This window comes from Cornus florida, unplaced genomic scaffold, assembly GCF_030987335.1.
Source record: "Cornus florida cultivar Cherokee Brave unplaced genomic scaffold, ASM3098733v1 CherokeeBrave_3.0.0_Hap2_Chr11, whole genome shotgun sequence".
Classification (NCBI taxonomy): Eukaryota; Viridiplantae; Streptophyta; class Magnoliopsida; order Cornales; family Cornaceae; genus Cornus; species Cornus florida.
In genome coordinates this window covers 95,526,149-95,814,506 of record NW_026775581.1, presented here as the reverse complement: position 1 = coordinate 95,814,506, position 288,358 = coordinate 95,526,149, and the positions used below count along the sequence as shown (strand labels likewise).

General features: G+C 35.2%; 24 protein-coding genes, 1 long non-coding RNA gene and 2 pseudogenes across 32 annotated transcripts; 16 read left to right on the top strand and 11 right to left on the bottom strand.

The window, feature by feature from the left end:
- The first annotated feature begins 434 nt into the window (after window positions 1-434).
- Window positions 435-2,470, top strand: LOC132285109 (uncharacterized). Its single transcript, XR_009472433.1, has 3 exons — window positions 435-1,149; window positions 1,251-1,310; window positions 1,654-2,470. It is a non-coding gene; the product is annotated as an uncharacterized LOC132285109 (long non-coding RNA).
- A 455-nt stretch (window positions 2,471-2,925) lies between these two features.
- Window positions 2,926-4,697, bottom strand: LOC132286445 (putative UPF0481 protein At3g02645). Its single transcript, XM_059788781.1, has one exon. The coding sequence runs from the start codon at window positions 4,665-4,667 to the stop codon at window positions 3,009-3,011; it is 1,659 nt and encodes a 552-aa protein (XP_059644764.1). The 5' UTR covers window positions 4,668-4,697; the 3' UTR covers window positions 2,926-3,008.
- A 14,919-nt stretch (window positions 4,698-19,616) lies between these two features.
- Window positions 19,617-21,407, bottom strand: LOC132285831 (putative UPF0481 protein At3g02645). The gene has a single exon (XM_059788059.1). It carries the CDS (start codon window positions 21,345-21,347, stop codon window positions 19,716-19,718), a length of 1,632 nt encoding a protein of 543 aa, XP_059644042.1. The 5' UTR covers window positions 21,348-21,407; the 3' UTR covers window positions 19,617-19,715.
- A 5,592-nt stretch (window positions 21,408-26,999) lies between these two features.
- Window positions 27,000-48,499, bottom strand: LOC132281599 (putative UPF0481 protein At3g02645; annotated as a pseudogene).
- A 10,475-nt stretch (window positions 48,500-58,974) lies between these two features.
- On the bottom strand, window positions 58,975-60,630 carry LOC132281598 (putative UPF0481 protein At3g02645). The gene has a single exon (XM_059783293.1). The coding sequence runs from the start codon at window positions 60,628-60,630 to the stop codon at window positions 58,975-58,977; it is 1,656 nt and encodes a 551-aa protein (XP_059639276.1).
- A 14,286-nt stretch (window positions 60,631-74,916) lies between these two features.
- Window positions 74,917-76,630, bottom strand: LOC132281597 (uncharacterized). Its single transcript, XM_059783292.1, has 3 exons — window positions 76,159-76,630; window positions 75,431-75,805; window positions 74,917-75,305 (listed from the first exon to the last, which is right to left on the bottom strand). Exons 1-3 carry the CDS (start codon window positions 76,628-76,630, stop codon window positions 74,917-74,919), a joined length of 1,236 nt encoding a protein of 411 aa, XP_059639275.1.
- An 11,285-nt stretch (window positions 76,631-87,915) lies between these two features.
- Window positions 87,916-99,310, bottom strand: LOC132284141 (pentatricopeptide repeat-containing protein At1g80550, mitochondrial-like). Of its 5 annotated transcripts, none has more exons than XM_059786213.1 (4): window positions 97,208-99,310; window positions 96,957-97,035; window positions 88,406-88,677; window positions 87,916-88,274 (listed from the first exon to the last, which is right to left on the bottom strand). In XM_059786213.1, the coding sequence occupies exon 1, from the start codon at window positions 99,139-99,141 to the stop codon at window positions 97,693-97,695; it is 1,449 nt and encodes a 482-aa protein (XP_059642196.1). In that variant the 5' UTR covers window positions 99,142-99,310; the 3' UTR covers window positions 87,916-88,274; window positions 88,406-88,677; window positions 96,957-97,035; window positions 97,208-97,692. The 5 variants fall into 5 exon arrangements, with proteins under 5 accessions (XP_059642196.1, XP_059642198.1, XP_059642195.1 ...); XM_059786215.1 differs by having other exon boundaries at window positions 87,916-88,677; window positions 97,208-97,329; window positions 97,430-99,310; XM_059786212.1 differs by having other exon boundaries at window positions 87,916-88,677.
- A 1,458-nt stretch (window positions 99,311-100,768) lies between these two features.
- LOC132286224 (3-isopropylmalate dehydrogenase 2, chloroplastic-like) lies at window positions 100,769-110,321 on the top strand. Its single transcript, XM_059788497.1, has 11 exons — window positions 100,769-101,108; window positions 101,458-101,587; window positions 101,709-101,820; window positions 103,025-103,100; window positions 103,231-103,319; window positions 104,040-104,126; window positions 106,408-106,524; window positions 106,636-106,743; window positions 106,889-106,942; window positions 107,054-107,206; window positions 109,902-110,321. Exons 1-11 carry the CDS (start codon window positions 100,892-100,894, stop codon window positions 109,974-109,976), a joined length of 1,218 nt encoding a protein of 405 aa, XP_059644480.1. The 5' UTR covers window positions 100,769-100,891; the 3' UTR covers window positions 109,977-110,321.
- A 3,845-nt stretch (window positions 110,322-114,166) lies between these two features.
- Window positions 114,167-122,820, top strand: LOC132286223 (BRAP2 RING ZnF UBP domain-containing protein 2). 2 transcript variants are annotated; one of them, XM_059788495.1, is made up of 12 exons: window positions 114,168-114,476; window positions 116,246-116,361; window positions 116,457-116,565; window positions 116,681-116,795; window positions 117,640-117,737; window positions 120,219-120,325; window positions 120,458-120,710; window positions 120,840-120,893; window positions 121,124-121,273; window positions 121,456-121,520; window positions 122,086-122,140; window positions 122,258-122,820. In XM_059788495.1, the coding sequence occupies exons 1-12, from the start codon at window positions 114,246-114,248 to the stop codon at window positions 122,414-122,416; spliced, it is 1,512 nt and encodes a 503-aa protein (XP_059644478.1). In that variant the 5' UTR covers window positions 114,168-114,245; the 3' UTR covers window positions 122,417-122,820. The 2 variants fall into 2 exon arrangements, with proteins under 2 accessions (XP_059644479.1, XP_059644478.1); XM_059788496.1 differs by lacking the exons at window positions 122,086-122,140; window positions 122,258-122,820 and having other exon boundaries at window positions 114,167-114,476; window positions 121,425-121,521.
- A 4,830-nt stretch (window positions 122,821-127,650) lies between these two features.
- LOC132283042 (flotillin-like protein 3) lies at window positions 127,651-132,469 on the top strand. Of its 3 annotated transcripts, XM_059784920.1 has the most exons (5): window positions 127,651-128,410; window positions 128,473-128,505; window positions 129,301-130,188; window positions 131,303-131,698; window positions 131,842-132,469. In XM_059784920.1, the coding sequence occupies exons 3-5, from the start codon at window positions 129,649-129,651 to the stop codon at window positions 132,355-132,357; spliced, it is 1,452 nt and encodes a 483-aa protein (XP_059640903.1). In that variant the 5' UTR covers window positions 127,651-128,410; window positions 128,473-128,505; window positions 129,301-129,648; the 3' UTR covers window positions 132,358-132,469. The 3 variants fall into 3 exon arrangements, with proteins under 3 accessions (XP_059640903.1, XP_059640904.1, XP_059640901.1); XM_059784921.1 differs by lacking the exon at window positions 128,473-128,505 and having other exon boundaries at window positions 127,651-128,442; XM_059784918.1 differs by lacking the exons at window positions 127,651-128,410; window positions 128,473-128,505 and having other exon boundaries at window positions 128,969-129,505; window positions 129,596-130,188.
- A 10,175-nt stretch (window positions 132,470-142,644) lies between these two features.
- Window positions 142,645-143,148, bottom strand: LOC132281596 (uncharacterized). Its single transcript, XM_059783290.1, has one exon. It carries the CDS (start codon window positions 143,146-143,148, stop codon window positions 142,645-142,647), a length of 504 nt encoding a protein of 167 aa, XP_059639273.1.
- A 5,289-nt stretch (window positions 143,149-148,437) lies between these two features.
- On the top strand, window positions 148,438-150,647 carry LOC132283043 (flotillin-like protein 3). Its single transcript, XM_059784922.1, has 3 exons — window positions 148,438-149,258; window positions 149,514-149,909; window positions 150,007-150,647. The coding sequence occupies exons 1-3, from the start codon at window positions 148,722-148,724 to the stop codon at window positions 150,547-150,549; spliced, it is 1,476 nt and encodes a 491-aa protein (XP_059640905.1). The 5' UTR covers window positions 148,438-148,721; the 3' UTR covers window positions 150,550-150,647.
- A 7,899-nt stretch (window positions 150,648-158,546) lies between these two features.
- Window positions 158,547-162,383, top strand: LOC132284252 (flotillin-like protein 3). The gene is made up of 4 exons (XM_059786340.1): window positions 158,547-159,083; window positions 161,353-161,748; window positions 161,868-161,993; window positions 162,027-162,383. Exons 1-4 carry the CDS (start codon window positions 158,547-158,549, stop codon window positions 162,381-162,383), a joined length of 1,416 nt encoding a protein of 471 aa, XP_059642323.1.
- Window positions 162,384-164,227: 1,844 nt separating this feature from the next.
- On the top strand, window positions 164,228-168,693 carry LOC132281595 (flotillin-like protein 2). Its single transcript, XM_059783289.1, has 2 exons — window positions 164,228-164,798; window positions 168,547-168,693. Exons 1-2 carry the CDS (start codon window positions 164,247-164,249, stop codon window positions 168,691-168,693), a joined length of 699 nt encoding a protein of 232 aa, XP_059639272.1. The 5' UTR covers window positions 164,228-164,246.
- An 820-nt stretch (window positions 168,694-169,513) lies between these two features.
- Window positions 169,514-169,972, bottom strand: LOC132281593 (uncharacterized mitochondrial protein AtMg00810-like). The gene has a single exon (XM_059783288.1). It carries the CDS (start codon window positions 169,970-169,972, stop codon window positions 169,514-169,516), a length of 459 nt encoding a protein of 152 aa, XP_059639271.1.
- A 10,966-nt stretch (window positions 169,973-180,938) lies between these two features.
- On the top strand, window positions 180,939-182,371 carry LOC132281592 (flotillin-like protein 4). Its single transcript, XM_059783287.1, has 2 exons — window positions 180,939-181,039; window positions 181,885-182,371. The coding sequence occupies exons 1-2, from the start codon at window positions 180,939-180,941 to the stop codon at window positions 182,369-182,371; spliced, it is 588 nt and encodes a 195-aa protein (XP_059639270.1).
- A 4,294-nt stretch (window positions 182,372-186,665) lies between these two features.
- Window positions 186,666-188,792, top strand: LOC132281591 (flotillin-like protein 3; annotated as a pseudogene).
- An 8,841-nt stretch (window positions 188,793-197,633) lies between these two features.
- On the top strand, window positions 197,634-201,511 carry LOC132285007 (flotillin-like protein 3). Its single transcript, XM_059787165.1, has 4 exons — window positions 197,634-198,170; window positions 200,362-200,757; window positions 200,869-200,994; window positions 201,028-201,511. The coding sequence occupies exons 1-4, from the start codon at window positions 197,634-197,636 to the stop codon at window positions 201,382-201,384; spliced, it is 1,416 nt and encodes a 471-aa protein (XP_059643148.1). The 3' UTR covers window positions 201,385-201,511.
- Window positions 201,512-203,302: 1,791 nt separating this feature from the next.
- On the top strand, window positions 203,303-204,323 carry LOC132281590 (flotillin-like protein 3). Its single transcript, XM_059783286.1, has 3 exons — window positions 203,303-203,547; window positions 203,598-203,841; window positions 204,315-204,323. Exons 1-3 carry the CDS (start codon window positions 203,303-203,305, stop codon window positions 204,321-204,323), a joined length of 498 nt encoding a protein of 165 aa, XP_059639269.1.
- Window positions 204,324-206,375: 2,052 nt separating this feature from the next.
- Window positions 206,376-212,244, top strand: LOC132282659 (acetylornithine aminotransferase, mitochondrial-like). The gene is made up of 3 exons (XM_059784397.1): window positions 206,376-207,160; window positions 207,529-207,963; window positions 211,488-212,244. The coding sequence occupies exons 1-3, from the start codon at window positions 206,744-206,746 to the stop codon at window positions 212,025-212,027; spliced, it is 1,392 nt and encodes a 463-aa protein (XP_059640380.1). The 5' UTR covers window positions 206,376-206,743; the 3' UTR covers window positions 212,028-212,244.
- A 4,961-nt stretch (window positions 212,245-217,205) lies between these two features.
- LOC132281589 (ethylene-responsive transcription factor ERF084-like) lies at window positions 217,206-218,168 on the top strand. The gene has a single exon (XM_059783285.1). The coding sequence runs from the start codon at window positions 217,206-217,208 to the stop codon at window positions 218,166-218,168; it is 963 nt and encodes a 320-aa protein (XP_059639268.1).
- A 5,419-nt stretch (window positions 218,169-223,587) lies between these two features.
- LOC132282345 (uncharacterized) lies at window positions 223,588-233,065 on the bottom strand. Its single transcript, XM_059783994.1, has 5 exons — window positions 232,495-233,065; window positions 228,686-228,736; window positions 227,150-227,212; window positions 226,990-227,058; window positions 223,588-224,290 (listed from the first exon to the last, which is right to left on the bottom strand). Exons 1-5 carry the CDS (start codon window positions 232,855-232,857, stop codon window positions 223,991-223,993), a joined length of 846 nt encoding a protein of 281 aa, XP_059639977.1. The 5' UTR covers window positions 232,858-233,065; the 3' UTR covers window positions 223,588-223,990.
- Window positions 233,066-242,587: 9,522 nt separating this feature from the next.
- LOC132281588 (superoxide dismutase [Cu-Zn], chloroplastic-like) lies at window positions 242,588-242,863 on the top strand. Its single transcript, XM_059783284.1, has one exon. It carries the CDS (start codon window positions 242,588-242,590, stop codon window positions 242,861-242,863), a length of 276 nt encoding a protein of 91 aa, XP_059639267.1.
- A 1,069-nt stretch (window positions 242,864-243,932) lies between these two features.
- LOC132280877 (uncharacterized) lies at window positions 243,933-254,177 on the top strand. Its single transcript, XM_059782635.1, has 5 exons — window positions 243,933-245,022; window positions 246,482-246,564; window positions 247,539-247,650; window positions 253,002-253,054; window positions 253,724-254,177. Exons 1-5 carry the CDS (start codon window positions 244,044-244,046, stop codon window positions 253,865-253,867), a joined length of 1,371 nt encoding a protein of 456 aa, XP_059638618.1. The 5' UTR covers window positions 243,933-244,043; the 3' UTR covers window positions 253,868-254,177.
- Window positions 254,178-254,324: 147 nt separating this feature from the next.
- Window positions 254,325-255,904, bottom strand: LOC132281587 (leucine-rich repeat extensin-like protein 3). The gene has a single exon (XM_059783283.1). It carries the CDS (start codon window positions 255,902-255,904, stop codon window positions 254,363-254,365), a length of 1,542 nt encoding a protein of 513 aa, XP_059639266.1. The 3' UTR covers window positions 254,325-254,362.
- Window positions 255,905-271,795: 15,891 nt separating this feature from the next.
- LOC132281585 (probable inactive poly [ADP-ribose] polymerase SRO5) lies at window positions 271,796-273,893 on the top strand. Its single transcript, XM_059783280.1, has 5 exons — window positions 271,796-271,977; window positions 272,078-272,328; window positions 272,427-272,518; window positions 272,905-273,096; window positions 273,843-273,893. The coding sequence occupies exons 1-5, from the start codon at window positions 271,796-271,798 to the stop codon at window positions 273,891-273,893; spliced, it is 768 nt and encodes a 255-aa protein (XP_059639263.1).
- A 6,850-nt stretch (window positions 273,894-280,743) lies between these two features.
- Window positions 280,744-281,598, bottom strand: LOC132281584 (uncharacterized). The gene is made up of 2 exons (XM_059783279.1): window positions 281,286-281,598; window positions 280,744-281,126 (listed from the first exon to the last, which is right to left on the bottom strand). Exons 1-2 carry the CDS (start codon window positions 281,596-281,598, stop codon window positions 280,744-280,746), a joined length of 696 nt encoding a protein of 231 aa, XP_059639262.1.
- Between the last annotated feature and the right edge of the window lie 6,760 nt (window positions 281,599-288,358).

The window sequence follows — 288,358 nt, the reverse complement described above, 5'->3', positions numbered from 1 at the left end:
GTAATTTATAAAAGATAATATTGTAATTTAAAATTTTTATAATTTAAGATAATATTTAATTTAAAATTTTTATAATATCTCACTTTCACAGTAGAAGTGGAATGATAGAGAACAATACAAGAATCATCATTGGCTACAATTCAAATGTCTAAGGTTCATATTATATACATGTATAATTCAAATGTCTGTTATCATTTTACAGATTTGATCTGAGCATCTTTACCCTACAATTTTTCCTATTTTCAACAATATTAACAAATTTTGAAAATTGAGTAATAACCTTAGATTATCTTCTACTGAATAAAAAAAAAATTATTTTTTCCTTCTTATTTTCTTTTCACACATCTTCTTTCTCTTCTACTGAAAGCATCAATCAGTCTAACATTTATTGTTATCACCTCAACTTAGATTCAAATTACACATGAATAGACTCTTTAACATTTATTATTATCACCTCAACTTAGATTCAAATTACACATGAATAGACTCTTTAACATTTATTATTATCACCTCAACTTAGATTTGTCCTGTGTACTAAATGATAATATTTTTTTTTGCCTTTTTAGCTTAAAGTCACTTCCCCAAAAAATAAAAACGAAGAAGAAGAAGAAGAAGCAGGAGAAGAAGAAGAAGAAGATTAAAATAATAAATATTGAATGGTCCCAAATCTAAAATCTCAAAAGAGATGAGTATAATTTAACTTTTTTTTTTTTGTTTTTTTGGGGTGCACATCCATGTTGGTTGAAAGTTGTTTGTATTTTATGCCCATGATTTTTTAAAATTATTGAGTGGCTACCCCTACAATTTTAAAAATACCTCAAGATATAATTATGTCCGCACGGATATTTTGACTAATCACGTCACATCACGATCTGTAGACTCAAGTCACTCAACTCTCAACCCATCGTCTCTGGCCTCTCCCTCCGGCGATCCCCATGTCCATCGTCTCTCTCTCTCTCTCTCTCTCTCTCTCTCTCTCTCACACACACACACTTGTCAAGAAATAAGAACCCTAATTTTCAGAGCTGTCCTCATGTTTGCCAGACTCTCAACTCTGATCATTGTTAGGTATTTACTGTTCTTGTCTAGTTGGCTTCAATACCAGTTTCATCCCTCACTCGCCCTCCCAAGAAGGACCTCATCTACGTTGTAAGTTTGTAGTCTTTCTCTCTATACAGTATACACACCCAAACATAAAACATATTTGAGCTAATAATTTTGGGGTTTTTTTGTTTTTGTTTTTATAACAGGTATTTAATCCTTTATTTATGATGATTTCCAAAGAATCCCGCAAATCTTGTCCTCAATCTGTAAGTTCCAAATACATTGCTATAAGAAGTAATCAAATTGTCTAATATATGTGTATGATTCAAATATATATATATATATATATATATATATATATATATATATATATATATTCTATTAGTGGGTTGTCCTGCTGTATTAATTTCTCTTCCATGTTCTGTTTGAGAGAAAAAATAATAATTGAGAAAAAAAAAATGTTTTGGGTATTCATTATTTTCTGTGTTTGTATTCGTTCTTTGTTTGCTCTTGTTGAGAGTATCTGCAAAGAGATAAATTAATATTTTTCTCAATTTTATATTTTAACTGGATTTGAACATGAGAAGATAGATTGTCTTCTTTCAACAGAGTCATGCTTTCTCTGGTGGTGGTGGCTGAGACAATATGAGACTTTATATGCTTTATTCAGGTTGTCACGGAAGCGAAGAAACTATGAATGCATAGTTCATTTTGGTTCTGTTAAAAAGGTGTATTCAATATTTATGTGTAGGAGATGAATTGTTAATGTAGTCAATGAAATTATCAATGAATGTTAAAGTTATTGAGGTACTTTGAAAATTTTATCTTCTTGTTTAAGGCCACTCCCCCAACATTATTTTCTGACTCCGTCACTGGCCATGCATTATTCACCCCACAGTGGTCACAAGGGGGAGCTCAAAACCATGTTAGACCAAGGAATTACATAGGGAGGAGGAGGGAAGAGAAACAGAGAAGTGTGAGTAGTAGGGGGAAAAAAAAAAAAAATTTAACCCAGATGGGGAAGCAACCCATATTACAGAGTCTGAAATAGAATTCAAGGGAAGTGGAAGGCTGAGTAAGCATGGTTGTGAAGTCACTGAGAGAGGCGTATCTCTGGATATGAGAGTGTACTTGAGGAGATCATATGTCAATTTTGATTGATAAAGGCCCTGAGGGAAGCCAGTTATCAAACCAGAAAGATGTATTTGAGCCATTGCCAACCACAGATTTGGTGAGAGGAAACCTCTGAATTGAAGCAATTTCAATAACATTTATTAGGTATGCTCAAATCTCAAGACTTTTCTCTTCTTTAATGAGAAAGTTGCATCGAATATTTGTGAATATAAGATTATGCATAGTTAAACCAAAGTTAAATCGTATCATGAAGCCTTCTCATTAGATGCTCCACACACACCGATATATATATATGCAGTTAATTTCATTTGCTTTCTTTTTCTTCTTTTTTAAACGGATGTTTTGTATAATCTCTTATTGAGGACTTAATAAAGCATCCTTACTTTGATGTAAAACGGTATAACTGCTCTAAATAAACGAATTTATTCTTGCTGTTCTACCTATTTATACATATATCAAATCTTCCTTTATTCCTTCTTTGGTTTAATTGCCACATCTATTTATATAAAAGTCTACGGTAATAATTAAAGAAATCCATAATATGCTAATCACTTACCAAATTCCCTGACAAGCAGATGCAAAATCTTTATTTAAAATTAAGAAAAAATCTCAATAAATCGTAATTTAAGGAAAGAATATTCCAAAGAATACTGAACGTGGTATCATGACAAGCGTTAAGAAACAACTTATTTAATACAATCACAACATCATTACAATCTAATCTTTAGTGAGAAGATAACTATCACAACAAAATTAAGCAAGTATGTCTTATGAACACTGGAAATCAGGAACACCAACTCTCATGATAGAGATGTACAAACCACACAGAATCACGAAATGGTATTGACATGGAATATTCTGGCACATCCATACACAGAGCAAAACGCTTGTAAGGACATCATCAACAAGAGCAAAATAGCAGCCAGCAGTGTGAGAAATTGCCATGACCCAAACACATAAAGCTTCATGAATTTCCCAACTCTAACCTTCCACCTACCATTGTAATACTTGTTGACATCTTCAATCACTTTATCTAAAAAGGGCACTTTGGTCAACCTAACAGACTTGCTCATCCCATTCCACAGCTTGGCCACTTCTTCATCACTCTTCAAATTCAAAATAATCTCTCTTTCTCTAAGGAGCTTTGCATCCTCTTCATTATCAATAATCCCAATCATTAATTCCGTGTAACGAGTGAAAACCAATGGCCCCGATGCATTACAAACTTCATATGCTACTAAATTTCTAAAGATTGCCTCCGTATTCCCGTCTAAACTAATTGTAGGAAGGTATAATGTAACGTTTTTAACATCGAAACTAATGGTTGAGATGCTACCCTTAGTGGGTAAGAAATGAACACCGGCTTTGGAGAGCTCGGTGATTGAAGGGATTGTGATTTCCTCGACTAGTGGAGGTTTGTCAAAGTTAGTATTCGAATTTAAAGTACTCCCATTTTCAGATTTCCCTTCTTTATCTCGGGAGGAGAACATATATTCAATGGGTTGTTTCAACACACTAAATAGTGGAAGGTTAGAGATCATTGTCCAAGGCAATTTTAGTATCACTTTGACAGGCTTTGAGAATATTACCCTCTTGAGAAGACGCGCTGGGCCTTTGTTTAATTTTGACAGGACCTTCCAGATCTCTTCAAGGAATTGTTTAACGTAACTTGATTTCCCAAATGAATTTTCTTCTCCTTTCTTGGCATCTTGTTCATCCTGAACTTCAGTTGTTTCGCATGAATGAAAATCTTCCAATTTGGGCACTATCACTTGGTACAAGAAGTCTAGCAAGTGAGTGAGCTCAGAGAGTTGAACATTTGGTAATTCTTCCATCATCTTGAAGGGAGAAATCTCCTTGCACAATCCTATTAGCATGGAATGTAACATATCATCCGATAACTGTAACGATGAAAATTGGAATTCTAGCACCTTTCTTAGTAAGAAGAGTGGAATTTGATTCTCAAGCATTACCATGTCACGAAGAATGTCATTATGGGCCAAATGGGACATCCTGGATGAAACTCTTGTTAGAGTCTTACCTTCTTTGAGAGCATAGATTTGAAGGAACTCAAGCATGAAGGATGCATCTACTGCCATCATCCAAGCCAAGGTTTCGCCGTTGAAATCTAGGTACTTGTGGTACGAAGCTCGAATCCTCAGCTCCAGCTCTATCAAAGAGCTGACAAGATGTTGGAACTTGAGGCTCTGGAGCTGTTTCTGCATTCTTTTTGCGGCAGCAAGCTTATATCTCTCCATCTCATAGAGCTCGGGACGCCAATAATGGTACGGCCCTAGTGCAACTTGTTGTGGAATATATGAATCCGGATCACTAGCCATTAGGGTTTTGGGCACGTTGAAGATGCTGACGGGGATTTCAGCTTCCTCTTCAAGCTCTTCCTCTAGGCTTCGACGCATTTGAATGACCCATTGATGCTCATCAAAGTTTGAGCTCGAGTTTGAGGTCATGGTGGGTTGAAGGGAAGACATGTCACTTGTTCTAGGAAAAGTTTGTTTTGGGTAATGTTTTTTGGTTTAATTGAATGGAGAGCAAGTTCAGAGAATGAGGCTTTATATGGGTTTTAAATTTCACAACATGGAATGGATTTTAATTGGAGTGTCACAAGAGAAATGCTATTCTCATTGTCAATGGAGTCTCCCACGGTACCACCTACTTGCTAAAAAAAACAAAAATAGGGATTCCCCACCCAGCTCAGGCCCATATATTTTTCTAATAACACGTGGTATGCATGGCCCGTCCAAATTTTAAACACGATGATTGTGCTAATTGCTTGGAAATTATTTTCATCAAAACTAGTCAAAAGCAAAAAGAAACAGTACCAAAAGTACATTGAAGTTCCAAATACATCCAAGAAATAATGAACCTGTGATATGTATACATGGCTGGGACCCTAGTACGGTTTTTTATATTGTTCCTTTTGCATATTTTTTTTACGGATTCTTATCTAGTCTTTCATGTCAATGCGACTGCATCACAATTTAACTCTCTAAAAACATTATTGGGATTCTCTGCTGAGAGAAAAAAATAAAAAAATAAATAAAAATAAAAATTTACAGTTTAATTTTTATTCCCAATCTTAAAAGATTACTTTTTAGAATTTATCTATTGAGGACTGTGGCAATATCTGTAACTCGATCATCGTTCTATAATTCAGTCGTTAACATGCTTGTTTAAGAAATGATATCACATAAAATGTGTGATGTCCTTCTATGAGGAACTGAATCTTCAGTGATTTCACAAAAAATAAAAATAATAATAATAATAATAAATAAATAAATAAATAAAATAAAAATAAATAATTATTATTAACAAGAAAAATTAGAGTACAGTGACTTAATTTTAATGAAGCAGAAGTGCACTGTCAAACGCGGACGCCACTTGAACAGGGGAACAAAACCTAATTACTCTTTACAACTCGAGAAATTAGGGTTTAAAATTACAGTCCGATTGTGCCTTTAACGATTGACGAAATTTTAATCGTGATGATCACTGTGTGAGGTGAAAATGCAAGTTAATGGCAACTTGACACATCAACGGGGCAATTAAAAGCCGATTCAGTTGAGTGAAACCCTAGTTGCACGTTCAATATATAGCTCAACAACGCACCACAGAAAACTCATCGCCATGATCGACATGGTATTGGTGTCGAAATCAAAGTGAAGAAGATATGACCTTCAAACCCACAAATGAAACAATGCATTTTCAAAGTCAAAGGACTTGCATCCTGCAAATGAGGCAACAATATAATACGGTATTGTGCTTTTGCAGTAAAAAGAGCAACAATACAATTGGTTGTTTCTTTAAATTCCATGAAATTGACCATTTTCCATGACTGCAAACATAGCCACAAGTGTTTAACTGACTATCATCAACGCTTCGCCTGCTAAGTCATTGTAGCCAACAATATTAACTTGAACCTTTGCTTGATTAAAGATACCACAATCAAATGGTTCCTTTGACACCTCAAAATTCAATGACTTCTTCGTTAACTAATATGAAAAACAAACTCACAGTAAACATGATATCCGATCTTCCTTTTTTTTGGGGGGGGACAAAATTGACAATGGCATCGTAGCTGAGTTTCTTCACCTCAGGCAAGCTCTGCTGCTCCATCTCTCTTGTGCCCAAATCCACCAATCCATCCAACTTCAATGAGTATAAACCTATTTCCAGCTACATCACCCTTTACAAGCGGATTACAAATCTTAGCCAACAAGTTAAAGCCCATTCTCCCCCTCGTCATTGACCCAGCTCAATCTGGTTTCATCAGTGGTAGAAGAATTGATGACAATTTCTTTCTTTCTCAGGCACTCAAGTTCACCTAGATGTGCCTCTTGCGAAATTAAACAAAAAAACACAAGAAATAGATCAATCACACACACAACAAGAACACACACAGATTTTACTTGGTTCACCCAAAATTCAGGGTTACATCCAATGGTTGAAACAGCTGCAGATACAAAGAGTTTAGAATGAATAAATACCCTCGCACTAGGGCAATATAATAAGTGCGGAAATAACCAAAATACCCTCCAAATAAGTTGGGTCTTGTTGTACAGTATGTATCAAACTCCACACTACCCATCAATCTCCCACTTGGAGACTGATAAACATCAAACTATCAACTCCCACATGCCTTCATACATAGCAAAACACCATAGCAACTCACTCCTTTGTCCTCAAGCTTGAACACCAACTGAAGCTAAACAAAGCTTCAGTTTCTCAATTAAAACTGCCTTGGTTAACATATCTGCTGGATTTTTACTCCCATGGATCTTCTCAAGTACGTGATAAAACTTTATCTTCTAAGTGTAAGCGTATGAAATGGTACCTCAAATGTATATGCTTTGTTCTGGAATGGAATGCCAGATTTTTAGTAAGATGAATAGCACTCTGACTATCACTGTACAAAATACTATTCTCTTGCTTCTTACCCAATTCTTCGAAAAAACCCTACAACCAAATCATCTCCTTGCTAGCTTCTGTAATTGCAACATATTCAGCTTCTGTAGTCGATAGAGCCACAATCTTCTGCAATTGAGAGACCCAACTCACTGTTGTACCACCCAAAGTATACATACACCCTGTAGTACTCTTCCTATTATCCATATCACCAGCCAAGTCTAAATCAACATAACCATGCAATGCAACCCTTTTCCCAGTAAAACATAGTGATGTTTCTGTGGTACTCTTCAAGTATCTAAAGATCTATTTTATGGCCTGCCAATGATGCTTGCCTAGATTACTCATGTACTTGCTCACAACTCCCACTGCATATGCTATGTCTGGTCTGGTACAAACCATGGCATACATTATGCTACCAATAGCTGAGGCATATGGAACTCTTTCCATGTATGCTCGTTTATTCTCTGTCTTGGGCGACTGTTCCTTAGTTAGTCCGAAGTGACTAGCTAATGGGGTGTTCACTGGTTTTGCATCTTGCATGCTAAATCTGCTGAGAACTATTTTAACATACTCTGTTTGTGACAGCTTCAAAGTAACACCCACTCTGTCTCTGCAAATCCTCATGCCAAGTATCTGTTTTGCTTTACCCAAATCTGTCATCGCAAAATGCATAGACAATTGTTTATTCAGATTTTTAATTTCCTCGAGACTTGACCCAACAATCAACATATCATCAACATACAATAGTAAGATAATGTAACTATTGTCAAATCTCTTAACATAACAACAATGATCTGCATAGCATCTCGTGAAACCATTACTGCACATGAATCCATCAAACTTCTTGTACCACTGTTTGGGGGCCTACTTCAAACTATATAAGCTCTTTTTCTGGTACTGTGTGATACCCCCTAATTTTGGAACACGGATTGATCAAGTCCGCGCACAAAATCAAGGGATATCAAAACAATTTAAGTATTTAACAAGCACAGAATACAAAGATGAATAATAAAGAATAAATAAACCGCTGAAGAAAACTAATAAATAAATATTACTTAATGATTCTCCAACAATTACAATTCGGAAATCCCATAACTCAAGGATCCCTTAAAACATTATCCAATAATCCAATACTATTTAAAAGTACACAAGATGAATAGACGAATGACAGTCTCCCAGCTGCGGATCCTCAACCTCGAGACTGGAACCTCTAATAACCTGAAAAATAAATCGTGGGTTAAACCCTACGAGCAAGTTCACTCTACCAGGCCTCTGAAAACCAATAAGCAGATCATCTCTGATCAAAACCAAACCTAATAAAGTTTTAACTTTAATAAAGCACGATATACATGTCTATATATAATTATATATACTATACTAATCACATCCATTAATAGGTTTATTAAATTTCCATACCTATTAAATAATTATTAAAATAATATTCATACCTAGACCAATCTACCATTTCATTTTATAAAAACTCCTTTGACCTTAATCCCATCCTAGTCAGTTGTTTAATCATTTAAACAACAAATTATAATAAAAGAAATACTCTATTTAATCCCAACCCGATAATGATTTTAATTGTTTAAATCACATATCCAAAATCCAAGTTTTGACAAATCATCCACGTCTTCCCCAATATTATTTTATTAATGTAAAATAATACACTAACCAGTAAGTACTAAACTATTCTCATTTAAGAATATCTAACCCTAATCCAATCCATACATACAACAACCATAGATGATATTTTAATCATCTAACACATAACAACGTAATTATGCTTTGGCAAATCAACCATGCCATTGTAAATATTTTTATTTATATATTGGCAATTCAACCATGCCTCCATAAGTATATTTATTTATACATTGGCAATTTAACCATGCCTCCGTGTATGTATATTTATACATTGGCAATTCAACCATGCCTCCACAGGTATATTTATTCATACATTTAATTAGCAATTCATCCATGCTTTCCATATATGTATTCTATTCATACAAATATTTAGGTAATATATTTAATCATTTGACAATTCATCCATGCCCACACTTTAACCATGAATTAACTTTAAAATTAACAATACGCTAAATCATACATAGCCATCACATGCATATTATACGCATATCATTAATTTAACAACCAGCCTATTAAGATATGCCAAATAAGAATGATAATATTAATCATCTTAAATGATTTATATATATATATATACCTACACATATGTTATTTAATGTATATATGTGTTTAACACCTTCTTTAATAATCCTTGATTATTTAAAATCAATATACATACATACATATATATATATATATATATATATATATATATATTCATCCTTCCATATATATATATATATATTCATCCTTCCATATATATATATATATATACACTTCCTTCCATAACAAATTATTAATTTATTATATTTACACAAATTAGTGCAACTAAATATGTCAGAAATAGTTTCCTTTAAATACTCCATATTGGTTTAAATAGTTTTCCGACACTTTCTCACTAAAACATAAATATCTCCTAGTAGGATGGGAATCTGATAATGAATTTGGTATCATTGGAAAGAAGACGAAAAATCCTTGAATTTGAGCTCAAGAATGACCCAATTTCGATTTAAAATGACTAAGTTATGACCGTTTTAATTTCTAGTGTCGAATTAGGCCAACATAGTTTCCCACGCGCGCCCACGTGCTTACTATGCACTTGCACGCGCTGGATTCAAGCCTCCTTGTGTGCTGGTATTGGCTAAGCTCTTTCAGCTACCGTGAGCTCACCACACTGAATCCATCACTTCCTTTATGCCGCATCCAATGGTCATAAATGAGTGCGCAAATGAACACGCTCACACTAGATTATTTTCTATTAACTATAATAGATCTAAGGTCCAGATCAGCGAGTGCACCATCTTCTCATGGTCTGCAATACACCAAATAATCCCATAGTTGACCAGACCACTTCTATGGTCCAGATACACATGCGCACCAAAGTTTTATGCGCCGCGATGCACCATATCAATTCACATAAGTTTAATTAATCAAATGGCCCTAATTGGCGTATACACCCTATTATCCTACACCGCGCCGCACTGGATCAATTCTTTATTGTGCCGCCGCTCCACATGCGCCAGTTACCTAGTATATATATATATATATATATATATATATCCTAACAAATAATAGGAAAATAAATCCTAATAAATTCCTAAAAATATCAGAAAAATTCCAGAAAATTACAGAACAATTCTAGAAAATAAAGAAACCATAATTAACTCTCTTGGGTCACAAATCCACCTATAGATTGATTTTAAAATATACATAACACCTATATATATCAATTAAAATCCAATAATCTAAAAATCAAATATAATAGTTTATACTTTTTAATTATTCCGATCTAACCATAATTTTTAAACAAATAAATTTAATTAAAGCCTTGATACTCAAGGTGAAATCCTTATGAGTTCTAAGAGGAAAGTTAGAGAAAACTCGCCTGAAGGTTTCGAAACGAAACCGACGCTTTAAGCTTTAATTATCTCTTCCAATTCCGACGTCCTCCTTTTCAGATCCGACCTCCTCCTTGTCAGCCCTTCTTCTTCCTCTCTCTCTGTCTGTTTTATTTTTCTAACGTGTAAAACCTTTAACCCTAAAGCCTTATGTGTATTTTTATACACCTTAAATTCCAAATCCTATTCCAACTAGTATTATGAATTAAAATAATAATCTTTAAATAATTTACATCTATAAACATATATATATATAAATATATATTCCTTCCATAATTAACTCATTAGTTAATTAAATCATATATACTTATAAATACCAATAAATATATATCTATATATATATCTTTCCATAACAATTATTAATTAATTATATTTATATATAATTATATATATATATATATATATATATATAATTGATACAAAAGTGATCATTTAAATAATTAAATAACCACGGACCTTCATTAATTAACCCAATAAGGTTTCATACAAGCCCAAGACCACATCTTTTGGTCCAACTTTCCTTAAGCCCAATTCAATTAATTTAAATAAATAAGATAATTAATTAAATACAGAAATTAAAATAACTAATTACATGAAGCACATAAACAAACAAGAATTTACAACTAAGTCATATAATACCAATAAAATCAACACACCAATAATTCAATCAATAATCAACCACACAAACAATCAATCATCATACATAATTACGAAATATAACTTAATTAAAATAAGATAATTAATCTAGCACTCAATAAAATAAAATAAATCATTGAAAAATAAAATAAAATAATTAATCCTAATTAATAAATCTTTTAAAATTATCGGGGTATTACATACTGTGAATCCCTATGGTTGTCTCATATAGATATCTTCCTCCAATTCACCATGAAGAAAGGCAGTCTTCACATCTAACTACTCTAAATGCAAATTTTCTGCAACCTCAATTCCAAGCACCAATCTGATTGTAGTCAACTGCACAACAGGGGAGAAAATCTCAGTATAGTCAACACCATGCTTTTGCTGAAATCCCTTCACAACCAATCTGGCTTTGTAACGCTTGTTGCCATCATGATCTTCCTTGATTCTGTAAACCCACTTGTTATGTAAAGCCTTCTTTCCCTTTGGTAGTTCAGTTAGCTCCCATGTTTGATTTTACATAAGTGAGTCCATCTCATCCTGCATAACTGACTCCCACTTAGTTGAATCACCAACCTGCACTGCTTCATCATAACTCTCTGGTTCATCACCATCAGACAACAACAAATAGTGTAAAGAAGGCAAGAAACGCTGCATAGGTTTGGAGACTCTGGAGGATCGTGTCAATGCAGTAATATGTGTGCCTTATTCCCCCGTGGAACTATATTTTTTGGGTTGTTCTGAACTCTCCCCTGCACATCTTCCTCGGAGATTTCCTCCAACTCAACAAACTCATCATTTTTAGCCTGAGCACCTGCATTAGTAGAATCTGATGCTAACATATCCTCATACATTACTTTCTCATTGAACACGACATCCCTGCTTCTAATTATCTTCTGGTTTTGATCATCCCAAAACCAATAACCAAACTCATCAGTGCCATACCCAATAAAAGTACATTTTTTTGACTTTGGATCAAGCTTGCTTCTAGCATCAGAACTTATATGTACATAAGAAACAAAGCCAAACACTTTCAGATGTGAAAGATTTACCTCTTTTTTGCTCCAAGTCTCTTCTGGTAAGCCTCTATCCCAAGGAACAGAAGGTCCCCGATTGATCAAGTATGCTGCAGTGTTAACTGCATCAGCCCAAAACATCTTAGGCAATCCAACATGTATTCTCATACTCCGAGCACACTCATTCAAGGTTTTGTTCATGCATTCTGCAACCCCATTCTGTTGTGGGGTTTTAGGAACAGTCTTCTCTATTATGATCCCATTAACAACGCAGAACTCTTTGAAGTCTCTGTCTTCATACTCACCACCATTATCAGACCTCAAACACTTCACCTTCAAGCCTGTCTTATTCTCCACCATGGCCTTCTACTTCTTGAAAGTATCATATACTTCAGATTTATTTTTAAAAAAATAAATCCATACCTTTCTCATAGAATCATCTATAAATGTAATATAATATAATGAGCCACCAAGAGATGAAATTGGAGAAGGCCCCCACACGTCTGTATGAACCAACTCTAATTTCTTTGTCTTAGGTGTCCTACCAACCTTTGAAAAACTGACCCTCTTCTGTTTCCCGAAGATATAGTCCGTACACAAACCAACTTCAATTGATTTAATACCCGACAATTTTCCTTTCGACAGAAGTACCTTCATCCCTTTCTCACTTATATGACCTAGTCTACAATGCCACAGGTTTGAATATACGCCAGCATCAGCAACAACAATGGCGTTCTTAGTGTTTGTTGTCATGTATAGAGTGCCTGTCTTGCTTCCACGAGCCACGACCAAGGATCCCTTGGTGATTTTCCACAAGCCACCCACAAAATTAATTGCGTGCCTATCGTCATCAAGTTGTCCCACAGAGATCAAATTTCTCTTCAAGCCAGGAACATGCCTCACATTTTGAATCTTTCATACAGCCCCATTAGGTTGTCTGATCCGAACATCACCTTTACCCACACTATTTAAAGGCTCATCATCAACTAGATAAACCTTTCTGAAATCACGACTAACATAGTTTTCCAAGATTTCACGATGCGAGGTAGAGTGAAAGGATGCACCTAAGTTTAGATCCCAAGACTCAACCGGACTATCTACACTTAAAATCAGAGCATCAACAATCTCTTCTCTGACGACATTTGCAGATTCCTGTTTTCCTTCGCTCTTCTTCTTTGGTGCTCGACACTCAAACCTTAAATGCCCCTTCTTTCCACAATTCCAGTAGATTCTAATTTTCGACTTGCTTTTGTTTTTGGATTTGGATTTACTATGATCCGAGTCTGATCTTTCAGAAGTTCTTCCTCTGCCCTTGGTATTGAAAATAGATCCAGATAATTCCCCTGTTTCCCTTCTGTGAATATCTTCTCTGAGGATCAAGTCCCCGAACATCATCAAACTTCAATTTCCTTTTTCCTGAAGAACTACTCACTATTGTAACAGTACCGTTCTAGCTTTCTGGTAAAGAGGATAAAAGAAGCAGTGCCTTAATCTCATCATCAAACTCAGTCTTTACAGAGCTTAACTGAGTCGTAACAATGTTAAACTCGTTCAGATGGTCAGTCACTGAAGTGCCTTCTGACATTCTTAGGTTGAATAATCGTCGTATCAAATATACTTTGTTAGACGCAGTGGGTTTCTCATACATATTTGATAGGACAGTCATCAAACCTGTTGTTGTCGTCTCCTTTGCTATGTTGAAGGCAACGTTACGTGACAGTGTCAATCGAATGACCCCTAGTGCCTACCGATCAAGAAGAGCCCAATCATCATCCTTCATCTCTTCTGGTTTCTCTCTAGAAAGAGGCTGATACAACTTCTTCTGATACAGATACTCCTCAATCTACATCTTCCAGAACCCAAAATCTGCACCATTGAACTTGTCGATCTTGATATTTCCTTCTTTTGTACCCATCGCTCCCATTCGAACCTAATGGCTCTGATACCAGTTGTTGCGAAATTAAATAGAAAAACACAAGAAATAGATCAAACACACACACAACAAGAACACACACAGATTTTACATGGTTCACCGAAAATTCAGGGTTATATCCAAGGGTTGTAGGGATTTCAAAATGATGATAAAAAACGGCTGCAGATACAGAGAGTTTAGAATGAACAAATACCCTCGTACTAGGGCAACATAACAAGTGCGGAAATAACCAAAATACCCTCTAAATAAGTTCGGTTTTGGTGTACAGTATCTATCAGACTCCACACTACCCATCAGTGCCATCAAAGTAGATCTTAGGAAAGCATTTGATTCTGTCTTATGGCCCTTCTTTTTGGACTGTCTCACATTATTGGGTTTCTCTACCCTCTTTATTAGCTGATGATTTCATCCAACCCCTAGTTTCAAGTATCACTGGAGCTGTTTTAATCCAGCTCTGTCACACCTAATATTTGCTGATGATCTTCTTATATTTTCACATGCTAACATTATTTTAGTGCAGGTTATCAAACAAGCTCTTGCTTTTTTCAGCTGGTTGTCAGGAATTTCCTATCAATCACACGATGAGTAATATTTTTTTTCTGGTGTTACCACTTCTCTAGAGGCTACCATATTGAACACTCTTGGGATTCAAAAGGGAGCTCTGCCCATTAGATACCTTGGAGTGCCTCTTATTTCAACAAGACTCAAATTATTGGACTACAAAATACTCATTGAGAAAATTACAAAAAGAATCAGCAACTGGACAAGCAGATTTCTCTCATTTACAGAAAGAGTCCAACTTATAAAGTCAGTTCTTTGCAATATGCTCATGTTCTGGGCTACCAAGCTCATCATTCCTATCAGTAGTACATTGAATGAAATCAACTACATTCTTAGAAAATTATTATGGACTAGCCAAAAACTCAAAAAAAGTGGTGCCAGAGTTACTTAGAATAATATGTGTAGGCCCATTTCAGCTGGGGATCTAGGTATTCCTCATTTACAAACCTGGAATAATGTTGCTATCATGAAACATCTCACCAAGGATAGATATGTCTAGACTTTAAAGATTCCACAACCTTGCTCTTGGACCTGGAGAAAATTTTGTAGCTTAGACCTGCCATCAAACCCTTTGTCAAAATAGAAATTGGTAATGGCCATAATACTAATTTCTGGATTGACAATCAGTGTTCTTTTGGCCCTCCATAGCATCACATTACTCCTGCACAAATTCATAACACTCATGTTGATCTCAGCACAAAGGTTTTCATTGGATCTTCATGGACACTCTCATCTGCTATCACTGCCATTATCGCACAGTTTCTTAACCTCAATGTTCTACCATTAAAGTCACTACCTTATCCCTTACCACCATACTCCCTTGGACTCATCTCTCATGCTTCACAAATGAAATTCCCAAGCATAACTTCATATTATAGGTATCGATTTTGCACAAATTACCGACCTATAATCTCAAGCCAGTAGCCCATTGGAATACTCTAAAACCATGTAGCCTTTGCTCAACAAATCCGGAAACACGTGATCATCTATTCTTTCGTTGATCGTTTATCTCACCCTTGTGGAACTTTTTACAAGCACGTTGTGCCTGCTACACTCGACTTTCATCATGGAGAGAGTTTATCACTTGGGCATGCCAAATTTGGATAGACAAAAATGATCCTAGGAACACAGTTCGTAAGCTATGTCTTACAACACTAATATACAACATTTGGTTGGAATGCCAAATTTTGTCCAATAGCAGAAGAGAACAGAGATACACAAATTCTATGTTTCCTTAAAGAATTGTAATTTATTTTTCTGCTTTGGTTAGATTATAAATTGTTTTTAGGGTTTTGTTACGAAATTGCCAAAGGGGGAGATTGTGAGATATTTTTGTAAATTGGCATATTTCGGTAACAAAACAAGTCCTAGTCGAGTTGTAATTTCAGTTACCATATCAGACTTGACATCGACTGTGGAATTCAGAGGTTGAACAGAAGAGGAAAGTACTGTTGATCATCGAAAAGGAAAGAACAATACATTAGGATATCGTTTCCCACTTAGGACACAATTACCTATATGGCATATATTCAGAATTACCAAAATACAAAAAATTCAAGTTTCAGTTGGATTCTGTTTAGTGGGAACCGATAGGAGAAATGGGATCTAGTAGCATAAGTACGTCGGAAAGGCTTCTGACCTTCTTGAACCGGTAGCAAATTTTGGGAACCGGTAGAAGAAGTCCATCTTGAACCAGTAGCAAATTTGGGAATCGGTAGCAAGAGTCCTGACAGCATTAGAACTTTCAGTTTCTTATTCTAATTGTTTCCTTTTTTATCCAACCTTCCTTCCAAATCTTATGCACGAAATTTCCTTTATTTTCAGAAGGAATAGGACTTTGCAAACATCTATATAAACCATGTCACATACATTGGTTTCTTTGGGGAAGAACGTCTTTTGTTATACATATTCATTATCATTAAAAGCTTTAGGAAGTTTTTTTCTCTCAGAAAATCAAAGTTGATTTTTCTGTAGTCTTCCTAGAACATACACATATTCACCTAGTGAGGTTAAAGTTATGGAGTTCGAATCCTGATCGTGATCATACAGTTGCATCTATAACGATCAAACGAAACAGATCTTCTTCTACATCATTCAGACGATTAAAGAACAGAAGTATACGCAATCACACTTTGGAAGGGTTGGAGCATTCGCGGAGTGCTGTCTGATCTACCTACTACTCTTCTACAAATATCAAGTGTAAGCCTGAGGTCAAGTTGTTGTTGGACGGAGAGTCGCAAAGCCAGAGGATCATCAGCAGTTGGTGTGGTGTAGAACGATAGGGTGTGAGCCAGAGTCAAAGTTCGGTATACTTTATTCCAAGCATAGTGGATTGGTTTACCTTGGACTGCACAAGTCCACGAGATTTTTCCCATAACAATTAACGTATTTTATCAACTGGGGTTTCCTCGCTAAAATCCTGGTGTCATCTCTAATTTTATACTTTGCTTTATTTTATCTGCATGTGATTAACTGTTTAATTGCTAGAATAAGTTAAGTTGATAACGACACAAATCTGTTTTCCAAAACCTAAAACTTTCCTAAATACATTCCGCTGCGTACAACTCACAAGACCTACCATCAAACCCTTTGTCAAGATAGAAATTAGTAATGGCCACATTACTAATTTCTGGATTGACAACCGGTGTTCTATTGGCCCTCTATAGCATCACATTACCCCTGCACAAATTCAGAACACTCATGTTGATCTCAGGACGAAGGTTTTCATTGGATCTTCATGGACACTCTCATCTTCTATCACTGCCATTATCCCACAGTTTCTCAACCTCAATGTTCTACCATTACCCAGACCAAACCATCATGACATGGTCAAATGGTTACCATCCCCCAACAGGACATATTCAATATCCCATACAATCACAGCCTTATACCCTACCGCCATACTCCCTCGAACTCATCTCTCATGCTTCACAAATGGAATTCCAAAGCATAACTTCATATTATGGGTATCTATTTTGCACAAATTACTAACCTACAATCTCAAGCCAGTAGCCCATTGAAATACAATACTCAACTAGTCCGGAAACACGTGATCATCTATTCTTTCATTGCTCGTTTATCTCGCCCTTGTGGAACTTTTTACAAGCACGTTGTGCCTGCTACACTAGACCTTCATCATGGAGTTCATAAGCTATGTCTTACAACACTAGTACACAACATTTGGATGGAATGCAATCGAAGATATTTCAAAGGTTCCTCACTTTCTGCCAATGTCTTACTCAATCGAATTCTCACTGTTGTTAGACAAAAGTTTTCTTGCCTCTGTCTCAAATGACTCGTGCAATACTAGACATATTACTTTCGAATGGGAGCTTCCTGGATCTTTCATTTGGCTTCCACCGATGCCACCGGATTGACAAAACTTTGGTCACCTTTGTCGATGCTCAAGCAGTGGTGGTCAACTGAGCGCACCGGAATGTGTTAGCCTTTGGCTCTGTTTTGCAATCTCAGTTGTAAGGCCTACTTGTATAGGCCTACCTTGTACAAGTTTCAACGGGCCACCTTGTATCTTTTGACCCAATATGGGTATGTACTGTTTTTCATATTTATCTTCCTTGCATCCAAAAATAGAATTTCCCCTAAATTCTTTGGCATTGTACCGACACATGAACTCCTATTGCTATATGTTACACTTTTTAGCCTTTTTATTTTTATTTTTATTTTTATTTTTGAAGCTTGGAATAATGCACGGCAATCATATTATTAGCAGCGGGTTCAGTGACTGTCACAAAAAACCGCTGCCAATATAGAAGTGTTTCGTTGTACACATGGTTGAATTAAGATCTTCTAATGGACTTTTTCCTGTCCTATATTTTATGATACCTCATCAAATGTCTTAAAATACGTTAGGTTAATTGATTAATTTTTTAGTTATTTTTCTTCACAATAACATTATTAGTTTGATGAAAAGATTAGTGGCATGGGTATCGATTGAGTATAAGAAAAAAAAAAAATGAGAAGTCCCAGTTATGACCTCCAGTCCATGAGAGTGTCTAATTAGATGTTCCATATGGGTATTACTTAGTGGCCTAGTGTTATAAGGGAATAGTTATTCCACATCGAATCCAGATGGGAGAGTAATTGAGTATAAATGGGTGAGTATGCAGCACTACCCAACAGTTTGATTTTTTAGATAGGGTAAGCGCTCACCCGTTACACCTAGTTGGTAGAGTGCCGACTCTCGAACATGCGTATTCATGTTCGAGTCCCCTCCTCCTAATATTCTAAGAAAAAAACATGTATGTTTAATTTTTCTTTTTACTGAAGTACCTTTCTAGTTTTTCTTCTCACTAAACTACTTTTCTTTCTTTTTTCAATTTTTTTTATTTTTTGGATACTTCTTGTTGGTAAGGTGGCGCAAAGTCCACCAAAACTAAATACAAAACTAAACTAACGCAAGGTTTAAATACAAAACTAAATCCCTCCCTTACACCAATTGCTTTTAGGAGAAATGGTGGAAGTTCAAAAGTGGTATCAAAGTCCTCAATGGACTGACCGCCACAAACACAATGTTTAAGTACAAAGTTGAAGTCCTCTTTAGCACCAATTGGTTTTAAGAGAAAGTAAAACTTCTAATCCTGCATAGTGAAATCTTTTGAATCTTTACCTTGAAAAGTTACAGGTATTTGATTTGGTAAATGACATCACTTGTGCAATAATTTCATATCGTTTATGTGACAACTAAATTATATCGTTGTTTCAGCAATTCATTATATAGATCCGATCTAAAATCCAAAAAATCTATTTCAATAAGACAATTCCAATATATATCACCACCACCACATATATATAGGAAAGATATGAAAAGGCAGAAAACCACTTTTATTAATTTTGAGTGAGAAGACAGAGAATGAATTCATGATAGAAAAATTAATCATGAATAACATCGGTCATGATAGAAGTACAAATTACACAAAATCACTAACTGGTTTTGACTTCAAATATGCGGGCACAAGAATAGACAGAGCAAAACGCTTGTAAGCTCATCAACAAAAGGAGAAAAATAGTGGCCAGAAATGTGAGAAACTGCCATGAGCCAAACACATAAATCTTCATGAATTTTCCGACTTTGACATTCCACCTTCCATGGTAATACTTGTTGACGTCTTCGATCACTTTATCTAAGAGTGATACTTTGGTTAACCTAATAGACTTGGTCATCCCATTCCACAGATTGGTCACCTCTTTATCACTCTTCAAATGGTTCAAAATAATCCCTTTTTCTCTGAGCAGCTTTGCATCCTCTTCATCATCAACAATCCCATTCATTAATTCAGTGTAACGAGTGAAAACCAATGGCCCCGATGCATTGCATGCTTCATATGCTACTAAGTTTCTCATGATGACCTCAGTGTTCACGTCTAAGCTGACCGGAGGGAGGTACAATGTATTTGTTCTAACATCGAAACTAATGTTTGAGATGCCACCCTCAGTGGGTAAGAAACGGACACCGGCTTTGGAGAGATTGGTGACTGAAGGGATTTCGATTTCCACAGCCATTGGAGGCTTGTCACAGTTAGTATTCGAGTTAGAAGCATTCTCATTTTGGAGACTGCCTTGTTCTATATCTTGGGAAGAGAATGACAATTCAATCTTTTGTTTCAACACTCTAAATGGTGGAAGGTTTGAGATGATACCCCAAGGCAATTTTTGTATCACTAGAAATGGTCCTTTATTAAAATTTGGAAGGACCTCCCAAATCATAACAAGGAGTTGTTTAACATAGCTTGAATTGGCAGAGGATTGTTCTTCTCCTTCCTTGACTTCATTCTGATCCTGATCAACTTGATCATATGTTACTTGGGATGATTGATCAAAATTATCTTCCCATTTGGTCACTATCCCATGGTACAAAAAGTCCAGCACGTGAGCATGCTTGGAGACTTGAAGATTTGGTAACACCTTTATCATCTTAAAGGGAGAAACCTCCTTGCACAATCCCGTTAACATGGAATGTAACATATCATCCGATAATTCCAACGATGAGAATTGGAATTCTAACATCTTCCTTAATACGAAGAGTGGAATTTGATTCTCCAACATTACCATGTCACGTAGAATGGCATTATGGCCAGACTTTCTACCTGCAATATCGACCAAATGGGAAATCCTAGAATATTCTCTTGTTAGAGTCTTACCTTGTTTGAGAGCATAGATTTGTAGGAACTCAAGCAAGAATGATGCATCAATTGCGATCATCCAGGTTAAGGTTTCACCATTGAAATCTAGGTATTTGTGATAGGAAGCTCGAATCCTCAACTCGAGCTGTGTCAACTGGTCAACTAGAGAGTGGAAGTTGATGCTATGGAGCTTTTTTTGCATTCTTTTAGCTGCAGCAAGCTTGCATCTCTCCGTCTCGTAAAGCTCGGGACGCGAATGATGGTATGGACCTAGCGCAACTTCTTGTGGAATATATGAATCTGGATCAGTAGCCATTAGGATTTTGGGCACGTTGAAGATGCTCACTGGGATTTCAGTGTCCTCTTCAAGCTCTTCATCTAGGATTCGACGGATTTGAATGACCCAACGATGTTCATCAAAGTTTGGGGTCATGGTGGGGTTGAAAAGAAGAGATGTCTTAAGGGTTGTTTTTTCAAAAACAGGTTACTTATAAGGGTGTAATAAGGTAAGATGAACTTTACTAACATGAGATGAACTTTACTATATATAGGGTGTACTAAAGAATGTGTTTCTCATGTTATGACGGCATTCGTTTACTGATATCTCACTTTCATCTGCATTCCTCAGTAGTACTTCTACGTCTCTTCCTTTTGTAGAATTTGGTGTTTTGATTTTCAAATCCAAGGAAAATAACTTTTGTTTTGTTTTAAACCTCGAAGTACTGGTGGGTACAAATGAGCTAGTTTGACCCGTATCCTTTAATTAAGACTTGATCGAGTTCCACATTGCAGAAGTCAAATGAAGAACAATGACTTTGGAGTGATGTTATGACTTTCTTTTTTAGTAAATAAATTCTTTTTTCTCCTCTTTTTAATAATTACATTCTTTTTTCTTTTCTTTTCTTTTTCCCTTTTTTCTTAAGAACAAAATTGTCCGTAATACTTCTTAATTTTATTTATGAGTTAAAGACACTAATTTCATTTCACTTTAGAAGTGAAGTGCATAGATAAAAAAGAGAGTTCAAATATGGTTATGCTTCCACAATTATTTTTTAAGCTAGGAAGCATATACTTGTCCTTAGGGATGTCTTAATTATATTGGACACACGTGGAATATGGTCTAAATCCATGTCGGACATGGTTAGGAGTGCCATTAATTTGAATATTTTAGACATTGCCTAGACAGTGAGACACGACAAAAAGACATATTCAAGGTATTTCTTGATACGACGGGAATTTTAATTCATTTTTTAAAACAATGAGATTCAATGCAATTAAAATATATTTATAGGGTAATTATAAAAAATATTATTAAATTTTAAAATAGAAAATTACTAACATCAAGTTCTAAGCTTCAAATTAGTAAAATTTCATTCATGTTTATATGGATAAAATGAGCAAAAATTATTATTCATATCTATAAAAATGTGTGTGTATATATATTTGATGTATCTCTATTGTATTCATATCTTATTTTTTCTTTTTAAATTTCATGTATTGCCGCATCCTTATTATGCTATACGTACTCAAGTTTCATGTTTATATCCGTGCTTTCCAGATTGTAAATAAGTTATGAATATACGCGATTTTTCACTTTTGGTACTTGAACCCTCCAGGGACATGGTTGTCATACCATCAAGATGTCGAGTTTATGCAAAACAAATATCTTTAAACTAAATCTTATATTTGTTAGTGTTTTTTTTTTTTTTTTGAATAATAATAATTTCGCGTCTTTTAGAATAATCCATAATCTATTATGCAATTTCTCATCTCACATACACCAACTTTCAACCTAAAAAATATGAGGCCAGAGTTTTTACCATTTGCATTGTGCATTAGGGCCTTCCCATTGGAGTTGGTCACCGCATTTGGTCACGCGACACATGCATCTTTACAAACTAATTGTTAACTGATTATGTGGACAGTCTCGTAATTTACCATCCTCTGTAAATAACAAACTTATGGTACAATAAGAGACTGCTCTTGTAATTTGCCTGCAACTCAAAAGGGTGCAATGACGGCTTGTTGGTGTTAACTGGACACTCGTTTCACTATACTTTTAAAAATAGAAAGTATAATAGACTAATAAACAAATACATATAAAAAATTTTATGAAAATAAAATTTAATAAATAATAGGCAATAAAAAACTAAAAGAAAATACACTACTAAAAATTAATAAATTTGTTATTAATCATTTATTAAAAATATATATATATATATAAAAGTTAAATCGACATTTATATAGTAGCATAGATAATTACCATTCCCTATATATGTATATCATCTACACGCATCCATAACTCTTAATTAAGACTCTTGCTTAACAGGGGACTTTTTTATATTAAATATATATTATTAATAATATTTCTTTATTAAAGAGTGGGTATATCATTATATTTAAAGAGTAGGGGAGGGTGGTTTCGTCTTTTTAATATTAAATATTTGACTTAGCCGTATAACTTGAAGAGTAGAGGGGTTGGAGTTTGGTGGGTGCTTGTGTTTGTTCTACCATTCAAAAAATAAATAAATAAATCTCCACTTTCTCTAGATGTTTAAGCGTTTTTTCACATACAACACATGCGCATCAAACTTTTGACTGTATAGCGTGTTGAACTGTCCCCTATTAACATGCATTCTTTCCATGCACACACAAGCACACACAACAGCTTCCAAGTAGCTTCTGCTTCTCCAACTTCCATTTGTGTCCTCATATTTTTCTTCCTAACTACACAATAAATAACCAATCAAGAAATGAAAAAGCCATTATTCTGTACATTATTGTTTTTTAATTTTTAAAATACTTTTATTTTAAATTAATTTAATTGTAAAGAGTATTTTATATAATGTATCACCAAATACATAATATTTTTTTTTTTTTACTAATAATAATTTTCTTACAACTTTTATTGACAAAAACATTTTTTTTATTATAACAGCAACGTAAAACGGGATTATATATTGTCTTTCTGTATGACGATCTTCCTGTCCCTAACGTGTGTTGTCAATGGGCTCTCTTGTAACCAAGTTTAGTCCTTCTTGAGATTTTAATTTTTCAAGATTATGTACTTAAAGGAACTACTATCAAAACGTACGTAATATAGTGCGTGTGAATGCGTAACGAATTTAGACTATCTCGCCCAAAAAGTCAAAGACTAACAAGTCCTGCTGTACTAGGTGGAAAAACTTTAGTCCTAGAGAGCATCTTCTACTTGACATTTTTTTTTTTTTTTTTTTTCCACATTTGAGAAGTTGAACCAACATTAAAACGCGTCAACTTTTCAAAATTTATTTTCAACTCCTATTTTTATCTGAATGTCAGTGAGAACATTATTCCACCATCCTTTAAGGATTCCTGACCTATATGGATGTACTTATATTTATGCATGTGCCTCTGAAGGTCACGGGAAGATAATAACTTACCAAATAATATATGTGTGTGCAGGATCGATAATAATGATACTAAACGATTAATAATATAAGATTAAATAACAAGATTTAAACAAGAGTTAAACAGACTTACAGAAAACTTTCTTTATTAAACTTCCAAGCTAATACAGAGAAATATTACAAAAGAGAGAAAAGGAAATTGAAAGATACATTGATGGGAAACTTTGCCCTCTATTTATACATAAAATGGACTTGAAATTATCAGTTTGAAGTCCGCATAGTGCATGGGATCGTGTGCTGAAATATTGCAGTCGGTCGGCCCACCACGAAGTTCTGTCTCCTTATCGGATAGAAAGTAGATATCTGATGAAGGAAATACTGTGGAACCAAAAACTTTTGGGAAAAGTTCTTTGGCTGCTTCTGTCGGCAGGATAAGAGGAATCTTTACTTTTTGGGTGGATTCATCTTGTCCATCAAGTGACTGGTGAGAGAGTCCCAATAGTCTACTACTGTAGGCTCATCTTCAGAAATAAGATCTTCATTGGGATCTTGTGCATAACCGGCTAGACAGGAAAACTGATTACCGTCTTGACTGGTCTGGCTAGAGATTGACACCATGGATGCATCATCTCGTACTGTAGGAGTGGAGGAATCAAAGGATTTAACAAATTTGGTCCTCATAAAATCCATGCATTTAACCATTAAATCAGCTTCGGTAATTAATGGTTGTTGTTTTCTGATCATATCTTTAACAAGTTCAAATGGGTTAAAGATTTCGGGTTCTGGAATAGTTAACTTTGGAATCTTATCCATGTATTCCAGTGTTTTCTTTCTGATCTGATGGAGGAGGGCTTGGATAGGTTCTTGAGTAATGCCTGACCACCATCGGTAATAAAAGATCCTCTAGAGGACTGGTAACTTATCAGTGGTAACCACATTGGAAATCCTATTTCCAAATCCAAGGGATTCCAAATTCAGTAAAGAACAATAGGGTGGATTTCCCTACAGGAATATTATCCTGCCCCCGTAATTGAGGATGAAATTGTTGCCATGGTAAGTATAATTGGCTGATAGATTCGGGCAACATATCCAGATCAGGGCCAAATATAGCCCACCAGGGTATAACCCAGTTGGGGAAATCAGCCTTAACTGATTGAGGGCATATCTTGAAGAACCAAGAATGCTTATGCTTCGGATTTTGATAAAAGAACGAATATGTCCAAGCTGAGATATAATCCCAATAATTATAACTGTGACCATAGGATATTTTCCTTGGCAAATTGGGATTTAATCCCCAGTCACTAGGCCGTATAAGCCTCTTAAAGATAGCTTTACTATAAGTAAGAGGACTATCTTTGGAATTCGGAAATTGCTTCGTGTGGTTGATCTCCACAGAGGAAGTTTCAGTAAGAATGGCTTCATAGATATATCTATGACGACCATCCGGTGCAGCATATTGTTGAGTTTGGAAATATCTGGATTTTACTTCCCAAGGATCTGGCATCCATTGCTCATCTTGAGAATCCAGTATCAGTACTGTTTGAATATACCTTTGATTAGGTATCCATGGAGTTTCTTGTTCAAGAACCTCTTTCATGGTTGGTTTCTATTGTTTTTGCTGGGAACTGCTGCTTCCTTTAGAAGGTGTGTTGAGCAGATCAGCAACATGTTCCAAATATGGAAATTGATCATCAGTGAGTGGTATAACCACTTTGGCCTTAGCCTTGTTTTTGCCACGAGCCTTTGGAGTATTACCCCGGCCCTGCCCATGGGGGGGCAGATTCATGAACCCTGCAAAAATTCACGAGTTAGAAAATCAGGTAAAGAATTAGAACTGCCTTTAATATATTCAATAGAAAAATCAAAAGCAGATAAATCAGCTTGCCAACCAGCAAATATCTGTTTGGACACTAAATTCTTTACATCTTTTTCCAGTACTTGTTTAGCAGCACTACAATCAATGCGTAACAAGAATTTCTGATTGATTAAATTATCTTGGAATTTATAAATGCATTTAACCAAAGAAAGAATTTCCTTTTTGATGGTTGAATAATTTAATTGTGCATTTTTCCAAGTTCCTGAAGTGAAGCGAACAAGCTCCTCTGTTCCTGTGTTTGGATTTTTCTGTTTAAGAATACCACCGTATCCAATATTGGAGGCATCTGTTTCCACAATTTTGAACCATGAAGAATTGGCTAGAGCTAAGCAAGGAATTTGTTTGGCTCTGAGTTTAATCTTCTGGACTGCCTTGGTGTGTTCCAAAGTCCATGGGGAAGGAGATTTCCTTAACCTGGTGTACAAAATTGCTGTGTCCTGTGCAAGATCTCTGTAGTGATTTCGAATATAATTCAAGCTACCCAGAAATCTTTGAAGCTGAGTTTTATCCTTAATTTCATCTGGAAATTTAGAAGCAAACTCAATACTGCGATTAATAGGTCTAATTTTCCCATCACAAATTTCATGTCCAAGAAATCTGACCTTAGTTAAAAACAGTTTTAGTTTAGGAGCAGAAACCACTAAACCACTACGGTAAATGACATCTTTGAAAATTTTCAAGTGTTTATAATGCTGATCTATGGATTTTGAAAATATGAGAATATCATCAATATAAACAATAGAAAATTCAGTAAAAGGATTAAATATGTCATTCAAAATATGTTGAAATTTTGAAGGGGCATTTTTTAATCCAAATGGCATCACTGTCCATTCATACTGTCCAAAAGGTACACAAAAAGCTGTTTTGTACCTGTCTTCTTCTGTAATCTGTACCTGGTAATATCCAGATTTAAGATCAAATTTAGAAAAGATTACAGCAGATTGTAACCTATCTAAAAGATCTTTGATGTTGGGAATTGGATACCGGATCCAACTCAAAGCAAGATTGAGTGGCCGATAATCAATAACCAATCGAGGAATTCCTCGTTCTTTTTCAGCATTTTTATTAACATAAAAAGCTCTGCAACTCCAGTGGGAGTAGCCAGTAGTGACAAGCTTCTTAGCCATTAAAGAGCTGATTTCAGTTTTACATAATTCCAAGTAGTCAGCTTTCATGTGGCTGGGACTAGCTTTAGAAGGAATCATGCGATCGGTAAATCCCTTTTCATAGGATAAAGAAACAATATGCTTCTTTCTGGCCCAAAAAGCATTAGGAATTTCACTACAGATTTCCTTTAGAAAGTTTTGTCGTAGTGACTCAATTTTCTGTTGCTCAGTGGGTTGTACCAATCTTTGATTAATTGCTAAGGAGGATACCTCCTTTTGCAAATAATTCAGTTGCTTTTCCTTAAAGATAATGTTATCTTTAAGAGCATTGATATGCTTGTTTACTGGTGGGGTCAAGAACTGGAAAGTAATTGACTGGCCATGTAAATTAGAGCATATTCCATGAGAATCAATTTTCTCAATTGGCATAATCAAAGCTAAAAAGGGGGTGCCCAAAATAACTTGTTGTGCCATATTCCTGATGAGTAAGAAAGTAGATGGTAAACAAACTCCTTCTTTACAAATGAAAACATGATTAAGTTTATACTTAATCTGCATCTTACCTCCACTTGCACTGGTAAGACCTTGAGTGGTTTTCTCAAAGTATTGAGTAGGAACCAATCCTTCCTGTATGCAGTTCATGTCTGCACCACTATCAACTAAGGCAATTGCATTAGTGATTGTGTACTCCTGATTAATTACCAAATTGATAGATATATACCATTTTTGGTAAGTAACTTGATTCAAGAGTTGGAGATAATTAGTACCTTCTGATTGAGGGACTTCATCATGGGATGATGAAGATGGAATTGCAGATTTTGCTTTTAAAAGAGTAATTTCCAAATCCATCTTAGTCTGACGAGACTTTAATTGACGAATTTCTTCTTTTAAAAGATTAATCTCCATTCTGAGATCAGGGAGATTAGTAGGACGAGAATTTTGTCCTTGGTGTTCTAATCTGCTTAGAACTTCTTTCATGCTGTAATGATTTTCTGCTCTCAGAAAATCTGGATTATCCGTATCCTCATTAGATCGTGCCAGAGCAGAACCTATTTCAAAGACTTTCATCTTGATTTGAGGATCCTGGATATAATCTATAAGATCCAATAAGGATTGTTGAGTCGAAGTCAAAACATTTAAGCTTAACCCATTCATCTCAACAATTGCCTTATAATAATCATCATGCGAGGGATTACAGGAACATCTAGGGTTTTTAATCTCTGCTTCAGAGGAAGAAGAAGACTGTAATTCCATGACAACATCCCCATAATAACTTGATGATTCTGATTCAGAAGAACTAGTATTAAGTAACAATTTACTTAATTGAAGTCTCAGTTCTTCTTCGATATGAAGACTACTGAGTTTCTCCTTAGTTCTGCACTTGTTTGCATAGTGGCCGATACGTCCACATTTGAAACATTTAGCCTCAGCTTTGGGTTTTCCTTTACCCTTTGCTTTAGGAATATATTTCCTTTTAGGCTTAGTATACTGTTTAGAATTATCCTTTTCCTTTGAATAATTCTTTCTTTTGGAATACTTCCTTTTATAAGGTTTTTCAACCTTATTTCTTTTCCTAGGTTTAGGATAAGATAAGGGAGTCTGGTAGGCAAATTGATCACAAAATTCACCTACTTCCTTTCGACCAGTTAATCTTTGTGATTTTAACTGGGATTGTAATTTCATATCATTACAGAGAGCTAGACCTTCCTGGATTACAATGTTGACTAGTCCACCATAAGTATAGTTTCTGTAAGGGATAGAGATACCATTATTCATATCTCTAAGCTTTTTCCTGATTCTTTCGGCAAAAAAGGTTGGTAAACCATCCACAAATTTTGCCTTCCAATGCTCATGATTTGCATCATTGAGTTGAAAAACCTTTGCCAAAAATACATCTTTATACCACCGAAAATGAGTTAAAGATGGACATCGTAAATTCTGTAGAAGTTCACGACTCCGCTCACTATTAGCACCTTCAGGGCCAATAAAATGTTGGATAATAGTGGTAATGAGGGTGTAAACCGCATCAGGAGCAGGTCCTGCTTGTTGAGTAGCTTCATCTTTAACAAGCTTGGTAGCAGAAAAGATTTCAGCTTTCTGAATGTCAGTGAGAACATTATCCCACCATCCTTTAAGGATTCCTGTAAAACCAGCAACGACAAACTTAGCAATGGTTGGGTCAGTATTGTTGTTGATTTTACAAACTTGGCTATACATCAACATTTGATGAATAACCTCGTAAATCTGATAATCAGATTTGCCATCTATGTTCCATTCATAAATGGTCTTGCCATGAAAAGATTTCTGTGTATGAAAATAATCTTCTTCATACAAGATATCTTGAGGTGTGAGTCTGGGATAATAATATCTACTCGGAGCAGGGGCTGTATTAGAGTGGATATTCTTATCATAGATAATTCGGTTTAACTCAGGCATCTGAGTAAAATCATTTTGGAATACCTCAATATGAGGTAACACATTCTCAGAATCAGAACCAATTTCAGATTAATCATGGGATAAAGTCTGAAGTTTGAGTCCTTGAATTTTCTGAGTAAGAAGAGTAAGAAATTCTTCATTCTTCTTAGGATGTGTCAGATTGAAGCCTTGAACTTCAATTGCAGGTTTCACCAATGCTTTGGATAAGGAAGCTTCTGGAGGAGAAGTTTTAACAGTAAGACACTTAGTATTAATTGTATTTAATACCGTGTCAATTCCCGTTTCAATTCTCCCAAGCTGGGACCCTATCGTTTGTAAGCAAACATTAGTATAATTGTTCTGCCTGTAAACATGAGAAATGTCCTTTTTAGTAGCATTACAAGATGGATCAATTATTCTGGGTTGGCTATAAGCCTTGGTTTCCACTTTAGAACCACTGTCAGGGTCAATTCTTTTCAGAATTAGATGTTCAGTGGGAGGATGGACAGAGTGAAAAACCTTATCTTCAGATGTGGTCCATGGTTTGAGAAAATCATCCAATATGTTTATATTAACAAGAGAATGATTGGTCATGTAGAACCAAGAAACAAAAGGTATAACCATTTTGCGTTCTTGTAGAAATTCATAAAATTGGGTTTTAAAAAGCTGTAATTGATTTTGGTCAAAAACTTTAAAATACCAATTTCTGAATTCTTTATATTGATCCTGTTGAAATTCAGTATTAATGGCAATTCTATCAGGGACAAAATCCATTAAAACTAATATTCATGAAGGTCATTGATGTCTGTAGGATCATCAAATTGATCCTTGACAGATTCATTTCCGATTCCCATTTCAGATGGAGTTGGGCTGAATTCAATTCCAAATTGGCGACGAGACATACCTATTGGTGCTTTCTCGTAGACTCCTCTTGGAATTTGATTCTGAGATTGTTGTATTCCTTTCAGCTTGAGTTTGGAACCAACCGCTTCAGGGAGTTCTTCCTTTCGGTAATCCGACGAGATCGAATGGCGAGAAGGAGGACAAGAAACATAATAAGGAAGATGACTTCCTTTAGATGATGTAGATCTGGATAGATCAATGGATTTTCTGAAATTCAGAAAAACATCACCATCTTGGTCCTGAATAACACAGTCTAAGCTATGATTAACAATTGGTTGTGCTGGAACGGCATTAGAAATCGTCCAGTGTTCAGGAAATGTTATCTCACTCCAAGGAATCATCCTTTTTGTGGCAACATTTGATGTGTACATGTTGGTATCCCATAACGCTGTTACTCCTTTAGAGTCTTTGCGTATGGCATTGGGACACATAGTATCAAGTACTTTGTAATGGATGCGATAAATAACACTTATCACTTCCGATCCAGGTAAGTAATCATACCCATAAGTCTGAACCCTAAGACTAACTGCCTCATGGATATTTTTATCTGTCAAAGATAAATTCAGACTAGGATAGACATTAAAATAAACCGGTCCATGACATAGACTGGTTTCCAGTGCACCCATCAAGGAAGGGTGAAATTTCAAACATCGAGCATCCCTAAGGGTTGCTTGAATACAAGCATCCATACCTAACAAGGTTAAAGGTTTAAAAGCAATTTGAATTAAACCTATATGGATGTACTTATATTTATGCATGTGCCTCTGAAGGTCACGGGAAGACAATAACTTAATTATTGTATCCTTAGTGCTTAATTGCATGGTCTGTTCCATGGTCTTGATAGTCCATAGATCAGTTAAATTAAGCATTCCGATTTTGTAAATGCTTTTTGCACTTACTGGAGGGATAGTCCATCTGTTCAATTTATTTTGAACATTGGTCCATTCCACTACTTCCGTATTTTTTACCAGTTCTGAATCCTGGTTTTCCTGTATTCCTGAAGAGGAGGAAGAAGATGGTTGTAACATGTCTGTTAATTATTGTTAATGCTTTAAGGTCTGCATAGTATAAATATTATAATATTATATAGTGAACAGTAAGTTACTATTCTGGCGTCTTTCTGCTTAAGAGAGATTCTATTACTCGTCTGTCAACGATTTACTGGAAACAATACCATGTGCAGCAATCTAATGCAAAAACGGGTTAAACATTCCAACGCGACTTTTGGACGACCCATAATTGAATCTGGGATAAACATAATTTAGACAGAATAATATTCATATTGTTCATTACATAATTACGATAATAATCATGCTACCAGAACCTAAAAATCATTAACAATAAGAAATTAAGCCATCATGGCTCTGACCAAAGTTTTAGAATTATTCATAATGTTTTTTTCTTTTCCCAGTTCTTCATTCTTGTATTTTTGTACTTATACTTAACTCCGTTTGTTTTTACTTTAAATATTTTTTCAAAAATTTTTATTTTTTTTTAGATTTTTTTTTTTTTTTTTTGATATTTGGCAAAGTTCTAGGTTGATATTGAGGGCAAGTTCATCGAGTGAGACGTATAAAATAATTTGCCGAAAATTAATGGGTATGTTATTTTTATTAAGTTTTAATTTTTTTTTTCTTCGTAAATATTTTACAACAAAAAAAATCAAAAATATATAAAAATATTTTACATCCAAATAAACGCAACCTTAACGTGACATTTTCTCCACAAAATTAACAAGTTTCACAAAAACAAATTTTGATTTCCAAAAAGGAAAGTTTTGCAACAGAACCCCAAACTATATCATCACTCAACACCTTTTGATATTTGTCGACATAGTATTATGATCTAAATTTCTCAATGAATTTTCATAATCGCTTTTCAATGTATACCTTTTAAGTGCTCCTGTACCTAGCTCGGAAAATTGAACAACTACAACATTGATTTGGTACAAATACTCAGACCCTCATAAGCCCAGTTGCCACAAACACAATAAAACACTTTACCCTCAACTCAATTACATGTATTCATTATTAATGGCAACTATTGAATCTCCTATTTGTGAATGAAAAATGCTCCCAATTTCATTGAAAACTAGGTTTTTAAATTAACCTCTCGATCTCAATACATTAGAAACACTACCATTACCAATAGCAATGGATACTCAAAAAATTTCCTACTATGTGTTACAAAATATTCTATTATAAGTCATGTCCCTAGAGCAACCACTATTAAAACGTTCATTATATATAGATTATAATACCCTTAATTTTAAAATAATAGTCTCGGTATTTATTTATTTGTTTTAATTGTATTTTTAATTATTTAATTGATTATTTGACTAATTGCTTATGAGTTTAATTAAATTAAGTGTTACTTGAGTATTTGATTATGTGTCTATGTGTTATTTGTATTTATCTATGTGATAATTGTATAATTAAATTATGTGCTTAAATAGTGTTTTGATTAATTGTAAATTAAATGTTTTCTTTTATTTTATTATTTTCTTTTATTTTTCTTTTATGGTTATGGTTAATAATAATGGGCCAACCAATTGAGTCCCATGGACTAATTGGATAGGAAGTTGGATGAGTACGGATTATTACCCATGGATAGTTGTGTATATATATATATATATATATATATATATATATATTATATACATATATAAAAGGAAAAATCATTTATTAATTATTTTTATGATAACTTGAGTAGTAATATTTAATCTGATGTATATGTTTTATATTTAAATAATAAAAATATACATAGATTTGATACATGTTATGTTTTAAGTTACTTTATAATATTATGGTAACTTAAGTATTATTGGATAATCCATTAATAAATAATGGGTAAATTATTAATTACTTTTATGCTAATTTGGGTAGTAATATTTACTCTAATGTATATGTTTCATATTTAAATAATAAAAATATACATAGATTTGATACGTGTTATGTTTCAAGTTACTTTATAATATTATGATAGCTTAAGTATTATTGTATAATCCATTAATAAATAATGGGTAATTTATCAATTACTTTTATGATAACTTGGATAGTAATATTTAATCTGATGTATATGTTTTATATTTAAATAATAAAAATATACATAGATTTAATACGTGTTATGTTTTAAGTTACTTTATAATATAATGATAACTTAAGTATTATTGGATAATGCATTAATAAATAATAAGTAATTTATTAATTACTTTTATGATAACTTGGGTAGTAATATTTAATCTGATGTATATATTTTATATTTAAATAATAAAAATATACATAGATTTGATACGTGTTATGTTTTAAGTTACTTTATAATATTTTGGTAACTTAGGTATTATTGGATAATCCATTAATAAATAATGGGATGTGTATAATTTATTTATTTAATAAAGATATACATAAATTATATACTTAACATATTTTACTTACCTTTTTAATATTTTAATATTTATATTTTTTTTAAGTTGACTTGGATTGAAAAAATGGTTAGGGTTAAAATATATAGCTATAGGTTGTAAAAATGGGTTAGAAATATTCACGTGATATATTCTAGAGAGAGAGAGTTAGAGAAGAAAGGAGGAAAAGGAAAAAATGAGGAGAAAAACCCTGTAGAGAGAAGATAAGAAATTTAACTTTCGATCCGAAAGTTTAAGACAAGTTCTTCTTCTATCTCTTTCCCTTTGATTCGTGTTTCTATACATGCCTAGGAAATTTCAGGATTTATTAAACACATAAAATTAAATAATTATGCATGTTTAATTGGATTAGAACATAGGTTTTTTTTAATTGGTTCATATCTGTTCTTGTGTTATGAATTGATAAATGCATGATTTTGATTTGATTTCTGGTGTAAATTTTTACATGTTTAAATTATGTATTTTTCATACCTGTAGGATGATGGAACGTAGAAACATGCTTAGGATTCCTGAACATTAAATAGGGACTAGTTTTGGTTTTAAATAAATTTAAATAGACTCAATCATAATGATGCTTGCTATTTGAATGTTTTAAACAAACGAATGAATTTAATCTTTTAAAATATTTTAGCAATTGAGATTAAATGTGTAGAATGAATTGGATATGGAGAATGCTTATTTGAAGGTATAATAATATATCATCATGTATAAGATTCAATTTGTGCAGGACATATGATATAGGAAGCTTAAATAAATAATAAGTCATTCTTATTTTGTGATAATTTGATATCATATTATCATAGTTATTTCTGGATTGTTTGATGTATTTCCTTAATCGTTACATCAATTGTTGGATTATATGGTTTAATGCACCGGTATGGGACGGTGGCATTTTGGGAACGGATTAACTTATCAGTTAAGTCCTACCTATTTTATATAAGGGAATGGATTAACTAAAATGTTAAGTCCTACTTATATTCAAGTCAGGTCAGCTAAACAAGTTGAATGACTTATGGAGAATTAATTTATTATATAAGGGAATGGATTAACTAAAATGTTAAGTCCTACTTATATTCAAGTCAGATCAGCTGAACAAGTTGAATGACTTATGGAGGGTTAATTTACACTGGATAGGATGGTTACTAGATTATATATATATAAGTATGGTGCCATGATATGAGCTTGAATCTCAGGATCAGTGGTTAGGGCGGGTATATCGCCAGAGATGTGTAGTTAGATATAGTGTAGTTGCGTAATCTGGTAAGTTTAGGTACTCATGCCCATTATATGCACGTTTTGCATGTTGCCTACTATTCAGGTTGAGACAACCCTATAATCTAGTAAGGTTCCTTTAGTGTGTGTGTGTGTGTGTGTGTGTGTGTGTGTGTGTGTGTGTGTGTGTGTATACGAACTACTAGTTACTATTAGATTGACTAGGATGTATACATATATCAGATCTCTGCTTGGACTGTAGTAGAGTAGAATTTGTTTGTGGGCCTGACCCACAATTATTTTTCAAGTGTTCGTTAGAAGTAGAGGTTGTTCATGCTAAACGGGGATCAGTCTACTTCATTCTTCCGATTCTATATAGGAGATTCTTTTATGCTTCGTTCTTCAGTTGTAGGCAGTTGTTGCTGTCACTTGTTCAGATTGGTTTTTAGGGGTCCACACAGTATGGATTCCGAAGTTGTATTAATGGAGGATTTATTGTATCAAAATGATTTTATTATTAATGAAAATTTATTAAAAGGTTTTATTATTGAATTTTTCTTTTAGTTTTCTTTCAGCAAATTATTTATTCCTATTTATTCTTTTGTACTATGTGTTCATTTATTGCCGATTTTGTTTTTGATATCTTCGGGTATTCGGGCGTGGGTTTGACTAACCCGCATTCTGAAATCCGGGAGTATCACAGTTGGTATCAGAGCACTCTAGGTTCAAGTGTCCTTAGGAGTGTCTTTTCGTTATGTGACTTCCGTGTTGCGTCTCTTAAAACTTAGAGCCCATATTAGGATTCGTTATACTCTATTTACGGTTTGTTATGAGGAACTGATGTCAATTATATTCTATAGTTATAGAATGGTTGGCACTAGGAAAAGGATGGATTCTGGGCGAAAGCGATAAAAACCCAAAGGAGTACGTTATCGATTTCGTTGCCAGAAGGCCGAGTGAGGGATCGATGGTTTAGGTTCGTTTGGCGTTACTTTAAAAGTATAAGCCAATGAAGGATTTAGGTGTACGTGATAGGTCACCGTATATCAAGGCCAACACGACTTCAGTTGATCTCAAAAAGAAGACAAGCGAGGAGTAGAAGCCGAAGAGGATCCTAATAGAGGAGATTTATGTGTATCCAATAGAGAGGGTACTAAATTTTAAAGATGGATGATCGCGCGAGGTGATCTGAATTACTAGTAGTATAGCGAATGTTATTAGTAGAATTGGGGTTGATCAATCTACAAATAATTAAGCTTTCTTATCGTCTCTAAAGGAGGTATATAAGAAGTATTATCCAGGAGTTTGGGGATCGGATGTGTTCTTATCAGAACGAAATACATAATTTTTAAATCACATACAAGAGGGCATTGATATAATGTTGTGACGTTTTAATTCGCTTTATAAAGCTAAGTTAGACAATTTACATTCTGCATATAAGAAGGATGAGGGTTAAGCCCTTGGTATTTGCTTAGGCAAACATTTGTGTTTTTAAGCGATATTTTAAAGAATATGTTTCGAGGTTGGATGATTATTTACGAAACTATAAAAGGAAATTTTGAAACAATCTAGTAAGGTTGATTTCAAATGAGACTTTCTTTTCTAGAAAGAACGATATCCTAAGTAGGAGTATATTTTATTTTATTGTGTTTATCATACGTGTTTTATTTTTTATTAATTACTCGGGATTTGGTATGTGGTTTAGTTGGAGACACAAGTGTGTGATCAGTCAACTATTATTTTAATAGTATGGAATAATAGCGCTATTTACGCTAGATTTGTGAGCTTACGATTGTAGGATTTGGTAGATACACATAAATCTAGCCAATCTATTGGACTTGGACATGTGTCATTATGGTGTGTTTTGGGATGGGATAATTAAACCATCACTACAAGTCAAACAATCTAGAACGATTAGTTTGATATACTTTACGTTAGGTAAGGATTCGTATCATATTACAACGCCATGATATTGGTGGTTGTTAATGTTTCGGTATGAGTGAGGTAGTGGTAAATAAAGATCACTATAACGCCATGATGATTTATCAGAGGTGCTGGATTTACTGAACAACTTCTTGAAAATTTCAGAAGTTGTTACCAAGTCGGAAGGATGATTTAGTACTGGATTTAGTACTTATTGGAATGACACCGAGTGAAAATAGGAGACTGAATAAATATTCATCGAGAAATTCTTAATCAAGATTTTATTCACGAGGGTGTGTCATTAGGAGGAATTTGCTAGTGTTGCACATGGAGGAGAAAACTAAGTCTTTTCATTTCCATAAATAATATGGAATTATTTTTTTTAGTCACAATTTGCAACAATTAGTTGTTGCTAGGAAATTGATGACTTATGTGGAGGATGGAAAGATTTCATATTATTTTGAAGTTAGACAAAGAAGTCGGATTGACACTAACTTGTCTTAAAGAAGTAGGGTGTGTCAAAAACAAGATGGTGAGACCAAACACCTATATAACGATGAGGTGCATAGTATGTATGGAAAAGTCGTAGTTTATTGACTTTTGTTGAGTTAAAATCATAGTTGATTATTGATAAATGGAATTACCGATTGACTTTCAATATCAGTAAGTTTATCACAGATCAGTGATGAATAGATTTAGTTGCATAATTCGCTTTTGAAGATGCTTGAATTTAAACAATGGGTACAGACGAAAGTTGTTGGTACCGGACTAATGGTACTTTCTGTAGACAAATTGGATGGAGAATGCAAGGACTGAGTTTCAAAACTTTTAGTTCTTTATTTATCCTAGTGGAAACATGATACTTCACGGTATGAAACAGACGTTTGGAGGACAAGCAGGAGGGGGGACATAGTGATTTTGTTTCCAGTATAATATTTATTAGATAGTCGAGATGGACCATCAGAGATCACTAGATCATTTGTAGCCATTCCCTATATTGAAGTGGAAATAAGAGAGCATTTTCCACGGATTTAGTTGAGGGATTGCTAACTTCGCACAAGGGTTATGATTCTAGATGGGATATTGGTTGACTAATAAGTTAGGTCAGTTTAGTTCTTGTCTATTTCAAACTGGTAGGACTTCAGTTCATATGAATAGAATGAATCACGAGACGGTTTAGATGAATAGAAGTGGTGATTCACACTTTATATCAAGTTTCGTCTGGTGGAAGCAATTATGGAAGTTGATGCTCTCAACAATCGATAAGATATTTAAATCTTTCAGTTAGTTGATGAGTTATCAGTTGAATTTATAGCATATGTAATAATAACACTTGTTATTACCAAGGTAATTTAGGAGGTCAATTTTGAATATTGGAATTGACCTTGGAGAATGTGTTACGTTACTTAGATGGAGTTTAAGGTACTGGAGAACGATTTAGTAGTATCTATAAATAGTGTTATGACAGTCGGGCGACTGAGATGGAAAACTTATACTTTTTCTCGGTGCACTCAGACAGTTAGAAGGTACAACATGACATCAAATGTCAATTTTGGTGAACAAGTACGAATAGAGACGTGTATATAATTAACCTAAGTGTAACACCTGTTAGAAAGGTGGAAAGTTGATCATCGGATATCATAGGAATCTTTAGCAACTTCTTATAACGAATATGGAAGTAGGAATAAACAAGAGTGGACGGTCGGTGGGAATTATCGACATTGATTTGGAATTTTAATTTTTTCATATGGAATAAGAGTGGTGGATTGAGAAAGTTCGCTTGAGGACATTAATTGGAGTGATGTTCATTTTAGAGCTTCATAGTAGTTCTATAGTACAGTGATAGTGGTGTTATAGCATGTGGATGTCCATTATAGTGGATGCAAAGTGCTATTGCGAAGGAGTTTTATAACGATTTTAGAGTAACAGTTTTACTTCATATCTATAGACAGAGGAATTAATCGAGAGATTAAATTAGACCATAAAGGATATGCTTGAGGCATATATCCTATGTTTTCATGGACAATTGGAAGCATTTACTTCGCTTTTCAGTTTTTTCTGTGGTATTGTTAACACAAGGAGGTTGGGGTGACAACGTTTGAGGTTTTGTATATTACCTCGTGCATACCTCTCATTTGTTGGTTTGGAATTGAAGCTAGGTTTGTACAATCAGACCTCGACTTCATTTAAAAATACGTCGGAGAGAAATACTTCCCTTTGTAAGGGACTGCGCACAATTTGGAGGCAGCAGTGGGATGTTATAAATAGTCAACCTCGTATACTAGATTTTTCTATCATGGAATAGTTTGCTCGTTATGTATTCCATGTAGGAAGAAAGACGATTTTTGGAGAAAGGTCAATTTTACTTATTACACTGACTTTTAGAGGATTGTGTTTCGCAATTGAGGCAGTCGCTTCTAGATTAGCATTACCAAATTATTAGCGCTGGGTGCATAGGAGTTTATGCGTATATTTTATGGCACTTGGAGAAACCCTATATACCACTTGGTATATTGGTGTTAGGTGGAGCCCTCATAGTAAGGTTATGTCTACTTGGGAATAGGAGGATATTTTTAGCTCACAATTTTCAAGCATAATGAAAGAAAGTAAGGGCCAATTCCGAGAACGAAATTCCTTTTATAAGGGGGGAAGAATGTAATACCCCTAATTTTAAAATAATAGTCTCGGTATTTATTTATTTGTTTTAATTGTATTTTTAATAATTTAATTGATTATTTGACTAATTGCTTATGGGTTTAATTGAATTAAGTGTTACTTAAGTATTTGATTATGTGTCTATGTGTTATTTGTATTTGTTTATGTGTTAATTGTTTAATTAGATTATGTACTTAAATAGTGTTTTAATTAATTGTAAATTAAATGTTTTCTTTTATTTTATTATTTTCTTTTCTTTTTCTTTTATGGTTATGGTTAGTAATAATGGGCCAACCAATTGGGTCCCATGGACTAATTGGATAGCAGATTGGATGGGTACCGAATATTACCCATGGATAGTTGTGTGTGTGTATATATATATATATATATATATATATATATAAAAGGGAAAGTAATTTATTAATTACTTTTATGATAACTTGGGTAGTAATATTTAATCTGATGTACATGTTTTATATTTAAATAATAAAAATATATATAGATTTGATATGTGTTATGTTTTAAGTTACTTTATAATATTATGGTAACTTAAGTATTATTGAATAATTCATTAATAAATAATGAGTAATTTAATAATTACTTTTATGATAACTTGGGTAGTAATATTTAATCTGATGTATATGTTTTATATTTAAATAATAAAAATATACATAGATTTGATACGTGTTATGTTTTAAGTTACTTTATAATATTATGATAGCTTAAGTATTATTGGATAATCTATTAATAAATAATGAGTAATTTATCAATTACTTTTATGGTAACTTGGATAGTTATATTTAATCTGATGTATATGTTTTATATTTAAATAATAAAAATATACATAGATTTGATACGTATTATGTTTTAGTTACTTTATAATATTATGATAACTTAAGTATTATTGGATAATGCATTAATAAATAATGGGTAATTTATTAATTACTTTTATGGTAATTTGGGTAGTAATATTTAATCTGATGTATATATATTTTATATTTAAATAATAAAAATATACATAGATTTGATACGTGTTATGTTTTAAATTACTTTATAATATTATGGTAACTTCGGTATTATTGGATAATCCATTAATAAATAATAGGATGTGTATAATTTATTTATTTAATAAAGATATATATAAATTATATACATAACATATTTTACTTATCTTTTTAATAGTTTAAATTTTCTTTTTCTTTTTCTTTTTTTTTTTTTTTTTTTTTTCAAGTTTACTTGGATTAGAAAAAAGGTTAGGGTTATTTTATTTAGCCTATAAATATATTGCTATAGGTTGTAAAAGGGAGTTAGAAATATGAATGTGATATATTCTAGAGAGAGAGAGTTAGAGAAGGAAGAAGGAAAAGAAAGGAATGAGGAGAAAACCCCTGTAAAGAGAGATCAAGAAAGAAGAAATTTAACTTTCGATCCGAAAGTTTAAGGCAAGTTCTTCTTCTATCTCTCTACCTTTGATTCGTGTTTCTGTACATGCCTAGGAAATTTCAGGTTTTATTAAACATATAAAATTAAATAATTATGCATATTTAATTAGATTAGAACATAGGTTTTATGAAATTGGTTTATAACTGTTTTTGTGTTATGAATTGATAAATGCATGATTTTGATTTGATTTCTGTTGTGAATTTTTACATGTTTAAATTATGTATTTTTCATATCTGTAGAATGATGGAACGTAGAAACATGCTTAGGATTCCTGAACATTAAATAGGAGCTAGGTTTGGGTTTAAATAAATTTAAATAGACTCAATCATAATGATGTTTGCTATTTGAATGTTTTAAACAAATGAATGAGTTTAAGCTTTTAAAATATTTTAGCAATTGAGATTAAATGTGTAGGATGAATTGAATATAGAGAATGCTTATTTGACAGTATAATAAAATATCATCATGTATAAGATTCAGTTTGTGTAGGACATATGATATAGGAAGCTTAAATAAATAATAAATCATTCCTATTTTGTGATAACTTGATACCATATTATCATAGTTATTTCTGCATTGTTTGATGTATTTCCTTAATCGTTACATCAATTGTTGAATTATGTGGTTTAATGCACCGGTATGGGACGGTGGCATTCTAGGGACAGATTAACTTTTCAGTTAAGTCCTACCTATTTTATATAAGGGAATGGATTAACTAAAATGTTAAGTCCTACTTATATTCAAGTTAGGTTAGCTGAATAAGTTGAATGACTTATGGAGAATTAATTTATTATATAAGGGAATGGATTAACTAAAATGTTAAGTCCTACTTATATTCAAGTCAGGTCAGCTGAACAAATTGAATGACTTATGGAGGGTTAATTTATACTAGATATGATGGTTACTAGATTATATATATATAAGTATGGTGTCATGATATGAGTTTGAGTCTCAGGATCAGTGGTTAGGGCGCGTATATCGCCAGGGATGTGTAGCTAGATATAGTGTAGTTGTGTAACCTGGTAGGTTTAGGTACTCATGCCCACTATATGTGCGTTTCGCATGTTGCCTACTTTTCCGGTTGAGACAACCATATATTCTAGTGAGGTTCCTTTAGTGTGTGTGTGTGTGTGTGTGTATATATATATATACGGACTACTAGTTACTATTGGGTTGACTATGATGTTTACGTGTATGGGATCTCGGCTTAAACTGTAGTAGAGTAGAACTTGTTTATGGGCCTGACCCATCATTATTTTTCAGGTATTCGTTAGGAATAGAGGTTGTTCGTGCTAAGCGGGGATCAGTCTACTTCATTCTTCCGATTCTACATAGGTGATTCTTTTATGCTTCGTTCTTCAGTTGTAGGGAGTTATTGCCGTCACTTGTTCAGATTGGTTTTTAGGGGTCCACACAGTATGGATTCCCAAGTTGTATTAATTGAGGATTTATTGTATCAAAATGATTTTATTATTAATGATAATTTATTAAGAGGTTTTATTATTGAAATTTTCTTTTAATTTTGTTTCAGCAAATTATTTATTCCTATTTATTCTTTTGTACTCTGTGTTCGTTTATTGCCGATTTTGTTTTTGATATAATCGGGTATTCGGGCGTGGGTCTGGCCAACCCGCATTCAGAAATCCGGGGGTATCACATAGATCCACTAAAAAATTTCTTGTACTTGATAAAATAATTGTTCTATCACAAGTCATCTGCATAAAGCAACTACTATCAAAACGTACACCACAGATCCTTTAAAAATTTTGTTCTACATGATAAACGATGTTCTTGTTGGGATATGTGTGCCCTAGTATATGTGACGTTTCCGATTTTCGGCATTTTTCGTTTTCTGGAAATCTTGTTGTCGCAGGGGTATTTCAGTCTTTTCACATGTTGCGTACGGGATTGTGATTGGGTCTAGTTGCATTTTTGTGCATTTAATTTTATATGATTTATGTAGCATTCATGTGGTGCATTTTTGTGTGTGGTGTAAGAATTGAAGTAAAAAAAAAAATGGAAAAGGAATTCATAGTGGAGGGGCATACCACTATCTCAAATACGTGGCTAGAGACCATTTTTGGTCTCTCACTCATTCTCTCTCCCCGCTACTTTCTCTTCCACTCTCTCAAACTTGCATTTTTTTTTTCTTTTTCAAGCAAATCTTTGAGAGTTGATTACACTCTCATTACTTAGCGGATTAAGGTACCATTTGAGGCAAAACGGAGAGCACGACGAGCTCTACGCACTCATACCAACAATTTCAGTTTTGAGCCTTCCTTTGGAGTTCGAATTTGAGGACCCATCTTTAAGGTTTTGGTGCAAACTTGAGGTAGGGACCCTTAATGCATGATGTTCTTGCTCTTTTGTGAATTTTATCTTCTTTGTGTAATAAACATGCTTAAATTGAGAATTAATTGTCTTAATGTTGTGTAAGTGATGTCTAGAGAATTTCACAATCTTGAATATGACTTGTTCTATGTGAAAAGTATGTCTAGATGATGCTTTGTTGTGTTTATTATGTTGATGACCACTCTAGAAATGTTGAACATTATATATGTTTGATTGGGTGTTGTAATTCTTTAAATGCCATAATATTGAAAGTATGGAATATATGTGCATACATGTACCATTGGGTTGCATGAAACGGGAGAAATTTGTTTCGAAATAAAATTGGGAATTTCGGGGAAGTGTTTTGGATAAAATGGTTTTATGCAAACCCGGTCGTTGCGGTGTTACCAACGAGCCAGAGGTTAATATAGCCTAGAGGGGACTAGGGAGTCACCCTAGCGTGGTTGAGCTAGCTGGGCCCCATAATGACGCCGCAGGGTTACCAAGGATCAGGGACATTAGCCAATCCTCCTCTCGTGTCACGGCGGGGTCACCAAAGGGCGGGCTGTATTAACAGTTGAAAGTGATGATTTTGAGAATGAAAATGGGGAGTGACATTGGCATGCATTCGCATTCCACGGCACTACATTCTTTGTATTCGAATTTGGTTGGAATGTTGTATTAATCCCCTATGTTGTATGCTTCCTTATCTCCCATTGGCCTATGCTTTGATTGGATTCACGGGGACACAAGACGCAAGTCTTAAGTGTCACCTACTGAGCATATAGCTCACCCTACTATAAATATTTTTTTTCAGGTCTTGGAAAAGAATCGGCGGATGCCAATCCACCTCAAAATTGAAAATTGTTAGAAGATGATTTTTGCTATTTTGTATTCGGCCATTCCATGTATAATCATAATTTTTGGAGAATGTAAATAAGTTTGCATTTACGACCATTGGATAATGTAATTAAGTTTTATTCAAACATGAGTCTTTTTTTGTGTATTTAAGAAACGTGTGGTGATTCATGTTGTTGATGGTTGTTGTAGTTTTATTTGATGTTAAAATGTAATTAACTTTTAATTACACTAAATCATCTAGTGTATTTTAGTGACGTGTGATAAATTACGTTAATAACGTGGTTGTTGTACTCGAATTTATTGTTGAAATGTATTAATTTTGCACATAAGTGTAGTGACGTGGGTGGTTCAACGACCATCAGTTGGAGTACAGGGTCACACAGGACAGTGGAAAGTAGGGGTGAAGATTTTCTAGAACCGGTCGACGTATAACCCAAACCGGTTCGACCGGTATCTTCACAGTATATGTTTGAGTTGTTGACGTCCCAAACCAGTCAACGTATGGCATCCCATATGTCGACCGGTATCTTGATCCCAAACCAGTCGACGTATGGCTCCCCATACGTTGACCGGTATCATGGCAGTGGGTTTTTCCACTGTTCATATCCCAAACCAGTCGACGTATAAGGAGTATACGTCGACCGGTTCTGCCTTTTCGTGTAATTACCAATTTAAGTTCTTAAAATTACACTTTGGCATCATTTGAAGTTGAAATTAATTATTTTATGACCCAATTAAATGCCATAATTATATTTTTGCCCCAAAAGGATTATTTTACACCGGATCTCATTTTAATTATTGTGTGATGCACGTAAATGACTATGTTGTCCTTTGGGTCTTAATTTATTGAAATATGGCAAATTACCATGTTGCCCTTTTTGGAACTCAACATTTTAATTTAACGTGAAATTACCGTTTCACCCTTGGATGTTTTTGGGTCGAGTTTGGACCCGTTTAATGATCCGGATCCATGAGGAGCTGGGTCGTTACAGAATGGTATCAAAGTAAGGCTTCGAAAACCTTTGGGACGACGGGTAGAGGCCTACATAGAGTTGCGTGGGGTGTTGTTTACATTGTTTACGTGATTCCTTGCTACGTGTTTATTTATTTGAACAAATATGTTTAATTGTTTATGTGCTTATGTGCTTAAATGTTACGTTAAAGTGTTTCTTGTATAGTTGTGCATGCTAAGTGTTGGTACGTCATCATTTTATGTTGAGTCGTCCACGGTGAACTTTAGCATCATGTTTTTGAACCATTCTCTCATTTCATAGCACGATGTCACGACGTGAAGAGTTAAGGGAAGTTGGCCCTAGGCCAACAAGGGGTGACGTTGGCGAGAGCTCTAGCTCCAATCCGGCGGAGCTAAATGATGAGGACACGTTTCTTAGGGACTTGATTCCCCCAAGAGTTGTTCCCCCGATGAGGGATAATGTTGAAGCACCCGTAGAAGTGGGTGAAGGTTCTGTGGCACTGGAGTTTAATCGTTTATTGCAAAGTGCCGTGAGGGCAACGATTGCTGCTCAGTCGCAATCGGCACCACAACCTACAGTTCAAGTTGAGGAGACGCCAGCTGTGATACCCCTAATTTTAAAAGGACAATCCAGGAATTTAAATTAATTGTTTAAATAGTATTTTAATTTAATTAATTGTTTAAATTGTGTTTTATTTGATTAATTGATTGATTGCTGTTAATTTAAATTATTTGTGTGCATTTTTATTAAATTAATTGTTTAATTGTTTATTTTGTTTGATTTATTTGACCTAATTGGATTTTGTTATTTTAGTTGATTTATTTGGTAAATTTTTTTTTTATGATATGTATTTTCTGTCTTTAATTATTTAGTTGTATTTTTATTTGGCTTTTATTTATTTAAGGAAGTTAAGTTAAAGATTTTAGTTATTAAATTAGGGTATAGTTTTAATTGTATAATGGAATTCACGTATGTAGCCGACACTGTTTTAAAACGTAGGTGTTGTTATGGGCCGACTACATTAGGGCTCTGTCTATAATTATACACGGATTAGGGTTTTAATGGTAAGCCTATAAATACTCTGTTGTGTCTTAGCCTAGGGTTTTAAAATTACCAAAAGCTCTGTCACGTCTCAAAGTTACAGAGTGAAAACAGAGAGGGATTTTGTAAGGACAGAGCATTGTAAGGTTTGTCAAGGAAAGAATAGGGAGGACCAAGGAGGTGTAGTGGTGGTGGACTACCTAGAACCAGAAGAAGGTTGGATAGAGGGTTGTGTTGCCAGAACAAGCAAGGGCTGAACAGGCAAGTTCTTCTCTTTCTCCTTCCCTTTGGCTTGTGTTCTGTGCACCTAGATATACTTTAGGGTTTTAATGGAATAATAATTGAATCAAGCATGTTTTATATGTCAAATTAACCTAATCTTTGCTGTGAATTAATTCGATGATGGGTTTCTAAAAGTTCATTACAGTACTTGTGTTATAAGCATGCGTGGTCTGTGGAACTTGTTGATTTGTAATTTGTTTGTAACTTCTGTAAACACATCTTGGGACTATACTGGACTGAGTTTTACATGTATCTTAGATGCTATGTTGATAACCTAGATGTGTTGGAAATCTGTTATTGATGGTTCGTCCATATTTGTTTTAGTTATGTTCTTAAAGCATGAGGAATCTGTATAACTTGTAGACTCTGTAGTTGTTTTTAATTTCTATAAGTACATCTTGGGGACTATACTGAACATAATTAGGACTCCTAAGAAAAGTTTAAACCCAATTAGACAGGTTGCAACTGGCCGGAGACGAGGCAGAAGGTTGCAGAAACTTCAGACGGGGGAAAAGGCTCTCACAAAGGGAGAGAGCCGGCTCCATGGAGAAGGAGCCGGCTCCCTCCTGACCTGAGGGAGGTACAATGTATTTGTTCTAACATCGAAACTAATGTTTGAGATGCCACCCTCATTGGGTAAGAAACGGACACCGGCTTTGGAGAGATTGGTGACTGAAGGGATTTCGATTTCCACAGCCATTGGAGGCTTGTCACAGTTAGTATTCGAGTTAGAAGCATTCTCATTTTGGAGACTGCCTTGTTCTATATCTTGGGAAGAGAATGACAATTCAATCTTTTGTTTCAACACTCTAAATGGTGGAAGGTTTGAGATGATACCCCAAGGCAATTTTTGTATCACTAGAAATGGTCTTTTATTAAAATTTGGAAGGACCTCCCAAATCATAATAAGGAGTTGTTTAACATAGCTTGAATTGGCAGTGGATTGTTCTTCTCCTTCCTTGACTTCATTTTGATCCTGATCAACTTGATCATATGTTACTTGGGATGATTGATCAAAATTATCTTCCCATTTCGTCACTATCACATGGTACAAAAAGTCTAGCACGTGAGCATGCTTGGAGACTTGAAGATTTGGTAACACCTTTGTCATCTTAAAGGGAGAAACCTCCTTGCACAATCCCGTTAACATGGAATGTAACATATCATCCGACAATTCCAACGATGAGAATTGGAATTCTAACATCTTCCTTAATACGAAGAGTGGAATTTGATTCTCCAACATTACCATGTCACGTAGAATGGCATTATGGCCAGACTTTTTACCTGCAATATCGACCAAATGGGAAATCCTAGAATAAACTCTTGTTAGAGTCTTACCTTGTTTGAGAGCATAGATTTGTAGGAACTCAAGTAAGAATGATGCATCAATTGCCATCATCCAAGTTAAGGTTTCACCATTGAAATCTAGGTATTTGTGTTAGGAAGCTCGAATCCTCAACTCGAGCTGTGTCAACTGGTCAACTAGAGAGTGGAAGTTGATGCTATGGAGCTTTTTCTGCATTCTTTTAGCTGCAGCAAGCTTGCATCTCTCCGTCTCGTAAAGCTCGGGACGCGAATGATGGTATGGACCTAGCGCAACTTCTTGTGGAATATATGAATCTGGATCAGTAGCCATTAGGGTTTTGGGCACGTTGAAGATGCTCATTGGGATTTCAGTGTCCTCTTCAAGCTCTTCATCTAGGATTCGACGGATTTGAATGACCCAACGATGTTCATCAAAGTTTGGGGTCATGGTGGGGTTGAAAAGAAGAGATGTCTTAGGGTTGTTTTTTCAAAAACAGGTTACTTATAAGGGTGTAATAAGATAAGATGAACTTTACTAACATGAGATGAACTTTACTATATATAGGGTGTAATAAAGAATGTGTTTCTCATGTTATGACGGCATTCGTTTACTGATATCTCACTTTCATCTGCATTACTCAGTAGTACTTCTACGTCTCTTCCTTTTGTAGAATTTGGTGTTTTGATTTTCAAATCCAAGGAAAATAACTTTTGTTTTGTTTTAAACCTCGTACAAATGAGCTAGTTTGACCCGTATCCTTTAATTAAAACTTGATTGAGTTCCAGATTGCAAAAATCAAATGAAGAACAATGACTTTGGAGTGACGTTATCACTTTCTTTTTTAGTAAATAAATTCTTTTTTCTCCTCTTTTTAACAATTACATTCTTTTTTCTTTTCTTTTCTTTTTTTTTTTTTCCTTTTTTCTTAAGAACAAAATTGTCTGTAATACTTCTTAATTTTATTTATGAGTTAAAGACACTAATTTCATTTCACTTTAAAAGTAAAGTGCATATAGGGACGGATATAGGAATTCGATCTTTTGGGGGGCACAAATTTATATAGAGGGTTTTTTTATAATTTGAGTAGGGGCAATTTCAAAATTTTATGGGTATAAATACAAAAAAGTATAAATTTAGAGGTATAAAATATAATAATAAAAAATTTCAGTGGGGACAGATGCCCCCACTGAGCCGTGCATAGATCATGTTTTTACAATTGTGTCATATATATATATATATGCACATATGTTTTAAGCTAGAAAGCATATACTTGTCTTAGGGATGTCGTAATGATATTGGACACACGTGGGATACGGTCTAAATATTCCATGTCGGACATGGTTAGGAGTGCCATTAACTTGAATATTTTAGACATAGCCGAGACACAACAAAGACATATTTAAGGCACTTTCTAGATAGGTGTTTTTTAATTCATTTTTTAAACCAATGAGATTCAATGCAGTCAAAATATATTTAACTATAGGTAATTATAAAAAATATTATTAAATTTTAGAAAAGAAAATTGACAAACATATAGTTGTAAGCTCCAAATTAGTAAAATTTCATTCAATGTTTATATGGATAAAATGAGCAAAAATTATTATTCATATTTATAAAAATGTGTGTGTGTGTGTGTATATATATATATATTTGATGCATCTCTATTGTATTCATATCTTTAAAAAAAAAAAAAAAAATTTGACTATTGTCATATCCTTATTGTGCCATACACACCCATGTTTCTTGTTTGTATTCATATTTTCTAGATTATAAATAAGTTATGAATACACTCGATTTTTCACATTTGGTACTTGAACCCTACAGGTAGATGGATGCCATACCATCCCGGTCGAGTTTATGCAAAACAAATGTCTTTAAAAAACATCTTATTTTGATTCGAGATCCCTCTATTTTTTTTTTCTTTTTTATGACAATAATAATTTCGCGACTTCTTAAAATACTCCATAATCTACTATGCAATTTCGCTATCTCACATACACCAACTTTCAAACCTCAAAAATATGAGTTGAGAATTTTTACCATTTGCATTATGCATTAGGGGCTTTTCCATTGGAGTTGGTCCCTGTATTTGGCCATGCATCTATATAAACTAATTGTTAACTGATTATGTGGACAGTATCGTAATTTACCATCCCACAGCTCCTTAATTGGAAAAGGAACTGTAAATAACAAACTTATAGTACAAGAAGACACTGCTCACAAAAGGGTGCAATGACGGCTTGTTGGTGTTTAACTGGACAGTTGGTTCATTATATTTTTAAAAATAGAAAGTATAATAGATTAATAAATAAATACAAATAAATTTTTTTATGAAAATAAAAATTAATAAATAATAGGCTATAAAAATTTAAAAGAAAATACACTACTAAAAATTAATAAACATGTTATTAACCATATATTAAAATATATATATAAGTTAAATCGACATTTATACAGTAACCTAGATAATTACCATTCTCTGTGTGGGATATGCTTTGGCATGATTGTATGTGGTCAGGACCACTGTCTGATGTATTTCTTTCTGTTTTTATAATATGTTCTATGTTTGCCAGGTCCAAAAAAAAAAAAAAAAGAAGAAAAAATCCCCATTAGTTAAGACTCTTGCTTAACGGGATCACACTGAATAATTACTTTTTATATTCAATATATATTATATTCTTTATTAAAGAGTGAGTATATCATTATCTTTAAAGAGTAGGGGAGAGGAGACCTTTTAATATTAAATATTGGGATAAGTGTAGAAAAACACACCCCTCTAGTTTTACAAAAATGCAAATTAATAACACCGGTGTTTCAATGTCACTATGTAATTTTAAAATAATGCAAATAAGGACTCTTTGTCGGGAAAGTAAAAATATCAAAATACCTTCTAATATTTTTTATTCAATAATAATAAAAAAATTGACACAAAGCGGAAATTACTTTTAAAGGACAATTCTCAAAACGCCGCGACGTTTTATGCTTGAAGCCCCCATTGGATAATTCCTAAAACGCCGACGTTTTATGCTTAAAGTTTGGCTCTTCTGCTACGCCGTAATTGGATCTGAGCACGCCGGTTGACACTAGTTTGGGCGGTGAGAATCAAAAATCTTGGCCTATGTTCGCCTCAATCGACACTATGTGGAGTGATTGATGGGTGTGGTTGCTAGAAATGTTCAACTCGTTCAATTTTCCTCTTCTTCGTGGCTTATCGCCGTCGCTGGAGTCCGATGAAGATGTCAAAGCATCAAGCATGTGTGCCTCGCGCCGAGTCTGATTCAGCGGTGACTCAGAATCGTCTTCTTAATTTCAAAGTTGTACCTAATGTTCCGGCGACGGACGCTCCGTTGCAGGTCACGCTTCTGCGTCGCAGTGACGGCGGCGCGGCGTGCAAGATCTGCCTTTGACGGCTTTCCCTTCTACCTCTTCACGATCTGACCCATCTTTTTTCTTTCCTCACTTTCTCTCTTTACACTTTCTCTCACTAAACTGTCTGTCTGTCTCTCCGGTGATGGTGTTGGATTCTTCAGCCGGTGATGGTGTTTTCCGGGCATAATTCGACACGGAGAGAGAAATTATTAAAAAATGAAAAAAAAAAATTGGAAAGTACTAAAAAATGGAAATTATTTTAGGAAGAAAAAGCGACTTTAGAGAGGAGAGAGAAAAAAATAAAAAATAAAAAATAAAAATAGAAATTACTTAGAGAGAGAAAGAGCCAAATTAAAGAGGAGAGAGAAAATATTTGTATTATATATAAAGAAATAATTAAATAAAAGTAATATATATTATATATGGAATGCTTAAAAATAATATTTTTATTATATATAAAGAAATAATTAAAAAAGAGTAATATATATTATATATAAAATGTTTAAAAACAATGAATTAATGTATTTAGTTAAAGAGTAGAGAATAAAGAAAATTAAAAATTATTTCAATATTTGTAAATAAACCCCTTTATTTTTTAAAGTGTGCAAAAAACTCTCTATGTTTTTTAATGGGTATTTTGGGTAGTGTAAAAGGGTAGTTTTGGTATTAAAGGCCAATCTTTAATCACATGCACCGCACATGCCATTTTTCTTCGTCAGAAACCCTTATTTGCACTATTTTGAAACTAATAGGGTGACATTTGAACACCAAAAATATTATTTGCATATTTTTAAAATTAAGGAGGAATTTTTTGCACTTACCCCCATTAAATATTTGACTTAACAGTACAATTTGAAGAAGATAGGAGTTCCAGTCCGGTGGGAGCTTGTGTTTGCTCCACCATTCAAAAAACTAAATAAATAAATCTCCATTTTCTCTATATGTTTATGCTTTTTTTCACATACAACAGCACATTGCTCATCAAACTTTTGACTGTATAGCGTGTTGAACTGTCCCTTATAATTGAACATTCTTCCCATGCAGAGAGAGAGAGAGACAGTAGAATGATGATGAAACCAACTGAACTTATTTGAACTTTGAAAAGTACTTCCTATTTTGGGTTGATGTTGAAACTACTCAAGTATTGGAGTTTTGGCCGGTGACATTTATATATATATATTTTTTAGTTGGTACTTATATACACTTGTTCCTTTTGAGATTTGAACCTCTGACCTCCCTTTAAGAGGTAAGAGGCGGATACCGCTAGACCATTAGCCCGTTGGTACCGGTAACACATTTAATTGCTGTAATATTTTTGTCTCTGGAGATTGTTTTTTAATTGTTTAAAAATATTTTTATTTCAAATTAATTCAATTGTAAAGAGTATTTTATATAATGTATTATCAAACACATAATATATTTTTTTCTTACAACTTTTATTGACAAAAACATTTTTTTAATTATAACAGCAACTTTATATATAGTCTTTCCCATGACGATCTTTCTATCACTAACTTGTGTGAAACCAAGTTTAGTCCTTCCAAAAATTTCAATTTTTCAAAAATTTCTTTCACATGATAAACTATGTTCTATCATTAATTATGTACTTAAGCAACTACTAACAAAACATAACGTAATCCACTTGGACCAAAGTGTCTTATAGTGCGTGTGAATGCCTAGCGAATTTAGACTCTCTTTCTTGCCCAAAGACAAATGCGTCCTGTTGTTGTACAAGGTGGAAAAACTTTAGTCCTCCAGAGCATCTTCTACTTGAATTTTTTTTTTTTTTTTTTTTTTTTTTTCACTTTTGAGAAGTTGAACCAACATTAAAACGCGTCAACTTTTCAAAATTTCTTTTCAATTCCTATTTTTATCTAATTAACCAAAGTTTTAGAATTGTTCATGATGTTATTTTCTTTTCCCAGTTTTTCATTCTCGTATTTTAGTACTTATACTTAGCAACGTTTGTTTTTATATTTAAAATAATTTTTTCAAAAATTTTTATTTTTTTTAGATTTTTTATTTTTATTTTTCGGTATTTGACAAATGTCTAGATCGAATCCATCGGATGCATTGATAGGAATGCTATTTTTGTTAAGTTTTAATTTTTTTTTTATTCGTAAATATTTTACTAAAAAAAAAAGGAAAACAAATAACATCCAAATAAACGCAACCTTATTCCTTATTAATGTGACATTTTTCTCCACAAAAACAAATTTTGATTTTCAAAAAGAAAGTTTTGCAGCAGAATCCAATCTATATCATCACTCAACACCTTTTGAGATTTGTACCCGCCGGGCCATTGCCCACTTAGTATTATGATCTAATTTTCTCATTGAATTTTCATAATTGTTTTTCAGTGTATACATTTTAAGTGCTCCTGTACCTAACACGGAATATTAAGCAACTACAACATTGATTTGGTGCAAATAATCCCCATCGACTTCTAACCTTAGACTTCGTTGTTTACAGACTAATGCATAGTTTTTCAAGTACTCAGACCCTCGTGAGCCCAGTTGCCACAAACACAATAAAACACTTCACTCTCAACTCAATCACATGTATTCATTATTAATGGCAACTATTGAACCTCCTATTTGTGAATGAAAAAAGCTCCCAATTAATTTCATTGAAAACTAGGTTTTTAAAACAACTCAATCTCAATACATTAGAAAGATTACCATTACCAATAGCAATGGATCCTCCAAAATTTTCCTTCCATGTGTTAAATAATATTCTATTATAAGTCATGTCCCTAGAGCAACTACTATCAAAACGTTTATTATAAATTTGTTAAAAATTTTCAACATCAAAACATACACCACGGATCCTTTAAAAAATTTCTTGTACATGATAAACGATGTTCTGTCATTGGTCAAATGCATAAAACAAGTATTATCAAACCGTGCATCACTAATCTCTAAAAATTTTCTTATACATGATTTTATCAAGCGTGCCTAGAGCAACAACTATCAAAACGTGTATCAATGACTTAGACTAGGTGTCCCAAGTAGTCAATTTCAATGTGAATGATTTTAGACATTTTAGACTTATTTTTTATGGTCTCTGGATTGTAACGTGCATGACTTTCCTGCTATTCTAGGGTGAAAAGCTTCAATCATAGAGGGCTTGACAATTTTTTTTTTCCCACTTTTGAGATGTCGAACCAAAATTAAAATACGCCAACTTTTCAATTTTTCTTTTCGACTCCTATTTTTATCTAATTAAGCAATGTTCTAGAATTGTCCACAATGTTACTCTCAACTCAATCACATGCATTCATTATTAATGGCAACTATTGAATCTCCTATTTGTGAATGAAAAATTATCCCAATTTCATTGAAAACTATGTTTTTAAAACCTCTCGATCTCAATACATTACAAACACTACCATTACCAATAGCAATGGATTCTCCAAAAATTTCCTTCTATGTGTTAAATAATATTCTATTATAAGTCATGTATTTAGAACAACTATTATCAAAACGTTCATTATAGATTCATTTGAAATTTTCTTGTACTTGATAAACGATAGTTTTATCATAAGTCATCTGTATAAAACAATTACTTTCAAAACGTACAGCACAGATCCTTTAAAAAAATTCTTGTACATGATAAATGATGTTCTATCATCACTCAAATACCTAAAACAATTACTGTTAAAACGTGCATCACGAATTTCTAAAAATTTTCTTATGCGTATCATCTATCGCTTATCTAGAGCAACGACTATCAAAAAGTACGTCAATGACTTAGACTAAGTGTCCCAAATACAGTGGAATGGCTTAAGAAAGACTTAGTTTTTATTATTACCCAAATGGTCTCTGGATATATTGTAACATGTGCATGACTTTCGTGCTATTCTAGGGTGAAAAGCTTCAATCCTAGAGAGCTTAGTTTGACAATTTTTTTTCCACTTTTGAGATGTTAAACCAAAATTAAAATACGCCAACTTTTCAATTTTTCTTTTCAACTCCTATATTTATCTAATTAAGCAATGCTCTAGAATTGTCCACAATGTTATTTTCTTTTCCCAGTTCTTCATTCCCTGCTCATATATTTTAATACTTATATTTAATGTGATATTTTCTCCACAAAAATGACAATTTGGAATCTATCTATAGGAGGACCAGCAACAACTGTAGATTTTAGTTTTCACGAAAACAACTTTTGATTTCCAGAAAGAAAGTTTCGCAGCAGAACCTAAATCTATATTATCACTTAACACCTTTGACACAGTGTTTCGTTAGATTTAATCAGCTCACTTTTCAAATTATATATGTAGTGTTTCATTACATCCTTTTATCATGTTCAACTATATCTTTCAAAAATTTATGTAGCGTCGTCAAGAAGGCTCTTTTTTCCGTTCTAAGGTGTTATAAAGGGAATTTAGTTACCAGAGTTTCTAATTTATAAATAGGATTAAGTGTAAAAAAAAATCCCTCTACCATCAATATAATGTAAAAAGGTTCCTGTATAGTTTAAAACCCCCTTATATCATTATGTCAGTAGAATAAATAATGTGTCACAAGCAAAAAACACCAAGTATATATGCATATAAAGTTTATAACTCCATATACGTTCTAAAAAGTCCCTAACATTCAATAGAGTAGAACCTAAATGCTGAAAAGACTAAAGTATCCCTCTACAACTGAATTAAAAAATAGGTAAAAAAAATAATTTAATTAAATGTTAAATAACTAACCTGTCCTTCTTTTTATATATATAATATAGGGTTGCGGGCAAAAAAATATCTTTATGGTATACATATAGAGTATACAACTCCCTATGCGTTTTAAATCTCCTTAACTTTCAATTTTGGTGCAAACAAGGACCTGAATGCTGAAAAGACTAAATTATCCCCTTTACAGCTAAATAAAAAATAGGTAAAAAATAATTAAATGTGATAAGTTTGTGTGTGTGTGTGTGTGTGTGTAAGAGGACATTATCGGAAGAAACAAAGGTGTTTTTAAAATTTTATATTTTAAAAATGTCATGTGCATTATTTTTAACAAAACAATGACCTCAGCCCTTCTTTGTTACATTTTTTCAAACTTAACGGACTTAATTACTCAAAATAAAGGATAGGGGTGTTAGTTGCCCAAAATGTAAACATTACGGATATTTTTCTCACTTTGCCCTAATAAGGGCATTATAGGAAAAGATAAGGGTGTTTTTAGAATTTTATATCTTAACAGTGATTTCAAGTTATTTTTTGCTTATTTTTCAAACTTAACAAACTTACATACACAATATAAGTCTTTCTTTACTCATTTTTTTTAAACTTAACAGAATTATATACTCAAAATAAACAATAGGGGTGTTATTTGCCAAAAATTAAAACATTCATGTTGTTTTTCTCACTTTGCCTATAAATTAATTAGTAGAAATACAGGTCATGTAAAATGATATTTTTAGAAGGTGGGGGAACTTTTTAAAAAAACATGGACTGAAATGCACATTTTTTTTAAATTAGGGGATTGAAGACGCTCAAGTTTGTTTTTGAAAGAAAAAAAAAAAAAAAAAAAAAAAAAAAAAAAAAGAAGAAGCGGCCGGGGGGGGGGGGGGGGGGGGGGGGGGTGTATAAAAACCTACTATAAGCTGATTTTTTGAACTTTACCCTTATAAATATATCTGTCAAGTTTTGGTTACCGGAACTTCTAATTTTCTTAACGAATTGTTTAATCATTTTTCAACTTATTGTCATCTCCTCTGTGTGGGCCTCTGTTTTGTATGGCTGCAATGTGTAGGCCTATTTGGGCATGTAGGTCTTGCCCTTTATTTGTACACCCATCTTTATTAAGCCCACTGTCACGGGCCTAGAGATTTGGCGCAGCGGCACAACCCGTGCAGCACCAAGGCGTTACTTCAGCTCGCGCAAGTGCCCTGGTCAGCCACCACGACCTGCCCTCCCAAGGATACATGCTGACTGGTTTCGGCCTGCCGTGGCCTCGTCAGGGGAACGGCTTCAGCTCCCAACCAGTTTGTGCAGGGATAGCCAACTCCCTTCTTCATAGTCAAGTCCACGACTAGCGACAAGCACCTCGAACTGAACCGAGTTGACCTGCCTGAACTCTGAAGAGGTACCATCTTGTGGTCCTGCACGCCCCTTCCCTGGAACCATTCCCAGTCATTGAATGTTCTTAGCCAACCAGCATGCGTGTCTTCTATGCTCATGGCGTCGTTAGGAATCGGATCATGACATTCTCCCCCACCTAAATCCTGCGACGCCCTCGTCGCAGTGCGGCGCTGACTCCGCTGCGTCCAACATTCCAAAGTCTCTCTCCTCCAAGTGGTATGCTCGCCTGCCCACCATCGCTTCCTTGTACAACCCTTGGCTGCACTCGCCCAATGATAGGGTTTTGGGCTAAAGGGACGCCCACTTCTTCGGAACGCAACCCCACTTTATGCCGCCTCCGCGACACCCCGAGCAAACAAGCGCCCTCCGGCTGACTTGATACCCGCCCTTCACAACGGTTTGCACGCCTCTTGAACTTGCAAGAACTTTAGTGCGCGCGGCCCTCCGGCTTCAAAGGACGCGTCTTCATGGGGAGATGGAGGCTCTCCTCCAACAACATTGATTGCCCACCGACGCTTTAGTGCACCCACTTCATTCTCAAGACCCCCGGATCGACAAGGGGGTACACCTTTGTGCTTTTCCCCAAGTCCTGCTCTGATACCATTTGTCACGGGCCTAGAGATTTGGCGCAACGGCACGGCCCGTGCGGCACCAAGGCGTTGCTTCAGCTCGCGCAAGCGCCCTGGTCAGCCACCACGACCTGCCCTCCCAAGGATATATGCTGACTGGTTTCGGCCTGCCGTGGCCTCGTCAGGGGAACGGCTCCAGCTCCCGACTAGTTTGTGCAGGGATGGCTAACTCCCTTCTTCATAGTCAAGTCCACGACTAGCGACAAGCACCTCGAACTGAACCGAGTCGACCTGCCTGAACTCTGAAGAGGTACCATCCTGTGGTCCTGCACGTCCCTTCCCTGGAACCATTCCCAGTCAATGAATGTTCTTAGCCAACCAGCATGCGTGTCTTCTATGCTCATGGCGTCGTTAGGAATCGGATCGTGACACCACGCTCTCTTTATTAAGCTCAGGAAAAAGTCCAACAGCACATTATAATAGCTTCTTTTAAAGCTTCAATTGGAAAAATGAAACTCAATTATACAGAGTCCTAGTGGTCTAGGTATTTTTGCTTAGTGAGCGAAATCTGTTCAATGAATTGAACAATGGTCTCAGCAAATCATATTTGTAAAATTCTTAGCCATGTATGATGAGTTATGAGTCAACAACAACAAAAAAGAGAGAGAGGTGATAACTCCACTTCTTTAAAAATGTTCTTCACTTCTAATTTGAAATGGCATTATTGTCATGTTACAAAATACTAGAAGAATAATTTGTCACGCAACAAAGCAATTAAATATTGTTACATTGAAAATTTAATGCACATCTAAATTTAATGAAAGAATTTCAGTAAGCAACTGTTACATTGAAAATTTTATGGAAACACTCCTATTACGAGAAAGTCTGCAATATCCCGGGACTAATCAATCAATGATGTTTGTGACATTTCGAGCACAGCTATGCACTGAGCAAAAGGCTTGTAAAGCCGTCAACAATAAGAGCAGAATAGTAGCCAGAAATGTGAGACACTGCCATGAACCAAACACATAACGTTTCATGAATTTCCCAGCTCTAACCTTCCACCTGCCATTGTAATATTTGTTGACATCTTCAATCACTTTATCAAAGGAGGGCACTTTGGTCAACCTAATAGACTTGCTCATCCCATTCCACAGGTTGGCCACCTCTCCATCACTCTTCAAATGGTTCAAAACAATCCCTCTTTCTCTAAGCAGCTTTGCATCCTCTTCATCATCAATAATCCCATTCATTAATTCAGTGTAACGAGTGAAAACCAATGGTCCCGACGCACTACATGCTTCGTATGCCACTAAGTTTCTCAAGATCACCTCCGTGTTCACGTCTAAGCTGACAGTTGGGAGGTACAATGTAACTGTTTTAGGATCGAAACTAATGGTTGAGATGCTGCCATGCGTGGGTAAGAAACGGACACCGGCTTTGGAGAGCTTGGAGACTGAAGGGATTGTGATTTCCTCAAGCAGTGGAGGTTTGTGAATGTTAGAGTTTGAGTACTTTGGAAGAGACTCATTTTGGGGTTCTTTATCTTGGGAGATGAATAAAAATTCTATGGGCTGTTTCAGCACTCGAAGTCCTGGAAGTTTAAAGATGACATTCCAAGGCAAATTTGAAATCACTTCAACAGGTTTTGAAATCAAGACACGTACCGGGCCTTCGTACAACTTTGAGAGGAGCTTCCAAATCTCGCCAAGGAATTGTTCGACATAAATTGACTTCTTCACAAGAGGTTTTTCTTCTCCTTCCTTGACTCGCATTAGTTGATCCTCAGCTTCAGTTACTTGGCGTGGTTGATCCTCCGAGTTGGGCACTATGGTGTGGTACAAAAAGTCTAGCAAGTGAGCGCGCTCGGAGACTTGAACATTTGGTAATTCTTCCATCATCTTGAAGGGGGAGAGCTCCTTGCACAATCCCATTAACATGGAATGTAAGATGCCATCCGATAATTCTAACGTCGAAAAATGGAATTCGAACATCTTTCTCAATAGGAAGAGTGGAATTTGATTCTCGAGCATCACCATATCTCGAAGAATGGCATTATGTGCCGACTTTCTCCCTGCAATGTCAAACAAATGGGACATCCTAGAACAAACTCTTGTTAGAGTCTTATGGTCTTCTTTGACAGCATAGATTTGAAATAATTGAAGTAAGAAGGAGGCATCAATTGCCATCATCCACCCTAGGGTTTCGTCATCTATATCAAGGTACATGTGGTAACAAGCTCGAATCCTCGGCTCCAACTTTGTCAATTGGTCGACAATATGTTGGAACTTGAGGCAATGTAGTTGTTTCTGGATGCTTTTTGCTGCAGCAAGCTTGTATCTCTCCATCTCATAGAGCTCGGGGCGCCAATGATGGTAAGGGCCTAATGCAACTTCTTGTGGAATATATGAATCCGGGTTACTAGCCATTAGGGTTTTGGGGACATTGAAGATGCTTACAGGGATTTCAGTATAGTCCTCTTCAAGCTCTTCATCTAGGGTTCGACGGATTTGAATGACCCATCGATGCTCATCAAAGTTCAAACTCGAACTTGAGTTCATGTTAGGTTGAAGAAAAAAAATATGTCCCTTGTTTTAGGATAAGTTTTCTGGTAAGGTGGCTGCTACCTTTTTGTTCATTGAATGATGGAGCTGAGTGTAAGGCCTTTATATAATATATAGTGTGTGAATTTAACATATACATTATACGTGTACTCTAATCTGTGTGTTATAATAAATGAGTTTCTCATGTATGATTTTTTATAACAGTTCACTTTCAAAATGGTCTCCGCAAACTCAACTCGATCTTATCTTCTATAAACTAATTACGTAACACATTGGCCGGTGCATATATATACATATATATATATATATACACACACACAAATATATATTCTGCTTATGCAGTGACAAGCCAATTGAATATATATATATATATATATGACAACATCAATTGTACGTCTTACATTTGTGATTAATTTATTTATGTAATTTTAATTGACATGGCTATTTTACATTAATAACAATGATGTAATGTGGCGTGCTTGTATTAAATTGAATTTTTACCAGGGTTAGGCCCTTTTCTATTGTTATATTTGTTTTCAGTGTTTTCCACTTCTAATTTGGATCCTTCCGACTGTTAAATGTTTCCAACGAGGTGCTTTTGCCAAGTAATATTAATTAGTTGATATATAAATATTTTAACTGTCTTACCCGCCAAAATTTGTCCATCAAAAGAAACGGCTCTAAAATACAGTGTAGAGTTCCAAACAAAACTTATTCTGCGAATGAGGTCCAAGCTAGTGTTTGACAGTGTCTCATTGTAACCTTTTTTCAGTCCCAGTGAACAAGGAGAGTAGATTATGTAGATACCACTTGAACTAAGTTTGATAATGTTTCATTATAATTATTAACTAATTATCGATAAAATCTAAACTGTTCCGAAAAAATAAAAAATAGATAAATAAATTATCAATACAATCTGCCCAAAACAATTGAAAGCACAAACACTATTTTTCTTTAATGTGTGCAAGGAAACATGTAACCCTAAAAAACAAACAAAATCATAGAGCAAGCAAAAAATAAAAATAAAAACAAAAATGGGTTGGAATTTGTCAACAGACAGATCCAAATAGCAGCTAGCAATCAGAGAAACAACCAATTGATCACATGGACACATGAAGCTTCAATGAATTTTACAACTTCAATAGCGCATGTGCCTTTCTATTGTAAATTGTACGTAGCTTAATTATTCACATTTTTAACAGAACTTACTCATTAACAATCATGCTCAGTTTAGGTGCATGCATGGAGCAGGTAAAAGCTAATAAACAATAGTTTTTATTAACACGTACGTTGATTAAACATGGAAAATCTATGAATGTTAGGAGGCTATAAGAGAAGGGTTGTCCAAGCCTCCAAAGGCAATCTTAGTACGAATGAGTTAGTCAGGTTTATTTTATATATTCAGATTATTTACTTGTCATTCTCTGTTTTGATCAACTTTAACATGTTCTCATTGTTGCATTTTTTTATTTTTTGTTTTAAGAAAGCGTGCGAGACTTGCATCTAATTTTGTATACCAGCTTTTACATCTAATCCAGCTAGCACGTCATTTGCCATGGACTTTTTATTTATTTATTTATTTATTTATTTATTGACTCATGTTTTTTAACGTTTTTTGTAACACTAATAATGTATCAACTTTAATTATTGGAAGGGTTTGTCAAACTTGGGCAAAATCGTGTCGAACAAAATGTCTACGGAAGGTTACTGGGAATTTTCGACCACTTTCCCATCATCTTGCCTCACATAATTAAATGTAAAATATTGTGGGTAAACGTATGACGTCTCATATCGCCATTTAGGAGAGGTTTAATAACATATACATGTTTGCTAAAAAATAAAAAATAAAAAATAACATATACATGTATAGATGTTGTGCAGAGCGAATAATAATATATATACGAGTAGGATGAGTTGTGACTAGGGATGGCAATTTGACCCGCTCCCGCAATTACACGCCCCTCCACACCCCGTTTTTGGCGATTTTGTGGGACCGTTTTGCTTATATGGGCAGAGATGATTTCATGTAATAAAAATCCGCGTGAGTTTGGTGCGAGGGCGGGAGAAGGTCGTCCCGCACTGCCTCGCCCCCGTTTAGATAAATAAATTATTTAAGTACCCTTATTTCAATAGTATATATATTTACCACTATACATTAAGTACCTTATATAACAATATTAAAGTAATAAATGAATTTAATTAAAAAGAAAGTTGCAATGGTGAAGAGTTAAAGATAAGGGGGAAAAAAAAAAAAAAAAAAAAAAGCAAATATATTTTAACAATAAATAAATTATGGTCTTAAACGGGACAGGGCGGGTATCTACGGGGGTAAAAATGTTAAACGGTTACGAGAATATGATAGAAAATCCTCCCGTTTTTGCGATTTTGGGCGGGAATGGAGGCGGGGTTTTTAAACGGTTGCGGGGGCAGGAGAGGGTACACCTATCCAAACTCGCTCCCGTTGCTATCCCTAGTTATGAAGGATGATATTAGAATTAATCTCCAACCAAAAATGCATCAGGTCATGTTTAATTCCAAGCCGATGCTACAAGACGTGTAAGAAAATATTTTTTTAAAAATATATATATTTTGTGAGTAAATGCAAGAATTCACTTTTCATAAGAAATAAGAGCAAATTGGGTAGATAAAATATTGTTCCAGTCTCTGAGACATATTTTGTGCCCCCATGGTTTTGACTTTTGCCCTAATATTAATAATAATGCATCAAATTTAATCTGGAAGGGTTTTTCAAACTTTTTTTTTTTTTTTTTGAAAAGTGAAGTAAATATTATAAATAGAGAAATGGATTACAAACAGGGCCAAAAAGCACAGTTAGCCCAGGCTAACTTCAAGAATAAGGCCCACAGCCCAACCCAACAATTACATTTTCCTTGCCTTCATTAAACAAAAGCACAAAATTCCCAAAATGGAAAGCAGTTCTGAAATGGCTGATGATAGCCAACAATCCGGTAATCATGGCTTTGAGCCCCAACCTCATCTCCTTGAGGTTTTCCTAGATTGATCAGGAGGCTTAGCTGGTGGACGCACACATGAAACAGGAACCTCCCATTCAATTGTTGTTCTTCTGCAATTACGAGCATCCTTGATAGAAGAAACCAAAATCTTCTCTCGAACCGATTCTAATGTGAGATGAAGGATTGAATTAGCTGAAAGAGATTTCTTTTTGAAAATTCGCCTGTTCCTCTCCATCCAAATATTGTAGACCAGTGACGCCAAACATAGCTTGGAGATTGAGTTGTTTGTGATTCCGGTTGAGCCTATCCAGTGGTGCGCAGCCCAGTGAACAAAGTTAGACCAAGAAGATGGAAGAATATGGAATCCACAACGTGCTTGAAGGAAAGTCCACAAGGGTTTGACAAAATCACATTTAAAAAATAAGTGGTTGTGGGACTCTGACTCATAGTTGCAGAGGGGGCATATTGTTGAAATACTGTGTGTTGTGCATCTTCTGTCGAGTGTGGGGAGTCTTTGTTGGATGGCTATCCAAAGGGTAAAGGCATGTTTTGGTAATGTAGGATTGGACTGTGATACCCTCGGATTTTCGAATGCGGGTTGGCTAGATTCACGCCCGAATACCCGAGGATATCAAAACAAATTGATAATAAACGAACACAGAGTACAAAAGAATAAAGAAGAATAAATAAAATGCTGATAAGAAACTAAAATGATAATCTAATAATAAACCTAAGAATATATTTCCATTAATTATTAAACTCTTCTGATACAACTGATCCTCTAAAATACAACTCGGGAATCCATACTGTGTGAACCCCTAGAAAATCCAAACTAAACAAATGACAGCAATAACTATCTAAATCAAGAAACTAAATCATAAAGGAACTCCTATGTAGCATCGGAAGAATGAAGTAAACTGATCCTCGCTCAGCACGAACAACCTCTACTCTTGACGAACACCTGAAAAATAATGGTGGGTCAGGCCCACAAACAAGTTTTACTCTACTACAGTCCAAGCAAAGATTCGATACACGTATACATCCTAGTCAATCCAACAGTAACTAGTAGTCCGTATATATATATATACACACTAAAGGAACCTCACTAGACTATAGGGTTGTCTCAACCTGAATAATAGGCAACATGCAAAACGCACATATAGTGGGCATAAGTACCTAGATCTATCAGGGTACACAACTACACTTTATCTAGCTACACATCCCTGGCGATATACGTGCCCTAACCACTGATCCTGAGACTCAAGCTCATATCATGACACCATACTTATATATATATAATCTAGTAACCATCCTATCCAGTATAAATTAATCATTCATAAGTCATTCAACTTGTTCAGCTGACCTGACTTGAATATAAGTAGGACTTAACATTTTAGTTAATCAATTCCCTTATATAATAAATTAATCCTCCATAAGTCATTCAACTTGTTCAGCTGACCTAACTTGAATATAAGTAAGATTTAACATTTTAGTTAATCCATTCCCTTATATAAAATAGGTAGGACTTAACTGATAAGTTAATCCATCCCTAGAATGCCACCGTCTCATACCGGTGCATTAAACCACACAATCCAACAATTGATGTAACAATTAAGGAAATACATCAAATAATCCAGAAATAACTATGATAATATGATATCAAGTTATCACAAAATAGGAATGACTTATTATTTATTTAAGCTTGCTATATCATATGTCCCACACAAATTGAATCTTATACATGATGATATTTTATTATACCGTCAACTAAGCATTCGTCATATCCAATTTATCCTACACATTTAATCTTAATTGTTAAAACATTTTAAAAGATTAAATCCATTCGTTTGTTTAAAACATTCAAATAGCAAGCATCATTATGATTGAGTCTATTTAAATTTATTTAAACCCAAACCTAGTTCCTATTTAATGTTCAGGAATCCTAGGCATGTTTCTACGTTCCATCATTCCACAGATATGAAAAATACATAATGTAAACATATAAAAATTCACACCGAAAATCTAATCAAAATCATGCATTTATCAATTCATAACACAAGAACAGATATGAACCAATTTCATAAACCCTATGTTCTAATCCAATTAAATATGCATAATTATTTAATTTTGTTTGTTTAATAAATCTTGGAATTTCCTAGGCATGCATAAAAATATGAATCAAAGAGAAAGAGATAGAAGAAGAACTTGCTTTAAACTTTCGGATCGAAAGTTACACTTCTTCTTCCTTAATCCTCTCTTTATATGGTTTTTCTCCTCATTCCTTCCTTAATTTTCCTCCTTCCCTCTCTAACCTCTCTCTCTCTAGAATATATCACGTGAATATTTCCAACCCCCTTTTACAACCTATAACTATATATTTATAGGCTAAATAAAATAACCCTAACCCTTTTCTAAATCCAAATCAACTTAAAAAAATATACATATATTAAAAAGGTAAGTAAAATATGTTACATATATAATTTATGTATATCTTTATTAAATAAATAAATTATACACATCCCATTATTTATTAATGAATTATCTAATAATACTTAAGTTACCATAATATTATAAATTAACTTAAAACATAACACGTATCAAATCTATGTAAATTTTTATTATTTAAATATAAAACATATACATCAAATTAAATATTACTATCCAAGTTACCATAAAATAATTAATAAATTATTTTCCCTTTTATATATATTAAAAAGGTAAGTAAAATATGTTACGTATATAATTTATGTATATGTTTATTAAATAAATAAATTATACACATTCCATTATTTATTAATGGATTATTCAATAATTTTAAGTTACCATAATATTATAAAGTAACTTAAAACATAACACATATCAAATCTATGTATTTTTTATTATTTAAATATAAAACATATACATCAGATTAAATATTATTACCCAAATTACCATAAAAGTAATTAATAAATGACTTTCCTTTTTATATATGCATATAATATATATCTATATATATACCTACACAACTACACATGGGTAATAATTCATATACATCCAACCTCCTATCCAAGTAGTCCATGGGACCCAATTGGTTGGCCCATTACTACTAACCATAAAAGAAAAATAAAATAAAATAATAAAAGAAAAAAAAAACATTTAATTTATAATTAATCAAAACACCATTTAAGCATATAATCTAATTAAATAATTAACACATAGACAAATACAAATAATACATAGACACATAATCAAATAATCAAATAATATCTAATTCAATTAAACACATAAGCAATTAGTCAAATAATCAATTAAATAATTAAAAATACAATTAAAACAAATAAATAAATACCGAGACTATCTTTTTAAAATTAGGGGTATTAAATTCTTCCCCCCTAACAAAAGGAATTCCGTCCTCGGAATTCGCCCTTACTTTCTTCCATTATGCTTGGAAACTATGAGCGAAAAATATCCTCTTATTACCAAGTAGACGCAACCTCACTATAAGGGCTCCACTTAACTCCAATATACCAAGTGGTATACAGGGTTCCTATATTTTAAGAAACACAATAATCATACGATGCGTAGGTTGTATCAACGTAATCTTCTCATGTCGACAAGGGAATGATCTACATACCTCCAAGTGCCATAGAATATACGCACAAACTCCTATACACCCAGCGCTAATAATTTGTTAACACTAATTCAGAGGTGACTGCTTCAATTGCGAAACACAATCCTCTAAAAGTCAATGTAATAAGTAAAATTGCCTTTTTCCAAAAATCACCGTTCTTCCTACATGGAAAACAGAACGAGCAAACTACTTCCTGATAGAAAAATTCTAGTATACGAGTTCAACTATTTACAACATCCCACTGTCGCCTCCCAACCGTGCGCAGTTCAATACAAAAGGAAGTATCTCTTTCCGACATATTTTTAAATGAAATCGAGGTCTGATTGTACAACCCTTACTTCCATTTTCAACCAACAAATGAGAGGTATGCATTGTGAAAGATACAAAACCTCCAAAGTTGTCACACTAACCTCCTTGTGCCAATAATATCACAGACAAAATTCCAATAAGTGAAGTAAACACTTCCAACAATCCATGAAAATCTAGGATATACGCCTCAAACATATCCTTTATGGTCTAATTTAATCTCTCAATTAATTCCTCCGTCTATAGATATGAAGTAGAGCTGCTGCTCCAAAATCTTCATAAAGTTCATTCAAAATAGCATTTTGCATCCACTAATATGGACATCCACATGCTATAACACCACTATCACTGTACTATAGAACTACTATGAAGTTCTAAAATAAGCATCACTCAAATTTATGTCCTCAAGCGATCTTTCTCAATCCACCACTTGGATTCCATATAAAAAAATTGAAATTCCAAATCAATGTCGATCCTTCCCACTGACCATCATTCTTGTTTAGTTCAACTTTCATATTTGTTATAAGAAGTGGCTAAAGATTCCTATGATATCCGATGATCAACTTTCCACCTTTGTAGCAGGTTTTACACTTAGGGCAATTATATACACGTCCCTATCCGTACCTGTTCACCAAAATTGACATTTAATGTCGTGATGTACCTTCTAACCATTTGGGTGTACCAAGAAAAATTATAAATTTTCATCTCAGTCGCCCGATCGTCATATCACTATTTACAGAAACTACTAACTCTCCTCTAGTACCTTAAACTCCTTCTCTAGGGTCAGCTCCAATATTTAAAATTGACCTCCTGAACTACCTTGATAATAACAAGTGTTATTATTACACCTGCTATACATTTAACTGATAACTCATCAACGAACCGAAAGATTTAAATATCTTATCGGTTGTTAAGAGCATCCACTTCCATAATTGCTTCTACCAAACGGAACTTGATATAAAGTGTGAATTACCACTTCTATCTATCTAAACCGTTTCGTGATCCAATCTATTCGTATAAACTAAAGTCCTACCAGTTCGAAACAGAGAAGAACTAAGCTAACTTAACTCATCAGTCAACCAATATCCCATCCAGAATCATGACCCTTGTGCGAAGTCAGCAATCCCTCAACTAAATCCGTGGAAAATGCTCTCTCATTTCCACTTCAATATAAGGAATAGTTGTAAATAATCTAGTGATCTCTAATAGTCCATCTCGACTATCTAATAAAAATTACAATGGGAGACAAAATCACTATGTCCCCCCTCCTGCTTGTCCTCCAAACGTCTGCTTCATACCCTGAAGTATCATGTTTCCACTAGGATAAATAAAGAACTAAGAGTTGTGAAACTCAATCCTTGCATCCTCCATCCAATTTTTCTGTAGAAAGTACCGTTAATCCAGTACCACCAGCTTTCGTCTGTACTCATTGTTTAAATTGGAGCATCTTCAAAAGTGAATTCTGCAACTAAATCTATCCACCACTGATCTGTGATAAACTTTCCGATATTGAAAGTCAATCGGTAACAAACCACGATATTTCCATACATACCATGACTTTAACTCAACAAAAGTCAACAAACTACGACATTTCCATACATACCATGCACCTCATCTTTATATAAGTGTTTGGTCTCATCATCTTGTCTTTGACACACCCTGTTTCTTTAAGACAAGTTAATGACAATCCGACTTTTTTGTCTAATTTCAAAAGAATATGAAATCTTTTCATCCTCTACATAAGTCATCAATTTCCTTGTAACAGCTAATTGTTGCAAATTGTGACTAAAAAAATAATTCCATATTATTTATGGAAATGAAGAGAGTTAGTTTCCTCCTCCGTGTGCAACACCGGCAAATTCCTCCAAATGACACACCCTCTTAAATAAATTCTTGATTAAGAATTTACTGATGAATATTTATTCAGTCTTCTATCCTCATTCGGTGTCATTCCAATAAGTACTTAATCCAGTACTAAATCCTCCTTCCGACTTGGTAACAACTTCTGAAATTTTCAAGAAGATGTTCAGCAAATCCAGCACCTCTGATATATCGTCATGGCATTACAATGATATTTATTTACCACTACCTCAGGCATATCGAAATATTAACAACCACCAATATCATGGCATTGTAATATGATACGAATCCATACCTAACGTAAAGTATATCAAACTAATCGTTCTAGATTGTTTGACTCGTAGTGATGGTTTAATTATCCCATCCCAAAACACACCATAATGACACATGTCTAGGTCCAATAGATTGGCTAGATTTATGTGTATTTACCAAATCGTATGACCGTATACTCACAAATCTAGCATAAATAGCGCTATTAGTCCATGTTATTAAAACAATAGTTAGCTGATCACACACTTGTGTCCCCAACTAAACCACATACTAAATTCTGAGTAATTAACAAAAAAAAATAAAACACGTATGATAAACATAATAAAACAAGATATACTCCTACTTAGGATATCGTTCTTTCTAATAAAATAAAAAAAAATAAAAATCTCCTTTGAAATCAACCTTATTAGATTTTTTTCAAAATTTCCTTTTATAGTTTCATAAATAATCATCCAATCTCGAAACATATCCTTTAAAACATAGCTTAAAAACACAAATGTTTGCCTAAGCAAATACCAAGGGCTTAACCCTCATCCTTCTTATATGCGGAATGTAAACTGTCTAACTTGGCTTTTTAAAGCGAATTAGAACGTCACAACATAATACCAATGCCCTCTTGTATGTGATTTAAAAATTATGTATTTCATTCTAATAAGAACACATCCGATCCCCAAACTCCTGAACAATACTTTTTATAAACCTCTTTTAGAGATGATAAGAAAGCTTAATTATTTGTAGATTGATCAACCCCAATTCTACTAATAACATTCGCTATACTACTAGCAATTCAGATCACCTCGCGGGATCATCCATCTTCAAGATTTAGTACCCTCTCTATTGGATGCACATAAATCTCCTCCATTAGGATTCACTTCGGCTCCTACTCCTCGCTTGTCTCTTTTTTGAGATCAACTGAAGTCGTGTTGGCCCTGATATGCGGTGACCTATCACGTACACCTAAATCCTTCCATGGCTTATACTTTTAAAGTAACGCCAAACGAACCTAAACCATCGATCCCTAACTCTGCCTTCTGGAAACGAAATCGATAACGTACTCCTTTACTCCTTTGGGTCTTTATCGCTTTCGCCTTGAGCCCATCATTTTCCTAGTGCCAACCATTCTATGACTACAGAATATAATTGACATCAGCTCCTCCTAACAAACCATAAATAGAGTACAACGAATCCTAATACGGGCTCTAAGTTTTAAGAGACGCAACGCGGAAGTCACATAACGAAAGACACTCCTAAGGACACATGAACCTGGAGTGCTCTGATACCAACTGTGATACCCCTAGATTTTCGAATGCGGGTTGGCCAGACCCACGCCCGAATACCCGAGGATATCAAAACAAATTGATAATAAACGAACACAGAGTACAAAAGAATAAAGAAAAATAAATAAAATGCTGACAAGAAACTAAAATGATAATCTAATAATAAACCTAAGAATATATTTCCATTAATTATTAAACTCTTCTGATACAACTGATCCTCTAAAATACAACTCGGGAATCCATACTGTGTGAACCCCTAGAAAATCCAAACTAAACAAATGATAGCAATAACTATCTAAATCAGGAAACTAAATCATAAAGGAACTCCTATGTAGCATCGGAAGAATGAAGTAGACTGATCCTCGCTCAGCACGAACAACCTCTACTCCTGACGAACACCTGAAAAATAATGGTGGGTCAGGCTCACAAACAAGTTCTACTCTACTACAGTCCAAGCAGAGATTCAATACACGTATACATCCTAGTCAATCCAACAGTAACTAGTAGTCCGTATATAAATATATACACACTAAAGGAACCTCACTAGACTATAGGGTTGTCTCAACCTGAATAGTAGGCAACATGCAAAACGCACATATAGTGGGCATAAGTACCTAGATCTACCAGGGTACACAACTACACTTTATCTAGCTACACATCCTTGGCGATATACGCGCCCTAACCACTAATCCTGAGACTCAAGCTCATATCATGGTACCATACTTATATATATATAATCTAATAACCATCCTATCCAGTATAAATTAATCCTTTATAAGTCATTCAACTTGTTCAGCTGACCTGACTTGAATATAAGTAGGACTTAACATTTTAGTTAATCCATTCCCTTATATAATAAATTAATCCTCCATAAGTCATTCAACTTGTTCAGCTGACCTAACTTGAATATAAGTAAGACTTAACATTTTAGTTAATCCATTCCCTTATATAAAATAGGTAGGACTTAACTGATAAGTCAATCCATCCCTAGAATGCCACCGTCCCATACCGGTGCATTAAACCACACAATCCAACAATTGATGTAACGATTAAGGAAATACATCAAACAATCCAGAAATAACTATGATAATATGATATCAAGTTATCACAAAATAGGAATGACTTATTATTTATTTAAGTTTGCTATATCATATGTCCCACAAAAATTGAATCTTATACATGATGATATTTTATTATACCGTCAAATAAGCATTCGCCATATCCAATTTATCATACACATTTAATCTTAATTGTTAAAACATTTTAAAAGATTAAATCCATTCGTTTGTTTAAAATATTCAAATAGCAAGCATCATTATAATTGAGTCTATTTAAATTTATTTAAACCCAAACCTAGTTCCTATTTAATGTTCAGAAATCCTAGGCATGTTTCTACGTTCCATCATTCTACAGATATGAAAAATACATAATGTAAGCATATAAAAATTCACACCGAATATCTAATCAAAATCATGCATTTATCAATTCATAACACAAGAACAGATATGAACCAATTTCATAAAACCTATGTTCTAATCCAATTAAACATGCATAATTATTTAATTTTGTGTGTTTAATAAATCCTGGAATTTCCTAGGCATGCATAGAAATATGAATCAAAGGGAAAGAGATAAAAAAAGAACTTGTCTTAAACTTTCGGATCGAAAGTTACACTTCTTCTTCCTTAATATTCTCTTTACATGGTTTTTTTCCTCATTCCTTCCTTAATTTTCCTCCTTCCCTCTCTAACTCTCTCTCTCTCTAAAATATATCACGTGAATATTTCTAACCCCCTTTTACAACCTATAACTATATATTTATAGGCTAAATAAAATAACCCTAACCCTTTTCTAAATCCAAGTCAACTTAAAAAAATATATATATTAAAAAGGTAAGTAAAATATGTTACGTATATAATTTATGTATATCTTTATTAAATAAATAAATTATACACATCCCATTATTTATTAATGAATTATCTAATAATACTTGAGTTACCATAATATTATAAAGTAACTTAAAACATAACACGTATCAAATCTATGTATATTTTTATTATTTAAATATAAAACATATACATCAGATTAAATATTACTACCCAAGTTACCATAAAATAAATAATAAATTATTTTTCCTTTTATATATATTAAAAAGGTAAGTAAAATATGTTACGTATATAATTTTTGTATATGTTTATTAAATAAATAAATTATACACATTCCATTATTTATTAATGGATTATCCAATAATTTTAAGTTACCATAATATTATAAAGTAACTTAAAACATAACACGTATCAAATCTATGTATTTTTTTATTATTTAAATATAAAATATATACATCAGATTAAATATTATTACCCAAGCTACCATAAAAGTAATTAATAAATGACTTTCCTTTTTATATATGCATATAATATATATCTATATATATACCTACACAACTATTCATGGGTAATAATCCATACACATCCAACCTCCTATCCAAGTAGTTCATGGGACCCAATTGGTTGGCCCATTACTACTAACCATAAAAGAAAAATAAAATAAAATAATAAAAGAAAAAAAAACATTTAATTTATAATTAATCAAAACACCATTTAAGCATATAATCTAATTAAATAATTAACACATAGACAAATACAAATAATACATAGACACATAATCAAATAATCAAATAATATCTAATTCAATTAAACACATAAGCAATTAGTCAAATAATCAATTAAATAATTAAAAATATAATTAAAACAAATGAATAAATACCGAGACTATCCTTTTAAAATTAGGGGTATTACATGGACCATACCAGGTGCGGCCAAATGAGGGATGGGATGTCTTTGTTAAGGTGCTTCATTGTGTGTGCCACTAAGAAGGAACCTGATGGAGATGGGATCCAAATGAATTTGTCTCGATTCATGGTGTTAGGTGTGGGAGGGTTTTCAGTTTGGAGAAGCTGAGGAAAGATCAAGGTGATAGAGTGAGGAAAGCACCATGTGGAGTTGATGATAAAGGTACCTAAACTGGTCTTAATTTGCAAACCAGAGAGTGTAGAGAAGGTTATGATTGCATTTTTGAGGGTTTGCAGTAAGGTTAGGTCAGCATGTGAGAATAACATAAGGTCATCTGCAAATATGAGGTGTGTCAATGAGAGTTCTTTGCATCTCCAATGGTATTTAAAAGGTTGGTCCTTGGTGAGCTTGTTAGTGATAGATGAAAAAACTTGCATAACAATGACAAATAAGAAGGGCAAGAGAAGATCCCTTTGTATTAGACCCTTAATTCCTTTGAAAACCCATGGAACTCACCATTCAAGGAGATGGTGTAGGAGGGAGTGGTGACACAAGTGTGAAGCCAATTCAAATAGGTAGTTGGAAAGCCCAACAGAGTTAAAGAGTTAAAAAGAAACTCCCAAGACACTGAATCAAAAGCCTTTTTTAGATCAATTTTCAGAGCACACCTTGGTGAGGGTGAGTGCGTATGGTAGCCATTGAGAAGCTATTGGGCAAGCAGGATGCTATCATTCATTTGCCTATCTTGGATAAATGCAGACTGAGATGGGCCAATGATGTGAGGTAAGATGGGTTTTAGCTTGTTTGCCAAGAGTTTTGAAATACATTTGTAAATTGTGGAGTAGCAGGAGATGGGTCTATAATCATTGATGGAAGTTGGGTTGGGTTTTTTTGGCACAAGGGATAGGTAAGTTGAATTCACTTCCTTAAGTAATTTTCCTGAGGTGAAGAACTCTTTGACTACCAAAGTGACATCTTTGCCAATGATAGGCCATGTTTTCTTAAAGAAGAAAGAATTATACCCATCAGGCCCAGGAGCCTTGTCAGTGTTGATGGAAAACATGCTCATTTGAATCTCCTCATCAGGGGTATAGAGCAAAGTGATTCATAAAAAGATAGTGGCACAATTGGTTGAATGAAGGGGAATAAGTGAGATATACATGGGTACGGGTGTGGGTTCATCCCAAGTGTGGATTAAAAATGAGAAACAACCTCTCTTTTAATGGCTTCTGCAGTGTCAAGGACTTCACCATTAGCTGCAGTGATGGATGAAATTTTGTTCCTATTGATTCTTGAGGATATGGAGTTAAAGAAGAAAGATGTGTTGGAGTCTCCATCCTTTAGCCATTTAATCCTTAATTTTTGACGGTAAGATTGCTCTTCATCAGATTTAAGCTTGCTGTAGGATGACAAGAGCTGTTTCTCAAGATTCCTCAATGGAATATCATGTAGAGCAGCATCAAGTTTGATTTGGCAGTATGAGAGAAGGTTTTTAGCAGCTTGAATCTCTTTCTTGATGGCGCTGAAGTTTTTAGAGAATTTCAACTTGAGAGGCTGCTTGAGGTTTTTGAGTTTGGCTACAACTGAAACATGGTGAATCCTTGAACATCAATCTTCCAGTGCTCAGTGATCAGAGGTAAGAAATCATTATTGGAGCTTCAGCAACTAAAGAACCTAAAAGGGACCTTCTTTGAAGGCCTCGGATTACCAAGCTTGATGATCATTGGTGAATGATCTAAAATTCTAGGTGGGAGGAAGACACAATGGGAGAGGGGAAATGATTGGCTCCAAGATTCATTAATGAGAACTCTGTCCAACTTCTTGGATATGTTGCAGACTCCAGGGCTTTTGTTTGACCATGAATGGAAGATTCCTGAGTAGTTCAAGTCCTCAAGATTGGAGTTGTGAAGGCAGGTCTTGAAATCAAGCATTGCTTTGGAAGTTTTTTTTGAGCCACCATGGTTTTCTGAAAGAGCTTTGATTGTATTAAAATCTCCTCCAAGGATCCATGGGAGAGATGAGAGGGTAGAAGAGTGCCTTTCAATATCTGTCCAAAGGTTGATTCTCTCAGAGGGATCATTTGCTGCATAGATGAATGAGATGTAGAAAGTTGTTCTGCAGCTCAGAATGGTTACATGACAGTGAATTACTTGCCTTAATTTCTGTAACACTTGAAGGTTGACTGAGGATGGATTCCAAAGGATCCAAATTCTACCAAGGTCAGAAAATTGGTAATTATGGGTGATGTCCCAAGAACCAGCAATGAATTTGTGAATTCTGTCAATATTGATTAAATTAACTTTGGTCTCAATGATGGAAGCAATGTCTACCCCATTTTATGAAAGAAGTTGCTTTACTTCAACCTGTTTTAAGGGACAATTGAGGCCCCTAATATTCCAAATGGCTATTGATACCATTTGATTGTGTTGAAAAAACTGCCCCTTGGGAGAAGATTTCCCTTCTGTGCTGCTGTGCATTCTCTAGAAAGCTTCCTCTTGATCTTGCTTGATTCTTTGGTTTTAGGTTTGGATAGGTCAGCAAGTAAGCTTGTTATTGAATTGGACTCAGAAAGGCTTGAAGATTCAGGTTCAGCAGCTTGGAGTGATGATGATGGTTTATGTGGTGAATTTGGTGGAAGTTCAAGTGGTTGGGTGACAATAGTGCACTGTAACTTGGAAATGGATGGTTCAGTAGGTGTTTCAGGGACCATTTGGGTGGGTTTGTAAGGGCTAAGATCAATGGTGAAGCCTTCATTGTTGTTGAAGTAATGGGTGATGATGTTCTGTCCTGAGTGAGGTGAGATTGGATTTGGTGAGGATGTGGAGGAAGAAAACTGGTGTGGAGGGGATTGGGTGCAATTGTTGAGGTTAGGTGCTTGTTTTCCAGGAAGGGACGACTTGCCATTCATGGTTGGGCTGTGGTGTCCTTTTTGGGGGTGAGGAATGATAACATGTTTTCTTGGTGTGTTCAAAAACTTTGCAATAAGAGCAAATGGCTGGACAGTTTTGGTACTCCACTAGGACATCGGCAACTTTACCATTGCTAAGATGGATCTTGAGCTACGAGGGAAAATCGAATGAAGCATTGATGTCAACACAGACTTTTGCATATCTGGTTTTTTCCATGTTTTTTGTTATAGAGTCTGCGAAAAGTGGCTATCCAAGGATGCTAGAGATGTACCTGTTGGGATTTATATGCCCTGGCATAGCAAATTCCTATCTGGATTATAGTGACATATGTTCCTGACGTTTCTGAAATATTTATACTTTATACAATTGGTGAATTCAACGTATTATGTTTCGATTCATTATAGAATTGATAGTGTCCATTTGATTACAAGAGATCTTTATTTATGTATGTGATGACGATCAATACATGAATATAAATAGTAATCATAAATTGTTCATAGTCGGTAATTATGGATAGACTCATAATTAATAAAGACTTGAACTGGATCCGCGTTAGGTTGAGATATATTGCGAGAGCCATCGTACGCAATTGCTCCCTATCACTGTCATGGCATTTGACTCTTAAGTATAAGAAAAGTATAAACTCTTTTATTAATTAATAATTTCTTTAATTTGTTCGACGGATACTTCGGGATTCTTAGACAGACACTTTGGGTAGTTATGTAATTAATAATTAGAGGGTTATATTTTCAATATTTGCATCATTGCTACTTGTATTTATTTTTGTATTGATTATGGTTGATCACAAAGTAAATTCGAAGGCCTTCGTATATTTTTAAACAAAATGATTTATTATATATTTATTTATTTAAATTATTATTTTTGTCAAACAAATGTTTTATTGTTATCGAGTCAGAAATAATCAATGATAGCAAAATAAATATATTAATTAAGTAGTCGGATTGATAGCTTTATTTATCCGATAACTAATTATGCATAGAGGGGTTAAAGTGCAATATTGACTTAGAGGTTATTTATTATTTAATTGGAGTTCAATTAATTTCTTTTAGTGGAGTATAAATTAATTTATGAATTAAATGAATTGGGTTCATGGACCGGGTCAATTATTAATTCATTGTAGCCAATAAAATAATAAGCCCAAAGGATTCTCACTCATAGCCCAACTTGATATTGGAATCCTGTTAGATTTGAGACATGTGAATTAGAGATTGAGAATGATTTATTGTTTCTTTTTCTTTATCTTTATGTTGCCTATAAATATACATGGTTTATGTATATTTTAGGTATGATTTTGATGAGAAGGAAAAAGGAATATATTTTTTCTCTCTAGAAAATTAGGGTTAATGTTCTCATCTAATGGAGGTTTCCACAAGCCTAATTTTCCAAGGTCATTCATGGAGGCTTATGAGTGATTCATAAAGGCAAAACAATTACCAAGAAGATGGAGATCAAGGAGAAGACATCTTGATTAATAATTTAAATAAATAGATAATTAGTTAATATTGCACTTTAACCCCTCAAACAATATTGATTAATTGGTATTTTTTTTTTATTATTACGTGTTTTTAAAATGGTTTGTGTGACTTATTTGGTTTAAGTTATATGGTTGTAGTTATATTTACGTTTAGGGTTTTGGTGTTAAGTATTTTGGTTGGACGACTTATACTTGGGCTGGAATTAGGATTAGGGTTTTTGCATGAGTCTATATATATAGAAAAATATTTGTCTGCAAGGGTTTTGGGAGACACCCTTTTCGCGTAATAATCTGGAGAGGTAAACAGAGGGAAACTAGAGAAGAGAGAAACAGAGAGGTTTGAGGGGAAAAACACAGAGGGACACAGAGAGAATCAATCAAGCTTTCAGCTATGGACTAAAGGTGTACCATAGAGGAAGGAAAAGGTTGATGCTGAGATAGAACTGGAGCAGTAGGAGAGTTGCCGGTAGTCTACAGTTCGTCGGAGAATTTAGCAACGGCGTTGAAAGGTTTCAAACCGAAACCTAAAGGCAAGTTTCAGAATATCTCTTTCCCCATAAACTTGTGTTCTGTGCATCTTATGTAGACTCCAGGAACTAAATTAAACTATTAAAAACGGATTTTATGCATTGCTAGATGATTTCTGAAATCTGTTCTGTGTTTTTAAAGTTTAAACCCGTTGTTGCTTAAACTATTCTGTTGTGAGTTTAATTTCTGTCGTTTGATTTACACTGGAGTATGAGAGGTTCTAGGACTATAAGAACTTAAATAGAATCCAAAGAATGCTACAAAAGTTTGGTATATGACACTGGATTTTGCCGGAAGCGAAGAAGAACTGAATTGGTTGTTTGCATAAACTATTTTTGTCTTCAAATTAGATTTTTGCCAAACTATTCTTAGGGAAATCAAAGGAGTTTCTAGGAGTATTAGGGCTTAAATTGAACTCTTAAAATCCTTAAGAAACTTAGGAAAGACAGTTGGAACTTCTGCCGGAAGCAAAGACGAAGCAGTGAAGCAGAGAGGGGCTCTCAGGGGTGAGAGCCGGCTCCTAAATGGTGGGAGCCAGCTCCCATGAAGATAGAGCCGGCTCTCCATGAGGGAGAGCCGGCTTTAGAAGTCTAGGAGCCGGCTCCCATGGGAAAAAAACCCCTACGGGTGTTTTTTGTAATTTTTTTGAAGTTCAGGGGCTTAAAGGTAATTACTGGAAAGTGATGGGGGTTTTTAAATGATTAAAATTAACTTGTTGAAGCCTTCAAATAGTTGGTTTATGCTAAGGTGTTAAACCTAAATGCATGTCATAATACATAAGCTTATAATAGGCCTACTGTCAAGGAAGAAGGAATGCTTGTTTTGCTAAGTTGTTTTGACAACTTAATTTGGACTGACATTGTAATTATTGTTAGAATTTATATCAATGATATATTTAGCATAGTTCAGTTCCAGGAATGTTGGTTATGACGTCATGTACTCGTATCTAATAAGTTGTATATTGTCGGGAGTAGTGGAAGGTTAGTTACTAGTTTCGTGTCAGCAAATTAAATGAAACTGGTATAAAATACTTTTGAAGTTTCATATGATGTACTTAAACTTTGGAGTGTCATTATATCCGACACAGAATTTATAATGGGGAATTATATAGATGCCATGAGATTTAATTATAAATTTGCATGCCGTAAAGGATATGGGAGGATTTAAATGCTAGTCATCATTTTAACATTTTAAACGAACTAGTATGGATGTGTTGTTTTGCAATTCTAGTATAATGTGCATTTTAAAATTCTGATATTCATTATATTATGTTATGAAGGATAATTGCTGAACTGTCTTAATTTCTGTTCTGTCAATTACATGGAAATGGATGGTTTAAATTGTTTATTCTTATTTTAACAATTTAAAAGGAGGTTCTATGAATATAATCATATACTGGATGCATGATAGGAGTTTATCTATATCTGATTTCTATTATGTTGGTTCTGGATATACTTGATGTTCATTTTGAGTGTGCATCATGTGTGGATCATATGCATTATATGTATCGGTATGGGACGGTGACATATCAGGGATGGATTAGATCAAAAAGCTAAGTCCTACCCCTTTCATACATACGGAATGGATTAACTAAAATAGTTAAATCCTACATGGATGCATGCCCTGTCAACTAAAACAGTTGAACGACATAAAGGATGTTTGTTTTATTTTTCTGCATTAGGAAAGAATTTATATATATATTTATGGTACCGTGATACGAGCTTGAGTCTCCTGATCACGGTTAGGGTGCGTATATTGCAAAGGTTGAGTAGCTAGATATAGCTAATGTTCCCTGGTAGGTCTAGGTACTTGGCCGCTGAAAAGCGTGTTTTATATGTCACCTTCTACCCAGGCTGAACTATGTTATAGGCTAGTGAGCATCCTATAGTGTGTATTTATATATCTATGGACTATTGTTGATATTGCCGAGCTATCTAGGATGTATCTGCGTATCGGGTTTATGTACGGATTGAAATAGGATGGAACTTGCATGTGGGCCTGACCCACCTTTATTTTTCAGGTGTTCGTGAGTACCAGGCTTAGGGTTTGATCGTGGTGATGCAGATACAGTCACTCACTCTTCCGACTACATAGGATTTTCTTTCTTATTTTGGTTTTGGATTTTAATTCTGTAAATGTTTTACCAGTTGGAATTATTAGGGGTCCACTAGATAGATTCCCGAGTTGTACGGATTGAAAAGTTTATTTATATTAAAACTTTTATTTTGGAGGTTTTACAATTAGAATTCTTTTCAGCATATCATTATTTTATTCTTAATTCAGTTTTATTCCTGCTTGTTTATATATTAATTGTCTGGTGTCCTTCGGATCTGTGCCCGGACTTGATCACCCGTGGTTCTAGAATCAAGGGGTATCACGGGTGTTGTGTACCAGTTTTTCGTAATTGACGCTCAATGGATTGAGGTGTCAAATAGGAATAACAGAATTCCGCTTAACATGGTTAGATCTATGATCAATTATGCCACATTATCTCTTTCATTTAAGAGTTTAGCGTTAATGATATCAATGCGCACTATGAACTGCATTCTATCTTAGTCTGTCTCAAGAATACTGTTGAACTGTGTTTTTGACTAAATCTTAGTCTGAATCACATGCACATATGGGGTAGTCTTGCACATGTGTGCTTGATATGGACAAGTAAGTTGGCAACAGATTATACGCATGATAGATTTGATAGCTACAATAAAGGCACTAGGATGGATTATTTTATGATCTCAATGATAAAAGTTGATTGTTTACACTCACTGTTTATCTATAGAAGAATCATATTATGAATCACATACCTAGTAGCATAATGTTAGAGAATATGGTATGAGTACCAGATGTACCACAAGTGAACACACTTATTATAGAGATTGAGAATAATATATGAATTCCCGATTGATGCATCAGCATCATCTAATACACAGAGTTTTGCATCGATACATTATTGTAGTGGAAGGATTATCATCCAATCTGACAGAATCATGTTTTTCAGTGAGACTTTTATGGACATCCCTGTTAAACATGAGTTGAACCCAGTAAGCTACACGGAAGCGTGAACCGATATGGAGACAGATCGTTTTGGTAAGTTGCTTTGAAATCAGAGTTGGAATCTATGTATTCTAATAAAATCTGGGATCTTGTAGAACTTTCTAGTAAGGTGATACCTATGGAAGGCAAGTTAATCTATAAAAGGATACCAGAAGATTTCTTAGTAATTAAATCATGAGTGTATTGGGGAATGTCATTATTTTTCTTAATTCTATATATTGATGACATCATACTCATTTATAATAACGTGTAAGTTTTGTCATCAATAAAGAGGTAGTTGTTCAATTACTTTTAAATGGAGGATCTTTAAGATATAAGTTATATTCCTAGGATCAAGCTTTTGCAAGATCAGATTAAAAAGAAAATAGGCTTATCTTAATAATCCTACATTGATAAAGTTTTGACCAAGTTTGGTAAGTAAAACTCAAAGAATGAGTTCTTACTTTATTGATATGGATTGTTCTCTCTATTAAGTAGTTTTCCAAGACTAGCAGAAAAGATTGACAAATGAGATTGGTACTATATGCTTTGGCATATGGGAGTCTCATATATGCCATGGTCTATACCAAACAGGACATCCGCTACATTGTAGGGATAGTCAGAAGATATCAGTCCAATCCTGGACTTTATAACTGGTCTGTTGTGAAAAATATCATAAAATACCTTAAGAGAACTAATGATCTCACACTCATTTATGGATGTGATGATGTGGTTCCAATTAGGTATGATAGCTCTGTTTTCCAATCAGAAGTAGATACTATGAGGTTCATGACTTAGTGTATGTTCACTAGGGGTGCACAAAAGAACCGGAACCGTGGGAACCGAAACCGTTTTTCACGGTTCTTACGGTTCTTAATTTCGGAACCGTGAGCGTACGGTTCCAGTTCCAGCCTGTGGGAACCGGTAAGAACTAGAACCGTATATATATATATATATATATATATATATATATATATATATATATATTTAAATAATTATTCTAAACTAAAGGCCTACAAACAGCCACGTGTAATCCACAAAATAAAACCTAATCCTCAATCCATCTAATCATCTAAACCAATCGCCTCCATCTGGACCATCTCTATTCTCTCGACTCTGAACTTGCCTTCTCTCTATTTTCGGTCTCAGATCTGAACTCCCCCCCCCCCCCCCTCTTTCTCTCTCTCTCTCTCTCCCACATCGGCATATCATTTTAGATTGTTCAAAAATCAAAACACATATCTTTCAGTTTCCATCGTTGCTGTTCCAGTTTGGGTTCGCAAGCTTCAGCCGCTGTCTCTCAAGCTTGCCCCTCTCTGCAACTGCTAAACTTGTCATCTCTCTCTCTCTCTACAACTGTAAACTACAAAATCTACAAGAATCAGAAGTTCAAAACCCATATATTCCTTTATTTGTTTTCCCCAAAACCTCTCAAAATTTTAACAGCAAGGTTTGTGTAGTGCCGATACAATAATAGACATACATATTTGTATAGTATTTATTAGGGTTGAGATAGCTATGAAGAGAGATAAAAGAGATGAGTTGGCGCCACCATTACCATTCCTTCCCTATGATCTGATATTCAACATACTCTCATGGTTACCCGTCAAGTCTATCTTACGATTCAAGTGTCTGCAAGTTATGGCACACTTTGTTCACTGACCCTAACATTGTGAAGAAACATCTGAGTCAATCCCAAAACCACAAACTCATTGTTTCATGTGATTTCGACACTTTTTTTTGGGTAATATTTGAGAATCATGATCCAAGACCCATTCACAATATTAATTCTGAAATCAGGGGTTTAAAATTCAACATCTTAGGTTCCTGTGATGGCTTGGTATTATTTGGAACTCGTGCTGGTGCTTCCAATAGGCTTTACTTGCTGAATCCTACAACTGAAAAATTTAATAGATTACCAGTTTTAATCCAAAGTTCAAAATCCAATATATAGATTTCAGATTGTTCAAAAAATCAAAACCCATAGTTCCCATCGTTACTGTTCCAGTTCGGGTGCAAGCTTTAGCCGCTGGTTAACGGTTCTCATGGAACCAAACCGGTTCTACGGTTCGGTTCCGGTTCGGTTCTAATTTATACAGTTCCGGTTCCGGTTCTATTTTTTAAGAACCATTGTGAACGGTTTTGGTTCCGGTTCCGACCGAAACCGTGAGAACCGGAACCGTGTGCACCCCTAATGTTCACTCAATGGAGGGAAAATCAGTTAGTAGATTGTTAAGCAGATTTCAACTGCTGACTCAAACCTGAAGGTGAAGTATATTGCAGCCTTAAAGGTGGCAAATGAAGCCTTTTGGTTTGATCTCACTGATTTAGAGGTTATGGAGCATACTACCCTACCTATTGAGCTATATTGCAACAATAGTGCAGAAGTAGTCCAAACCATTGACCCAAGGTTCCATAGAGGAACAAGATACACTGAGAGGAAGTATCATGTTCTACATGATATTGTCCGGCAAGAAAATGTACTCGTGGTTAGAACATTGCATTGGAACACAATTTTGTTGATCCATTAACAAAGGTGTCATTGATCAATAATTTTGATCGTCATTTAGATAACATTGGAGTTAGATGCAATTTGAATTGGCTATGAGGGCAAGTGGGAACTGTTGGGATTTATATGCCTTGGCATAGCAAATTCCTATCTGGATTATAGTGACATATGTTCCTGACGTTTCTGAAATTTTTATACTTTATACAATTGGTGAATTCAATGTATTATGTTTCGATTCATTATAGAATTGATAGTGTCCACTTGATTACAAGAGATATTTATTTATGTATGTGATGGCGATCAATACATGAATATAAGTAGTAATCATAAATTGTTCATAATCGGTAATTATGGATAGACTCATAATTAATTAAGACTTAAACTAGATCCGCGTTAGGTTGAGATATATTGCGAGAGCCATCGTACGCAATTGCTCCCTATCACTGTCATGGCATTTGACTCCTAAGTATGAGAAAAGTATAAACTCTTTTATTAATTAATAATTACTTTAATTTGTTCGGCAGATACTTCGGGATTCTTAGACCGACACTTTGGGTAGTTATGTAATTAATAGTTAGAGGGTTATATTTTCAATATTTGCATCATTACTACTTGTATTTATTTTTGTATTGATTATGGTTGATCACAAAGTAAATTCGAAGACCTTCGTATGTTTTTAGACAAAATGATATATTATATATTTATTTATTTAAATTATTATTTTTGTCAAACAAATGTTTTATTGTGATCGAGCCAGAAATAATCAATGGTAGCAAAATAAATATATTAATTAAGTAGTCGGATTGATGACTTTATTTATCCGATAACTAATAGCATAAAGGGGTTAAAGTGCAACATTGACTTAGAGGTTATTTATTATTTAATTAGAGTTCAATTAATTTCTTTTAGTGGAGTAGAAATTAATTTATGAATTAAATGAATTGGGTTCATGGACCGGACCAATTATTAATTCATTGTAGTCAATAAAATAATAAGCCCAAAGGATTCTCACTCATAGCTCAACTTGATATTGGAATCCTGTTAGATTTGAGACATGTGAATTAGAGATTGAGAATGATTTATTGTTTCTTTTTCTTTATCTTTATGTTGCTTATAAATATACATGGTCAATGTATATTTTAGGTGTGATTTTGATGAGAAGGAAAAAGGAATATATTTTTTCTCTCTAGAAAATTAGGTTAATGTTCTAATCTAATGGAGGCTCCCAGCAGCCTAGTTTTCCAAAGTCATTCATGGAGGCTTATGAGTGATTCCTAAAGACAAAACAATTACCAAAAAGATGGAGATTAAGGAGAATGCGTCTTGCTAAGGGATTTACAATAAGTGAAAACATTCACTTTAGAGTAAAGAATTAAAGGTTTACTCAGACCTTTGATGTAAGTATTCAATCTGTTAATTAAATGATATATCATTATTTATTTTTGCATAAAACTTGTCTCTAGGTGATGAATCAAGATCTATATACAAAAATCCCTCATAAAGTTTTTAAAACTAGCATGTTTCCCAACAGTTCCCCAGTCCACTATCAGTCCAGAAATTAAATGGTAAGCCAAAAAGCTTGATCCACATAGGAATGGTTGAGTGAAGCTTTTTCTGGAAGGTAGGTTCCCAATGGCTAAGGATTGATGGCTTATTGGCTAAGAACCAAGGTCCATCAGTAAGAACGGCATTGCATTGATCAGCTGAAGAGAAGTGGAATTCCAATAATCCTTTCTCTGAGCTAGTTACTTCTAGCAGTCCTTTATCAGCCCATAGTTCAGTAGATAAGTCTCTAACCATACCAAATGGGAGGCACTTGTGGACAAAGTAACCAAGGAGGTTTGTTTTCATAAGGAATAGACCTGCATTTTCAATTTCAGGGGGTGGACAAATGGTTTGGCTGATAGGTTCCGAGACTTGAACAGGAGGTAATGGATTCCTAGTTATGTGTGATTTGACAATAGAGGCCCAAGTTGATGTGGATCCAATCTGGTTGGGTTTTGTAACTGGGTGAGAGGATTTAGGTTTGTGAGATTCAAGTGTAGGGACAGTGGTATGAGGGGGTTGTGGTGTGGATGTGACAATTGGGGTTGTGTCAGTGGTAGGGTTGGTATTAGTGTGAGAGGTAGCTGTGGAAAAAGGGATGGTGGACATTACCTGGTGGACCAAGGGATGGTCTTGAATTCAAATTCAAACTGGGTTCAGCAGCATCCTCGAGACTGATGTGATGATTCTGGTGGCTGGTGGTGGTGGTTTGACTGAGCTTTGCTGGTGGTTGATAGTGGTCACTCCGTGGAAGCTGTGCTGGGATAACCTCTTGGTGATCAGGAGAATCAGCATCATCGCTGTCATGGTGATCAAGAGATCCTTTTTGCAGGGGCAAGGTTGAATGGTTTGAGGCGATGATTTAGTCAGAGAGTGCTATGATCTTGGCTCTCATTTTGGCTTGAGCTGCAAGGCCATCCCCAATTAGGCCACGTAACCACTCCACTTCCTCAAGGAGGTGATTGTAGATGTAGTTGCCTTTGTACTCATTCAGCTCAACCCTTAGCCTGAAAATTTCATCAATCAAGGCTTGTGTGTTCCGAGGATCAATGTCAGCCATGATGTTGTTATGGTCATCCACAAACTTGGAGGTTTGCTTGATAGATGGTTCTTTGTGGGGATGGTCAGAAAATGACACCTTTTTTGTAGCAAGAGTGGTTTTGTTGGTGGGGAGGCTGTGCTTTGTGCTTCGTTTTGCTGGCGAATCATGGTGGGAAGAGGATGGTTTGATACAAGTGGGTGGTTGATGGGCTGGATTCTTAAGAATGGAGATTGGCTTGTGGCTTATGGGTTAAGATGGGTCTTGAAATTGCAGATGGTTTGAGTGCATGATTTTGGGTCTGTGCTGATGAAAAAGGTGCAATGTAGTGAGAAGTTTGTGTAGTGAAGGGTGGTTTGAGATGGTTTGGTTGTGGGTTCTTGATGGAGGGTCTGAAGCTTTTGGGAGCTCTCATGGAGAAGGCTTCCTGAAAAACGGGTTTTTCAAACTTGGGCACAGTTGTGTCGTACAAAATGTCTATGGATGCTTATTGGGAATTTTCGTCAACTTTTCCGTCATAATTATTGCCTAACATAATTCACTTTTAAACATCACTGCATTCATTATTGTAAAATATTGTCAGGTGTGTTTTTGGAGACGGGGGATTAGAATTGTGGTAAGCTGATACCAAAATCGAAAGTCTGATTAAGTGATTTAGATATCTAGGAGGAATGAAGAAAGGAAGGAAATAATAGCATTAGTTACAAAATAAAAGGAACAAAAATTCGAGAAGATAGTGTTAACAGCTCGCTTCAATCTTTGTTTGTACTAGCTGCACTTTCTGATACTGGGGCGTTTCCTTGTAATTAAAGAATTTCTCAATAGCACTAACCCGATCAAGAAACTCTTGGGGATGAAGACGACAATGGAACTTCAGAAATCAATCTTTATGGTGTATTTCTGAATCACAAAAGATCCTCCACAATCATGGCTACTCAGAGTGGGTGAAAAGATTTCTGGCTGTACTCGTTACTAGAAGACCCACAAAGACCTACCATGATCACTATGAGCTTCTTGGCACTACATCATATGCTCAAGAGGAGCATTAGTCCTCCCATAGCTTTTTTTAATAAGGAAAAATAAACAGATTTCACAAAAAAAAATAGAAAAAATTAAGAAAACAAAATACTCCGTATGAAAGAAAAACCAATAAATGTGATTTTGTTATTAGTATTATTATTTTTTCTTTAGTAATAACATATATAGTATATGCTTACCAAAAGAAAACCGTATATACACTTCTCCAATCACAAAGAAAGGAAAATTTCAAGACGAACAACACTTGTCTAAAGCGTTGGCATACATGCATGAACTTCTCAGAAAAGAAACTCAAGATCTTCTAAATCAACAAGATGCAGAGGATGATCTCTATATCTCTCTCCAGTTAGCGCTGGTGCAAGTTTGTGCTTCTTTGCCGATCTTGATCTCTCACTTCTCTCTTCTATATCAATGAGTAGACGCTCTATCTCATCTTCTTTCCTTGCAAATTTAGCACTGTCCATACATAAACATTAGACACATTTTAATCAAAAAAAAAAATTAAAATTTAATCCAGGGGAACAACAGGTTTCACAAATTAACGAAACCTTTTCGTCCCTTCCTGTAAAATTTCCTGATCTCATTACCGTGGGGAGGTACATATATGTAGCAACAAGACCCCTCATATCAAAGGATCAAGTAATGAAGCTATTACTTCACGAAAAGTAATCTATGTATCTCTGTATTTTTGCTCAGCTCTCTTGCGAAGCTGCGTACGAACAAAATATATTTCAACACAAAGCCGTTGTTCTTCTTTCTTTCCTTAACTCTATAATCTAACCAACATATTTTTCCAACCACCATCCACCACTGACTTTCACTGTTAACCACCAGTTGAGATACCCCTCATCACAATGACCTGTACCAAACCAACCAAAATTAACACTTCAAAGCATCTGGGACTCTTCCACGGCATTCTGCCTTCTATCCAAATCATAAATTTTATTAAGAATATAAATCTTCCTTTCCCTCAACTGATTGACACTCGTTAACTCAAAAAAACCTTTTGAATAGCCAAGTTAGAAAAAATCTATAAAAAAAAATTTCTATTTAGAAATATGAAATTTAATAAATTTACACAAAGAAAAAAAATATATAAAAAAAATATAAAAAAAAATGAGGAATTCACTGGTAAAGATCCTGATATTGTTGAATCCGGAATCAGAGGGATTGGAGGGATCTGGTGCCACAACAAATATGCAAGCAACCAAACTGGTGGGCAGTGAGTGACCAAAACAAAAAACTCAAATTGGTTTTTCTCACTGATTTGAGCTTACCAAAGGCAATGGTTTCTTCTGCTAGTGAATAGGATTTTGGTGGCGGAGAAGAACTTCGACGGACATGAGAGAGAAAGCTTCCGGTAACGGAGAGCCTACTGCTCCGACCAGTCACCGGAGTCATCTACTCCAGTGAAATCCTCAGTTACTTTCCTTGATTTTTCTCTTTCCTCTCTTGTGGCTTGGGTTTTGTTATGCTTTCTTTCTTGGAGGTTGCGAGTCTTCCACGTTTGTTCCAAGGAGGCTTTGTGAGATCTGCTTCTACGTACAGAGGGGCGTCGTTTTTCTTGGACGGTGACTCAGTGGGTAAGAGAAGGGAGGATCTGAGGTCATCTTTGGTTGGGAAATTCGACAAAGAAGTGGGATATAGGGCTCAGATTGCAGATTGGGCCTCGCGTGCTTGGAATGTGTCTCCAGCGGTGGTTGTGTCACCTCTGCCGGACTCTTTGCTCCTCTTCCGTTTTCCTCTTCGGCGGAAGCAGAAAGAGTGCTCAAGGGGGGGCGTCGTGACTGGGGGAAGGCTACCCTTTCTGTGGACTCGTGGAATTTCAGAGTGGGTTGCTCCAACGTTTTGAAAGAGCAAAGGTTGAAGAAGGTGACATTGTACGGCCTCCCTTTGCACCTTTGGAGTCACGCTCTATTTGTGATGATTGGGGATTTGTGTGGAGGTTTCATCTGGGTGGATGTTGATGAGTCCCTTAATGCTGAGAAGGTTCGAATCACTGTGTCTGACGGTTGTGCTTGCCCGCCGTTCATCTTTGTTCATGACGACCGCTTTTGCTATAAGGTGGCTGTTTGGGAGGAAATGCCTCCTTAACTTGTCCCGACAACTGATAGCTTGGAGGGTGGGGATGGATACTTGCTGAAGGAGGTGGAGTGGTTGAGATGGGTTTCTATCGGTGAAAAGGGGATGGCTGAATTCCGGCATTGGAAGGAAGGAGGGATAATCTTTGGGAACGCAACAGTGTGTTTTAGACGACGCTTCACTCAGAAAAGGCGAGAAAGTTCTTCTTCGTCGGTTGGTGGTCGGTATGTTCAAAGGGGCGGCGGTTTAGGTTTTGGCCATCAGTTACAGAGATGGGATAGGAGTCTTCATAGAGGTGGCTTTCACGCGCAGCCGGAGCGTGGGTGGGGGAGAAAAGATTCCCTTACACGTGGTTGGCGCAGAAGTGTGACCCGTTCCAAGTGGGATACAGCTGGTGTCAATTCAAATTCTTTTGTAAGGCCAAGCACGGAGAAGTTGACATCATGTGTTGGTGGGCTTGCTAATGGGCCAGCGATTGGAGATTTGGATGTGCGGGCTCATGTTCCTTGTGGGCCGGTCTCTGGGCCTTTTATTAATGTTGTGCATGAACCGGTGCGTTGTGGTCTTGTTAAAGGTAAGGCGGCCCAAACTGATGTGTCTCTACCCACGAATGGTCCCTCTGTTGGGTTGGGTTGTGGCACTGTGGCTTGGCAGGGTTCTCAGCATGAATTGGTTGGGCCTGTTTGTTCTAGTCTTGAAGTGGCTAACCGCTTTAGACCACTCTCTGCATCAGTTGATGGTCCATCGGCCCAGCCGGCTGGTTCATCTCCTGTCACAGTTGATTGGCAAGCTAGGAAGCCACCGCAGGGTCACCAATTGAAGTCTAAGAAGCGGTTTCTTCTTCCTTCCTTTTGACGAAGATGGACTCGGAAGGAAAAACAGAAGTAGGTTCCTTGTGTTATTCTTGATCCGGGTAAGTCTGGCTCTAAACAAAACTTTTCTTCTATTGCTCCTTCATCCGCTCCATTTTCTCCTTCTTCGGTTATGGTGAGTAAGTCCTCAGAGAGGCTGAATTCTGTGTCCAAAAACCTTTCCTCGGCTTTTGAGGATGGGTTGGCGAATGGGTGGGGTGATTTGCTTGGGGGCTGTAAGGTTGATGGGTTTAGCCACTCTCGTTCTGTTGAGTGCAAGGGAGAGAGTGTTACTGTTTATGTGGGATGTGATGTGAAGATTGCTCTGGATAATGATACTGCTGCAATGCTTTTGAATGAATTGCGGGCTCATCTTGCTTTGAAAGGTCTTCAAAACGAGCAGAGTGGTCACTTAGCTGATGAAGTGTTTGGGACTCCGTAGTCTTGCTGTTCTCCATCCTCGTCGGCTGTTGGGATTGGGGAGGATGGGTCGTGTTCCCGCTTAAATGAGGATCTGGGTTTGGTTATGTGGAATGGATGTGAGTCTGATTTTGAGTTGCTTACCCCTTTGGCTGTTGTCAGACCGGAAGGGGACTTTGTGGATGGGAATGGCTTTGATGCAGGTGTGGCTGCCTTGGAGAATGATTGGGTAAGGGAAACGGGAGTTGAGGTGGGTTCTATTTTGGGAGTTTCTTTTGAGGGTCGGATGGAGGAGGTGACAAGTTTATTTTTTGATGTTCTCAATACTCAATTTGTTGAAAGAATGGGAAATAACGGGAGTTTCCCAGTGGGGAGGGAGGAGAGGCTCGACTTTTGTTACTTATGAAAAGAGGAGTAGGGGGTCTAGGGAGAGGGCTAGTGGAAGGAGGGGAGAGACTGTTATTTCTACTGTTTCCCTATAAAGCTACAAATTCTTTCATGGAATGTCCGGGGACTCAACGACCCAGCTAAAAGGAAAGTGGTGAAATCGGTGATTCGGAAAGGGGGTGAGCATGTTGTGTGCCTGCAAGAAACCAAAATTGCCTCGATAACGGATGGGATTGTTCAAAGCTTGTGGAGAGGGAAATTTGTGGAGTGGTTTGCTTTGGATGAGATTAGCTCTTTGGGTGGTATCCTGATTATGTGGGATAACCGGTGGGTGTCTTTGTTGGATTCTCAGGTTGGGCTTTTCTCAGCTTTTTGCGTTCTCTCTTTGGTGGATGATGGTTTTCGTTGGGTTTTTTCTGGCGTCTATGGTCCTTCAGAGGATTGTGTTTGTCATTTGCTCTGGGAGGAGTTGGGGGAGATTCGTAGGAGATGGTCGCTGCTTTGGTGTATAGGTGGGGATTTCAATGTAGTGCGCTCTCCTTTTGAGAGGTCATCAGGGGGCAGGTGGACAGCCGACATGATGTCCTTCTCAGAGTTCATTGACACTTATGGTTTGTTTGATTTGCCTTTGGTGGGTGGGCCGTACACTTGGTCCAGTGGTCGCTCTCCTCCTACTCTCTCTCAACTTGACAGATTCCTTTTGTCGAGTGATTGGGAGGAGAAGTTTTCTGATGTTGTTCAAACCACTTTAGCTCGCCCTTTGTCTGACCAAGTTCCGTTGATGTTCGATTGTGGTGGGATGCGTAGCAGAAGGTCCCCTTTCAGATTTGAGAATATGTGGCTTCGGGCTGAGGGTTTTCTGGAGCGAGTCCAATCCTGGTGGGTGGGGTATGGAGTGGTTGGTACCCCTAGTCATTCTATCATAGGCAAGTTGCGTCTTTTGAAGAATGATCTTAAAGTGTGGAACAAAGAGGTTTTCAAAAATCTGACTTGGAGAAAGAATCGGGCTTTTTAAGATTGCTGATATCGATAGGATGGAGGGTCACGGCCTTTTGCTGGTTCCCTTGAAGCTTAGGAGGGTGGAATGTCAGGCATAGTTTGCTGAGATCGCTGTCATGGAGGAGATTTCGTGGAGGCAGAAGTCTAGAGCTCTGTGGCTCAAGGAAGGGGTAATTACATTGGGAGGATTAGGGTAGATGGGGTGATTTTTTGTGAGGAGGAGGAGATTTAAAAGGGTTTTACTGATTACTTTTCGAGGTTATTCACTGAACTAGCTGGATGGCGACCTTTGCTTGTAGGGCATCACTTTGACTCTATTTCGAGTGAGGAGTGCTCTATTCTAGAAGAGCCATTTTCGGAGGAGGAAGTTTTGTTTGCTTTGAAGAGTTGTAATGGGGATAAAGCCCCAGGTCCAGATGGATTTTTTATGAGATTCCTTTTGGAGTGCTGGGAGGTGGTCCGTGAGGAGGTGATGGGCTCTTTTCACGCCTTCTATGATCAGGGTTCTTTTGAGAAGAGTTTGAATGCCACTTTTATTGCTCTTATTCCGAAGAAGGGAGGTGCGTTGGATGTTAGGGATTTTCACCCTATTAGTTTGGTGGGTTGTTTTTATAAGTTGATTGCTAAAGTCTTGGCCACTAGGTTGAGGAAGGTTATGGATGGCATCATTTCTGACTCTCAGAATGCCTTTGTGCGAGGTCGTCAGATTTTGAATTCCGTTCTTATTGCTAGTGAATGTGTGGACTCCCGTTTGAGTTGTGGGGTTCCAGGTATTTTATGCAAGCTGGATATTGAGAAGGCTTATGACCATGTGAGTTGGAGCTTCCTCCTCTACTTATTGGAGAGGATGGGGTTTGGTGGGTGTTGGAGGAGATGGATTCTTTTTTGCATTTCTAATGCTCGATTCTCTGTCCTTGTGAATGGAGCCCCGACGGGTTTTTTCTCTGTTCGAAGGGCTTGAGACAAGGTGATCCGCTTTCTCCCTTCTTGTTCCTTTTTGTGATGGAGGCTCTTAGCAGATTGTTGAAGAAGGCTGTGGAGTTGGGATTTTTGAAAGGTTTTCGGGTGGACAGGGATGTTGCTAGTCAACTGGAGATCTCCCACTTGATGTTTGCGGATGATACTTTAGTGCTTTGTGATGCAGATGCGTCCCAACTGAGATATTTGAGATGTGTCTTGATTTAGTTCCAAGTTGTCTGTGGCCTTAAGGTGTATGTTGGTAAAAGCGTTCTTGTGCCTGTTGGGGATGTTCCTGAGATTGAGATATTTGTTCAGATTCTTGGATGTAACACTGGTTCTTTTCCCATTTCTTACTTAGGGTTGCCTTTGGGAGCCCCTTCGAGATGTGTAGGAGCTGGGATCCGGTTGTGGATAGATTTGAGAGGAGGTTGGCGGGTTGGAAAAGCAGTACCTCTACTACCTCTCCAAGGGGGGTCGGGTCATTCTGATTAAGAGCACACTTTCTAGCCTCCCCTCTTTTTAGCCTCCCCACTTATTTAATCACTCTCTTTCAGATTCCTTCTTCAATAGCTGAGAGAATTAAGAGATGCAGTGCAACATTTTTTTTTTTTTTTTGGAGGGGGGAAGGGAGTTCAAGTATCATCTGGTTCGGTGGGATCATGTGTGCTGCCCGATTTGGAGTGGAGGCTTAGGGATTAGGAGGTTATTGCCTTTCAATAAGGCCCTCCTTGGTAAATGGCTTTGGAGGTTTGGGATTGAAAGGCATTGGCTTTGGAGGAGAGTTATTGCGAGCAAGTTTGGGGAGAGCAGTGGTGGGTGGTGCTCTCTTAAGGTGCGTGGTCCTAAGGGGGTGGGGGTTTGGACTTTCATTCGGAGGGGGTGGGATGCTTTCTGCAAGCAGGTTCGTTTTCGGATCAAGAATGGCAAGAGGATCAGATTTTGGGAGGATCTTTGGTGTGGGGAGACTCCCCTTGCCCTCGCTTTTCCACGGCTTTATAGGATTGCTTCTCATAGATAGGCCATGGTGGTTGACTGTTATCACCTTGAGGAAGCACTTTCAGGACTGGGAGATTAAGGAGGTTACTCATTTTTCAGAGGTTTTATATCGCCAGGTGATCACTGGTGGGGAACCAGATTGTTGGATTTGGGTTCCTAACTCTCAGGGCCGTTTCGAGGTTAGGTCCTTTTTTAGGTGCCTTTTGGTCCGCACCGGAGGCCCTTTCCCCTAAAAGCCTCTTTGGCGTTCTAAGGCCCCCCTTAAGGTAGCTTTCTTTACTTGGACTTCCGTCCTGGGTAAGATTTTAACCCAGGATAATTTGAAGAAAAGGAATCAGGTGGTGATCAATCGATGTTATATGTGCTTGTGCGATGAGGAGACAGTTGATCACCTTCTTTTGCATTACAGCAAGGCCAGAGACTATTGGGATTTGATGCTTGGATTATTTGGTGTCTTTTAGGTTATGCCTTGTTCCTCCAGAGGGTTAATTGAGGCTTGGAGAGGTGTCTCTATTGGGGCTCTCGTGCAGGATGCCTGCAGGGCTACGCCTCTTTGTATTTGGTGGTGCATTTGGCTCAAGAGAAATCGGAAATATTTTGAGGGAAAGGAGAAACCTATTTCTATGCTTAAGTTCCCTATCATTTCTACTCTTTTTTATTGGGTCTCAGGGAGAGATTATAGATCTATTTAGGAGATTATTGTTTTTTTGGCCTTTTTGAAGGTTTGAGGCGCCTTTTGGCCCTTGTGTTTCTTTGGGATCCGCTCCCTTTTTGAGTGTTTTCAATAAAATCTTACTTATCAAAAAAAAAAAAAAAAAGGATTTTGGTGGCGGAGAAGAAAGACTCTGTCTAGCAATTGTTTAACTTTGGTTCTCACACACAAATTTTAAGCTCTTTTATCTTTTGGTAAAAGAAACCAGCCTCTTTTGTCTCATATCATGTGCATTTACTATCAAAGTGGTTTTCTAGCTTACGAAAACTAGAAGCAAAAAAGAGAAGGGTGTTTTGAATAACAGCTATTGGATTTTCTATTACGACTAGAGATCAATTTGCAGCTACTGCTCCCAGCATGATAAGGAGCAGCTGAATAGTACCGTCTGAAATTCTTCTTATAGATGATGGTGCAGAAACCTCAGTCGCTGAGATGAGGGTGCAAAGGGATTAGAAGTATGACAAGATTGACACAACCTTGGTGTCCCTGTGGAGAAAGTAGGGAACCATGTATTCCATTTTTAATTCATTCTCCTCATCTAGATTAATTGTGGTATTTCTATTCCTGTAATCCACCTTATGTATTTTAAGTATTAAATTTAATTGAAGTACAAAATTTGTTTTTAAAAATAAAATAAAATAAAGCTTAAATATTAGTAAACTAATAACCAATCAAATAATTAAACAATATAAGTTAACTACTAAAACAGAAATACTAGAAAAAACTAACAATAATCATAACAACTAAACAATGAACAATTAAAAAAAGAGGACATGCTAAATTGAATTGGAACAACGATTTCTCAAAAATCAGAAAATCTCATTCTTAATTATTCTTTGATCAGACCATCAATTCAAGTTTTTATATGATATACAACACAATAAGAAGAGATTTAAACACGTGAGTCAAAAACAACGAGAACCTGAGAATAATGAGCAGAGAAGAAAGTACTTGTGAATTATGAGAAAAAAATAAACTATTTGACCCTACTTCTAGCTTTCTTGTCCAAGGATATTGTTGTAATTTACAAGTGCAAAACAATAAAAAGAGAAAATATATCAAAGAAGCATTTTGGCCATTGAATCAATGCAAAATGCCCATTAGAATTAACCAGTCAAGTGACTTTTTTTGCCAAACAGTTTTCTCATTTTCTTAAAAAAAACAATAAACATAGAGCTCAAACCATTTAAAAATTGACCTGAAACCCATCCTGAAAGCATTTCTGTTCAAGACCTACTGCCTCCTCCTTATTACTGTAAGATGTTTTCAGCAGGCAATTCTCAGCCTAATAAAATTGGAAGAATTTTTTTATTAGAAGACCAAAATTCAGTGTTTTTCTTGGACTGATTCAGCACAATGTCTAAATTGAAAAATAACGGTAGCTCACTCCCCAAAAGTTCATCTGACTAACTAAATTTCCCGGTAAAAAATGCGAGAAATTTCTTCCTTTTGTTTTAATATACTTAGTTTGTAAAAGGCTGCACCTATCAATTCTAATATGAAAGAATTTCATCGGAGGTCTAGGTGCATGTGAATTCCTTGCACACAATCTTCCCAAATTTTGCACAGTATTTCAACTTAAGCATCTGAGAGATTGACATCTCTATTTAGATACTGAACACCAAAGTTACTAAGAAAATAATTCTTTTTCTTTTTTTAAATTTAAAGAAAAAAAAAAAAAAAAAAACCATTCATTATCAGGTCATATTATCATGTAGCAACAGATCTAACCTTAGACATTCTTTGCACAGTGTAATTGCAGCTAGACTCCAACTCATGTTTTCCTGCTTGGCAGCCCAAGCTTTAACCACTGCACCAAGTGAGGGTAATTTATAAAATTTGATAATTATCGCATAAAATTAACAAATTTAACTTTCACAAGTCCAAGATTTACTTCAAAACATATCTATTCTACAAATACACGTGGATATTTCTCATAAATAAAATGAAACAACGGGTTTGGGCTTTAAGATTTTAGTTACCAGACGTGAGATTGACATTGAATATGCCAAATTAGTCAAAAGACTCGTTTTTCCCCATGCTGTTTCAATTCTTCAATGCACTTTGTCCCACATTCAGCATAAGATGGTCTGATCTGCTACCACTGAAGTTTACAGGAACCAAAATTCAGATTTCCCAAGATATGAAAATGTATTCAGCACTTCTTGCAATCATTTGAAAACAGTAAAGCACAGAGTTCATACTCCAAATGTAAAATCTGTGATTGAAGAAGGTACAGCTCATTCATGAAGAAGTTACTGGTCTGTACCCAAAAAGTGCATTCCAGCTGACATCTCTGTATCACAATTTAAAACCACTCATGTCCTTTGAGCATCATCCAGATTGATAACAATTAATTTCCATTTTTTTCTAATTAACATATGGGTGAGGTGAAAATAAACTCATGCTCTGAATCCATGAACACGGTTTTGTAACCATCCGTCCTCAAGTACACCTACAGTTCCAATCAACCTTCTTCAGATTCTCCATTCACCAGCTTTGTCCCCAACTCTGCCCTTGGCTTAGCTGAAAGCCCTTTCGCTAACATTTCTTCCTCATACTTCCGAGCCATATTTACCATACCCTTCTGCACCAAAGCATCAATGAGAGCATTGTAAGCAAATTCATCCGGACTCAGCCCATGCTCTTCCATCTTCTTCCACACAATAAAAACTGGCCGAAGAAAACCCCATCGACCAAATTTTCTCATAAGCATCACATATGTGTCCATTCTCGGACAAACACCACTTCCAATCATCCTATCAAACAGCTTCAAAATTTCTCTAGGCTTTTCAAGGTATCCAAAAAGGCAATGATATGTAATCACATTTGGAGCACAACCCTTCTTGGACATTTGATCAAGCACTTTATATGCTTCCCTCACCCTCCCATTTTCACACAAAAGCTTCACTATTGTATTATAAGTTACTACATTAGGTTCACAACCCAGTTCTATCATCTCACGAAAAAGCCAAATTGCTACGTCAACACCATCAGAAATACCAATAGCACGAATAACAATGTTATACGCCACCACATCCAATTCAATTCCCTTCTTCTTCATCTCCTTATACAATTTCACAGCCTTCCATGGCTTACCACTCTTGCATTGTATATCCATATATATCGAATACGAATGTAAATCTTTACAAACACATTTTCTATCCATTTCTTCCCAAAACTCTCTACATTTACGCCACCAACCAACTTTAAACCACCCACGAAGAATCATATTATGAATCTTCGTATTTGCACTAAAAAGCAAGTTCTTGTCATTGTTATTGTTCTTTATGCACAACTCTTCTGCTTCAAATACATGCTTGTACTCGCACAATGCATCAATAAGATTCGAAAACGACATTTGGTCCTTCAAATTAAATTCTTCCATTCTATCATATGTACTTATTGCGTCATTAACAAGGTGTGCAGATACATAGCGCTTGAACATTATACGAAATGTGGTATGATCAGGATATGCATACACGTCCTTTTTCATTCGTTCAATTAGATTCCATGCAATATCGAACTCGAAAAACTTACCCAAAATGTCAATCATTCGATTGTAGGTCTCCGTGCTGTGTTTGAACCCAGATTCAGTCTCGACCCAGTTGAAAAATTCAAAGGATCGTTTCCAATCATTGCCATAGCACGAGATTGTTTCGAGCACCGTGTTCTGGTCGAAATCGAGCGAATTGGCGGCGATTGACTGTTTGTGAATCGAATTGTTCAGAAGCATAGAATTTAACACTGATTTTGGACTGTCGTGATTAGAAGATGAACTCGGTTTAGAAGGTTTTGTAGAAAGAGATGGATCTGTTGATGGGAAAGTGTGAAACTTGAGGAGACTTTGGATGTGAGAGAGCAGAGACTGAGACCAGCGAAAGGAGTGGCATCGATACGATATTGAAGAAAGCATTCTTGATTGTTTTACTTTATGATTGTTGGACTTTTTGGCTAATAGAGAGAGTAATTTGTGGAAGCAAAGAGCTGGTTTTGTTTTTCAGTATCTTTGATGTGCTGCCAAGTGACCTCGGGGCAGTGAAGATGGAGCTAATTGCTTGGTTCCTCTCGGGGAAAGTGTGTAATTTACCCTAACTCAATTTCACCGACTTTAATATCATTACATGGATCTAAATCGAATCTATATGATGCCAGAGTAAAAGATGTTTGATAAAACAAATTAATGCGTAATTTTAAATAGATTAAGCATTTTATTTAATTAAGCGTATTTGTAATCTGAACTCAATTTAATACTTAATTCAATTAATTCTTTTTTATCCAGGAAAAAAAAAAAAGATTAATTATTTTTTATAATAAAATTTGAACATATCACTTAAAGTAAAATGATGTTTGATAAAGCAAATTAAAGGTCTTATTTGATAAAATTGAAAATTTTAAAAGTGAATTTAAGTTATAAATTTTTAAGTGGTAATTAAAAATATGTGTGTGTGTATATAGATATATATATACATATATATAGTAAATCTGATGTGCTATAATAGATTTACACAAAAAAATAATAATAAAAATAAAAATTTGAACTATTATTTTTAGCTTTAGCCATTGTTTTATACCTTTTGTGTGAAAATTGTCAATAATAACAAACATATTTCGTGCCTAAGACTTCACATCATTTTTACAAACATATTTGTATCATTTTAATGGAATGAGAAAGAAGGAGGAGAGATAAAATATGTTTATGTATTTATGTAAAAAAGTTGTGCAAAATAGACAACAATTTATACATTGATGAGATGGCGGCAATGTATTTTAATATATTGTTGGAAGATTAAAAAAAAAAAAAAATTTAACATTGTGTATATTTTACACAAATTTTCACAAAATGATCTTTTAACTCACTGCTGGAAATTCTCTTAGCATTTGGTGATAGGTGACATTCATTGCTTTATTAATTGGGAGATTCACTTAATTGGGATAAGGCTTAATCCCTTAAGAATTAAGCATGTAATTGAATTATCAAACAAACACTTTATTACTAAATGCTAAACAATGAAATATATATATAAAAAAATTATCATAAAATATTTGTTCTTTAATTACCGCATAAAATTTTTTATACCTAATTTTTCGGTTTTACCAAATTACACTAGGATGACTTGTTTGTGCTGTTTGATAAAACTGAAAATTTTAAGAACTAATGTTTCGTTTTGTTTGGATGTAAAATATGTTTTAATTTTTGGGTGTTTGATTCTTAAAAATTTAAGTAAAATATTTACGAAATAAATAATTTATTAAAATATAACAAAAATAATTTACCCGATAAATTCAACCTCACACAGAAAAGTATATATATATTATTTGAAAATAAAATATTTTATGAGGAAGATGTTTTACATAGAAACAAAGCCTTAAGTATTGATGTTTTTATCTGTTAATTAAAAATTAAATATTTTTTAAAAATATTTTTTTATTTTAAGTGATGTTTTCAATGATAGTTTATCAAACACATTGACTCGCTTTGGTCCAAATTTTTTTTTTTACACATCTTTAGTACACTCAAAATTTCGGAATTATTTATTAGTGGCTAGGCACACTGGTCGGATAGTGTTTTGATGGCAAATACCCTAATATAGCGTCATAAATCAACTTGTTCCACTGTTTCTCAAGATCGGTCACAGTTAGCAACTGCAAAAGCACCCCCAACAATGGCATCCTCTTCCAATATCGGTGTCAGACCCTTCAAACCCCAACAATTCCCCTCCAAATCTGTATCCAAACACTTCCCTAGATTGGGTTCGATCCGCTGCTCCGCCACCTCACCGTCGAAACGCTACACCATCACTCTGCTTCCCGGCGATGGCATTGGCCCCGAAGTCATCTCTGTCGCCAAGGACGTCCTCAAGCTCGCTGGTTCTCTTGACGGTACTTTAGCTCCCATATCTCAAAAACCCAATTTTTATTTTCCGTTTGGTTACTGAGAAAGCAAAGGATAAGCGAATGAAAGTTGACTGGACTATCTTATATTGTCTTCCGAGGTCATAAATGATGAAAAATATATTCAGAATTTTAATTTCCGTTTGGTTACTGAGAAAACATAGCAGAAACAGCAGAAAGTTGGGTATCTTATTTTGTTTTCGGAGGTCATAAATTATGAGAATTTTAGGATTCAAAATTTTGATTATTTTACTTATTTTGTGCTTTCTCACCAATTAAGGTTGATAATTTTGAGGGTTTAGGGTTTTAACACTAGTGCATCATTTGGTTGTTTTAGGAATTGAATTTGGTTTCAAGGAGATGCCTGTTGGAGGGTCCGCGTTAGATTTGTGTGGAGTTCCATTACCGGAGGAAACCCTTTTGGCTGCCAAGCAGTCTGATGCTGTTCTGCTTGGAGCAATTGGAGGGTGATTATTTTTAATTATTTTCCACAATATTTGTTATATATAATTAACTGATTTTTGTTTAGAATTATACTATTGAGTGTTTTATAATTTGAATATTTATTTATTTATTGGGTTGTATAAGGTATAAATGGGACAATAATGAAAAACATTTGAAGCCGGAGACTGGATTGCTTCAGCTTCGGGAGGGTCTTAAGGTCTTCGCGAATTTGAGGCCAGCTACTGTTCTGCCGCAGGTCATCATTTGTTAATAACTTTAAAAGCATTCCAATTTTGATCTTTTCTGTTATATACTGCTTCATCTAAATTTAGGGCCACTTGGCAACCATTTCTGTTTTTTGTTTTTGTTGTCAAATCAGTGAAAACAGAAACAAATGACAAAAGCATGTTTGGTAACATTTGTTACATTTTGTACAGTACCACACCTGCTTTAGAAAAAATTCCATATCTGGAAGCAAGAAAAAGATGTATTCACTTTACTTTTTCTTTTTTGCTATAGTAACAAGAATTTTTAAAAATCCATTATAATCTAAATACCATATATATATATATATATATTTTGCAATGATCAAACTTTTTTTTTCATTTTCTTTCTTTTGGAACATTGTTCAACAAATTTGTTACCCAACATGTTTCTTTTTCAGAATAAATCACACCATAGCAAAAACATCATTTCTACATTATGTGAAATTGAAAATGCAAAACAGAATCAGTTGGCCAACGGGCCCTTGGTGGTGTGTTGTAAATAGTTTGTGATTCAAACTAAGGTCATTCCATTGGTTATATTTTTCTACATTAAGCTTAGGATTAACTGGTCTTTCAGTCAAATCTATATATATATATATATATTTATTTATTTATTTATTTATTTGGGGGTTTCCGTGGACAATCACAATATAAATATATTGAAACGAGTAAAACTAATTTTTTTTCCTGCTTTTCTCAAGGATTCTTGAGTTCTTTTGTTTATTTATTTATTTATGGACATGGTAATAATCGAATCCAAATTCCATGCTTCCTATATTTATGAGTTTATTATCTGCAGTAATTGATCTATTTACCATCCTAGTTATAGATTAATGATTGATTAGCTGGATGTGGTGAGTTCATCCATCAATTTCCAAACTCACGGTATGGACCTTGCTGCTACTAATTTACATTGCATGTAACAGCACAACTTTATCATAGGAAAATTTCCCTTTATTGACTTTTAAGAAGCCCGTGCTATGAGGAATTCCTGCAATCAGTAAAAAGTTAAGCAGTTTATTTGTAGAATGATAGTCTATGATTGACCATTTAAAAAAATAGATGAAATCTTTTGTGTATATATACATATATATTATTGCACTCTTTTTCTATCCAATATTATATGTTGTGAATATACCTTGGCTGTTAGTTTTCATTTTTAGACTCTCATCCTTTGTGTCTCACCTAATTCAGTTAGTGGATGCTTCAACTTTGAAGAAAGAGATTGCTGAAGGAGTTGACCTGATGGTTGTAAGGGAACTTACAGGAGGTTAGCATGCATTAATCACAGCTGGGCTTACTTGGACTGAATCTTCTGCAGTTCTATTTTTTTTTATTTTCTTTCTTTTTATACTTATTTTTCTCGGTTTTTATGCTATAAATTTGTTTTGGTTGTATAGGTATTTATTTTGGAAAACCTAGGGGTTTTAGCACAAATGAAAATGGTGAGGAGATTGGTTTCAACACTGAGGTGTATGCGGCCTATGAGGTATTTCTTCTGCTACAACCACCATTTATTATTGAATTTTTGTTACAAATGCCAGATTTTTTAATGCTTTTGAATTGTGGAACATGATACGGGAAAACCATTTACATATATTTTCAAATTTAAATTTCCTTATACTTATCAAAAAAAATAAATAAATAAATAAAATTTCCTTATCTTCTTCTTCTTCTTTTTTCTCTCTTTCTTTCTTTTTTTCTGTTTGGCTACCCTAATTTAGTCAAGACCAATCAAAAGTGTTATTTAAGGTTTCATTCATGGCTAGTTTTTGGAAGTGTGAAACAAGATCTATGGTGTTTGCAAGTTCAAATTTCTTATTTGATATTTCAAGGACTGTTATTTTTTGCACTACATATGTTGTGTAATGGGTAATGAAGGTGAGACAAAGGGATGGTGGGAAAATTAATATCCTGGTGCAGCTGAAAAAGAACATAATATTTCTTACCAATTTTATTAATGCTTTGCACCTGGGTTTTTCTTGTTCAGATTTGGGGCATGTTTGATAACTTCTTAAAGTGGATTAGGTTGGGTCCACCTTATCTTTCAAAGAAAAATCAAGTCTGGTCATAAACGGACCCAAATTTATAGGTTCTTCCAAACAGCCCCTAGGTTTTAAGGATTCCTATTTTCCTCCTCGTTATCTATTTTATTATATACTAAATTTCTGCACAATTGTTTCTTTGACATGAAAATTTTTCTTGCCAGATTGATCGCATTGCTCGCATTGCATTTGAGACTGCTCGGAAGCGGCATGGGAAACTTTGTTCTGTTGATAAAGCAAATGTTTTAGAGGTCTGTTGAATAGTAAAGCTCTCTCTCTCTTCATTTCCTTTCTTTTCTGTTTCCACTTTTTTTTTTTTTTTTTTTTGTAACTTATGTGTTACTCAGGAAAGATTTCTATTTGGTTCTATTATAATCTATATCCTGAAAGAGACGCAAGATATTTTAATGATTTGCTGGTTTTGCACGAAAGTCATGCGGCCATAATAGTTAGACTGAAAAGTTATTCGTGTTGTCTGGCCTCCGTTTATGTGATCAATAACTTGTTTTCTTCTGTTTTATCCATTGAAAATATGGACTATGGAACTTATCAAATATATATATATATGGACTATGGAAGAGATTCTTTTGGATTTATGATATGGAAATCACTCCCCATTTATTCTTCAATTGCATGTTTTGTATTCATTTGCTAAAGTAGTGTGTCTTCTTCTGATACTGTTGTTAGAAATAAGTGGAGCAAGTGGAGCAAGAATTTTCCTTGCAAATGAGTTATGTTTTAGATTTGTTTTTTGTTTATGTCATAGAAAGTGTCTTTAATTTCCTTCTGTTTAATTGTTGTTCATTTTTATATTCTGAGATAGAATTATATCTTATGATATTGATGTTGAATAAATGTTGTCCAGAGAATGGAAGGAGAAGTTACTGTAGATAGTAGAATGGACTATTTCTTGTTTGGTTTCTCTTTGGCCTTATTCTTTAGATTATATTCCTTTTCTCTTTCTTCTTCTTCTTAAATGTCTTGTGGCTTGACTTTATTTTCTCACTATAACACTCCAATGACGGTGCTCTATCTAAACCTAGAATATAGTTGCTGGTCTGAAGAAACTGTAACCTAAGGGTATGGATAGGTCAATTATCCATTTTTCCCATCTGGTGATGTCCTCCGAGTCCCATTTATAGAATAAAAAATAAAAATGTCTGTGGAGTGTAAAGATTTAGCTCCTTTGAGACATCAGGTGGCAATCAGCTAAGCAACTCTGGTTTATCAGAATCCTCCATGTGGCAAGTTTGCAGGAGGAAATTTGACTCCACTGCATTTCATGCATGAGCCCTGATATTTGTACTTCATGGAGTTTCCCAGAGAGCAACCATCAATGTTCTTAGGATATGCCAAGCCATGAGTTGGAGCATGTGGTGCTTAGTGCTTTGTATGTGTAGCTTTCAGGGAGGGATTTCATTATCTGTGATTCATTTGTTGATTCCTCAGTAAATATGAGTCCTGGTTCTCCTGGATGCCTCTTTCCTGGATCCTGTTGTATGATGCATGTTTGAGTACCGTTTGATGCCATTGAACACTCTTGTTCATCAAGAGCATAAAAAAAATGTTATTCTTTCTATCATTAATGTTTAGCTTAATAGATTTTGGAGCTTATATTGCTAAAAGACAATGAATCATTGGCAGGGGGATGGAATGACATTATTTACAAAATACACATTGATGGCGGAAAGTTAGATGTCCTTCATGGATGTGGCACATCTATCTTGTATTCCAATACACTAACTCAGCTTAACTGGGCTTAGTAAAACAATGTTCGAGTATTTGGTCTTGGTTAGACAAATATTATTTTGCCATAGTAGTTCATTTAGGGCCATAGTTTTGTTAAATCATACACTACCATCATGTCTTTCCTTACTACCTCACTATGCTTTTGGCATTCAACTGTAGCACTGCCTTTAGTGTGAACCGTATCATTCTTCATACAAGTACAGTTACTAATTTTTGTTGCATGTGACTAAACCATCTTAACCTCTCTCGGTTTATATTCTTCAGTACAGTGTTGCATCCTAACAACTCTATGAGTGCCTTTGAATGGGTACGATGCACTGAAACTGTTCTCAAATTGATCAAATTGGACATCAACTGATCCCTGAGGTGTTTCTCTGGTCAAAAGCCACGAATTCCTGGATAGGGAGGCTTCCTTTTTTGTATTTTTTCACATCTTATGCCTTTGGAACATTTTTGTTGTATTTGTGGATGTTTTTGATGGATAGGTTCTCTAACAATCATTTGTTCTCATTTTTGTCTTTGCTCTTCTCCCCTCTCCCTCTTCTTCCTCCCCAAGTAAAAAATAAATAAACGAGGAATAGCATAAGTCAGTTCTAACAGTACTTTTATTTCATAATGCATTACCAACTTTGCAAATTGTATCATAGTGGGTGCACTGTTATCAGTTTGTCAAAGTGCTTTTGGGAAATGCTTATGTGGTGGGAACATAGATGATATACACGAAGCTAAAGTCCAAAATGTAAAAACATGCTGATGAAGTTTCATCTTCATGAGATTGGCCAGGCATCAATGCTTTGGAGGAAAAGAGTTATGGCAATAGCCTCAGAGTACCCTGATGTTGAACTCTCACACATGTATGTTGACAATGCTGCAATGCAGCTTGTTCGCAATCCAAAACAGGTTCGTCTTCATCTTCGAAACACTTGCTGCATAATTTTATCTTTTCATTCTATTTTAGGCTTATTCAGAACTTGTTGATAGAACTGAAGTGTTAGCTACAAATTATTGCAGTTTGATACGATTGTAACAAATAATATATTTGGTGATATTTTATCGGATGAGGCTTCGATGATTACTGGAAGCATAGGGATGCTTCCGTCTGCTAGTCTTGGCGAATCGGTATCGGCCGATCATTTGCTTTCATTACAAAACAATTTCATTTTCTGTTTGGAAGGAATCGTTTGTGTTTTTCGTTGTCATAGAATGGTTATTATTTACTCTCTCTTTTTCTCTCTTTTCTTTTTGTGGCATTTGTCATCTATAGGGACCTGGACTGTTTGAACCCATACATGGTTCTGCTCCTGATATTGCTGGACAGGTTGGATGCACACAGTTCTATTTTTTCTTTCATCTAAAATAAAAATCTTTCAATTTTACAAATTACTGTGGGCATTTATATATTTTTATAATATTTGGCACCAATGCGCAGGATAAAGCAAACCCTTTAGCAACAGTGCTCAGTGCTGCTATGCTTTTGAGGTATGGCCTAGGGGAAGCGGAGACAGCCCAGAGAATCGAAAATGCAGTGCTGGATACACTGAATAGAGGGTTTCGTACCGGTGACATATACTCAGCTTCACATGTACGCACATCTTTTGTGAACCTTTAACATTTGTCCAATTATTTGGTGATTGTTGCTGTTGTTAAAAAGGGGGTCATTACCCAGTGTAATCTCTTCTATTCAAGGGTGCTAGGAGTGGTACTCTGGAACACAAACCTAACCATTAACATTATTTACACAAAGTGCCTGTTCTCAGGATTTGAACCCCGGTCCTCATGCTTGACAGCTTGTGCATTTACTAGTGCACCAGATAGTGAAACCTGTTTCTCACGCTTCAGGCTTGACAGCCTGTTCATCATTCCTGCTGCTCTGGTTGGTTTTTGTGGTGCGGAAAAAGAACAAAATGAAATAAAAGGGGAGCGAAGGGCATAATTACGGACTAGATGGCACCTGATCTTATATTTTCTTTGCCTCATGCTTGTGGCCATTAATCTAGAATGTCCAGTTGTTGTGTCACTAAGGAATATATTTTAGCTGTATTGCTCTATAGTGCTATCTGGAGGAGCATCTTCTAATTAATCATAGGATGTCTGATATTGGCTGCCTTCAGAACATAAAAGAAATATAGATGATGGAGAAAGCCCACTTGGTGGGGGTTTCGCAGAAGTCCTCCTAAGAGCGTGAAGCCTGTTTTCTTTCTTTTAGGCACTGTAAACAAATAATAGATTAATATATCTATATATATATATATATATTCAATATGCTTGCAACTACCAAAAATAGTCCCAAGTTAACTGAACAGTATTCCATATCCAAACAAAAGTATTTTCTAATAAAATAGTCTTATGAACACAAGTACACATCACTGTCATCTCCATCTCTCCTAGCCTCATTCCATGGATGGGTCTGTGTGATTTGATGGCATTCTGATTTTTTTTTTTTTTAGCTAGGGTGTCCCAACCCTTTTGTCTTGACTCTTGAGACTAACATTAGGGGTATATGCAATCACTCGCAAATCATGTGCATTGTCGAAGCCTAGGAGTGTTGAACCTGAAACTTATTTCTTTATCTTATTATTTAAAGTAGGGTAAAGTGCAATAAACCCCCCTTAACTATATCCCTTCTATCAAAATACCCCCTTAGACTACTAAAGTAGCATATAACCCCCCTCAACTTACCCCTTTGGTTGCAATTTGCCCAATCCGGCGACCGGCCAGTCACGTGAAAATCCAAATTTAATTAAATGACCATATAGCCCTTATAAAAAGTAAAAGACCATAGTGCCCTTCTATTACTATTCAACCCTATACCCATCCAAACACACCCTAAGGTCTCTATTTTCATCTTCCTAAATTTGTCGCTCGAACCCAATTCTCTCTATATCTCATTCTGCCTATATATATATATATATATATAGTTCAATTTTGCGAAAGAATGTGCGCTTTGAGATACAGTGGTAGAGATCGAAGGAATCGCATACGATCGTAGAGATTAGAGGAATTACAGAGATCAGTGACGACGTGGTGGTAGTTCTTGTCCTCGTTGATTTGGAGAATGTTAGGGCTTGCACTCAGGAGCTGCAAAATCTTTGGTTCCTTTTCGAGGCAATTGCAATTGGTCTGATCACAGAGTTCGCATTTTTTGATTGATTTGCAGACGAAGTCGTCGCCGGAGACCGGAGAGAAGTAGTTGTAGACGACGCCAATACTTACATGTCCACAACAAGAATCACAGTTGAAGTGGACAATTGAAAATTGAATTATAAAATCTGAAGTTTGAGTGTTGGAAGTCTGAAACTAGGTTCATTTACCGAGGAAAAAAAAAAGTCTGAAACTGGGTTTGGAACTTTGGATGGTGATGAATTGGATTGTCAAAGTAAATAAGGAATTATGGATGCCTAAATTCTTGCATTGAAACATGCCTTTTTACTCATTCCAAAATCCTGATATAGAAGAGAAAAAAAATTTGTTCACCATGTTGAGCATCTCTCTCCTCTCCTCTCCTCTCTCCCTCCCACTGTATATACCTCTTTCTGAAAAAAAATTTCTCCAATTTTTTTTTCCTTCACGTCAAGAAATTGACGAGTGTTGTGGGAGGTGATAATTGTCCTGTGTTGTTGAATATCATTGGTTTGTTGCGATAAGGCTGTATAGATGTCAAATTTTAGTGGCTCTTCTGATTACATGGTCCAATGTTATTTAGCCAATTTTATAACAATACCTCATTATTAAAGAGCAACTTATTATGCAAAGGGTAAAAAGGTCTTTACAAATTTCGGTGATGAAAGTGTACCGGAAATACCTTCTCTGTCCTAAAACTTAACAAATCACATAGTTGGAGGGGGTTATTTGTAGTTGAGGGGGATTAGTTGCACTTAGGGCATAGTTGAGGGGGGTTTATTGCACTTTACCCTTTAAAGTATGATTTATGAAGGTATTTAAGCTTATTCACTTGACATTTCATTTTGCTCATTTTTAAATTTGTTGAGAAGTCGAGAAGTAGAGAAGTAGAAGGTACTTCACATTTTGATTGAGAACTAGCAAATAGAGGATCCTGATTGTGCACTTGCTTTCCTCAATGTCTGGTAGCCATTGAGGGATGGTTATGAACTAACTACCAAGAGAGGAGGATGAAACGTGTCTTCCTATTACTTTTCCCTTCACCTCTACTATAGTTTCGCTTTGAATACAAAAAATTCCCTCGTCAGTAACATTCTATGTTACATGTTCTATTATTTATTTGGCCGACTGTAAATGACTAACACTTGCTTGTGCAGAAATTGGTAGGATGTAAGGCGATGGGTGAAGAGGTGTTGAAGTCGGTAGATACTAAAATTCCAGCTTCCATATGAATCATGGAAGATGAACCCTAAAGAGCTCATTTTTTTGTTTCTCTATTCCTGGAGGATTTTGAGAGAGTCACATTTTTCAGTTGGAAGATTAGAAGAGTCAGATGTTTTCCAGGATTATCATTGAAGGATTCAAGTAGTGCTTCCTTTTTCTTTCTTTCTTTCTTTCTTTCTTTCTTCTTCTTCTTCTTCTTCTTATCTAAGCTATAAGTTGCATTTTGAATATTTATCTGAAACGTGTAACATGGAGTGGAAATATGATGCCATGATTACCAATATTTCTGAGAGAAATGGTGCTTTGTTTATGGATTTGTTTGAGGGAATTTAATGAACACGGTGTTCTACTAATTGGGTATTTGTACAAGGCATGTGCAGGAATTTCTGATTTGCATACCGCCTCAATTTGTTATTCTCCGGGTACTGCAAACAACTCATCTAACAGGCTATGGCTAAAAATTGTTTTGCCACACTTTGGTGCTCTGGCAAAATTGAATCACTGCAGTCGAGGCCCTAATTCCTTTTTCAGTTGGTTTCAAATTTTTAGTAGCTCAAAATGTGTGTTGCTGGTTTATACTTCCAACTTCCGAGTTAGGAAAATGATTTTAATACTGAAGAATTGTAGAGAATTCTTTGACCGAATGCGCTTTTAATAGGTCATAAATACAAAATATATGGAAGTGGGATCTTTAACTGGCAAATATTTCTGCCCGAATCTCTCTACCCTCCAAGTTATAGGCCCTTGAAATTTTGAAATCAATGCTGGGCTGGAATGTTGCTGTTAGATAGGCAACGGTCATCATCCACTCTGGCTTTAACTTATAAGCAGCCTTGGACAGTCAACACTGAGTTGAGTTGTTCTACATCAAAAATTCATAAACAATTTGACTAAAGAAGTCGGATCAAATTGCTCAAGCGACTAATCATCCAATCAAACTCCAATTTGACCGATGGAGACGTGTCAGTTAAGCTCTGTTTGGTCAGATGAAATTTAATAAATAGTGAAAAAGTGGAATCAATAAAAACGAAAATAAGGCGTTGCTTGGATTTCATTTATAAAAATAATTCTCACGAACAATTCTCAAGAATAATTTTCAGTTTTCTCAGATTTTAAACTTGTTTGGTTAAGAGAATTTACAAAACAGTTTTCGGAAAACAAAAACTCATAAAACTACTTGGTTGCATTTATTGAAAATAGTTTTCTGAACTACGAAAATAAAGAAAAATATTATTTTACCTTACTCTTTTATTTCTTTAATTTATAATATTAACTATTAATGTGTGTGTATATATATATATATATATATTTGTTTTTAAATAAGTGTTGGAGGTGAATTCATTTTAGCTAGTATTCTTAACTTAATAAAAGTTGCACAAATACAATATATCAAGTTTAATTAAAATTTGACTAAATTTAAATACAGTAAAAGGGTTACATGAATTACTTTAAGGAGTTTGTTTGCTGGCAGGAGTTTATCAATTTTATTTGGCACCTGAACTGGTTGCAACCACTGAAAATGTTGTTGAATGTTGAATTAAAATGTGTGAATCATACATGGACCAAGTGGCCAATTTACAACAGAGATATCAAATGGCTATTGCAAAAGCATCAATTCTAATATAACACATGATCCATTTGTAGTTTGGTGATGATGACAGATTAACATTTCTAACCAACAGGGAAAACCCTAACTTGATCAAGCAGGATAGGACCACAAAGCAAACCAAAGTCATCTACCCTAGTGTGATAGTATAACATGATGAATGTTAGTCTAGTCCTAGCTGAAATTGCTTTGAACTTGAAACTAGCGGTCTTGAACTTGCCGTTGCCCTTGTATTTGAAGGAACTTTTCAGGGTATCTTTGGCAGTGAATGCTTCAATCAAACAGCCAAGGAGTGGGGATATGAGATCCTTCTGTTTGGGAGGAAGAAGAACACCATTGGAAAAGTTCATCAACCTATGAGAACCTTCCTCAAAACCACCATTATTCACCAAGTTGTCTGCAAGAAATCATTAACAATTATCCGATGAGCAGATTAAAAAGGAAAACTTTTTGCTATTACAGCATGAATATGTCATTAGCTCTAGTCAAAATAATTGAAGAAATTATTACTTAAGAACAAAATTATGCAATAATAGTGCTATATTTTTAGGGTAAGGTTAATGTTGTTGATGCATTTGTACTTTCAATTGAAGTATAGGACTCAATAGTTTTTTTTTGCCGAAACAATGAGGTAATAATAGATATTGGAACCAGAATAAGTGAACGAGGATCCAGATAATTTTTTTAAGATGGGTATATGATTTTCATTAATTTTATATATCATACTAGGAAAGAAGTAAAGAAGGAAAATTTGACGAATAATAAGAGGAAGGAAGAATAAAGCTTGATTATCAAAAGGGAAAACAATTTTTTTTGTTCTCATAAAACTGTGACTCTGATAATTCAGTTTTATAAAAACTGTTTTTAAGAAACAAATCCAAGTAGGAAAAAAAAAAAAAACTGTTTTTAATTTTTTGTAACTCCCATAACAGAAAACTGTTTTGGGAGTTGCAATCCAAGCGGTCCCTAAAATTTTTAATATTTATTTGTTTAGCATTAATTTTTTTTCAAGAAAATTATGAAAAAATATCATTTAATAGTTTGAATAACATGAAACTTATTATAAAAGAAGGATTAAGTGCAAAAATAACCCCTTGTATTATAAATATAATGCAAAAAAGTCACTGGTATAAAATACCCATCTACTTGTAATTTGGTGTAAATATTTTGTCTACATAAAATGACTATAATATCCTTTTGCTAGTAAAATAAAATAATATTAAAAAAATAAAATAAGATAAAATTACCATTTTAGACCAAGACACATGTCAGTCAACCTGATTGGTTAGGTGGCCCAATAAAAAAAAAAAAAAAAAATGTGTACAAAAAAATTATATAATATTAAAAAAAAAAAAAAGGGTTACAGGTTACGAGGACGACGGTGAGGGGTTGCAGAGGAGGAGGTGACGACGGTGGAAAGGTTTAAGGGTTATGGGTGATCAGCGAATCCATTGTTCATATTTGGTTTCGTCGTCCACTGGCGGCGCAATCATCGTCGAAGACGCCGGGTTTGACCTTAAGTATCCATCGCCAGCGCGATCGGGGCACCAAGGTTGACACAATCGTCTTGCCCCTCGCATCGTCTCCATACTTCTCTACCACAACGAACCAAAACTCATCGTCGTCGACAGTCCTCGCATCTTCATTTTCTCCTCGCCCGAATCTACTCGCTTCCATTAACCTCTCGTCGCCATCCCTACAATTCCATCACGCCATCATCAGAAAATTAGATCTGATAAGTGAAATGGCTTTGTGAGATGACACACTGAGTCAACTCAACAGATCAGCGCCGAACTTTGGCTATAAAGATTTCATTGCCGGCTATGGGGTTCGGGATAATGGTTATGACGCCGCTGGTGGTTGAGGGGTGGCGATGATGGTTGCTGTTAAGAGATGGGTGTTGTCGCCACCGATGGAGGTGATGCCCGCTACCGTTGATTTTGGCGGTGGTTGTGCTGTGCCACTGGTTGTGGTGAGGGGCGTAGGAGAGACGTAAAGTCCAAAGAATAGGAAAAGAAAAGAACAAATTAAGGCTTTTAAATTTACTTTATGTCAATTTGGGCCAAAAAGGGATGAGATAGATTTATTTGCACAATTTTTAAATTTTATGAATTCAAATACATAATTAAAAAAATATATATATATTTGTGCAAAAAGAAAAGGTATTAAGGATATTATTGTGTTTTTAAAAGATTCATTTTCTTTCTTTTTCTTGTAATTTTTATCTAACTAAAGAGAGCTTTAATTGAGAGTTAAGACCCATTGGCTTGAGTTTTGTGAATAACAATTGAATCAAACTACAATATTCTTCAATTTATTAAAAAGGTAAGAAAAAAAAAAAAGAAAAAAAAGAAGGAAAGACAGAAAATATTTCTCTTTAAAAAAAATAGAAGAAAACATTTAAAATTAACTATTTTTCTTATACTTTTTTCACATTTTCTCTATTTTTCTTGAACCAAATAAAAATTAGTTTCAAGAATAATAAATTTTTTTTTAAAAAAAAAAAAAATAGAGTAATATTCTTAAAAGTGTTGAATACATCTTTTAAGAGCATTAAAATTGGGAGGACTATATAAATGAGACGTGGCAGCTACATGATTTATTTCTGCATATCGGCCGCATACAATTTCTCACTCTGTTTAAGTCCTCTCTCCCTCTCCCTCCCTCAGATATGTCGGAGGCCACTTCAACAAGTGCGAACGCATACGCCGGAGCCTTGACGGGGGACATATTCAGGCCGTCAGCCGCCATAATTCCCGATGACCTCACTGACTCCTCATCCTCCGTATCTAAGGTTACTCAGCCCTTTCCTTTCTCTTCTGGAAACCCTAGAATCGAAGAGACCAGAGGTGTCATGCATCTCTACCAGGACGATGTCGCATCATCTTCTTCAGAACTGCCTGTAAGCTTGGATTCTTCATCCTTCTTTTTAATTTGAACAATTCAATTTCGTGATGATCTATGTAGAATTGTTAATCCTCTTACAAACTTGAGAGTTACATCATCAGAGTAGTGAATTTGCTCTCTGTTTTATTGTTGTTGTGTTATTATTACCACGTGTTCAAATTTCGATTCTTTATGAAACCCGACTTTGACAAGGTATATATCGAACTATGGACTTAAAACTTTATTGGTTGCTGAGATTTGTGGGAAAAAAGTAATATTAAATACGTTGAATCCTCAATTATTGATTTATTTGGAACACAATAAATCTAGTACTTTGATAATGAGATATTAACAACATCGTTTTGTGCAATAAATTATTTGAATTTATTTTCTTCTGTTTTCTCACAAGCAAATTGAGGGTTACAGAACTTTGGATTCATATAGAAATTCAAATTTGGAAATTTGACCCGAAGGCTATATTGGGGATTATTAGGTAGCATAAACTTTGTAATGACCAACATAAACTATATTGGTGTAATTGGTTGGGTGTTTCACGGTCCGACCCAAAAGCAAGCCTAAGCTGGTAGGTGGAGATAACAGTTTACCCATTTATACTCATTTCACTTACCATCCAGATCCGATGTGGGACAGGTCTCCCCTTATAACATTCTTCCCCATCCGAACTCGCAATGCCCTCATAGCGGTTGGGCAACCATGCCTACCTAGATGGGCTCACCCACACACTTCTAGACGGGGCACTCGGCATGATACCAGATCAAGGACTGGTCTGGTTCTGATACCAACTTTAACAGGTCGGGTGCTTCGCGATCCGACCCAAAAGCTAAAGTTGTTAGGTGGAGCTAATAGCCAACCCATTTATACTCATTTCACTTCCCATCCGGATATGATATGGGACAAGACTCCCCTTGTAACTATTGGGGATTATACAATAGAAATTTGATTTTTTTATCAAGATTAAATTGTTTTTGGAAATCTAAACTATATGTTTTTAGTTTTTAATTGAGCCGAGGAAAAAAGATTAGAGAAGAAAAAAGATTTCAGAATTGTACAGTATTATCAACCTAACCTGTTGGAGTGTGCATCCACCAACTGCTACTTGAGAAACCAGCGAACAAAATTTAGTTTAGGCTTCATTGATTATGATTTCTTGGATATTTGATAATGGAATTTTGAAGACTCAAATACTTTTTTTTACATTCATATTTTCAGCAAGTAAGGAATGCTTGTTTTATTTATTTATTTGTTGATAGTTTCTGTAAATTATGAATTTCATAGAAACTTGAAACCTTTAAATTTTAGTGTAATATGACTACTATCAAGGACGGACCCAGAAAATTATGTGACAATAGTGATTTTTTTTTAGTAATTTCAGTGGTGGCAATGGTGAGATTTGATAGGTATATAATTAAAAAAGAAAAAATCACAAGGGTATAATACCAAAAAAACAAATCAGTGGGGGAAATTGCCCCCACTGAATTACATACAGGTCTATGCATAACTACTATAGGATTATTATTATTATTAAATTTTTTTTTTTTTTTTTTTGTTTACAAATTACTCTTGTCTGTTCAGGGCTTAATTGCTTTTTGATTCTGCATTGCTCCTTTAGTATATGGTTTGAGTAGAAATTCAAAAAATTCATGTGGAATATTGAAATTTTCTCTTCTTTATTTATATTTGAATTCATCTAATAACTTGGAAAATATGATCACAATTTCAAGTAACTGATTCATTGTTTATTCATGTCTTTTTAATGTTGTTTAGGTTGGTAGGAAACCCCTTGTTTGTGTGCTTGGTGTGCCGAATCACATGACATATGCAGATTTCTGTCAGTTTTGTGGATCATTTATTCAGCATATGTTGGAATTGCGAATTGTCAGGTTCTGTTTTGATATTATAATGTCTTTAATATGGGAAAGGGTGTTGGTTTTCTTGAATTTCAGTCTGATTTCTGTTGTCTTGCTTGACGGTTTAGGAATGATGGAATGGAGGATCGATATAGTATTATGATAAGATTTGACGATCAAATCTCAACAGATGCTTTTTATAAGCATTTTAATGGGAAACGTTTTTCATCTCTTGAGGTTTGCTTTGCTCTTAGTGGTCTTCTTTGTTCAACAAAATCATTACAAATTTTTATCTGAAAGCTTTTTGTAATCTTTTTTATAACATTATCATAATTTTTGTGCTTGCACACAGGTAGAAGCTTGTTGTGTGCTTTTCATGGTTGATGTACAATACACAGGTTCGATTGAACATGCACAGACTTCTCCTGCAAGCTCTACAGAGCAACCTAGTTGTCCAGTCTGTCTTGGTATGTCTTTTTTAACCCTTGAATTGGAAATAAAATTTTTTGATTGTTGTGCTGTAAAGAAAACTTTATAGTTTTAAAATATTTATAGCTTGGGAACAAAAATTGAAAGCTAATAAAGCAAAATGAACACTTTGTAAGTATCAAAAATACTTTTGATTTTAATATTTAAACTGTTACTTGTAACTTGTAAGGAATAAGTAGGAATATTCCGCAGGATCGACATCTAGTGGTTGATAATTGCAGAAAAGCACTAAAGCACAAGCAATTCGCTTGGCCCTCTCTGTTGGATTGATAAGTCAATGATGTTTCTGTTGTAAATAGCACCATCTCTTTGGACTGTTGAAAATCTGATACCAACTGTTCTAGGGCAGAAATGCTCCAATGTCACTTGATGAGAAACATAAAGGAGAGAAGAAGAAGAATTTAGGAGGAGAAAATTTGTCTACTAATGTCAATATTATTAATAAATCATCAAACATACACTTAAGAGCTGATCTATAGGCAAAATCATAGGCAAACTCTAATAGTCCTAATTACTCATTATTAAATTATTGCCAAGAATATAAAAACCAAAATATAGATAATGCTTAAACATTATAATTCCTAAAATATATAGGAAAACACTAGAATCTCATTCCTTCTCCAATCATAGATGTCATGCGCGGCTCGTGTACGGGTCATGTTTTGATCTTCATCACCTTGCCTATTTTTTTAGTTTGTCTTCCTTTATTATCCAAATGGATTAATTAATGGTTATATTTGGCCAGTTGAGATTGTGTGCTAGTGACATTATTATTATTTGTATTTGCATTTGGATTTCTCTTATTTTTTCCCCATCTTGCAGAGAAATTAGACCAAGATATGGGTGGAATTCTCACAACCATCTGCAATCATTCTTTTCATTCCTCTTGTATTTCTAAATGGACGGACTCTTCTTGTCCGGTAAGTAATTTTTATAATTGTCACTGCTTTGTTTGAATTGATCTATGATGATGGGTGGAGCTTCATTATGTACACATCAGTTCGTGGGACCTCGTGATCTCAACCACTGTAGACTCTAAAGCCATAAGGTTGGACCCAATAACAAAATTAACAGAAATTACTGGTCCTAAAGGTTGTATAAATCTAAAAATATCGAATATTTAAGTGTCATTATTTGTGAGAGTAAAAATGGATTTAAATTCAATGTGAGAGTAAAACATAGATTTAAATTCAGTCTTTTTTCTCTTCTTACTCCTCATATCATCCCTAGTGTAGGTGTGCTGCCTCAATGTGTTTCTGTGTGCTTGTGTTTGCATATCCATACACAGACATGTTTATTAAGGACACATACATTGTGTTTTTATTGGTTTTGGCTTGGAATTCGTTCCACTTATATATAAAAAATGAATTTCATACAGATCATTTAAGTCGAATCTTCTGTCCAATCTCCTCCCTTATGATTGAGAAGCCTAAGCAATTAATTCTTCCATTCCTATTTTGAATAATTGGAATTACAGGGTTAAAGCTGGTGCTAATATATCATGCAAATGTTGAATTAATTTTCATTTGTCAGTCACCTTTAGGGATTGTAAATGGTTTGATTTAAGTTGATGTTAACACAAGGCGCAGCTACTTATATGTATGAGGTTTGATGATATGAATAATAACTTCAACTATAATGTGGCCACAAGGAATAGAGGGCTCAATAGAGATTTGTGCTGTCGTAAATGGTCCATGAGGGAGGATCTAAAGAGAGAGAATGAGGGAGCTTCTTAGTAATCTCCTTTAAAACTATGGCCAATCACTCATTTGGTCTCAAAATCTCTCTCTTGGTAGTTGGTTCTTTTAATTGACCCATTTACTCATTTTATACTGTCTTGCCCTCGGTAAGGACTTTGGTGTAAAGGAATTAAACTTTTCACCACCGGTCTCCTTAAAGGAAAGATGTGACAGCAATAGGGCAAGGAAAGGGGACATGCATTTAGTGTGAGTACGACTTTGGACTAGGAAAATCAACAATAAATGCAATGACTCTTAGGGAATTTGCTTCTCTACCTTTCGTTGTAACAGGTCGAGGGATGATTGCTGTGTGTGCAACATAGTGGAGTCCCTCCACAATTCTCAGATCTTGTCACCAGGCCAATATTCCCCAGGATCCCATAGGAGCAGAACTAAGAAAGGCCTTGTCCTTTTTGCGAGAGATCACTCCATCCTTGAGGTTATCCATAGAGAGGAACTGCTCAAGGGCCTCAGTCCATCCGAGGTTTGTCCATATAGAGGAGCTCAGTCCATCCTCGAGGTTTATCCATAGAGAATCCTTTGAGGGCATTAGGACCATCCTAAATGTTTATCTGTATAGAGACCTCCCAGGACTTGAGGGTTTTCAGTCCATCCTCAAGCTTTATTCATGGATTGGTTCTCTTCGAGGACCTTCAGCCCATCCTCAAGGTTTTATCTGTTGACAAGCTCTTTGGAGCCCTTCAGTTCATCCTTGAGGTTTGGTTATACAGTATACACAGAGAGGAATTCCTCCTGGGGTCTTTGAGGCTTATCCATACAAAGAAATCCTCGTACATATGGGTTGACCTTGAGGCTTATTCCTGCAGAGAAGGTCCTTGATTTATAAGAGAAATGCCACTCTTGAGGGCTTAGGGGATCCCCATGTGTTTTGTCATAGACTCGTAGGCCTTCTTTTTGGACCTATACCTGTTTCACAAAAGAAGAGATTAGCTTCTTTACTCAAGAATGTTTATCGAGTGCAGTCCCGAAGATGTTAGGATGGTGGTGACCAATCTTGCATTGCGAGGGTGCGTACCATCATGGACTCCATCATGTCATTATTGTTAATGTCATTGATGGGTCATCAGGGTCAATGCCATGTGGCAGTGGTCACTGGTCAGACATAAAGTCGATGGACTAGGTACCTATACTATGATTATGAATAATTTGTGTCATTTAAGATTACAATTTCTTTTTTCTTGAGTTAAATTTGAATAGCTGTTTGTGAAATTATACTGTTTCAGTACTCGGTAAATACTTAAGAGTGAGCAACTTATGCAGTGCATTCATAAAAAAGAATTTAAGAAAATATATTTTTTTTGATAAGTAACTATATCTTAACCTGAACTGTACTCTGACATGACAATTTGGTTCAAAAGAAAAGGAAAATGATTTGTACCAATAAACAAGAGCATTCCAGAAAAAAAGAATTAAGAAAATATGGTATGTAACCCTTTGTATTATAAAATTGCAAACTCGTGGTTTGCAAGTTGGCCTCCTTGTCATGTACTATTGAGTTCTCTTTTTCTTTTATCTTCCAATTGTTTTTAGAGTTCCAATTGGTTGTCAATTGGTGCCATAATTAGTAAAATGTCTTCTTCTATCTGAATGTTTGCACAGAAGGTAATTGGCAGTTGACTTGAATTCTACATGTTATTACAGGTATGCCGATATTGCCAACAGCAACCTGAGAAGTCAATATGTTTTGTTTGTCAAACTTCTGAGAATCTATGGATTTGTGTTATTTGTGGCTTTGTTGGATGCGGGAGGTAATAGCTTCAATTTTCTCATCATGCCATTATACTTCTCTCTTTTTGGCAAGTGTGTGATTATACTTTCCTACACAGAACAATAAGCACTGTTGTCATCTGCAGTTCTTCATTTAAGAAATGTTGTTGTAGGTATAAAGAAGGGCATTCTATAAGACATTGGAAAGAAACACAGCACTGTTACTCCCTTGAATTGGAAACGCGTCGTGTGTGGGATTATGTTGGAGACAATTATGTTCACCGTTTGATTCAATCTAAAACTGATGGAAAGTTGGTTGAGTTGAATCACCATTGTGTGCATGCTGATGATGGTTGTGGTAGTTGTGACTGTAGTTTACTAGATCCTGGATTTACTGAGGCTCTCTTGAACAGTAAAGTTGAAGCTGTAATGTTTTCTTTTTTCACCTTCATCTTTAATTAACTCTTTCTATATAAGTTTGATTGGTTCTCTCAGTTTTCAGATTTATTCACTTCCTGTAATCTGCCCACTCATTTAAGATTCTATCATCTGCAGATTGTCAACGAGTACAATGACCTCCTTACTACGCAACTTGAGAACCAAAAAATAGTAAGTTCATTTCCTTCAATCCCATGAGCGAATGAACTGGGGCCCAATTCTATGCCTGAGCTTGACATTAAACTTAACTTAGTAGATTTAATTTTTCCTGGACATTGGATCTTCTGATATTATATTTTGCTAGTTTATTATCCTTTGTTGATAGATGCAGGTAGTGCTAAATATTTAGGATAATGACTTTCATCTGCTTATCGTATTAACAGTCTCTGATTTGATCATAGTATTTTGAGTCTTTACTACGAGAAGTTGAAGAAGAAACTGAAAGAGAAGTTTCTGAAGCTGTTGAGAAAGCTCTGAGTCAGAATCAGAAGCTACAAAAGATGCAAACTAAGCTTGGTAAATGTGTTGAAGAGAAGAAATTTCTTGATGATGTAAGTATCTATAATTGCTATCTTTGCTATTCTTTGTTAGGTTCTTGCAAATTCGATTGTTGGTAATTAGATAATTCAGAAGTAGATATTTATATTCTTTTGAGTCATTTAGTAGTACTACTACTGAGCTGCTTGTGTTTTTTAATGCTAGGGAATGTAAAATCCTTTTGTTTTACGTGTAGATAAATGATAATCTTATAAGGAACCAGAAGATTTGGGAAGCCAAGATAGGGGAAATTGAAGAAAGGTATGGCTATCTTCCTCAATTATTCATCCTTCTGATGCTTATGCAAGACTATATTTTTATCTCATTAACTAACAGCTAGATTCCCATAATGGTAGAGTAGAGAGATTCTAGAGCTTGTAGGATATGTGGTGGCCTACTTTTTGAGCCATATTGAAAGTCCTCCGTGGAGGTTTGTCCTCCTTACAATAGCATTGTGGGTCCTTGTCTTCCGTTACCACTTAAGTTGATTCTCCTGGGTTAAGTCGCATCCTTAGTCCTTTTCTGTTAAGTAATGTCTTCACATTATGATGAACAAAAGCATGATCTTAGTGGAAGAATAATTCTTCATTTAGATTACCAAATTTCATCTTTTCATTTTTGTTCTGTAAAAGAATTTAACCTCCCATTGTTTATCATTCCTCCTACTGTCTGGTGATGATAGATGGATTTTTTGAGGAGTGTCTGCAGCTTTCATTACCATAACCTGTTTTTCACTGAAAGCTGACAATGAAGATGCAGATTACCCACTAATCTCATTTGACAACTAGATGCTGATAACTTCTTTTTTGAGTTCCTTTTATTCTAGGGAGAAGGCGGCTTTGAAACCTAAGGATGACAAAATACAAGACTTGGAGGAACAGGTAAAATGCACTTGTCAAATCACATGACCTTTGGGTTTCTAAGCTTTCACCACATACAATCATGCAACTTTAAGATACTGATGAATCTTTTTTTACTACTATGTCGAGTAAATGCAGCTTAAGGATTTGATGGAGTTCATCGATGCTGGGAATAGAGTAGAACAGATGCCGGCATCAAGTGAAATCAAAGATGGCGACATTTTGCCCCTTCAAATAGAGTCCTCTTCAAGAAGTGGCACTAAAGGAACCAGAAAGAACAATAATAGGAGAAGCTGAGGATTAAATGTTGGTGCTGTGTGAAATCGATGCTGGCTGTTTATATGAGTGCTGCTTAAGCCAACTTGTGTTTATATAATAGGTTTGATTTTGTTACTGTAGTAGAGGTATAACACTTTTGTGACTTGGGAAGCTTCTATTATGTAAAGTTGAGTCTGTAAATAACCATACTAATACCCTAAGATTTGGGATATTAGACTAGTACATGTGGTGATTACCTCGGTAGGTTTTGTCATTTTTGTCTTGCTTAGATACTAGCAAGTTACTTTTTTACCTGCTTTGTTGTACATTTAATGGTCTCTATGAGAGTCAATATGGAATATGAACCATAAAATAAAATGCCTATTAAAATACATAGAACAGAGAGTCGTGGTTGTGCGCCTCCTATAAAAGAAGCTTTTTTACTGTGTCTTTTAAGTTGAGTGACTTTTTGCTCCTTTCTTTCTCATAATTACTTTTTTACCTGCTTTGTTGTGAATACATTCGAGGAACTTCACTTTGCTCGCTAACTTCCAAAAGTTTTAGAAATATTGTATTTAATGCTCATTAATCTTTATATTTTTCCTTGCAAAACTGTGTTGCAAAATTTGTAACTCAGTTAAATCAAATATTCTTCAATCACATGCGCATTGGTATGCACTATACAATCACATACAAGATAGCATAAGTCGGTCAGTCAAGAATCAACTAATGAAATTTAAAAAACATTACAGAAAATTTCACCATTTGACCCAGGGCCTTTTAACCTTATAGTACTTCCTCGCCTTTCAAAATATAAAATCCAGAGTTGAAGGTCTTGTGGAGGTAAAAATAGGTGTGTAAGTGTATTTTTTGTCAATAAAAAAAAAAATATTCATCATTTCACGATTATTAAATTTTTGTAAAAAAAAAAATAATAATAAAGAAAAAAGCTTTTTAACTTGTCTTCTAAGTTAAATAGCTTTTTGTTAAATGCCATTGTGGCCTTGTGACGTTCAATTGCTCCCTGGTGAGCATAGAATAATATATTTACTTTTAATCCTGACCTTAGAATCTAATCTTACGAAAATTAATTAATCAGTGTTTCCTTTTTATATTTAAGGCAATTGTTGTTGTTGTTTTTTTTTTTTTTTTTTTTTTAATTACCATTATATATTATTAATAGGAAATGACAAAATTAGACATGTTTTTAATAGAAACAAATTAAAACCAAATTGGTTAGGATTTTCTTCCCATTAAAGCATACCAATTAAAAATAAAAAATTTAATTATTTCCAATTCCTTCGATGATAAAGGTTAAAAGGCAATCACATCTGAAAAAGAATAAAAATAATGAAATTTTCAATACCATTAACTTTGAATTGCCACGACGCATTTCACCTCCATCACCACCACCTCTACCGCCGCCACCACCACCACCTACCCCGCCATTGTCGCCACCTCCACCACCGCTGGCCACCACCTCCACCGCTTCCACCACCTACCCCACCACTGCCGCCACCTCCACCACCGCTGGCCACCACCTACCCCACCACTGTTGCCACTTCTACCACAGCTGGCCACCACCTCCACCGCCGCCACCACCTACCCCACCGCAAGCGATGGTGGCGGCGGCGGCAATGCCAGGGTAGGTGGTAGAGGTGGTCCATTCTCTTTTTCTTTCATATTTTATATATTGGGTTACATGATTTGATGAATTTGCTTATCTTTGAATTCATTTTTATGCACACACATATAAATAAACATATTTTGAGAGTACAACATTCCTTTGTAATTGGATTATTCAGTAAGTAATTGTTTCACACACATAAATTAATTGCAAGGTTGAGAAAGGGACGATAGAATTCCCTGGTTGAACGGATGGGAACGAAGGGAATTGGAAATAATTAATTTTTTATTTTTAATTGGTATGCTTTGAGAATTCGGATGGGAAGTAATTTGTATACAAGAAAATCCTAACCAATTTGATTTTAATTTATTTCTATTAAAAACATGTCAGTTTGTCCTTTCCTATTAATAATATATAATGGTAATAAAAAAAATGCAATTTTCTTAAATATAAAAAAGAAACAATGATTAATTAATTATTGTAGGATTAGATTCTAAGGTCAGGATTAAAAGTGAGTACACTACTGCAAATTGAACGTCATTGTAGGGATAAAATTATGGATTTGGATCATCTAAGTTAAATATTTTCTAAATTATCCTAAGTTGAATTCGCTACATATTGACACATAACATTTAAAATTTATTTACTGCTGGTATTAAACCACGTCAACTAATTTAAAAAAAGTTTGAAAATTTTGAGATAAGAAAAATTTACCAAAATTTAAAAACTGCATCATTTTGAATTAAGAAAAATCCACCATCCTTTAACAATGTTTAACGTCATTATCTCTCCCTCATCTTTTCCAAAAAAAGATTCTCCCTTTCTTTCCTCTTTATTCCTATTTTAAATAAGTCGCGATGGTCTCTGTTTCTCTTTTAACCTGAACGACATTCTCCATATATAGGGCTTTTGATTGTATTTTTCTAACTCCATTAATATCCATGCTTGTATATGTATATATATTCTTTTCCAATCATTACTATTGCCGGTAAAAGTTGCATTCTTCCAATCACATTTTTGTCTATCTTAATTCCATGGCAAAGAACATTCACTTTTGGCGTGAAATATTTCCCAAATATTAGGAATAAGCAAGAGGAGAGAGAGAGATGATCTTTTTTTGGAAAAGATAAGGGAGAGAGAACAAATTTAAAGTAGGGTGAATTTTACTTATTTCAAAATGGTGCAGTTAAATTTTTCTTATCTTAAAACAGTGCAATTTTCAAACTTTCTCTAAATTAATTGTGCAGTTAATAGATTTTAAATGTCACATGTCAATTTATAACGAATTCAACTTATGACACCGGCTTATGTTAAACCACATCTCAAATTGCACCGTGAGATAAGAAAAATTTACCAAAGTTTGAAAACTGTACCATTTTGAAATAAGTAAAATTTACCCTACTTTAAAGTGAATAATACTTGCCTACTCACCGATGAGTACCGTAAGTAGGGAGTGTCTACTAACTCAATAGGTGGCATAATAAAATTATGACAAGTGTTTTAAATTTTATAAAATATAAAATATAACAAAAATAGAACCAGAACGTATTTAATTCATTTTAATCGGGTTAACCATATTTTTCTATCCATACACACACACTTGTACATATAAAAATACAAAATTGGCTTTTAAAGTAAAGAGAAATTAGGATTCAAACTTCCTAAAACAATACCTTCTAAAAACAAGATCTTCCTAAAACAATATATTATTTTTGTTCTTCGGAATCAAAAGATCAAAATTTGGGTTTCACTATAGCTATACAAATATAAATACATATATATATATATATATATAAACAAACAAAAATCATGTTATTAAAATACCCATTCATCTCTACTTCAAAAGTAATCCTCATTCTCACTACAACAATCCTAAATTAGACAGGAGAAGGGTAAGAAAAAAAAAAAAAAAATATATATATATATATATATATATATATATATATATATTATTATTTTTTAAGCACAAACCGGAAGCATTTTATGATTCGAGCAATGGTTCTTCATATCAACCACATATTTTTCACTTTGAGAAGGTAGTGAGCAAAACCAACCTCTCAAATGCTATATTTCAATTCAATTATTTTTTTATAAAGCCTAGACACATATTATGATATTTATAGGGATAGTGGTCAAGGATGTATACAGTGTACTAGAAAAAAATTGTGTTATATCATATCAGAGATAAGGTAAAAGATAATATTAATCCAATTAAAAATAGGTCAACCCAGTTCTAATTCTATTTTTGATATATTTATATTTTATAAATTTTAGGACACTTGTTATAATTTTATTGTGCCACCTACCTAGTCAGTAGAAATTGCTTACTCACCGGTGAGTAGGCAAGTATAATCCCTTTAAAGTTGTCCTCTCCCCCTTATCTTTTGCGAAAAAGATCGATCACTTTACTTTAAAGTTTTTCACGCCAAAAATGAATGTTCTTTCCCACAATTTTTGGTGCCTAGAAGCTCTGGTTTACTTTCTTTTTCTAAAATCTAAATTGCAAAATTTTTCTCTTTCTCTGAAATCTAAATTGCAAAATTCTTCTCTTTTTTTGAAATTTAATCTGCAAAATTGCTTTGGTTCACTCTTTTTCTAAAATCTAAATTGCAAAATTCCTCTTTTTAAAAAAAATTTAGGATAATTTAGAGAAAATTTAACTTAGATGATCCAAGTCCCAAAGAAAAAAACAATTTATTTGAACTCACATATATTCTATCTATAGACTTTTTAAATTTTTTATTTTATTTTTTATAACAAGAGTATTATTTATTTTAATACATATATAAAAACATAACTTTCCTTAAATCTTACCAGACATGTATTATTTTCTAATTCTATTTCTTCATACTAAAATTGAAATTAGTAGAAGAATTTTTATCAAACATTTATTATTTATAATCTATAATACATGTATTATCATTTCTATATATAATTAAAATTATTAAGTTTTAATCTATATTTATTAATCTATATTTAATTTTTGAAACACATTTCTACATATAATGTTATATTTAATTAGTAACTTATTCTAGCCTTGAAGAATTTAGAGTATAATAGAATTTATTTTAATTGGTAATTTATTTTATTATTTTGAATATTATTTAATTTATAAGGTTTTTTTTTTTAAAAGTTTTAATCTATTTCTTAATCTATATTTAATTTTTGAAACACATTTCTACATATAATGTTATATTTAATTGGTAACATAAAATTTTTCGAGTACAATATAATTTATTTTAATTGGTAACTTATTTTATTTTTAAAAAAATTGTTTATTAATATAATTATATAGCTTACACATTTTCAATTAAAGAATTATCTATTTTATTTTAATTGGTAACTTGTTTTAATTGTTTTAGCATTGGAGATTTCCGACTATAATTATAAACTTTAATTACGTATTTTATTTTAATTGTAACTTGTTTTAATTACTTATTTTATTTTAGGTAAAATACAATAACATATTTAAGTTAATGACATACATATACAATTTGCCATACTTTTGGATTGGACAATAACACCCCTGGTGAGATTTGCAAATAGAACCTTAAAACATGTAAGTAGTCTACTTTACCCTTCACTATTTTATTAATTTTAATTTGGTGACAAAATTACCCTTCACCCCCTCTCTCTCTATATAACCACCACACACCGGTTTTTGATGATTAGGCTAAAACAAGATTAGGCCAAAACAAACTTGTAACCAAACAATGAAGGAATCCAATGTTCCTTCCCTCTCATCAACCGACAACCGTCACTATCTCTCACCCCTTATTAAAATTGACCCAAATGGCGTTGCCGGGAAAAATAGATTGGATAGAGAAAGTCGCCAACAACACCGACGGGAAGCAAGAACTGACGTGCCCGGCGAGACGCGAACTGAGCTGGTGAGCACAGACTGGGCCTACTGGCGAGCAAGGATTGCACGGCGAAGTTGTGGTCGGCACCGGCTGCTGTTCAGAACAGTAGAGAAACGGCGACAACAGAACTGAAACGGCAGGAGCGTTGCAGAGGATGACTGGAGACCGGCGGGTCTGGTGATGAGAACCTTACCGACGGCGAGGATCTGGTTAGTGAGAAGACGTTTGACGACGGTACAGTGCCTGAGCTCACCGGAGAAGACGCTTGAAGGCGCGTTAGATGTACACGCAGAGATTTTAGCGGCGCGTGTGGTGAGTTTTAAGGCTGAGTTTTGCGGTGCTATGTTCGTAATCAGGAGATGGTTGATGTGTTGAAATCTGGTGGACTTCAGTGGTTGTCGCCGTTCTCTTTCCTCCAAATCAAGTTCTGTAAATTGGTCATCGCCTTCGCCTCCGGTACTGCTGTGTACGGTACTTTCACAGGACTTGTGTACTCCGGCATTGGGTAATCTCACCGAACTGGGTCTCTCTTTGCCGTTGACAGTTTGCTCCGGTCGTTCTTCACCGTCTTTACTGTGAGTGCTTCACCATTGACAAAACTTTAGGTTTGCTCCGGTCTGTTCTTCACCGTCTTCACTGTGAGTGCTTTACCATTGACAAAACTTTATATTGATGATGATGATGAGGCGGCGGCGGCATATGTAGTGGGGTGATTGGTGGTGGTGGTAGATATATGTGTGTACAGAAAGAAAGAGAGGGGTTGTCAGGGTTATACCTGTTAGGCTTGTTTGGGTTAGGGTTTGAGAAGCGAGTAATTGGGTTTCTGAGATGGGTTACCCATTTACACTGATTTGATTAAAGGGTATTAAATCAATCAAAAAGGGTTTTATTGTTTAAATTAATAATTTAATGTGTTAAAAGATAATAACGTCAATTTATTATAGTTAATGCCTTTGTCTATTTTACCGAATGTCCAAAAATATAATAATTTGTATGTAAATTATTTTACTATAGTTAGTAACTTGTTTTAGCCTTGAAAATTTTATATTGACAACTTTAATTAACTATTTTATTTTAATAACTTTTTTTTTTTAATTGTTTTAGTCTTAAATTCTATAATTGATAATTTATTTTTAATGTTGATTTAAATTTTTTGACGCGTATTAAATTTTTAATAATAGTATAAATATAGGTATAAATTTTTAGTAATGATTTGAAATTTTTTAACACCTTATTTTTAATAATAGTAATAGATTTTAGGAAATTTATTAGTACTTAGGACTTAGGAGAGATTATATATATAATTTTATTGAATTATTTAAAATCAGCGTAATTCATTTCCGACTCGAGTTGTAATTAGGTTATGGAATTTTTTTTTTGTTTAATTCATCTCTCATTAATCGACTCATCGAATTTTTTATTTTAATCTATAGTAGAATAGGATTCGGATTTGGATGGAAATCCAATCCAGAGCTTGATGTTGAAGCCTTCCTATCTCTGTGGACTCAATTTCCGATTGAAATAGGAGACTTTCTTTTATTTTTCCTATTAGAGAGTCTCTGCAGTTCGGCAAAAGATCGAAAAGGAATTGGGACTCGAATAGGAGACGGACGTTCTGTTAGAATCCTACAATTCAAGGTATACACAAACACAAACGCTTGCTTTTTATATATAGGTATAGAACTAACACAATTCTCTGTATCTGTAATTGTTATCTAACATACACAGTTTCTCTCTCTCTCTCTCTCACGCACACATACACACGGTGTCAATCAAACAAGATGGTGTACCGCGTAGCTGGTCCCTCTGAGGTGCTTGCCATCACAGGATCTTTCATCACAGATCCAGACATAGTACTTGCTAAGAAGAAGTGGATATGGCCTGGCCAAAAGTGGGTCAGAATCGACTTAACTCCGGTGAACTACACCTTCCAAGTCCAAGCCATGAGCGCCGAGAAGCTCCCCTTCATCCTCCCGGCAGTCTTCACCATCGGCCCCAAAGTGGACTGTAATGAGAGCATGTTAAAGTATGCCAAGCTCATGTCAACCCATGACAAGCGCTCCACGCATGTCACAGAGCTCGTCCAGGGTGTCATTGAGGGTGAGACTCGTGTCCTCGCCGCCTCCATGACCATGGAAGAGATCTTCCGCGGCACCAAATCATTCAAGCAAGAGGTTTTTGATAAAGTTCAGCTCGAACTCGATCAGTTTGGCCTTCGCATCTATAATGCCAATGTCAAACAACTCGTCGACGTCCCAGGCCACGAGTACTTCTCCTACCTAGGACAGAAAACCCAGATGGAGGCTGCCAATCAAGCCAAGGTCAGTGTATATATATATATATTTCAAGCAGCCTATCTCCATCTTTATTATCTTTATTTATAGCGTACACCACCTTTGTCACTTTTCTGGACAGTGCACATTCAAAACCAACAGCTTTGAAGATTATATATTGACAATAATTTAGAGGGGTTATGAAAATAATTCATATATATTGCTATTGGTAAGTAGACTTACATCTAGCAAACAAGGTGTTTGTGAGCATAATCTGTGCTGGAATAAATTGTAGTATACAAAGGGTAATATGTATAGGTTGATGTTTCATTGTAGAATGTAGTATGTATGTTTTTTAATTATTGTTAGCATACGCACTTCATGTTTTTTTTTTTTTTTTTCTTATTGTTGTTCAATGTTGTACCCTCAAATTTCCATATGCTTAAACTTAAATTAACTATGTACAAGTAAGTGTCTATGTTATTTACAAATCTGTGTTACCAATGGCCAAAATCTTGGGATCATACTCAATAATCCACCCGTTGGTATATGGTATCATGCAGTCCATGTATGCATATATATTACCTTCATATAGTATATGCAAGTAATAAGTGTGTGTATATAAATGTATCAACATGTTATACATCTCCTGCCAGCAGCCCGTATCCATCTTTATCTTAATATGTTAGTGTATAGACCAGAGTACACCATCTTTGTCACTTTTCGGGTCTGTGCAACACAAAACCACAGGAAAAACAGAGTTACAAACTTACAAGAATATATATGGACGGGTAATGAAATTAACTAATATATATACATATTATTTTAATATTGGTTCGTAGACTTACATCTAGCAAACATGGATATCAAGGTGTTTGTGACTTGTGAGCAGTCCATGAGAGTGATAAAGCCTTAGATCAACTTTTCTCCCTGTTGCCACTCCCTCCATTCTCATCAACGCAAATAAATCTACTTTACCCAAAAAAAACCTGTGCATAATGCTGCCCATTATGTTTTTCATCATTGTTTCATTGGAGTTACTATAGGTTGATGTTTCATTGCAGAATGTAGGATTTATGTTTTTTAATTGTTGTTAGCATACATTGGGTAATAATGCACATTTTGTTTCTAATATCGAATTCATTGTTGGAATTGTCTATAGATTGATGTAGAGGAGGCAAAGAAGAAGGGTGAGATTGGTGCTAAGGAACGACGAGGTCTGACAGCACAGAACGCTGCTAAGATTGACGCTGAGACGAGGATTGTATCCACACAGAGGGAAGGAGAGGGTAAGAAGGAGGAAGTCAGGGTGAGGAGTGATGTGCAGATATTTCAGAACCAAAAGGAAGCTGATGTGGCTGAGGCCAACGCCAAGTTAGCGGCGATGAAGGCAGATTGGGGTAAGAATGCACAGTTGGCAGAGGTGGAGGCAGCCAAGGCAGTGGCTTTAAGGGAGGCTGAGTTGCAGAAAGAGTTGGAGCAGAAGAATGCTTTGACTCGGACCGAGAGACTCAAGGCTGAGTTGCTGAGTAAGGCCAGTGTGGACTATGACATTCAGGTATATTATATATGCAACTCTTATCAAGTGATATATATATATATATATATATAATCCTTTCATTGTTCTTAATTTTGTGTTGCTAAATATATATATATATATATATATATATATATATATATATATGTAATATTAATATATAGGTGCAAGGGGCAAATTCAGAGTTGTACAGGAAACAGAAAGCGGCAGAAGCAGTTTTCTACGAGAAGCAGAAGCAAGCGGAGGCACAGAAAGCAAATGCAGATGCTGTCTTCTATGCAAAGCAGAAGGCTGCAGACGGTGAACTCTATGCAAAGCAGAAAGAAGCTGAAGGAATCACTGCAATAGCAAAAGCTCAAGGCGCTTACTTGAGTACCCTTCTCAAAGAACTCAATGGAAACTATGGAGCACTCAGAGATTACATCATGATCAATAGTGGTATGTTCCAAGAAATTGCCAAGATTAATGCTGAAGGCGTGCGCGGACTGCAGCCCAAGATTAGCATTTGGTCCGGGGCCAATGGTGGCGGTGAGGGCAGTAGTGGTGGCGCGATGAAGGATGTTGCTGGGGTGTACAAAATGTTGCCACCAATGTTCCAGACAGTTCATGAGCAGACCGGGATGCTACCACCAGCTTGGCTAGGCACATTGCCTGATTCCAAAAACTCCACCTCTTCTTAATTAGTAATAGCAGTCGTTTTTTTTGTTTTTGGCAATAATGTTCCGTCATGTGAGTTTTGATCTTATGAACACTATAATTCTACTTTCTTTTATAATTAGATATTGACAATAATATTTTGTGCAAAAATTTATTTGAATTATTTTCCTACTCACATGCAAATTGAGGATTACAGAAATTTGGATTCATATAGAAATTCAAATTTGTAAAATTTTCGAAGAGACTATATTGGGGATTATAAAGTAAAAAGTTGTTTACCGAATATAAAATGGATAAACAACTTGGAGGGGTGAATATGCTCAACTTAATCTTTTATTTAATTTTTGTTTAAATTAAATTTATTAAAATAAAATAAAATTAAACAACCCAAAACAAAAGTGCAAGTAATGTAAAGTAGAGAAAGTGCAAGTAATGTAAAGTTTAGTTAGAGAGACAATGGGATTATAAAAGTAAATTCAACAACCCAAAACAAAAATAAAGTGTGAGTAATATAAAGTAGTGTTTGAGAGACAATGGGATTTTTAGCCCAATACTTTTACCCTTTCAAAATGAGATCGCTTCCTCAAGTGAGATCGCTTTCTCATTTTCTTCAAATTTTTTCTTCAAATTTGATTTTAATGTAGAAAAATAAAAATACTTTTACCCTTTCAAAGTGAGATATAGAAACGTTATCCACTTATCTTCAATAATTCAGACTCCGATCTGTCACACCCCAAAACCATAGGGCGTGATAATAAGGTTAAAACAAAAAAATAATGGAACAAAAGTTTTCAACTTAAGAAAATTTTGCGCAGCGGTTACTCAAAAAAACATAGAAAATTCAATTATTATCGAAATGAAGCAAACTAAATTTTTTTAGAAACTAGACTCAGATGACAATGTGACCGAGTCACTCCCGGATGCTAGAAAAACACCAAGGAAAACAGTTTTTCGAAGGAAGAAAACTCTCACAGCTTGTATTGAATTGGAACCAAGTGCAAAACTTTGGCCTGTTTAGTCTTTTAAAGAGCCAATAAAATTTTGGGGCCTTAACCTTTAGAAACTAGACATTTGAAATAATAAAACTGGAAATTTTCATAATTTATTGATTTCGGGAAGGCCGTCAAATTCTTTCCTCAAATTCAATTTCCAAACTATGAATAGAAACCAAATAGCAGATGATATAAGATTTTTTTAAAAAAATATCCACCAATTGAAAAATTATAAAAATTTTGTGAGACTTTATACACAAAGGGGAACATATGGTAAAAATTTCATAGCGTTTGAAGCACTACAACCTCTGATTAAAATTCGTTTCCAAGAAAGTACTAGAGAAAATTTAAAACAGATTTTTTTTTTTTCTTTAAATAAAACCCTCTAACAGAAAATTCAGAGCTTACCCCCATGAACGACTTATGTAGTACATAGGCATAACAAAGATCTAAAGAGGCTAAGAATATATACATTGCATAAAGTCATCCATAGAAAGATAATTTCAGTCCAAATTTGTACACCCAAAATAAAGAGTCACAGCTCTGATGCCCAGTTACTAAGTATATATGCTACCATTAGCAGGCTATACAAAAAGCATCTAGATGCAGCACCCAGTCCTAAAGAACACATAGCAGAGAGCATGTTGCCATCTTCACTCTAGCACAGCAACCACGACCTTAAAATGGTTTCATAAGGCATCAAACATGAACAAAATAGTACTTCAGGCTAATATTTTACACAAAAACACCAAGCACAAGATGCTCCACAAAAGGATCCCATCTATGGGAACTCAAGCTCGGGTCTAACATTGCCGTCCTGAGCACCAAGACCTGAAAAATAAAAAGGGTGAGACAATGCCCAGTAGGAAAGCCTTTAACAAATGCCTCCATGAGGTTTTAGGTACATGATCTGATTTACATGAGAATTCGTTGGCCAAGTTTCTACCAAAACCAATTATAAAATGATAGAATTTGAAAAAAAAAAAACAGTAGCTAAAAGAAAATCCTAGTTCCAAAGCCATTTGAGAGTTAAAGTGAGTTAGTAAAGAGCTAGTCTTCATTTGGGCCTTTTGTCAAACAACTTTACTTCAATTAGAGTGATCCCAACTATCTCTCCCCCTTCGACTAGTAGGGATTCAACTTCGAATATCCATCTAGGGTCTACCATTTATGGTCTTTCACCAACGGGTAGCTCATACCCAATTGCTCAGTCCCAAAGTTAAGTAATAGAATAATTCAACCCAAACATTTAAGACAACTCAATTACAACATTTCAGAATCTAAGCAGAATTATTTTGGCGTAAAATTGATAATATACGTCAGTCTATCAACATGCTAAGTTCTGATTGGAAAACATTTACCCGTGTAGAGTTCTGAAATAAAATCATAAGCAATACTTGTATGTAACTGTAATATCCCCGGATTTCCGAATGCGGGTTGGCCAGGCCCACGCTCGACTATCCGAGGATATCAAAATAATTAGTAATAATCGAACACAGAATATAATTAAGATAAACATGAGTAAATAAAATTTGCTAGAAAGAACTTCAGAATAAATCTTATAAATAAGAACTAGTCTGTTACATCCAACTTCTCCAATTATAATACAACTCGGGAATCCATCTGGTGGACCCCTAATCAGAAGCCAATACTGGAAAGCGAACAACTAAAAAGAAGTCCACTGCTAAACCATGAAGAACCCCCTACATCGTCGGTAGAATGAGTAGTCGTCTCTACTCAGCACGAACAAGCTCTAAGACCTGAAACCGTCCGTTACCTGAAAAATAATAGTGGGTCAGGCCCACGAATAAGTTCTATCCTAACTACAATCCAAACAGAGACCCGATACGCAGATACATCCTAGACGTCTCAATCATATCTATATAGTCCGTAATAGATAAATATATATCCACACTACAGGACTTTCACTAACTATGCTGAGGGTCTCAACCTGAATAGAAGGTAACATGCAATACGCACCTGAGTGGGCATGACTACCTAAGCCTAACAGGGTATACCTCAACCAACATAGCTAGCTACGCATCCTACTGCATATACGCACCCTAACCGTCGACTATGAGACTCGAGCTCAAATCGCGGTACTATAATATATATATATAAATTCCCATCCAAACCAATGTAGTGCCGTTCAACTGATTCATTGCCATGACACGACATAAAATTTAGGATTTAAATGTTTTAGTTAAAACCCTATTCATAGTAACGCAGAAATATAAACAACCATCCAGTATGTCGTTCAACTGTTTTAGTTGACAGGACATGAAACCATGTGGGATTTAACTGTTTTTAGTTAATCCATTCCGTATGTATGAATGGGTAGGAATTAGCGTTGTGACCTAATCCATCCCTCCGTATGCCACCGTCCCATACCGGTGCATATATGCAAATGATCCGTTAATGATGCAACATTATAAGCAGTACATCAAATAAAGTCCACATTATCCATATAGTTGATAAACACAGAATTTAAACAAGTTATCAACTACGTATCCAGAATCCATCCATGTAATTAAACGAGACAAAGTTTACTAATTCGTCATGTTATAATCCAGCATTCATCCAGGTAATTGATAGAAAATATATTTAATTCTTCAATTAATTCCAAGCCAACATCCAATTGAAGTCCAAACTCTAATCCAAATAATTGCAGTGTAATGCTTAAAATTACCACAACTAAAGTTCCAATCTTAAATCCATGCATTGTAGAAAAATATTTAGTATTTCAACAATTAACATCCAGGATATGCATAGATCACACTTGTTAATTAAATAATCCTAGCATGCCACTAGAACAAGATTATTAAATATAAATATACTCCGTTAAATTACTGAAATTAAACTAGGCAATTAAATTCATTCCTTCCATTAACAGCCTGCACCGCTGCACTTTCCCTCTTATTGTTAAATCCAATAGTACTAAGACAATAATTTATTATGTGAGGCTCTAATATAACATGGTAATATTGTTTGGAATCCATGTTCCAACCCTTTTTAATTCCTAGACATAGTTTGCACAATTAAATCCTTCCGGTCCGTTAAGTCCTTAAACAGCCTGCGACTTACTTAAGATTTTCCTACTGTTTAAAACATTAGCATACAAACAAATTAATGCATCTTAGGGCTTTAATACTCCATGAATTAGTGTTTAAAATCATCACAGTAGCCCAGACATTGTTCAAAAACCCACAGTTGGACCAAATAAGGCGCAACTGCTTCAGTGTATGCACAAAAAGAAAGAGCTTGCTCCCAAAACAAGTGGAGCAAGCTCCACTTTGCCTAGAGCCGGCTCTCCCACAAGGGGGAGCCGGCTCTCTCCCCTTTGAGAGCCCCAGTTTGTTCCTTCGCCGTCTTCGACGATCTGCTCCATCTCTGACCCCTTTCCTACCCCTCTGTTGCTTCTTAAATCTGGTCTTAAGAGTCCTAGAAACATCTAACAACAACCCTATGCCTTGTTCACAATAGTTCAATTCAAATACAGTATTTAAAACCTTAACCGATTAAACATGCTTCCACTCCAAACTAGAAACCAGAGGTACAAGAACTAAAACAGATTACTTCCCTATATACAGACATCTGATTTAGCATATAACAAGCATGTATAAATTAACTAATGATCAATTAAAACCCTAGAGACAGTCTAAGGATGCACAGAACACAGGCAACGGGAGAGAGAAAGGAAAAAACTTGCCTTTACAGTTTTGGATTCAAAACTCTGTTGCCGTTGTTCTAAGTTTTTCCGACGATCCCATTCATTGTTAAATCTCCTATTGCTCCATCTTTCCTTCTCCTACGTCCGTCCTGTAAGCCACGGCCAAACCCTCACCAAAGTAACTCTGTTTGTTTCTCACGACCCCTCTCTGTTCCTCTCTGTTGTTCTCTCAATACTCTGAACGTAAATAAGGTCTGTGATTGCTAAAACCCTAAGGTGACATACTGCTCTATATATATATAGACTTAATTGAAACCCTATTCCCTGTAGGACTAAAAACAGAGCCCTAATGTAAATACTAGTTGGCCCATAAACAGAGCCTACGTTTAAAATCTATGTCGGCTACACTTGGGTGACGTCTAAAAACTCACTTAACTTAATTACAATAATTTAAACCCAATAATGAAATTAAATCAACCAATACCAATAATCACCAATAAATCCATTCAGTCAAATAATAATATCATTAACGCAAATAATTCAAATAATTACAAATAGGTCCAACAATTCAAATAATAAAATAAAAATCCAATTAATTTAAATAACACAATTACCAATTAAACCAAGGAAAAATAAAATAACTAACAAATCAATTTAATGTATAACCATTTAAATTCACCCAACACTTAATTTAATTCAGAAAAGCCTAACCACATAAATACCAAAAACAAATAAAATAAATAATGAAAACAATAAAAGGAATATTAAAATTCCAATTATAACCCTTTTAAAACTAGGGGTCTTACAGTAACCAAAACTCAGATCATGACCAAGCACATATATAATATCTTAGCTAAAATCAAGCATTTGACTACAAGAAAATCATGTACTTGTAACAAGAAAAACTATAATTTCATGGAACATTAAATTGGGAAACAAAACTTTAAAAAAGTAACTCCTAAGGCTGCAAGAGTTAAAAGAGAATCCCTACCCAATTGAAGGTAACAACTGGAGGTGGTGAGATTAGATGGTGTGTGGGTAAAATGCCTACATTTTCAGCCTTAATCCGAACCCTTCTTCTTCTTCTTCACTTTCTGTTCTTCTTTCTCTCTGTCAAACAACTCACAGCTGGAAGTTTTCTTTTTGGTTTGGCATGCAACAACTATGAGGGAACTAGTTACAAGTGTAGTGCTAAATAATTAAACGTGTCTCCAAGTTTTGCATATGAATGACACCTAGTTCTAGATCCCCTACATGCTGCCACATGCAAACCCACTAAACCACATTCTATTAATATCTCAATACTCCCTCATTTCCAAAAGTAATCACTCAATGGCCCTACCCATTTTATTTATTTATTTTTATTATTATTTGTTAACAACTAAATTCATCCCATGAGTAAAATAGAAAAATTAAATGAAACTCATGACTATAAATTAAATACTAGATCAAAAAAATTATATACTAGATAATTAAGGAATTATAAATTGCCATGTACAACCGATGCATTTAAATAAATTCCAAGTAATTAGGGATGCAGTAATATTGAAATGCAACACATGAAATAGGTAGAAAGAAATTTAATAAAAAATCATGTAATTCTGGTCCTAAACATAGGGAAGACTTAATTAAATTTAAGGTTGTCACATTCTCCTCCCCTTAAGGAAATTTCGTCCCCGAAATTTAAAGTTCAAACCTGAATCTTTAAAGAGATGCGGAAATCTTGTTCACATATCAGATTCTACCTCCCAGGTTGCCTCCTCTACATCATGGTGTCGCCACAAAACTTTCACCAATGAAATGGTTTTGTTGCGTAAGACCTTCTCCTTCCAATCCAATGCTTGAATGGGTTGTTCAAGGTAGGAGGTGTCCTCCTTCAAAGGCAAGTTGTGCCAATCTACGACATGGGAGGGGTCCGGGTGATACTTTCGTAGCGTAGAGACGTGAAAAACGTCGTGCACATGAGAAAACTAAAGTGGCAAAGCCAATCGGTATGCTTCTTCACCTACCCATTGAATGATCTCAAAGGGACCAATGTACCTTGGAGCCAATTTCCCTTTTTTTCCCAAATCTGAAAATCCCTTTATGTGGCGCAACTTTGAGAAAAACGTGATCTCCCATTTCAAATTCAATGGGTCTCCTTCTCCTATCAGCGTAGCTTTTCCATCGACTTTGAGCCGTGAGTAAACGATCTCTTATAAGCTTGATCTTTTCTGTGGTTTGCTGCACCAAATCTGGTCCAACCAGAACGGATTCTTCCTTCTCAGCCCAATAAATTAGTGATCGACATGGCCTTCCGTAAAGAGCCTTGTATGGAGCCATTCCAATGCTTGCTTGGTAACTATTATTGTATGAAATTTCAGCTAGAGGTAGATGATCACTCCAGCTACCTTCAAGGTCTAAGGCACACGCCCTCAACATGTCTTCTAAAATCTGGATTACTATTTCTGATTGTCGGTCCGTTTGTGGGTGAAATGTCGTGCTAAGATCCAGCTTTGTCCCCAATGCATGTTGTAGTCCCTTCCAAAATCTTGAAGTGAAATGTGGGTCTTTATTAGATACAATTAACAATGGTATGCCGTGAAGACAAACGATTTTTTGAATATAAAGCTCACTCAAGATTTCATATGAATTGGTGGCATGAACGGGAAGAAAATGAGTTGATTTTGTAAGCCTATCCACAATAACCCAAATCGAATCATAACCATTTCGTGTTCTAGGAAATTCGGCCACAAAATCCATCGTTGCAATCTCATTTCCACTTGGGAATGGGAAGGGGATGAAGTAGTCCACCTGGCCATTGGTGTTCTACTTTGACTTTTTGACAAGTGAGGCACTTGGCTACATGGTCCGCTACATCTCTCTTCATGCCCTTCCACCAAAAATGGCGGCGTAAATCTTGATACATCTTTGTGCTCCCTGGATGGATGGTGAACTTAGAGCGATGAACTTCATTCAAGACTTCTCCTTTGATTATAGCATCATTAGGCACCACAAGTCTTTCCTTGAAACGTAGACTTCTATCCGCATAAAAAGACCATTCTGGTATATCATTCCCATTAGAAATCTGCCCTCTTATATTCTCTAATTCAGTGTCACAATGTTGTGCTTCAATAACTTGTTGAAGAAGTGAGGGTCGGGCTACCATAGCGAAAGCATAAACTGCTCTGTTTCTTTCTCCCAGGTGCAGGTTGTAATCTTCAGAACTTCCCATGCTTTCCATGCCTTAATAGAACAATTGTAGCTTGTAGCTTGACGTTTATGGCTTAAAGCAACAGCTACAACATTTGCCTTTCCCGGATGATAGTGTAGTGTGAAGTCATAATCTTCCACATATTCCATCCATCTAAGTTGATGTTGATTCAGCTCCTTTTGAGTGAACAAGTACTTTAAACTTTTGTGGTCAAGTAGACTTCAAATTTTGCACCATACAAGTAACATCTCCAAATTTTAAGTGCAAAAATGATGGCTGCCAGTTCTAAGTCATGAGTTGGATAACGTGTCTCATGTGGCTTGAGTTGGCGTGAGCCATATGCTACGACCCTTCCTTGTTGCATAAGAACGCATCCAAGGCCGTTAGAGGAAGCGTCACTATAGACAACATAGTAATCTTCATTGTTTGGAATAATAAGTACAAGTGCCGACGTCAATTTTTGTTGCAAGCTCCGGAATGCAGCTTCACATTCATCGGTCCATTCAAACTTAACACCCTTCTTAATCAAACGTGTTAAAGGAGCAGTAATTCGAGAAAAATTCTCCACAAAGCGACGATAATAGACTGCCAATCCGAGAAAACTTCGTATTTCTGGGACATTCCTAGGTCTCTCCCAGTTTAGAATAGATTCCACTTTAGATGGGTCAACGGAAATACCCGCCTCTTTAGACACCATATGGCCTAAGAATTTCACCTTAGTCATCCAAAACTCACACTTCTCTCGCTTGGCATACAATTGATGCTCTCGAAGAAGTTGTAAGGTTGTCCTCAAGTGTTGCTCGTGATGCTCTCGAGTTTTCGAGTAGATGAGAATGTCATCAATGAAAACAATTATGAACTGATCAAGATATGGCTGAAAAATGCGGTTCATTAAACCCATGAACGCAGCTGAGGCGTTGGTCAACCCAAAAGGCATGACAAGAAACTCGTAGTGGCCATAACGAGTTCGAAATGCCATCTTTGGTATGTCTTCTTCCTTTACTCGTAGCTGGTGGTAACCCGATCGGAGATCAATTTTGGAGAAGAATGTTGAGCCTTCAAGCTGATCAAATAATTCATTTATTCGTGGCAAAGGGTACTTGTTCTTTACTGTGACTCAGTTGAGTTTCCGATAGTCAATGCACAAACATAAAGAGCCGTCATGTTTTTTGGCGAAGAGCCCCGGAGCACCCCATGGTGACACACTATGCCGGATAAATCCTTTGTCCAACAACTCTTGAAGTTGTTTCTTAAGTTCACATAGCTCAGTTGGTGCCACACGATAAGGAGAGGTAGAGATTGGTGCGGTGCTAGGATACAACTCAATAGAAAAATCAACTTCCCTTTTTGGGGGTAATCCTGGCAGCTCGGCTGGAAAAACATCTTCATAGTCACACACTACCAAAGTAGGGACAACGTGTGAAAAAGAACTTGGTTTCCCACATATGGAAGTAAGAAAACCCACAAAATTACAGCTTTTCCCTGTTAATATGAACAACTTGGAGGGGGAAATAGGTGAAATGTAATGCATATCTCCTTGAAAGCAAAGAACACTCCCATCATCCACTTAAAATGTCACAGTCTTGCGATAACAATCTATAATGGCTTGATGAGAAGACAACCAATCCATTCCAAGGATAATATCAAACTCCGACATGTCAAGTAAAACCAAATCAATTTCCATGGAACAACTCGCTATCGAAAGGATACAAGATTTACAAGCTTTAGTGATCATGGTAGACTCTCCCATGGGAAAAACTAAAGGAAGAGAAAAGTCTAAAGGAATAGATTCTAACCCCAATGATGCAGCAAATGATGTAGAGATAAAAGAATAAGATGATCCCGTATCAAAAAGAATGCGAGCCCATGTATGAAAAACCATAATAATACCTTCAACCACAGCATTGCTGACTTGTCCTTCAGCTTCAGTAGGCGTGATGCAAAACACACGGCCTTGAGGCCTTGGGCTCTGGTCGAACTCCTTCCTCTTGTAAGGCAGGCGAGGCTGATTTGTAGTTGCCACAGATTTAAGACTGTGTTGTCCCGAACCTTGTTGTTGCCCTTGAGACTCATGAGATTGATTAGAAGTTCGGAACTGATTTTGATCACCTCTTGAAGCTGATGTCAAGGATGGACAATTACGTTTGAAATGTCCCCACTTACCACAATGGAAGCAGTCATTAGTACCTCGGTTGTAGTTCTTTTGTGTGCCATTTCCACTTGCAATTGGTTCACTACTGCTCCTATTATTAGAAGGTCGACGATGTTGAGTTTGCTGACCCCGATACTTCGCTTGCCTCTTTTGATTTTCATTATCTTCATATTCCACCAGTAGTGCGCTATCAACAATCTTGGTATACTCCCGTAGACCCAGGGCCACTACCTTCTCTCGTATGGAACGCCTCAATCCCCTCTCAAACCTGCTAGCTTTCATCTCCTCAGTTGCTATCAAACATTATCCGAAACGGCTCAATTCTGAGAATTTGATTTCGTATTGCGAAACTGTCATATCTCGCTGGGAGAGGTTGATGAACTCTTGTAGCTTGGACTCACGAACAACCTGCCGAAAGTATTGGGCATAAAAATGCTCCTCGAAAACTTGCCATGTCATAGTTCCCACGTTGTGCCTTGCTTTAATAATGTCCCACCAATGATCAGCCTCATCAAAAAGTAGCGAAGATGCCATGCACACCTTGAATTCTTCTGGCATACCAACCGTTTCAAATAACTTCTTGACTTTTTTGATCCATCTTTCAGCATCACACACGTCATGGCTAGTGTTCCCATGAAAATTTGGAGGATCCAGCTTTCGAAACTTTGAGAGGAATTCCATCTTTCTTTTTGCAACAGTTGGCTCCCTAGGTTGTTTGGGAACTGTAATTATTTCGGTTAGCCATTCCATAACAGTTGGGAGTCCTCGGAGTGCAAGCAACACCCTGTCAAGTCCTTCTTCATTCATGAGCGAAGAGCTAGAGGGCTTAGTGACTGGCTTTGGCGTTCTTAGCTATCAAATACAACTTAAGTAACTAGTTAGTTAAACAAAATGGTGTACACATATTTATAGAACAAACATATGTGCAAGCATCAAAATATTCAATTAATCAAGTTGCAATTTCGTTTAGCAAACAAGCACATATATGGCAAAGTAAGGTTCATGTGTCATCTAACAAATTCAAATGCAATTTAATTTACATTGCACAACATGTTGTCACAAAATGTCAATTACCCCTTAGCAACTACAGCCTAAGCTCTGATACCAAAAATTGTCACACCCCAAAACCATAGGGTGTGATAATAAGGTTAAAACAAAAAAATAATGGAACAACAATTTTCAACTTAAGAAAAATTTGCGCAGCGGTTACTCAAAAAAACATAGAAAATTCAATTATTATCGAATTGAAGCAAACTAAATTTTTTTAGAAACTAGACTTAGATTACAATGTGACCGAGTCATTCCTGGATGCTAGAAAAACACCAAGGAAAACAGTTTTTGGAAGGAAGAAAACTCTCACAGCTTGTACTGAATTGGAATCAAGTGCAAAACTTTGGCCTGTTTAGTCTTTTAGAGAGCCAATAAAATTTTGGGGCCTTAACCTTTAGAAACTAGACACTTGAAATAATAAAACTGAAAATTTTCATAATTTATTGATTTCGGGAAGGCCGTCAAATTCTTTTCTCAAATTCAGTTTCCAAACTGTGACCAGAAACCAAACAGCAGATGATATAAGATTTTTTAAAAAAAATATCCACCAATTGAAAAATTATAAAAATTTTATGAGAGACTTTATACACAAAGGGGAACATATGGTAAAAATTTCACAGCGTTTGAAGCAATACAACCTTTGATTAAAATTCGTTTCCAAGAAAGTACTAGAGGAAATTTAAAACAGATTTTTTTTTTTTTCTTTAAATAAAACCCTCTAACAGAAAATTCAGAGCTTACCCCCATGAACAACTTATATAATACATAGGCATAACAAAGATCTAAAGAGGCTAAGAATATATACATTGCATAAAGTCATCCATAGAAAGATAATTCCAGTACAAATTTGTACACCTAAAATAAAGAGTCACAGCTTTGATGCCCAATCACTAAGTACATATGCTACCATTAGCGGGCTATACACAAAACATCTAGATACAGTACCCAGTCCTAAAGAACACATAGCAGAGAGCATGTTGTCATCTTCACTCTAGCACAGCAACCACGACCTTAACATGGTTTCATAAGGCATCAAACATGAACAAAATAGTACTTCAGGCTAATATTTTACACAAAAACACCAAGCACAAGATGCTCCACAAAAGGATCCCATCTATTGGAACTCAAGCTCGGGTCTAGCATTGCCGTCCTGAACACCAAGACCTGAAAAATAAAAAGGGTGAGACAATGCCCAATAGGAAAACTTTTAACAAATGCCTCCATGAGGTTTTAGGTACATGATCTGATTTACATGAGAATTTGTTGGCCAAGTTTCTACCAAGACCAATTATAAAATGATGGAATTTAAAAAAAAACAGTAGCTAAAAGAAAATCCTAGTTCCAAAGCCATTTGAGAGTTAAAATGAGTTAGTAAAGAGCTAGTCTTCATTTGGGCCTTTTGTCAAACAACTTTACTTCAATTAGAGTGATCCCAACTATCTCTCCCCCTTTGACTAGTAGGGATTCAACTCCGAATACCCATCTAGGGTCTACCGCTGCGGGTTTATGGTCTTTCACCAACGGGTAGCTCATACCCAATTGCTCACCCCTTTCGCCCGGGACATAACCCTCCTAGTCCCAAAGCTAAGTAATAGAATAATTCAACCCAAACAATTTAAGACAACTCAATTACAACATTCCATAATCTAAGCAGAATTATTTTGGCGTAAAATTGATAATATACATTAGTCTATCAACATGCTAAGTTCTGATTGGAAAACATTTACCCGTGTAGAGTTCTGAAATAAAATCATAAGCAATACTTGTATGCAACCAAAACTCCTATCATGACCAAGCATATGTACAATATCTTAGCTAAAATCAAGCATTTGACTTCAAGAAAATCATGTACTTGTAACAAGAAAAACTATAATTTCATGGAACATTAAATTGGGAAACAAAACTTTAAAAAAATAACTCTCAAGGCTGCAAGAGTTAAAGAGAATCCCTACCCAATTGAAGGTAACAACTGGAGGTGGTGAGATTAGATGGTGTGTGGGTAAAATGCCTACATTTTCAGCCTTAATCCGAACCCTTCTTCTTCTTCTTCTTCACTTTCTGTTCTTCTTTCTCTCTGTAAAACAACCCGCGGCTGAAAGTTTTCTTTTTGGTTTGGCATGCAACAACTATGAGGGAACTAATTACAAGTGTAGTGCTAAATAATTAAACGTGTGTCCAAGTTTTGCATATGAATGACACTTAGCTCTGAATCCTCTACATGATGCCACATGCAAACCCACTAAACCACATTCTATTAATATCTCAATACTCCCTCATTTCCAAAAGTAATCACTCAATGGCCCTACCCATTTTATTTATTTCTTTATTTTTATTATTATTTGTTAACAACTAAATTCATCCCATGAGTAAAATATAAAAATTAAATGAAACCTATGACTATAAATTAAATACTAGATCAAAAAAATTTTATACTAGACAATTAAGAAATTATAAATTGTCATGTACAACCGATGCATTTAAATAAATTCCAAGCAATTAGAGATGTACTAATATTGAAATGCAACACATGAAATAGGTAGAAAGAAATTTAATCAAAAATCATGTAATTCTGGTCCTAGACATAGGGAAGACTTAATTAAATTTAAGGTTGTCACACAATCTCTCAATTATAAAAAACAAAAACTCAAAAAATCTCACAAACAAACTTGGCTCTAAACAGGGACGACCCCATACCATTAAGTGAGGGGGGCAAGAATTGATATTTTTTAATAATTTCAGGAGGGACAATAGTAATATTTTAGGGGTATATAACTGAAAAGAAACAATTTAGTAAGGCATATTTGTAATATATACTTAGGTTCGTCTTGCTCTAAAAGTTGCAAAGAAAATTATATGTAAAAGCAGTAGAAAACCCTAAGTGAGAAAAACATGTTTATATAGAATTTTTTAAGACCTAATTTTTTTAACACTTAGAAAATAAGTTTAATTCATGCATAAAAGTCTCCCCAAAATCTGATAAAAAAAAAAAATAATAAATAAAAAAACCCAATTAAAATATAATTGCAATTATCATATTGGTTCAAGGGAAACACAACCGGTCCAGTTTATGTGCAACGAGTTCCATATGAGCAGACTGGGATGCTACCACCAGCTTGGCTAGGCACATTGCCTGATTCCAAAAACTCCGTCGCTTCTTAATTAGTAATTATTAATTTTTTTTTTTTGTTTTTTTTTGGTGTTCGGTCGAGTTCGATTTTGTTTTGCTTATGCTTCAATATCATGTAGGGCACATACGATGGTTTTGATCCTATGAACTCAATAATGGTTTATGAACACTATAACTCTATTTTCTTTTAATTGACATCAATGTTTTGATCCAAAATTTATTTGAATTTATTTCCCTCTTCAGGATTACAAAAATTTGGATTCCGAAGAGACTATATTTGGGAATGTACAGTAATTTTTTTTTTTTTTTTGTTGTCAAGATTAAATTGTTTTTTGAAATCTAAACTATATGGTTTTAGTTTTTAATAGAACCATGGAAAAAATATACAATTCAGAATTGATAAAGCAGTATCAACTTAAATTGGAACTAGACCGTTTTCAACCGTTCTTAAAAAGTTGGAACTGAAACCCAAATCGTTGAGAGATAAAAGCAGACTGAAAGACAGTTGGATTCAGTTCTGAACTACAATCCTTCTCTCTTTTTTCTATTTTTTTATATTATACTGTGAGAATGATCTTCACTACTACTTCAGCTCCTTTCTTCTTTCCTTCACATGTTGGTATGGGTGCTTTTAGACCCGTCAATGAGCGGATCCTGATCCAGATTCGATTCGAATCCAAATCTGATTAGTCGGATATGGATTGAACAAAAAATTTAATAATCTGATTACGATCTGAATCCGATAATCCGTTAGCTTAACAAATCGGATATGGATTATGCTGATTCGATTCGTTAATAATCCGATCCGATCCGATTAAAATTATATATAAAAATAGAGATGGCAACGGGGGCGGGTTTGGGCGGGTGTACCCTTCCTCGCCTCCGCAACTGTTTAAAAACTCTGTCCCCGTGCCCGCCCAAAACCGCAAAAACAAGAGTACTTTCCACCCCATCCCTGTAACCTTTTAACATTTTTACTTCCGCGGGTACCCCACCCCACCCTGTTTAAGACCATAATTTATTTATTGTTAAAATAGATTTGTTTTTTTTTTTTTTTTTTTTATATTGTTAAATAGGGTACTTAATATATATATTGAGAAATATATATACTAATGAAATAAGGGTATTTAAGTAATTTGCCTATCTAAATGGGGCGGGGTGACCTCCCCCTGCCCCCGCACTAAACCCACGCAGGTTTTTATTACATCAAACCATTCCCGTCTAAATAAGCTAAACTATCTCCCAAAACTGTCAAAAATGGGACGGGGCGTGGCGGGTCAAATTGCCATCTATATATATAAATAATTATAATAATTATTTATCAATAATTATATATATATATCAATAATTCTATTAAAATTGTATTAGAGGTAACCCAAAAATCCAAAAAAAAAAAAAAATCATAATGTTATATATATACAATAGTATGATATTCTTATTCACATGCTAATAAATTTATATATATTAATTATTTATCATTATATTCATTTTATTGCATAGTTATATTATATAACATTTTGTATATAAGCAATTCTCGCTTCATCTAATTTTATAAATATATATATGTTAGTAAATATGATTTTAATCCGAATTCGAATCTGATTAGATTTGAGTGCAAACTAAATAAGATATGGATCGGAATATTCAATTCGAGAACTCGTTAGTGATCCGAATTCGATAATCCGTTTACTTAACAAATCGGATATGAATTTGATCAATCCGATCCGAATCTAATCCATTGACGGGCTTCTTGTAAAAGTGAAATTTTCGGTATCCTTTATTGGTTCCATTTGGTTTTAGTGTACTTCGAATTAGAATCGAAAACTAAGTATTGAGGATGCAAGAGACAGACGCTCAATACAACCCTGCTGCCGATGATTTGCTACAACAGTAGGCACTTTCCAAAAAAATCCCACAAAGATGATGATTTCGGGCCTTCCACGTACACCGATAAAAAAAAAAATCAAGAAAAAAAGAAACAAAGCCAATCAATCACATTGGCCTTTCTGCAAACACTAAAACTGCATACAAGAATGGACTTATCCAAACACGTTTAAAACAATATTAGTCGTGATTGCTCTCCAAACACTGTACGTTTCTCCCTCTACCTCACGCACAAGAACACACAGTTTCTCTCTCTCTCTCTCCCACGCACACATACACACACAGTTTTAGTTTATCTCTCTAGATCTAGATCCACATCATGTACCGCACAGCTGCTCCGTCTGAGCTCCTTGCCATCACTGGAGCTTTCATCACAGATCCAGACATCAGGCTTGCTAAGAAGCAGTGGATATGGCCTGGCCAGAAGTGCATCAAGGTCGACCTAACTCCGGTGAACTACACGTTCGAATTGCAAGCCATGAGCGTCGAGAAGCTTCGGTTCGTCCTCCCGGCGGTCTTCACCATCGGCCCCAAAGTGGAGGATGATGAGAGCATGCTCAAGTATGCCAGGCTCATGTCACCCCATGACAAGCACTCCAACCATGTCACAGAGCTCGTCCTGGGTGTGATCGAGGGCGAGACTCGTGTCCTCGCCGCCTCCATGACCATGGAAGAGATCTTCCGCGGTTCCGAATCATTCAAGCAACAGGTTTTCGATAAAGTTCAGCCTGAACTCGAACAGTTTGGCCTTCGCATCTATAACGCCAATGTCAAACAACTTGTGGACGTCCCAGGCCAAGAGTACTTCTCCTATCTAGGCCAAAAAACCCAGATGGAGGCAGCTAATCAAGCCAAGGCCAGTATATATATATTCTGTTTTTGTTAGGGTTACTTAATTTATGTTGATGTAGTATATTGATTATTTATGTTCTTTGATTTAATTATGGTTTTATTGGAGTTTCTAAACTTATTGATGATGATCTATTACAAAATAAGATGATAATTATGTGTTTTAGTTTTATCTTTGAAGTGAATATCTAGCTTTGCATCAAACAGAACATTATGCACATTATGTTTTTAATATCAATATCATTGTTGGAATTGTCTATAGATTGATGCAGAGGAGGCGAAGAAGAAGGGTGAGATTGGTGTGAAGGAACGACTAGGGCTGACAGCACAGAATGTGGCTAAGATTGACTCTGAGACGAAGATTATATCGACCCAGAGGGAAGGAGAGGGTAAGAAGGAGGAAGTCAGGGTGAGGAGTGATGTGCAGATATTTCAGAACCAAAAGGAGGCTGATGTGGTTGAGGCCAATGCCAAGTTGGCGGCGATGAAGGCAGATTGGGGTCAGAATGCGCAGTTGGCAAAGGTGGAGGCGGACAAGGCAGTGGCTTTAAGGGAGGCTGAGTTGCAGAAAGAGTTGGAGCAGAAGAATGCTTTGACTCGGACCGAGAGACTCAAGGCTGAGTTGCTGAGTAAGGCCACTGTGGACTATGACATTCAGGTATCTTATATATGCAACCCTTATCAATATATACACACATATATATAGAGAGAGACCTTAATTTATGTGTTGCTCAATATGTAATATTAATATATAGGTGCAAGGAGCAAATTCAGAGCTGTACAAGAAACAGAAAGAGGCAGAAGCAGTTTTCTACGAGCAGCAGAAGCAAGCTGAAGCACAGAAAGCAAATGCAGATGCCATGTTCTATGCAAAGCAGAAGGCTGCAGACGGTGAACTCTATACAAAGCAGAAGGAAGCTGAAGGAATCACTGCAATAGCAAAAGGTCAAGGCGTTTACTTGAGTACCCTTCTCAAAGAACTCAACGGAAACTATGAAGCAATCAGAGATTATATGATGATCAATGCGAATATGTTCCAAGAAATTGCCAAGATTAATGCTGAAGGCGTGCGTGGACTGCAGCTCAAGATTAGCATTTGGTCCGGGGCCAATGGCAACAACGAGTTGTTCCAGACAGTTCAAGAGCAGACTGCGATTCTACCACCGGCACTGGGGATGACAACGGGGGCGGGTTTGGGCGGGTGTACCCTCCCCCGCCTCCGCAACCGTTTAAAAATCCCGCCCTCATCCCCATCCAAAACTGCAAAAAGGGGAGAATTTTCTACCCTATTTTCGTAACCGTTTAACATTTTACCCCAACGGGTACTCACCCCGCCCATTTAAGACCACAATTTATTTATTGTTGAAATAGATTTGCTCTTTTTTTTTTTTTTTTTTTTTCCTCATCTTCAATTCTTCACCACCATTGCAACTTTCCTTTTAACAAATTCATTTATTACTTTAATATTGTTATATGGGGGTAATTAATATATAGTGATAAATATATATACTAATGAAATAAGGGTATTTATATAATTTGTATATCTAAAAGGGGCGGTGCGGGGCGACCTCCCCCGCCCCCGCACTAAACCCGCGCAGATTTTTATTACATCAAACCATTCCCGCCCAAATAAGCAAAACGGTCCCTCAAAATCGTCTAAAACGAGACGGGGCAGATAACCACGAGGTGAGTCAAATTGCCATCCCTAACCAACACATTTCGTGATTCCAAAAACTCCACCTCTTCTTGATTACTAATTGTTGTCGTTGTTTTTACTTTCTTTGCCTTTTTTTTTTTAGAGCTTTAATATAATGTAGAGCACATATGAAGGTTAATTTTGATCATATGAACTCAATGATGATATATGAACACTATAATTAGACGTGATGAACAATGTTTTGTGCAAAAAATTATTTGAATTTATTTTCCTCTGTTTTCTCACAAACAAATTGAGGGTTACAGAAATTTGGATTCATATAGAAATTCAAATTTGTTAATTTTCTGAAGAGACTATATATATTGGGGATTATACAGTAAAAAAATGTTTTGTCAAGATTAATTTGTTTTTTGAAATCTAAATTAAAAGTTTATAGTTTTTAATGGAACCAGGGAAAAAAGAATTCAGAATTGGTACAGAGTATTATCGACCTAACATGTTGGGGGTATGCATCCATAAACTGCTACTTGAGAAACCAGCAAACAAAATTTAGTTTAGGCTTGAATGCTTGATTGATTATGATTTCTTGAATATTTATTTAATAATGGAATTTCTAAGAATCAAATACTTTTATCTTTTTACATTCATATTTTCAGCAAGTTTTATTTATTTTATTTATTGATGGTTTCTGTACAATTATATATTTTGGTGCAATATGATATTTTTTGTTTATGAAATTACTCGTGTCTGTTCAGGGCTCAATTGTCTTTTGGATTCTGCATTGTTCTTCTTCTTCCTCAATTATTTCTCATCCTTGATGCTTAGGCAAGTCTATATTTTATATCTTATTCAGATAAAAGTGTCTTTAGAAGCTTTTTCAAGTGTAAATATCCATGATATGTGATTATGAAAACCTTGCGAGGGTTGTTACATTCAGAGACCATAAAGAAAAAGTGTTATTTTTGAAAGTATCCATGGAGGTTATTATGATCTAAGAAGCACAGAAACTTTTACGAAGGCAACGTGTTAGACACCGACACTTCATGAACACTCTTGGACATGTGTCCGATACTTCATGACTGTGTTCATAATTTAAAAATAATTTAAATTTTTCAAACACTTTGTCAACACATCTTGAACAATTGGTCACTACATTTCAGACACTTGACCAACACGCACATCATGTTTTTTTCACTTACCCGTGATGTTACTGCGAGTTCTTTTAATTCTAAGGAGACGAAGGCTTTAAAACTGAAGGATGACAAAAATACAAGACTCGGAAGAACAGGTAAAATGGCGTGTTTGATCTTAGTTTAAAGAAGGCCTCGTCAGTGTTTGGCTTGGTTTTGATTTTGTTATTGTGGAAGTGTGAAGTATAGGTACATGTCAACACTTTTGTGACTTCGAAGTTTCTATTGTGTAATTTTATTTTATTTATTTAATAATTATTATTATTAATAATATTATTATTATTATTTATAATCAAAATGTTTGGGATTTTAACCTACTAATTCACGAAATCGTGCGAGGCAATTCATATGAATCGGATAAGATTCGAATTATATCTGCGATCGTGACCCAAATAAATTAGTCACACCTATTTTATTGTGTAGAGTTGAGTATGTAAAGAACCATACTAACAGCCTAAGATTTGGGATAGTAGACTTAACATGACCTCTCATTAACAATGAGCAACTTGCTTATACACTTGCACAGTTGCACTCTTTGGCAGTGGTATCAACGGAACAAACCTTTTGTGTATCCTTGCGATTTTGTAAGTTACAGTTTTTATGGTGTTGGCTATTATGAAAAGTAGCTGTTTAGAAATTTTTACTATGGCGGTGGTTGCTTTCTCAAGCAGTAGTAAAATGAATCAAAAATAGACAAAATGGGTAATAAGAAAGATTTGAGACTTTTGAGTGACTATATATATATATATATATATTATATTGACATAAAAGAAGTAGATGAGAGTCTCAATCCGGAATATAAACCATAAAAGAAAATGCCTATTAAAATAATCACACGTGAGAGTCGGTCAAGAATTAATCAATGAAATTTAAACAAAATTAAAATATATATATATATATATATATATATTATCATTTGGTTCTTCACATAAGGAGCTTTTTGTCACTTTCTTCCTCCTGATTACTTTTTCACTTGTCACGGTGTGACCGTGCGAATACATTTTATTTTATTTATTATTTTTTTTTTTATGGTAAAACAAATACACATATATTTTTTTTGCTTACGTCGGGACTCAAACCCCTCCCCTCTTCTTTAAAGATGGGGAGATTGACCGAAAGGCTCTTTGATACATTCAATGTTCTCTAAATTCTAGGAAGTTGTAGAAAAAATTCATTCAATGCACATTAATCTTTATATTTTTCTTTAGAAATTGTGTTGCCAAATTTGTAACTTTGGGTCTATCCAATATTCTTCAACCACATGTGTTTAAGTGGATGAAAAAAGTATTCTGTTTGGTTAATTTCACTTACATCGCTTTAAGTTTGGCCAAATATCATTTCCTTTACCTTTTTAAGGTAAATGTGCAAAATGACAATTTTATCCCTATTTTTTTAAATCTATTTTAATCTAAAATATCAAAATCCTCAAATAACCAAATTACCCTCATTTATTACTCTGTCACTCCCAAAACTTTTCATCTCATCATTTTGCTGCGAGTTTGCAGTATCTCTCAATACACACACACATATATAATATATAGATTTAGCAAACACAATAATCATCTGAAATCACGAATTTCGATTTTAGACGATGTAAGCGCCGTCATAAATCCCTTTATTTCTTCTACATATCATCTTCTCGAGAATCCCTGTATACACAAATTTTGTAATCCGCAAATAAGAAACAAAATTAGGAGTAAATAGAATATTTTATTAATTTATAAAGATGGGAGTACAATCCTCTGTAATAATATTCCAAGGAATAAAGTCCTCTGATTCGATCTCCTTTTTGTTGGTTGGATCCAAGGGCTTCACAAGTTTGATCTTGAATCACCGTGAAATTTGGATAAAGAACGGCACGATTTGATGTGTTTTTGTTGATCACCGTGGAATTTGATGAAGAATAACACAACTTGATGTGCTTGGTATTTTTCGCTTTCATTGTTGAATTTGGTGAATAACGGCACGGCTTTGGATGTGCTTGGTGTTTTTCGCCTTCAGGTTTGCCCTCTGGATTTCTAATTCTCTGGATTTGACCTTCTGAATTTCTAAGTCTCAGGATTTCTGGATTCTAAATTTGTGTCCCATCCTTCTTCCTCCAGGCCTTTATTTATAGGCTTCTTGGATCAATAGGATGATGACACGTGTCATTTCCTGATAGGGATAAAATCATAATGACACGTGTCATTTCCTGATAGGGATAAAATCATAACTGGGCCGGGCTGGGTATATTATGATAATTTTCCTTAAAAACAATTATTTCAAATATATTTTATTAGGAATAATTATTTTTTTATTTAACCATTTGGGTTGGGCTAATTAAATAATTTAAGTGAAAGTTTGAGCTAATTAAATAACTTAATTAAACATTGACCCATATTTAATGGGTCTATTTGTCAAAACCAAAGCACACAGTGTTTACAACCCCAATTGATCAAACTTGAAGCCTTATATATATATATTATAGGCTTCAAGTTTGATCAATTGGGGTTTACATATATATATATATATATATATATATATTAGGTTGTAATGAGACTTTCCGATTGGGTCTCGGTTGGATCATAACATAACTTTAGTTTTGGTTAGACTTCAATTTACCCAGCAAAGAGCTTTGGTTTTGTTTGTCTCAATGATTTGGGTGTGTTGAAGTTTACGGATTTTGGGTCTCACTGATTTGGGTCTGTTGAAGTCATCAATTTGGGAATGTTGAAATTCACTGATTTTGGGTTTGTTGAAGCTTACAGATTTTGGTTTTAACTGAGGCTCCTCTCTTGCCGACGTAATGCTCCCTTCTCGCTTTCACCACCGCCACAACAGAGGTCTCATCGACGGCGGCGACTACGTCCTCACTTTCTCCTCATTGATTTTGGTTGCTGCCGGCAGTTGCAGCTTCTTTGCTGATAGCAATGAAGAAGAAGAAAAGAAAAGAAACTAAAATAAAAAACGCAAATGAAAAAAGCTATGACCGACAGTTGCAGCTTCTTTGTCGACAGCAAAGAAGAAGAAGAAAATAAAATAAAATAAAAAGAAAAGAAAAGAAAAGAAAAAAAGAGAAAGATATATGTATGGAAATAAGGAGAAAGCTTGTTGGTGTACATGATAAGAAATATATATATATATATATATATATATATATAAGTAATTATGTACACCAACCAAATTATAATTATAAATTTATAATTACTTATATATATATATATATTTCTCATTTATACATATATATATAAAGCATAATTTTAAATTTATATAATGAAGGTAAAAGGCTATTCAAGTCATTTCAATTATTTTTTAAATCATTAGATAGTTAGAAGGGTAGCAATGTCATTTTGCATGCAAAAAAGTATCTAAAAGACTTGAAATGTAACTTTTGGGGTGTAACTGAAAAACGGATCAAGAGTTTGTAATGCGAATGATAATTATTTTTGAAAAATATTTTAATATGATATTTGGCCTAACTTAAGGGGGTGTTAGTGAAATTAACTTTATTTTATTGCTACAAGATAAGACGTCGGACCTCATAGTTTCCAACCAAAAAAAAAAAAAAAAAAAAAAAAAAAAAATCATTTGATGTATATTAATCTTTATATTATTTCTGTAAAACTATATTAGCAAATTTATAACTTTGGATCGATCAAATATTCTTAAATCATATCAACGGGATCTAAAAAGTTTTGCGATATAAAAAATAGGAGAAAGTCTGAAAAATACAATACCCCTATGGTTTTCAATTTGTGTGACACCTTTTTAATTAGATTTGTTTATATAAATCCATACTAGATATAAAAATGTGCAATTAAACACCTCCGGTGAGAATTCCAGTGAGTTGATCATGTGCATGTCACATGACCATTTTAAACCCTTTATTTCCAAAATTGCCCTTTTATATTTCTTTACTACCCCTCACCACATATATATATATATATATATATATATATATATATATATTTGTATATAGTATATATGGGTACAACACCCAATTGATGACAAGTCCTTGTGGACTTCACCATTAGAGGTGAGAACATACCATTCTTACTCGAACACAGCTGAAAACCACAATCCAATTAATATTACGAACATCATAAAGAGAAGAAGAAGTAACCATTTTTATGTTAGTTATGTAACTGGAAAGAGGTTTGGAGGAGAGAGTGGTTTACCTAAGAAGGGGTGACAGGAGGGAAAGTAAAGGCAGCCATGGAGAGAATAGAGATGGAGGCGATTGGGAAGGCTGAAATGATTTGCCCTAAAGAAAATTATATAAAAAAGATAATAAAAAATTTCACCAAATAGGATTTAGTTTGCAAAACAAGAATTATAGACCTTGATTAGTTGATTTAGAAGAAAAAAATTAAAATAAAACCCATACAAGTTAGCAGTTGCAGAGAGAGGGGGGCAAGCTTGAGAGTTGAGAGACAGGTTGACAACGGCTAAAGCTTGCGAACGGCGAACTCGAATTGGAATAGTGGGCGATGGAAACTGAAAGATACCGGTTTTGATCTTTTGAAAAATCTAAAATGATATGCCGAATGGGGGATTTTGATATAGGTAATAAGTTTTGAACTTTTGATTCTTGCAATAGATAAACTGAAATATATGGGTTTTGAACTTCTGATTCTTGTAGATTTTGTAGTTTGCAATTGCACAAAGGGCAAGTTTCAAGAACGAAAATAGAGATGGAGTATTGATAGGGTCTATTTTAGTCTTTTCCCATTTTTTTGTTATTTTATTATTATTTTTAAATCATAAATAGAGAATTATTTTAGTCTTTTTGTAGCTTCGGTACCAGTTAATAGAGGTCAACGCCCAAAAGACACTAATCAGCACCATTTTTAAAGTATAGGAAAGGTGAACAAATAATGGAAGTTTACACACACTATATCGATATTATAGGGGTGTAAAGCATACTCGCGAACCTAAAAAAATATCATACGGTTTCCAAACAAGGATCGTGAAAAAGGCAAAGGATATATATACTCATATTTAACACGCACAGACTACTTGGGAAAAAAATATAAAAAAGGTCAAAAATAAAAATAAAATCAAGTGGAAAAGGGTAATTGGTAAATACTGTATTACTGTTCTCCATAACTATACTAAATTTGAAGAATTTAAGTTAAAAAAAAAAAAGAAAAAGAAAAAAGGTACTGTAATTAGGAGATTATATTAGACCACTCAGAAGATGACAGGCATCCCCCAAAAGAAAGCCGAATAAAGCTGGTGTAGAGCTCAAATAAGAAACTTTCTTCTTTCCCTAAGGTTCCGCTGCATTCAAGATTTGCCAGCTTAGGTATACAAATAATCTCTCTCTTTCTCTCTCAAGACAAATACACAGTCTCTCTCTGTAATCTTTTCTCTCTCTATATATTTTCTCTCTCATACACATACACCAGAGTTTGTTTCTCTCTCTAGATCGGTTGTTTATACACGAGATGTACCGCACAGGTGGTCCCTCTGAGATGCTTGCCATTGCCACTGGGAAGAAGTGGATATGGCCTGCCCAAAATTCCATCAAACCCTACTTAACTCCGGTGAACTCTACGTGCCTTCCAACTGCAAGCCATGACCCTCGCGAGTGAAGGATAATCGAGAGGTATATATGCCAATATGCCAGCTCATTTCACCCCATCACTCCCAACTTTATTTATCCAATTTTTTTAATTTGGTATTATTTTTATATAATTTCAAATCATATAATTTCTCTAGTATGGAAATTTTTGTCAATCTCGCCATTTTTATGTGGTCCCCAATTATATAATAGATTAATACAACATTTAAATCAATTTTTGATTTTCCGTGTCATTTGCTCTCCAATCATAATAATTTCTAATTCGAGCTCAAAGAGGAGTCTCTTTTATTCAAAGTTTCATATTTATTTAGAGACTGAGTCAAAGTTCCATATTTCTCTAAAATGGATTGCTGAGGTGGCACATGATTTTTTACTGTTTAAAAAATTGTGGTGCCTAAAATGCCCTTCTCTAATAAAAAAGTAGTACCTTCAGTTCAAAAAAGTAGTACCTTCAGTTCAAAAAAGTAGTACCTTCGGAGAAAAAGTAGTACATTCGCGAGTGTTTAAAAAACATGGTACCTGGACGCCAAAAGGTAGTACCTTCAGTTCAAAAAAGTAGTACCTTCGCGGAAGGGTATTTTAGGCATCACAATTTCTAAACAGTAAAAAACCATGTGCCACCTCAGCAATCCATTTTAGAGAAATATAGAATTTTGACTCAGCCTCTAAGTATATATGGAACTAAGTAAATATGCAACTTTAACTCCATTTATATGTAATTTTTCCTTTATTTTTCTTATCAGGGGTTTTCATTCAAATGGGTATAAGACTGTAAACAACATTTCGTTTCTTCGATCCTCTCACGCACATCCCACGCACACATACACACACAGTTTAGTTTCTCTCTGTAGATCTTAGATCCACCAGATCAAACACCACACGATGTATCGCACAGCTGGTCCGTCGGAGCTCCTTGCCGTCACCGGATCCTTCATCACAGAACCAGACATCAGGCTTGCTAAGAAGAAATGGATATGGCCTGGCCAGAAGTGGATCAAGGTGGACCTCACTCCGGTGAACTACACGTTCGAAGTGCAGGCCATGAGCGCCGAAAAGCTTCCGTTCATCCTTCCGGCGGTCTTCACCATCGGCCCCAAAGTGGACTGTAATGAGAGCATGTTGAAGTATGCCAGGCTCATGTCACCCCATGACAAGCACTCCAACCATGTCACAGAGCTCGTTCAGGGTGTCATCGAGGGCGAGACTCGCGTCCTCGCCGCCTCCATGACCATGGAAGAGATCTTCCGCGGCACCAAATCATTCAAGCAAGAGGTTTTTGATAAAGTTCAGCTTGAACTCGATCAGTTTGGCCTTCGCATCTATAACGCCAATGTCAAACAACTCGTGGACGTCCCAGGCTACGAGTACTTCTCCTACCTAGGCCAGAAAACCCAGATGGAGGCTGCCAATCAAGCGAAGGTCAGTATATATATGTATCTATATATATATATATATATATATATATATATATTCTCTTTTGTTAGGGTTAGAGTTTCTTTATCTCTGTTGCTGTAGCATATTGTTTATTTATGTTCTTAGATTTAATTATGGTTTTAATGGAGTTGCCAGAGGTTTACTTTACAAACACTGTATTTGATTTGAAAAGAAATTGAAAATTGATTGTTATTTATTGGTCAACTATGTCTACCGTGGGAAATGTCCTTGTCACTACAGAATGTAGCTTATTATTTATTTATGTTCTTTTATTTAATTGTGGTTTTATTGGAGTTGCTATAGGTTTACTTTACAAACACTGGATAATTAATGTATTTTATTTGGAAATTGATTGATTTTAGCTGAGCAGATCAGATTATATTGTGTCTACTGTGATTCAATACCTAATTTTTAATATTTTTATTTTATTTCATTTTATTTTTGAAATCATTGCCTTTTTTTTTTTTCTTTTTTTCTTTTTTTAAACAGCCTAATTTTTTGTTTCAAAACTTGCCCTACTTGCCTGATATGATGGATATGAGTGGAAATTGAAAATTAAGATTACACGAGACGGGAATGAAAGAAGTAGAATGTATGGATATGACTAAAGTTGAAAATTAAGATGGCTATTATGTAGAAGTTTTAGATGTTACTTCAAATGTTCAGAATTTTTTTGATCCTTGTTTCAGTTGCAAGGGCTTTTAAGGGCTAGTTATTTGAGTATTCTGCTTATAAGTTGAATATCCTTCACCTAAAATTTTCTATTCTAAGTGGAACTTATTATTATATGCAAATTGTGTGTTTGTTTTTATTATTATTATTATTATTATTATTATTATTATTATTATTTTTGGTTCAGGTAAGTAATATGGAATTTCTGCCATTCAACTGATTAATCACTTATTTTTTAGAATTTAATGTCAAATTAAGTTTACCAAAAAACAACTTATCTTATAGTCTTATATTGCCACTTCTAAGTACAAAGGACAAAAAAAAAAAAAAAAAAACGGTGAAATTATTTTAGGGTGTGTTTGGTTGCATGGGATTGGAGCCTTGAAATTTGAAAAAAAAAAATATATATTTCAACTTTTTTAGTTGTTTTTCTCAAATTCCAATTCCATGCAACTAAATGCATGGTTAAAGTAAACTAAATTACAGGGACCATAGTTGATGCTCTCATGCATCAACTTTGGCTGTCATAACCCACTCTTTTGATGACAAATGGGTTCATTTTTTTTTGGCAACTCAAATGGGTTCATTTTCTTGTATCAAATGACTCTATTTCTTGCATATCCTTCTTTTTATTTCTCTCTCTCCCTTCTCCATCTTCTTTTTTGTCTTCTTTTCTCTCTTTCTTCCTTTGTATTCATTATGTGAATCAGTTGAGGTTTTGAATCTAGAAAGGTAGGTAAGCCACATAAGACAGTCAATTACAATCTTTTATCATTAATGGCTTGTGTGAAGTGATTCAACTGAAAATTATTGATGATTATCTATTATCTATTTTTCTTCTATAGTCCTAATCTTTTAGGACTATTAACATGCTCGATCAATGGAACAGAGATAGGGAGTTGGAAGGAAAAGAAAGAAAAGGGGAAGATTGACAATGTCTCTCGTGTTTGATTATTAAGAACGAAAGAAAAGGAAGAGAGATTTTTGCATCTCCTTGTTAGGATTTGGACAGAAATGATGAGGGAAGCAATGAGTACCTTTATATCCATATATTTTATATAAAGTGAATTCATATTTTCCTTATTTATATCGTAGTAATAGAATGTTTAGTTAAATTTTCTATTTCTTTCAAATATGTTTTTTCACAAGATTTATCAAGGATTATTATTATCTTTTTCTTCTTTTTAATTATCCAATCATGATGAGAAGCTAAACAATTTTATTTTCTTTCTTTTTTTGCTCCCTGGCTTATCAAACTAGTCTATAATAAGGGTGACTAGAATGTGGATAAGATAATTTCTGATAAAGGAAAGAAATCATAACTTTTAAGATGATTGTTAATTTGGAGAATTTTTTTTAGTAGAATCACCTTTGAAAGTGGTATTGTTTTTCTGCATCTTTTAGGTTATTCTAGTGCAAGAAGTCCCAAAAAGTGAGATTTAATTTCTAACCTCTTTCTTACTATTACAAAAGAAAAAGATAAAAATTTGTATTAGTTTTATCTTTTCAATGAACATCAAACAGGACATCATGCACTTTTTGTTTTTAATAATATCGATTTCATTGTTGGAATTGCCTATAGATTGATGTAGAGGAGGCGACGAAGAAGGGTGAGATTGGTGCAAAGGAACGACGAGGGCTGACAGCACAGAATGCGGCTAAGATTGACGCTGAGACAAAGATTATATCCACACAAAGGGAAGGAGAGGGTAAGAAGGAGGAAGTCAGGGTGAGGAGTGAAGTGCAGATATTTCAGAACCAAAAGGAGGCTGATGTGGCTGAGGCCAACGCCAAGTTGGCGGCATTGAAGGCAGATTGGGGTAAGAATGCGCAGTTGGCAGAGGTGGAGGCGGCGAAGGCAGTGGCTTTAAGGGAGGCTGAGCTGCAGAAAGAGTTGGAGACAAAGAATGCTTTGACTCGGACGGAGAGACTCAAGGCTGAGTTGCTGAGTAAGGCCAGTGTGGACTATGACATTCAGGTATATTATATATGCAACCCTTATCAAGTGATATATATATATATATATATATATATATAGTCCTTTCAGTGTTCTTAATTTTGTGTTGCTAAATATATATATTTAATATTAATATATAGGTGCAAGGGGCAAATTCAGAGTTGTACAAGAAACAGAAAGCGGCAGAAGCAGTTTTCTACGAGAAGCAGAAGCAAGCGGAGGCACAGAAAGCAAATGCAGATGCCGTCTTCTATGCAAAGCAGAAGGCTGCAGACGGTGAACTCTATGCAAAGCAGAAGGAAGCTAAAGGAATCACTTCAATGGCAAAAGCTCAAGGCGCTTACTTGAGTACCCTTCTCAAAGCACTCAATGGAAACTATGAAGCAGTCAGAGATTACATGATGATCAATGGTGGTATGTTCCAAGAAATTGCCAAGATTAATGCTGAAGGCGTTCGTGGATTGCAGCCCAAGATTAGCATTTGGTCTGGGGCCAATGGTGGCGGTGAGGGCAGTACTGGTGGCGCGATGAAGGATATTGCCGGGGTGTACAAAATGTTGCCACCAATGTTCCAGACAGTTCATGAGCAGACTGGGATGTTACCACCAGCTTGGCTAGGCACAATGCCTGATTCCAAAAACTCCACCTCTTCTTAATTAGTAGTTGTTTTTTCTTTTTAAATATGGTCGTCAAGTAGGGCTTTAATTTTCTTATGCTTCAATAAAATGTTGTAGATCATCACTACATTTAGACTCTGTTCAGCTCCATGAAATTGGGCCTTTTGGAATTGGAATTTGGTCTTAGGACATAAATTACTAGAGATTTGAGACTCACCCCTTTAATGTGTTTCCTTGATATATGTTTGGCACAATTAATTAATTAGCACCACTGTGAGGGTTGATGTACATACTACATGATCTCTATGGATTTCATCTAATGTCAAACTTCAGCTGTATTTGATTTAGGTATAAGATTTTGAAACTTTATATCAGGCGAAGTTATTTTTTTTTTTTTTTTTGGTAAGATTGTAATATATTGTAGTAGAGCATCATTTAGCGCTTCTCATATGATGGTTTTGACCCTACGAACTCAATAATGATATGAGATTTATTTGAAAATCTAGGTTTACATTGATGCCAAGTCTCTGAGTAATACCTGCACAGTTATAAGCATATTAGTGTAAGCACAGGTATGGCAGTACTTAGCATCCTGATCATGAACGGTTAATGCACTGGTTGTTCCATGGTAGTTTTGTCTTTCCTTTATTGTTGTTTAGCCAGGGACTGTTTTTTTTTTTTTTTTTGTATCCACCTTATCTCTCTTTCCATCTTGCTATTGAAAATTCTTTTGAGTTTATTAGAGCGTAGAACCCGAGAATGGACTAGGTTGTTTCGATTGATCAAAACCCTTATTGATAGGGATGCACATGGTTCGGTTTAGTCTGGTTTTGAACTAAATCAGAACCAAACTTAGTCCAAAGGTTTCTAAAAAATTAGAACTGGAACTGAAGTGTTAGTACTGTGAAACCGAATGGAAACATGTGCCACCACCATGACATGTGATTGCATACCTGCTCGTTTTGATAGTTTCGTTGCCTATTTTCACAGGTTGGTTTGTTTGTTTGTTTGTTTTTTTTTTTTTGCTTCCTGTAAGCATGAGATTGAAAAAGGCAGTGCGACTCTGGCTTGTGAATGGGGCCTTAATCAAGTGGTTTTTGGGACTGATGCTGAGATTGTGGTTAAGGCGTAAAAGATTTACAAGCAAGTCCAGTGGAGAATGGCTGCACTTTTCAATGCTTATGACTATCATTGTGCACAGAGAAGGTAATCAGGTGGCGCATGTGTTGGCTATGCAGGATGTATTTCTAGATGTATTGCTTCCATCTGAAACTATTAGTGTACTGTTGAATGAGCTCCAGATATGATATATTTTGCTGCTTTTATCCTTGTCCTAGACTCCTAGCTCGAATCCCTCCCCTCCTCTTTGAGGATGGGGAGGTTATACGTTGGGCTAGAGGCCCTTCGGTGCCGAAAGGGAGATAGTTTCCAAATATCCATGGAAGAAGGACCTTTTGATGCTTGCCCATATCCTTTGTGAGCCAGAGCTTGATGTTGAAGCCCTCCTTCATTAGGGAATCATCTCTATCTTGAAAGAAACTAAGGGCAACTTTATGAGCAGATTTCTCCGTACTCCAACTCAGTCACATCGGACTTATTGCAAACACTAAAATTGCATCTGAGAATGGACTCAATTTCGGATTCAAATAGGAGACTTTCCTTTCTTTTTCCTATTATTAGAGAGTTCTGCAATTGGGCAAAAGATGGAATTGGAACTCAAATAGGAGACGTGCGTCTTCTTTTTGTGTTAGAATTCTACAATTCAAGGTATACACAAACACATGCTTTTATATATAGGTATCTGTAATTGCTCTCTAACATACCCAGTTTCTCTCTCTCTTTATCACGCACACAAACACACACACTGTTTCCTCTCTCTAGATCGATCAATAATCAAACAAGATGGTGTACCGCGTAGCTGGTCCCTCTGAGGTGCTTGCCATCACAGGATCTTTCTTCACAGATCCGGACATAGTACTTGCTAAGAAGAAGTGGATATGGCCTGGCCAAAAGTGGGTCAAAGTCGACTTAACTCCGGTGAACTACACCTTCCGAGTCCAAGCCATGAGCGCCGAGAAGCTCCCCTTCATCCTCCCGGCGGTCTTCATCATCGGCCCCAAAGTGGACTGTAATGAGAGCATGATAAGGTATGCCAGATTGCCAGGCTCATGTCAACCCATGACGTACAAGCGCTCCGCCCATGTCACAGAGCTCGTCCAGGGTGTCATCGAGGGTGAGACTCGCGTCCTCGCCGCCTCCATGACCATGGAAGAGATCTTCCGCGGCACCAAATCATTCAAGCAAGAGGTTTTTGATAAAGTTCAGCTCGAACTCGATCAGTTTGGCCTTCGCATCTATAATGCCAATGTCAAACAACTCGTTGACGTCCCAGGCCACGAGTACTTCTCCTACCTAGGCCAGAAAACCCAGATGGAGGCTGCCAATCAAGCCAAGGTCAGTATATAATTATATATATATATAAATAATGGTAATAAAGATGGAGATTGGCTGCTTGAATATATATATATATATATATATATATATTCAAGCAGCCAATCTCCATCTTTATTACCATTATTTATAGCGTACACCATCTTTGTCACTTTTCTGGACTGTGCACATACAAAACTATTGAACATGTGGCTCAAATAAAATGCCAACTTAGCAAAGTATTGCATCATCTCTTACATCAGAAATCCTTGGTAGCAAGGAGCGTAATTAACAAGCTCCCTATGCGTGCACAGCAAGGTCATTTCTAAGATGGTAACGCTTCCAAAGGAAGCTTTGTATGTACTTGATGACCAAGTATTTAGGTGACCATTTTTGGCTATAAAGACCCTTTGTTCCACCTGGTTTATGCCATCCAAATCAATTTAGAGTGAGTTTGTAATATCAGTGGGAGAGTGAGAGAGTTTTGGTGTAATTGGGTTTTGGGTGTGAGTCACTTTTGTCTTATATTTCTTTATTTTTATAGTGAAATATTATACTATCTTCTCCCCGTGGACATAGGCACAATCGAACCATATAAATCCTTGTCTTGTTAGTATGTGTGCCATTTTAATTTCTTGTCATTTATTTTTCTCTTTTATTCTCAAAACTCCTATTTGATCCTTTTTTCATAACAAACTGGTATTAGAGCGTGGGTTCGTGTATATTATGTACAGATATTGTTCACACATACGGTACTATTCACATATACTATTTGGGTACTGTTCACAAATACAGTACTATTCGTCAAAAATTATTTTGGGAAGATTTTTAAGATGTCGACCAGATATAAGATTAAGAAATTTGATGGCAAGATTAACTTCAGTATTTGGCGCATTAAGATACAGGCCTTGCTGACTTAGCAAAGTCTAAAGAAGGTGTTATTCAGGAAGGACAAGTTGCCAGAAACTATGTCCAATGAAGACAATGATGAGATCGATAAAAAGGCGCGCAATGTGATTATTTTGAATCTAGCTGATAAGGTGCTGCGTGAAGTTATTGATGAAGATACGACGGCAAAGTTGTGACTGAAATTGGAGAGTTTGTATATGACAAAGTCTCTTACCAACAGACTTTACCTGAAACAGAGATTCTACACTCTTCATATGAAGGAAAATATGCCTCTTAAAGAGCATATTGATAATTTCAATTCTATTATTATGGATTTGAAAAATACTAATATTAAAATTGATAACGAGGATCAAACCCTTATTTTGTTGTGTTTTTTGACTCCTTCCTATGAGCATTTTGTTACCACATTGCTCTATGGAAAAGACACTATTAGTATGGAGGATATTAAATCCTCATTAAACTCTCAAGAGTTGAGGAAAAATGTGTCTGGGAATATTGGAGATGAACATGCCGAGGGTCTATTTATAAGAGGCAAAGGTGAGACAAAGGGTTCTGGTAGTAGGGAAAAATCTAAATCTCATAAAAATGTGAAATGTTACTACTGTCACGAGATAGGGCACATCATCAAGCACTATCCTAAACTAAAGGCAAAGAATGGGAATGGTAAAGAGAAGGTTCAAGAAGCAGCTTGTGTGGCAACTGCTACAACGAGTGATTCGGAAAGTGACGATTATGTTCTCATGACAACCTTGTATTCAGGTATATCATTTAATGACAGTTGGATTCTTGATTTTGGTTGTTCCGTTCATATGTGTCCTAGTAGGGATTCTTTCTTTTTCTATAAAGAGGTGAAATGTGGTTCGATTTTGACGGCGAAATGAAAAGCTTTCAAAATTTTAGGAATTGGAACAGTCAAGATCAAAACGCACAATGGGTTGGTGAGAACATTGTCAGATGTACGACGTGTACCAGATTTGAAGATGAATCTTATTTCAGTAGGTGTGCTGGACTCCAGAGGTTACATGGTTGTAACAGAGAGTGGAGCAATGATGGTCGTGGTGGATTCTTTTGTAGTGCTATAGGGCACCAAGGTGAAAAATTTGTATCATCTTAAAGGGAATACAGTAACAGGTGAAGCTTCTACAGGGTCTTCTACAACTAGTAGAAATCTGCGTTCGGGTCTTGACAAAAGAAGAGTTAGAAAAAGAAGTTACGATCCTAGTTCTTAAAAGGGTTGTGAAGGGACTACACAACGTGGTGGGAAAATGAAATCCGTTTTCAGTTGGCAACTGAAATTCCAGCAGTCCTTACAGGGAGGCAGACCCATAAGGACAGGTGTAATATTAACTTGCAATAATCTTGGTGGCAATGAGATAGTCCATTCGAATGCCATTAAGATGCGTTGGAGACAAGTAGTTGGTCACAACAGAGATGCGAGGAAAAGTCAGGGACGTCCTATTCTCTACAAGGGTGAGAAGATGACTTTTCATTACCAGCCGGTAGTTTGTGGGTGGTTGGAGAAGGTTGCTGAAGGAGATGTCAAACTTGAAATTTCTGAGGTTGTTTTTGGTAAGCATTTAGAGTTTGACAAAAATACTGGAGGTGTGCGTGTGGCTGCGCTAGACATGCATGGGTTGAAGAATGAGAGCCCGAGGGTTAAGTTTGAGGATGACTCAGACTTAACTAAAATTCTTAATTAATTTGTTTTGTGGAGAAGACAGGTCGTTTGGCAGAGATATAGTGGCTCATTCGGAATTTTCGCCAAGGTGGATATTTGTTGAACATGTGGCTCAAATAAAATGCCAACTCAGTAAAGTATTGTATCATCTTTTACATCAGAAATGTTTGGCAGCCAAATAGTGTAATTAACAAGCTACCTATACGTGCACAACAAGCTCATTTGTCAGATGGTAACACTTCCAAAGGAAGCTTTGTATGTACTTGATGACCAAGTATTTAAGTGACCTATTTTTGGCTATAAATAGCCTTTGCTCCAACTGGTTTATGGCATCCAAATCAATTCAGAGTGAGTTTGTAATATCAGTTGGAGAGTGAGAGAGTTTGGGTGTAATTGGATTTTGGGTGTGAGCCACTTTTGTCTTATATCTCTTTATTTCTATAGTGAAATATTATTCTGTCTTCTCCCCTTGAACGTAGGCACAGTCGAACCACGTAAATCCTTGTCTCATTAGTGTGTGTGCTATTTTAATTTCTTGTCATTTATTTTTCTCTTTTGTTCTCAAAACTCCTATTCGATCATTTTTTCATAACAAAAACCATAGTTAAAAACTTGGAGGATTATATATTGACAATAATTTAGAGGGGTTATGAAAATAATTCATACATATACATATGTGTGTGTAAATAGTCGTTTCATTTTAATATTGCTATTTGTAAGTAGATGTAATCTAGCGAACATGGTGATCAAGGTGTTTGTGAGCATCCCATGAGAGTGATAAAGCCTTAGATCAACTTTTCTCCCTCCATTTTTATCAATACGAATAAATGTATTTTACCCCCCCAAAAAAAAACATGTGTTGAAATCCATTGATGTATCATACAATGCCCATTATGTTTTTCATCATTGTTTCATTGGAGTTACTATAGGTTGATGTTTCATTGCAGAATGTAGGATTTATATTTTTTAATCGAGGATAAATTGGGTAATAATGCACTTTATTCTAGTGCAAGAGGCCCAAAAAAGTGAGATTTAATTTTTTAACCTCTTTCTTACTATTACAAAATAAAAAGATAAATGTTTGTATTAGTTTTATCTTTTCAATGAACATCTAGCTTTACATCAAACAGGACATGATGCATTTTATGTTTTTAATATCGATTTCATTGTTAGAATTGCCTATAGATTGATGTAGAGGAGGCGACGAAGAAGGGTGAGATTGGTGCAAAGGAACGACGAGGGCTGACAACACAGAACGCGGCTAAGATTGACGCTGAGATGAAGATTATATCCACACAGAGGGAAGGAGAGGGTAAGAAGGGTGAGGAGTGATGTTCAGATATTTCAGAACCAAAAGGAGGCTGATGTGGCTGAGGCCAATGCCAAGTTGGCGACGATGAAGGCTGATTGGGGTAGGAATGTGTAGTTGGCAGAGGTGGAGGTAGCCAAGGTAGTGGCTTTAAGGGAGGCTGAGTTGCAGAAAGAGTTGGAGCAGAAGAATGCATTAACTCGGATCGAGAGAATCAAGGCTGAGTTGTTGAGTAAGGCCAGTGTGGACTATGACATTATTGGCTGTAGTTTCAACCAACTAAATAATTTCTAAGTGAAGAGAGGAGAAGAATGAAGAAACAAATATTTTTCTGTATTGTATTAAATTCTTTGTTGTGTTGATATATCTTAACAACAAATCCCTTACACTATATATACTATTCTCCCATAGACCTTTGAAGTTTTCAAGACAATTCTCAACCACACACATGATACATGTACACACTTGATGCATGTACAATAACAGATACATGAATAAACCGAAAATGCACAATGAACGTGGCATTAATTTATTTTTAACACACCCCCCTTACTGCCATGTTGTGACACCCAACAATTCTCTAAAGTATTCAAACTTATTTTTTGGAAATACTTTGGTAAAAATCTCCGCAACTTGGTCTTCAATCTTATAATACTTGAGTTGAATCTCTTCATTCTACACGACTTCTCTAATGAAGTGATGCTTGATTGCAATGTGTCTTGTGCGACTATGGAAAATAAGATTCTTTGTCATAGCAATTGCGGATTTGTTGTCACATAAAATTGGAGTAGCTTCTCTTTGTTTCTCACCAACATCTTCAAAAATTCTCCTTAGCCATATTACTTATGACGCTGCCAATGATGCTGAAATATACTCAGCCTCGGCAAAAGATTGCGCCACCGTTTCTTGCTTTTTAGATGCCCATGAAAATATACCCGAACCAAGAAAAAATGCATAACCGGAAGTACTTCTCATATCATCAACACATTCGGCCCAATCATTATCACAAAAACCAAATAACTTTGCATCAAGATTTTTCTCATACAAGATGCCAAAATGAAGTGTACCTTGTATATTTCTCAACACCCTCTTTGCAGCCCCAACATGAATTTGGCTTGGATTGTGCATAAATCGAGATAATAAGCTTGTAGCATACATGATGTCGGGTCTTGAAGATGTCAAATATAATAGATTTCCAACTAAGCTTCTATAAAGAGATGCATCCGCTTCTTTACTTCCATCTTCTTTCATCAATTTTTCATTCACAACCAATGGAGTGTAAACGGATTTGTAATTCAACATTTTGAATTTTTCAATAAGAGTTTTTGCGTACTTCTTTTGACAAATAAAAACTCCTTCTTCTTTTTGATAAATTTCAATGCCCAAGAAGTAATGCAATAAACCCAAATCACTCATTTCATATTTTTTCATCATTTCTCTTTTAAAATCACCAATCATTTTTCAAAATTTCTTCTCAAAGATTGGAGTTTTACAGTTCTTACCTTCGTGCTGCCTCTATACTCCTTCTCGATGATATCCCATGCCTCCTTTGCTTTAAAAGCATTGATAATTCTGGGAAAGATTGTATCAACAACTCCTTGTTGAATCAAGCCTAAAGCTTTTGCATCTTTCTTCTTATGATCTTTTAATTGTTATCTTTAGGCATTCGTTAAAGTTGTTGTATCCTCATGTTCATCATACTCATCTTCAACATAATCCCATAAATCATATGAGAGAAAAATGGTCTTCATCTTCACATACCAAAAATCATAATTTTCCCCATCAAAAATGGGAAGTGCTGAATGATGGGCACCTTGGTTTTTGATTGCTTGTAGTCGCCATCACGATCGATCTTCTTCGGGGTTTGTTTTCCCGTCAATAAGCTTCACGCCCAATTTGCTCTTGATCGAAATCAAGCTCTGATACCACTTATGTTGGCTGTAGTTTCAACCAACTAAATAATTTCTAAGTGAAGAGAGAAAAAGAATGAAGAAACAAATATTTTTCTGTATTGTATTGAATTCTTTGTTGTGTTAATATATCTTAACAACAAATCCCTTACACTATATATACTATTCTCCTATAGACCTTTGAACTTTTCAAGACAATTCTCAACCACACACATGATACATGCACTCACTTGATACATGTACAATAACATATGCATGAATAAACCCAAAATGCATAATGAACATGTCATTAATTTATTTTTAACAGATATTCTGGTATATTATATATGCAACTCTTATCAAATGATATATATATATATATATATATATATATATATATATATATAGTAGAATAAATATATTCCTTGTCCAAAGAGAATAAATATATTCCTTGTCCAAAGAACATGAAAAATGCCGGTTACTCACAGCTAAAGCAATTCAAAGACATAGAGAACGAGGATACAATTTCATCCACATAGGACTCGTTCAAGTTGCAGTTAAACCATTTACAACCAGAGGAATAAATGCCTCTATCTTATTAGCTCTTAGAGACGCTAGGTTCATTGATTATGATTTCAGCTTCTTAGGAGTAGTCGAAACAAGTCTTTGCAATGACCCAGTTCATTTTAACTGTTATCCAAATTTTACCCTTAGTCTTAGTGACCCCCATTTACTAAAAGCTCTTACTCTCAATATTAAAACATCAGGTTATCCTATGTTTTCTGGATCTCAACCCTTATGATTGATTTACAAAATTTATTACAAAACAATAAAAACAAATCTCAATGTTAAAGCAGTTTAAAAAGACATAAAAGGTCGTTCTTTGTTAATCCAAAGTAGCACATCTAATGCCAATATCCAAATAAAGAAAACAATTGCCTGGAAAGACATTTCGTTACCCAATGAATGGATTCTTCAAAACGAGAATCACCCGGCAAAAATTGATAATGATATTAGCAATCTCGATAGAGTACAGGAATTTCTAGATGGTACAGTCAGAATAAGCTTTGATAAACAACGTTTTCTGGCTAGATCTAGACCTTCCACTTCTTTTAATAGGTCAGACGCTAGCCTATTAGGAAGAGAAACTAAAATTCCTCCTCTATATAGAAAAAATTCTAATTTGGACCATAAGTTAAAAGATATCAAACTCAAAGGTCAAAAAAACAAAAGAACAAGTAAATCATCCTTCTTATACATAAGACAATAAGGAATCAGAATCTCTGCGGTCCCCTACCCCTACAGACTTTGACGCCAAAATCAATCACATTAACCCACAGCTAAATACCATTAGTAAACCTTTCTCCTACAATCTGGCCCCCAAATTACAAAAAGAATATGATTCAAAAGAAAACAAGGAAAAAATAAAACCTTTAATAAAAATATAGTGACAAAGAAAAGGCCAAAATCCTACAAAAATAGACCAAATTCATGATAGAACACAAGCTTGAAGTTCGTTTCTTTGATTATCTTGAAAATTATCATAATAAGATTAATGTCTTAACCAAGATTAAGTGGACCAAATCTGATAAAACAATAGTCTCCTCCTCCCATCATCCCTTAGAATCGGTAATTCTTGATCATATGGGAGCCAGAGTTACTGCCTCTCCTCTAAAGGCAACCAATACAACTGACCCAGATGTTAGAAAAGTAATTGAACAAAATAATTTCACAAATCAGTACCAACACATGATTGGTACCCAGTTAGATAAACTTGAAGTTACTCTTACTCAGACGGCTACTCCTAAACCATCTCCTCCCTCAATGATAGAAAAACTATTAATCACCATGCCTATTCAAAGAAAAGGTCTTCCTTCATCTCGGTCAGACCCTTCTACAATTTCCCAAATAGAACCATTTTCAAAACCCTTGAAAAAGGAAAATCTAAAGTCAAAGATGAAAAATCAGTCACTGTAATTCATACCAATTCTGATTCTGACCAGTCCTCTTCAGAATCCAATTACGCCTTTGAAATTCAAGCCATTGAAAACGCTTTCTCCAATTTAAAACTTAATCAAATTTCTAACAAACGAGTCAATCCCACTAGCCTCACCAAAAATTAGTATCCTAGGCCAACCCCCCTAGATCTGTAATATGAGGAAAGAAATATTCAAAATCAATTTTCTGTCTCTTCTGATAAACTATATGAATGGAATATAGATGGTTTATCATAACAAGAAATCCTTAATAAGTTAAATCGCATCTCTATGGTTGCTAACAACTACATCACTACTCATGACCTTAGTCAACCAGATATTGTTGATTTGCTTACTTCTGGATTCACAGGTATGTTAAAATCTTGGTAGGAAAAACATCTCATTGAAGATTCCCGAGACAAAATCAAAAATGCTGTTCAAAAAGATAATAATGGAATTCCTATTTTTTATGAAACCATAGGACGAGGAGTACCTGATGGGGTCAACACATTAGTTTACACCATAGTTGAACATTTTATAGGAACTCCTAGTAACATTACTGCCAGAATACATAATCAACTAACTAATCTTACTTGTCCAACCATGAGTGATTTCCGATAGTACAAAGATGTATTCCTGACTCGAGTAATGCTTCGCAATGATAGTAATAAACCATTTTGGAAGTAAAAATTCATTAATAGTTTACCCAATTTATTCGCCCATAAGATTAGAGAAACCCTAGTAAAACTACAGGAGTCATCAATTATGATAACCTTACATATGGCAATATCATTAGCTTAATCCAAAAGGAAGGATTAAAAATGTGTATTGACATGAAAATTAGTAACCAGTTAAAGGATGATAGGAAGAGAGTTAAATACGAAAATGGGAACCTTCTGTGAATAATATGGTCTCCCACCCATAGCTCCCTCTCGAGAACGAGCTAAGATTCATAAGAAGCCATACAGAATTCACAAAGGTTATCGAAAAAATTACAAAAAGAGGAAAACAGTATTTCCGAAAATAGAATACTATTCCAACAAAAAATAAAAATCCAAAAGGAAATATAGTAAAAAGGATATGAATAAAAGAACCCAAAGATAAAGCAAAGTTATATGTTCTAAATGTGGAAAAGTCAGTCATTTTGCAAAAGATTGTTATGTTAAAAAGAAAATAAACCATTTACAAATTTATGAAGAAAGCAAAGAATCCCTTTACCAAATTCTACAGTTAAGAGACACTGATACTGAAAGTAACCCAGAAGCTAGTTCATCTTTCCCGTCTTTTGATGATTCTTCTGGCTCTCCGGACATTACAATAAGATGCAAGGATAGCTGTTGCAATCCTAAGTCGTTAAATGTTCTCACTAAAACTGAAGAACAAGAACATCTTCTTATTGATCTAATAAGTAAAATAGAGGACCCTGAGTTAAAATCCTTTTATCGCCAAAAACTTAAGATATTACTAGGAAACAAAGAAGCTGAAACTCCAAAAGTTACCAAACCAAATTTCAGTCTATATAAAACTCTTAAAAGATTCAATAATCAACCAAAAGAAGTCACCATTCAGGATCTTCAAGCCTAAATTAATACAATAAAAGCTGAAATTAAGAATCTTAAGTCAGAAAACCAAGTTATCCAGAGTGATCTCTCTGACCTCAAAACAAATCCTACTTTCTCCTTTAATGAGAAATATTCATCCTCCGATGAAGAAAGATCTACTCAGTCAGTCAAATCCATTCTATCTCATCACCTCCAGACCTTAAACAAAATATCATTTCAAAAATGGTATGTTAAGGTTACCCTTATCATCAACAAAGACTTCAAACTCGAAGTTATTACTTTGCTTGATACAGGTGCAGATCTTAATTATATTCAAAAAGGTCTCATACCAACCAAGTATTATGAGAAAACTTATGAACGATTAAGTTCCGCAAATGGGAATAAGATGGATATAAAATATAAACTATCCAGAGCTCATATTTGTCAAAATAATGTGTGCTTCAAGACATTGTTTATCTTAATAAAAAATATGACAGAGAAGTTAATTTTAGGAGCTCCATTTATCTACCTCCTATATCAATTCACAACAGACAATGAAGGACTAGTCACTCGCCCATTCGAACAAGAAGTCCAATTCAAGTTCTTAAGTCCCCCTTCTCGAAAAGAATTAAAATCAGTTATTGATTCTTCTATCTCCAAATCTATTTATTTACTTCATAGCAAAACTCAACAGTTACAATTTTTGAAAGAAGAAGTCAATTATAAAAGAATAGACCTACAATTGACTGATCTAGTTCTCCAACAAAAAATTCAAAATTTTAAAAAAGAAATTCAAGATAAAGTCTGTTCTAACATACCAACTGCCTTCTGGCATAGGAAAAAACATTCAGTAAAGCTACCTTATATAAAAGGCTTTAAAGATAAACACATCCCCACTAAAGCAAGACCAATTCAAATGAGTCCAGAAATTATGGAATTCTGCAAACAAGAGATTGTAGATCTTCTACATAAAAAGATTATTAGCAAAAGCAAGTCACATTAGTCATATTCAGCCTTTTATGTTCAGAAGAACTTTGAATTAGAAAGAGGGGTTCCACGACTAGTTATTAATTACAAACCTCTCAATAAGGTCTTAAAATGGATTAAGTATCCTATTCCTAACAAGAAAGACCTCATTAGTAGGTTAAGCCAAGCAGTCATCTTCTCTAAATTCGATATGTAGTCAAGATTCTGGCAGATCCATCTTGGAAAGAAAGATAGGTATAAAACTGCCTTCACCACTCTATTTGGTCATTATGAGTGGAAAGTCATGCCTTTTGGATTAAAAAATGCCCCTAGTGAATTCCAAAATATCATGAATGATATTTTCAATCCTTACAGTCATTTTTCAATTGTTCACATTGATGATGTTCTTATTTATTCCAAGTCAATCGATAAACACTGGAAACATTTGAAATCATTTCTAGCTACCATCCAGAAGAATGGTCTTGTGGTTTCTGCCTCAAAAATCAAGTCATTTCAAACCAAAGTCAGATTTCTCGGTTACCACATCCACCAAGGACAGATTTGTCCTATTGATAGGTCACTCTAATTTGCTGATAAATTCCCAGATGAAATTCTGGATAAAAATCAGTTGTAGAGATTCCTTGGATCTCTTAACTATATTTCTGATTTTTACAAAGACCTCAGAAAATAATGTAAACCTCTATTTGATCGTCTTCAGAGTAATTCTTCCCATAGACTTCTGTTCATACTAACATAGTTAAATCCATAAAATAATATGTCAAGTCTTTGCCATGTCTTGGCATTCCAACTTCCAATTCTTTTAAAATCATTGAAACTGATGCCTCAGACATTAGTTATGGTGGCATCCTCAAATAAAAAGTCAGTCCAAATGCTCCTGAACAATTAGTTCGTTTCCATTCTGGTGTATGGACTAAAGCACAAAGTAACTATAGTACTATTAAAAAAGAAATTATATCCATTGTTTTATGTATTAGTAAATTTCAAGATGATATTTTAAATCAAAAGTTTTTATCTCCAAGTCTAATATTTATTAGATAATCGTGATGGACCATCAGATATCACTGGATCCTTGCAGCTATTTCCTATACTGAAGTGGAAATGACAGAGCATTTTTCACATTTTTAGTTGAGGGATTGTTGATTTTACACAAGGGTCAGGACTCTGGTTAGGATATTGGTTGACTGATAAATTAAATCAATTCCATTTTGTCTATTTTAAACTGGTAAGATATCAGTTCATATAAATAGCACGGAGCACGAGACGGCTTAGATAAATAAAAATGGTGATTCACACTTTGCATTAAGTTCCATCTGGTGGAAGTAAATATGGAAGTGCATACTCTTAACAACTGATATGGTAATTAAACCTTTGGGTAGTTATTACGAAATCAGATGAATGTATAGCATGTGTAATAATAACACTTGCTATTATCCAGGTAATTGATGAGATCAACTTAGAATGTCGGAGTTGACCTGAAGGCGGTGTTATCTTACTCAGATCGAGTTTAAGGTATTGGAAGAGGTTTAGTAGTTTAAGGTATTGGAGGAACAGTAGCTTTGTTTCACATCTCTGGATCGGGGAATTGATTGAGAAATTTTATTTGATCATGGGGGATATGCTTGGAACATATATCCTAGGTTTTCATGGATAATTGAAGTGGTTTATTCGCTATTCAGATTTTTGTCTGTCCTATTATTGGCACAAGGAGGTTGGTATGACAACGTTTGAGGTTTTGTATAGTACATAGTGTAGACCTCTTACCTGGAAACGAGGGTTGTTCAATAAGACCTTAACTTCATTTAAGGATACATCGAAAAGATATACTCTTCTTTGTAACAGATTACGCGCGGTTTGGAGGCGGCAATAGGATATTGTAAATAGTTGAACTCGCCCACTAGAGTCTTCTATCAAGAAACGGTTGTTTGGGATGTCTTCCATATTGGAAGTAATGTGTGTTTTGGAGGAAGGTCAGTTTTTACGTATTAAATTGAATTTTTACGGATTGTGTTTATCCATTGAGGCGGTAAACTATAGATTAGCATTACTAAAATTTTAGGGTTGGATGCATAGAAGTTTTTTTTTGCAGATCTATACTCTGGACCTTGGAGGAATATGGATATACCCTGTATAAAAATTGAGTAAGGATGAGTAGTTGTTAAATACAACCTACGTGTAGGATAATTTTTGTGTTTCCTATATATATATCGGACCCATAAATTGTTTTTGAGGATTTGGAATTCAGTGGAGCCCATACACAAAGGCAGAATCCACAACGGCACGGAAATGAATGTTAACAAACATAATTCAGAGTTTCGTGAATTCCGAGGATGGAATTCCTTTTGTTAGGGAGGGAGAATGTAATACCCTTAATTTTCAAAAGGATATAAATGAAATTTAATTATTTATTTCTTGTGCATTTTAATTTTTAATTGACTATGTGGCTATGAGTTTATTTGATTAATTTTTTAATTGAAATATGCGATTTAATTGTGTTTTAATTGTTTCTTAATTGTAAATTATTTGTTTGCTTTAAATGACTAATTGTTTATTTTAATTTTAATTTAAAAAGGCGTATGGAGAGGGATAGTAGGACTGGACCAAATAACTGGGTCGCATGCACTACTTAGATAGGAGATTAGATGGGTACAGTTAATACCCGTGGAAGGTTATACATATATATATGGATATATATGTATATAAGGTTAATCTAATTAATAATTTTAGGGTTTTATGTATATATATGAAATCACGTGGTTGAGATAGCCGACTTATATATATTTATTTTATTTTATTTATTTCTTTTTCTTTTCTGGCTTCTCATGTGAATAGAATTAGGGTTTAGTGTTGCCTATTTATATGTTATTATAGGTCTGCCTAGGGTTAAGAAAAACCCTATTCAGTTTCACGAACAGGGGAGAGTTTTAAGAGAAAAACTGAGAGAAGAAGTTTAGGGTTTGGCTAGGGACAAGGGCTGAACCAAGGAAGGGTGATTGAAGCTTGCTCGTGGGTTGAACCAGGAGCAACAGAGGTTGGTGAAAGCAACTAAGGTTGCCAGAATTACTAGAGAAGACGGTTTAAGGTTTCAAAACTGAAATCAGAGGCAAGTTTTATTTCTTGCTTTTTCCTTTAACCTGTGTTCTGTGCATGCCTAGATAGGCTCCAAGAACTTAACGGACATTAAAATTGATTATGTATGCATGTAATTTAGATGTTAAATTATATTTTATGTGTTGATTAATTGAAATTTAATTGTTGATCAAAGTGTTTCGTATTCTGTTTAATTGTTGTTAATGTTGCATACTATGCTTTAAAAAGTTTCTGGGAAAGTTTTGGGACATGGACGGACCTCTGGGGACCTAAACAAAACCTTACAGAGGGTTTTAAACATTGTCGGAGATGAAGACGACGATAAAAAATAGGGACAGAGCCGGCTCCCAAGGGGTTAGAGTTGGCTCCCTAAGTATTTTTGCCCACAGCTCTCTATGAGAGAGAGAGCTGGCTCCATGGAATTAGGGAGCCAGCTCCCAAGGTTGGGGAGCCAGCTTCCTTGTGTGGGAGCTTGCTCTCTCATTTTTGAGAGCAAGCTCTCTTGCATAGTTACTTACTGGAATTTTTTTAAAGCACGGTTTTGATTTTTTTTTTTTTTTTTTTTTTTTTTTAGATTTCAGGACTGTCTTGGGTTGGTAAATGGGATTCTAAAGGTAAATGGGATTCTAAATTATTTTTCATGACATATTAGGATTTCGTGATGCATAATCTTTATCTATATGCTATTGATTTGAACAGTATGAAAGTTTAAAGAAGTTTGCATGCTGTTAGTGGACATGGATGATTAAATTGCTTATTCTTATTTTAGCGATTTAAATAACTATGACATGATTTTTAAAACCTTGATTCGATGCATAATAGGGTCGTATACTTATCAGACTTTATTTATGCCTATGTTGGATTTAATTAATGAACCATTAAATTCTGTTTTGTCAATTACATGGTTGTTATTCTGAATTTTAATTGATGAACTGTTTATTCTGTTTTATCAATTATTGAATTGTTTGTGGATTATATGCACCAGTATGAGACGGTGGCATATTAGGGATGGATTAGTTCAAAACGCCAAGTCCTACCTATTCTGAAATAAGAAATGGATTAACTATAAAAGTTAAGTCCTACTTAAATTGATGATTAACTTTATCATTTATTGCATCAATTATTTGATTTGTGAATTGTATGCACCGGTATGGGACAGTGGCATACTAGGGATTGATTAGTTTAAAATACTAAGTCCTACCTATTCTGAAATAAGAAATGGATTAACTATAAAAGTTAAGTCCTACTCATATATATGTCAGGTCAATAAACAGTTGAATGACATACCTTTGTTTTAGATGGAATTTATATATATGATTATGGTACCGTGATATGAGCTTGAGTCTTAGGATCATGGTTAGAGTGCGTAAATCGCCTAAGATAGATAACTAGACATAATTGTTGTTCCCTGGTAGGTCTAGGTATACATGCCCGCATGATGTGCGATTTGCATGTTACCTTCTATTCTGGCTAAGACAGAACTATAGGCTAGTAAGCATCCTCTAGTGTGTATTTATACATATATGGACTATTTAGTTATTGCTGAGTTATCTAGGATGTATCTGCATATCGGGTCTCTGCTTGGTCTGTAGTTAGAATAGAAATTGTTTGTGGGCCTAACCCACCATCATTTTTTCAAGTATTCGTCAGGAGTAGGGATTGTTCGTGCTGAGTAAGGATCGTCTACCTCACTCTTCCGGATTATTTTCATAGAAGTTTTCTTTATGGTTTCAGTGTTATGAAGTAGTCACTTGTTCAGTTGGGATTTTTCTAGGGGTCCACATAGTATGGATTCCCGAGTTGTATTGGTAATGGAGGATTGGATGTAGCAGAATATTTTCTTATTTATATAAATTTATTTTGAGGTTTTCATTAATGGATTATCGTTTTAGTTTTCTTTCAGCAATTTTATTTATTCATATTTATCATATTTGTATTATGTGTTTGATTATTGCCCATTTATTTTTATATCCTCGGGTATTCGGGCGTGGGCCTGGCCAACCCGCATTCTGAAATATGGGGGTATCACACATTTCCCTGGTAACCTCCATTTTTGCCCAAGTCATCCTTAGAAGACACTTGGATTCTATAAGGACATTCTCTATCATACCGAATCCATAACCATCAAGTCAATTCCAGATCGCAATGATTCAACCAAAGTCATCTATCATTCCCTATACATCTAGAGGATCATTTCTATGGAAGAATGGGGTGTTCATCCTTCTTTGCTCCAACCTTTGCTTGGTCATGAAATTCATTTTAGTTATTATGACTACATGGCAGCCGGTCATCAATATTGTTACACCAAAATGAGTCATTTACTCATTCTTGGTTTATCAATTTTGATTACAAGTTCAAAAGTCAAATCCCAACCTGGTTCCTCAAATGGTGGTCACAACATGGCGCCATTCCAGAAATCCTGCCCCTCACCCTTGCAGACCAAGTAAAGTATTTTCATACCACTTACAAAGTTAGCAAACACAATTCCCAGTTTCCAATTCTCCTCATATTCTCTTGTAAATACAAGGTCCCCTGGATATTCAAATGGCAATATGATATCCAAAACAATACAGCCATTCGACACCATTACGTCAAATGGTGGGACACTTTCAAGATTGATAGGATCATGGGTTATGTTGAAGATGAATTTCCAAAACATATGCCTAAACAGGTTACTCCAGTCACTTCAGCACAAATTCAGAAGCAAAGTAAACCGGAATAGGCCTCTTCTAAAAAAACAACCCGATCCAAAAGACCTCCTAAGTCAGAAATTGCAGAACTCAAGGAAATGGCAGCATCCATTTTAGATCGCATCCAAGACCTCTCTCAGGATGATGAAGAGGCTGATGTTGCATCCTCAGCTGCTGAATCAAGTCACCCGAGGAATTCGTATGATAATTCTTTGTTCCAAGATAGCCAGGATCCATTCGCTTAATCTAGGCTATCCAAGTCAAAAACACTATTTGCTACAGTACATGTCAAAGTTACTATTTCTATAGGAACTGTCGGTAGAGTTACTATTTCTACAGTCCCCCGACAAAACACTATTCATCTACATTGCCATCGCCGCCGACGCAAAAGGACAAAAACAGTAAGTCCACTATTCATCCACCGTCAAATTCAGTCAGCAAAGTCAGAAGCATCTTTTTAAAGCTGCAAATGCCGGAAAGATGTCTCCAACAGTTCTCCAACAGTGCAAGAATCCAGCTATAAAGAAGGATGCCAATCCATCTGATCAGCAAGCTTAGAACCAGTTCTCTTTCAGGATTCATTCAAGAATGAATACAGGCTTCTCTTGTAGTTTCCAATTGTAATATTCAGTTCTCTTTTATTTATCTTTTGTGAGTGTAATACACCAACAATATGTTGTACACCTCAGAATTCTACCAGTAATTTGTAAGTTTATTTTAAGTTAATTTCTATTTCTATTTCAGTATTGTAATTTGAATTTCAATTGTTATTTGTAATTTGAATTCAGTAATTTAATTTAAGTATTATCAGTTATTTTAAGTTAACGTGCGTTTCCCTCTTTGTAATTTGAATTCAATAATTTAATTTAAGTATTATTAGTTATTTTAAGTTAACGTGCGCTTCCCCATTTGGTATCAGAGCCATTTGTTGTTAACGTGCACTTCCCCTTTTCATTGTTCTTAATTTTGTGTTGCTAAATATATGTGTGTGTGTGTGTGTAATATTAATATATAGGTGCAAGGGGCAAATTCATACTTGTACAGGAAACAGAAAGCAGCAGAAGCAGTTTTCTACGAGAAGCAAAAGCAAGCGGAGGCACAGAAAGCAAATGCAGATGCTGTCTTCTATGCAAAGCAGAAGGCTGCAGACGGTGAACTCTATGCAAAGCAGAAAGAAGTGGAAGGAATCACTGCAATAGCAAAAGCTCAAGGCGCTTACTTGAGTACCCTTCTCAAAGAACTCAATGGAAACTATGGAACACTCAGAGATTACATGATGATCAATGGTGGTATGTTCCAAGAAATTGCCAAGATTAATGCTGAAGGCGTGCGCGGACTACAGCCCAAGATTAGCATTTGGTCCGGGGCCAATGGTGGCGGTGAGGGCAGTAGTGGTGGCGCGATGAAGGATGTTGCCGGGGTGTACAAAATGTTGCCACCAATGTTCCAGACAGTTCATGAGCAGACTAGGATGCTACCACCAGCTTGGCTAGGCACATTGCCTGATTCCAAAAACTCCATCTCTTCTTAATTAGTAATAGCAGTTGTTTTTTTCATGTGAAGTTTTGATCTTATGAACTCAATAATGATATATGAACACTATAATTCTACTTTCTTTAATAATTAGATATTAACAATAATGTTTTGTGCGAAAATTTATTTGAATTATTTTCCTACTCACATGCAAATTGAGGATTACAGAAATTTGGATTCAAATAGAAATTCAAATTTGTAGAATTTTCGAAGAGACTATATTGGGGATTATAGAGTAAAAAGTTGTTTATGTGAGTTGTGGAATATCAAATGGATAAACAACTTAGAGGGGTGAATAAGTTCAACTTGCTCTGTTCTTTGATTTTTGTTTAAATAAAATTTGCTAAAATAAAATAAAATTAAACAACCCTAAACAAAAATCAAGTGCAAGTAATGTAAAGTAGAGAAAGTGTAAGTAATGTAAAGTTTAGTTTGAGAGACAATGGGATTATAAAAGTAAATTCAACGAACCAAAACAAAAATAAAGTGTAAGAAATATAAAGTAGAGTTTGAGAGACAATGGGATTTTTAGCCCAAACGACTCCAATACTCCACGAATACTTTTACCCTTTCTAAGTGACATCACTTCCTCATTTTCTTAAATTTTTTTCTTCAGATTATTTTTCTTCAAATCTGATTTTAATATAAAAAAAAATAGAAACGTTATCAACGTATCTTCAATAATTCGGACTCTGATCTCTCAATTATAAAAAAACAAAAACTCAGAGAATCTCACAAACAAACTTGGCTCTAAACAGGGAGGACCCAGACCATTAAGTGAGGGGGGGCAAGAATGATATTTTTTAATAATTTCTGGAGGGACATTAGTAAAATTTTAGGGGCATATAACTGAAAAGGAACAATTTAGTAAGGCATATTTGTAATATATACTTAGGTTCGTCCTCATCTAAAATAAGTTTAATTCGTGAGTAAAAGTCTTCCCAAAATCTGATAATAATAAAAAATAAAAAATAAAAACCAGTTGAAATATAATTGCAATTATCATATTGGTTCAAGGGTAACACAACCGGTTCGGTTTATGCACAACGAGTTCCATATGAGCAGACTGGGATGCTACCACCAGCTTGGCTAGGCACATTGCATTATTCCAAAAACTCCATCTCTTCTTAATTAGTAATTGTTTTTTTTTTTTTTTTTTCGGTCGGTCAAGTACGATTTGTTTTGCTTATGCTTTAATATTATGTAGAGCACATACGATGGTTTTGATCCTATGAACTCAATAATAGTATATGAACACTATAACTCTACTTTCTTTTATAATTATTAGATAACATCAATGCTTTGTTCCACAATTTATTTGAATTTATTTTCCTCTTCATTATTACAAAAATTTGGATTTGGAAGAGACTATATTGGGGAATGTACAATAAAAAAAATATTTTTTTTGTCATGATTAAATTGTTTTTTAAAATCTAAACTATATGTTTTTAGTTTTTAATGGAACCATGCACTGGCGGATGTAAGGTAGGGCTGGGCTGGGCTCCAGGCCCTGGCCCCCCCCCCCCCCGCGCCCCCCAAATTTTTTTATTATTATTTATTACTATAGGTAAATTTAGCCCAACTTAAAAATAAAAAAAAAAAAAAAAAAAAAAAAAAAAAAAAAAAATTATTATTAGTAGTATTAGCCCACCTCAACAAGTCCAAGTCTAAAATATAGGCTTAATCCAAACAGGCCCAAGCCAAACAAGGCCTAATACATGAACTAGTGTTATGTTCCTAGCCCTAAGAATTGAATTCAAATATACATATAGATTATGTTATAGAAAAGAAATTTCGCTTAAGAAATTGTGTTATTAAATTTATGTTTAATTTTAACCCACTCCATTGTTAATTCTTAGATCTGCCCTTGGAACCATGGAAAAAAATATACAATTCAGAATTGGTAGAGTAGTATCAACCTAAATTGGAACTAGTTCTTAAAAAGTTGGGCAAACTACAATGACCTCCCCTGAAGTTTGGTATAATTACAAGTAAATTTGAGGTTTGTCATTTTGTTGCAAAGACCCCCCTTAGTCAGATTTTGATGTGAATTTACTTATCTACCCTCATTATTATATTGTTAAAAAAATCCTAAAATATCTAACTATGTTAAATTACATTTTTGCCCATTTTTATTTTATTTTATTTTATTTTTTTCTTTCCTCTCTTCTCTGTTCCTCCTCTCCTCCACCCTAATGCAGTAATGCCAGACCCATACCCCACCTCCTTCCCCACCATCACCGGCTACAATTCCCCATCACAGCCACATCTAAAAGCACATATATATTTATATATACATATACATGTATATAACTCAAAGCGGCAAAGGCCATGGCTGACTTCTTTTTTTCTCATCTTCTCTCCGCCAACCCACGCCATCTCCTTTCGCCACCTTCACCGGCCACCACTCCCATCACCGCCACACCGGCAACCGTCGAATAGGGTGGATAGAGAGAGAGAAGGTTAGAGGGAGAAGTAGGATTGTTGAATTTGGTGGCCGCAGGCACTGGTGATGGAGCTCACTCACCTCGCCATCGAATCTGGCAGCGATCCAACCGCCATTCAACGTGCCCTAGATCTAACAATTATTACGGTGAGTTTCATATATAGATATATATATATATGCCACAAACAATTTTCAAAGAAAAATATCTGAAAACCAATCTTCTCGTTCAGACAACCCGAATCCACCACTTCTGTCATCCCATTAGCCATCTTAGCAAACCCTGCTTCAATTCGATGTCTATCGCTTCCAAAACTGAAGCTCAAGACTGACTATATATATCACAGCAATTTATATATATATGAGTATACACTAATAACCGAAGTTCTCAGATAGGTGAGAGGAGAGAGAAAAAATGAGAGAGTGAGAGAGAGAGAGAGAAGGGCAATTTTGTACCTTACAACAAAGTTTTTTTTTTTTGTAATTTGATGACACATTAAGGATAATAGTGTCTTTTTTACTTTGTTAAAGGGCATTTTGGTCACTTCAACCAAATTTTATGACAAAAGTACCAATTTTTGTAGGTAGGGAAGGTCTTTGCAAAAGAGAATCAAATCTGAAGGGGTGTTTGCAACAAAATAGCAAACATCAGGTTTATTTGTAATTAAGCCAAACTTCAGGAGGGGTTATTATAATTTGCCCTAAAAAGTTAGAACTGGAACCGAAATCGTTCAGAGATAAAATCAAACCAAACTGCATGAATCAAACTGAATCACGTGAATTAAATCGTGAAAGACAATTGGATTCAGTTCTGAACTACAATTCTTATTTCTTTTTTCTATTTTCTATATTATACTGTGATAATGATCTTCACTACTACTTCAGCTCTTTCCTTATTTCCTTCACATGTTGGTATGGGTGTTTTTAGACTTGTCAATTGAGCGAATTCTGATCCGAATTTGATCCGAATCCAATCCGATTAGTCGAATATGGATTTTACAAAAAATCCGATAATTCGATTACGATCCGAATCTGATAATCCGTTAACTTAACAAATCGAATATGGATTATGCTGATCCGATCCGTTAATAATTCGATCCGATCCAATTAAAATTATATATATATATAATTATATATAATTATTTATCAATAATTTTACATATATATATATATATATTATTTATCATTATATTCATTTAGTTACACAGTTATATTATGTAGCATTTTGTATGTTAGCAATTTTCGCTTCATCTAACTTTACATGTTAGTAAATATGATTTTAATCCAAATTTGAATCCGATTTGATCCGAGTTCGAGCTAAAAAGAATATGGATCGGGACATTCAGTTCAAGAATTTATTAATGATCCGAATTCAATAATTCGTTTACCTAACAAATCGGATATAAATTTGATCGATCTGATTTGAATCGGATCAGTTGACAGGTGCTTTTTGGTTTTAGTGGACTTAGAATTAGAATCGAAAACTAACTATTGAGGATGCCGTTGATTTGCTACAATAGTAGGTACTTCCAAAAAATCCCACAAAGATGATGATTTCGGGCCTTCCATGTACACCCAAAAAAAAAAAAAAAAAAAAAAAAAAAAAAAAAACAGGGAAACAAAGCCAATCAATCTCATTGGCCTTTCTGCAAACACTAAAACTGCATACAAGAATGGACTTATCCAAACACGTTTTAAAAATATTAGTCGTGATTGCTCTCCAAACACTACGTTTCTCCCTCTCACCTCACGCACAAGAGCACACAGTTTCTCTCTATCCCATGCACATATACACACATACACACACAGTTTTAGTTTATTTCTCTTGATCTAGATCTAGATCCACATCATGTACCGCACAGCTGCTCCGTCTGAGCTCCTTGCCATCACTGGATCTTTCATCACAGATCCAGACATCAGGCTTGCTAAGAAGAAGTGGATATGGCCTGGTGTTACAAGTGAAACTTGTCCCACATCGGATTTGGATGGGGGTTGAAATGTGTATAAATGGGTGGGTATGCAGCACTACTCAATAGTTTAAGCTTTTGGGTAAATGGGCAAGCGCCCACCCGTTACAGTTGGTATCAGAGCCTGACCCAGTCCTTAATTCGGTGTCACACCAAGCGCCCGGCCCGGAAGGCGTCCGGGTCTGCCTCCGGGTAGGCAGGGTGGTCCGACCGCAATGAGGGCATTGCGTGGGTTCGGGTGGGGGAGAATGTTACAAGTGAAACTTGTCCCACATTGGATTTGAATGAGGGTTAAAGTGTGTATAAATGGGTGGGTATGCAGCACTACTCAATAGTTCGAACTTTTAGGTAAATGGGCAAGCGCCCACCCGTTACACCTGGCCAGAAGTGCATTAAGGTCGACCTAACTCGGGTAAACTACACGTTCGAATTGCAAGCCATGAGCGTCGAGAAGCTTCCGTTCGTCCTCCCGGCGGTCTTCACCATCGGCCCCAAAGTGGAGGATGATGAGAGCATGCTCAAGTATGCCAGGCTCATGTCACCCCATGGCAAGCACTCCAACCATGTCACAGAGCTCGTCCTGGGTGTGATTGAGGGCGAGACTCGTGTCCTCGCCGCCTCCATGACCATGGAAGAGACCTTCCGCGGCAACAAATCATTCAAGCAACAGATTTTCGATAAAGTTCAGCCTGAACTCGAACAGTTTGACCTTCGCATCTATAACGCCAATGTCAAACAACTTGTGGACGTCCCAGGCCAAGAGTACTTTTCCTACCTAGGCCAAAAAACCCAGATGGAGGCAGCCAATCAAGCCAAGGCCAGTATATATATATTCTGTTTTTGTTAGGGTTTCTTAATTTATGTTGATGTAGTATAATGATAATATATGTTCTTTGATTTAATTATGGTTTTATTGGAGTTTCTAAACTTATTGATGATTATATATTACAAAATAAGATGATAAATATGTGTTTTAGTTTTATCTTTTCAGTGAATATCTAGCTTTGCATCAAACAGGACATTATTCACATTATGTTTTTAATATCAATATCATTGTTGGAATTGTCTATAGATTGATGCAGAGGAGGCGAAGAAGAAGGGTGAGATTGGTGTGAAGGAACGACAAGGGCTGACAGCACAGAATGTGGCTAAGATTAACTCTGAGACGAAGATTATATCCACCCAGAGGGAAGGAGAGGGTAAGAAGGAGGAAGTCAGGGTGAAGAGTGATGTGCAGATATTTCGGAACCAAAAGAAGGCTGATGTGGCGGAGGCCAACGCCAAATTGGCGGCGATGAAGGCAGATTAGGGTAGGAATGCGCACTTGGCAGAGGTGGAGGAGGCCAAGGCAGTGGCTTTAAGGGAGGCTGAGTTGCAGAAAGAGTTCGAGCAGAAGAATGCATTGACTCAGACCGAGAGACTCAAGGCTGAATTGCTGAGTTAGGCCACTGTGGACTATGACATTCAGGTATATTATATATGCAACCCTTATCAATAGATACATATACATAGAGAGACCTTAATTGTTGTTAATTTTGTGTTACTCAATATAGGTGCAAGGAGCAAATTCAGAGTTGTACAAGAAACAGAAAGAGGCAGAAGCAGTTTTCTTCAAGCAGCAGAAGCAAGCTGAAGCACAGAAAGCAAATGCAGATGCCATGTTCTATGCAAAGCAGAAGGCTGCAGACGGTGAACTCTATGTAAAGCAGAAGGAAGCTGAAGGAATCACTGCAATAGCAAAAGGTCAAGGTGTTTACTTGAGTACCCTTCTCAAAGAACACAATGGAAACTACAAAGCAATCAGAGATTACATGATGATCAATGCGGGTATGTTCCAAGATATTGCCAAGATTAATGCTGAAGGCGTGCGTGGACTGCAGCTCAAGATTAACATTTGGTCCGGGGCCAATGGCAACAGCGAGTTGTTCCAGACAGTTCAAGGGCAGACTGGGATTCTACCACCAGCACATTGCCTGATTCCAAAAACTCCACCTCTTCTTGATTACTAAGTGTTGTTGTTCTTGTTTATACTTTCCTTTCTTTTTTTAGAGCTTTAACATAATGTAGTGCACATATGATGGATAATTTTGATCCTATGAACTCAATGATGATATATGAACACTATAATTAGACATGATGAACAATGTTTTGTGCAAAAAATTATTTGAATTTATTTTCCTCTGTTTTCTCACAAACAAATTGAGGATTACAGAAATTTGTATTCATATAGAAATTCAAATTTGTTAATTTTCCGAAGAGACAATATATATATTGGGGATTATACAGTAAAAAAATGTTTTGTCAAGATTAATTTGTTTTTTGAAATCTAAATTAAAAGTTTATAGTTTTTAATGGAATCAGGGAAAAAAGGAATTCAGAATTGGTACAGAGTATTGTCAACCTAACATGTTGGGGTATGCATCCATAAACTGCTACTGGAGAAACCAACAAACAAAATTTAGTTTAGGCTTGAATGCTTGATTGATTCTGATTTCTTGAATATTTATTTAATAATGGAATTTCTAAGAGTCAAATACTTTTATCTTTTTACATTCATATTTTCAGTGAATTTTATCTATTTTATTTATTGATGGTTTCTGGACAATAATAAATTTCATTGAAACTTGAAACCTTTATTAAATTTTGGTGTAATAAGATATTTTTTGTTTATGAATTACTCATGTCTGTTCAGGGCTCAATTGCCTTTTGGAATCTGCATTGTTCTCCTTCTTCCTCAATTATTTCTCATCCTTGATGCTTAGGCCATCCCCAGCGGGCTAGCTAAAGCCTGTTTCCAGCGAACCAATGCACTATTGGATCTCCAGCGGCCTAGCTAAAGCTAATGGGACCCATTAGGGATCGCGGGCCGGCTCGCGGTAATCTGCAAGTCGGCCCGCGATCACTGTAATTTTTTTTTTTTGTTTTTTCCTAATGCAACGTTTTGCATTAGGCGTGTTTTGTTTTTATGTGCAACGGTTATGCAAGGCACTGTTTGGCAGAAAGAAATTTTGAATTAAAACCTAAAAATAGGTTATTTAGAGCTGTTTTTTTTTGGAAAAAAATAAATAAATAAATAAAATTCATTAAATAAAAAATATATTGTTTAGGCATTGTTTGTCCAAAAAAAAAAAAAAATTAGGCCAAAAATAAATTTAAAAACTTTTTTTTTTGTTTTCTCCCTTAAAATTTAGTTTTTTAAAAAAAAAATTTTACTTTAAATTTTAAATGTGTATGCCAAATAGTGTATTTGGTCGTTAACGCACAGTTTGGCTAACACAAACAATACCTTAACGGCTATAATTTTAAAATTCAAATTTTTTTAACTTTATTCAAAAAAAAATAATAATAATTAAAAAATTTAAAAACTCTATAAATACCCTAACTCCTACCATCATTCATCACATCAAACACATCTCTATTATCTACCATTCAATTTATTTATTCTTCTATTTTCTCAATCTTAGCTGTTATTTTCAAAGTCATTTCGATTCCATAGATTCTCGACATCCATTTTATTACAACACCCAATTCAACTCATCAAACAATGAATTTTTGCCATTTCACGAAGACAATATCAATTTTTATGGAAAAGATTCTCAATTTCCTTCTCATCAACTATCCCAACCTTCTTATCAACCATCCCAAACTTCTCATCAATGTTGTGGTACTAGTGTTCCACAATCAAGTAACTCAAAACCCCTATCAAAACAACCGGCTATCCGACATAATAATTGGACCAAGGCTGAAGATAAGGCTTTATGTTGGGCGTGGCTATCCATTACCTCTGATGCGATTACGGGGGCAGACCAAAGTAAGAAGAAGTTATGGGAGCAAATTCTGGAACAATATAAACAACATACTAGTGTTCCAACTGAGCGAAATGATGGAGGTTTGATGAATCATTGGTCGGTGATCCAACGAAAAATCAGCAAACTTTTCAACTGCATGACTACCATAGAAATGAATCGTCCCAGCGGCTTTAACAGTGATGATATGGTGAGTTATTTATTATTTAAATACAACTCGTAAATATTTTAAATAGTCGGCTTTTAATTTTTTGTTATTTTTTTCGTATAGATGATAGCAGCTAAAGACCTGTTTCGTAGCCAAACAGGTGGGGAATTTAAGTTAGAAAGTTGCTGAGAAATCTTGAAGCATAACAATAAATGGAATTCACATTGTGCCGAACAAGTAGGAAAAGGAAAAAAGAAAAAATAGCCGAAGAAGAGGAGTGGATTTGACTTTGACATTAATGAGTCTGTTGGGCACTCATTACCATCTACTCCGTCAAGTCATGCAGCCACAACAGATGGAGCTTCAACTGAAGAATCACCACACATAGGGGAAAATGATTCACCCAGTGTGGAAGAATATCAACTACAAAGACCAGCAGGAAGAAAAACGGTGAAACAACGTCGAGCAAAAATTTATTCAGCGAATGAATTGCAAACTTCATTCGTTTCGAAATTTAATAATATCACCACCCGTTTTGAGAGTCGTCAGGAAAAAATGCAGGATGCCCAAGTGGCACGAGAGGTAAGAAAAATGGAGAAAGAGAAGACAAGGCAGCTAGAGATTATAGAGAAACAGAGACTTGAAGAGAAGGAGCTCATGTTAACAGATCCAAATTCGGCACCAACAAAAGCGGGGAAAGCTTGGATTATTGCACGACAAAATGAGATATTACCATCTTTGAATTCACGGTCCGCCCCAAAGTTCCTATAGGATTTTGTAATCCTTAGTCTATTTATTTTCTTATTCTAATTTAGGATTTTGTATTGTTTAAGTTATTTTTAATTGTTTTGTTTAATTTGTTTTTTTTAATCCATAATGGATAATGTATTGTTTCAAGTTCTAATATAAATTGTAGTTTTTTTTTAATAATTTGCAAAAATATTGTTTGATTGAAACATATTACCGTTGAGAAAATATCACCGTTGCAAATATAGCCGTTAAAAATATACCCGTTACGAATATAGCCATTTAAGAAAAGTTTAAAAATAATAATAATAATTTTTTATTATTTTTTTTTTTTAAAGCGAAAATTCAAAGAGCCTGATGGAATGCATGTTTCTGAAAAGCGAAAATTGCTGATGTGACTCTTGGAATTGCTGATGTGGCTCTTGAAAAAGCTGATCAGGCTCTCTGAATTTTTGCTCTACAAAAAAAATAATAATAATAAATTTAAATTAAATTTTTTTTTTTTTTAACTTTTCTTAAACGGCTATTTTTTTAACGGCTATATTTGTAATGGTTATATTTTTAACGGCTATATTTTCTCAACGGCAATATTTTTCAATCAAACAATATTTTTATAAATTATTAAAAAAACTACGATTGATATTAGAACTTGAAACAATACATTATCCATTATGGATTAAAAAAATAAAACAAATTAAACAAAATAAAAGAATTAAAAATAACTTAAACAATATAATATCCTAAATTGGAATAAGAAAATAAATAAACCAATGATTACAAAATCCTATGGGAACTTTAGGGCGGACCATGAATTCAAATATGCCAATATCTTATTTTGTCGTGCAATTATCCTAGTTTTCCCCTTTCTGTTGGTACCGAATTTGGATCTGTTAACATGAGCTCCTTCTCTTCAAGTCTCTGTTTCTCTTTAATCTCTAGCTGCCTTGTCTTCTATTTCTCCATTTTTCTTACATCTCGTGCCATCCTGCATTTTCTCTTGACAACTCTCTAAACCGGTAGTGATATTATTAAATTTTGAAACGAATGAAGTTTGTAATTCATTCGCTGAATTAATTTTTGCTCGACGCTGTTTCGCCGCTTTTCTTCCTGCTAGTCTTTGTAGTTGATATTCTTCCACACCGGGTGAATCATTTTCCCCAATGTGTGGTGATTCTTCAGTTGAAGCTCCATATGTCATGGCTGCATGACTTGACAGAGTAGATGGTAATGAGTGCCAAACAGACTCATTAATGTCAAAGTCAAATCCAATTCTCTTCTTCAGCTCTTTTTTCTTTTTTCCTCTTCCTAATTATTCAGCACAATGTGAATTCCATTTATTGTTATGCTTCAAGATCTCGCAGCAACTTTCTAACTTAAATTCACCACCTGTTTGGCTACGAAACACGTCTTCAGCTACTATCATCTATACGAAAAAAATAACAAAAAATTAAAAGTCGACTATTTAAAATATTTACGAGTTATATTTAAACAATAAATAACTCACCATATCATCACTGCTGAAGCCGCTGGGACGATTCATTTCTATGGTAGTCATACAGCCAGAAAATTTGCTGATTTTTTGTTAGATCACCGACTAACGATTCATTAAACCTCCATTATTTCGCTCAGTTGGAACACCAATATGTTGTTTATATTGTTCCAGAATTCGATCCCATAACTTCTTCTTACTTTGGTCTGTCCCCGTAATCGCATCAGAGGTAATGGACAACCACGCCCAACATAAAGCTTCATCTTCAGCCTTGGTCCAATTATTATGTTAGATAGCCGGTTGTTTTGACGGGGGTTTTGAGTTACTTGATTATGGAACACTAGTACCACAATATTGATGAGAAGTTTGGGATGGTTGATAAGAAGGTTAGGATGGTTGATGAGAAGGAAATTGAGAATCTCCTCCATAAAAATTGATAGTCTCTTCGGGAAATGGCAAAAACTCATCGTTTGATGGGTTGAATTGGGTGTTGTAATAAAATGGATGTCGAGGATCCGTAAAATCGAAATTACTTTGAAAATAATAGCTAAAATTGAGAAAATAGAAAAAGAAATAAGTTGAATGGTAGATAATAGAGATGTGATGAGTGACAGTAGGAGTTGGGGTATTTATAGAGATTTTTAAAATTTTAATTTTTTTTTTTTTGAATAAAGTTAAAATTTTTGAATTTTTAAACTTTTTTTTAAAATTATATCCGTTAAGGCACTGTTTGGTACTGTAGAAACAGTGCCTTAACGGCCAAATACACTATTTGGCCTATAAATTTAAAATTTAAAGCAAAAAAATTAAAACAAAAAAACCAAATTTTAAGGGAAAAAAAAAAGGTTAAATTTGAATTTTTAAAGTTATAGCCGTTAAGGCACTGTTTGGTACTGTAGAAATAGTGTCTTAACGGCCAAATACACTATTTGGCCTACACATTTAAAATTTAAAGCAAAAAAAAAATTAAAAAAACAAATTTTAAGGGAAAAAAACAAAAAAAAAAAAAAAAAAGGTTTTTTAATTTATTTTTGGCCCAAAATTTTTTTTTTTTCGACAAACAATGCCTAAACAATATATTTTTTATTTAGTGAATTTTATTTCATTTTTTTCCCAAAAAAAGAGCTCTAAATAACCTATTTTTAGGTTTTTTTAAAAAAAAAAAATTCTGCCAATTGTTTGGCTACTGTACAGAACTGTTGAAACAAAAAACAAAACTGCCTGTTGCAAAATGGCGCTGTTTTGCATTAGGAAAAAAAAAAAAAAAAAAAAAAAAAAAAAAAAAAATTCATGGATCGCGGCACCATTTTGCATTAGGAAAAAAAAAAAAAAAATTCAGCGATCGCGGGTCGGCTAGCTGAATACCGCAAGCCGGCCCGCGATCGCTAATGGGCCTTACCACTTATAACTAGCCCACTGCAGCCTCCACATTCCAGTCGCTCGCCCAAAATGGGCTTTGAAGAGCCCCGCTGCGGATGGCCTTAGGCAAGACTAATGGTAGCTAGTGAGCCTAGTGTCAGGAATTCTAGAGCTTTTAGGATATGTGATGGCCTACTTTTTGAGACATATCAATTACCTGCTCATTGTTATGATTTTACCACTTCAACACACAGAAAAACAACATTTTTGCCCCTAATTAGGGATTACTAGAAGTTCAAGTTTCAGATAAAATTGTATTTAGAAGCTGTTTCAAGTGTAATTTTTTCTTTAAAATAGGGAAATGTCCATGATATACTACTATGAAAACCTTGGGAGCTAGGTTTGTTACATTTAGAGATCATAGAGAAGAAGTGTTATATTTGAAGGTCTCCATGGTGGTTATTAACTCATTACGACCTAAGAAGCATAGACACTTTATAAATACTCCTGGACATGTGTCCAATACTTTATGACCGTGTTCATAATTTAAAAATAATTTTTATTTAGTCGGACACTTTGTCCACACATCTCAGAACATTTAGTCATTAAGAGACTTGACCAACTAGTACAACCTCTGTTTTTTTTTCTTACTTACCCGTTATGTTAGTGTGAGTTCTTTTAATTCTACTGATGAGAAGAAGGCTTTAAAACTGAAGGATGACAAAATACAAGACTCGGAAGAACAGGTAAAATGGCTGGCATGTTTGATCTTAGTTTAAAGAAGGCTTCATCAGTGTTTTGGCTTGGTTTTGGGGTGGTTTTGATTTTGTTACTGTGGAAGTGTGAAGTATAGGCATATGTCAACACTATTGTGACTTGGAAGTTTCTAGGATGTTGCAAAACGCCCCATATCAATCTGTATGATAAAAATAAATAAATAAATAAGACCAAATGATAATCGGGATGTTCCGGTTTGCCCCGACTAAAGCAAAAAAAAAAAATTTATCATTTGGTCTTCGCATTTAAAATAAGGGATGAAAAAAGAAAGCTTTTTCTTCTTCTTTTTCTTCTAAGTTAAGGAGTTTTTTTGTCACTTTCTTTCTCCTTATTAATTTTCACTTGTTATGGTGTGAATACATTCAATGTTCTCTATGAACATCAGCGTCTCCCTGCCCACCTAACTTCTAAGAAGTTGTAGAAAAAATTCATTCAATGCACATTGATCTTTATATTTTTCTTTAGAAATTGTGTTGCCAAATTTGTTACTTTGGGTCCATCCAATATTCTTCAATCACATGCGTTTGCCTGGATGAAAAAAATATATATTTTATTGGAATATAATACTTGCACGGAATACATAGACTCAAAACTCAAGTCGATAGTGATATGTCACTATACTTGTACTACATTTAGAAAAGATAAATTTTAAAGACAAAACTATTCTTACATAATCCCAATTAGTAAATCTCAATTACCAGTAATATTTCTAATCATCATCTCTATCCCATAGTTAAACCATTCTTTATTTTCTTATTTCACCCTTTTCTCCATTGCCATCATTGATTCCTGATAATAACCATGATACACAAATATAGTGCTTTATAGTACTTGGAGAGATGGTTTTCTTCCCCGTTATTTTTTGCGTCACCACCATTACCGTCGCCATCAAGTCACCATGAGAGACTACTCGTTCATTTTCCATGGTGGCAGTCTAGCTCTCTCTTTCCTCTTCAAGTTGATGAACCTGATTTTCTAGATTCGTCACTCGATCGACTAGGCCATTCAGTTGGTTGTTGGTTTCGTGTAGAAGAGTGTTGACCGTACGCAACAGCTCTACAGTGTACCCTTTTTTTTCTTATATTTTTTTGGAGTTATGATGAGAATTAAAAAAACTTGTTATTTATTTATTTTATGTGCGCTTATACATATATATATGTATATATTTATAAATGAGAGGGAGAGTGTTTTGATAAAATTTTAAAAACAAAATTATGGGAATTAAATTACATTATGCTTCCAAATATATATACATTTATTATACATCTATTTAGAGAGAGATAGTGTTATGATAAATTATATAAAAGGAATTTAAAGAATTTTAATTATAGTTGTTTTTTAAACGACGACCTCTTAAAATAATAGTAATTTTATCTTTAAAAATTCATGTTATGTTAATGGACATATTAGTGAGACTATTTGATTATCATATTAATTTCTCTTTTTATACATGCCTAGTAAATTTTGCCTAATAAATCGGTCTAATCTTTTTGCATGTGAATCACTACTCTATTTTATTTGCACAATCACAGAGCTCAAGAATCAACCAATAATTTGTTTCTCTTAATTACTATTTTAATTTTTTTTTTTCTTTTCATATTATGGTAATTTTATAATTTTGGATGGATCAAATATTCTTCAATCACATCAATGGGATCTGCGATGTAAAAAATATGGCACGGTTTTCAACAAGGATACTGTAATTAGGAATTATATTAGACCACTCAGAAGATGACAGGCATTCCCCACAAGAAAGCCGAATAAAGCTGATGCAGAGCTCAAATAGGAAACTTTCTTCTTTCCCTAGGGTTCCGCTGCATTCAAGATTTGCCAACTTAGGTATACAAATAATCTCTCTCTTTCTCTCTCAAGCACAAATGCATAGTCTCTCTCTCTATACACCGGAGTTTGTTTCTCTCTCTAGATCGGTTGTTTATACACGAGATGTACCGCACAGGTGGTCCCTCTGAGATGCTGGCCATTGCCACTGGGAAGAAGTGGATATGGCCTGCCCAAAAATATTTCATCAAACTCTACTTAACTCCGGTGAACTCTACGTGCCTTCCAACTGCAAGCCATGACCCTCGCGAGTGAAGGATAATCGAGAGGTATATATGCCAATATGCCAGCTCATTTCACCCCATCACTCCCAACTTTATTTATCCAATTTTTTTAATTTGGTATTATTTTTATATAATTTCAAATCATATAATTTCTCTAGTATGGAAATTTTTGTCAATCTCGCCATTTTTATGTGGTCCCCAATTATATAATAAATTAATATAACATTTAAATCAATTTTTGATTTTCCGTGTCATTTGCTCTCCAATCATAATAATTTCTAATTCGAGCTCAAAGAGGAGTCTCTTTTATTTTTCTTATTAGGGGTTTTCATTCAAATGGGTATAAGACTGTAAACAACATTTCGTTTCTTCGATCCTCTCACGCACATCCCACGCACACATACACACACAGTTTAGTTTCTCTCTGTAGATCTTAGATCCACCAGATCAAACACCACACGATGTATCGCACAGCTGGTCCGTCGGAGCTCCTTGCCGTCACCGGATCCTTCATCACAGAACCAGACATCAGGCTTGCTAAGAAGAAATGGATATGGCCTGGCCAGAAGTGGATCAAGGTGGACCTCACTCCGGTGAACTACACGTTCGAAGTGCAGGCCATGAGCGCCGAAAAGCTTCCGTTCATCCTTCCGGCGGTCTTCACCATCGGCCCCAAAGTGGACTGTAATGAGAGCATGTTGAAGTATGCCAGGCTCATGTCACCCCATGACAAGCACTCCAACCATGTCACAGAGCTCGTTCAGGGTGTCATCGAGGGCGAGACTCGCGTCCTCGCCGCCTCCATGACCATGGAAGAGATCTTCCGCGGCACCAAATCATTCAAGCAAGAGGTTTTTGATAAAGTTCAGCTTGAACTCGATCAGTTTGGCCTTCGCATCTATAACGCCAATGTCAAACAACTCGTGGACGTCCCAGGCCACGAGTACTTCTCCTACCTAGGCCAAAAAACGCAGATGGAGGCTGCCAATCAAGCCAAGGTCAGTATATATATATGTATATTCTCTTTTGTTAGGGTTAGGGTTTCTTAATCTCTGTTGCTGTAGCATATTGTTTATTTATGTTCTTTGATTTAATTATGGTTTTATTGGAGTTGCTAGAGCTTTACTTTACAAACACTGTATTTGATTTGAAAAGAAATTGAAAATTGATTGTTTATTTATTGGTCAACAGATTAGATTATATTATGTCTACTGTGGGAAACTACAGAATGCAGCATATTGTTTATTTATGTTCTTTTATTTAATTGTGGTTTTATTGGAGTTGCTATAGGTTTACTTTACAAGCACTGGATAATTAATGTATTTTATTTGAAAATTGATTGTTTATTGCTGAACAGATCAGATTATATTGTGTCTACTGTGGTTCAATACCTAATTTTTTAATATTTTTATTTCATTTCATTTTATTTTTGAAATCAATCCCTATATTTTTTTTTACATAGCCTAATTTTTTGTTTCAAAACTTGCCCAACTTGCCTGATGGATATGACTGGAAATTGAAAATTAAGATTACATGAGACGGAAATGAAAGATGTAGAATGTATATATAGGACTAAAGTTGAAAATTAAAATTATTAAGTAGAAGCTTTAGATGTTACTTCAAATGTTCAGAATTTTTTTTATCCTTATTTCAGTTGTAAGGGCTTTTAAGGGCTCGTTATTTGAGTATTCTTCTTACAAGATGAATCTCCTTCACCTAAAATTTTCTCTTCTCGGTGGAACTTATTATTTTGAGTGATATGCAAATTGTGTGTTTGTTTTTATTATTATTTTTTTTTTTTATTTTGTTCACGTAAGTAATATGGAATTTCTGCCATGCAACTGATTAATCACTTATTTTTTAGAATTTAATGTCAAATTAAGTTTACCAAAAAACAACTTATAAACTTATCTTATAGTCATGGTCTTATATTGCCACTTCTAAGTACACAGAAAAACAAAAAAAACAAAAAAAAAAAAACCTGGTATTTTCATATTGGTGAAATTCTTCGAGGATGTGTTCAGTTGCATGGAATTGGAGCCTTAGAATTTGGAAAAAAAAATTAGTTCAATTTTTTTAATTTTTTTCCTCAAATTCCAATTCCAAGGACTCCATGCAGCCGAACGCACTCTAGCTTAAAGTAAACCAAATTATATGGACCATCAGTTGATGCTCTCATGCATCAACTTTGGCTGTCATAACCCGCTTTTTTTTATGACAAATGGGTTCATTTTCTTGTATCAAATGACTTCATTTCTTGCTTATCTTCTTTTTATTTCTCACCCTTCTCCATCTTTTTTGTCTTCTTCTCTCTTTTTCTTTCTTTGTATTCATTATGTGGAATCAGTTGAGGTTTTGAATCAAGAAAGGTAGGTTAGCCACATAAGACAGCCAATTACAATCTGGTTTTGAATCTAGAAAGGTAGGTTAGCCACATAAGACCGTCAATTACAATCTTTTATCATCAATGGCTTGTGTAAAGTGAGTAACTGAAAATTATTGATGATATCTAATATCCATTTTTCTTCTATAGTCCTAATCTTTTGGGACTATTAACATGGTCGATCAATGGAACAGAGATAAGGTGTTGGAAGGAAAAGAAAGAAAAGGGGAAGATTGATTATGTGTTTGATTATTAAGAATGAAAGAAAAGGAAGAGAGATTTTTGCATCTCCTTGTAAGGATTTGGACAGAAATGATGAGGGATGCAATGAGTACCTTTATATCCATATATTTTATAAAAAGTGAATTCGTAGTAATCAAGGATTATTATTATCTTTTTCTTCTTTTTAATTATCCAATCATGATGAGAAGCTAAACAATTTTATTTTCTTCTTTTTAATTATCCAATCATGATGAGAAGCTAAACAATTTTATTTTCTTTCTTTTTTTGCTCCCTGGCTTATCAAATTAGTCTATTATAACGGTGACTAGAATGTGGATAAGATAATTTCTGATAAAGGAAAGAAATAATAACTTTTTTTTTTTAGTATTGTTTTCAAGGTTATTCTAGTACTGCAAGAGGCCCCAAAAAGTGAGATTTAATTTTCTAACCTCTTTCTCACTATTACAAAATAAAAAAATAAATATTTGTATTAGTTTTATCTTTTCAATGAATATCTAGCTTTACATCGGGCATCATGCACTTTATGTTTTTAATATCAATTTCATTGTTGGAATTGCCTATAGATTGATGTTGAGGAGGCGACGAAGAAGGGTGAGATTGGTGCAAAGGAACGACGAGGGCTGACAGCACAGAATGCGGCTAAGATTGACGCTGAGACAAAGATTATATCTACACAGAGGCAAGGAGAGGGTAAGAAGGAGGAAGTCAGGGTGAGGAGTGAAGTGCAGATATTTCAGAACCAAAAGGACGCTGATGTGGCTGAGGCCAACGCCAAGTTGGCGGCATTGAAGGCAGATTGGGGTAAGAACGCGCAGTTGGCAGAGGTGGAGGCGGCGAAGGCAGTGGCTTTAAGGGAGGCTGAGCTGCAGAAAGAGTTGGAGACAAAGAATGCTTTGACTCGGACGGAGAGACTCAAGGCTGAGTTGCTGAGTAAGGCCAGTGTGGACTATGACATTCAGGTATATTATATATGCAACCCTTATCAAGTGATATATATATATATATATATAGTCCTTTCAGTGTTCTTAATTTTGTGTTGCTAAATATATATATTTAATATTAATATATAGGTGCAAGGGGCAAATTCAGAGTTGTACAAGAAACAGAAAGCGGCAGAAGCAGTTTTCTATGAGAAGCAGAAGCAAGCGGAGGCACAGAAAGCAAATGCAGATGCCGTCTTCTATGCAAAGCAGAAGGCTGCAGATGGTGAACTCTATGCAAAGCAGAAGGAAGCTGAAGGAATCACTGCAATAGCAAAAGCTCAAGGCGCTTACTTGAGTACCCTTCTCAAAGAACTCAATGGAAACTATGGAGCAGTCAGAGATTACATGATGATCAATGGTGGTATGTTCCAAGAAATTGCCAAGATTAATGCTGAAGGCGTTCGTGGACTGCAGCCCAAGATTAGCATTTGGTCTGGGGCCAATGGTGGCGGTGAGGGCAGTACTGGTGGCGTGATGAAGGATATTGCCGGGGTGTACAAAATGTTGCCACCAATGTTCCAGACAGTTCATGAGCAGACTGGGATGCTACCACCAGCTTGGCTAGGCACAATGCCTGATTCCAAAAACTCCACCTCTTCTTAATTAGTTGCTTCTTAATTAGTAGTTGTTTTTTCTTTTTAAAGATGGTCAAGTAGGGCTTTAATTTTCTTATGCTTTAATATAATGTAGTAGAGCATCACTACATTTAGACTCTGTTCAGCTCCATGAAATTGTGCATTTGGTCTGATTAATAGAACATAAATTACTAGAGATTTGAGACTCACCCCTTTAATGTGTTTCCTTGATATATGTTAGGCACAATTAATTAATTAGCACCACTGTGAGGATTGATGTACATACTACATGATCTCTATGGATTTCATCTAATGTCAAACTTCAGCTGTATTTGATTTAGGTATAAGATTTTGAAACTTTATATCAAGCGAGTTATTTATTTATTTATTTATTTATTTATTTTTGGTAAGATTGTAATATATTGTAGTAGAGCATCATTTAGAGCTTCTCATATGAGGGTTTTGACCCTATGAACTCAATAATGATATGAGATTTATTTGAGAATCTAGGTTTACATTGATGCCAAGTCTGTGAGTAGTAATACCTGCACAGTTATAAGCTTGTTAGTGTAAGCACAGGTATGGCAGTACTTAGCATCCTGATGAACAGATAATGCACTTGGTTGTTCCATGGTAGTTTTGTTTTTCCTTTATTGTTCTTTAGCCAGGGACTGCTTTTTGTTAATGACATGTTTTTTTTTTGTATCCACCTTATCTCTCTTTCCATCTTGCCATTGAAAATTCTTTTGAGTTTATTAGAGCGAAGAACCCCAGAATGAAGTTGGTTGTTTCAATTGTTCAAAACCCTTATTGATAGGAATGCACATGGTTCGGATTGGTCTGGTTTTGATCTAAATCAAAACCAAACTTAGTCCAGAGGTTTCTAAAAAATTAGAACTAGAACTCCAACTGTTGGTACTGTGAAACCGAATGGAAACATGTGGCACCACCATAACATGTGATTGCATACCTGCTCGTTTTGATAGTTTCATTGCCTATTTTCACTTCTTTTTCATATTTTTTTTTTTAACCTTCCTGTAAGCCTGAGATTGAAAAAGGCAGTGTGACTCTGGCTCGTGAATGGGGTCTTAATCAAGTGGTTTTTGGGACTGATTCTCAGATTGTGGTTAGGGCGTAAAAATTTTTAAAGCAAGTCCAATGGAGAATGGCTTAGTTGTTCTGGATATTAGAAATTTAGAATGGCTGCACTTTTCAATGCTTATGACTATCATTGTGCACTGAGAAGGTAATCAGGTGGCGCATGTGTTGGGGACTCGGGGCTATGAAAGGTAGGCAGGATGTATTTCTAGATGGATTGCTTCCATCTTAAGACTATTAGTGTACTGTTGAGAGCTCCATATATGATATATTTTGCTGCTTTTATCCACGTCCGAGCTCGAATCCCTCCCCTCCTCTTTGAGGATGGGGAGGTTATACGTTGGGCTAGAGGCCTTTTGGTGCTGAAAGGGAGATAGTTTCCAAATCTCCATGGAAGAAGGAACTTTTAATGCTTGCCCATAGCCTTTGTGAGCCAGAGCTTGATGTTGAAGCCCTCCCTCATTAGGGAATCATCTCAATCTTGAAAGAAACTAAGGGCAACTTTATAAGCAGATTTCTCCGGACTACAACTCAATCACATCGGACTTATTGCAAACACTAAAATTGCATCTGAGAATGGACTCAATTTCGGATTCAAATAGGAGGCTTTCTTTTCTTTTTCATATTATTAGAGAGTTCTGCAATTGGGCAAAAGATGGAATTAGAACTCAAATAGGAGACGTACGTCTTCTTTTTCTGTTAGAATTCTACAATTCAAGGTATACACAAACACATGCTTTTATATATAGGTATCTGTAATTGCTCTCTAACATACACAGTTTCTCTCTCTTTCTCACGCATACATACACACACTGTTTCCTCTCTAGATCGATCAATAATCAAACAAGATGGTGTACCGCGTAGCTGGTCCCTCTGAGGTGCTTGCCATCACAGGATCTTTCTTCACAGATCCAGACATAGTACTTGCTAAGAAGAAGTGGATATGGCCTGGCCAAAAGTGGGTCAAAGTCGACTTAACTCCGGTGAACTACACCTTCCAAGTCCAAGCCATGAGCGCCGAGAAGCTCCCCTTCATCCTCCCGGCGGTCTTCACCATCGGCCCCAAAGTGGACTGTAATGAGAGCATGTTAAGGTATGCCAGGCTCATGTCAACCCATGACAAACGCTCCTCGCATGTCACAGAGCTCGTCCAGGTGTCATCGAGGGTGAGACTCGTGTCCTCGCCGCCTCCATGACCATGGAAGAGATCTTCCGCGGCACCAAATCATTCAAGCAAGAGGTTTTTGATAAAGTTCAGCTCGAACTCGATCAGTTTGGCCTTCGCATCTATGATGCCAATGTCAAACAACTGGTCGACGTCCCAGGCCACGAGTACTTCTCCTACCTAGGCCAGAAAACCCAGATGGAGGCTGCCAATCAAGCCAAGGTCAGTATATATATATACATATATTTATCTTTTTTCAAGCAGCCAATCTCCATCTTTATTACCATTATTTATTGCGTACACCGACTTTGTACACCATTTTTGTCACTTTTCTGGACTGTGCATACTCAAAACAAGAGCAAAAACAGAGTTAACAGCTTTGAAGATTATATATTGACAATAATTTAGAGGGGTTATGAAAATAATTCATATATATACATGTGTGTGTAAATAGTCGGTTCATTTTAATATTGCTATTTGTAAGTAGACTTTCATCTAGCGAACATGGTGATCAAGGTGTTTGTGAGCATCCCATGAGAGTGATAAAGCCTTAGATCAACTTTTGTCCCTCCATTTTTATCAATACAAATAAATGTACTTTACCAGCCAAAAAAAACCTGTGTTGAAATCCATTGATGTATCATACAATGGGAAATGCAATGCCCATTATGTTTTTCATCATTGTTTCATTGCAGTTACTATAGGTTAATGTTTCATTGCAGAATGTAGGATTTATGTTTTTTAAAATGAAGGAAAATTATTGAGAACCAAATGCTTTTATCTAAACACAATAGCAAAGTAAATAACTTTTATAAGATCTAGACTGCCCAACTCAAATGTATGTGCTTCCTCTCTTGAATCATCATTGCTCACCAATCAAAACCAACTTCGAATTACCAGAGTGAACTAAAAACTTAAGAGTGGATCCAAAAACTCATTGCTAAGAGTGGTTTTCATTGCTCACCTATCAAAACAAAAAATAAAGCTTAAAAGATTCCGAATTTAAATTATTTATAAGATTTGTGGAGGGTTACCTGTTAATGTAATAATTTTTGGTAAGTAAATCTTTTTCATATATTTTAATTTCAACTATTCATAGACCACTATTAAGCAGGGTTTTTCTTCTTCTTCTTTTTTGTGGTGGAGGGGAAGGGGGATTTTTTTCTTTTTCTTTTTGCTGGATATAATATATTAGCATCCCTATAATTGAAGTGAAAAATATCAACTCAAATGAACTCTTTTAAAAATGAAGCTTTGTTAAGAGTAAGAAAAACAATAATAACAAAGCCCATGTACATGAGGTATAGAATCAAGTATCGAGATGATAACATCACAACTTGAAGAGTCTAAGAAATCAATAGAGAAAAAACCAACCCCCTTCAGTCTGCAAGCCTCCAAAGGAAAAGTTTTCTTGCCAAAAATGTAATTTCAACTTTACAACCAGAAGAACAGAATCATTTACAAAAATAAATAAATAAATAATAATAATAATTAAGAGAAGGCCCATTGCAAACACCTGCATTCAGCTTATTACCGGCATTAAATCAGCATCCTACAAATCAAACCATGACCATAAACCAGAGGATACCACAGCTAGTGAAACCCAGAATTAAATTAAGTGAAGGCGAAACCCCAAGCTATTTGACGATAAGGAAATATGTGACCAATTAAACCTCTCAAACCCGTCCACGGCAAACCCACTCTAGGCACATTGCCTGATTCAGAAAAGTAGTAGTAGTAGTTGTTTTCTATTATTAAAGATGGTTCCGTCAAGTAGAAATTTATTTTGCTTATCCTTTAATATATTTTAGCAGAGCATCTAAATGACATTTAGAGCTTCTGGTGTGAGGGTTTTGATCCTTTGAACTCAATAATGATATAAAATTTATTTGAGAATCCAGCATTGATGTCAAGAAGTATGTAAGTATCATCTGGTTTTGATTATCTATTACTTTGTTTATGTAATACTACTTGCAAACCATACAACACCCCTGCACAGCAAATAGCATTGTACATGTATGGTTTTTGTCAATGGCAGGTATTGTGAGTGTCACGATCAACTTTTTTTTCTTGACTCATCCCTTTTAGGGTGTGGTCCTCCAGACAATAAAATAAGGATACGAGTTTCTTGACAAAAAATAATTGCAGAACATATCATCTCTAGTTATTATTATTTTCTTTTTTTTTTTTGGTTAAGCATCATCGGACCTACATCCAGTATATCCATATAATTTAATCCAATTTTTTACTCTTTTTGTCTAAGTTATTCTAATCTCTTCCTCCTACTCCTCTCATATTATCCACTCATTCAAAAAAAAAAATTAATAATATTATTATTATGAAGGAAGTAACCATATGACAATGATTTGTAATGCTTTCTTACTGTAGATTCAGTTTTAGATTTGCAATTTTTAGAAAGTTTTTAGGTTTCGTTAATATGCACTTAAATACCATTTTTTTTTTTTTTTTTTTTTTTTGTCAAATAACACTTATTTCTTTCAAAATTTGTATGAAAAATGCTTCCCCAAATTTCTGATGCAAATCATTTGTAACTTTTATTTACCTTTCACTTTAACCATATCCTTATAGAAATCAAATATATATAAAAAGACAGAAATGTAATTACAAAATCGACAAATAGAAATAAAATTTTAAGGGAGGTTAATTTAATTTATTCAAGTTTGTATTATGTATTGGATATATTTTAATTTAATTTATTCAAGTTTTTATTATGTATTCGGAGTCAATGTTAAACATAATTAGGGAGAGCGGCAGCCTTTGAAGAATTTGTGCGACGACTGTCATGCTTGAAATTTCAACGGTCACGCTTAAACCCTAGACACCAGCATATAGCTTCTCAGTTCTAAGTTCTTCAAACCCATCCAGCACTCGAGACAAAATTCAAAACCCTAAATGAGTTTTTAAGATTCTCTCTTCCAATTCCAAATCTCAGTTTAGTGGAAATTTCTTCAAAAACAGATATCATACTGGTACCAATTCTCTTTTCACTTTCCAGTTATTGCAAACTTTCCCTTTCACCCTCCTAAAAGCCCCGACTTTTCTTCCCAATTCTATCTACATAACCACCTCATACACCATCAAATATCAAACACTGCGAAGAACCATGAGCTCAATTCATCTTTTTCACAACCATTCAGTTTCGCCGTTGAGCAATCTTGGCCGTTCGACTCCGCTTGGAAATGGAAGATTTTCGATTCCTAGAGTCATTGCTTGTGTAAATGTGGACGTGCGAGCACCGGATTCGGGGAATTCAGGGAAATTAGGGTTTGGGGTTGGGAGTAAGGGGATGATGGAGGCAGAAGGGAGGGTTCTGGTGGGGACGTATGCTAGGGCTCCGATTGTGCTCTCGAGTGGAAAAGGGTGTAAGCTGTATGATCTTGATGGGCAGGAGTATTTGGACATGTCGTCCGGGATTGCTGTGAATGCACTCGGGCATGGGGATCGCGATTGGATCAGAGCTGTTACCGAGCAGGCGAATATGCTGACACATGTCAGCAATCTGTATTACTCAATTCCACAGGTGAGCGCTTTTTCAATGTATATATGTGTGCGTGTGTGTGTGTGTAATTGTTATCTGTCTATCATTGTTGAATGAATTTGTATCAGCAAGTTTGAATGAACTTTTGAATGCTTGATGAGAATTGGGCATACATGTATTGTTATTTGTGACACTAATGCAAAGGAAATTCATGCTTATGTTCTGAATTAAGCACTTGGTAGTTGGTATAGCCAGAGTGATCCTCTTTTCAATCTTGTATTTGGGTTCTGAGAATGTGTGTGATAGTTAATTTGGCACATTGACACCCACCAGTGAAGATACATGTATGGAACTGCTGCATTCTTCTTATATCTGTTTTTTTGAAAGAAGTAAATGTTTTGTTGCCGCAGGTGGAGCTTGCCGAGCGTCTCGTTGCTTGTTCTTTTGCTGATCGCATATTTTTCTCAAATTCTGGAACAGAAGCAAATGAAGCTGCTATTAAATTTGCTAGAAAATTCCAAAGAGCTTCACATCCCGATGGAAAACAGCCACCGATAGAATTTATTTCCTTTACCAATAGCTTCCATGGGAGAACAATGGGTGCTCTTGCCTTGACAAGCAAAGAGCATTACAGATCACCTTTTGAACCTGTTATGCCCGGAGTTACATTCTTAGAATACGGGAATATTCAAGCTGCAAAAGAACTGATTCAAAGCGGCAAAATTGCTGCTGTATTTGTGGAACCTATCCAGGGTGAAGGTGGCATATACAGTGCCACAAAGGAGTTCTTACAATCCTTGCGTAGTGCATGTGATGATGCAGGATCTCTGCTGGTTTTTGATGAGGTAAGTAGCTATCTTTGGAAGATAATCATTGCATCTATAACGGCTGTTGCCTGGTTCAATGGTTTAACACTTTAACATCACTGTCATTGGTGTGAGTTCGAGCCTCAGAGCAGCCACTTTGTGAAATACCAAAGATTAGGTCATCTTGAGTGCCCCCTCCCCACGACCTGTAGTGGGACCAGAACTGGATAATGTCCCTTTTAATTGTTGCATGTATATTTTGGTATGTCACCAATATCTTTTAACCACGAGACAGAAACATCGTTATGCACATAAAATGATGCAGCTAAAAAGAATTTCAAGAAGAAAAAAAAACAAACAAACAAACAAACAAACTCAAAGAAGAGATAACTACTGGAATTGGAATGATTCCAAAGCGGAACCCACTTGGGATTATGCATAGTTGAGTTTTAGACCCTGTGGGAGTCCTATTTAAGTATTTATGTATGTTTTCGGGTCATTTCATTATTCTTCTGACCAGTGCTATCTATGTTTCAATTATCTAAAGAATTGATGGTATTTTGGTAATTTTAAATTTGCTGGTCATGGACTGGAGTTCTGGTTCATGGGTCATTGTTTAATTAAAAATATGATTTGTGGTTGTTAGTAGCCTTACTTGTGGATTTCACTTGTACAAATTTCAGTTTATACTTGTGTTAAATTATTTTGAAGTCCTTATAGAACTATTTGATGCTTTCAATTGAACAGAATAGCTTTAGAAAATTTTCAGAAATCGAAGCTCTTTGTGGATTGTTTGCTACAATTCTAGTTCTAAATGTTATGTCTGTATGATTCTGGGGTGTTTCTATAGTTTCTTCTTCTTCTTTCTCAAGTTCTTTAATTTTCTTGACTTTTATGTTTTAAAACAGTCACAAATCAGATCTGTTATGATATAAAATGATACCCGTTACTTTGTAAATCTTATTCCACAAGCCCAAACCCTTTATAATGAGTGTAAAAACAGGGTAAATATTTTGAGTTATATATAGGCAAGAACAAAAAATTGTGTAGGCTCTCTTCTGAATGCTTTAAAACAGTACATGTGAATATTATAGTGACTGTTCACTTTCTCAAGATTGACTCAGTATAGTCTATACCGGAGTGTCCATCACTGTGTGCTCATTTCCTTGGTCATTCACAAGAATGGTTTGGATCTCATACAGCTCATCATCCCCTTATAAATGAGAACCGACCCTAAAAAAGTGTAGGCAGAGTTAATAAGGCATAGAGACCCTGTGCCCATGCTTTGGGATAAGTTGTCACGGATTGAACCGAGGTCATATGGATAGGGAAGTCCAAGGTGCAGTACATTTATACCCTGTTCCCTTGCATGCTAGGGTGAACAAGGATAGAGAGGCTTTTGCTGATCATGTGATGCTTATTGTACAAGGAAATATGTGAACTAGCAATAAGGTATATATACAAGGGTAGGGATCCACATATGCATTTAGAGTATTTAACGAAGGGGAATTTGTGTTTGTGCATTCAAGTAAAAGATTCCATAGCTATAGTTATTACAAACTTAAGGCAAAAAAATTTGGTCCATTTTAGGTGTAAAAGAAGATAAGCTCTAACAGCCTGACAACTGGAAGATGGCACGTTTATTTATAAGGAATTCGATGGTGGTGATGAGCCAACTTTTGTTTTTGCAAACCAGTTTCCAAAGAAGTCACCAAATAGGTATTTTGGATGTGTGAGAGGTTAAATCTTGAGGGGAAATCTGTGACAGATTTTTGGTGAAGTGACTGGGAAAATCTGCTACCAAGAGTACTAGGATTGCAGAGGAAAAGCTTAACCAATTTGATCCAGAATCACTGTTGAATATTTGCATATATTTCTCTGGGAAGCTGGATTATTCCATAATGAGAAAGATTAAAGTGCGATTTTTATGCTATTGTATAGGAGTCCAGCTTTTCTTAAGCTTATGTGATGTTCATTTGTTTCTTTCAATTTAGAGTTGTGTGTTAGCCATGTGGTAAGAACTTTTCAATGTTATAGTCTGGTACATCCATAATGGTAGAAGCTTGGGCTGCCAAGTGTCAAATGCATGTTTGAGTTTAAAGGCAGCCAATTGTGCAAATAATGCCAAAGACATTTACCCAATTCAAAACTCCCCAGTACCACATGAGGTAATGGCATTTTCATCTCACAGTTTCACAGGGGTGTAATGGATTAACTGTGAAGGCTGAGAAAGTGGTGAGGGAAGTGGAATCTCAAATCCATGTGCTTTTGTTGGAGTCATGTAGAATTCAAGGGAAGTTAGCTAATGAATGTTGTGAGGCTAGGCTAAGGAGCAAGCGCATTCATGGATAAGTTGTAAATTCATGTAGGGTTGGTGTGATTAATTGAACATAAATTTTCGTATGCATATGTTGAGGGGAATGTTTTGAGTAGGGGTGGAGAACTTGTATTCTTTCTTGCATTTTTTTTTTTTTTTTTTTTTTATTTTGTCTGAGTGGTGAATGAGACCCCTTTCTTCAGAAGCTCTAAGCTCTGATATAAATCAATTACTTATATATATATAATAATAATAATAATAATAATAATAATAAAAGGAGACCTGAATATAAAGCAACCACCTTTCCCCAATATGACCACCTTACCTTTCTTCTTCATATTAGCGTTGGAGGATGATGGTTGGTTGATTGCTACCATGGCAGGTTATGCATTCAAAGTTCTGGACCATTGAAAGGTAGAAATAAAGTTGCTTGGAGGCATTATAACAGTTATTGTAGTATCATTTAGATCCACATATCACAGATATGGGTGCAAAAACTAACCCTATTATTTCCTTCAACCTTTTTTCCCCACTCTTGATTCTTCAAATATTAGGCCTTAGTGTGTTTCTGATGTTAGCTTGTTTTGATTGTTGTATTGGTCATTGTCTTCAATCAATTTGTAAGGAAGACATGAAGAGCAATAAATGCAATGTAGAAAACAAATTACTGATCAGAAACCAAAAGAACATAGACAAGTTGGTATTCCCTTGTCAGCTTTTATTGACCTGTATGCCAGCATATGAACAGTGAATAACTAACTCAATCCTACTCTTAAAAATGATTTGTGGAATGGACCATGATAGCAAATTTTGTGAGAAATTGTAAAAGGAATATTCTGCCCACCATGTTGTCCCACTGTTTCTTGTAATTAGAATGATAGTTCAAGTACATTAAACACTACAAATAACACATCAGATCTGATGGAAATGAAGTTGCATAGTTTCTATATGAACTCAGAAGTTAGTAGCAAAGAAGTCATAATCTGGCAAAAGAAACAATCTAATATTGCCTTGAAAGAAGAGGTTGCAGAATGTAATAGATAACAGCATTAGTTTAATAGTCTAGTTGGATCAATCTTCTCATATTCATTCATTTAGCCTTCTTTCCTTTTTCTTTTTGTTGATATTGATGTGCTCCAATTCCAACCCTGTTTGTATGGGCGATGATGAGGATGATGGTGACGAAGGTGATGTGCTCTGATCATAATTCAACTAACAGGCATGTTGTATCTTTTTATGTTCCTAGGTTCAATGTGGCTTAGGCCGAACGGGTTATCTTTGGGCACATGAAGCCTATGGTGTATTCCCAGATATAATGACTCTTGCCAAGCCTCTTGCTGGAGGTCTGCCCATTGGAGCCACACTGGTGACTGAAAGAGTTGCTGCTGCCGTAAATTTTGGAGATCATGGAAGCACTTTTGCTGGTGGGCCCCTTGTCTGCAATGCAGCCTCTGCCGTTCTCGATAAAATCTCAAAGCCCAGTTTCTTGGCCAGTGTCTCCAAGAAAGGTCTGTACTTAAAGGAAATGCTAATGCAGAAGCTAGGAGGAAATTCACATGTGAAAGAAATACGAGGTCTGGGGCTTATTATCGGAATAGAGCTGGATGTATCTGCCTCGCCACTTGTGGATGCATGTCGAAATTCTGGACTTCTTATACTAACTGCAGGGAAAGGAAACGTTGTTCGGCTTGTGCCGCCATTAATCATCTCAGAGCAGGAATTGGACTCTGCAGCTGAGATCCTGCTTAAATGTTTCCCAGTACTTGATGAAGGTAACTCAAACTAGGATAAGATAAGTCAATTTAAGGGTTTGTTGTTTGGGATGTTGTAAAAGCTTCACATACATATGGGGATCTTTTGTGATTCTAATATTAAGCAATGTAGAGTGTTGTCTACTACAACTCTACAAGTTAAAAGAGTCCCTGTGTGCTCTCGGTGGAATCAACTCTTCCATTGTTTGCCTTGTTTAAGTTTCATTTAGTTTATTGAACCAACTTTTTTAACTTGCGGGACCATATTAAATAGATTACATATATAATCTTTCAGATTTAGTACGGCGTGATTTTTAATTACTACCAATTATAAGACAGAATATCTATATTATAACATGTCTTTATTATCCAGTTGGTATAGATTTACTATTATTGATAGGGTCTTGAATTTTCGGTTATAGCAAAATTTGTTTATTATCAATTAAGATTTTCAATGTTATTGCCAAAAGATACCATTTTTCTTCTCCTTTTCTTTTACTCTTTTTTTTTTTTTTTTTCTTCCTTTTAAAAATCCGGAGTTTGAAATAGAGTTGGGGCAATATTAGGTGGGCCTTTTCCCAAAATTTGAGCCCGAGGACCATAATTTTGATTAGCCTCATCCAGAGACTTGGGTTCCCCATTAAGTCCCAATGAGGCCTATGTTTCCAGATAAAAATCCTCTCCTGTGATGCAGTAAACTCAACAATGAAACATAAATTTCACTGAGTTACTTTCAATTAGTGAATGTATGCATACAAGTATACAAAGCCTTTAACATAACAACTTAAGCATAACTTATTTCAAACACGAATTATATGTGACATTTCAATTTTCTCCTATCATGTATAACATAAAACCTTTACCATAACAATTTAAACGACCTATTTCAAACACGAATTATATGTGACATTCCAATTTTCTCCTATCATGTATAACATAAAACCTTTACCATAACAATTTAAACGACCTATTTCAAACGTGATTTATATGTAATACCTCAACTTTCTCGTAACGTGTATCATGTGACTTGGATAAAAAATATATCATGAATCAAACATGATATCAAATAAACATGTTCAGAACGACATCACAATTTAAATATAAAATGTTTTAAACTCGAATTATACATGATATCTCAACTTTTCACAACTTATATCACATGTTATTTTTTGTGACTTGATAACCCAACAATTTCAGAGTGATGTGGTCGGTGAAAATAAGTAAAAAGATTTATTTTTGTAGATATCTCAAATTTATTCACATCGCAAGCTGCACCAAATGTAATATCAATAAACTTGTGTAGGGTATGTCATAAAGCTTGAAAGAGCTATGGTTTTGCTTTAGCTGAGTTAACTTTGTAATCACTACTCCCTTGGGCTTGTGCAGAGAAAGAGTGTATAGAGGAAAAAAAAAACTAGTCAGAAATTGGTCTGGTTTTGATTGATAAAATAGTAGAGTGAAAGTTGAGGTAAAGAAGAAAACAGAGTATGAGATTTCAAAAGGGGGCAGTGGTGGTCCGGTATGTATACAAGGCATCCTAATACAAAACTTTTGGTTTTCAATTTTTTACCTTTTTGAATTTTACGATTCAGTTTAATTCACCGACCGGAATCGGTAGACTGTAGTGCAACTCCGTGCAAGAGAGAGATTTTGATCCATTCACTGGATCAAAATTCTCTCCTGTGAAATATTTGTTATGTTTATTCCAATTAGTAATGTACGTTACGAAAATATTTTAATACAAAACTAAATATTATAATATTTTCATAACGTGTATCACTAACTGGAGAGCACATGACACTATTTCGTGGAGAGAATTTTAGTCCAAGTTACCTTCCAAGGCTCCAAACTCTAAAAACTAAGGGCCCGTTTGGCATGTATTTTGTTTTAAGCATTTTGTTTTTAACTAAAACAAAAATAGTGTTTTTGCTGTAAGAGTGTTTTGAAAAAAAAAAATTTTGAAATACATTTGGAAAGGATATTTTGCTGTAGAAATGTTGGAAACAGAAACATGACAGTTATGATTTTGGATTATGAATAGTTGTCAAAACAAAAAAATATATATTTTTTATATTTTATTTTTGGACCACTATTCACGAAATATTATAACACTATATAAAATAAAACAAAGGCACACCAAATATGCTTTTAATGCTAAAATTAATATTGTAATAATTAAAAAATAAAAACAGTAAAAATAAAACACATGTCAAATAGACCTAACAGTACATGTCTCTTAAGTCTAACACTGCATGCACGTGGGTGACACTAATGTAGGCCAATGAAGCACACTTCAAAGAGAGATATTTTGGTTTGACCTCTGTTCATCAGTTGTTCCTGTAAATTACCATTCTCATGAAAAGGAAACAAAGAGTAAGAAAGAATATTCAAAAGTGGACACATCAATGACTCAAAAACAGAAGATACAAAAGGTGAGGTTGCGGTTTTTGGACACTTTACATTTCCAATGAGCCATCAAACTTTGCAATTAAACAGGGACTCCCACTGACATAAACATATATATATACATATATATGTATATTCAATTAATTACTATTTACTACATAGTATCACCAAGAAGTACAAAGATGATAATAAAGATATCATGATAACATTCTTTCTTTGTCTTGTTTCTTTTCAGGATTTTCTCTTACCTCTTTCTCCATGCAATCTTTCCCAGAGCCCAATATCAATATATATGGTCCATCTCTATACATATATGTCTCTCCTTGCAACAAGAGATTAGTCTCTCAGTCCAAAGACTTGTGTGTGTAGAAACACTAAAACTCCTCGCGTGCTACATTGCTCTACACCGGGAAACACACTTTTTCTCAAACACACACCCCTTCTCTACTCTTCTTTGTCTATATATATATATATATATATACATTTATATGTTTGTGTGTGTGTGTATATATATATAAATGAGAGATGAAGGTGTGTAATTAGAATGTTATAGACCGACATTCTCTTTTGTTCCTTGCGGGATGTTGCTTTAATTGTCATATTAGAGTGGACCACTTCCACCACCACCTTCGAACTATGCCCATTAAAACAACCCCCACCACCACCACCAATTAATAATGTATTATCGTCTCCAACAAACTCAATTGGTTAAAGGGTGCAATGTGAGTCCTTGCGAGAGTTAACGGACTCAAGCGAGGATCTGTGAGAGTTGAGGGGTGCATAATGCAATAACTTGATAGTTAATAAATGTTTAGTGCACTTTTGTACAATTTCTTACATATAAGACTATATATGATCCATTTACCAACTATAATATATTTTCTATGCATTGTGAATCCCTAAAGAAACATGACCTAATTCTTTATGCCTGCCGACGGCTTAAATTTAAAATTGAAATAAATTTAGTTAATATTTTAAACTAAATTTTTTACAATTTTAGATTTAAAACACCAATTATATACAGAGAAACACAACATAAGATTAATTTTTCAATGAATTATAAAATTTTTTATGCCTGTTGACTGCCAATCTGACTAGGGACAGGTGACCCATTGAATGTGTTTTGAAAATTAATAAATTACCCTTGAGATTAATTGCACAAAACTCTCATGAGCAATAAGAAATTTACACTTTACCCCTAGAACAAGGAATTTGTGTAATTTTTTATTGTTTAGGGAAATTTTATGCAAATTAATCTGAAAGGTAAAGAAGGATATTTTAAAAGTCTCAACTTTTTTTTAATAGTAATTTGACCAAATGAGATATCTTGCAAAATTTTTGTTCTTTTAAGGTAGTTGTATGTAAAACATTTATTACAAAGGGGTGCTAGTGCAAGTTTTCTATAGTTCATTGAGATTTTATGCAATTAACCCCACACACACACACACACACACACACACACACACATATATGCATATTTTGCAGAGAAAGTAAGAGTACCACTTTGCTAGTGGTAGAATGCATCCAAAATAAATAAATAAATGGTCGTTTGCAATAAAATAGAATAAACAGGTCAATATAAATGAATCCAATAAAACTGAATACATAGCTCAATAAAAACAAGTAACCACTCAAATAAAATATTTAAGAGAAAAATAAATAAATAATATACCCTCTTATCTTTTTTTAATATTACAAGAATAAATTTATATTTTTTTTCTTTAATCAAGTACTTGCACTTTTTATCACCAACCTCAACTTCTTCTTAAGAAAATTACATGATTAGCCAATACTTGAATACGGACTTCAAAACAAAGAAAGTAACTTAATAACTTAATCACCAGAAGAACACAACCTCACAACAAATATGATTTCATAGTTGAAAATTTAAACTTATTGGATTGGATAATAACGTTGTATTCAATTATTATAGCCTGGATTTTCCTAGGAAAAGAACTTAATTAAAGCCAGAGGATAGAAACAGAAAGAAGTAAAACTGGAGAAAGAGCCAATCAGAATCAGCCACGTCAACACACAGAGCCACAGAGATCATACCCACACTGCAAGTTAACAAGACCATCAAAGGGTCCCTTTTACATCACCCCAAAAGATTTACACGGTCCAGATCAACATTGTTCAGATTTTCACCACCACCACTATTACTTGTAATTAATTAGTGGGACCAAGCAACCACATGATTGACGTGATCACAACCTTTCATGTGCCCATGCACGCCACTGATCAAACCCTAACGTCACCACATCAGAACGTCCCCGTCTTACATAGCGGTCAATAAACAGCTCCACACGGTCACTCTCATGCACCTCTGCAACACCCAAACATCACTCTCTCTCTCTCTTTCTGGTTAAAAGCAAGCCATTATCAATTTTAGGCCATCCAGCTAAGGCTAAACAGTCAAACGATCTTTTCTATTTGACGCAATCCTGACGCTTAGCTACTACAAGTCACGCAATCCAACGGCTATCAAGCTATCACATTCTCGAGATCATCCAAACCCCTTTTAAACCCCTCACTTCTTCTGTAAAGACACCCCTACCCTTCTAGAAAAAATACCCAATACGCCAATTGTATGTAAGGAGACGGGTAACTTTGTCAATTCAGATGCGTATATTCCTTACCAACATATATAAATGTGGGGGCTTTGAGGTCGCATCGAATTTGACAGGAATATCTAAATTCTCAATAAAATCTTGTTTTTTTAATAAATTAATAATTACTACTTCTTATTTAATTAAATTATATTTTATTTTGTTTTGAGGTTGTATAAAATGTGAATATGCGGGTCTATGGGTCCCCAAGAATGTCTTCGTCTTCTCCGTCTGAGTTTCAAAACACAGAGTGATCAGAATAATAACGCTTCAATGAACAACGAAACTTGTCGAAACGTTTCCTTCTTTCCTCCTAAGTCCGAAATGTTCCAACCCAGATCCGAATCACCGCTGAGTTTGTTCAATGAATTGCCTGTTTTTGGGTCTTCTTTTCTCTGTTTCTCTCCGGTCTCAGCTCCTAAACTGATCGACCCACCTAGGTTCAGACCCGTTTCAAACGACGTTTCGTTCGATTTATCAGCTTTTGAGTTTAAAGAACCCGAAACCCATCCGGTTCTTGAAGGGATCGGAGCCATTGTTGGACAACACGTCCTGTTCGGAGGCGGTGATAACAGTAAAAATGAGGCTTCTGATAAGTCGGGTTTGGTACCCGACTCCAATCGTTCCGGGTCAGAAACGTCGGAGACGGTGGTGGTGGGTGGTGTTAATGGCGGCGTTTCGGTGCAGAAGAGCTACAGAGGAGTGAGAAAGAGGCCGTGGGGGAGGTGGTCGGCGGAGATACGGGACCGTATCGGGCGGTGCCGCCACTGGCTGGGGACGTTCGACACCGCGGAGGAGGCGGCGAGAGCCTACGACGCGGCGGCGAGGCGGCTGAGGGGTTCGAAGGCTCGCACCAACTTTGACATTCCGTCGGTGGTGCCGGTGACGGTGTCGTCTCCAACAACGTCGTCCTCAGGGTCGTCTTCGTCGGAGATGGTGAATAAGAATAAGAAGAAGAAGACGGATCATCAGCATAAGGCGTCCATGGCGCATAATAGCAAGAAGTGCGCAGTGGTGACTTGTGTTGCTCATCTGTTCAGTTCTGGTGCTAGTATGAATGAAGCTAGAAGGAATGTTGGTTTGGAGGTTGTTGGTGGTGGTAATATTGGTGGTTTTAGTGAGAGAGCTAAGGAATCAATGGTGGTTGCATCAACTATATGATCTGTGTTAGTTTGTAGCTTTTTGGACTTAGTACTGCTATGTTCTTACTCATGGGCTGTGATTATATAACTATATATATATATATATATATATGTTTGTTCCATAAAGTAACATGCAAGCAGGAAAATGTTGGGTTATATTTAGATGCGTGATAGTAACAGCCCATGAGTAAGGGTTGTTGAATGATAGATCGAAAATGTAGTAGCAAGTCCTATTAACTACTCCGTAAAATATATATATAGTATCTTATGTTATCAATTTCTCTCTCTAGGGTTCATGTGCTTAATCTTCGTATACCAGTTTTTTTTTTTTTTTTTTTTTTTTTTTTTTTTTTTAATGATATATATATACACACATGACATACATGTTATAGTAGTATGTATATATATAATTATGTATATATATATATATATATATGATAGAGTACTAGTTTCTTGGCATGCATAATGTTTTACAGGATGTACTTACTGATATAACTTTTGTTGCCTCTCTTAATTTTTTGCATGCATGTTGAAAAATTATGGGTTGTTTGTATGTAAATTAATTATGAGTACGTATTTGAGGTCAGTTTACATGTATGGATTTTGGAGGCAAGCATATATCTATATAGTATAATTATCTTGGGATAAGTTTAATTATGATGGTATTGTTGAATATATGTAATTTTGTTGATTGATGCAAAATAATTTTGAGAAACTAATTAATTAGTATTCTTTCCGTCTCAAATTAACTCTGAGAAAATTGTGATTCACATTATTAACTAATCTGGGACACTTTAATCTAGGAAGGAAAGAGTAAGTACATAAATAAATAACTTACGAAAAAAAAAAAAAAAGTACATAAATAAATTAATTAATAATAAAGGGAAAAAGTAGTAAAGGTGTTTCGCAATTCATGCAAAATTGTACAAGGCTAATATAGAGCACGAGCTTTTTAGTCCCGAGCAGCACTAGTAGTTCAAAATAGATCCCATGCATGGGGCAAGTACAAAAAGCGAGGTCCAGCCCCACTGCAACTTCTACTGTGAATGAATCACTTTCATGGCTTTATTTGCAGAAGTAACCCACCCAGGAAAGGCGGGTGGGTTGAAACACTTGAAAGTTGAGAGAGCGAGTGTTTTGTGGGAGGGGATATGTGCGTTTGCACACACAGACATACTATTATGTGTGTGTACGTTTGTCGATATACATATATACAGATATATATATTGGAGTATACAAATTAAGAGACACAGAGAGAAGTACAAGTAGATACTATTTGCATCACAAACTAGTACTGGGAGACTAGTAGTACTCCACTGCAACTGACTCTAATAGTACTGCGTGATTTGTACAGTCCCCACAGTATCAATTTCGATTTTATGCGCACAGGTGTACAGTACTACTACTACTCCCTTCCTCAACAATCTCAGTCCCATGATTATTTTTCTTTTTTCTCTTTCAAAGATTCTCGACTAGTTTATACCACTTCTGTCTCAAATTAATTTTTTTATTTGTGAGTCACGTAATTTTTTAAATAGAACATCTTTTTTAGAAGAGGGAGAGTACTATTTTGTTTCAAACATTTATCCATACCACGACTGCAAGTTACGGTATGATCATTAAATTTCTAAAAAAAAAAATTTAATTTACAATAATTCATTAAAAAATATTATAATTTATTAAAATGGCTAGCTCATTGGAGAGTTTCACTGCTCTAGTGTTTGGAGAGAGGACATAAGCAATCTAATATTGTTGTACAAATTCTGCGGACTGCAAATAAGAACAAAATATGAAGTAAAAATAATATTTTATTAAATAAAAAAAATTAGAGTACAATCCTCTGTAATATTCTTTATAAAGAATAAGGTCCTCTTATTCGATCTCCTTTTTTTTGTTGGTTGGATTCAAGGACTGCACGAGCTTGATCTTGAATTACCGTGAAATTTGGATGAAGAACGGTACAATTTGATGTGCTTTTGTTGATCACTATGGAATTTGAATGAAGAACAGCACAATTTGATGTGTTTGTTGTTGATTACCGTGGAATTTGGATGAAGAATAGTACGATTTGATGTGCTTGTTACGAGGGGATTTGTTGAATTTGGTGAAGAACGGCACAACTTTGGATGTGCTTGGTGTTCTTCGCCTTCAAGTTTGCCCACTGGATTTCTGAGTCTCTGAATATTCTGGACTCTGAATTTCTGAATTTGTGTGTCTTCCTTCTTCCTACAGGCCTCTATTTATAAGTTTTTTGGATTAATAGGATGATGACACGTGCCTCTCCTGATAAGGATAAAATCATAACTGGACCGGACCGATTATATTATAATAATTATCCTTAAAAATAATTATTCTAAATATATTTTATTAGGAATAATTATCTTTCCATTTAATCATCTGGGCTGGGCTAATTAAATAATTTTAAGTGAATCAAGTTTGGGTCAATTAAATAACTTAATTAAATATTGACCCATATTTAATAAGTCAATTTGTTAAAACAAAAGTCCATTAAAAATTTAGTGTCTATGATTGTATATCTTGTAGAGTAAATTTAGGTTTAAGTATTGAGTCAGTATAATATATAGCTTAGTTATGTGACTATGTAAGAGCATCTCCAATGCTTTCTCATTTCAGCTTTCAAATTCAAAATATGAGAGTTGGGTAAAAAAAACCCTCTCCAATGGGCTTTCATTTGAGCTCTCAAATTTTGAGATTCTCAAATCTTCTCTCATATGTAGCAGCTGCCAATTTTTTTTGACAAGTCTCTCATTTGCCAATACGATGCCATTTGGAATCACAATCTGAAACTCACATCTCTCTCTTTTTGCCTCGTCTGTTGCAATATAGAGAGAGAAAAGTTCCGGGAAATCAGCCGATCTGAACTAGAGGAAGACAATCGATGATGAAAAGAGGGTTACTAATGGACCTCGATCTCCAATCCTACGTTGTCGTTCCTTCTCACGTCCTCAGTAACCCTCTTTTGCGAAGCTGGCCTGACTGGAATAGGTGCGACGGAAACTGATGGACCTCGATCTCCAATCCTACGTTGCCGTTTTTACCATATTATGTGTTTTTGGTGTGATGGGGAGATGAACAAAATAGGTGCGAATAGAAGAGTCAATGTCGGAGGTTGTGATACGAAGTTGCAAAGAGAGAGGGGTGCAAACTTGAGAGTTGAAAGACAGCGGTTGAAGCTTGCGAACGGCAAACCCGAACTGGAACAGCGGGCGATGGAAACTGAAAGATATGGGTTTTAAACTTCTGAGTCTTGTTGATTTTGTAGTTTGCAGATGCACAAAGAGAGAGAGAGAGAGGGGCGGTAATTTCAAAGTTGAGAACAAGAATAGAGATGGAGGCGATTGGGGAGGCTGAAATGATTTGCCCTAAATAAATATATATTTTTAATAATAATATAATCAAATATATATAATATCCATATATATATATATATATATGTATAAATTTTCAAAAAAGAAAAAAAAATTATATAATAATATAATCAAATATATAAATTTATACATATATATATATATATATATATATATGTTTCTTTTTTTACTAGATATTTTAGATTTTTACTTCTTTTAAATTAGGTTTAATTGTTATTTCCTTCTAATGTTTACAACTTGACTTGAAATATGTCTAAAATTAATATTACTGATGTAAATATGAATGATAGTTGAAAAAGAATAGTAATTGTATTAAAAAATGACATTTTGCATGAAATGCACTATTAAAATAAAATTATTAAAATATAATATTTTGACACTATGATATTTGTCAAAATATAAATTTAACATGCGAAAATAATTTTTATTATTAGAGATGGTCTAAGAGCCTTTTCTAAATTAGTAAGGGACTAAATGAGTGCTGCTGACTCAGCTTCAAAGACTTGCATACAAATATAGTATAGTAGGTACTTGTGGAAGTTTGAAATGACATGGAAATCTCATCATTATGTGATTATTATATTATTTATTTTTTTCAATCATTAATGAAGTACGTAATAAACACCCTATTTTTAATTGACTTTTATGAAAATCAAATGAATATGAGAGAGAGAAGAGAGATACAATTTCTGAAGACAGGGGAGCGGAATCCCAGCAAAAAGGTTTGATTGATAGAAGAACTCACAAAATGACAAATGATTAGATACATTTCATTTTTTATTATTATTATTACATTTTCACTTCTTTTTACTATAATACACCTTACTTTTTTGAACAGTAGTACATATTGAAAGTTTTTTTATTTTTAAAGAATTTAACTACTTAATTTATTCACACTCTCAGATCCAACCAAGGGCTGTTGTCTATAGAAGTTCTCAAGTAGGCAATGTGACTGAATTTTTGCCAAGGTTTTTTTTTTTTTTTTTTTTTTTTTTTTTTTTTTTAAATGTATTCACACTCATGTTAATAATATAATTTAAAATAAGGATAACTTCCATTGACAAATAATTGTATACAAAAAAGCTGTAACAAATTTTTAATTTTTTTCAACTTTGTCGGGTCTTAATTTTCCTCAACACTCTTTAAACCCTATTCTGCATTCTTTTACTTTGTGGAATAGTTTTTAAAAAATGGAAATGTTATAAATAAATGATATGTTTTGGTTGGAGGGTATGATTGAGTAGGGATGAATAAGAGGGGTATATAAGAATGTTTTCACATTTGGCTAAAGGGAAAAATTGAAAGGAAGAGGAGAGAGTTAAAAAATATATATATAACTAATAACTATTAAGTAATTTTTATTTATAACTTTTTCAAAAATTTATAATGAATATCTAATTTTTATAATTGTATATAATAAAGGTATATTAACAAAAAGAATATAAAATCTCTTTTTTTTTCTTCCAACCAAATAAGAAAAAAATATTATTATATTCATTTTTTTACTATTCATTCCAACGTATAATATCACATCCACCCCACGCTATCTTCCAAAGATAACACACACCACTGCTCCTCCTCTGAAAACTCGAACTCTATCCACTTTAGAGGAGATACAGGCACAAAGCCCTTGGCAATGTAATCACTTGTTTTATCTCCTTTTTGTTCGGACCATTTTCAAATTTCTTTGATATTGCCATCTTTGTGAATATGATTCACATAAACCCAAAGGAAAACATGGATTCATATCCATTCACTTTTCCAGTACCTATCACTATTATGCCCCCCATTTGGAGTTCCTACACATTTTCTGTAATTTGTTACTCCTTCAAGTAGCATACTTCAATATCATTTATTCATAACTCTCTCTCTCTCTCTCTCTCTCTCTCTCTCACACACACACACACGCGCACCGCCGGCTCACGATTGTTACAGCAGCAAACTCCATTGCAGTTCACAGGGACCCAAGAGAGACTCACAGGCCCACTTCTTGGTTTTGAACCGAGACGAGCCAAAACCTGTAAATTACCAAAGCGAATGCAGAGGACAGAATAAGAAAATATGTCACATTACTTGTGAAAGTAACAAAGTCTCTGATTATGTATATAAAGATTACATCTTATCTGTAAATATTTCCAGAAAGGAAATAGAAGGAATGAGGGTTGGCTTGGCCTCAAAGAATTTCGGACAAATGTAGAAATCTGCAACAACAAAAAATGTGACTCTGCACCTAAAGGGTTAGGATCTCTACACTACCCTCAGTACCTTCATGAATTAAAAAAACAACATACTTCCACTTTCAGTTTCGAAAGTGGTGAAGGTAAATTGGTCTACTAGTCTCTATTACTACAATTACAATTATATTCATCCTAAACAAAGTTAGCATTTATTGAGTATAAATTCCCTTCATCGTTTTTTTCCTCATAATCATTTCGAAAATATATCCCTCTTATTAGCTTATTCCATGTAGAACCTCAGTAGTGCTGGAATCCTCCTCGAGAGGTAGATTTAGATCAGGGAGCATAAACATGCTCTCTTTCTCCACGACCTCCTCCTGTACTACGGACAAACTCTTCGGAGGAGAAAAGGGTTCTCGTAAAGCATCAAGAGCTTTTCCTGTGACACTTGGTGGCAGGATTGAAGGAATGGAGTCACAAGATGCAACATTTTGCTGGACTTGCTGGTCAGATATTGCTCCCTCGGTTGCAACTGCACCAACTATTTTTGCTACAGGCTGTGCTGGCAAATCAAGCTGTTATAAAAGGAAAATTTTGTCAAATTCTATTGATTTATATGTAGTGCCTACCCTGTATAAGTTAGATGTAGAAGTTATAACAGTGACAAACTTAGATATGAAAAATAATACTTAACAGATAAATGCCATTTATTGTGGTGTGGCATGAGTTGCAAATGTGTCATGAAAGGAAAAGCCCAACCGTAAGCAATTCCTAGGTCCTAACCAAGCAACAAAACAGTTCTTTTTTGTACTTCCAACTGCGATGATAATGCACCCACATGAAAGCATCGATGCTAGTCGCTAGTCAAACAACAAGTATCATACAACTTAGTTTAAGTTACTTAATGTTCAGTTAATTGACTTCATCAAATTACAAGTGAACAAAACATTTTCTACCACCTATATAGAAAGGGGGTTCTTCATCGGATGTTTTTGCTGTATCAGACATGAATTAAACTCAACAGAGTTTATGCCTCTGAGTTACCTAGGAAATGTCATATTTGCGAGGCAAAGTACCCAAGTGAAATTCTCTTATGAAGGCATCATTGAACAGATTTGTACTTACAGTTGCCTAACGCCCTAGAGCACCGTTAAGACCAGCTAGGCAATTGTATTGCTCTGAAATACGAAATGTTGTAAAAAGCACCCAAACATGTGAGATAGTCGCAAGATAAGAAAATGTTAATCCTGAAGAAGAGGTGCTTCACCGCAGACAGGTGAATGTTTGCAGCAAGGTAGACAACTGGCAGATTTCATCTTATAGCATATATCAGAACGGTATCATTATGGAAGACAGACGAGTATCTTTTAAGTCCTACATATTCAAAATCAAGGATCCTAACGGGAGTAAATCTGTCTAGCACTAAACCAAAGAGCAGGTGCTTTTGTTGAGGAAGCAACTGCATTTTTACATGAAATGAACCTCTCATGATGAGCCACATCAATAAAATGCAAGTGAGCTGTTCCTTATAAAATATTACTTAATATCTTAAGCATATTTTTGACGTGGCAAAGCAAGGAACAACTCAACTATGCTATGAGGAGGTATGGTTACTTCCACACTGGATTTGAATCCCTAAACTCTCATCAAAGACAAGTTCTGCTAAGAATCTTTTCATACTCCTTGGATTAAATCTATTTTTTTGTTGGATGTCTGGTACAAATAAATACAAGATAGTACACATCGCATTATTTTGCACAAGTTTAGGCAAACAACATGGGCATAACTCATCAAACTGAGAACAGGAACGCCAGATTAAGTGCATTACATTTCAGTGCACTCAGTAGAACAAAGTTATATCGCTTTCTAATTCAACTTTTATAGCTGTTTCACTGATGCAAAAAGGTTCATTTTACTTGCTTGTGATTAAGTGATGGAAGCACTAAGGAGAAAGTAGTGTCACATGCTTAATTCTTACAAACTACCAAAACTAGAGTTACTTTTACAAATAAAATGGTAGAAAGACAAAAATATATTAATCGAGATTCTCAACTTAAAGCACTTTAATCTTTACCTTTACAATTATTCATTTTGACATTCAGCTAGACAATTCAAGTTAAATCTTAAACCTTGATTCAAAGTTAAAAGAAGTGAAATAACAAATACAGGATGCAATAAAAGCCCATCAAAAATAGTACTAAAAGCAAATAGATAAAAATAAATAAATAAAAAACAGAAAACCTGTGAAAGCACTTGTTGTACTAAGTCTTCCAAAATTTAACCCATCAGTTTCTACTTTTGAAGTGCATCACTTTGACAATTAATCAAAATTTTAATCCACATGTAAAACAACATGATGAATTGTGCTTTCCAAAGAGGACCTATTGCTCAGAACAATAGAGACAAAATAATTTGATGAAATTCTTACTAGGATTCCAATTGTGTCAAGAACTCACAAGCCATAAGCATCTCTTCAAGATATGAAGTTAGGAGATGAAAAATTATAGAATTGCTTTAACTGGTTGGCAAACAACGTTAGTGGACATTGACTGACGGCAGTTCGCCATGATTCATTCACGAAATCATTTATACTTGCATCGATTAAATGAACTAGAAGTTGTTAATCAATTGTATTAATTACTAAACCAGGTACTGATAAAGATTTAGATATAACATATAAATTATATAGAACTGCTATGCGTCCGACTGTTACAAGGTTATGAGGTGTCAGATTCAGCAATTTGCAAAAACTAATAATGGAATGAATGATATTTCTATAATATAATGGCTAAAAGTATAATTATTTTCATTTTCAGTCATTTACATCAAATAATACATCCTATTAATTGAGTTGTGTATTTGTAAGCAATAGCTTAATGAGCTTGATTGCCCTTTCAAGATCTCATGTCAATTTTTTTAAGAAAATAATATAAGAATAAACTTATACTATTCTGATATTGTATCTATTAATGTAGCAAAATAACACACAGGAAATTCTGAACTTTCGGAGTGTGAAAACTAGTTTAGGACACATGTTTGCATGTGTTTCCCTCGATCAAAAGTTCCCATTCTAGCCCATAAAGGGCATTGATATACACATAATATATATACATATACACACACAAATGCTAATATATTAGTTATTCTGATTACTGAAACAATTAAATATACATTTATGAAGATCTAAAGCCACTGAAATGGATAAAAAGAACTGTGAATCTAATAGGTCAATAAGAACAAGATAAGATGGAGAATAAATTAGGCATATTATCACCTTCAATCTCTTCAAATTTTCATTAGTGACTCTCTGTTTCTCCAAAGTGACACGCAAGGTTGCCAATTCCTGCTCGGCCAGGTAATTTAGAATTCAATATTCAGGTATTGCCAATTAGGAAAATCTGGATGACTTGGCAAAGAAGTTTAAAGAACCATACCCTCTTCAAATGCTTTCTTTCCTTTAATAGCAAGGTCTCCTCTTCTTTAAGTTCAGCCAATGTCTGCAAACAGAGGGAAAAAAAACATTAATAAGAGCGACATCCAATCAGGCAATAGCAACAATTTTTTCTATTTGCGGAAACGAGTATCTTCCCCATGGTTCGGAAATTGGGAGTACCGATACCAGTACTCTCCGATATATCGGAGTGTCCTCGTTTTCACAATGGAACCGATTGTGGCCGAACCAGCGAGTGTCCCCGATTTCACAATTGAACCGGCCAGTTCGGCCGCGGACCAGCGATTCTTTTGAAGAATAGGCTGGTTCGGCCACGACCAGTTCCACCACTGAACCGGCCAGCATTTGAAGCTGGTTTTATTTCTTAAAACAAAATGATTGCTTGCCGCTAGGTAGATTCGATCTCTGGCAAGTTTCAACAATCAAAGGACTTTAACCGTTGCTCCATATGTACGTCTGGTTATTATACTGCAACACCAATATTTAACTATTTCTAGAAAGTAGAAAATTAAACAAAAGTGTAGAGTCAAACTCAAAACCTAGCACAATTTTAAAGTCAAGGAATGCCATCCACCGGAGCACATAGTATTTCTGCTAATGTTACTCCAATATTTATGTTTATAATTTCCAAAAGAAAATAACTGTTTATTTTTTTTAATGTTATAAACTTTGGGGCCACAAATGATGCATGTTATATAATATATATGGTATGGTTAATAATTTTATTGTACTTTTAACTTGTATTATATGTATATATATAGTATTTTTTTTTAACACATGTAATATGTAGTACGAATTTTCATGTATTTCATGCTTAAATCTATTAAAGTATAATTACTAACCATTTTTAAAAATAACAATGATTTAGAATTCATGAATAGGCCACTACTTGTGTTAAATGGTCTTAAAACTATAATAAAAATTACTAAAATTCACAAAAAATAAATTCATCTATATTGAATTATATATATTTTTTTAAATGGCGTATTGACTCATTTTGGACCCTATATACAAGGTTAAAAAAAAAACCTCATAACTACAATAACTGATTCTGTATACGGGCCCCGCGTTTGCGGCCATGACCGCGACTGTGAACCATGATCTCCCCCCCAAGATTTTAGGGGATGTAATATGACAGAAAAATTTTGCTGGTCGAAAGATTGTTAGACTACAAGGTACATGCTGAAGCCACTGAGGATGATTTCACAGCTTGGAAACCACCAATGGCCATACGAAAAACACATAAGGCGGGATTAACATTTGGTGGCTCCATATAAGTATGTCACAAAACAGAATATGAAATTGATAATTCACATACAATTTTTCCTAATTTTTAATGGACTTAACAAGAAAAATATGGAAAAATGTTCCATGGAAGTCCAAAAAGGTTTACCACACCCAATAATTTGCATTGTAAAACTTGAGTTTCAATATATGGCCCCAACAAAAGTGGGATGTCGCCTACAGACAAGTATTAATACCTTCAAGGCTTCAACAAGCTTATAAAGATAAGACCAACCTTTTTCTTTCTTGACCTCTTGCTGGTGGTTGTTTCACTTGTTGCTGTAACCTGTACATAGCAATTATCAGATATCGTCAATCAATTATTGAGGTCCATGTTTCATTGAAACTTGTTACTTAGACTCAAGTATTTTACTGACTGAACACATAAAAAGCAAATAAAATTCTGTAAAGCATTTATAGTAGGCAGAATCAAGTCCATTAAATATGGTTCAACCATGAACAATGAATGAGACAATCTAAGTTGTATATTAATATTAGCTTTTTGTTGGACAATCCCCAGGCCCTAAGTACATGGTTGACAATTGAGATTAAGGTGACGTGCAGACTTTAGAATATATCCGAATAGAATAACGAGGCGGGCTTAGCTGTTCTCACTTCTAACAGGGCATTGAAATAATGGGACAAAAAAACTAACCAGCGTGCTAGCCGGGTTGATCCTCTACCTGCTCGAAGGTAAAGTTTACTGTGCATATGGATTGCTAGTTTCTATCAAGCATCAAGTACTTAGCACATCACTATGTAAACCTAATGATCTCATGAAACAGCGGACTATTAAACATGCAAAATGATGATGACCGAAGCATGATTCACATTCTCTGTCTTACAGCAATGAATTCATTAAAACGTGACTAACCAAAGAGCTGGTCCAGAGAAAGGTCAATGAAATCAGATAAATTCCCTGTTCATCTAGAATAGTTCAGAGAACTAAAAAAGGAACAATAAAACATTACATAAAGAAATCGGATAGATTCCATGTTTACCTAAATAGTTCAGAGCACTAAAAAGGCACAATAAAACACAAACACAATATTATCCAATTGATATGTGCCTCCAATTTCAATCCCCATTGCCATGCACAACGTCTAAGTGTGAATTTTATATGAAAATCGCGCGTGGTTGACACCTCACCTATTTAACTTGTAGCTCTTTGGAAAGACATTGGCACCGCTTGCACAGGTAGCTATCCATTTGCGTGTATAAATACAAGATTATGTGTGTACATGTATACACATATGTAGATAAAATCATATACGTACATCGTCATCATCATCCGTGCTTCACCCCATATGAACAGCCACATGAATTCTTGTCCATTCTTTTCTGTTTCAAGAAAATTTTCCTACTATATTAAATTTTCTAAAGTTGTGTTTAATTACTTCATTTCATGTTAGTTTTGGTCGGCCTCTTAATTTACATTCTATGTAAATTTATCTACCTTTTCTTAGTTAGCCCCTCCAAGCATGGTTTTGTCCAAGTCAACAATTTCTTCTCTTCTCTCACTATAAACAAACATTACCTGATTCAATTCCACTCTTAACCATCAGCCACCTCCATCAACCCCAATACACTAAAATTAACAACCATCGTGAGCCACTGCCACCTCCTTCTTTCCCCTCTCTTTGTTCCAACGCACAAAAATCAGCAACCTACCTTAAAAATTGGACATGTCCCACCCTTATGTTTATTGGACATGTTCTCATGCGCAATGCATGTAGATGCATTCACTGTACTTTCAAAATTACAGCAATTTACAGCATACTGGGGCATTAAAAAAATCCCATTTCAGCTATTGTCTTCTTTACTGGGACCATTACTATGTTCACATCCACATGAATACCTGGCTTTGTAGCAAATCTATTTGTAATATAATGCTTTGGATTGCTGGCCTCACTCCCTGGACTTAGTGGAGCAAATGTAAGGAAAATTTAGAGTTTACCAAGTATCTAGAAGAAAGGCTATAAATTGTAAGCATCAGAGTGAAATCCTAATTTACCCTGAATTCTACACATTGACATCCCCACCTGCTAAGACATGAAACACGTGGTCAATTCATGGATAGTCTGAATAAATTAAAACCCGATAAATTGAGCCGGATTAGATATAAAGTCAAACCCTGATCCATTTCAAGCCCGGCTAAGCTTACTAAGATAAATATAATCAGAAACTGTAGAAAATTCACTTTATCAATGACAATTGTGTTCCAATTAATTGTTAGACAGATATTAAGAATCTAAGTACTTGGTTAAAATTATCTGAATCCAACCCAGATCAAGATAGACCTAAAGAATAACCCTTTTTAAAAATTCGAATTTAGAATTACAAACCAGATCAGATAATTTGGTCCCAAATCTGAAAGGATCTTGATCTTGGATCAAACCCCACCTATTTCATTTCATGCCAACCTGTGTCTCACACTTATTTCATTTCTGTCCATGATAATGAGTCGACTTTACTATTCCACATAGTTTATTTATATTGTTATAAATGACTATAAAAAATGTTGATAATGCCCATAAAAAGGAAAAAAAAATAATAATAAAACAAAACATATTTGTATAATACGTGCAAGTAGATTCAGTGGTCAAAAGAAATTATATAGGCTTGAAATTAAACTAAGAAGAATAACATAGAGAGTATCTTCTTAACAGATAAAAGCTCCAATCACGACTTTTTTACAGAAAAACAATAAATAAATAAAAAAAGTATACATCGATCCCTGCTTTTGACTATGTCAGAGAACAAACTTGACCACCGTGCGATTTTTCAACACAAACAATGGTTGTGATCAAGCTGTACCCACAACTTATGTTAGTTTGTCATCTCTTAACAACCCACAGTTGTGTGGGTGCCTTGGGATGTTCGCATCCAATTATGGACAAATGGCATGAGATGGTGAGATATAACGACAACGAGATACATATATCAAATACGAGTAATAGGGAGTATCATACATATATAAGTGGATATATTCCGAGTCCGTATATAACATCAAACTGCGGCGAGTACACTGAATCATTCCCCTCCACACATAAAGCGCACAACCACTAACAACACTACCCATTTTGCCACCAAAACACGCCATGTTTTTATCTGCCCAGAATGCCCTTGTAATGACTCTCTGTTAAAGTGGCAAGGGATCTGACCCTGGGAGAGACAATTTCGGCAATTTGAATAAACATGACCAACTAAATACCGACTCCAACATAAGACTTTGAACACTATGCGTGTCACTCCTATTGACGAAATTACCCTTGAATTATGGGTAAGTTTTTGAGCTAACAAATGTAGAGAGAGACACGAGTTCAAATCGGAGTTTTATATGAAAATAGTCGCTCCGTACAATTTTGAAGAATTAGAGTCTGAATCAGACCTGTATAATGACTAGTTTAACCTTAAAGAGGAGGGTGATTTGGTCTTTTCTTATTTGTGGGTATGCCACGAAATCACACCCGATAATGATTTCGGCTGGTGAGCGGAAAAGTAATGAGAAAGAAAGCATGATGAGTCATTTCTTCTGACCAAATGCGTTGAAGGAAAGTCACCCATTTTCTCGTTGAAAAGAATTAAAAAGAAAATAATTAAATGATAATTGAAATGCAAAAATGTCACAATTAGACAAAAAATGAAGGCTAATTCTGTCAACAAAAACTAAAAATGGAGCGACCGACGGCTCTCCGACAGTCGGAGATGTAGCTCGATCCGATCAGTAAAATTACCATATAGTCCTCGAAATTGACGGGACTTCTTTCATTCAGCAAGGGTCAAAACTGTAACGACAAAAAACAAAATACGGTGACAGGTGTTGAAAACCAAGTTCCATCTGACTTCTCCTGGGCGTGCGAGGGGTATTTGGGTCAGAACAAAACGTCGTCGTGGAATGACACCAACTTGTACCAAACTCAACTGAATCAGCCGTCGGCGGAGTAGACGAGCTGAAGCAGACATCGCCGGCGACCGAGAAATCGACATCCAAGACCGGAAAGGTGAAGAAGAGAGAAGGCACGGGAAGCAAGAGAAACGAACCTTAGATCTCGTGGCGTCGGAGCGCTTGAGCGTCGGTTGGCTGGACTCCTCGAAGCCGTCGGCGGCGCATCCTCCGCCGCTGAGGGAGGTGGCGCCACCGCTCCAGGAGAGCGGAGTGGTGGGGCTGGCCCTGGCCGCAGTGGTTGGCTTCTTCGGGTGAATCGTGGTCCTGGAACGGCGTTGACGGACGGTCCAGTCGAGAGGCAACAGCGAAGAAGAAAAGTGTTGTTGTTGTTGTTGTTGTTGTTGTTGTTGTCCCTTGGGTGGAGGAGGAACGGTGTCGTTGAGACGGACGAGCAGGTCGACCACGATGGAGTCGTCGGCCATGGCCGCTTTCACCCAATCGTCGTCACTCGTCATCATCTATCTCCTTTTTCTCGTTGCAGTCAGCTTAGATTAGAGAGAGAAAGTAAAAGTAAAGAGGAGAGGAGAGGAGAGAGAAAGAAAAAGGAAAATCTGAATGAGAGTTAGAATTAGAAATAATGGGCTACATATACGTGTGTGGTGGAAGGGGTGGGAGTAGATGCCATTTGACAACCCTTTTTGTTGGTTGTATGTATGGAGAGAGAGAGAGAGAGAGAGAGAGATGAGTCGATCTATTTTTCTCTCTCTTTCTATATCTTTCTATCTGGGGTTTGGTGTGGGACCCACTAGTGAGCCGTGGCACTGGCCGTCTTCCTCTAGGGCTTCTTCACTCATGTTGTTCTCAATTCTGATGGCTAAACGAATGTGTAGGCCACGCGCTTTTATTGCCAGTGGATTGGATTTTAATTGAATGGATGATTTTAGTACAGTGAAAATGGGTCATGTGTGACTGTGATGTGGAGAGCGGGGCCTTGGTCTTTTTGGATCGGATTATGATGGAGCACCAAAACTCAAATCATCATTTTATCACTTATAAATGAAAATATATATATATATATATATATCACTTATAACTTACTCCATATAACATTTATAATTTGTAAAAAGAAAATCATTTATCATTTGAAATTTTTGAGACTTTCTGAATATTCGGCTCTTTATAAAATTACTCTCTGAAGCATTTCATTGTTATTGGCGAACTCCACACTCCTTACTCTGAATTTTTTGACTTTTCGAACGTCTTATTATTGCTCTATGTAAAACTACTTTCTAAAATACGTAAATAGTTAAATCCATAGATAAAACGTCACAGTGTTGAGCTTTCTGATTATTTTTTTTTCCTTCTAATGTAGTGTTTGAGGGAGATTGCAAGTCTGTGATGCGGTTGAATTTCTATGAAAATGAAAAATAATTGGCTCCAACTAATAAATGAAGGTATATTTGAGCTGTAGGGTATGGAAGTTTGGTTTCTCTCTTGAGTCGCTCGTGATTGCAATTCAGTGTGGTCCATCTTATTTATGTAAGGAGTAAAGAGTCATTTTGTGGATTGGTCATCTTAGGCCTCCTTGCCTGGTTGAGGTTTTGATTTCTGATTGTGTTTTCTGTCTCTGTTTTTTATTAGTTGTTCCATTCTTTTGTCTCGTTAAAATAAAGGCACAAGAGCACTGTTGTGGAGTACAAATAACTGTCCTTGAAAAGAAATAGTGATAAAATGGGAAAAATTTTCTTAATTTGTAACAATGAAACAATTCATATATTTTTAATAGATTCTAGTTGACTGTGTTTATTAAAGAAGTCTAATAAGAATCATTAATTTTTTTTAAAAATCAATCACGAGGAACTCTAACGTAGCTAAGAGTGTATTTATCTTTATAGTTATTAACGATAATTTTTTATTTCGGGTTAAACTTTTCGGAACAAACCTAATATGTAATGAAATAGGTTAGTCTAACGTGTGGACGTTTTCCTATGTATTCAAAAGTTCAAGTTGTTGGGTAATACTGCATATCCACACATTTATATCCAATCACTTTTCTATTTGAATAGGATGTGAGACAAATAACCCTTGTTACATTATCCCCCATCCGAACTAGCGATGTCTTCATTACGATCGGGCCACCTTGTCTATCCGGGGTGACTCGTCCGGACGCCTTTTAGGCCGAGCGCTTGGTGTGATATTAGATCAAGAATTGGGTCTGACTTTGATACTAACTATAACGGATGGGCACCTACTTATTTACTAAAAAATTCAAACTATTAAATAGTATTACATACCTATTTATTTATATCCAATCATTTTCCATCGAAATTCAACAACAAACAAATGACCTTTATTACAACTAACCATTTCACTTAACCATTTCGATTCAAATAGTATGCATCTGTTGACGAATATGAGCACTCTTTCCGAAAGAGAAGAAGGTGAGTGATTCGAGTTCTATATATGGTAAGGTGACTGTGTTTGTGTGCCGTTAACTTACCAACAATAAAATAAAATAAATAAATAAAAAATTGACTCTTAAATGATAGGAATCGAAATGGACATCTTGCATGATCCATTCCTTTATTTCCTTCATAAATTTATATCACGTGCGGCCCACTTGATTGAGCATATATGGTAGATGGTTTCTGTTATTGATTTTTGTTCAGTATAAACTTCTGTCTCGTTTTATATATATATATATATTGAATTGCCATCTTATATACAATACTTACATAGCTCATTCTCGTCAAGCAAGAGATTAATTTATGAAAATTTGTTTAGCTATATAAACATAATAATTAATTAAAAAGAAAAAAAAACTAACTAATTCTGAAAATTAATTTAGTTGTTTTTCAATTAAATTTGGCTAGATCCAGAGTTTATAAATCTTCTACTTAGAAACTATATTACTCCAAAGTCATCACACTGAGGTCTGTTTGATTAACTTGTAAATTTGAAGAGCTAAAATTTGCTGAAATTTAAAATGCTAATTATAAAATTAAAATTTTCTTATAAATACTTTTACTTATTGATAACTGATAGGCAAAGTCTCTCTTTCTTAAAATTTTATCAGACTTTTAAGTTGCACTTATTATTCTTTGAATTTGGTATTGGTATTGAATAAGCATTCAATTATGAAACTTAATAAGGTTATAAAATAATAAATGAATGCCATTAGATCCGTTAATTGGTCCACTTTTTGGTTTCAAAATAGAAAACAATCCATCGATCTTATTGATTAAGTTTATTACAGGGCAATGAATTATATATTTGACTAATAAATATGGCACACTTTAAATGAAATAACTTTTTTTCGGAATGCTAATAACACTTTTATGGAAAGGGATGGCTCAAGTTAATTATTATACAATTTATACTCTTAGTAACCGTTTTATGGAGTGTGTGAGTGATTTTAAAAAACAATTCTCATGTTTTTTAGGAAAATATATCTAAAAGTACAAATATAATTTAAAAGGGATCAACAGTTATTTTAATGGGACTGTTGTGTTGTCTATCAAAATGCATCTCAAGAGTGAAAATTTTAAATCTGTTTGGCAATGTTTTTGTTACATATTTTTTTTATTGCTGGTGGTTTTTATTGAATGTTGTAACAAATTTAATTTTATCAAATATTTTATGTTTTGGATTAAAATAGAAACACAAAACAGAAACAAAACCATTGTTAAAGAGACACTTAGCTCCTTGAGCTTCTTTCAAGAACTAAGTCTACTTTAAAACTCGCCAAATAATCCAATATTGTGAAGAACACTTCCACAAATGTCTAAAAGTGATAATACTCATCGTATAAAGTATAAAAAATAAGTTGTCTTGTGTTAGGTTGAGTTAAAAAAAAAAATTCCCTCTAAATTTTCAATCACCCAATTTCATGTGAAATTTTCACCCAAAAAAAATAAAAATATCTCATAATGGTGATAGTTTTTTCCAATTTCATTGAAAATTAATTATTGACAAGCTCAAACAAGAACATACGGAGCCCCAAATTTATATAAAACGTTTTTATTATACACATGTTAAAGTTCGATATTCACTCAAACTTGTCATATTTAATTTAAAACGAATTATAAATCATCAAGCCTTCTTCTAGTTGCTCTTTCTCACTCAAAGAATTTCGTAAAAATAGTAAAAAAATCAATAACATTGATACTTAACCTAGATCTTTCAACAACATCCCATCAAGGCGGATTTTCTAACAAGTGCAATTCATAAAAATTCTAATATATATATATATATATATATAAACAATTGTCTTCCAAGATTCGAGCTCAATGAGTTACAAACTGTCAAAAATAATAATAATAAACAAATAAAATAAAATAAAATAAAATAGGCTACCAAAAATCAAAGAGATTGAATAGAAGTTAGTAGTTATTTGAAGGGGACCATTGTCACCTGCAACCCTACCAGGCTACCAATAAAGTAACACCACTGTAACCATTATGATTGGAGCGTGTTGTGAAGACGCTAGTAAATGCGCGTGGGGTCACGACCTTTTTCTATGTTTAGTTGATACTGTGTGAATGGCGTGACTGAAACACCCCGCTCTTTACTATCTGGGCTCCCCTTCCTATTTCGTAACTTATCTTTTTGGTCTTCTGTTTGTGGCACGTGTGTTAACACACGCCCAACACGTTATAATCAAGTGCTTCGCGTACATGGTAAGATTAGACTCTTTTTCCTTTTCTTTTTTTGGAGCCCTCACAATTGTCAGAAATAACGCACATTTTATAGTACGATATAAATTTGTTAAGTGGTATCGAACAAACTGTTAGTGCTTTGACTACTGTTTAAGTAGTGTGGAATAATTTGTGTGCTATCATGTGCATGGTGTGGGTTTTCTGATAATTGGGCACTCCCTTTTGAGTACTAAACAGATCAGGCATCCTTTGATCAGGAAAATTATAGAAAATAAAGGTAACAAAAAGTCAATTGGAAGACAGAAAATTAAGGTGACTCAATTCACTAATTAATTTTTAACAAATTAAATATTTATCCAATCTTATTGGTCCATCCTCAAGACCGCCGAACTGATTTCTGATCACCGGAACAGAAATCAATATTCTTAGGTTTGGATTAGTCTTTGAGTCTTGGTTATCAAGTTTGTTTGGTCTGTAATTTTGAAAATAATTCTAAATAACTCATAAAATATAATTATAAATAACTCAAAAAAGAGATAACCATAAAAAAAAAATTATTATGTGGAAACAGATTTTTTTATAACTGAGATTTTATAAAATAATTTTCAAAAAATTAAATCAAACAAAATTTTTGTATAATTTTTTTGTTTTCAAATAATAGAAAATTATTTTCAAAATAACAAACCAAACAACTCTCTGCTTTATTTTGGCCAAATGCCTTCATGTATTCTTCTTCAATTTATACAAATCGACGAAACTTTCAAAAAGAAAAAAATCATAAGTGAATGGTTATTATTATTTTTAAATTAGAAAAACTACCCTTCCAAATATGATAGGTGTTACAAGGAGTTCTTGTTCCACATCGAATTCGAATGAAAAATTAAATAGGTATAAATGGGTGTCTATGCAGCTCTACCTAATAATTTAAGTTTTTTGACAAATGGGCAAACGCTCACCCATTACAATAGTGCTACGTTTGGTGTACATGAATGAAATGCAATGCAAGTGGGAATGGAATGATAATGGGAATGGAATGGAATAGTCATTCTCATTGTATTGTTTGGTTATAAATATGAAATGTGTAGGAATGGAATGATAAAAACCATCATAGTGTTTGGTTGGACCAATTTAAAATTTAGAATGGAATAAATTTCTAATTGAATTCTCCAAAATATCCCTCTTAGTAACAAATAAATTAAATAAAATTAACAAAATGATATTCTCTAATAATTTTTTAAAAATAAATGTTGGCAGTGGCGGTGGTGGATGGTGGAAAGCGGTAGTAGTGTAGGTGGTGGTGTTGGAAGGCGGCGGTGGTGGCAACGGTGAAAATTGGTGGTAGCAGTAGTGGTGGAAGGTGGCAGTGATGTTGGTGGAAGGTGGCAGTGATGTTAGTGGAAGGCGGTGGCAGTAATGTGGTGGTTGTGATGGAAGGAGATAGTGGTATAACTATAGCGGTAGTGGAAGGTGGTGGTGGCGGTGGTGAAAGGTGGTGGCGGAAGGTGGTGGGCGATGGTGGTGGTGGCGGTGGTGGAAGGCGGTGGTGGAAGGTGATGGTGGCGGTGGTGGAAGGTGATGGTGGCGGTGGTGGAAGGCAATGGCGGTGGTGGAAGGTGGCGGTGGAAGGTGGTGGCGGTGGCGGTGGTGGAAGATGGTGGCGGCGGTGGTGATGGAAGGTGGTAGAAGGCAATGGTGGTGGTGGAAGACGATGGTGGCGACGTTGGTGGTCGTTGAAGGCAGCGACAGTGGCGATGGTGGTGAAAGGTGGCGGTGGCGGCGGCGGTGGTAGAAGGCGGTGGTGGTGGTGTAGGGCTATGGCGTGGTGGTGGTGGTGTAGGGCTATGGCGTGGCGGTGGTGGAAGGTGGTGGCAGTGGTGAAAAGCGATGGCAGCGATGGTGGTGGAAGGTGGTGAAAGGTAATGGCAGTGGTGGTGGTGGAAGGTGGTAGTGGTAGCGGTAGCGGTGGTTGCAGCAAACGGTGGAGGTAGCGGTGGTGAAAGCAGTGGCGGTAGTGGTGGTGGAAAGTGGTGGGCGATGGTGAAAGTCGGTGGTGGTGTTGAAAGGCAGTGGTAGTGGTGGTGGTGGTGAAAGGCGAAGATGATTGTGGTGGAAAGTAATGGTGGTTTTTAGACTTGAAATATGAGGGTGTTTTGGGAAGTCGATTTTTTAAAATAAATTACTTGGGAATGGAATGACCATTCCATATGTTTAGTTGTAGAATGGATTTTTATTCATATGAATGAATTTTCATTCCAATGGAATGGTCATTCATTCATAGGAATGAATTTTCAAACTTTAAGTAGCATACCAAACAAAGGAATGGTTGGAATGAGCATTCCATTTTATTTCATTCCTGTACACCAAATGTAGCATAGGTGTAATGGGCCAGGTGCTTTACGATTTGATCGAAAGTTCAAGTTACTAGGTAATGATAACACCCAACTCATATATACTTATTCACTTCTCCATTCGGATCCGATATAAGACAAAACCCTCATATATATATATATATATATACACCCAATCACTTTCTTGAATTGGCCTGGATTCGGGCTCCCTGGTGGGTTAGCCCAAGAAGGCATTTGGCGTGACATTAAATCTTGACTCTAATACTAACTATAATGCAACCTACAAGCTTAAGCTATTAGGTGATGTACCCATATACACCCAATCATCCGATGTGAGATAAGACCTCTCTTTCTAATCTTTAATGTTCTTAGTCTACATGACTAATAAAAAAAAAGGAAGAAGTTTTCTCTCTTGGCAGAATTTAAAAATAAAAAAAAAAGTACCCATAAGAAATTCCTAAAAATATATTTATTGAGTAAATTGTTTCTTTTGAGAAGGGAGAGTTATTTATGTTGAATAAAAAAAAGTGCAAGTGTAGAAAAGAGGAGTGGTCCCTTTTATTAATTCATAAACCGTTAACAAGTTTCAATAGATTGTCATGAATAAATATCTTTTGAATTATTTTTCTACAAATTAAAACAAGAAAAAACTATAGTTTTCTTGAGCATTTAAAGACACGGGAATTATTATTCTGTTATTTAATAAGGACTGTTAAGTTATGCATGAACATATTTTATTTTTGTAAATATACAAAGAAAAGGTGTAATTGTAAATTCACATGACTTTTCCAATACAAAAAATATTTTTTAGCAAAACCGAATATATATATATATAATTAATGACAAAACACACGCTCACACTCCTACTCAAACTTTTTGTTCACACCCAAACTCCAACCGAGGCCCAGAGTGTTGTCTCCAGACTCCATCCATAACATACCACTGGGGTTAAAAATTATTTTTCTTGTTTTTCAATGACCACTTCACTTTCTTTTATATATATATATATATATATCAAGGTTTAAGTAGTAGTAACAATTATTATTATACTTCAATTTATTCCAAACAAAAATATCCTTCATTAGTATTAACAATAATATTTTAACCCTTGGATGATCTGGAATTTATTGTAGAGTCTATGCTATCAATGTCAAAATTACGATCATGGTTCGCCGTATTAGCCGATACACGATCCGTATTAATCAATTTATACTAATTTTATCTAAATTCATTACATCGTGACCGCGACTGATACTGCGAACCATGATCATGATTGTTCTCTTAACAACTCTATTATTTATGAAAAGTGATAAACATCACAAAAAATGATAAACATCACAAAATGTTTTTCATGATTTTATCACTAATGAGACGTGATATAATTACTTTTCTTTTTAGAGACCCAAGGGAGAAACTCTCATTCAAATTTTCTTTTGGGAACGAATTTATTTTTTCTTTGATAGTTTTTATATTTCTTTTTGGAAGTTGGCCACAACAACCATAGCCGCTTAGTTTTAGATTTTTACTTAAATACACTGTGTGCTGTGTTGGAATGTATTTTAAAATATATGGTTTTTTTTTAAAGGATTTTAAAATATACTTTTAATATATTTATCCCCTATTTTATAAAACAACCAACAAGTTGCCTAGCTGGTAGATGGAATAGTGAAAGATCAAGTGATATTGGTCGTTGAACATGGGAAGGTAACGGGCTTTTGGATTATTCCAACATTTACAGCACCTTTCAATTGGAGCCCTATGAATGAACTTGGGGCGAGCCCATATGAGATGTACCAGACTTGAGCAAGGCCTAAGTCAAAGAAAGTGAGAGAGAATTCCAGTGAGATGATGAGAAATCTGGTGAAACATCGATGAGGTTTTTGGCGGTGAGACTTCGTCTAAAGTTCTAACTTTTCATTCCAGATTCTGGTGACCATTTCGATGATTATAATTAAAATTCCAACCAACTTTTGGATAACAAATTGTTGAATTCTAAACATTTCACGTGGGTACATCAAATATCTATATATACTGAAATATGTATTTAAATATAATTTTTTAAATTATATTTTATTTTAGACAAATGATTGGACGGAGATGAATACAAATGTTCATAAAGGGTGTCATTTTATGGACATACAGATCATTGAATCTGGGTTGAATTTCGGAGATAGTACTGCCAAGTGATATTCCGATTGCATTTAGGAAAGGCTTTAACTATATTTAGGAAGCAATTACGCGTTTCTAAACTTTAATTTGAAATTATATTTAATTTCTTTATTAATATTTTAAAAATATTATTATTTATCACATATTTATATTTATGTGATTATCTCCTCTTGTTGGATATATATTGTAACAGTTGCAATCCGGTTCCAACATGGTGTGTGTGTATATATATATATTTTTATATTAAAGTTATATATAATTAACCATGGAGATAATCAAATGATATGTAAATAATTTGCTTTGGTCTGAAAGTATAATTCCAAAATTTAGAATTATGTTCGTATCTTTATGCATAGTTAGGGCTTAGGATTATAAATGATTACTCAAATAAATTTAAGGCACCTGTACACGAAATTAGTCAAAATTATTGAATAATTGTATGATGCATTGTAGATGATGACTAGCACTGCTCGTCTAGGGTGATATAAATTTATTTAATTTGCAATTTAATGAGTTAATTCAAAATTAAATTGTCTTCTAACATTTATTGTATATCAACATGGCATGGTGACAACTTATTTTGTAATGTGGCATTAGATGGTAGTGAGACCACGATGTCAAAGGAAAGTATTTAATTTGACGGTTTTCAATTTAACGATTAAAATACTTATAATGTTCACAAAAAAAATCCATCGCATGCCAAATATATATATATATATATATATATATTTTTTTTTTTCAAAAAACACCTATATTATTTAGTATGTACATATAAATTATTTAGTATTTAAAATTCTATAACAAATTGTACCTGATTGTCAATTTTGACTAATTTTTTTTTAATAAAAATTTCAAAATATCTTGATAATTTTGTATTTATAAATAGAAAATGTGATGAAATAGTGTATTTTTATTTGCAATTTTCAGTTTATGCCCATAATGCTTTGGTCTTAGAACTAAAAGTGGATCAGACCCGTTAAAAATGGGTATCCGGTACAATCCATCTGAATAACCCGATTCTCTATGGCGGTTCTCCCCATCATCTCTCCCACAAAACGCTGCAAGTAGCAGCTATGGCCGCTCACACCGTCCTCTCCTCCGACCCATCTCACTCTCTTCTTCAATTTCCCCTCTCAAACCCTAACCATAACAACCCACGGCTCCTCCGCTCTTCATTCCACAGCCTCTCCCTCAAACCGACCACCAAAACCCTAGCCCTTGTTGCTGGCGCTTCTGCAGCCCCTCCCGTCCTCGTCGCCCGCCGTAACGGAAACTCCAACACCGAATTTGTTATCACTCTGATCGAAGAAGATAATGGTTCGTCTTCATCTACCCTTCCCTCTACGTAATTGCTATATTTATATGTAAACAAAAGTCATGTTTTGAAAGTTGAGATGATTCAACAATTCAAACAGTTACAGGTTTGAAAGTTGAGAATTGTTCCCATGTTAACGAGATCTTTTAATTTGCTACAGATATATATATATATATATACAAACACATATATGTGTGCAATGTAAACTACCGTACAAGAAAGTGGAAAATAAAGAGAGAGGGTGGTGGGGGGTGAGAGAGATGGAGAGAGGGTGAGGAGTGGCTACGGCGCAAGGTGATGACGGAGAAATTAGGGTTTTTATTTTTATTTTTATATTTTTTTGGGTTTTATCGGTAAACCCATTTAAAACGGATCTATTATATTTTCTTTCAATATTATATACCAAAGTAGGGATGATAACTGAATGAAGTTGGGATGATTTAGCTAAACCTTACTCTGCCCCATTTGAAAATTCGTCATACTAATTCAGTTCTTACTTCGGAACGGTTTGTAATTGGTATATTATTTTCGCTCTTATTCCGACAGATAAAATACTAATTCGCGCACTATATTTAATTGCAGGGTTAGAATAGGTAAAAAAAAATTAGCCCTCATGCTATAAATAAGCTGACAATTACATTAACAAGGGTCGGGTCGAACGGATTTATTGTCCAAATTCATTTTAAATTTTTAATTTTTTTATCACTAAATCTGTCTTACGTCTCAAACTCATTTTGAATTTTGACTTATTTTATCATACTTCTTCCAAATCTATTTAGAGGCTATTACATTTACCCCATTAAGAGCGAAGTGGGCAAAAACCCTCCGGAGCTGAGAAAATTGCCATCCTAGTCCTGAGACCAACATAAAGCTAAAGTGTAATATTTTATGATTTAAAGAATGTTTGACTTTTACCAGTTGTTTGAGTAAAAAATGAGGACGGTATACGCAGCTTTTGATGCTGGCCAAGAAACAACGGGCCTGGGCTACAGGTCCCTTAGTTTGTTGTCGGCCCAATTACAATAAGCGTTTCTTCAGAATGTCCAAATGGATCGGGCTCCGATTTAGGAGTTGATGAATGGGTAAAATGGCATAACCCGAGAGTCCTCGAACCACACTTGCTTGTCAGTTGTCATGCACACCGACCGTCTACAGCCTTCAGGTGTTCAAAATTCGAGGGTTTCCACTTTCCAAAAATCTCACTCAGCTCGCCAATGGCGGCAACAGTAGCTCTTCAGCTCAGACCCAAGCACAGAACCATCGGAAACCCTAATTTCATTCACTTCTTCTCGTCTTCAACCTCAGACCCCAACGCCGAAGACCAAAACGCCACTTCTTCACCACCATCGCAGCCACAACCACAACCACAATCACAGTCACAGTCACAGTCACAGCCACAACCTTCGTTCTCTTCCTACTTCAGCGAGGTCAAATCCAGTCTCAAACAATCACCACCACAGCAAAGGCAACCTCGCAAGCCGTTCCCTCCTTCCTTCTCCACCACAAACACCACCAACGTCGCACCCCTCGAAGACATACTCAAGAACCTCGCCGAATTCCGCAGTCGCTCCGCCGTCCCACCGCCTGGCGGCCAACCATCGCCTCCGCAGTCCCAGCACGTCTCGTTCCAGGAGCTCTACAAGCGAAATGTGATATCGACAGGTGAAGGATCTAACGCCGCGGAAGCCAATAAAGACACCAAGCTGTCGTTTCAAGCAATTCGCGAGAGCATGCGGCAGATTCGATCGAACACGCCGAAGCAACAAGGCAATGGAGGTGTTAGGCTGAACGATCCAATGTCGCTTTCGAATTTTAAAGAGGTTTTGAATACAAAATCGGGTGATCCGAATGCGAACAAGTCTAAGACGGCGTTCGGAGGGAATGACCTACCGTTATCGGTGTTTGGGAGGGAAATGAATGCGAAGATGAATCTAGAGTCGGCGGTGATGAAGACGGAGTTTGTGAAGATGTATGATTATGATGAGTTGGGGAAGAAGTTGAGGATGTTGAGGCCGGCCACGAATGGGGGGAATTGGTTTTCATTTGGAGAGTTGAACCAGAGGTTAATGAAGTTGAGGGAGATTGAGGAGAAGGAAACCCAGTCAAAAATTGTCGGCGTCAATTATAGCGATTTGAGAGAGAGTCTTCAGAAGTTGAAGCTTTTGGATGAGGAGAAGATCAAGAAAGTTTCGTGTAAGTGATTCTTTTGCAAGCTGTTGATGCTATGGTGGTTATTTTACATGAAAAAAAAAAAAAAAAAAAAAAAAATTGTTTTGTTTACTTAAGTCAATAGATAGATGCAATCAGTATAGGATTGAGTTGGTTGTTGAATTATTGCAATGGTCGGTACTTCATTTTGATGGTTGATAGAAAAATATTCTTATTGTTCTGATCTTTAGAAAATTTCCAATTCAGCTTCTCAAATTGTAAAATATGGTCCAAGTGTTTGATATTGTTTCTATTCAAATTAAGTCTTTTATATATGAAATACTTCAATTCCCTTTTGAGAGGGGAAACAGTTAGGTTTGGTACAATTCTATATAATAATGGAAATGTTTTTTCCTGCTATACGTTATCTTTTTTATTTGAGTAATTGTTTTAGGGCTGAGATTTGATGCACATTTACTTTATAATTGATTTTTGTATTTTTTTTGATTTTTTATTTGTCTTCTGGATGCTAGCATTAGGCTTGCCTGTTTCACTATTATGAAAATTGTAACATTGTCTTCTTTATGCCACCAACTCTGTTAAGCTTTCTCTGTTAAGCTTTCTCTGCATATTTGCTAGTGTGGATTCTCTTGGTCACTGTCCATGTTTAAAAGCCATGGATACATTCAGTAGCACTTTTGGTGTTTTATTTTTTGGGGTTAAATTTTTGGAATGTATATATCCTGCTGTAATGTTGGTGCAAAGGTAAAAATTTAAAATCTTCCATCACTCTGCTATATCAATTCAGCAAAAAATTTCTCCAATCAATGAACTGAATGAATATATTAGATTAATCTGGTTTTCGTTTTAGTGTTGAGTTTTTGTTGGAAATCTTTTTGTGCATTCATGCAATGATCAACCTGAAAACACCCTCTTGATCTTGATAGGACAAGAAATTGGTTATTGCTCCTTTACTTTCAATCACTCGTATGCACTAAGAAAAAGTCTTATCCATTTTTTGATGGAGCTTCTATAGCAACTAGGTCTAGAGGGAAGTTATGAGTATTATTTTCGTGCATAACTTCCATACCAAGGTTAGCACGGTTAATGATATCAGCCCAAGTTTTAATTACACGGCCTTGACTATATAAATTTTTTTAGTATTATATTAATTTTTATTTTTGTACAGCTTTTAGCCACTCTTAAGTGGAATAATTTTTTTGTGTGTGCAAATTTCTTATCCTTTTTTATGAGCTTAATCAATACAGACATGGTTGATGATGTACTTGTACGTCCCAAAAGCTACTCTTTCTTTTTCCCTTGATTATGAGTCGGTAATCTTTGTTGAGAAGGTTAATCTGGTGAGTTTGCAAACTCCTATTTACCTAAAATTTGGGTCAATACTGTTTTCTACTTTTTCTTTATGCATGGACATGAGTAGTTTCTATGGCACATCCTTTTATAGAATTGATTTATACTCTATTGATCAGATTCATTATTACAGTTCAAAAACTCAATGTCTTAGGCCAGCTTACTGGACCTCCGACCTTTATGCTGTCACCTCCGAAAGAGCAAGTAGTTGAAAAGGCAAGTATTGCTTTCTTGAATATAGTGTCTTTCCTTTTCGATTGTTCTATGGAACTTCATTGGATTCATGTCAATTTCTTTTGTGGACCATGCTTCATTTTTTGCCAATAAAACCCAGTTAAGACTACCTAAACCAGTTAAAGAAGGTGAATATATTACCTTCCACTCGTAATCTAATATTTGTGGAAATCATGAGATATTATTCAAATTCCCAAACAAGTTCACTTCTATGCAGCAAGAATTTTTGAGTGCAATAATGATACCTTGAATGGGATGCTTTGATGCTTTGAAGTCATGTTTGTGATATTTGCATTTTTTTTTTCACTTATCATGTCAAATTATCATTGTTAGAATACTTATTTTGTGGTTTGATAAAGGTCAGATTTTTCCTTGGATGAACAAAAATAGAAAGGAAGGAATGGAAAATGGAACTTTGATCAACATGCATTATTTATGGCGTGTTTGGTAGATGGGAAGTGGAAGGAAAAGAATGGATAGAAATTGGGAGGGACAGACTGTTTGGTAAAATGGAAGGAGGGAAGGGAATAGAGTAGGGAGCACTTTCCGCTTGGGTTGACTAAATTTTTATGTTCAAAAGTTTACGCAAAAAAGTAGGGAATGAAGGAGCTCCCCCCCTCCTTTTACTGTTTGGTAGGATGGAAGGAGGGAAGGGAATAGAGTAGGGAGCACTTTCCCCTTGGGTTGACTAAATTTTTATGTTCAAAAGTTTACGCAAAAAAGTAGGGAATGAAGGAGCTCCCCTCCTCCTTTTTAATTTTAATTTTTATTTTTTTTTCCCAGAGCTCTTATCTTTTTCTTTGAAATTCTGCAGAGAAACACACTATAATTGGTTCATGATTATTTGTTTTTATTTTTATTTTTTTATAGGAGTTTGAAGTTAGTCGACCTTTTTAATGTTGCTGTTATAAATAGTAAGCTCATGGTGTAATAATTCTATCTTTTGTTTTATGCAGTATTTCCATCCAGATAACATGTCATCTGCAGAGAAACTGAAACTTCAGCTTAAAAAAGTCAGAGATGAATTTAAATTGTCAGAGTCGGATTGTGGATCTACTCCTGTTCAAGGTAAAGCATCCCGCAGTTGATTTCGTCATGGTTATCCATCCAGTAAAGGTTGTATGACTTATTTCTTGTTGCATAATACCTGTGCATAATCTTTTTTTTCAAGTCTCCCCTAGAACATTGTGGGACTTCTTTGCCAGTATAAAAAATAATCTATGTTTCTTTTTTCTTTAAATATGCTATTGTTACTGAAAAATTTCTTAATGTCTTTATGATTTGAAGAGAGAGCTAAAAACATGGGCAACGTTGTTTAAAAAGAGACTTATCTCTGATTACAATCGTTTCAATCTCCAAATCCAATCAACTACTATAGTATTTTTCGAAAAGGAAGGTTGTGTTTTGCTGCCAAAGAGGAAAGGGAAGGGAATTTTGGAATGGAACAACCAATTGTTGAACTTGAGATACTTGTTATAGTGAATTTCATATATTTTTCTTTTTCCTTTAGCTCTGTATTCTTTGTAGTTTTACGTGTGTGTGTGTGGAGAGAGAAGTGTTGTGTGTCTGGGAGAGTTTGAGAGAGTGTTTTAGAAAGAGGGAGAGTTTTAGATTGAGAATGAGTTTTAGATAGAGGGGGTATGTGAGAGCAAAGTAGGAGTTAGTGAGAGGGTAAAAGTGTCTTTACATTGCACTTCAAGGGCATAATTGCCATTTTAAGCCTGAATTTTGATGTCATCACACATTTGACAGTTAATGAGATTGACGACAGGGGGTGATTTTACAATCGTATTAACTATTAACTAGAGGGGTGCAATTGAGATTATCCAAATTTAAGGGGAGCACGATTTATTTTTACCTAACTAGGGGTGGAAGTAAGTGCAACATTTTCTTCAATCTAATAGAAAGGGACTTTTGGTCATAATATAAAAAAGTTATGAATTGTGAACATGTGTGGTACATGACTGTTTTCCATCCATGTCTAAGGGAAAAAAGAGGCCAGGGTATTTTGTAGGGTTTTATGAAATTATAGGTGGTTAATTACCAAATTGAGAATCCAGGCAGGTTATTTGCAAATTTGAGAAAACTAAAGGGTTTATTTATTTATTTTGCATTTTGCACCAAATTGAAATGATATTGATATATATATATATATTTTTTGACAAGTAAAATGTATTAGAAAGCGTTCAAAAGGGGAACGCGTCCCAAGCTATACACAAAAATGGAACCTATGAACTCAAAGAGCCCAAGAAGTCCACAATATCCTCAAAAGAAGAAAAATCTCTCCCCCAACCCCAACAAAAAAGGTTACAAATAATAGAAAATTTCAGCGCTCCAATAGGGGATTCCTTTCCATCAAAAGATCTACTATTCCGCTCTTTCCAAAGGCTCCACCAAATGCAAAAAGGGGTCACCCTCCAGAAATCTCTAGCTTGAGTCCCCACCCATTGGCCCCTCCAGATATCAAGCAACTCTCGAGAAGTCCGAGGCATGACCCAATAGATACCAAACAAACTAAACATAAGACTCCAACAATCATAGGCAACAGGACAATGCAGTAGAAGATAATCCACGGACTCCCCATAACACTTGTAAAGACAACACCGGTTAACAATGATATGTCTTCTCTTCCTCAAATTGTCCAAAGTCAGAATCGTACTCCAAGCTGTAGTCAACACAAAAAAGGTCACCCTAAGAGGTGCCTTAGAAAGCCACACCGTCTTCCACGGAAGGGCAAACCATGAAAACTAGAGAGGCGCACAAAGAAGGACCAGACCTGGAACGTCCCTTGTGAAGAAGGCACCCAAATCAGGGAATCCACACCAGTGCCATCCAACTCCTGTCTATACAAAAGGACTAGCAAACCAGTGACATCATCCAACTTCCAATCTTGAAAAGATCGCCGGAATCGCACATCCCAAGACAACGTCCCGCTATCAAGATGATAGCAGCCAGCAACCATAGCATGTTTGTCAATAGCAATCCTGAATAGTCTTGGGAACACAAGAGCCAAAGGCCTATCCTCACACCAGGAATCCTCCCAAAATTGGACAAATCTTCCATCTCGAGCTTTGAATCTAAAGAAAAAACGACAAGCAATGACATAACCGTTGAATCTAGTGAAAAAACGACAGGAGTGACTGGTGATCAAGGTCTCAAAGATCACATTCTAAAGAAAGCAACAGATGCAAGGGTCATGAAGTTATTGAATCTTACAAGCAATGACCTTTGCTCAAACATTTGATTAGTTAATTGTTGTGATTAATGCATAGAGTATCTTTGGGATGTCTTCTGAAGGTAACATGCTGCACAACTTCATGGATGCATGTGAAGCAGTGAAGCCATATCACATGGACTCCTGTATGTGTGTGTCAAGTGTAAGTTTGTGTCTAGGTGATAGATTTGGTACATTCAATTACATAATCGTTGTCGTAGAGAAATATTGGTTAACTAGTCTCAGAAGAAAAAATGCTTATATGATTAATGCCTTTAAGACGGAATAGACAAACACATATGTTACTGAGTTGGAAAATATGGTTGAACTAATGTAATAGATCTTTAATTTTATATGTTGAGGGTTTTACTATTAGAGTGCTTGGTTAACATCTGAATTTACATGATTGATTGGAGAGTGACATCTTGTGTGATGTCGGTTAGTATTTAAGTGCCTGTAATTGGAAGATGGTATTCAAGTGTTGGTTAGTTCTAGAACTTGGTGGTTTAAAATGTGAAAGATGGTAGTTGGAAGAAGATACTAAGGGAACGTGGTAGAAGATAATTCATATTATTGAATGGGTGGCAGAAAGGTACTTGGAGAGCCTAAAGGATGTGGTCATTATACAAAGAAACTTGATGGTAGAATGATGATGTTCAACTACTAGTGCAAAAATGCTTTCGTACACAGCTTGCTATTTGGAGCTTAGGAAGGTTTTTAAATACAATATTTTTCAGAAAGTTAAAATTGAGGCATTCAAATATCACAAGGATATACTATAGTAGGTTTTATTTAAGTTCAAAATTCAAAGATACTTTACAATGAAGACAGCATATTTGCAGGATAGCGTGTTTGTTTCCACCAAAAAGGAAAAAATGGTAAAGGAGACAGAAATGAGGAAATTGTGATAGGATAAAGTCAAGATGGGATAGTTATGAAAATTGGCAGCTTAGAGGTACTTGATGGTGGTCTTTTTTGGTTTATTTTTCACGAGGGAAGATAAAGCAGAGAAATTATTTTAAGTGTTCTGCCATTGCGGGATCATAGATCACCAATCAAAATAAAAAGGAATATTATATGAGAAAAACGAAGCCAATTTTTTGTTTTAGAAAGTTATGCTGTCAAAAACATGTACAAAATTCAGATACAGGCATATAATAACTGAACTGGAGATATCATCACACCGAGTTGCAATGCTAAGAATGACAGACAAGGGAAAAAAAAAAAATATATATATATATATATATATAGTTGATTTTATGGATAGTCTGAAAGCTGAAAGGTCTTTAGTGTTCTTGAAGTTGTATATAGGCGTGCTCCTCGTTTGAGCGCTTTTCTAATATACTTTACTTATCAAGTATATACAGACACATATATATGGGTAAGTGAAAAGCTAGAGGTGGTGGCACCTATGGATGATAGGATTTGGCAAAGTTGTTTAAGAACCTTTAGATTGCAAACTTCTATATGCTCTTGACCTAAGAAGCACGGATACGACACGACACGGACACAGCGACACGGCAAATCCAAAAAAATTAGCACACGAACACGGCGAATAGTATATATATATATATATATCAGCATTAATAATTTTTAAAAAAAAACACTGATATGTTTAGGTTGGAATATATATATATATATCACTGATATGTTAGTATATATATATATCAGCATCTTTAGGACACGGACACGGCGAATTGTGGCATCTTTAGGTTAGTATATATATATATCACCATCTTTAGGGTAGTACAAAACAAAAAATAGAACATATCAGCATTAAAAATTTAAAAAAAAAAATTAACATATCAGCATTAAAAATTTAAAAAAAAAAAAAAAATCCAGAAAAGTGTGTCCGAGCTGTGTCCGAGCCGTGTCCGAACTGTCCGAGCCGTGTCCGAGCTGTCCGAGCCGTGTCCAAGCCGTGTCCGAACCGTGTCCAAGCCGTGTCCGAAAATAAAAAAAAATAAAAAAATTCCAGACATGTTTTTTGGCGTGTCCGACACGTGTCAGGGCGTGTCCGACGCGTGTCCGTGTTCGACACGTGTCGGACACGGATTCTTCGCCCATTTTGGAGTGTCCGTGCTTCTTAGCTCTTGACTTAGAAAAGGATTATGACCTCCTTTAAAGAGTTGATAATGTTATGCCATCAGAGCAGAGGAAATATCTATTTTTTGTTTTAATTATACAAATAGTATCTGTGTTCTTTTCAGTCATCCTTTTCTTCCCCGAGGGACATTAATCTCCAGCTTACTTTTTTGTGTTTGTGTGAAGAATGGACAATTTTGTCAAACACAATGTGTGAAGTTCTGTTGTGTTTAGTATGTTTTGACAGAAATTTTAATTGACAAAATTGTAGTAAGGGTGGGAAAGAGTTAATTTGTTTAACATAATTTGGTATAACTAGGAACGAATTGAGTAGTAGTCAGTATTTGTGACCAAGTTATATTTAGAGCAACTGCTTTGATACTTTCATAGACACTGTACCCATAGAACTGAAATTGATGAAAGGGCACTTATAAAAATAAAAAATAAAAATGAAGTGAAAGAACACTTCTCTATTGTTTTGCGATCAACATTTATCAAAGTGTGAAAGGTTTTTATAGAACACTATATGCTAATCAAGCTTTGTGGTAAGGAACATCGCCATTTTATTAACATTTTCATAAAATGAGTGCTTGAAATGAAGGTTTTAAGATAGATTAGTTGCAAGAAAAGAAAGGATATAATAGAAAAGATTGCATTTTAAATAAGTGACATCAATGTGGAACAAGGTCAAAGGCACTCCAGATGGTTTATCCATGTTCATTGAAAGACCAAAGATTGCTTTGATAACCATTGGTATGATGGGATTGTGTAGATGAACCTGAAGTTGGGTTATTGCTCTCTTTAATTGATTGAGTTGAAGTCTCTTTTTATTCAAACTATTTTATTTGTTTTCAGTAGTGGTTTTTGCATTCTTCTTTCTCCTAGTTGCAATCGAAGAATCCTGGCACTTGATGTCTTTCAGTTCCATATCTATTTTTTACAACCATTCTTGCCCCAATGCTGGATGGGAGGTTGATTACCATCTAAACTTGTTAATTTTTGTTTGCAAGAAGCAATTCCAGTGGAAGACGTCCAGTAATACTTCAAATGTTTTCCGTACCATGTTTGCACGGTTTTCTGTATAAATAATTTTGATGCTTCAACTTTTGCAATTTTGCAGTGGCACAACTCACAACAAAGATCAAGCACCTGTCTTCAACTTTGCACAAAAAGGTATCTGGATTAATTATATATACTTCCCTATATCTTTTTAGGTGGTCATTAGAGTTCTTGATCAGAGTACACTCTTGTAAACTTAATATTAGATCTTTGAAATGATTAAGTAGTGATTTTTTTGGTGGACGTGTAGTTGTAAGCATATTGAATTTACTCTAAAAATTTACACGATTGACACTACTGCCCTCTCCATATATTCTTTCTTGGGTTGGGGAATATTGAGTCAAATCTAATGCCTTAAAAAGGTTCAACTTAGCTATTGCTGCATGGCATGGTGTCTGTCATTAACTTAGTATGTGAAACTAGTCATTACTAAAATGTCCCATGTTACCAATAGGCCATGGCCTAGCGGTATCATGCCCCTACTTCCCAAAAAGAGGTCAGGAGTTCGAGCCACAGTGGAGGCATGTGCGTGTGAGCACCAACTAAGAAAAAAAAAAAAAAATGTCCTATGTTTGCTAAATTGATGCTAATATTCTTTGGTGAGTTGCATTTTTGATAACCAGTGACATGATGGCAATCTTGTAAGAAAGAGTGTTGTAATCTTTAGGAAATGTCCTATTGTCCTTGGCTCTTTAGTTTTATAGATTACTACTGTATAATTTTGTTCTGCTGCAAATTTGCTAATGAGTTGCTATATTTCTAATAAATAAATAAATGCCATAGGATAAGCATTCTCGGAAGGGTCTTCAAGGCATGATTCAGAGGAGGAAGAAGTTGTTGAAGTATCTCCGTAGAACTGACTGGGATTCCTACTGCCTTATTCTCTCTAAACTTGGTCTCCGAGACAACCCAGATTACAAGAATTAAATAAGCATGTATCAATGTCTTCCTTTTTCTTAACCCCGCTCTTTTGGGCGAATGAATTTTAATCTAGGCGGATTTCTTTTTCTTTATTGTCCTCTTGTCTTCTATGTGAAACATTAGTTGTAGTTCTCTGGAGAACTTGTTTTATTGATGTCCACTCTCTAGATCATATAAAGGAGCAGCCTAGAGATCGAAGCAGTGATTGCTTGAGGAGCTGTTTATGGATTGTCCCGATGGATTTATTCACTGTTTTTGTAGTTCCATGTTAGCTCTTTGTAGTTAAACCAAGTCATTAATTCTTTGTTCAGAAACCTATCTTCATTTGAGCTGGTACTCAACTATTGTAAGGTAAACATACTCGCATGAATGAACCTATCCCAGTAAAAAGAAGTCCTGTGATTAAGACAAATCTCCCTTAAATTCTCCAAACAAATATTAATGCCCAAAACAATATCAGCCATACATAAGAAAATGGAGGTGAACACAAATGAATTATTTCTAAAATGGAGGTGAACCCACTTGTGGAGGAAGTTGAACGGGAGGAAACATCGGAAGTGGTGGTGTTTGTGGCTGCTGCAGTGGCTCATTGAAAGCATCTGGTGCTGGTGGAGCTGATGAAAATGGCAGTGGCTCTGCTGGATTCACAGGAAGATCGGGAACCACAACTGGAGGCGGCATAGAAAATCCCGGCGACTGTGGAAGTGGGAATGTTGGAATATGACCAACATCAGCATCCGGTGTTGGAGGGAGGAAAGGAAGTGGTGGTGATTGTGACTGCTGAAATGGGTCACTGAAAGCATCAGGTGTTGGAGGTGTAAAAGAAAATGGCACCGGAATATCCGGAACCACCACCGGAGGTGGAAGTGGGAATGTCGGAATCTGACCCATGTCTGAATCGGGTGCTGGTGGGGTCGACATCACAGGTGGAGTAAACGAAAGTGGCGGCTCTTCTGGTGGAGGAAATAGTGAGACAAGAGGTGTTGGAAGTGTAAATTCATCTGGTGGGGCTTCTTGTTCTGGTGGTGGAAGAGAAAAGTCTGGAGGTAGAGGGAAAGATGGTGGCGGAGAAAAAAGGGGAAGGGGAGGAGTGTCAGTGGTTGCCTGATCAGGAGGTGATAACCATGGAAATATTGGTGGTTGTATGACTTCAGGTGGTGGTGGTGAAGGAACTAGTGGTGGTGGAAATACAAATGGGAGTTCTGGTGGTGGTTGTATATCTGCCGGTGGTGGTGGTGATGGGACTAATGGTGGTGGAAATATGGGAATTTCAGGTGGAGGCGGAGAGGGAACTAATGGCGGTGGAGGGGAAGGTGGCGGCGGTGATTGAAGTAATGGCGGTGGAGCAGAAGGCGGTGGTAGTGATGGTGGTGGTGCAGAAGGCGGTGGTGGTGATTGTGGTGGTGGGGAAGGTGGTGGTGCGGAAGGCGGTGGTGACGCTGGTGGAGGTGAAGTCTCAGCTGGTGGGGGTGCTGATGTTACCGGTGGTGGTGATGGTGTAACAGGAGGAGGCGATGAAGGGGCAACTGGTGGTGGTGAAAGAGCTGCTGGTGGTGGTGACGAAGGAACAAGTGGTGGTGGTGCAAGTGGTATAAGTGGCATAACCGGTGGTGGTTGTGAAGGGACTACCGGTGGTGGTTGCACTACTATGGGTGGAGGTGAAGGGACTAGTGGAGGTAAGGGAACCGGTGGTGAAGGAGACGGCGGCAGAGGTGGATTGGGGCGAGGCGGGGAAGGGTTGGGTCTTGGGTCGAAGGGGTTGTTGGGAGAGGACCTTGTGAAGGGCCATTGGCCACAGCTTCCAAATAAGTATTGAAAGAGAGGATCACAGTTTGACGATGAGCCTCTGCCTCTGCCTCTACTTGTTCTTCTTCCACCACCACCACCACCACTTCTTCTTCTACTTCTATTGCTGCTTCTCTTGTTATCTTCTTCCTTTTGATGTTGGTGTTTGTGTTTTGAAAGAGTTCTGGCTTCTGTGAAAATTGTAGAAGTGATCAACAGTAGTGCCAACACAATGGCTATCACTATGTTTGCTTTCATCTTTCTAGCTAGCTACTTCATTGTCCACCTCACTTTTCTTGCACATGATGGTTCTCTGTACTCATTCATATAAGAACTCAAATGTCTGAGTTTGTGTGTGTATTAGGTGGAAAGTGGTGCTTAAATGCAGCCCATATTTGCAGCATTTAATACAAGTGATGGACTTGGTGCGTGCTAGCTAGCTAGCTATATGTTACGAATTTCGATATGTATGGATTTGGATGAAGAATATATATTCATACCCTTTCTTTTTCTCTCTTAAGGTAATTTTATGGTTATAACTATCAAAACCAAGGAGAGTGCATAATAGTAGAGTAAGTTTGATGCATGCAGACTAATAAGTAAATTCACATGAAACAGTTTACAGGTGTATGGGGAGAGGAAAGGGTGGATATTGAATGCATGGAAGGATAGGGCTGCTGCATGCCTAGTTTTATGTGCCATCTTTTTTTTTTTTTTTTTTTGGACAAGAACAACTCTTAAATGCTTCTTTTAATGTACTTCTCACTCCTCGTGGAACATAAATAAAAAAATAGTAAAAAAATAAAAATACATAAATTTGACTCTAATCTGATTCTAGAGTATGTGAAGTGCAAGGGATAGTCCTCGTCATTGAAAGTCAATTATAACAACTATCGGATCACAAAAACTTTTAAATAAAAAAAAATACCACAACAAAAAGGGAAATTATTTTAAGTTACAAGTGAGAATTTCTTGATCAAGTACTTTAATTGATCAAGGATAAGATGACCCCTTTGGACGGGTGTTTTGGACTCATTTTTAGAAGATAAATTAGGGGGTATTGACGAGATTTAAATAATAGTCTTTGAATAAGTCACGAACAATTCAAAAAGAGTATTGCCTTTAATGCACCTTTCGAGTGTCCAACTAGAGACCTCCTCTTTCAAAATATCTATCCCACGCCTTTATTCCACGTGACCAACCCGCGGATCAAAAAGGATAAAATGTTCATCAGTGAAATTGTACCACTATTCATTTGCTTTTCTCTAAAATGAGTTCTATACTCCTTCAAGTGGTGAACCTTTATATTGAAGTATCCAAAACGTACATGTACCAGCTGGAGTGTTGGAATGGTTTGATATTATTTTATAAAGATTAACTACTTTGAGATCCAAACTCAAAAGTCCACCCAAAAGTTATCATTTGATCAAGACATCAAGTACCCTAAACTCGACCATATAGTGACTACTATATAATATATAATGTATATATATATATATAGTAACCACAATGTTATTGATGGTGGCTCAAATAAAACAAGCCATGACCGAGAATATCAAGAGCACAACCTGTAATTGATATTCTCAGAGCACAGCCTGTCATGGATATTCTGAGTCTACCCAATAGAAATACCACTAATTAAACTTATAACCAAATACACACTAGCAAACTACAACACCACCAACACGCACTCTTTTTCTCTATGTGTGTGTGTGTGTGTGTGTGTGTCGATGCATGAGATCGATAGAAGCTAGCTACACCGGCCATGTCCTTCTTAAGCTCATGGCTTTGCACAAACAACACAAAGAACATGCTTGTCAAGATTGTTCATCCCGGCGGCCACGTGGAGCTTCATGACAGGCCTGTTCTTGCATCCGAGATCATGCTCCGGAACCCTAGATACTGCGTTGCCCACCGCCATGTCTTCCGTGACCCTTGGGCCATTGTGTCCCCGGACACCACTCTAATGCCCGGACAGAAGTTCTACGCCGTACCAATAAGCACCATTAGGAAGCTCCAGCGCCAATCCTCCAAGTATTCGCCTTCTCCGGTCCAACAATCCGGAACCAACCCATGTTCCAAAGACGAAATCATAGAAGATGATGATCATGGAACCAACTCATGCTCCAAAGATGAAACATTACAAGATCATCATGATCATGATCATGGCAGGGTTTCAGCTTGCTGGTTGTTTATGAACAGGAGCACTACTCCAAAGCTACAAAATGCTAATAATAGCCTCAAATCTTTGGAATCTAACTATTCCAAGTGAGATGGAGAAATTCAGATCGATGAGCATTATTATATATATTTATTTCTATTTTATTTTATTATTGTCATTCTCCTTTCTTAATTTCTATTGTTGAGTTATTATTATGGGGGTGTGTTTAAATTCTATGGTTCATTCTTATAATAATGTCCGTGTCTTGTTCAATTTTGCATAATTGATATTGTTTTAAATTTACAAACGTTGAGAGTCTCATCCTTTTATTTAATTCATATTTGTTGTAATTATTGTAGGCTAAATATTTAATTTATGTGTAATCCAGAAACTGTTGAGTTATAAAATCATTGTTTTGTGCGTAAAATTTTGTTGTAACTATTAATAAAATTATTAAGTTAAAAGGAGACAATCAAAACAGCTTAATATTAGATGGACGGTTCCTTTGGGACATCCGATAAATATATATATATATATATATATATATATATATATATATATATATATATATATATATATATATTAGATGGATCTCTTAATTATTTTTTATTTTTATTTATTTATTTATTTTTATAATCGTGGGTGTCGAGGCTAGCTCCTGCACATCTCGACTAATTGCACGAGTTCCTAAAGTTACCGGGTAAATCTCTAATGACCCTGCGAAGACCCGTACGGTGACCATTGGGAGCAAACCCAAGCTTGATGTCTTAATTATTTTGTTTAGTTATTAGTTATTATAAGATTTATATGCAGAGAATTAGTAGGTGAAGGGGATAACCTGTTTGAGATTATCCCGAAAAGGAATTTTTTCGGGTTTGGGTCCTCTTCGACCTCATAACAGAGTATTGGCAATACACAGATATGCTTCTGGCTTTACTGGACGAGCCCGGCTTCGTTCGTTCCAAATTTTTGAGGAAGCTATGGAAAACAAGTGTGATGGCAATGCCAATGTGAAGTTTGGTTGGTATGGTGCTTCCAAGAATGAGATTAGAAAAACAATTTCTCATGGTTTTGGTCATTGTGGGAAAGCTGAGCCTAAGAGTGAGAGCAATGAATTGTATGGCTTTGGCATTTGTCTCCAATTAACCTGAGGATTGGTCTATATGGAAAGGTAAGCAAGTATTTCGATCAAACAATTTTCTTAAATTATTTTTCATCATCAGTTCATTCATGTCATATGCAGGACATACAATTGGTCATGCACTAATTGATTAATGTCTGAGTATTATTGATTGTGTGTAATTGCTTTAAGAGTATATAATTTTTTTTGTAATTTTGTATACATATACATTTTTGGTTAATGGGCTTGTTTTACAGTGTTAAATATGCCATTGTTGATGAGGATGGTGTGAGGCATGTACTGCTTTGTCACGTTATCTTGGGGAAGTCAGAGCTTGTTCATCCGAGTTTGATTCTGGTGTTGACAATCTTTCAGCTCCTAAAATGTACGTTGTGTGGAGTGAGTACCCTCATGAATACCCATATTTTGCCAGAATATGTCATAAGTTTCGAAGGTCTTAGTTTAAAAGGCTTAGAAGGTTAGGAATTTGACATAGTTTTTCGAATTTAATAGTTTTAATGGTTTTCCATAATTATTTCAGAATAATTTGACATACTTACTCTGGTGAAATACTTACTTGTATTAGACAATGGTTGTGAAATTGGATGTATTTTGGTGGATGAATCTTAAACATGTTGGCCCAAGTCTGCACAGAATTGTAGAACTAACAATGGCAACATCTTTAAGCTAATTTAAACATGTACTAAGACATTGAAGAAATGTAATCAGTCTCTAGTGATATTTTAACTTTAGTTGTTGCTGAGTTGGGGAAAATTCAACATAGATATACTAACTGCATCTAGTTGATTATATTATTTTCTTTTTGTTGAAGGATGGTGATGATTTATATTTCTATTTTATTTCACATTTTTGTTCTTTTTATGATGTGTTTCTACAGCTGATCAGACGGAATAGGTGAAGCGGCGTTGGAGGACATTCTGCGCGCCTGTTTTTTGCATTTGGGTTAAGCTAAGGTTGAAGTTAGGGTTTAGAAGTTTTTCTTTATTGTACGGCTCAGAAGTATGGACATTTCTACGAAAGAGTCGTACCTGTGTCTGATGTGTCGGACACTTTATATAGGTGTCCATAAATAAAAATTACTTTTATTATTTCAGACACTTTACTGACACTTTCCATACTGCGTTGATACTTTTCGGATACTTGGTCAACACTTCTCAGACATTTCTAACATAAGTCTACCTACTAATTTTGAAAATAATATGAATACTATCATAACAAAATAGTGATATATATCGTATAAAAATCATTACAATAATGACATAATTTCATTTTCTAATTCATTTTATAACAACTATTAGTATAAAAATTATAAATAAATTAAAATTTTATAATACTATTACTGAATATATGTATAAAAATAAAAATTTATATTTATATGTAGCCATGTTCACGTCGTACCTGTGTCCTACTTTTTTAAAATTTTACGTGTCATATCCGTAGATAATTGTTCAGTTACAAAAGCTATGCTACTTTATAAATTTAGTTCATTTATATTGAAGTGCCGTGAGTTGTCATTTTAAACATCTCTTTATGCAGGCAGGTTAGGTTTGAAAATTTAATCAAATATCAGTACAATGCTGCTCTTTATCTACGCATTTTGAATTTATAGTTTTATGGAATATTTCATGAAATTATATCTATCTGTCCACCTAGATTAGAATTTGAGATAAATGAGTACCAAGTAGAAACATTTCACTAAGCAACTAATTCTTGAGGGGGGAAGTTTGTTAAGGCAATTATCCATGTCTATCAGCTATAGAAAAAACTTGATGTCTTCCTCGGTTTGCACTCTTGTTCAGTGCAACTTGCTTGAGTCCTGACTGCCACCCGATTTCATGTAACTTTTTAAAGTAATTAATTGAATGAACTCGTGCACTGGCTACAATATACGCCCGTATGTGTATAATATGTACGACTCGAATGAATTCAATGTACGGTGCCTTTTCCAGAAAAGAAGTGTCTCGGAGAGATTTTAATTTCTTAATCATTAGCAAGGGAAGTTTTATTTTCATAATTGCTTCGATTAACTAGCATGAGGAGATAATAAAAGCATGTATTGGATCCCTGAATTATTATTATTATTATTTTTTTGGGAAGGCAATTGTATAAAGAAATGAACATATGTACAATGGGCTTCAGCTTGGGCCGAAGAAGATTTTACAAAAACAGAACAAAACAACAGGCCCAGAACAAGAATCCAAATTGGGCCCAGGCAAACCCAGGTATAAGAAGCAACAACCCATGTAGAGGCAGCCCTTGTACGTGTAAACGGAGAGAAATAGCAGAGAGACCGTTGCACTACTTGGCGTGAGAGATATAGTCAATAAAAGTAGTATTTAGTAATAATTGTACAATATTGTGTTTCAGTACATATATATTAATTTATTTTGTAATTACATTTCTTTAGATTTCTTTTTCAATTTTAACTACTATAAATATATAATATTAATAAATTAAATTACTAAAGAAAATCTAGTTAAAAAAGGATTCAATAAAAGGACTACTATAAATATAAAATATTAAAAAATTAAACTACTGAAAAAAATCTAATTAGAAAAGGATTTAATAAAAGGAATAGTAATATTTATAAATAAACCCCATTTTATTGTATTTTTAGTCTTCCCTAAATAACAATTTTACAATAATATATTTCTTTGATCTTCGTCCTTTTGATTTTGCTTCTAGGGTTTTTAAATATATTAATTTATTTTTGAATTAGATTTCTTTAGATTTCCATTTCAATTTTAACTATTTTAAATATATTAAACTACTGAAGATAATTTAGGGTTGTTGTTGTTTTGCTTCTAGGGTTTCAAGAGAGAAAAGAATAGGTAAAAGTTAGTTCCTGATACCTTTCTAATCCATACAAAGTGTGGATTTTTAATTTTTTTCAATTCTTTTTCTCTATTATGAGAATTTTTGCAATTAATTAGCAACATGATAACAAATTAAATTTTTTTAGTAATTTAAAATTTTCTTCTAAGTTTTAATTTCTCTTATTTCTTTTCGATTCCATTTCTGGTACCTTCTATTTGTTTTGATTTTGATTTTTTTTTTTAATAATGGATTAGAAAAATGAGAACAAATTAAAAATTTTCAGTAAATTGATTATTATTATTTTTTTAATTGCTCTCATCTCTTTTAAATTTAATTTCTGTAATTAATTAGAACCTTGATAAAGTTTTGCAAGTTCAATTAAGTTTTTTCACACATGTAGAAGCTATATTATTTTTTTTTGATTATTAATTGTTTAGTTTAGTTTTTGTTGAAAAAGAAAGATTCAGTAATAATACTACCAAATATTATTAGTTGTAAGTATAATATTTGGAGGATATTTGTTGTAAATAGAATATTGGTCAATACTGTAAATTAGAAAATTATTAATTAGGCCAGCTAACTATTGTAACCAGTTTTCTGATTTTGTGCTTGTATTCTCTCCTATAAAGAGAACTCGTGTAAACTTTTGAATATTGTGAGCTAATACAGAAAAAATGTTTATTCCATATCTTTTTCCCTTTAAGATTTTTATGCTATCAGAGCCACCCTAAGAAATTCGGGAAAAAAGAAAACCCTAATTTCTTTTCTGCACAATTTCTTTGCTAATCAGCCATGTCTGACGTTTCCTCCGTGTTAACCCTGTCTGTCACAACCCAGCCAACCAATCTTGCAACCCAAGCCCCCAATATCGATTCTCACTCGGTTCAAGTCACCAATATTCGCCTTAATGGTGACAATTATTTACGGTGGTCCCAGTTCGTTCGGATGTACATCAGAGGGCGGGGAAAGATGGGTACCTGACAGGAGACAAGAAGACACCAGTATCGGAGGACCCAACGTACTTGACTTAGGATGCAGAAAATTCAATGGTGATAACTTGGCTTGTGAACTCCATGGATGAGGATATTAGTTCCAACTATATGTGCTACTCCACGGCCAAGGAGCTCCGGGACAACGTGAATCAGATGTACTCTGATTTGGGAAATCAGTCTAAGGTCTACGAATTGACTCTAAAACTTGGTGAGATTCGGCAGGGAAAAGACTCAGTCACCAAGTATTTTAATTCATTGAAGCACTTTTGGCAGGACATAGATCTGTTCAATGATTATGAATGGAAATCCACTGAAGATGCCAATCACTACAAACGGACCGTGGAAGCTCATCGCATTTACAAATTCCTTGCTGGGCTCAACGTGGAATTTGATGAAGTACGGGGATCGATCATTGACAGGACTCCACTTCCTCCAATTGGTGAGGTATTTGCTGAGGTTCGAAGAGAAGAGAGCCGCAGACATGTAATGTTGGGGAAGAAGACTACCAGCGAGCCTGTTGAGAGTTCTGCCCTTGTTGTTGTCGAGACTATTGCTAATAAAGCAGTCAATTTTCAACAAAAACCTAAAGAGAAGCCACAGGTCTGGTGCGACTTCTGTAAAAAATCGCGCCATACTCGGGAGAATTGCTGGAAAATCCACGAAAAATCAACGAATTGGAAGAGTAGCAAGCCTGGTGACGAAAATAGGCGTGCGGTTCCTATTGCCAATGAAGCCGAGACAAGTCCCTTAAGCAAGGAACAGATGGATCACCTTCTGAAGCTGTAGAAATTTAATTCCTCATATAGTATTCTTAGTGTTTCTCTTGCACAAACAGGTAGTGCACTTAATGCCCTTTCTTTTTGTTTAAATTCTGCTCCATGGATCATCGATTCTGGAGCCTCTGATTATATGACTAACCTTTCTAATCTTTTTAGCACTTACTTACCATGTTCTGGCCTTAGAAAAATTAGAATTGCAGATGGTAGTTTCTCACCTATTGTAGGAAAAGGTTTGATAAAATTATTCGAGAATATAGATCTAAAATCTATTCTCCATGTCCCTAAACTAGCTTGTAACCTTTTATCTGTGAGTAAACTAACCAAAAAATCTAATTGTTGTGTAATTTTCTATGATTCTTACTGTGAATTTAAGAGCTCGGGGAAGAAGATTGGCAATGCTAAGATAATTAATGGACTTTACTACTTTGATGGTGACTTCTCCAGTAATAAAAAGGCTCAAGGCCTTAGTAGTATTAGTTCTAACTCTATTTATAAACAAATAATGTTTTGGCATTTAAGACTAGGACATCCTAACTTTCCATATCTTAAACATTTGTTTCCTACTTTATTTAAAGGTTTGAATTGTTCATCATTCTATTGTGAAAGTTGTTGCTTATGTAAGAGTTATCATACTACTTATTTGCCAAAACCTTATACTTCTTCAAAACCATTTTACTTAATACATAGTGATATTTAGGGACCTTCAAGAGTCACTACTATCTCTAGGAAAAAATGGTTTGTTACTTTTATAGATGATCGTACCCGTTTATGTTGGGTTTATTTGATAAATGAAAAGTCTGAGGTTGAATTTTTTTTAAGAATTTTTATATAATGGTTGAAACTTAGTTTTAAGCAAAATTTAGCATTTTTCACACCGATAATGGAACCGAGGATTTTAATGAAATTTTGGGGAGTTTTTTTGAAAGAAAAGGGTATCAATCATCAGTCTACATGTGTGGATACTCCTCAACAAAACGGAATTGCTGAAAGAAAAAATAAACATTTACTTGAAGTGGCTCGTGCTATAATGTTTTCAATGAATGTTCCAAAATATCTTTGGGGGGAAGCTGTTTTAATAGCTTCGTATTTGGTTAACATAATGCCTACATGTGTTTTAAAATATAGTACGCCATTATAATGTTTAAAAAAAAAATTTCCCTTATCAAGGATATATTCGGATTTACCTCTAAAGGTTTTTGGCTGCATAACTTTTGTTCATATACCCAATAATACTCGGTCCAGACTTGATCCCTGAGCTGAAAAATGTGTTTTCATAGGGAATGCTTCTAATCAAAAGGGATATAAGTGCTATAATCCCCAAATAAGAAAATTTTATGTGAGTATGGATGTCTCTTTCTTTGAAAATAAATTATACTTTCACAAAAATTCTCTTCAGGGGGAGAATGAGGTGATGGAAGAAATTTTTTGGGATTCATCTCTTATTCCTTTACCAAAGGTGATTTTGACCACTTCACCTCATCCTACTGTTATTCTCGAAATTCAAAGTCAGGAACAATGTGATAAAACCAATGAAAACAATGAAGGAAATCCTAGTCATATAGTGCCAAACATTATTGTATCTGAAACAGGGGAAAAATCACTATAACCAAGCATAAAAGTTCCCAATACTGAGCCTCTGGTTTATACTCGGAGAAGACCTCATCAAAAGAGTCAAAGTCAGCCTATTCCTTTTGGAAATGATCAATCTCGACCTCTGAGAACTGGACCTCCAGATATCACAGGTAACTCATCTTCAGTTCCTATTGCTTCTTCTAACCAAGAACCATCAGACCTTGATATTCTTATAGCTATTAGGAAAGGTATTTGAATCAAATATCCAAATCCAAAATATCCCATTGTCAAATACCTTTCTTATGAAAAACTCTCTTATACTCATAGGGCTTGTACCTCAAAAATCTCACACTTGTTTGTCCGAGAAACATTCAGGAAGCTCTTGATGATCCGAATTGGAAGTTAGTAGTGATGGAAGAGATGAATTGTGATACCCTCGGATTTTCGAATGCGGGTTGGCCAGGCCCACGCCCGAATATCCGAGGAGATCAAAAACAAAATGGGCAATAAATGAACACAGAGTACAAAAGAATAAAGAAGAATAAATAAAATGCTGATAAGAAACTAAAATGATAATCTAATAATAAACCTCAGAATATATTTTTATTAATTAATAAACTCTTCTGATACAACTGATCCTCCAAAATACAATTCGGGAATCCATACTGTGTGGACCCATAGAAAATTCAAACTAAACAAATGACAGCAATAACTGTCTAAATCAGGAAACTGAATCATAAAGGAACTCCTATGTAGCATCAGAAGAATGAAGTAGATTGATCCCCGCTCAACACGAACAAAACCTCTACTCCTGACGAACACCTGAAAAATAATGGTGGGTCAGACCCATAAACAAGTTCTACTCTATTACAGTCCAAGCAGAGATCCGATACACGTATACATCCTAGTCAATCCAACAGTAACTAGTAGTCCGTATATATATATATATACATACTAGAGGAACCTCACTAGATTATAGGGTTGTCTCAACCTGAATAGTAGGCAACATGCAAAACACACATATAGTGGGCATGAGTTCCAAGACCTACCAGGGTATACAACTACACTATATCTAGCTACACATCCCTGGCGATATACGCGCCCTAACCACTGATTCTGAGACTCAAGCTCATATTATGGCACTATATTTATATATATAAAATCTAGTAACCATCCTATCCAGTATAAATTAATCCTCCATAAGTCATTCAACTTGTTCAGCTGACCTGACTTGAATATAAGTAAGACTTAACATTTTAGTTAATCCATTCCCTTATATAATAAATTAATCCTCCATAAGTCATTCAACTTGTTCAGCTGACCTGACTTGAATATAAGTAGGACTTAATATTTTAGTTAATCCATTCCCTTATATAAAATAGGTAGGACTTAACTGATAAGTTAATCCGTCCCTAGAATGTCACCGTCCCATACCGGTGTATTAAACCACACAATCCAACAATTGATGCAACGATTAAGGAAATACATCAAACAATCCAGAAATAACTATGATAATATGATATCAAGTTATCACAAAATAGGAATGACTTATTATTTATTTAAGCTTTCTATATCACATGTCCTATACAAACTGAATCTCATACATGATGATATTTTATTATATCGTCAAATAAGCATTCTTCATATCCAATTCATCCTACACATTTAATCTCAATTGCTAAAACATTTTAAAAGATTAAATCCATTCGTTTGTTTAAAACATTCAAATAGCAAGCATGATTATGATTGAGTCTATTTAAATTTATTTAAACCCAAACCTAGTTCCTATTTAATATTCAGGAATCCTAGGCATGTTTCTACGTTCCATCATTCAACAGATATGAAAAATACATAATTTAAACATGTAAAAATTTATACCGGAAATCAAATCAAAATCAGGAATTTATCAATTTATAACACAAGAACAGATATGAATCAAATTTATAAAACCTATATTCTAATCCAATTAAACATGCATAATTATTTAATTTTATGTGTTTAATAAATCTTGGAATTTCCTAGGCCTATATAGAAACACGAATAAAAGGGAAAGAGATAGAAGAAGAACTTGCCTTAAACTTTCGGATCGCAAGTTAAACTTTTTATTCCCTGATCTTCTCTTTACAGGGTTTTTCTCCTCTTTCCTTCATTTTCTTCCTTCCCTCTCTAGCTCTCTCTCTCTCTAGAATATATCACGTGAATATTTCTCGCTCCTTTTTACAACCTATAACTATATATTTATAAGCTAAATAAAATAACCCTAACTTTTTTCCCAATCCAAGTCAACTTAAAAAAAAAAAAAAAAAAAAAAAAATATTAAAAAGGTAAGTAAAATATGTTAAGTATATCATTTATGTATATCTTTATTAAATAAATAAATTATACACATTCCATTATTTATTAATGGATTATTCAATAATACCTAAGTTACCATAATATTATAAAGTAACTTAAAACATAACACGTATCAAATCTATGTATATTTTTATTATTTAAATATAAAACATATACATCAGATTAAATATTACTACCCAAGTTACCATAAAAGTAATTTATAAATTACCCATTATTTATTAACGGATTATCCAATAATACTAAGTTACCATAATATTATAAAGTAACGTAAAACATAACATGTATAAAATCTATGTATATTTTTATTATTTAAATATAAAACATATACATGAGATTAAATATTGCTATCCAAGTTACCATAAAAGTAATTAATAAATTACTTTCCCTTTTATATATGTATATATATATATATATATATATATATATATATATATATATATATATATATATATACAACTATCCATGGGTAATAATCCATACCCATCCAACCGTCTATCCAAGTAATCCATGGGACCCAATTGGTTGGCCCATTACTACTAACCATAACCATAAAAGAAAAATAAAATAAAAGAAAATATTTAATTTACAATTAATCAAAACATCATTTAAGCATATAATCTAATTAAATAATTAACACATAGACAAATACAAATAACACATAGACACATAATCAAATACTCAAGTAACACTTAATTCAATTAAACCCACAAGCAATGAGTCAAATAATCAATTAAATAATTAAAAATACAATTAAAATAAATAAATAAATACCGAGACTATCCTTTTAAAATTAGGGATATTACATGAATGATCTTAGAAGAAGTGGTACTTCGAAGATAGCTGATTTACCTAAAGAGAAAAGAACAGTAGGCTGTAAGTGGGTCTTTACTGTGAAATGTAAAGCTGATGGTAACATAGATAGGTATAAGGCAAGACTAGTAGCAAAAGGGTTCACCCAGACTTATGGAATTGATTATCAGGAAACTTTTGCTCCTGTAGCCAAGATAAACTCAATCAGAATCTTATTATCTTTGGTTGTGAATTTTAACTTGCCATTACACTAGTTAGATGTAAAAAATGCCTTTTAAAATAGAGATCTTAAGGAGGAGGTCTTTATGAATCTACCACATGGGTTTGAGGAAAAATTGGGACCTAATAAAGTCTGTAAACTGAAAAAATATTTATATGGTCTCAAACAGTCCCCTAAAGCTTGGTTTGAGAGATTTGGGAGAGCTGTGAAAAATTGTAGCTACTGTCAGAGCCAAGCTGACCATACCATGTTTTACAAACACAGTAGAGAAGGCAGGGTTGCAGTCTTAATTGTCTATGTGGATGATGTAGTCTTGACAGGTGATGACAATGAAGAATTGGAGAGACTGAAAAAGAGACTTGCAGCTGACTTTAAGATCAAGGATTTGGATGCATTAAAATACTTTCTTGGAATTGAGTTTGCTAAATCCAAAGAAGGTATATTTGTGAATCAATGTGAATATGTTCTTGATTTACTTAGTGAGACAGGTCTGCTAGGATGTAAACCAGCTGAGACACCCATTGAGCCCAATCTTAAACTGCAGCCTTCTAAAGATGAAGAAATTCTTAATAGAGAGCAGCATTAAAGACTTGTTGGAAGACTGATCTATTTGTCACATACACGTCCAAATATAGCTTTTGTAGTCAGTATGGTTAGCCAGTTCATGCATTCACCTAGACGAGAACATTTTGATGCAGTCTACAGAATTCTTAGATACCTAAAGGGGATCCCTGGAAGAGGTTTATTGTTAAAAAATCGTGGGCATTTGCAAGTTGAAACCTATACTGATGCGGATTAGGCTGGGAGTGTTATTGATAGATGGTTAACTTCTGCTTACTGCACCTTTGTTGGAGGTAACCTTGTCACTTAGCGGAGTAAAAAACAGAATGTGGTAGCAAGAAACAGCGCAGAGACCGAGTTTAGAACAGTTGCTCATGGAATTTGTGAGGTGTTATGGATTAAAAGACTACTAGAAGAATTAAAGGTCTCTGATCCGTTGCCTATGAAATTACAATGTGACAATAAAGCTGTTATATCGATTGCTAACAATCCAGTACTTCAGGACATAACAAAGCACGTGGAGGTAGACAAACACTTCATCAAGGAAAAACTCGAAAACAGATTAATCTGTATGCCATACATTCCTACTACCGAGCAAGTTGCAGATGTGCTTACAAAGGGACTTCCTACAAGACAGTTCGAAAGACTAATTGACAAGCTGGCTATGAATGATTTCTTCAAACCAGCTTGAGGGGGAGTCTTGAACAAGAAAGATTTGGTAGTAATACTACCAAATATTATTAGCTATAAATATAATATTTGGAGGATATTTACTGTAAATGGAATATTGGTCAATGCTATAAATTAGAAAATTATTAATTAGGTCAGCTAGCTATTATAATCAGTGTTTTGATTTTGTGTTTGTATTCTCTCCTATAAAGAGAACCTGTAAACTTGTGAATATTGTGAGCTAATATAGAAAAAAAGTTTATTTCATATTTCTTTCTCTTCCAAGTTTATAGTTTTGGATCACAATTATATTTTTACATATGATCACAACTAATTTTTTTTTTACATACAGAAGTTATATTATTTTTCTTGATTATTGTTTAGTTTACTTTTGGATCACAATTAACTTTTTATTATTTATACTTGATTATTGTTTACAAATGTTTTATTAAAAGAAATAATAAAACCGAAATTCTGATTAATTATTCATAAAAACAATTTTTTGTTATAAAAGTTAAAATTAAATTTTCAGTTTTGACATGCACGTATTTTTTACTAGTGTTTATATATACAAAGGGAGTTCGTACTCCACTATGTAATGACCAAGTACCCTCTTTGTATTTTATGTCAACTATGAAAGTTCAGTCTCGATTTTCTTTGCATTGTGATTTTTTCACTCTTTGTTTTTTAGTTTTTATAAAAAATTGAAACTCTATCTTCTTGCTATAACTTCTGGAATCAAATAGAAAAGAAATTGAGTTGCGGGCTTGCTGCTATAGAAAAAAAATAAAAAGAAGAAGAAGAAGAAGAAGTAGAAGATCCCATATTATGTGGTTGCTGTGTGTGAAGCACAAAAATGACACATGCATACGACCATATATAGATAACCAAAAAAGTACAAATCTTGTAGTAAATATTTTTAGAAGATCAAATAAAAAATTCATAAAAAGAACTGGAGAGATAGAGAGTTGAGGCGGAAGAGTTGGCACCATTGTTGATTTTTCAGTATTTCTCTTTTTGTACTGAACTTGTTGGGTATTGAATTTGGATACAATTCTACTAACCTTAACATAAAAAGAAATTATTATTAGAAAATAATTGACATTTCCAAATTATTATTATTATTTTTTATTCTTGCAACTCATTCTCTTTTATGTTTGATTACTTCTTAACATTAATATGAAGTCAAGGGTTAAAGAGAATTTTTAATTAAAAAAAGAAAAGAAAAGAAAAAACATAAAAAAACAAATCACATGGCCAGAAAAAAAACAGACCTAGAACTTTCATAGTTAATATTGAATATTAAGAGGGTAGTTTGGTAATTGTATTTACTAAAATATTGAACCAATTCCAAATCGTGTTGGGGTTCCGTTTCCTTCCTCCCAAGTAAACACCTCCAAGTAAACCCTTTTCTAATTCCTAATCAATATCTCCAAGTAAACCCTTTCCTAATCAATACCTCCCAATATATATATATAGACATACATCATTAGTCTCTCTCATTAATATTGAATCTTCTTTTTTTGGTTATTTATATATTTTTTGGGTTTATTTAGTTATTGTAAGATTTAGCTGCAGAGAATTACTAAGCTCATCAGGGTCTAAGCTAGTTTTTGTAATTCACTTGAGCTTTTGTTTCAAAATTCTGATTTTGTTAGGAATTGTGTTATTGAAAACATGAGCGACTTACTTTTTTCTCATTCAATGGGAAGCAATAACGAGTACGTGAATAGGTTTAGAGCCTTTAGCGCAATAACACATACTTCAGATGATCCAAACAAGCATTCGGGTTCCGAAGATTCGGTGTCAGTGAATCAAGAAAAGGCATCAATTCCTGATTGTGAAAGTGAGATTTCCTGCCCAAAGGGTGTGCAATCGAGTGATGGGTTGATCAAAGTAGATGAAGGGGATAGGATGTTTGAGATTATCCTGAAAAGATTTGTTTCGGGTTTGGGTCCTCTTGGACCTCATAGCAGAGTAGTGGCAATAGAGTAGTGGCAATACACAAATATGCTTGTTCTGGCTTTACCGGACAAGCCCGGCTTCGTTCGTTCCAAATTTTCGAGGAAGCTATGGAAAACAAGTGTGATGGCAATGCCAATGTGAAGGTTGCTTGGTTTGGTGCTTCTAAGGATGAGATTAGAAAGATAATTTCTCATGGTTTTGGTTATTGTGGGAAATCTGAGCCTGCTAAGAGCAATGAATTGTTTGGCTGTGGCATTTATCTCCATCCTAAGGATTTTTCTTTGAAAAGGTAAGCAAGTATTTCCAACGTTGATTAATGTCATATAGAGGACATACAATTGGCAATGCACTAATTGGTTAATGTTCGAGTATATGTGCTTGTTTTACAGTGTGAAATCTTCCACTGTTGACGAGGATGGTTTGAGGCATGTATTGCTTTGTCGCACTATCTTGGGGAAGACGGAGGTTATCCATCCGGGGTCTGAACAGTGTCATCCGAGTTCTGAAGAGTTTGATTCTGGTGTTGACAATCTTTCAGCTCCTAAAAAGTACATTGTGTGGAGTACCCACATGAATACTCATATTTTGCCAGAATATGTCGTAAGTTACAAAGCTCCTTCTTGTCTAACAAACTTAGAAGGTAAGGAATTTGACATACTTTTCCTGAGTTTAATTGTTTTAATGGTTTTCCATAATTTCAGAATAATTGAAGATGTAGTATTCATTTTTTTTCCCCAGGGTGTCCGATTGGTGCTCTATTGTATGGGCTTCAGAAGTTATTACCTCCTCATACCATGAGTTTGATCTTCAAGTATTGCAATGATCATCTAGTAAGTATCCATGACTCGCATTTGTGGCATGAGACTCTAGAATGTGAATGGATATGTTTGGTTTTCTGGAATAGAAAGGAAAAGGAATAAAATTTGTCTTCCTTGGGTTTTTCCATGAATTTTGGTTGCAGGGAAGTTGATCCCCATACTAACTATTCGTTTGGAATCATGTTTATCTTACGTACCCTTTTGCATAATATATATATATATATTTCCAGTAATCTTTCATTCAAACCAAATATATGTCCTCTTTTGTTTTTTTATCTTTCCTTTTCTTTACTTTCATTTAATTTTCACAACAGTCATAATCCTCTTATAATAACCTTTATGAAGAATTAGGTGTCTTTTAATTTTTCTAATATCCTCATCTCAATCTTGTTCTCCAGGAAAAGAAGATCTCACTGCATGAATTGGTGCAGCAAATGGTTAACTTAGCAGGAAAAAAGTTGTTGCTTGATCTCGCAAAATCATACATTGCCTGGAGAACAATTGGTATGACTTACTCCGGTGATATACATGCTTCTATTAGACAATGGTGCGTGAAATTGGATCTATGTTGCTTAATGAATCTCAAACATGTTGGCCGAAGTCTGCACAGAAATGTAGAACTAACAATGGCATCATCTTTAAGCTAATTAAACAGTGAATATGTACTAATACATTGATCAAAGAAATATTTTAATCATTCTGAACATTACCTGTACGTTTTCCTTTGCACTGAGTTGTCATTTTAAACCCCTCTTATGTAAGGGGCATGTTTCCTGACTGAGCATGCCCTTTATCTACGCATTTTGAATTTATAGTTTTATGGAATATTTCATGAAGTTATATCTAGATTTAGAATTTGAGATATTGAAGACTAGCTAGTGAGTAGTAGTAAGTAGATATAAACATTTCACTAAGAAAACGATTCTTTAGGGGGTAGATTGATAAGGCTATAAAAAAGACTTTTGTTCCACGAATGGTACCTGTAACTGATTGAGAAATAACAAAGATGGAGTATAAATCGTTCTCTCCAGCTCTAGCTTGATGTCTTCCTCGGTTTGCACTCTTGTTCTTGTTCATTGCCATCCGATTTCATGAAATGAATATAACCTTTTTCAGTAGTACATTATTAAAGTGTTGCGGTTGTAAACATTTTTTATGCTTGCAGTGAGCTTGATTTTTAATTTATTCCATGAACAAAATCTATTAAATTTTAGTTTCTTTTCAAAGACCTTTCTGTTTGATTCTTTGTTTCATCTATTATTGCTCTTCCATATCCACAAGTCATGTGCGTATTTGTCCTCCTATTGAGTGAACTATTGTGTTTGCTTTTTTGCAGAGACTTGAAGATTCAGTGAGGAAGGAGATGGAAGGGTGGTCGGTCATATGAAAGTGAACTCAGATGCTTGAACTCAGAATTTTATGTGATTTATTATAACTAATGTTAGGACTGACTAGTGTGAGAATGTGAGTCAAGTATGAGAGAACTAACTTTGTACAAAATATTTTTCCCATCCTTATCCTGCATAGTGATCAATTAATCATCTTTTTTGTGATTCTCAAACATGTTTGTCTAATATTATGCTTTCAATTCGACCTCTTAGTTTTAGTTTAATTGAATTTTCTCATGACCTATGTGCTCTATGGATGGTCCACAGTTTCCTTGATGGTCCAGATTTTCTACTATGATGGTTTGACTTGGGTTTCAATCAAATTCTTTTAAGGGTCAACCATGGACAATAATTTCTTCCTAATTACAACTTACAATTTTCATCAATGTTCAGAGGATTATATTTGAAATAAAAAATGGTGAATTAAATTTGGTACAACTTGTTATGGATTTTAACGGTGGCAATTGTTGAGGCTGAAATTCGCGCAGTCCGATACGATACCGTTTTCCTGCAAGGAAGAGAGGAGAAGATTGATGAACCTTGACAGTATCGGTGTGGTGCCTGCCAAGAGCTCTCCGACGATCAAATTAGTCACGGAGGTCTAAAAAGAAGGCAGGGATTAATAATAGTTTTTTTACCTCCTCTAGTTATAATAGGTTTATTCTTACCTGTTGAACCACGTCAGATTTCATTATCTTTGATAATGAAATCTAATCAATCTTATCGAGGATAGGGTAGGTTTATATTTTTCCCTCTCAGTTGCCCCCCATTCCCAAACTTGCAAGTCTAGCTTTGGGAATGTAATAAATTTTTTTTTTTTTTAACCCCTCCTGTGAACAGTACCCCGCGGGTACTATTCATGTGAATAGTGACTCAGGGAATTTTTTTTTTTTTTTGGCACCCGAGGGAACAATACCCTCGGGATAGTAACTCTCTCTTTTCTTTTTCTTTTTTTTTTTTTTTTTTGAAAACCCTGTGAACAGTACCCGCGGGTACTATTCATGTGAATAGTGACTCAGGGATATTTTTTTTTTTTTTTTTTTTCACCTGAGGGAACAGTACCCCACGTACAGCCTTGGCAAGAACGACGTTCCGCAGAATATATGACCCATGCTCCTTTAGGCTCTTTAAATTCCGTGGGTGGCGTAGCTACCGAGATCAATGCAGTCAATTATGTCTCTCCTAGAAGTTGGTTAGCTACCTCTCATTTTGTTTTGGGATTCTTCTTCTTCGTAGGTCATTTGTGGCACGTAGGAAGGGCTCGTGCAGCTGCGGCAGGATTTGAAAAAGGAATTGATCGCTAACTTTTTTTTTTTTGGCACCCGAGGGAATGATAAGGGAATAAATTGTATGAGTTTCACTCCTTTAATGAAGGAATTAAATTTTACAAGTTTTACTCAGCTCGTTAGGGAATTGAACTTTACGAGTTTTACTCAGCTCACCCTTTAAATAAGAGATTTTTATTGTAATGTCTGTAAATTAAAAAGAAAAAGAAAAAGAGAAAAGAAAAGAATTTTTGGTGGGTCCCACCACTAAGCCTTAAGTGGCTAGAGACCATTTTTGGTCTCTCATTCTTTCTCTCTCCCCGTATCTATCTCTCTCTTTTAATTTTCTATTTCATTTTCTTTTCTTTTTCAACCCAATCTTTGAGGCAAGATTTATTCTTCGTTACTTGGCGGATTTAGGTGCCGTTTGAGGCAAAACGAAGCTCAGGTCAAGCTCTACGCATCCATACCAGAAATTCCAGCTTTTAGCCTCTCCTTGGAGTTTGACATTTGTGACTCATTTTTAAGGGTTTTGATGCAAACTTGAGGTAGGGACACCTTAATCCACTACCTTCTTGTTCCATTGTGAGTTATAATCATTTGTTATGCCAAGCATGCTTAATTAGAAGTTAATTGTATCAATGATTATTTTAAATGTTGTTTAGAGAAATTCATGTATTTGAATGTGAGTTGTTTTATGTGTAAAGCATACTTAAATGTATTTTGATGTATCTTAATGTGTTAATAATTACTTGGGAGATGTTGAACATGTTGAATGTTTAATTTTATGGTATAGAATTTTAAATGCCATGATATTGAATGTATAGAACATAGATACATGCACATACCATTGGGTTTGCATGAAATGGGAGAAATTGTTCTTGAAATAAATATGGGGAATTTCAGGGAAGTGTTTTTGATGAAATGGTTTTCTGCGAAACCCGGTCGCTGCGGGGTTACCAACGGGCCGGAGGTTAATATAGCCTAGAGGGGACTAGGGAGTCGCCCTAGAGTGGTTGAGCTAGCTGGGCCCCATAATGACGCCGCGGGGTTACCAAGGGTCAGGGACACTAGCTAATGCTCCTCTCGTGTCGCGGCGGGGCTACCAAAGGACGGGCTGTATTAACAGTTTGGAAATGATGTTTTGGATTATGAAAATGGGGAGCGACACTAGCATGCATTGCATCTCATACCATTGCATTGGATATACTTGACATTGAATCGTTATGCTGTATTATTCCCCGACATTGTATGATCCCCATTTCCCATTGGCCCATGCTTTGTTTGGATTCACAAGGACACAAGATGTGTGTCTTAAGTGTCACCTGCTGAGCTTTATGCTCACCCTACTATTTATATTATTTTTTTCAGGTCTTGGAAGTGAACTAGTGGACGATAATCCACCTCAAGCTTGAAAATTGTTAGAAGGTTGTTTGCTATTTTGTACTTTGACCGTTCTATGTATATTCGTAGTTGTGGAAATGTAACTAAGTTAGTATTCATGGCCTTGTAACTTAAGAACGAACTTATCTTTTGTTTGATGTAAATGAAACTAGTGAAATTATGGTATATGTTTCCATGTAATTGTATCATGTAACGTTGTAAGACAGGGACTTTAAATATTAATCTTGCATTTTGGGACTGTAATTATGATAATTTAACTTAATTGGTGTGTGGATGTTCCACCATGAAAGGAACTATGTTAAGGTATAATGAACGGATGAATGGGATGCTGGATGATTTTATGTGTTTTGTTTATTGGAACAGGTTGTTGAAGGCCCATTTTTAGGGGAGGTTATGCCGAATTTTTTTTTAAATTTTGGCATCAGCTAGGGTCGTTGCATTTATTTACTATCCCTTATTGTAAGGGGATATTAATTACGGGATTCATCCAACCCGGGTACTTGTAGTACAGGATATTCATTTATTATCCCTTATATTATGGGGATATGGATTACGGGATTCATTCAGCCCGGGTCCTGATAATACAGGATAATTATCCCCTATAGTCCGGGGATATGGATGACGGGATTCATTTAGCCCTGGTCCTTGTAATACAGGACACTCATTTACTATTCCCTTATAGTACGGGGATACGGATTACGGGATTCACTCAGCCCGGGTCCTTGTAAATTGATGTAGATACATACCAATTTTGTAAATTGATGTAGATATACACGATTTTTGCGTCAACAATACCAACTTTTATCCCCCAATTTTGATAGCCGTTTTAACCCTTCGGCTTCCAAAATTTAAATTACAACCATTGTATCAAGTTGATATACACACCATAGAACCACCCACTGTCATCATTATTCCAGGTTCATAAATGGCTTAAGCTGAACACTCACTCTCTATATTTGACTTATTAGAGGCTTTCTTTTCCTCCAAAAGTTTAAAAATAGTGGGTTGATACTTCTTCAAATACCTTCCATTTATTGGTCTTTCATGCACCTCACCATCCAAATCCTTCAACCTATATGCACCTCCATGCAACACCTGATGAACTATATATGGTCCATTCCATGTAGGTGTAATACCCCTAATTTTAAAAAGGATAGTCTCGGCCTTTTTAGTATTTATTGTATTGCATTTTTATTTATTTTATTGTCTTTATCGCATTTTTTATTTATTTTATTATTTTTTATTTGTTTAAATTGGTTTATGTGCATTATTTGGTTTAATTAATTGCTTAATGGTTTATTTATCTAATCAGTCATGTTACTTAATATGTTTTTGGTAACTGTTTATATAATTTTATTTATTTATTTAATTGTTTAATCAATTTTATTTAATGGAAATTTAAATTTAAGGGAATTTAGTTTTCTGTTCTTTACGTGAATTTAGGGTTGTAATTTACATGGGTGGCCGACGTAGGTATATATCTTAGGTCGGTTTATGGGCCGAGATGGGCTCTGGCTTTAAGGTTACAAGGATTAGGGTTTAGAGTTAAGCTTATAAATATATACGTGCGGTAAGCTTAGGGTTTGGATTCATAGCAGTTAACTCGGAGGCATGAATTGAATTCTGTGAAAGACACAGAAATTGTGAGGTACAGAGGGAGAACAGAGGAAGATAAGAGGTGTCTCTGGGTTGAACCAAGTTACTGGGGAAGCAGACTTGCAGTTTAGGACACAAACATATCACCACAGAAGCTGAGAATTTAGAGTTTCAAGTCTGAAACTCAAAGGCAAGTTCTTCTCTTTCTCCTTCTCTTTGGCTCGTGTTCTGTGCACCTAGATAATCTTTAGGGTTTAATCAATCAGTAATTGGAATTTACCTGTTTAACTTATGCTATATTGATGATCTGTGGTGTTGAAAATAAATCTGTTGCAGTGCATACAAGTTTCGTTCCAGTTTTCTGTTCTGCAAGCATGTTGTTTCTATTGTAACTTTAGTCTCTGTATTTGATTGCAACTACTATAAACAATATATAGGAACAATACTGGGGTTATATAAAACTCATAGGGATGTTAGTATTCTGTTTTAAATATGTGTTGCAATTTGTTCTGTTTCAATTTGTCAAATAGTTTCAGATTTGTTCCTATCGCATGTTAGTTCGGTAGCAAAATTTAATCTCTGTGTTTGGGTCTAATGGTTGTTATCAAACCTTTGGGATGTTCTTGGGTGTTAATAAAATACTTAAGATCAGTTTAAGAAACCAAACAGAAGGGTTGCAATTGGCCGGAGTTGGAACAGAGGTCAGAACAAAGCTGAAACGGAGAAGAAGCTCACAGGGGGAGAGAGAGCCGGCTCTGGAATGCCAAGAGCCGGCTCCCACCTGTTAGAGTTGGCTCAAAGGTGTGGTAGAGCCGGCTCTATGTCACCTTGAGCCTACTCTACTTTTTTAGAGCAGGCGCGCTCTTTCTTTGTTTTGTGCGTAAAAGTGATTTTCAGTCACTGTTTGGGCATTCTGGGTTATTAATCAGTTTTAAAATTTTAATTGGGTGTTAAATAATAATTTTAACATGTAATTAAGGTCTTGAATTGCATAAATTTATCCCTTAGTTTTAAATGGAATTAACAGTACGCTATTTGACAACTTTACGTACAGTTAACGGCTGAAAGGAGATTTGTTGATTAATTTTAATCTGATGGTTTAGGGTGCTATAAAATGATTTTAAATTTATTTTAGATGCACGTTGAAGTCTTTTAAAGTAATATATTGGACTTGTGGCAGAGTGGGGGCTCTGTGCTAAAGGATACAACAAAATATAAGTATATGACTTAGTACTCTGTTACCGGATGGAGGGAACTAGATCGCTTAGTTTAATTTAGTGATTTATTGGACTATAATATTATTATAGAACTAATTTTAAATACATGATAGGATCATTGTTTTATTAAATTTGAACTATGCATGTGTTGGATGTTAATTGTTAGAAGTGTTAATTCTTCGATGCAATTACATGGATTACTACTGGGTTTTAATTGCTAGACTGTTAAGATTCCTTCTGCAATTATTTGGATGGTGGTTTTTGGTCTGTAAATTATTGAACTGTTATATATGTTGTAATTTACATGGATGTGGAGGATTGTATGTACCGATATGGGACGGTGACATACTAGGGACGGTTTAGCTCAAAATGCATAAACCTAACGTAATAGATTAATGGAATGGATTGAAAGATATCGAATCCTAATTGTGACTAAGATAGATCAGCTGTAACCAAGTTGGATGACTTCCTGGATTAACGGATGGTAGTTAAGTCATATCAACTGAATAAGTTGAGTGACTAACTAGTTGGTTTATTGTATGTCAGTTTAATAAATAGTTGAATTGCATACCCTGGATTTGGATGGACTTTATATATATGTTTATGGTACCACGAGTTGAGCTTGAGTCTCAGACTCGTTAGTTAGGGTGCGTATATGCAGTGGATGTGTAGCTGGTTATAATAGGTTGAGGTGTACCCTGTTAGGTCTAGGTACTCATGCCTACCTTTGGGTGCGTATTTGCATGTTACCTTTTATTCAGGTTGAGACTCCTATTATAGACTAGTGAATGTCCCTTAGTGTGGATATATTTATACGTATGGACTAGATAGATATTGTGAGGTGTCTACGGTGTATCTGCGTATCGGGTCACTGTATGGATTGCAGTTAGATTAGAACTTGCTCGTGGGTCTGACCCACTCCTTCATTATTTTTTTCCAGGTACAGGACGGTTCCAGCCTTAGAGCTTGATCGTGCTTGTCGAGGACAGTCACACATTCATCTGATTACGTAGGACTTCTCTCGATGTTTCTAGCATTATCCCTTTTCAGTTTTTAGTTTCAGTTGAACTTTTGGTTAGGGGTCCACCAGTGGATTCCCAAGTTGTAACCTTGAAGTTTTGGAGGATTGGAGTTTTATTTTTCAGTTATGCATGGAGGGTTTTTTAATTAAATGTTCTTTTAGTTTTAATCCATCTTTATTATTTCTTTTTGTCATCTGTGTTCGCTTTAAAATACTTTAATTGTTTGATATTCCCTCGGGTTTGGGCCTGGGCCTGATTAACCCATGTCTCGGATCCGAGGGGTATCACAGTAGGTGACCACTTGCCATAAGTTCTGTCTACTTTTCCAGGTGGGAGAATTGTTTGCTAAATCATATCACCCTCTGCAAATGACTTGAACTTCACCCTTTTGTCATAAGCCTTTATTACCTTTGTTGATTTTACATTTAACTCCATTAGCAGCACAGCATCATGGCTAAAGGTTAACCGATAAGGAGTTGTTCTTGTACTTGTTCGCTTTGAATTTCTATAAGACCACGAGGCTTCTGAAAAGGTTCCATGCCAACACCTCGGCTTGTCCTGTATCATTTTTTCAATGATTTCAATTACAACTTTATTCGAAGCCTCAGCCTGGCCATTCCTTTGAGCATAATAGGGTGTTGAAGTTACTATTTTTACTTGGATATCACAACCGAGTTGCAATACTTCTCCTGCTCGAAACACAAATCCATTATCGGCAACAATTGTTTCTGATAAACCAAATCGGTAAAAGATATGTCGCTCTAAAAACTATATAACGGTATTACTAGTTACTGATACCTATTCCTCAGCTTCTACCCTTTTGGTGAAATAATCGGTAGCTAAAATAATCCAATGATGGCCCTTTGATGAAGGAGGATTAATCTTACCGATTAAATCTATGGCCCAACCTCTGAAGGGCCATGGTTTGACTAATAATTGCATCTCTATTACTGGAATCCACTGCATTGGGCCATGCTTTTGACAATCTGTACAACCCTTTGCATAGGTCATGCAATCTTTCCTCATTCCAGGCCAATAATATCCATATCGGCGTATCAACCATTTTATTTTGATGCCGGTTTGGTGAGCTCCACATATTCCTTCGTGTACCTTTGCCATAATCTTTAAACCTTCAAACTTGCTAAAACATTGAAATAGTAGACCATCATCAGCCAATCTTCTATAAAGATCTCCATCCATAAGTACATAATCGACTGCACTTCTTTTTATTTTTTGATTGGCTTCTGGAGTTGGATGTGGTAAGAATAAGATGTAAGGAGTCCTCCAATCATCATCATCTAAATCGGCAACATCAGTAGCGAAGACCTCTTCTATAATTTTTATTTTTGAGGGATGCCGATTTTGGGAATGGAATCGGCTAGATATATATTCTAGCCGATTTTGTTTTTCTGCCTTTACATGACTGTTGCTAGAATTATCCTACCGAGACTCTTCACCAGGCTTAATTGGGAAGGTAAGCCACTCAATAATTCTTTTCTTCTTTAGTTGAACCTCATACCGAGAAGCTCTGTTTGCCAAATCGAAGAGATCTTGAAACTCGACCCCATCAAACCTCTTGTGATGTTCAATGTCTAAACAGTTTAATGCCTTGATACATTCTGGTTCTGGCAAACTTATTAGGCATTTGAGTTTAGCTTTTCTGAACCTGGCCATGAAAGTTTCAACCGATTCGCTCGGTAACTGAGATAAACGGGATATGTCTGCCAGCATAGCCTCTGTCTCTGTTCGGTAGAATTGGGTATGGAAGGCTTCCTCCATTTCATCCCAAGTCTGAATAGAGTTGGCTGGTAAGTTGCTATACCATTCAAACGCCGCCCCGGTAAGAGAACTAGAGACTAATCTCATCCTCAACCAAGGACTTAGGCCTACTTTACCACATTGTGCTATGAACCTCACAATATGTTACATCGTAGAAAAATTCTCTTCACCACTGTATATAGAAAAATCAGGATACCGATAATTTCTAGGCAACTCATGGGCATCAACATGATCAGGATAGGGCTTTCTGTATACTGGCCGAGCACGTCTGCAACCCTGTGCCACTTCGGCCTATATTAAAGCCAAAATTTGAGACCTATCGATCCCTGTATTTATTCCTGGAGGATTATTTGAGTGCCGCGGAATGAATAGATTAACCCAATTTCTTTGTGGATCGGCATTTACTTGTCTCCCGGCAGCCGTTGAAGATATCAATGGATTAGCACTACCTTGGTTTAGGTATCCTACCACTTCTTGTTGATCTCTCACTGGTGGAATCGGCTACACATGTGGATGCTGCACATTTTGATTATACTGATTATTCACTGGTGGATGATATACCGGTACAGTAGTTACTGCCGGCGGATCTGATAAGATTGGTGGATTCCTAATTGGCATGCCGAGTGTATGATTCGGCACATTGCCAATTGTAATACCAAGTCCTGTACTTGGCGGTATGATGCCTATTCGAGGCCCTTGGGATATATGTATCAATAGTGCTGTCATACGCTGGAATATGGACTCATTGATATGAGATACTTCAGCTTGATCATGCCGATTGTCTCGGCTTTGATTTGCTGATATACTGGTATGATTTGGCACATTGTCGATTGTAATACCAAGCCCTGCACTTGGCGGTATGATGCCTATTCGAGGCCCTTAGGATATATGTATCAATGGTGCTGTCATACGCTGGAATATAGACTCATTGACATGAGATGCTTCAGCGTGATCATGCCGATTTTCTCGGCTTTGATTTGCTGGTACATTTGTTTCAAGTTTCTGACTCATCTTCTCCAACTGAGCGTACATCATTTGGTTTAACTTTCCTGTCATCGATCTCATCTCATGAATTTGAGAAACCAAAAGCTGATTTGATTCTCCCATTTGAGATCTCACCTCACTGATCTGTGCTTGCTGGGCATCGAATTTTTGCATAATCGATTCCAGTACCTGACCTAAAGGAACGTCGGATGGAATAGAAAAGTCAGTATCATCGCCTACGCCGATTTGTGGATTTTTTTCGTCAGTATTATCTCTTATATTCACGCCTTTCGAACCTCTTAGCTTTGGAGGCATCTTTACTATAACTTGCTGACCTGATGGGGTCCCACCGGGCATGCCAAAAATGTTGACACAAAAATCAGCTCCTAAGATCCGATTCTAAATTGATGTAGTGTGGGCGTGCCAGAACCAATTATATGGTTCAATTGTGAATTGTCAACTTATAGTCTCTTAGGGAATGTTGACTTCAGGCGATTATAGGAGATAGAGAACAAATAAATTCCTAAATGAGTTCAATATTGCCTTAGTTAAAATGACTTTTTGTAAACAAATTATAGTAACGTAACGAGAGAATAGAAAGGGGGAGATAATGGATATAACAAGAAAAGAAAAGGAAAGAATGAGGAGAGAAAAAGAGAGAGAGAGAGATACTGAGAGATTGAGATAGAGAGATTGAGATGAAGAAGAAATAGCAAGGATGCTATTCTTAGAAAGGCTTGAAGAAGCAAACAAATAATAATAAGGATTCTGAGGGTGCTGGACCTCTTGTACAGCGTGCCTCTCTGTTTATTTATAGAATAAATGGTAAAACAAATTCCTAAATACAAGCATCCTAGTTATATTCTAATACAACCACATAATTATTCAAATTAAACTAATCCTAACTAAATACTAATTCCAAATAAAATCTAATCCTATCGATAAACCAACTAAAAATAAATTCAAACTAAACATTCTTAGATAAACACTAATTCAAAAATCAAGTAACTAAATAAATCTTATCTAACATAAAGTTCAAGAACATTCTATCCATGCAGCATCCTTACATATAGCGTTATTTTGTATGAGAACTGCCACGTCACTATTCATGTATAGCACTAATGGATTTTATTCCAACTAAAATGCTATTCCAAACCACCTTCAATCCAATCACCTTCCATGACCCATATATCTATCTCAGCCCAAACTCCTAGTACATCATCACTAACCAGACTTTATGTTCTTGACCCATATTATTATATCATTGATCATCAAGTCGAATTGAAGCCCAAACCCAATTACCAAAATGAGTGTCAACAGGTATCGAAGTCGATGGTAAGTTTGAGCTTGTGGTTGATCCTAAACATTAAAACAGAAGATTGATCTGAAGTTCATCAGAACAGAAGGTTGATCGCAATGTGCTAGCAAGATTCAATCAAAATTGATAATTACACGAGGATGGTGTGAAGACACAAGCCAAAGAGAGGACACTAATCCACAAGATGGGGTGAGTATGTTGATGGTGGATGATGGGGTTTGCTCTAAACTCAAATAAAGAGCTGAGATGTTTGTTGCTTTGATTAAAAAAAAAAACATCTGATTGATGTGGATTGAGAGTATTATTAGTGGGTTGCCATATGTGAGCAATTATGAAGAAGAGTCTTTTTATTTATTTTTTGAGGTGGACTTACGGAGGAGCACATGATGACATATTTTGAGTCAAGATGGTGATTGTTCGATTTCGTGGCTAGAATTTGATGTGTGCAGTATTCATGGACGAGTCCACGTATCATGCATGGACTAGTCCTAATTGGGAATTGATTTTCAATATTTAGCAGCTCAAATTATACCCAACAATGGATGGGAAGAAACCCTGGGTATGTAAAGGTAGTGAGGAAGCAAATGGAAGCAGGGTGGTCATAAGAAATTGAACTCAGAATTTCATGTGATCTATTTTACTATTGTCATTTTCTTTTCTTAAATTTTATTGTTGAGTTATTCTATGGTGCTTAAATTCTATGGTTCATTGTTATAATAATGTCCATGTCTTGTTCAATTTTACATAATTGATATTGTTTTAAAATTACAAATGTTGAGTCTTATCTTTTTATTAATTTCATTTATTGTAAATTCATTTTTGCTGTAATTATTGTAAGCTAAATATTCAATTTATGTGTAATCCACAAAATATTGAGTTATAAAATCATTGTACTTTTTGCATGCATATTGTTTAGAGTAAAATTTTGTTAGAATTATTAATAAAATGGGTTAATTTCACTGACACCCCTCAGGTTTGGTCAAATATCATACTGAAATAATTATCAAAAATTACTATCACCCATACTGTAAATATTTGTTCCGTTTTTCACTTACACCCCAACCGTCACATGTAGAGCTCTGACACCATGTTAATTAATTAAAATAACCTTTCTATTATACAACTTTATGCATATAACTTTTTGTATACAACATATTTATTATATAATGAATTGACTTTCACTTCATGGTCCTATTTGGTTAAAATTTGAACATCCCCCAAAAAAATATAAAAAAAGAATAACCCAACAAACGGCCTAGAATAGAAGAAGAATTACAAAAAAACTATCTATAACTATATATATATATATATATATATATATATATATATATATATATATATATATATATATATTACAAAAAAACTATATATATATATATATATATATATATATATATATATTATATTTGCTAATTTTGCTTGATTTTCTTGACACATATTTGTGTATAAATAAGGAGAGAGGTTCTAATACAACTCGGGAATCAAACTCGTGAACCCCTACTAAAAATCCAATACTGAAAAATGAACAACTGAAAAGAAATCCAATGCTAAACCATGAGGAATACTCCTACGTCGTCGGTAGAGTGAGTGACCGTCTCTGCTCAGCACGAACAAGTCTAAGTCTGGAATTAATGAGTACCTGAAAAATAGTAGTGGGTTAGGCCCACGAACAAATTCTAACCTACTACAATCCAAGCAGAGACTCGATACACATATACATTCTAACTAACTCAACCATAGCTAATAGTCCGTACGTATGTATATTCACACTACAGGACTCTCACTGGGCTATGAAGAGGGTCTCAACCTGAATAGAAGGCAACATGCGAAAACGCACCCATAGGTGGGTATGAGTACCTAAACCTAAACAAGATATACCTCAACCCTCACAGCCAGCTACGCATTCTATTGCATATATGCACCCTAACCGTCGAATCATAAAAATATATTTAAACTCCGTTCCTAACCATCCACAATAAATCCAGTAAGTCGTTCGGCGTATTCAACCGCACCGACTCATAAATATAAGGAGGATTTTATTTAATAACCCGTGCCCTTATTCCAAAATAGGTTGGATTGAGTATTTTGAATCAGTCGGTCCCTAGTATGCCACCGTCCCATACCGGCGCATACAATCCACAAAATCCATATAATTGATAGAACAGGTAAAACTGTTCACCAATTAACATCCATAAGGTAGGAATTAGCGGATTGAGCTAAACCATACCTAGTATGTCACTATCCCATACCGGTGCATACAATCCTCCATATCCGTGTAAATTACAATAAATAATAAGCCAGTAATTTACAGTCCAAAACCAAATATTCCTACCATTGCAGAAGAGTATTTAGTATTTTAGCAATTTAAATCCAAAACCATGTAAATTACAACCGATACATAACAGTTTAGCAATTTACAATCCAAAACCAAAATCCAAATAATTGCAGAAAAAAGATTAAAAATCTCGCAATTAAAATCCAATATTAATCCATGTAATTACATCAAAGAATTTAATATTCTAACAATTAACATCCAGAACATGCATAGTTCCAATTTAATATAACAATGACTCTATTATGCATTTAAAATAAGTTCTATAATCATATTATAGTCCAATAAATCGCTAAATTAATTTAAGCAATTTAATTCCTTCCATCCGGTAACAGTGTACTAAGTTGTATACTTATCTTCTGTTTTATCTTTTAGCACAGAACCACACCCTATGCCACAAGTCCAATTTATTAATTAAAAGACTTCACAGTGCATTTAAAATAAATTTAGAATCATTTTATAGCACCCTAAACTATCAGATTAAAACTAATCAGTAAATCTTCTTCCAGGCCGTTAACCGCACGCAAAGTTGTCAAATAGCGTACTGTTAATTCTATTAATACAAAGAGGGTATTTTATGCAATATAGGACCTTAATTTCATCCTAAAATAATTATTGAAAACGCCATTAAAGTTTCAAAACTGTTCAGAAACCCAAGTGCCCAAACAGTAGCTGAAAACCTACAATACGCATTAAAATGGAAAGAGCCTGCTCTAAAAAAAAAATAGAGCAGGCTTAAACCAACATTGAGCCGGCTCCAAAAACTTTTGGAGTAGGCTCAACGTGCTTGGAGCCGCCTCCAAAATATTTTGGAGCCGCCTCCAAGAGGGGGAAGCCCACTGGTCTGCTTCCTTCTTCGTTTTCGATGATCTGCTTCGACCCCGGCCACTTTCTACCTTTCAGTTGGTTTCTAAAACTGATCCTAAGGGTCTTATTAATACCAAATAGCATCCCAATGGTTTAAAAACAACAATTAGAATTTAAATACGACATCAAAACAACAATCGACTTAACATGTCTTTATGCTCAAAACTGAAACGAGTTAAATTCTATATGTCAGTTAATCCGTAGCTAGCAGTAATTTAAAACTTAAACATACTTGTTCCTACCACTGTTCCATGATTAACATATTGTAAACCATCCATAGTAATCTGCTAAATTAGTTTTTTAAGCGATTAAACTCTTCATCTCTAATGACAGTATCCGGATTTTCATATTCCGACTTATGTTCTGTATCACCCTGAACAATGGTGTTTTAATACTCAGTAATCAATTCTTGAAAGTTATAATATGAACTTAGATCATTTCAAAACACCTCAATATAGCTCCTGCAAGAACTTAAAAATCCCAAAATCTGAGCACCACAGCCCAAACAGTCGCCCAAAAACTCAGGAAACTGAAGAACTGAAAAGAGGTTGCTCCAAACAAGTTGGAGCCGCCTCCAACCTAGATGGAGCTGGCTCCAAAACCACTTGGAGCCGCCTCCAAGTTACGTTGAGCTAGCTCCAAAACCTTTTGGAGCCGCCTCCAACTTCTCCCCTTCTCTC

Excerpts from the sequence above, each read along its gene's own strand:
- LOC132281595 (XM_059783289.1), top strand. The coding sequence starts at position 164,247 with ATGGTGTACCGCGTAGCTGGTCCCTCTGAGGTGCTTGCCATCACAGGA. Across the intron at positions 164,799-168,546 it reads AGGCTGCCAATCAAGCCAAG|ATTGATGTAGAGGAGGCGAC; the intron begins GTCAGTATATAA and ends AATTGCCTATAG.
- LOC132283043 (XM_059784922.1), top strand. The coding sequence starts at position 148,722 with ATGTACCGCACAGCTGCTCCGTCTGAGCTCCTTGCCATCACTGGAGCT. Across the intron at positions 149,259-149,513 it reads AGGCAGCTAATCAAGCCAAG|ATTGATGCAGAGGAGGCGAA; the intron begins GCCAGTATATAT and ends AATTGTCTATAG. Across the intron at positions 149,910-150,006 it reads CTGTGGACTATGACATTCAG|GTGCAAGGAGCAAATTCAGA; the intron begins GTATCTTATATA and ends ATTAATATATAG.
- LOC132281592 (XM_059783287.1), top strand. The coding sequence starts at position 180,939 with ATGGCAGCATCCATTTTAGATCGCATCCAAGACCTCTCTCAGGATGAT. Across the intron at positions 181,040-181,884 it reads TCAAGTCACCCGAGGAATTC|GAAACAGAAAGCAGCAGAAG; the intron begins GTATGATAATTC and ends ATACTTGTACAG.
- LOC132285007 (XM_059787165.1), top strand. The coding sequence starts at position 197,634 with ATGTATCGCACAGCTGGTCCGTCGGAGCTCCTTGCCGTCACCGGATCC. Across the intron at positions 198,171-200,361 it reads AGGCTGCCAATCAAGCCAAG|ATTGATGTTGAGGAGGCGAC; the intron begins GTCAGTATATAT and ends AATTGCCTATAG. Across the intron at positions 200,995-201,027 it reads TCTTCTATGCAAAGCAGAAG|GAAGCTGAAGGAATCACTGC; the intron begins GCTGCAGATGGT and ends GCAAAGCAGAAG.
- LOC132286445 (XM_059788781.1), bottom strand. The coding sequence starts at position 4,667 with ATGTCTTCCCTTCAACCCACCATGACCTCAAACTCGAGCTCAAACTTT.
- LOC132282345 (XM_059783994.1), bottom strand. The coding sequence starts at position 232,857 with ATGATGACGAGTGACGACGATTGGGTGAAAGCGGCCATGGCCGACGAC. Across the intron at positions 227,059-227,149 it reads AAAGAAAGCATTTGAAGAGG|GAATTGGCAACCTTGCGTGT; the intron begins GTATGGTTCTTT and ends CTGGCCGAGCAG. Across the intron at positions 224,291-226,989 it reads AAAATTTGAAGAGATTGAAG|CTTGATTTGCCAGCACAGCC; the intron begins GTGATAATATGC and ends CTTTTATAACAG.
- LOC132286224 (XM_059788497.1), top strand. The coding sequence starts at position 100,892 with ATGGCATCCTCTTCCAATATCGGTGTCAGACCCTTCAAACCCCAACAA. Across the intron at positions 101,821-103,024 it reads CAGCTACTGTTCTGCCGCAG|TTAGTGGATGCTTCAACTTT; the intron begins GTCATCATTTGT and ends CACCTAATTCAG. Across the intron at positions 104,127-106,407 it reads ATAAAGCAAATGTTTTAGAG|GCATCAATGCTTTGGAGGAA; the intron begins GTCTGTTGAATA and ends GAGATTGGCCAG.
- LOC132281596 (XM_059783290.1), bottom strand. The coding sequence starts at position 143,148 with ATGAATGAAGAAGGACTTGACAGGGTGTTGCTTGCACTCCGAGGACTC.
- LOC132281588 (XM_059783284.1), top strand. The coding sequence starts at position 242,588 with ATGGCCGCTCACACCGTCCTCTCCTCCGACCCATCTCACTCTCTTCTT.
- LOC132281590 (XM_059783286.1), top strand. The coding sequence starts at position 203,303 with ATGGTGTACCGCGTAGCTGGTCCCTCTGAGGTGCTTGCCATCACAGGA. Across the intron at positions 203,548-203,597 it reads TGTAATGAGAGCATGTTAAG|AGCTCGTCCAGGTGTCATCG; the intron begins GTATGCCAGGCT and ends CGCATGTCACAG.
- LOC132280877 (XM_059782635.1), top strand. The coding sequence starts at position 244,044 with ATGGCGGCAACAGTAGCTCTTCAGCTCAGACCCAAGCACAGAACCATC. Across the intron at positions 245,023-246,481 it reads GAAGATCAAGAAAGTTTCGT|TTCAAAAACTCAATGTCTTA; the intron begins GTAAGTGATTCT and ends TCATTATTACAG. Across the intron at positions 247,651-253,001 it reads TGGATCTACTCCTGTTCAAG|TGGCACAACTCACAACAAAG; the intron begins GTAAAGCATCCC and ends GCAATTTTGCAG.
- LOC132284141 (XM_059786212.1), bottom strand. The coding sequence starts at position 99,141 with ATGCTTTCTTCAATATCGTATCGATGCCACTCCTTTCGCTGGTCTCAG.
- LOC132281597 (XM_059783292.1), bottom strand. The coding sequence starts at position 76,630 with ATGAATGGCAAGTCGTCCCTTCCTGGAAAACAAGCACCTAACCTCAAC. Across the intron at positions 75,806-76,158 it reads AAATCTTCTCCCAAGGGGCA|CAAATGATCCCTCTGAGAGA; the intron begins GTTTTTTCAACA and ends TCATCTATGCAG. Across the intron at positions 75,306-75,430 it reads ACCAATGATCATCAAGCTTG|TTGTAGCCAAACTCAAAAAC; the intron begins GTAATCCGAGGC and ends ACCATGTTTCAG.
- LOC132281598 (XM_059783293.1), bottom strand. The coding sequence starts at position 60,630 with ATGAACTCAAGTTCGAGTTTGAACTTTGATGAGCATCGATGGGTCATT.
- LOC132281585 (XM_059783280.1), top strand. The coding sequence starts at position 271,796 with ATGGAAAACAAGTGTGATGGCAATGCCAATGTGAAGGTTGCTTGGTTT. Across the intron at positions 272,329-272,426 it reads TTGTCTAACAAACTTAGAAG|GGTGTCCGATTGGTGCTCTA; the intron begins GTAAGGAATTTG and ends TTTTTTCCCCAG. Across the intron at positions 273,097-273,842 it reads GCTTAATGAATCTCAAACAT|AGACTTGAAGATTCAGTGAG; the intron begins GTTGGCCGAAGT and ends GCTTTTTTGCAG.
- LOC132281587 (XM_059783283.1), bottom strand. The coding sequence starts at position 255,904 with ATGAAAGCAAACATAGTGATAGCCATTGTGTTGGCACTACTGTTGATC.
- LOC132281584 (XM_059783279.1), bottom strand. The coding sequence starts at position 281,598 with ATGGATGGAGATCTTTATAGAAGATTGGCTGATGATGGTCTACTATTT. Across the intron at positions 281,127-281,285 it reads TTGGGCCATAGATTTAATCG|AAACAATTGTTGCCGATAAT; the intron begins GTAAGATTAATC and ends TTGGTTTATCAG.
- LOC132283042 (XM_059784920.1), top strand. The coding sequence starts at position 129,649 with ATGGTGTACCGCGTAGCTGGTCCCTCTGAGGTGCTTGCCATCACAGGA. Across the intron at positions 130,189-131,302 it reads AGGCTGCCAATCAAGCCAAG|ATTGATGTAGAGGAGGCAAA; the intron begins GTCAGTGTATAT and ends AATTGTCTATAG. Across the intron at positions 131,699-131,841 it reads GTGTGGACTATGACATTCAG|GTGCAAGGGGCAAATTCAGA; the intron begins GTATATTATATA and ends ATTAATATATAG.
- LOC132282659 (XM_059784397.1), top strand. The coding sequence starts at position 206,744 with ATGAGCTCAATTCATCTTTTTCACAACCATTCAGTTTCGCCGTTGAGC. Across the intron at positions 207,161-207,528 it reads TGTATTACTCAATTCCACAG|GTGGAGCTTGCCGAGCGTCT; the intron begins GTGAGCGCTTTT and ends TTGTTGCCGCAG. Across the intron at positions 207,964-211,487 it reads CTCTGCTGGTTTTTGATGAG|GTTCAATGTGGCTTAGGCCG; the intron begins GTAAGTAGCTAT and ends TTATGTTCCTAG.
- LOC132284252 (XM_059786340.1), top strand. The coding sequence starts at position 158,547 with ATGTATCGCACAGCTGGTCCGTCGGAGCTCCTTGCCGTCACCGGATCC. Across the intron at positions 159,084-161,352 it reads AGGCTGCCAATCAAGCGAAG|ATTGATGTAGAGGAGGCGAC; the intron begins GTCAGTATATAT and ends AATTGCCTATAG. Across the intron at positions 161,994-162,026 it reads TCTTCTATGCAAAGCAGAAG|GAAGCTAAAGGAATCACTTC; the intron begins GCTGCAGACGGT and ends GCAAAGCAGAAG.
- LOC132281593 (XM_059783288.1), bottom strand. The coding sequence starts at position 169,972 with ATGTTGAATTACAAATCCGTTTACACTCCATTGGTTGTGAATGAAAAA.
- LOC132286223 (XM_059788495.1), top strand. The coding sequence starts at position 114,246 with ATGTCGGAGGCCACTTCAACAAGTGCGAACGCATACGCCGGAGCCTTG. Across the intron at positions 116,566-116,680 it reads AACGTTTTTCATCTCTTGAG|GTAGAAGCTTGTTGTGTGCT; the intron begins GTTTGCTTTGCT and ends GCTTGCACACAG. Across the intron at positions 121,274-121,455 it reads AGAAGAAATTTCTTGATGAT|ATAAATGATAATCTTATAAG; the intron begins GTAAGTATCTAT and ends TTTTACGTGTAG.
- LOC132281589 (XM_059783285.1), top strand. The coding sequence starts at position 217,206 with ATGGGTCCCCAAGAATGTCTTCGTCTTCTCCGTCTGAGTTTCAAAACA.
- LOC132285831 (XM_059788059.1), bottom strand. The coding sequence starts at position 21,347 with ATGACCCCAAACTTTGATGAACATCGTTGGGTCATTCAAATCCGTCGA.